Below are 288,358 nucleotides of genomic sequence, written 5' to 3'. Positions count from 1 at the left end.
TATCAAATCCTGTAAGAACCAGTCTAAAATGAAAGGCAAATACATGCCTTCATCATGTTTCAGTCATTTTTAAATCAGGGCAGTGGCTTTGTGTTGACTTACGTTGCCATTGGAACATAAGTACCAGATCTTTGAAAGACAGTTTGTATATTTGTCCTCAAATTATGTTCTTACACCACATAGCTGACTGACTGACTGACACCATATATTACAAAACCCTTAAAGGGAATAACTTTTTAGATAATTATGACTCTGCGACCCCATGGACTGCAGCATGCCAGACCTCCCTGTCCCTCACCATCTCCTGAAGTCCACCCCAAGTTCACGTTCATGGTATCGGTGATGTCTGAATTAATAGGAATACAGTAAACGTATAGCCATATAAAACAATATATTCTTCTCTTACAGTTTTTGTATGAAGATTTTCAAAGATAGGGACATCTGTATCCTACAGATACACCCCATGGGAACCAAGACCAGTTGGCCATAACCTCCTCCCACCCTCCTGCATGGCCAAGTGATGTGGGTTCTCCCCAGGACGGTGCAGAGCAGCCTGTAAGGTTGTTAAGAACATCTTTGTCTTCTCTACTTCTGCGATTTCCTTGCTCACCTAAGCTCGGGCGTGGGGCAGGTGAGGGGGAGTGTGAACACATCATCCTGATGCTTTTGCTTTCTTAGGCCTCCTTCTCTACCCAGCTTGTCCCTTCCCATCATCCCCTGGGAAGAACGATGGATGGGCTGTCTGGCCTTATGATACACCTTCTTCCATGTGGCAGCAGGTGATGGAACTTTGCTGTCATAGTTAGCACAGGTTTCTTCTCTAGCCCATAGGAGAACTCCGTAAGCTGGTTCCTCCAGGCTGGCGCTGCTGTCCATTAAAGAGGACAGAGACTATCTGAAAAATCCTCTCTCAGATCTCAACAGCCTGACTTGGAAGTCTTTAAAAAAATTTTTTTCCTGCATAATCTTATTTCTTATGCTAGAATCTGAACAAGACAAAATGAACTGCTTTTTGGTTTTTTGCTCGTTTTTTTTTTTTTTTTTTAACATTTCTTCTTACTATAGATCTCAGTCTCCAAGACTGTGCACCCCCACAACCTTCAATTAGATGGATATTCAGGTCAACTGGTGAAGGCCACTCTCTCAGAGAGGGAAAAGAAAGAAGCACTTGACTCACTTTCATCATTTTTCCCCTTGCAAAATAAATATGCTGCCATGAGAAGTCACCTCACTTCTACACAGAGATGGATGCTCTGCCACCTACCTTCCTTAACAAAACTCACAGAAGATGCAAAGATTTGGTTTTTACCGCTCATTGGGGTTTTCGTTACTGTATATAGAAGCCAGAACATTCTTGTTTTTTGCAGACACATTTCTTGCACCAAGTGCATGACTATGCATTAAACAAATAGCTACTCCTTTCTGTATATAGGGAGCAAAGCTTGACATTTTACCAAGCATAGCAGGGGTTACTATTAGTACAAATTTATCCACACCCGTGAAGTGTTGGCTTATGGCTGAAAAAGAAATCTTAGATGAGATAGAACACATGGATTCCTCTCATAGTTAACTGAAGCAGTACACAAAAAAAGGGGTCTCCATCTACACTCTCTCCCTTACATACTGTAAAAATACCAACAGCTGACTGCAGCCATGTGGCTTGTCAAACTAAGGCCTCCTTTTAGAAGGATAGGTTCTGCATTCTCTATAACTTGCTCCCAGATATCCTGACGTTTTACATAAATTTTAAAACAAATCTCATTATTATGCAAGGGAACATGTTGAAGCTTCTCTGGTCCATTCCCTCTCAATACAATGCACAGAAATTTACCCATTACAGGAGCCTCTTTTCCTTGGCATATGAACTTGCCACTTACTAGGATGTTTGAATCCAGAGTTTCCCGAACTCACATGTCCTCTAGATTTTGCTATGATCAAACCATTCCCTTGCACATGGTTGATAACTAGGTGTACCTTCTCACATTAAAAAATTTTTTACGGCCAGACAGTTTCACTCTCTGAAATAACAGGGTGCACAGAACACATTGCAATTGTTGAGTTCCGTCCCTCTCTATGTCCAAGTAAAGCTGAGTGAGACTTTCAGTTCCAGTCCTATTTGTGTCTACGTAAGGTGGCACAAAAAATGAACAAAGATATGGAATTTTGCTATGAAATAAATTGCAATCAGCATACTAACTAATGGTTAACTCTTCAAGCAAATCCCTCTTTGCCACCAGCATGTCATTATCTCACATCAAGAAATATCCCACAATAAGGCAAGACAGACGAAGCCACAACAGAACAGCTTTATATAAGCAAGTTAACTCACCACTGCACCCATTATTAGTGGCATTTAGTTTTACATTTTAATGAATAGCAGAGAGTTGTGCCAGACTCAGTTACATACGTTGGTGAATTGGGCACTGGCAAGATGTGGGATCAGGGAATCCCAACATCTCTGCTAATTTCTGTTCTTGATGCTGACATCAGGCATGGCTCCCTCCTCCAGAAAGGGAAGAGCTCCAGTTAAAAAAAAAAAACAAAGAAAAAACACCTCTGTTGTAAAAGACTGAAATGTAACACACAACATAAAGATACACTGTAAGTTCTATGAGCATCATCCCAGGTGACATTTGGAAATATTTCATAAACCAAGACCTAGGATTTTCTGGTTACCATATTAAATTTTATCTCCCTATATCTGTTCAATACTTCTTTAGAGGTGAAGTCCCGCTTCTCATGGAAAAAGGGTGGAGAATGTGGGACCCAGCTCAGGTTCCAATCCTTCATACCCCAGGAGCAAAGCAGTAAGACTTCGGTTAACTGAACCTATACTCGGTGTTTCAGTGAATATCTGGGTGACTCCAAATGATGCCGGCGTCCTGAGCTCTCATCTTCATCCATCTAACAAAGCCTTTCCTACATGTACTCTCCCTGAAGTGAGTTCTGCCCAACACAGTTATCTTAATCTTATTACGTCTCCAGAAATGTTCTGCTGCCCCTGACCAACTAGTGCCTCTGCCAGCTGTCTCACTGACCTTCTACCTAATCTAGCTTTGAAAACATCTAGACCCCAGAAAGTTTTCTCCTCTATCTGGGTGGCCACATGTTAATATTGAGTTTATTAAGGAAAAAAAAAAGTAGTGATCTGCCTTACAGAAATCTAGAAGCCCTTGTAACTGATATTCCATGGGACTGTGGACAGAATGGGGGAATGTGAGGTTCAGACAATCACAAGTACAAAATGGAAATAGAAGACCTCATTCTTTCTTCTTTTTTTCTTTCCTTTTTCTGTAATATAATCAGATGTCTTTGTAACCTGATCACGATTCACAGAGGCTGAGCAAAATGTTAATGACTTATAATCACTTCTGTTGGCAAATGAGATGCTTGGGACCCATTTTCTCTCTTAAGAAATAAAACTCCAGTCATGTAGGATGATGACTGACATGCCTTAGCTTAGAATTAGGTCTTGAGAGCAAGATTACAGGAAACCAGAGTGGGGCTCCTTCTGTTTTACTATTTTCCAGCATAGATCTGAGAGGTTCAAGCACACAGCAATAAAGTAAAAGAATTGCTAAGTTCTTGCCTGTCCAAGAATCCGCCTACAATGCAGGAAACCAGGATTTGATCCCTGGGTTGGACCAGGGGAAGAGCCCCTGGAGAAGGGAAAGGCTACCCACTCCAGTATTCTTGCTGGAGAATTCCACAAACTGTATAGTGTATATGTCTGACTCGCTTAGAGTCAGACATGACTGAGCAACTTTCACTCCACTGCATGTCCAAGGCACTATGCTAAGGAACTTACACACATGCTCATGACATTGCTTACCTCTATCTTATAGATGGGGCTTCCCTGGGGGCTCAGTGGTAGAGTCTGCCTGTCAATGTACGTGATGTGGGTTCGATCCCTGGGTCAGGAAGATCCCATGGAGAAGGAAATGGCAATCCATTCCAGTATTCTTACTTAGCAAATCCCATGGACAGAGCAATCTAGCAGGCTATGGTCCATGGGGGTCACAAAAAAGTTAGACACGACTTAGCCTAAACCACAATTACTTTATAGATGAGGAAAGTAAGTTTCAAAACTTTTCATAAATTTAAGACTCGCCAGTTGGTAAGATGCACAGCTGGGATTCACACCCAAGAAAATTGCTTAATCTCAGACTCATTAGTAAATCGGGACAAATAATTTACCATGCAGAGTGATTATGCAACAAATAAGTAAATATGTGGCAGTTATCTGATGTCTAGTACTAGGTATTGAGACATACATTGAAAATCTACTATTAACTTTTGCTTCTCCTAAATGTCTTCTCTGCAGACTAAGTTACAGCTTCTGTCCATTTCATTTTTTCCAAACTATGGATTAAAACTCATTTAGTATCCAAATTCATTCTGTTTGCTTCTCCTTTTTAACTACTTAAGTGTGTACTGCCTATTGCCCTGGACCTCTTCCTATCACATCATTTTTTAAATCAAAGCAAGATAAAAGAGAGGTGTCTTTTCCTTACACTCTTTTCTTTAAAAAAAAAAATGTTTTACCACGCATATGTATTAACTCCTCATAAAGTAACAAGCATTTTAAAATTCACTTAAGGCATATTGCAACATACTTGCCTACCATACCTCATCAGTTACATGATTTCTGTGTCGCATTTCTAAAGGGAATGCCTTCCTTGAAATGCACATATTTTAGGATTGGCAAATTCTTTAGCAGTTAAGCTAATATTTTGACGTATCTAGTACTTACTTAAGGAGATATATTTTCGTCCAGAAAGTGTTTATGCAATAGAGTATCACCAATACCTAAATCTCTCTGGAGAGGCACTGCAGAAGTCCCAAACAGTAGACACCCAGACCCGAGAGGAAGACTTGCTATTTGTCGTAGATAAACTTCTTTCCTCAATCAGGACATAGTTGATTCATGTTTAAACAAAACTTTCACACCTGTCCATCAAAAGTTAACACTATTGTTAGCTTTTCTTTGGAAAACTACCACTGTCTCTAAAGAGTCTCAGCATTTCTCAGGCTTCAGCTAGTCAGGTTTCTAGCCATCTAGGTAGGCCGGCTCTGGGTGTGTCTCTTCTTCCTGGTGGGGCCAACCGCAGATCCAGGCCTGTTGAGAGTTAGGGTTTAAAGACCATATACATATATAACTGACAATTTTAATCTGACATAGAATCAGATCTCATGTTACCTGTTTGGATGCCCTTCAATTTCTCCAAACTTCCTGATGGCTCAATCTCCATGCAACGCTGGCCTGAAATCAGTACTCAGTGAACTTGCGGGGGAGGAGAATTTTGCCCTTTCCCCTCCTCAGTTCTTCTGGCTGGCAATGAAAATGACATAAGGCAGATTAACAGGAGAAAATTAAATTTATTACTTGTGTACAGGGAAACCACAAGAGCACAAAGAATTCAAAGATAACAAGGCAAGATAAAGTGTGTATATACATATACAAACAATTCCGAACTCCAGAAGGGGAGGCTGGGGTTTGGGACTTTGAGGGGAAGTCCCAGGTGGCTCAGTGGTAAGGGACCTGCCTGCCAATACAGAAGACACAAGAGACGTGGGTTTGATCCCTGGATTGGGAAAATCCCCTGGAGAAGGAAATGGCAACCCACTCCAGTATTCGTGCCCGGGAAACTCCTATGGATGGGGGAGCCTGGCAGGTGTAGTCCATGGGGTCACAGAGTCAGACACGACTGAGCACACAGTTATCCACCAAGGATCCCGGAGTACACATTCCTAAGTGCTTCCCTCCGTGCGTGTTAATAAGGCAATTCAGAGGAAGACGAGAAGAATTAATGCTTTGTAAACAAATGTTTGCTGAGTCATCTAAAGACAATGTGACACAGAGAAGGCTTTGATCAAAAGGGCTTCTTCCCTGTGACACTGCATGCATGCTTTCCTATAGTCGTCTGTGGTGGTAGCTACTTCCTGGCATAAGCCTTCTATTTTAAATTCTTCAAGCAGTAAAGGGGAAATTCAACCATTCTTCCTGAGTCTTTTGAGGCTTGCTTGTTTTCAGCTCAAAATAATCCACATGCCAGAGCGGCACATCTTGGTGTGGTCTCCCCTGAACCCCATCAAACTCATTCATTCAACAAATGATGTAATCTCATAGTTTTGGGCCAGTAGGCCCTCACTCACTGTAAATATAATTTAAAACTCAAGTAGTGGATAAAACCAACTTTAACCATTCCCGCTGTATTAATCTTTTGAAAAAGGAAACTAGTAAGTAATATTGTTGCAGTGAAAAGAAAGAAAAGAGGAATGAGTGTTTTTTTTTTCTTTCCCTTTCCTGAGAACAAAGAAGATAAAGAGGACAGTGAACAGGCCTGATCCTAAATTTTTACTTTAACTACTTCTAACTCTGCATGTCTGTAACTAAGTTTGCCATTCTGCCCCCTTAACTTTGCAGGAGCTACACTTCACATCTATTTTCCTTTGACTCTATGCTAAATGCATTCTGCATCTGGTGTTTAGCATTACAACACCCTTTCCCTTGTAGTTATGTATCAGAAAGAAGGCCACAGAGCCACCAAACTGCCAGACTCAATTACTGGGTTACTGACGTCAGCCTGTGACTGTCTTGAAAACAACCCAAGAGGAGGTAATTAAGATCCTAAGACCTTTGTTCTCATCACTGACTCCTGACTGCGAGCCCTTATCTTATATAAGTCCCTAGACTTCTCACAGTTCTTGAGGCATGAGCCTACTCTGTTCCCCTCTCCATCAGCTGAGAATTAAAGCCATCTTTCTATTTCCTCCAAACTCTGTCTGCACATATTTTATTTGGTGGTCAGAGAAAACCAAAATTTTGGCCAGCAGCAATATTGAAAACAAGGGCCGGGGTGGTTGGGGCAGTTGGGGTGCCAGGGAGTTGCTGAGGAATAGGAAAGGCAGGAGCCTGTAGATGGATTTGCCTCTGCCATTGCAGTCGGCTTCACTGTGCTTCTCCTGGCACCCCATGGGAAAGAGCCCTTTCAGACAGGGAGAAGGCTGTTCTGACCAGTTTGGAGCAGATAACCATTCAGACAACCAACATTTATTGGACCTAAGATACAGGTCCAGATTGGTCAGAACAGCCTTCTCCCTGTGTGAAGGGGCTCTTTCCCATGGGGGGTCCCAGGAGAACCATTCAGACAACCAACATTTATTGACTATATCTTAGGTTCAAGGGCTTCCCTTGTGGCTCAGCTGGTAAAGAATCCGCCTGCAATGCAGGAGACCTGGGTTCGATCCCTGGGTTGGGAAGATCCCCTGTAGAAGGGAAAGGCTACCCACTCCAGTATTCTGGCCTGGAGAGTTCCATGGACTATATAGTCCACGGGGTCGCAAAGAGTCGGACATGACTGAGCGACTTTCATTTTCACTTTCACTTTAGGTCCAAGGCCTTGTCCTGGACACTGTAGGACACGGAAAGACACAGACTGAGTCCCTGCAGTCTAAGAAGTGCCAATCGATTTAATAGAAGATAAGAGGCATACACTAAACGGTTCTAACAAGTGCCATGGGAGGGACAGGAAGACGTGGTGGGAGCAACTGAACTGAGCTTGGGGAGACAAGGAGGACGTGGGCAGTTGGAGACACGTGCAAAGACAGCGAACACGGGCAGGAGGGAGGTGTGCTCTGCAAGCACCGCAGGGGCACTGAGAAGTAAGAGGCTGTCAGCAACGTTGGCAGGAAGCACAGTTTCTCTCCATCAAGTGAAGGAACTCCCCCAGTTCCTTGAGATTCAGTGTCTCCATCTACACAGTGTAAGGGTCAAACAACACAGGAGGTGAGAAACTAGGGTGATATGTTGTTAATTCTCCACATATTCCTCCAAAAATGAGTTGTCAATGACAATTCAACAGGGAAAGTGTGTCAGTTTTATTATTGGACAGCAGACCAACCCACAACCAAGAATATATGTCTTCAATTCATTGGAAAAGGTTTACATCCCTCTCAGATGATCCACTAATTCTTTTGATGTTGGAGCAATTAAGAAACTTGAATTCTGAGTCCTCTGTTTATTGTCGTTTGTTTTCCAGTTTATAAAAACTTTGCCAAAAGGTAAGAAACATCTCTTTGGTGAAGCTGGGGAAAATAGGCTTTTCTTTAAAAAAGTTTCCTAAATTTATTTTTAAGAGCATTTTATTCTTTGACCCATACAATCTACCAGAAACAGTAATTTTAACATATTTCCATTTATTATGTAAGATTTGTTTCCTTGTTGGTTTGTTCTATCCTCAAATAAGTTCTCTCAGGTTTGGAATGGACTTACTCATTTGGGAACTCTTGAAGGTGATCTGTAGCGTCTGAGTACTATCTTTGAGATCCTATCTGCCTGAATTGGGGAGGAGGTCTTCTTGCTCTCACACAGCAGATATCCCACACTGATCAATGGGGCTCTTAAGTGATGTCCTGGAAGGGGATAGCGAGAACTGCCTGCACTAGAAAAACAGTAGCTCCTCCTGACCAAACCTGATTTCATCCACATTTTAAGGATATTTAGGCAAGCCTTTCTCTTGATGTTTAGCCATCATGGACCAGAATCCCTGTTACGATGTACACCTTTTTCTTTTAAATGGCAGAATGTTATTTGCTAAGGGTAAAGAATTTCCTCTCTGTTCCATGTAATCTTCATAGAGAAGGTATGCTGGAAGTTAGTTTTAAAGAAGGGTGATTTGAATGGAGTTGGCTTCAGACTACACTACAAAACTATAGTAATCAAAACAGTATGGTACTGGCACAAAAATGGAAATACAGATCAATGGAACAATGTAGAAAGCACAGAAAAATAAACTCACACAACCATGAACAACCAGAGAAGCAAGATATAAAATGGAGAAAAGACAGTCTCTTCAATAAGCGGTCCTGGGAAAACTGGACAGCTGTATGTAAAAGAACATTCTCTGATACCATCCATACACAAAAATAAACTCAAAATGGATCAAAGACCTAAATGTAAAGCCAGACACTCTAGAACTCTTAGAGGAAAACATAGGCAGAACACTCTTTGACATAAATTGCAGCAGTATCTTTTTGGATTCACTTCCTCGAGTAATGAAAATAAAAAATAAAAAATAAACAAGTGGGTCGAATTAAAAGCTTCTGCACAGCAAAGGAAACCATAAACAAAATGAAAAGACAATCCACAGAATGGGAGAAAATATTTGCAAATAAAGTGATGGACAAGGGATTAATCTTCAAAATATACAAAGAGCTCATTCAGTTCTATGTTAAAAATGAACAACAACCCAATTCTAAAAAGTGGGAAGAAGATCTAAATAGACATTTCTCCAAAGAAGACATACAGATGGCCATAAAACACATGAAAAAGTGCTCAACATCACTAATTACCAGAGAAACATAAATCAAAATTACAGTGAGGCTCAGTTGGTACAACCACTATGGGGAACAGTATGACAGTACCTTAAAAAACTACCATATGATCCAGCAATCCCACTCCTGGGCATATGTCTGGAGAAAACTATAATCCAAAAATATACATGCACCCCAAAGTTCACTGTGGCTCTATTTACAATAGCCAAGACATGGAAGCAACCTAGATGTCCACTGGCAGAGGAATGGATAAGGGAGATGTGGTACAAATATACAGTGGAATACTTCGCTGCTGTGTGGTCACCAAGTCGTGTTCACTCAGCCATAAAAAAGAATGAAATAACGCCCTTTGTAGCCATGTGGATGCCCCTAGAGATTACCATACTAAGTGACATAAGAGGCTGAGAAAGATAAATATGTGAAATCACTCATATATGGAAACTAATTAAAGCAAGATATGGATGAACTTGTTTACAAAACAGGCACAGACGTACAGATGCTGAAAGCAAACTGACAGTGATCAAAGGGGAAACATGGCGGGGGGCAACCCAGGAGCTTGGGATGAACATAAACACACCACCATATGTTAGTATAAGATAACCAGTGAGGATCTATGTACAGCACAGGTGACGCTGCTTGACATTCTGTGACAACCTATACAAGGAAAAGAATCCAAAACAGATGGAATATGTTTATCAGTACAGCTGAATCACTGTGCTGTACCCCTGAAACTAACACAACACTGTAAATTAAACCACCAAAAAAATAAAGAAAGAAGGGTGAATTGGGCATTGTGGGAAATGAATCTGGGAGGAAGAGCAGGGAATAAATAAGGACAGAACTGGCTCTGCAACTGTTTAGCTCCGTGACCTTTAGAAAGTACTTTGTTCTTCAGTGCTTGGGCTCTATCTGAAAGAATGAACAAATGACACATTCCTGGTGCTTCACAAAACACCAGTTCCGAAGAAGGCACTTGCTCTCTGGGTGTTTGGGACTTTGCAGTTGACTTTGGGTGAACGCCTTCTACTTTGTTCAAAGCGCTGCGCTTTAAACTACGGATAGGACAACAAACAAAAGGGAGATGTCTGCTTTTTTCAGGGAGCTCACATACAATTTTCTGTGTATTGAATCACTTCTAAATTGGTTAAGTGGAGAGGGTTCTGGGGATGAGGTTACGACACTCCTAATGGTAAGTCTGTAAGATTTTTAAACAAAGAGATCTTGTCTCTATATAGCTGTAGATAACTAGGGTGTGTGTTCTGATATGTGGAGTTAGCATATTTATTAAAACTTGTGTGAACTGATTATTCTAAGCATTTTCAGAAAGTCTGGGAGCTGTATCCTCCATCAGATCCTCTGCAATTTTTATAAAAAGTGAGTGCTATTTTGACTACTCTCTCTCTTCCCTCATCCCTCCTCACAGACTCATTGTTGTTGTTCAGTCACCCAGTCGTGTCCGACTGTCTGGTACCTCATGGACTGCAACACCCCAGGCTTCCCTGTCCTTCACTATCTCCCAGAGTTTGCTCAAACTCACGTCCATTGAGTCGGTGATGCCATACAACCATCTCATCCTGTGCTCCCTTCTGCTCTCAATCGTTCCCAGCATCAGTGTCTTTTCCAATGAGTCAGCTCTTTGCATTAGGTGGCCAAAGTATTGGAACTTCAGCTTCAGCATCAGTCCTTCCAATGAATATTCAGGATTTCCTTTAGGATTGACTGATTTGATCTCCTTGCAGTCCAAGGGACTCTCAAGAATCTTCTCCAATATCACAGTTCAAAAGCATCAATTCTTCGGCGCTCAGCCTTCTTTATAGTCCAACTCTCACACCCATACATGATTGCTGGAAAAACCATAGCCTTGACTAAATGGACCTTGGTCAGCAAAGTGATGTCTCTGCTTTTTAATACACTGTCTAGGTTTGTCATAGCTTTTCTTCCAACAGACCCATTACTTCCCAATTTATACGCAAATACACATTTTACAGACATAGTTGTTTTTCAATTAGAAAAGTTGTAGACGTGTTTTCTCCAGTTTATCTCTTTACTTAATATTGCCTTGTGTACAGTTAGAAATGCTTTCAGGTGCAAGCAACAGAAGATACAATAGTAATCTAATTATCTCACATAACAAGTCTACTAATAACAGTTCCAGGGCTGGCACAGTTCAGAGGTCATCAGGGTCCCAGGCTTGCCTTCTTTCTATCCTACTGTCTCAGCACGTCAGCTTCGTACCTTAGAGCTCATAGCCATGACCGATGCTGTTACCTGGATCACATCCTCTAACCATCACATTTAAGAATGGCACCAGACAGCTCTCCTGGTGCCTCGTCTTTGTTTTCTGGGAGAAAAATCTTTCCTAGAAACTCCACACCATGGTAGAGTCTCCTTATATGTGTCTGGCCAGAACTGTGTTACTGGTTGCCTCTAGCTGCAAGGAGAGACGAAGGTTTTTGAGGAAGTGTAATGGGATAGTGTGGCTAGAGTATAAAATTGAGATGGCTATGATTTATCCCCTAAAGGCAGATAACTACTGGAACAGAACTGGGACTCTGATGCAAATGAAGAAGTAGTGGATGGTTGTCACAGAGACAACAATTATGCCTGCCCCAGCCCTGAGGCAGACTCTGACACAGGTGTGCAGGGACCACGATTTAAACCAGGGGTTCTCAAACATCACCTGGTTACATCAGAATCCATCCAAGGAGGTTTAAAAAGTGATAGGGGTGCATTTCTATGCTCACTGCCACATTGTTTACAACAGTCAAGGTATGAAGGCAACCTAAGTGCTCATCAATAGATGAATAAAGAAGATGCAGTATATAGACACAATGGACTACTACTCATCCAAAAAAAAAAAAAAAATGAAATCTTGCCATTTGTGGCAACATAGATTGACTAGAGGGTATTAAGTGAAATAAGTCAGACAAAGACAAATATCATATGATTCACTTACAGTGGGAATCTAAAAAACCAAAACGAATGAACAAACAGAAATAGTCACAGATAAAAGAGAATGAACAGATGGTTGCCAGAGCAGAAGGTGGGGGATGAGGGAAATAGGTGCAGGAGATTAAGAGGTAACAAATTTCCAGTTACAAAAATATGAGTTCTGTGTATGAAACGTGCAATAATGTGTTGAGTAGAGTCAGTAACCATGTAGCATATTTTTATGGTGACAGATGGTAACTGGACCTATCACAGTGACCATTTTGAAATGCAGAGAAATACTGAATCATTATGTTGTCTACCAAGAACTACGAGAGCACAATAGATCAGCAATATTTCAGAAACATGTAAACTCATAGAAAAAGAGAACACGTAGCTGATACCAGAGGTAGTAGGTGTTGGGGAGGGGGAATTGGAGGAAGGCAGTCCAAAGGCACAAACTTCCAGTTATAAGATATGCAGACAGTAGGTACAACATGATAAAGATACCATTACTATATGTCATAACTGAAAGTTAAAGTCCTAAGAGTTTTCACACAAGAAAAACATTTTTTTTTTCTATTTCTTCAATGTTGAGTCTACGTGAGATGATGGATGTTCACTAAATTTACTTTGGTCATCGTTTCATGACGTATATAAGTCAAAGTATTATACTGTATACCTTAAACTTATACAGGGCTATATTTAAATTACATCTCAATAAAATTGGAAGAAAAACAAACAGTAAATAAATAAGCCCTGTGACTAAAACTAAGTTAAAAAAAAAAAAAAGAAAATTAAAAGTGCCAGAGGCCTGGACTGCAGTGACTCAGGACTGTGCCACAGGAATTTCAAAAGCTCATGAGGTGATTCTGGTGTGCACCAGGATTAAGAGCTCCCTGGACTCATCTCTGAGTTTCTGTGAACACCAGTCAGCAGTCTCTGATGGTATTAGCATGCTAACAGCATTTGCCACAAAGGATAGGTGTTTGGAGTGCAGGTACATAAAACTCCAGCTCAAGTCAGCACATAATGATGCGTATGTTTTGGATCTCAGGCTACCCTCCCCTTCCGACAGACTGGTTTTAGAGGCAGATGCTAATTTTCTCCAAAGAAGCAGGGCTTTACAAAATAGTGGAGTAAACTTGTTGATTTTGGCTACTGTACTAGCTCTCTAGTGCTGCAGTAACAAATTACCGCACATTTGTCAGCTTAAAACATCACCGATCTATAATCTCAGTTCTATAGGTCAGAAGTCCAGACAGGCTCCATGCTCGGGGTCTCCTATCCGGCGGATTGGGTAAAAAATACACTTCAGGCTCACTGAAGATGAGAGCACAGCTCAGGCCCTCGCAGCCGAGGACTGAGACCCCGTTTTCTTGCTGGATGTCAGCTGGGGTTTGCTCTGCTGCTAGAGGATGTGCACATTTATTTTCACATGGTCCCCCTTAGCTTCAAAGCAGTAACAGGGTGTCAAGCTTCATCCATGCTTCAGATCTGACATCCTTTTCTACTCTGGTTGGAGAAAGCTCTCCATTCCTACAGGCTCTTGTGATGACACTGTGTTCATCTGTATAATGCTAGATAACCTCCTTGCTTTAAGAAGGTAAACTATGATTTGGGCTTCCCAGGCGGCTCAGTGATAAAGACTCTGCCTGCCAATGCAGGCGACGTGGGTTGAATCCCTGGGTTGGGCAGATCCCCTAGAGGAGGGCATGGCAACCCACTCCAGTATTCTTGCCTGGAGAATCCCATGGACAGAGGAGCCTAGCAGGGTACAGTCCATGGGGTTGCAAAGGGTCAGACAGCACAGCATGGCAAACTATACTTTAGCACAACAGAATCAAGGAAGTGCTATTTCCTCAGATTCACAGGTTCTGGGGGTTAGGCTGTGACATTTTTGGAGAGGGGAGGCTGTTTTACAAACTCTATCTACTGTAACTGCCCATCTACTTCCCAGTTGAGGACTCCTTTACCTCAGAAGCCCTCATCCATTCTTCAGTCGTGTTATCAGCAGGTATTCAGCAATGCTCAGGTATGTGCTCTCATGTCTTTTACTACAGCTCCAACAGGTATAATCTAGCTTGCGTATTAGGTAAAAACCAGGGCAGGAATGATATCAGCTTCACATGTATGCCCTTTCATGGACACAGAGGAACAACAGGCTGACCTGACCTCGAGGTGCAGAGGTGTCAGGCAGTCAAGCCTGGAAATTCCAATCAGACACAACGTGATAAACAAAACGAAACGAAGCAGTTTACCCCAAGGGCAAAGCGAAGGACACTGACGGGTGAGCAACACCAGGGTTTCAGAGGTGGTTATGAATGAAGACAATTTCAGAACCGAGCAGCCCCGGGCAACCTCCATGACCATCCTAGCCACACTGCACCAGGCAGCTCCCAACTTTCCTGCCTACTCAATTCAATTTGACTTTTCTCAGGAGCCCAGATTGGTTCAGAACAGTATTCTTTTGAGCAAAGCATACCTGAGAGTTGTTCAGAGCAATCTAAGTTCTTGGGCAAGTATTGTTTTAGCTTCACTCTCAATCTTTAAACTGGGAATGTTTTAAAGCACTGAAAAATCAAAGCACAAAGGGTGAGAGAGTGGGAAGGTCTGGATACTCTTGAAGAGCCAAAAGAAAATAAAACGATAAAGGACTGAAGACAGAAGCCACAGGTGAGCTTTCATGGCCAGATTTTTACTGAGATTCTATCGTGGATACCACTACAGTGGATCTGTGGTGAGGTGGGGTCCAGTCTCCCCTGCATGTCTGAGGCACCTGTTATTCCCCAGCTGCTGGGAGTGTGGGCAGCTGATGGTTCTCAATCAAGTTCCAAGAATTACCCTCAACTGAAGAGAGCTACCTTGTCCAAAATCATGCTGTCTCCTTGGGCAGTCCTTATCCAGTGATCAGCTAAATACAGGTTTCCTGGCTCTCTGAAAAGTGGAGCGTTCCTATGAAAGCTTTCATAAGCTGAAAAGGCATAAAGCAAAGAAGCAGTTACCTTAGGACACATCTTGAGAACAGATGCACAAAATAAACTGAGATGGAGCACAGATGCTCACAGACACAGTTCAAAACGAGGGTGGTATGATGCTGAGATGCTGAGTGTAGTCCCTGGGGAAGGGCTTGGTGGTGCCACTCTCCCCCCTCTCGGGAGGGTATGCTCTGTCTCTGTAACAACTCCACCACAGCAAAATCAATGCTGTGGAATAGTATTTTCACTTTTCCTACCTTCTCCATAAAAGCAAAAAGTCTTCTTTGGATTTTTTTGGGTTAACAAGTGAAAGTGAAAGTCGCTCAGTCGGGTCCAACTCTGCATCCCCATGGGCTGTACAGTCCATGGAATTCTCCAGGCCAGAATAGTGGAGTGGGGAGCCTTTCCCTTCTCCAGGGGATCTTCCCAACCCAGGGATCGAACCCAGGTCTCCCACATTGCAGGTGGATTCTTTACCAGCTAAGCCACAAGGGAAGCCCAAGAATACTGGAGTGGGTAGCCTATCCCTTCTCCAGCAGATCTTCCTGACCCAGGCATCGAACCGGGGTCTCCTGCATTGCAGTTGGATTCTTTACCAACTGAGCTGTTGGGAAACAGGTACTAATATAGGTGTTTTGTAAAAGCAAAGTGGAGGAGAGCAACTTTTAAAGCGGGGGCTACCCGTATTGGTGTCTAAGGGCCAGGCAGCCTTGCCCCAAGTATACAGAATAAGAAAGACTGAAGGGCCCGCCCTCCTCCAGGGGATCTTCCTGGAGAGTTTCCCTGTTCCCTCTCCCTAGGTGTGACTCTCAAGGCCACTTACCACCTACCTTTCTGCATGCTCCGCCTAGGTCAGCAGCAGATCCTCACATGTCCCATTAACCCTGACAATAGACTGTTCACCAGAGATCTCCAAAGTGTGTGTGTGTGTACACGCACGCAAGTGGGTGCTGTGCTTAATTCAAGAAAGAATGGGCAAATGATCTGGCAGTTTAACATATAACTGGAAAATAAATTTGTTGTATTTTAAAAGTGCATTATGAGCTTTAATTTTGCTTTTTTAAAGCCTCAATTTCACCTACCAAAAATGGTACTGAAAGCTAACAATGAAAAGGTGAAAAATCCAGAGGCGCAGAAATTGTGAATATATTTCGACTTTTATGTTCAAGTCACATGCCTGATGTGATTTCAGCTTGACAGCACAGTTGACTGGAATTATTCACCAACACTCCCATTCACTACCCTGGTCTTGATCTTAGAGTGGGGAGATGAATTGACAGCAAAAAATAAAATTACTAGTTGGAATTGTATGAGCATTAAATGATGTCCAGGAGACAATCGTACACCAAGAACTGTAAAAATAAAGAGAGTAAAAAAAAAAAAAAGAATAAAAGAGTATTGGGGGAAAATTGAATTACGTATTTAGTTGAAAATTAGAAAGCCACTGAAGATTGAGAAAGCAAGAATTACGTCTCATTTATCTTTTAACCTCCCACAGAGGTTTGCAGAGAGTAGGTCATCTATAAATATTTGCTCAACTGAAAAAGGATCTAAGAGTGTGACTTCATGACATGCACCTTGTAACTGTAACACCCCTGTCTGCTGTGGTTATAATCCAAGGGGTTTGGGCTAGCTTTACCCCCGAACACTCCTCCAGCCCTGAAGCAAGCCATCCTGCTATGCCAGTTTTTCTTATAGCCTAGTGTGCCTTGACTCTAGAAGCCGGACTGTTTCTTGTCAAGTTGTCATTCTTTCTTACATGGAAGAGAATACTGACTGACGGGCTTAGAATTAGGGTATTAGGAGATCTGAAGTCTCTATTACCACACCTCAGCTTCCTAGGTGTGATTTTGACTTATATTAATCTAACAAAATAAATCAAATGTTTGCTGACCTTCTGTACACAGAATAGCTTAGGCTGAACCTTGGGAAGAATTACCTGTGGAGAGATGAAAGAGGTAACCATGACAGCTCTTAATTTTAACATGATATGCTATGGGGTGAGGTTGATTTTTAATTCTTAGGTGTGAGAAGTACAGTCACTTTTAGAGAGGAAATCACTAACATCCTTCCATTCTATCACATAAGGTGGAATATGCAGAAAACAGAGTCAAAGTAGACCAATCTACTTTAATTTTATTAAAATTATTATTATTATAATAAATTATTATTAAACAAACTGATGATAATAATTGTGCTTTTGGGTACAATCACTGCCTTATTATTTTCCTTGCTTCGCTTATTTGAATTTTAGTAATGGCAAGAAGTCTGGGTAATTCTGCATCAAAAGTTCTAGATGCAAACAATTAAAAAAGAAAACCCTTGAAAAGAAACTCTGATAAGTGAGTTTCAAATAATCTGTGCAGTGATCTAGAGTTAATAGAGAGCAAATTTATTTACATTATTATGAGATAATCATTTAGCCCTAAATGAGGTCATTTGTGATCTTAAAATTCGTGAGCACCAAGTAATTTTTCATTTTGTCCCACTTTTAAGTCAGTAAAGGAAAATGGGTCTTGGTGTTTTTTGAAACTTCAGACTCAGGTTAAATTTTACCACTCAGTTCTGCTTCACTTGTTGAGTCACTTGACTTCTGAACAGCTTTCCATTTGGTAAATCTGAGGATTCAGTAGCCGAAGAGTGTAAGGACAATAAAACATGAAAAGAAAGTCTAATGGTAAGGTAATGAGACTCTCAGATGGAAAATAATACTAAATGTCATTATTATTATAGATTGCAGAAATAGCAGGGCACATATCTAATTTAGGATCACTAAGAAAACACAGGTGATTCACTCATTATTTCCCAATTCTTTTGTTCTGCTTCCACTTCTAAAATTTTGACACTTTAAAGAAGAAGAAGATTTGAAAGTGGCTAATTTTTAAAGAGAAAAATGATGTAAATGAAGTTATCAAGTAACTTCTGTTACGTTTCAAGGTTGATGACTATTATAGTGAAGTAAGCATATAGCTGGAATTGGATCCTAAGACCAGTTTAAAACCCTTAATGCGGTGAGACAGAACAGGTACAGGTCTGAGCCTGCACCTTCACCTGGCTTCACCAACCTTCACCTGGCGTTGGCTGATGCTGCTCCACACGGGATTTATTTAAGAATGAACAATACGGACTTCACCAGATACACTGAAGTCAGATTACTGGGTATTTCCACATGGGGATCACAAATCCAGACACAGTCCTCTGGGTAAAGATGGGATTTCCTCTGAAGACTTGGGCTTCCCTGGTGGCCCAGCTGGTAAAGAATTTGCCTGCATCGGGGTTTCGTACGTAGCAGAGCAGCTCCCTCGCTGTGATCTATTGAAAGTCAGCCCTCGACACAAGGGTTTGAAAAAAAAAAAAAAAAAAAAGAATTTGCCTGCAATGCAGGAGACCTGGGTTCAATCCCTGGGTTGGGAAGATTCCCTGGAGAAGGGAAAAGCTACCCACTCCAGTATTCTGACCTGGAGAATTCCATGGGGTCGCAAAGAGTTGGACACGACTGAGCGACTTTCACTTTCACAGATGCCTTGGTATTTCCACATGGGGACCACAAATCCAGACCACACTCCTGTGGGTAAAGATGGGATTTCCTCTGAAGACAGTGAATGTTTTCCCTGTCAGTTTCCCAGGGGAGGAGTCAGTTCTCCAGCAGGAAGTGAAGTGTGAGAGCTGTAACCTGAAAGCTGTAACCTGGGGTGAAGGAAGAGCTTCTTTATTTAACACAGGGTAGATGTCAATTTGGTGGACACTCTATAAAAATGTAGTGGTATCTGGAATGCTTCTAGTGGGGGTGCTTCAGCTACTGCTGCTGCTTTGGAAAAAAGGCAAGGGAAAGACAGTCTGGTGAGCAGCAAGAGGATCCCAATCCTTCTAGGCAGCTCTCATAAATTATTCTCTGCACTTTTTCTTCTGATATTCTGGAACATCCAGGAACATCTGGTCTTTGCTCTGCTGCATAAGGGAGAGGACAAGTTCCTTCCTCAGGACCAAACACAGTGGTCGGTGGAAGTCACAGCACAAGACGACAGGACTCAGAGAAGCCGGGAACAGCCAACCAGAGGAGAATTCTCCACCTCACTATTTCAAATAAAATAGAAAAATACCTGTGATTCTGCTCCGGAGAGATACCTCTGCCACGATGAAAGTGAAAGTCGCCAGTTATGTCCGACTCTTTGTGACCCCATGGACTATACTTGTCTCCAGGCCAGAATACTGGAGTGGGTAGCCTTCCCCTTCTCCAAGGGATCTTGCCAACCCAGGTCTCCCACACTGCAGGCGGATTCTTTACCAGCTGAGCCACAAGGGAAGCCCTCAGTGCCACAAGGGTGCCACGAAGAGCACTCAAAGCCTCGCACACCACTTTTGCCAGACGAGATGATACCAATTTGGGGTTAAAAACAGTAAGGCAGAATCTCACTGGTTTTCAAGTACGAAAAAAAAAAAAGCTCCCATATTTTTGAAGGGGTAGGTTCTAGCAGGAAACACTTCCACACGAAAGAGAAAATTCTAGGATTCCGATGACGTATTCTCTGAGTCCTTTCTATTAGTTCTAGGAAATTTTCTCTTCCTTCTCCTTTCTGTTGATTCTAGGAAAGTTTCTTCAGCTGGTGAGAGGGAACTGAAATTCACCAAAAACACGTGATCTAAAAAAAAAAATCTTTAAAACACATCTGCTGATAGGAAATGGGGGCAAAAACAAACAAAAAAAAGCCTAAAGAAACAAAAGTACTGCTGCCAATGGGAAGAAGAGAAAAAAGCAAAGACATGGGATGAGAGAAGCAAAGAATAGGGGAAGGTTCAAAGAGCCAGAAATTCAAAGGCAGGAAGTGAGGGAAAATTCAGCCAGGTGAGTAGGTTGTAAAAATTAATTTTTATGAACAACAAATCATTTCTATGCCTAATTACTCTAAGCATATACCTTCATCTCATCAAATAAAATTACTACATAAATCTTACCAGCATGAAAAAGTATCAAATAATACTTTAAAGAAAAAATTCAACTATTAAAATAATCAGACCTTTCTAGTCTTATCTCTCACACACATGTCCACTGAACAGTACAGTTATAAGGATGATATCCTTGCATAAAACTAAAGAAAAAAACAGAATCACCAGTTCTCTTTCAAACTCCTGTCTAGATTTTACCGTTGCTCTACAATCTGACAACAACAATGGAAAGTGAAATTCAACCTAAATGTTACCAAGAGTATGATTCCAGTGCTACAGGAATAGGAGGAGGAAAGACAAGGCAGTGAGCCTTCACATACGCCCAAAGCATGATTAAGCAGAGGTGGGAAACAATATTATTACTATTTTTTTACTTAGTAGGAGCAAAGAACTTCATAGATATAAATATCTTTGAAGTATATAAAATGTCTGTTGTTCAGGTCAGCTCAAATATTACCTCCTCAGAGGTGTTCCCTGACACCCCACCCAGAAAATTCTTCTACCATATCACACTTTTTTTTCCTAACACCACTCTGAAACATGGTGTTCCTTCATCTACTACCTTGTTTATTGCTGTAGAATTAAGGCCCTAGGAGAACAGAAACCTTATATATGCGGTTCACCTCTGTAATTCTAGTAGATTCTGGGCATAATTATTCAAATAAATAATTAGCTGAATAAATAAATTTCTCAAGTGTACATGACAGATAAAAGTATACCAAGAAATAGGAAAGCAATCTTTTCTATGTTCTTTTCAGTATATTCTTTCTATAACATATAAGTATACCTGTAAACACAGATACACAGATACACACTTACCTGGACAAAAGCATAGGTGTTTCTGTTTTTTCAATGTAGATTATTCAAAATCAGAGATGGAATATTTTGTTGCTTTAAAGAAAAATAACATGTTGCAGTAAAAATTATTTAAGCCTATTTAAATTGCATAACTTTGATGGGAAAACTGTTTAATATTTTTGGTAAAATAACCCCAAAACTACCCATTAAAGAATGCTTCTCCCACAACTTTTACATCAGTTAAAAATAATCAGATAAAGCAGCTTTAAAATGGTAATTTATTTTATGCAGTTGTTTAAATCCATTGTTTAAAAATGTTCAAAAGGCACTTTAAAAAACATTTAAAAATACATTTTCTCTGACTTTTTGGTGATCACTTAAAATAAGCAAGTCACCAGACATTTTAAAATCATTCATGATACTATTACGTTACATAATTTTTAAATTCCAAAACACAAACATCCTCTGGGCAATACAACACACTGCTTAGCAGTAAGATTAGTTCCCCTCTAATAGTATACTTTATATATGGATTGCTGCAGGGCCCTGTGAAGTTATTTACACTTCGCTGATATAAACTAAAAACTAGAGAGGTACAGGAGTTGAAACTAGTTTTAGAGTTGGTTTCGCTAAAGAGAATTTATAAAATTTCTCATTCTAATCTGAACTAAAATTTCTATTTCAACTCCAATATATAAACATAAGCCATCTTTTTAATCAATAGAGGTTATATTTAGTACAACATAAACCACAGGTTGTCCCCCAGATTTCTTAAGCACGCTTCTGTCAAGCCTACTATAAATAAGCAGTGAAATGAGGCAAATGAGGGTGCTTTTTCTTGAGAAAAAGTGAAGTTGGGGAGTGGAAGAATCCAAATAATTTTAAATAGTTTTACTTCATTTAATTGAATATCTAAAATTAGTTTAAAATTGTAGACTTTTAAGTAGGTCAAGTATCCTGAGAGCCAGCAGGCATTATTCTTAGACAAACTTTTACTTACAATCTCATAGGGAAACAATATCAATAGGTATAAAATTAGGTAAGTGATATATACAAACTCTAATCACAAAGAATAGCTGAATTAATCTTGTGAGGGCAGCATTAGGAGTAGTTAGAAAGTGGAAGTTAGTTATCAAGGAAATAAAGATGGGCAATAAATACAAAGAAATAGAAACTGTCAAAATTCTAAAGAAGTGAAATATTCTAAAGAAATGAAAATTTAAATGAATAAAAGGGTAGACTTCATCTAATCTATCAAATGAGGGATTTTTCAAGCCTCAATCTGGTAATAATACAGTATAACAGGCTCAAGGAAGTGAAAAATTAATACTCAAACAATTATGAAAATAACCAATTAGCAAATTTAATGCTCAAATTCAATCACCATACTTTTAAAAATATTAAAATCTGGTCAGTCATTTATTTCCAAATCTTCTTACATGTAACAGAAACTCCTCTGAAGTTTAAGGTATTTGAAAACAACTGAACTCTGGGAAAAAATCTGCTTTGTATCATCTACAAGCCTCCCACTTGAAACACAAGTATACTGTTATTGGAGAACAAAAGACAGCGAAGCCTGTTTAAGATCATACTAAAGTCATTTACCCAGATGACAAAAATCTTCATGTAAAAGACAGTAAGTCATTATCCGCATCAAATCTGGCTTTATGTGCTCTATTAAATACTTGGAGAGTTTTTTGCTTTACTACGTCCTATAGGACAGTCAACTGATCCTTGAAAGTGATGAAATTTTGATAAAATTAGCAGAAAAACATTCTGCATATTATATAATAGTACTTTACTGTCTCTATTGAAAAATTTTTTTACCACCAATTGTGGACATTTTTGATGACATTCATTTTGGTATGCTTTTAATGAATTAATGTGTACTTACTAGTAATTACTGAACATTTTCTGCCCTAATATGAAACTACTAAACTTCATATTTTACTGTGGGCCCTGACATTAGTCACTCTGAAGAAGCTAAAGGATTCTGTCAAATGAATGATTCACTGACCTTTTTATATTATCTTTAGTCTCTTACTAAATATATTTATATTATCTTTAGTCTCTTACTAATATAGTGTGATTCTATATTAGATCCATAGTATAGAACTACATTATATTATGCTATATCTAAATTTTGAAAGATAACCACACTTATGGGGAAGTAATCCTCAGTGTGTTATAAGGATGATTTGCATATGATCACCAGGTTTAGGGGGGGAATTGGAGGGCTTCTTTAAACATAATTATTTGCTTCTACCACTAGAGTTTCGGGATTCAGTAGGTCTGGGGTGAGACCCAGGACTCATTACTGACAAATTCCCAGGTGATGCCGACACTGCAGATTGGGACCACACTTTGAGAACTGGTGCCCAAGGGTATCTGGGAAGAATGCATACTTCTAGGTGCCACGAAAGAATCAAAATTTCTGGAATTGGGGTCTTGAAACCTCCATTTTAACACGTTCCCAGGCAAGAGTATATGAAGCACAATTTACGAATCATTATGAGAATATTGGTTGGTTAATTTGACAACTACTGGCCAATGTATCAGATGTCTCATGTCATTAAGTAAAAATGGAAATAATGTTACATGATTAACCTCAAGGCTGACATGGTACAAAGAACACACAGGCTCTGAGTAGAAATCTTAGCCCTGTTACTAACTTTCTGACAGTGGAAAAATGACTGTAGTTCTCTGAGCCTCAGTTTTCTCATCTATAATATGGGAGTAACCCCTAATTTGTGAGGATTAACACAGAGTATCTAAGCACATTACCTGGTGTATAGTAGGCATCAAATAAAAACTAGCTATTACTTATTACAAGAAATGTATGAAATATTTCCCTTAATATCTGATTTGATTAAAGCAGATTTCTCATTCATTTAAAATAAATATTTATACTCCAAGGTAAAGAATAATAAGAAAACTTTACACTTAGCATTCCATACTCTGGGACAAACTGTTCTTAAAAGTCATACACATATTCACTCATTTAATCCTCATAAAAATCCTGTGAGGTAGGTAGTATTCCTGTCCCTAGTCTACAGATGAGGAAATTGAGGCACAGAGTTAGGATTAAGTAAATTGCTCAAGGCTACAAAACTAGTGACGGAACAAGAATTTAAACCCAGGTGGTCTGATTCCAGACCCCAGGATTCATCACAATGCTGATTTTGTATGAGTCAATTTTAAGGTTTTTGGATGTTTATGGTAAACAATTTATAATTCTAGTACAGAAAAGTAGCGTATATGGACAGCAAGTAAATTCATATTCATAGCAAGGTAAAGAGTTGCTCAAAGAATAGAATGCCTTGAAAGTTTGGCAGCTGATATCACCAAGAAAATAACAAAAAAAAAATGTAATAGGTAAAAACTAGTGTAAGTTTTCACTGTATTGACAGAGTAATCCATCATTAGCCACTAGGATGAACATCCTCTCAAATACACAATGCAAAGAGGTCTTGGTTTTGACATATTTTGGCACAATAAATATAAAATATTTAGCTAAGCAGCAGAATCAATGGCATAACAGCCACATAAAATTAGCATTATGATAAAACATAAGAGAAATGTAAATTATTTGTAACATTTAAGATAATCTATATAGAAGGTGTATTCTGTTATGATACACTCAGATGATAATTGCTAAAAACAACTAAAATTTAACATTTTCTTTCCTTCCAGAAATTCTTTAAGTAGAGAGTCACCAAAATTAGAATGAAACATTTATGTGTTTTTGATGACAGTCTTGAATGAGTATTCTGCTTTGTTCCAACTGTCCATTGACAAAAACAATCGTCCTCAAGGAAGTCAGCATCAAAATTCAGTGTTATTCATAAGTTAAGTATTTAGTCTTTTAATATTTGACACATTTCAATTTGCTTAAGCATTCTGCATTTTTTACTGTTTTTAATTAACTCTGGTCAAAATCTTACAAATTATTTAGCCAGTGTAACTAACAGCCACCTCAGAACCTAAAAATGAATCTCAAACCTCTGCTTTAAACAAGTTATGAAAGGCACAAACAAGTTCTCATCTCTCAACAGAATGAGAAAGAAAGGAACTATAATTATGTAGTTGGACAGAGTTTTAAATAATCAGTTAAAAATGTAACTTAGTGATTCCTGAGAATAGCACTATTATAAGAAATGCATCTCCAAATAGCATTAAATTTACTATCATTAGTTACCCATAATTAACAATGGGTAAAACTAGGAATAAAATACTTAAAAATGCATGTTTATTGAATGCTATTAATGCTTTCAGTAAATAAATATTAATAGTTCAGAATGGCATTTGAGAATGGTTAAGCACATTTAGAAAAGAGACAACGGGGACTCTGCAGAAGATTAACTATTAATTAGAATGAAGTATATAATACAGTCAAGGCCCATGATAATTTCAAAATGTGGTTTTATTAATGCACTTAAGGACAAGTGCCATTCTTATTCTACCTTCTTCTGGAAGAAATACTACCAATTATAAATAGTCACAGCAAATTTTCATTAGACAAAAACTGTTCGTGTGTGTGTCAGGGGGTGGTTGGTTCATTTATATCATACTGCAAATATAAACTCATGTTCTGAGTCTACAGACAACACTGAGCAACAATATTTCCTTCTAAATTTTCTTTAAGGCAGATCTGTTTAGCATCGTGTGTGAGTTACTAACATGGTGCAGTGTAGTTTTAGCAAGTTTAACTTTTAATTTCCCAGTGAAAATAATACATGTGGTCAGGAATAGGCAACGGATCTCTTTTCTAGTCCTTCTGCCTGGCCACCATTTTAAAAACACAAGTTTTTCTTATACATATATATATTACTGTATCAAAACACATTTTAACAGACTTCACAGCGCACTTAAAGCTTCAGTTTACAGTCATTCATACGAAAGGTTTCTAATATGGAATGTTCACTTGGAAAGAATTCCTCACTGGGGTTCCAGTGTTCTATATCAGAAATGGAGAAGTTCTTCTTCAGTGCAATGCTAGACATTTTACCTCTGTTCACTTATGTTTTTCTTTCAAGGGCTCCTGATTTACTTTTTTATCTTCATTTTTGTATATCTGACTTACTTCCTTTAGCATCTTCTCAGGTAAGGCAGGTTGATATCTGTATAAATAACCATACGGACGAAGATGATAAACGAGGTACTCTAACTCATACATAGTTGTAGGATCAACATAGTGAAAAGAAACTGCAAGATCGGAACAGCAACCAGGACCCTAAAAAAGTAGCAGAAACAGGCATTATTAATAAATGGCATAATGTTACATACAATATTAACATACTGGTAAAAAAGGAAACACTAGTTTTAACAGAATCAAAGCATTAAAGCTCGCAAACTAAGCAGAACGACAAGCTTTATTAGACCCGTGAAAGAAACCAAGTGTTTTCAAACATGAAATTGCTGAAGTATATCTAACTGAAATAAAATTCTCTCATACCCTATAGATTAGCGCCCCTCCAAAAAAACCAAACGTAGAAAACCTTGAGACTCCTTTAAATGAAAGAGTCAGCTATACAAAGGACAAAGTTCTATTTCTCCGAGTTTTGCTTTCTCTTCATAATTTTCTCATTATAAATTTTTGCTTGGCTCTGCCTCAGAAAGACCTTTAGAACATTCAGTGGTTACAAAGCCTTGCCCAGAAGGGTATCTGCAAGCTAAAACTTCATCAATACATCAACCCAAACAATCTGGTATTTAAGAGAGGAAGTGCTAAGTCATACCTAGGTTTGAGCCCATATTTTGCCTACTAGTGTATAATCTGGGGCAAGCTACTTAATCTCTATAAGCTCCAATTTCCCCACATGCAAAAAAGATGGTTACTTAAAGGAGACAATGTGTATAAAATGGCTGGTACCATGCTTTCCCTGTAGTAAATGCTCAATAAATGTTAGCTTACACTGACAAAATAATCATATTCAGGTGGCCCTCAGTTAAACTTTTGTTCAGTTACATAATTCTCATAGATTTCTGAGCTGGCATGAGGGCAGTTAAAGAAGACAGAAACAAAATAACAACAAAAATACAAAAACAGAAAAGAATAAAAAAGGAATAAATTAGACAGAATTTTAAAAACTGGTCCCAGAATTAAGTAGTTAGTCACAAGGTCATTCTGGGGTCAAAATTGGGCATCTGGAGACTGCTTCACTCAGATAACTGCAAGAAAACTTAAGACTACCTACTGTCTTTGCAATGACTCATGGAGAAAAACAATCAGGCAAGTTCCCAGAGAAGATTCATAGTGATCCACTAAATCAAACATGTAATAATTCATGTTTGGAAGTATGCAGCTTACAATGCAGTAAAAATCATTAAGAAATTGTCCATTTTATTTTCTCTGACCTTTTCTCTAAACTTTCCTTTGAAACAAAAACTGAATAGATGGGTTTCTTGGACCAACATGTAGACACTGAAAAATTATCTGGTGTCTACTTTTTACATTTTTAGAGAATTTAAAAATAGAAATAAATATGAAAAGTAAACAGATAAGTCAACTTGTGATTATCAAACCAGCTCTATCCAGTAGACATATGTGACCACAAAATGCAGCATACTTAAAAAGTAGAAAGAAATAGGTGACATTAATTTGAGTATGTTTTAACTGAATAAATCTATATTATTTTAATATTTAGACAGGTGATCAATATTTTCTAAATTATTGATGAAATCATTCTTTTTATTTGTGCTAAGCCCCTGAAATCAAGTATGATTTCTATTACTGGGCACATCTAAATTTCAGTAGTCATACTTCAAACACTCAATAGTCATGTGTGGTTAGTAGCCACTATAGTCGCCAGTGCATAGTGGCCACTGAAGACCAGAACAAGAGTGGTTAATATTAAATTACCGGCTTCTCTCTGGAAGCAATTTTATATAACTCTGAAATATTATAATAATATTTTGCTTAGATTTACTGCAGTAATTATGTTACACTCCATTGTGCTGTTTTTTTTTTTTACTGAATGGCCAGGATAACTGCTTAATGATATCAGTTTTTAATTTATTATTTAGTTAGTTAATATTTATAAGCAATAAAAGGCAATATAATAAAATAGCTATAATCCTTAGAAACAAAGTACCTAGTTCTTTGCATATGATTATGGATACTCCCAAAACTCAACAGACTCAAGTGAAAAATAATCAGAAATAAAAAAATCCAGGAACAGAGCCAGATTTTAAAGATGTTTAGGGAAAAAAAAAGCTTTCATATATATATACACATATACACACTAGTTTAAAAGTGTTAAGCAAAGAAACCAATTAGAAGAGTAACAAAAATACTAAAAACTTAAGGAGATACTTAAGAAATAAAGATATATTTGAAGAAAACTACAAAAATTTACTAAGGAACCTAAAATGAAATTTAAAAAATAATGGGCAAAGATATCCATTATTTCTAAAGTAATTAGTTTATGCACAAGTATAGAATTTGAGAGTTGCCAAAACAATTTAAAAGAAAAAGATAGGGAGCAACAAAGTAGAAAAGACACAGTCTTAGATTAATAATTTGAAGACTTTGTAAAGCTACAAGGTTCAAAACAATATGGTGCTAAGCCAAAACCAAATAGAACAGTGGAACAGAACTGAAATCTCAGATACTGACCTGACTGTAAGTAATGGTATGGTGGTGGTGGTGGTTTAGTCACTAAGTCGTGTCCGACTCTTGCGACCCCATGGACGGTAGCCTGCCAGGCTTCTCTGTCCGTGGGATTTTCCAAGCAAAAATACTGGAGTGGATTGCCATTTCCTTCTCCAGGGGATCTGCCCGACCCAGGAATCGAACCCGAGTCTCCTGCACTGCAGGCAGATTCCTTCACCAACTGAGCTATGAGGGAAGTCCAAGTAATGCTATAGTGAATGATAATAATGGAGGTATTTTTAAATCAGCAGTGAAAAAAGGACTATTAATAAATGGTACTGGAATAATTAGTTAACAATTTGGAAAAATCAGGAGTTCTCTACATCAACCATATACACTAGTAAGTTTCAAATGGATTAGTGTTAATATAAATAAAACTGAAGAATTAATATGCTAAAACCATATTTGATCATTTCTGACCTATAAAAAAGGCAATTTCACACACAGAGGAATGTTTTTTAGTGTTTGAAAATCCACTATATTTTAAATCCACTGTATTAAGACCGACTTCAAATTTTCTTGTGAGAAAAAATCAACTGCTAGGGAATAGACTGTAGCCCTGGGAAAAGATTTCATTCCTAGGAACAGATTCACTTCTAAGGAAGTGAGAAGGGAGTGTGAAAGGAAACTGCATGAAAAGTTCTGAACGACTAACATAAGAACATAACTTTTTGATTAACTACACTATTTCACACCCTAACCTGCTAGATAAAATTTGCTTTCTCGGAGCTTCTTTTTTTAAAAAAATTAGAGTATAACTGCTTTATAATGTTGAATTGTAGACGAAATTTTTCTGCACTGTGTTTTTAGTGACTACGAAGGAGAGAAAGCAAGTATGTAAGAGATTCAGGACAGCTTTGAAAACAGCGACTCCCTTAGGGAGAAGACAATTCATTCAATGATGAATAATAACAGAAGGGTGGTTTCACTTTGGGTTTATATAGAACCTTCTGAGAGAGAAGAGGCAAAATTAGGCTGGGTCAATTTTGGAACTTACCAGTCTGTTTTACAGTTTTTAAAATTACTCATAAATTTTTAGAGAATAAATGTAAATTTTCCCACCCATTTAAAAACCTAGTAAAATTCAAATAAGATATGTGTCTGGATGGGAGGAGGGTTTGGGGGAGAATGGATACATGTATATGTACGGGTGAGACCCTCTGCTGTTCACCTGAAATGATCACAACATTGTTAATCAGTTATATCCCAATGCAAACAGAAAGTTCAAAAGAAAAAAAATCCATGATACATGGATTAAATAAATAAATAAAATGAAATAAATAAAATATGTGCTCTGTAAACATTTGTTAATATAAACTATATAGTTAGGGATACCTTATTTGCAGGTGGGAACTGTTGGCAGTACTTTTAAAGGCAAAGTGGGGTATTTTCCTGGTTAAAAATAATAACAATTATTATGCTCCTTTGCTATTACGGTTATGTGTATCCAACATCAAAACCTCTTGGTGAAATCTTACATGCATTTAGGTGTTTTCATTATTATGCATTTGTAATGTTCTTGAGTTTAGCTATATTTTTGTACAGTAGGGGTGCAGAATTGAGAAGGGAAGAGGTCAGTCAAGTAATCCTGGATGGCTTAAGAAAACTTTGAACCAAAAAAGCATCCCCAAACTAAACCAAAACCAAAACAGACTATCAAAAGGCAGACTTGGGAATACATGTGTTTTACAGTTTAGGAAATTCTTGTGTCTATAATAGCAGTAAGATGCTAGCATATGGATTCAAAGAACCTCATTACATAAAACTGAACTTTAAAATGTTTGTTTATTCAAGTGGAATTTATCCCAACAAAAGAATACTTATTCTAACATACTCTACCCTCCTTTGGGGAGCACATATAACGTTAATCAGACAGCAGTGGCCATGATAGAAATAATAAGAGCTTTTAAAATCAGAGAGGGATTGCAAATACTGCCAAGGCTACTCATCAGGACAGCCAAGTTACGTGACTCTCTTGAGTCTGTTTTGTCACTTGTTAAATGTAGGTTTACCGTTAAGGATTAGCTATCACTTCTGTGTAAGTACCAGGAACACACTGGTGGTTGCGGGCTGAAAAAGTAGTAATTTGCTTTAAAATTTCCTTTTAAAGCTGAAAACTTAAAAGCTCAGGTCAGATGTCCTAGGTCAAGGTTTGAAACTTCAGTGCTATTGACATTTTGGGCTGGATAATGCTCCGCTGTGAGGGGCTGTCCTGTGCACTGTGGAATATTCAGCATCTAGTAACTTTACAAACTTGTGGATTTCTACCCATTAGATGCCAGTCGCAACCACTAAGTGAACAACCAAAAAGGCCTCTAGATTTTCCCAAGTGTCCTCTGGGAGGCAAAAAAGAGCCCCTGGCTGAGAACAGCTGTTTTAGATGGTGATTTGAAAACAATGGCTTGTAATGAAGAGAACAGTACCATAAAGTGTATTATTGGTTATCTTAGGGCCAGAGAAAAGGTAAACAGAACCAGTGACTTGCCTCAAGACATTAATCAATAACAGAACTGAGTCTAAAAGCTAGACTCTGTGATTCCTGGTCTCCAGTCAATTACTGGTGCAATGCTCATACAGTGAAAAACTGGCAACAGCTTACTAAATATATACAGGCAGAAGGATGGGTAAGTTACTGTATATTCATATATTAGATTATTATACAGCAGTCTAAAATTAATGAAGCAGATACACATATTAATGTTGATAAATTTTAATGTTGCATAAAAAAGGCATATGTCCAAGTATGCCTATGGTACAATTCTACTTATTTAAAAATCTGCAAAACAACATACTATGTATTATTTACAAATACAGAAACATGTAGGAAAAACATAAAAACACACATGGTAATGATTAAACACTAAACTCATTACAGTGGTTAATTCTCAGGAAGGAGCTAACAGAAATGGGTTGAGGAGAGGACACTGGGCTAACCTATCTCTATACCTTTTTGTTTTAAAAAAAAAAATCTAAAGCAAATGTGGCAAAAGACTGATATCTGGTAAAGCTGGTTGTGTTGTGTGTGCGTACCCAGTCGTTGGTGGGTACAAAACAGTATATCCTCAAATATTTAGTTGTATATTTGAAATATTTAATAATTTATTTTAGATAAAATTCTCAGGAATGTCAGCTAAGATGTCAAGTGAGGTTCAGGGCTTACAGGTACTCCCTGTATGAGACACTGTCCTGTATCGTGATGACCACTGGATCAGACAGGTAGATTAGGTCCATCTTACAAACGAGGAAACTCAGGCTCAGGGGTTAGGCAAATTCTGTCCATCCAAGGTCACTCAGCTACTAAGTGGGAGAGCTTAGTAGCTAGGATTTGAACCTAGGTCTTTCTGAACCCCAAAATCTTTTCAGGCATTGCTCCTGAAGATGAGAAGGCTCTTTACCCAGATCTTCCCATAGCCTGCTTTCTAACCTCACTCAGGTTTCTGTTCAAAAGTTACCCTTTTAGCGAAGCCTTCTTTATTTGCCCAAACTGAAGTATCCCTTCCAACTCTGGGTCACTCTCCATCTTCTTACCTGGCTCCATTGTTCTCTGGAGCACTTGCACTACCTAAAATTATTTTATAACTGAACTTGTCAGCCTGTTTATTGTATGTCTCCTCATCAAGAAAGTGAGGTTTATAAGAATTTGAACTTGACAATATTTACTGCTATATTCTTAGTGCCAGGCATGCAGCAATACAAGTATTTATTGGGATTACTATTGCTGACACCTTCGTTCTCATCTGCTCTGTTATACTGCCATTCGATATAAAAAGACTACGGGAGATACTAAAGAACATCACATTAGCAGCTTTTTTTAAAAAATAAAAGTCAAAGTACCTATACAGTAATAAAATTTCTAAACTTACCTCTACAGGAGGATAATAGTTATAATTCCAGTACCAAAAGGTTCTTGGCAGGTAACCCTTGATTAAGTGGTGCTCTGGTACAAAAGGATGAAAAGTTTCTTTTCCAGTGGTATCTCTGGAATCTCCTGCTTCTACATTTATAATTTCCATGCATCTCCCCAGTGCTAAATCTTCGATGGAGGAACTGTGCGTACATTTGTCTGTTTTAAATGCCTCAACAAATCTCTTCAGAGCTTCTTTGCTCAGTACATATCCTGCTCCTCCACTCATGTAGCCCTGCTTTACATAGGGCTTAAATCTTCTCCCAAAGTAAATGGGTTCTTCAGGGTTGTATTTTGAGAGAAGCCATCTCAAGTTATCCAGTATAACGTAAGTATCATCATCTGCTTTCATAAACCAATCAGCATCGTCTAAATAATGATCATGAACATACTGAAAGGCTTTAATCGTTTTCCAGTACAGTTGGTCTCTGCCTTCTCTGGTTTTTAATCCCACAGCAGGGAAGTCCTTGTTTTCTTCTGAACTCATAAACAACACTTTATTGCAACGCTGGGCCCATGTAGCTTTGACATGTTTAGCCTTTTTCTCTAGATTTTGAGGCCCTGTCATTACCCAGCAAAGAATTTTAACCTTCTGATAGAGTTTTTCAGCGATGTCAGTGTTCTCATCTATTAAACAAAAATTGCTTAAAGTTAATTTACATAGTTGTAAATTCAAAATAAATTATACCAAAGAAGACACTTTCTTGAACAATTTCAAAAGACTCCCCTCCCCCTTCTATATACCTCTCTACTGTTAGTGATTCAGCTGAAAGAAACACAACATTGACAGGAATTTTTCACTGCTATGAATAAGCGTCTGAAGGGCAGGAAACACAGACTAATGAAGCAGCAGTTCATCCTGGAGTCCACATCTTGTGTTATGAATTTCTACAAGTACCCTGAGGTGGTTTTAAAAAGATTTTCATGACTACCCCAGTTCGAAAAAGATAAGTTAATGCAAAGCTGGTATCATTTCTTATAGTAACATACCTCATTCCAAAGTGCAAATCCACCAGAAACAGAACAGAAAAACAAGCAGAGGTAGTATTTCCAAGATTGTCAAGAGCAGCGTTTTTCATAGTATTGGTTTGCAAAGACACAGGGTGCTTATGCCAAAATATAAAGCAATACATTGGGCTTCCCTGGTGGTGCAGAGGACAAGAATCTGCCTGCCAATGCAGGGGACATGGGTTCAATCCGTGCTCCAGGAAGATGCCACATACCCCAGGGCAACTAAGCCCATGCACCACAACCAGAGAAAGCCCATGCGCAGCAATGAAGACTCAGAACAGCCAAAAATAAAACAAACAATTAAAAAAAAATAATGAAGCAACATCTTACTTCTTTCATCAAGGAAGTCTTGCTACAATCTACCAAAAAGTCCATTTTTCTAAGCAGTAAGATTTACTGAGTTACATTCTGGTGCAAGCTTCTAACTAGGATGCAGACAGGTTAACAAACAATTCACAGGCTGTTGGGCCAGGACAACACTTTGAGTAACACTGCTCCAGAGAGAGACTCCAACTATGAGATTCCAGATCAGTGCTTGGTGAACGATCAATTTTTATTTCCAGTAGTTAGAGTTAGTAGTTGACATTTTTGCAACATGCCAAAAGTGAATAATAAAATAAAATTTCAAAAATAAATACAAAAACACAAGCCCTAAGTTTTTATGTTTAGATTTACACAAAATTATTGTCCAATTACCATAAAAGTTTCTGTTTTATTCTGATGTCAATACTGTTTTAGTTGTAGACCAGCATGACTCTACAAAATTGCACTTTGTGTAGCAACGCTCTAGGTAGCATCCTGAGGAAATATCCTTGAAGTTAAGGTCAGTCAGTTACAAAAGCTCAGTCCTGTGAAAAATTAACAGCTGGAGGCATACATTTCTGGTTAACTGACTGACAGCGAGTAAAGACAAATGCTGGGAAGGGCATGAAAATAGTCTAATTGTCCCTCTGAATATCAAGAATTTGCAATCCAAACCCAGACGAAACTGCCCTCTTTTCAGGCAGAGAGCATTCAAATTTCATACAGTGGAGGGGTTCAATCTCCTAGTTGTACATATATGCCAAATCCTGGGCAGGAAGGACTGTGGTGGGAGCAGAAATCCTTAATATGTTTCACATAGAGCAAGACACCCTTCTCCCTACAGTTGGAATCTGGTAGACACCCTTTCTCGTTCTTTCAATTACTCATTCATTCATCACTCTGTGATGGGCATGTGCTGGTACAAGGAGATAAAAAGATGAATAAAACACATGTTATGCCACAGAAGAATTCATTCTAGCACGGGAACTTGGCATGCAAACCAATACTTGTTGTATATTAAGAGATGTTGTAACAGAGGTATGTGAAAAGGTTTCAATGAACTGAGGGGTAAAGTAATGGCTGATATACACTACAGAATAGTGAAATGGGAAGTTGGCTAGAACAGAGAAGAAGGGGATATAAGGCAGTATCGGGAAAAATAAGAGACAATGCAGAAATTAGGTCTTTAAATGAAATTCACCAGAAGAAAGGACAAAAGACACGGTGAAGTTTGGTTGAGTGCAAGTACGTGGATATAACTGAAGGTCTGATTTAGGGGAAGTATGCTACAGACTGAGAGAAGTAACCTAACAGACAGTAAAGAAGCAGACTGTTAACATTTACGAGAAACAGGATTGATTGGGAAGCAGAGGAAAGTACCTACCATGACTTCACAGTTTATGACTTAGGCAGAAAGCAGTGAGTTACATAAAAATAGGAGGAAGAAAACATTTTAGGATTGGAAAGGAGAGGAAGGAGTATGATTTACATGCTAAGTCTGCGAGAAACAGACCTTCAGCATACTTCTGTAGACGGACAAGTAGGTCCTAATTTATGCGCCTGCAGTGAGGCTGATCTAGAACAGCCTACCAGGAGAGAAGCCTGGCTCCCACTGAACAACCAAAGCCTAGAGCAACGGTACAGAGCCGGTGCACCGTGACCAAACTGCTCTATGGTAGGAACACAGCTGCTCAGAGATGAACCACTGTCACATAAACACTCACACACATGACACTTTGTCACAGCATGCATGTACTTGCTAGTTCATAAAATAACCAGGATGTGTACCTCACCCTCAATCTCAGATTGAGAGGTAGGAAAGGAGCAATTTACTGCCAAAAAGATAAGAGAAACACCCCTTAATGTGGGACCTGCTGCATCCCAGAATTCCAACTTTTTTTCCAAGCTGCTGTATTTTCTGTCAAATGAATCACCATGTGCAGAGATCTTTGAATTGTGAATGTCTTCTCATACTGTGTGGAACTAGGTTAAGGTAAAGACAGCAAAGAACAGATGGAAACTGAAATTATGAGGACTGATGACATCACACAGGCAAAGAAAGAGCCAAAGAACAGAAACCGAGAGAAAGCAGCATTTAAGGGGCACAGAGAGGACACGGTTGAGAACACCTGGTTAGAGGCAGAAGACCAGGAGATGAAGTCGTTTCATATCGGTATACACATTCCTAGTTTTCTACTGTCCTAATAGCTTTATGCCTCTCAGGAGAAAAGATTAGTTATGTCAGACACTGGTAAAAAGTAAACTGAAATTCACATATACCTCTCGAGTTTCTCTAGGAAAACAAGACTAAGCAAAAACTAAGACTAAAACAAGATAACAGCAAAAACCAAAGACATAGATATGAACAATGAAAACAAAATTAAATAAATCTAATCTGAAAGTTTTGCCTTTCTCCAAGTTATGTTTTCTGAACTATTTCTATTAAAAAGTAAAATAAAAATTAATATCTTACATCCTAAATAAATCTGGGTTTTAGTAATTTCTTTCTCCTGAGGCAATCCAAGAATTGTCATTTAATATCTGGAATTAAGCTCATTTCCATCAAAAGATACAGTGATATAACAAGATTCATATAAGCAACTTTTTCTAATTCTCTCAACGCTTAAACATATTGAAAAATACAGTTTCTATTTACTCCTTAATACAGTAAACCATACCTTTATGTTGGCTGGCATCTGCATCGAAGTTCATCTGTCCTTCTAGATGATTCTGTTCACTGTCATCTGAATGCCTAGCGTGGGGATCATTATGAAGAATACTAGGCTGGATGTCCTTCTGTTCTTCCAACAAAATACTAAGTAACTGAGAGCATAAAACGAATCCGACTGCTGATCCACAAAGGAAGGTTAAAATATTCAGCCAAGATTTAGAGGCCATTTCCCGAAAATGTATTTCTGTAAGAAAAAAATTATTACGGTGTTATAAATTATAAAGTAATACACATACCAAGAGGACTGGTAACTGTTAGCTATATTACTGATGTTGTTGTTTTAGTTGCTAAGTCAAGTCTAATGCTTTGCAACCCTATGGACTGTGGTGGCGCTGGTGGTAAAGAACCTGCCAGCCAATGCAGGAGACACAAGAGATGCAGGGTTGATCCCTGGGTCGGGAAGATCCCCTGGAGAAGGGCATGACAATCCACTTCAGTATTCTTGCCTGGAGAATCCCATGGACAGAGGAGGCTGGCGGGCTACAGTCCATGGGGCTGCAAAGAGTTGGACACAACTGAAGTGACTCAGCAGCAGCAGTAGCAGGACTGTAACCGACCAGGCTTCTCTGTTCATAGGATTTCCCAGGCAAGGATACTACAGTGGGTTGCCACTTCCTTCTCCAGGAGATCTTCCTGATCTTGGAATGATAATTCCTTTATAAGGAGAACATTTCTAAGAGTATTTGGCTTTCATCCCACTATTTGCTGCTGAAACACACATTATGTACAGTTCAATAAAATAAATGAGTAGGAACTAGGAGGATCATTGTTGGGGCGGGACACAGGTAAATAAGTCTGTATTTGCCTACAGAATTACCTATTCTTCTCACCAAGATCCTCCATGGAGCCAAGCCAGATTGCCACATTCTTTTTCTTTCTTTGCTATCAAAGTACTTATATATACTTTTTTCCTCTACATACTCTAATAAGGGGTCAGCAAATTTTTTCTATAAAGAATTAGAAATAAAATACTTAAGGATTTGTGGACCACAGATGGTCTTTTGTGTATTATCTTTCTTCCTTTTTATTAAACAACCTTTAAATACGTAAGAAACAGCCTTAGCTTGTGAAGGCTAGAGCCGGCACTGTTTGGGACCTTCGGGCCAAACCTGTCTGCCACCTGATTTTGTGAATAAAGTCTAACTGGAGCACACCCAGGCCCGATCCAGGGAGCGGCTGCTCCTGCTCCCCAACAGCAAAGCTGAGCAGCAGCAGTGGCGGCAGTACATCCCACAAAGCCTCATCTAGCCCTTTCAAGAAAAAGTTTGCCAACCCCTGTGCCCTAATACCCAGAGTCCACTGCAATGTTGGATGTGGCCACCCTCTGCTCACTGCTTTTCACGGTTATCCCATTGGACTGCAAGACCCTGAACAGCTTCTACATGTCACTAGGATTAAGTAGGGTGCCTGGAACAGTGGCTGCTGGATCAATGCCTGCTGAACTGCCTGACAACCAAGGGGTCCATTTTAAGGGTTTGCTAATAATTACTACATGTTCAATTCCTATGAGAACGGTCCTAAATCTATAGTTTCCAACTCCCCGAGAAATTTTTTTAAATGTTTGCTAAGCATCGACTACATGCCAGATGCAGTCCACACTTCATTTCACTTGAAGAAAGTTTTAACTTCACTATGAATTAATTCTCTATGAATTCACTATGAAGTAATTCTCACTATGAAAATTTGGGACTTCCCTGGTTGTCCAGTGGTTAAGAATCTGCTTGCCAGAGGAGGACACAAGTTCCATCCCTGCTCTGGGAAGATTCCACATGCCTCAGGGCAACTAAGCCCATGGGCCACAACTATTGAAGCCCGCATGCCACAGCTACTGAGCCTATGTGCTGCAATTACTGAAGCCGCACACCTCAGAGTCTGTGCTCTGCACCAAGAGAAGCCACCACCACGAGAAGTCCGTGCACAACTAGATAGGAGACCCCACTCAACACAACTAGAGAAAGCCCTCACGCAGCAACAAAGACCCAGAGCAGCCATAAAATGAAAAAATAACTTTAAAAAAGAAAACAGAAAATTTAAAAACATAACTTGCACAGGCTGACACAATCGATAAAAGCTATGACTTGAACCCAAGTCTGTCTGCTTAAAAAGTCAGAGCTCTTCCCACTCTGTTTCTCAGACTCTTTACCCACTCACCACTAACAACACAGGGCAATGGACGTGTGTAGTGAAGGCAGGGGTCTGGGAAATATGACCATCAAAATAAAAACTGTTTTGAAATATTTTGTAAAACAAACAAACCAATGATCACAACTGGAACAACAAACAACTTCATGTGGTTATATTTCCAGAACAGCTAGGTTTTTTAAAAACTAAACCTAAGTACAATCAGCAAAAGTGAACAAAATGTAAAAATATATAAGTCTGGTGACAGTGCTAAGATATATCAAGGCCGTGAGAATTGCAGGGGGCTGGGGGTGGCAAGATTTGGAAATAGAAAAGAAGCACAGAAAGGAGGGCTGGACATCTAGTATGGCTTCATTCCTCAAGACAACCTCTGTCTCTAATAGAGAAAAGAAGAGCTAAGGCAAAGATGGTAAGAAAAAAAACAAGAGTCCAACATCTGCCCAAGAGAAGAGGTTCTGGAAAACACCCAGGCTTTTATCTGGACCCTGAAAAGCCACAATCTAGGAACAAGAACAGAGCAGAAATTAGGCCAACCTTCACCAGGACTGAAGTCCAAGCTGGAATCATCTTAACCACTGATGGATTAGGGTGATATGCCCCTAGCCTAACTGCAAAACATAAAGTCTTCTGGAGAAGTATAAAATTATGGAGAACTTCAAATTATCACTATAATTTTTTATAATGATAATGTCCAACCCAATAAAAAAATCAGATATCAAAATTAAAAGATTGAATGAAGACAGAAAATAGTAGGAAACAGAAACAGACCCACAGGAGACTTAGGTAAGAGATTTTCCTACTAATGACTTTTAGTTAGTCAATAAGTTAAATGACAAGACATAAGGTATAGAAAAAACACAGATAAAGAAAAAAACCCAATAAGCCAGAAAGCCAGGTCGGAAGAAATTACACAGACAAGTACAAAAAGAAACAAAGATGGAAAGTAAAGAACTGAGCAAAAGAAACACAAGAAGCAGAGTAAAAAGGTCTCACATATGTGTTAACTGGGATCTTTGAAGGAAAGAAGATAACTGATTGATGAGAAAGCATGTGAGGAACAAATGACTGAACATTTCCCAAAACTGACAAAAGACTACCAACTCTCAGATTCAGGGGGCTCCATAAAACACACACACTCACACCCACAAAGAAAATGATACCAAGATAAACCACAGCAAAACTGCCAAAAATCAAAGTCAAAGAAAGCATTCTCTATCTAGCAAAAATACCTTCAAAAATAAACCTGGAAAAGATTTTTTTTAAAAAAATCAGTTTTATTCTTAAAAGAAATACTAAAAGGTGTTCTTCAGGCAGAAAGAAAAGAATTTTAGATGAAAATTCAGAATTGTAAGAAGGAAGGCTAAACCATATAAAGTTACTGTGTGTACTGATGCGTATGTGACTCTTGGCAAGCCTATGTCCTGTAGCCAACTAGGTTCCTCTCTCTATGGGATTCTCCAGGCAAGAATACTGAAGTGGCTTGCCATGCCTTTTTCCAGGGGATCTTCCCAACTCAGGGATCGAACTTACGTCTCTTACACACTTCCTGTTTTAGCAGGTAGGTTTTCTTTTTTTTACCACTAGGGACACTTGGGATTCCATATATATACTGAGAAGTAAATCCAAATGAACTTTGGCGAGATAAAACATTAAAACGTTCCCACAAGGCATTGTTACTATTATCATTAAAATAAATGACAAAACTGGCACAAAAACTGTGAGGCTACAAAGAGTTTAAGTGTTCTAAAATCATTTTGTTGTGTAAAAATACTAATATCAGACTTTAAAAGACTAGGAGAGTATAACAGAATGACTACTGTATTCATTAAAAAAAAAGTAAAAATATGTAAGTAAAACTCAAACAGAAAAAACTAAAATAGCACTTAATGATTAACACTTTAATAAAAGGTACTTTCAAGGCAAGAACAAAGGAAGAAACGGATAAAAACAGATGAGACAGAAAGAAAACAAACAGTAATATGACTGACTTAAACACATTTTTCAGCAATGGCATTAACTGTAAAAAGACTAAAATTCAAATTCAAAGATAAAGATTACCTACCAGTCTAGAAGAAAAATAAACCCAAGTATACGCTGCTTACAAGAGACATAGATTAAATATATACAGAAAGTTAAGAGCAAAAGGATGGAAAAAGATGTTATTCAAACACTTATAAAAAGAAAGTATTTTATAATCAGATAAAACAAATGAGTAGTGGCTACATGATGTTGTCTTCAAGATATTAAATTCTGCATTTATGATTTACATACCTTTCTGTATTATTTATTAGGAAAAGCTTTACATAAAAATACTTTCATATGACCTTTTGTTTTACCCTATTTAACATATATTTACTGTATGTATGTTTGATAGGGAAATATTTATTCCAATGGGGCTTCTTTGATAGCTCACTTGGTAAAGAATCTGCCTGTAATGCAGGAGACCCTGCTTTGATTCTGGGTCTATACTATGCTTATTCTATATCTTGTATCTCAGGCCCTCTCTTGAATAGTAATTCCAATTTGAGAAGAATGACACTAAGGAGAAGTAGAGAACACAGTTGCTCAATATCAGAGATGGAAATTACCAATATGAAACTAGTAGCCACTTGTTTACTTCTGCTTTATCTTAACTGTAACTTTAAGTTCAGAAAGGGAGGCCTTCATGGGTGATAAAGTATAGATGAGTACAGACGTCCTGCTCAACTCCCTCATTTAATTTCCCAGAGGAAAGCATAAACAAGTTTTTCCCTTAAGGTCAGGAACAAGACAAGGGTGCCCACTCTCATCACTACTATTCCACAGAGTTTTGGAAGTGTTGGCCACAGCAATCAGAGCAGAAAAAGAAATAAAAGGAATCCAGATAGGAAAAGAAGTAAAACTCTCACTGTTTGCAGACGACATGATCCTCTACATAGAAAACCCTAAAGACTCTACCAGAAAATTACTAGAGCTAATCAATGAATACAGTAATGTTGCAGGATATAAAATTAACCCACAGAAATCCTTGCATTCCTATACACTAACAATGAGAAAACAGAAAAAGAAATTAAGGAAACAATACCATTCACCATTGCAACAAAAAGAATAAAATACTTAGGAGTATATCTACCTAAAGAAATGAAAGACCTATATATAGAAAACTATAAAACACTGATGAAAGAAATCAAAAAGGACACAAATAGATGGAGAAATATACCGTGTTCATGGATTGGAAGAATCAATATTGTGAAAATGACTATACTACACAAAGCAATCTATAGATTCAATGCAATCCCTATCAAGCTACCAACGGTATTTTTCACAGAACTAGAACAAATAATTGCACAATTTGTATGGAAATACAAAAAACCTCGAATAGCCAAAGCAATCTTGAGAAAGAAGAATGGAACTGGAGGAATCAACCTGCCTGACTTCAGGCTCTACTACAAAGCCACAGTCATCAAGACAGTATGGTACTGGCACAAAGACAGAAATATAGATCAATGGAACAGAATAGAAAGCCCAGAGATAAATCCACATACCTATGGACACCTTATCTTTGACAAAGAAGGCAAGGATATACAATGGAAAAAAGACAACCTGTTTAACAAGTGGTGCTGGGAAAACTGGTCAGCCACTTGTAAAAGAATGAAACTAGAACACTTTCTAACACCATACACAAAAATAAACTCAAAATGGATTAAAGATCTAAATGTTAAGACCAGAAACTATAAAACTCCTAGAGGAGAACATAGGCAAAACACTCTCTGACATAAATCATAGCAGGATCCTCTATGACCCACCTCCCAGAATATTGGAAATAAAAGCAAAAATAAACAAATGGGACCTAACGAAACTTAAAAGCTTTTGCACAACAAAGGAGACTATAAGCAAGGTGGAAAGACAGCCCTCAGATTGGGAGAAAATAATAGCAAATGAAGCAACAGACAAAGGACTAATCTCAAAAATATACAAGCAACTCCTGCAGCTCAATTCCAGAAAAATAAATGACCCAATCAAAAAATGGGCCAAAGAACTAAACAGACATTTCTCCAAAGAAGACATACAGATGGCTAACAAACACATGAAAAGATGCTCAACATCACTCATTATCAGAGAAATGCAAATCAAAACCTCAATGAGGTACCATGACACACCAGTCAGGATGGCTGCTATCCCAAAGTCTACAAGCAATAAATGCTGGTGAGGTGTGGAGAAACGGGAACCCTCTTACATTGTTGGTGGAAATGCAAACTAGTACAGCGGCTATGGAGAACAGTGTGGAGATTCCTTAAAGAACTGAAAATAGAACTGCCATACGACCTAGCAATCCCACTCCTGGGCATACACACTGAGGAAACCAGATCTGAAAGAGACATGTGCACCCCAATGTTCATCGCAGCACTATTTATAATAGCCAGGACATGGAAGCAACCTAGATGCCCATCAGCAGACGAATGGATAAGGAAGCTGTGGTACATATACACCATGGAATATTACTCAACCATTAAAAAGAATTCATTTGAATCAGTTCTAATGAGATGCATGAAACTGGAGCCCATTATACAGAGTGAAGTAAGCCAGAAAGATAAAGACCAATACAGTATACTAACGCATATATATGGAATTTTAAAAGATGGTAACAATAACCCTATATGCAAAACAGAAAAAGAGACCCAGATGTACAGAACAGACTTTGGGACTCTGTGGGAGAAGGCGAGGGTGGGATGTTCTGAGAGAATAGCATTGAAACAAGTATACTATCAAGGGTGAAACAGATCACCAGCCCAGGTTGGATGCATGAGACAAGTGCTCAGGGCTGGTGTACTGGGATGACCCAGGGGGATGGGATGGGGAGGGAGGCGGAAGTGGGGATTGGGATGGGGAACACATGTAAATCCATGGCTGATTCATGTCAATGTATGGCAAAAACCACTACAATATTGTAAAGTAATTAGCCTCCAACTAATAAAAATAAATGGGAAAAAAAAAAAGAATTAGTAAAATGGAAAAAAACAAAAACAAAAAGAAAACAACCCCCTCCCTCCACATTTATCTAGTCTTCCTGCTGTTTTCCCTGAGGGCCAGGGTCCTCAAATTCTCCCCTGCTGTCCTTATCTCCATTCAGATTTCAAGAGAAGTAATCTACTATTTCAGGAAAAAAACCTTTCCTGCTTTAAGGGCTTCTTTTTGAAGCTCTAAAATTCGCTAGATTATTTGAAGCCCTGTTCTTTAGACTTTGCTCTAGCCAGAATCTTGGTCTGAGATTACATTGTAGAACGTCTGTTCAGTTCTGTTTGCTATTATGTGGAGTGTGCATTAACACCTGACCTACAATTGAGGTCAGTGATTTGAAAGCACCATGAATTGAAAACATGAAACCGAGAGAAGTGAAAGGTATCATAACTCCAAATTTCTTATGGTAAATACAGAAAGACTGGCAAGGTAAGACAGAAGAGGTGAACCAGGAGGAAAGCTACCGAGGAAACGTTAGCAGACACTTAAGAAACCAAGACATCAGCTAGGAGTCACACTGCAAGCAAGTCCCCACGTCTTCTGATTCTCCCACTGACACTCTGTCTTCTAACACAGTACTTTTCACTTTTTCTTCTTTTTGTACTGGCTGTGACCTTCCTTAACACCAAATATAATTACATCACAGTCTCAGAAGGGAACAAATCCAATTGACATTTCCACGGGTGCAGAGTCTACCATTCCAGGTACAGGAAAGCAACAGTTATAAAGGTATTCAATAATAGTAACACTCAGAAACCACTATGACTGAGAAGAGGAAGTAAGACCGCAGGGCCAGAGAAAACTCTTATTTTATTTCTAGCATCACAACAACTATCTGAAGTGCTGATCGAGCGCCAGTAAGCATGAATACTAACCTGTTACCCAGCCATTTCCCAAGATTCTGTGCTTCAAAATAAGCCTACTTTGGCAGCATGGAGGTTTTATTATTTGTAGAAAGCTAGTGACATGTTATAGACAGGGTTTTCCTAGTTGAGGTGACACTTTTTTTAGAAAGACACCTGTTCTGGGGTGAATGGAGGGAAAGTTAACTTCCTGATTTTATGAAATTTGTTTTTAACTTTAAAATACTTTGTGATGCTGTTTGATGCCTGACATGTTCTTACCCTTTCCTGTCTAGAGAATTTTCAGCCAGCATGGGTTGGCTTATCCCTACTGCTTTTAGCCCATCTCCTTTCAATTTCAAGGGCTCCTGTCTTATGACTAAATTTCTGTATACTTTCACTTTTCTTTCCTCTTCCTGGCATAAAAGAGCTATTTCATGTCAGTGGACTACACCCCAAGCCTCACTCAGATTTTTGGCAAAAATCATCACCTCTGTCTCTTCAGATTCTTGAAAAGAATCTGAAGTAGACCACACTGGAAGAAGATATAGCTTACCCACACTGCACTTTCTTGGGGCTTCAATACATATTAAATAGAACAGAGTGCAGGGAAATCATCAATGCCAACTGCTTTCCAAATCTGATGCATACTCAGAATCATTTGAGGAGATTTAAAAAATACAGATTTCAGATACAAAAGTGCTGGAACAACTAAAATTCATAGCTTCATTTTTTAAGGAACAGTTTTGTGCTCTTCACTGGTTAAAAAAAAAAAATCAAGCAAACAAGAACTACCTGAAGAAAACAGAAACTGCCTCAAATCCCATCACTTAGAAACAATTACCATTAACACTTGGTGAGTACCCTTACACACATGAATAACATCTTTATGAATAACAGAGATTAAAGGACGGGTAATTATACCCAACATTTGAGCCCTGTACTGATAACAGCTTTACAGATTACCTACAAACCATAAACTAGGGACTATTAATTCCATTTTACAGAGGAATTCAGACACAGAGAGATTAGTAAACTTCCCTGGGTCATACTAGCAATCAGAAACAAGAATTCAGACTCTTAACCACCATATTATCATTTTACAGAACTGGGATTATATTAGTCATGTTACTTTAAAGATTTAACATGTTAGATTTGAATTTATAGAATAAAAGAAAAATTAAATGAATCTAAATTAACTTTGAACATCAGCTAAACATGTGACCTCCCTCCTCTAAACAATCCCACTAAAGAGAAAGATTATGAAAAACAAAGCAATCTGAGGCTTATTTTTATTACATATTTCTAATTTAGATTGATTTCTTGCTTTGGGAATGTGGAAATCAGCACACACACACACACACACACACTTCCAATGCAATTAATTTCTGTGAACTTTTATTTTGTAAAATTTACATAGCTTACATTCTATAAATTACATTGGAATCCCCATGACTGCTTGATCTTAAATATAGTTTAAATTGGATTCTATGCTCATTAATAGTTCTTTTTATCACAGCTGCTCTAAAGGTGAGTTCTTCATTAATGTCACATTTTTGTTGGCTGGGTTTCAGCAAGTAATTTTTGCAATGGCACTCACTGGTGCTATATTCTAAACTCCTGCAGGCTGGAGAATGTTTATTATTGCCTTTATACATGAAGTACAACATGAAGGAGTACAGTCTCTCTTCTTAAAACTCTGTAAAGATTACTCATGGTCTTCCCATTGGTGCTGAAACTGAGGACAGACTGATCTTTTATCCTAGTAGATAAATGCTCCTCTTTTCCTGTGCTTGCTTTTCAGTCACTCCATTGATCACTAACATCCTTCTCACCGACACTTCAATGCCCTTTATTACATGAGCAAATCCTTCCTCCAGTTCTTCAGGCTTTAAGAAAGTTGGTGAAATTCACAATAAAGTCCCTAAAATTCTAGACTTTCAGTGTTTTTTGTTTTTTAAATTTTAGTACTTTATATCATATTTTGCTAGGGTTGATAGTCTAGTATTTATAAATCTGTTCTGGATTATCATGTTCACTTGTGTCATTTACATATTCAAAATACATCTCTCCCTTCAAACCACATTAAAATGATTTTCAAAAACTTTTTTCCCCACTTTCCTTGTAAAGTTGGGATGAATCTTATATAGTGATACAGTTATAAGTACTTATGAATACACTATATGTGAGGTGCTATATTTGAAACTTTCATGTTTTCTCTGATTCTCACAGTAGGAGGAATCAGTCAACCTGAATTCAAGACATCATAAAGCTACTGAAAACAAGCACTGAAGAACTGAAATCAATTCTACAGTACTGGTGGAGGGGCAGACTCATGGATCTATCAATGGAATAGAATAGAGAGAACCAGAGACAGACACCTAAATATGCTCAACTCCCATTTGACAAAGATACAAAAAGCAACTAAATGGAGAAAAGATAAACTTTTTGATAAATGGTGCTGGCTATTTCTAGGCAAAAATTAAATACTGACCCAAGTCTCACATCTCACATAAAAATTAAATCAAAATGGATTATGGACTTAAATGTAAAATATGCAACTTTCCCTGGTAGCTCAGCTGGTAAAGAATCTGCCTGCAGTGCAGGAGACCTGAGTTCAATCTCTGGGTTGGGAAGATCCCCTAGAGAAGGAAATGGCAACCTACTCCAGTATTCTTACCTGAAGAGTAAGGACAGAAGAGACTGGTGGGCTACAGTCCATGGGGTCGCAAGAGTCGCACACGACTGAGCAATTAAACCACCAATAAACCACAAATGCAAAACATGGACTTAAATGTAAAACATGCAACTATGAAATTTTTATAATTGCATGAGAAAAATTTTTATAGTTGCAGAAGAAAAATCTTTGAGACTGAGAGCTAGGTAAAGAGTTCTTAGACTTGACTCCAAAGGCACAATTCACAGAAGGGAAAAATTGATAAACTTTTGCTCTGTAAAAGACCCTACTGAAAGAATGAAAAGTAAGCTACAAACTGGAAGAAAATACTTAAAAATCACATAACTAACAAAGAACTAGCGTTTAGAATATATTAAAAAATCCTAAAACAGCAAAATAAACAACCCAGTAAGAAAATAGGCAAAGGACATGAACAGATATTTCACTGAAGAGGATGTATAGATGATAGTAAGCACATGAGAAAATGTTCAACTTCATTTAGCAGGAGGAAAAATACAAATTAAAACCTCAATGAGCTATCTCTACTTACCCATAAGGATGCCTAAAATAAAAAGCAGTGATACCATCAAACGCTGGTGATGCAGAAAAACTAGATCACTATATATTGCTGATGAGAATGTAAGATGATGTCCAGTCACTACAGATCAAAGGTAACTATGCAGAGAAAAATATTCTGACCCATAAAATAAACCCAGCCTCTTCTTAAGGTGAACTATTAATCCTGACAGAACGGAAAGCAACAACAAATTTGAATGACATGCCTTCCACCTGGTGAAGCCCCTCTACGGCCTAGAGTCTTAAAAAAACAAAAAATTAAAAAGTCAGAGACAACGTTCCTAGTTGCAGCTGTCCAAGGTCCCAGTTTCCCAACTTACATCTCTCAGGTAATTAAATGACTAGAATCAGAAGCTGTCAGCCAGCAGCAGCACAGATCTCTAGCTCAAAATTTAAAGGAAAGATCCAAATGGTCCAATAAAACAATTATCTATATGTAAAAGGTATTAAAGGGCTTCCCAAGTGGCGCAGTAATAAAGAATCTGCCTGCCAATGCAGGAGATCCAGGAGATGCAGGTTCAAGTCCTGGGTCAGGAAGATCCCCTGGAGTAGGAAATGGCAACCCACTCCAGTATTCTTGCCTGGAGAAACACAAGGACAGAGGAGCCTGGCGGGCTACAGTCCATGGGGTCACAAAGAGTCAGATGCAACTGAGCACACACGTACACACAAAAGGTAATAAGAGATTTTCATCTACATAATTTTTAAGCAAAGCTACCTGGAATTGATTCTATTTAAAAATGAAAAAGCAATAAAAAATAAAAAAAAATAAAAATGAAAAAGCAAAAATACAAGAAACCTACATAAAAATCTTGTAGTGGGAAAAAATTTATAAACACAGGATGCAAAAGACAAGGGCAAAGCACAGACCTGAATACTTACTCTATAAAAAAGAAAATCTTAAACTAACTAGGACTATTTTATAGTTTTTTAGAGACTGAAGGGATTGAAGCAATTATGGAGAGACTGACAGCTATGAAAGAAGGGCAAGAAAAGTCAACAGAGAAATAACTTATTTCTCTAAAGAGAATATAATAAATGAAACTGAAAAAAAGTCAAAGATATAAAGGAAAATGCACTGAAATGAAGGCCATGCATCAAAATACTTAAAGGTCTTACATACAACCAAGAAAAATGTCATATAAATAGATGGGGCAGTGTTGAGAGATTTTGAACTTCACTTACAAAAAACGAAACAAAACAAAACTCTAAGTATCCAGGACAAACAACGCATGTCAAAGGCAAAAAAACAGGCATACATATAAGGAAAAAATTATTAGGCAACTTTCTCCTCTGTATCCTCATATGTCAAAAGAAACAGTGCAAAACTCCTAAACTTCTGAGGGGAAAAACATGCCCATAGACCTAAAGATTCAGCAAATCGTCATTCAAAAATCCATGTAACATGAAGATATTCTCAAATATGCAAAGGACTTAGTGTCCACACATCCTTGGTACATTATCTACTTAAAGATATAATCCAGGGGGAGGAAGAAGATGGCAGAGGGGTAGCTGGATGTGGAGTACATCTCTCTCCATGGATCATCAGGACTATACCTTCAGACACAGAAGTGCACGCAGAACACCAGCTGAGAATGGACAGGAGTACGTGACCAGCAGAAAAGACTATATAGACCCACGCAAGACTCGGTAGGATGAAGGAACTAAGGGGAAAACAGGAGTGTTAGTAGGACTGGAGCTGCCCTCGGCAGGTAGGGGAACTGAAGCAGGGGTCTGATCCCCACACTGGGGCAACTGTCTGAGTCAGAGGAGAAACTCGTAAGGCTGAGAGGAAAACAGCTGATCTGTGGCAGCCTAAATAGAATGAGAATCGGTCAGTCCTTGCCGCAGCCATACATACCCTAGATAGTGCAGAGGCTGGGAGCTGGAGTTTAGGGATTGTGGAGCAATCCCAGGAGGAGGGCTGCTGTTGACTGTGGAGAGTGGGATGTGAGGGAGGAGATTGTGGTGGGAAATGCCTGTGGAGGAAAGCTGGGCAGCCATGGAAGCTAAGCGACACTGCTGAGTCATGCACAGGGGGTGGAGTCCTCACCATAGCCTCTATCCCCCCAACACACCAGCACTGGCAGCTGAACCATAGAGAGGCTGGCTCATCAGACGCCTGATGCACTGATCTACAGAGAAGGACCCCAGTCGGGGGCCCCTCTATGTGCCTCATGCACTGGACAACAGAGGAGCACCCCAGGCAAGGGAGCCCTCTAAGTGCCTGAACAGGCGGAGCTACGGGGAAAGACTGGTCAAAGGGGCCTTCTCATCGCCAGCTACATGAGGCTTGAGAAAGTGCCGTAACTCCCGTGACGGAGGCAGTCTGTGTCCCTGCACACTTGGCGCCACCAGGGCCCCCTCAAGTCAAGCAGCTGCGCCACCTTCACGCTCAACACTCACTGGGGCAGAGATGCCACAGGCAAAAAAGCCTTGTGCCTATGCTCGAAGTGTCTGACTCGTTGTGACCCTGTGGACTGTGACCTGCCAGGCTTCTCTGTCAGGGAGGGGAGTTCTCCAGGCAAGAACACTGGAGCGTATTGGCCAACACTGGTTGCCATGCCCTTCTAGAGCACTGTATTTCCTGCTGCCCTAGCTGCCAACCCCCCTGAGGACCTGGTGCTGCCAGAACCCCTGAGACCCAAGCAGTTGCACGGCCTCCACACCTGGCCCTCAGAGGGGCAAACCCAAGTCCTCCAGGGCAGCCTCAGGAGCAAACCCCAGTGGATGACCCACATGCAGAGGTGGAAATAAACCCACAATTGAAACCCAGGGGCAGTGTGACTGAGGAAGAAGACCCAACACCCTCTCACCAGCTGTACACATTCAGATTAAATCCACATGATCAACCAGGCAGACTCTGTCTGTGGAATATACAAAAGATCGTTGAGAGCTCCCGCAAAAGAAAAAGCACCAGTTCTGATAGCTGTGAACGCTGGAGGCAAGAACACAGAGTAGCAGCAGATGAGAATCCGAGCTGCCCCCACAGCAGGCCCAGAGATCAGCAGTGTTGGAGGGCGTCCTCGGGGGGTGAGGTGGGCTGTGACTCCCAGCTGGGAAAGGACTCGGACAGCAGTGACTCAAGAAAAGCATTTATTATTCTTAAGTTTTGACACGTTCTGTAGATTCTTTTGGATTTTTTCTTTTCCCCGCCACCCGCCCCGCTCTGCCCCAGTTGTAGTTGTCAATTTTATTGGCACTACGAAATCTAACTACGTTTTTTCCTTTTTTTCCCAGTCACATTTTTTATTGTTGTTATAAACCTCTGTCTCTATATCAGGCATTTGCAGTTTTGGGGAGTTTTTTTTTCTCCCTCTTTTTAATTTTAAATTTTAATTTTTTTTAAACGATTATTATTTTTCTACATTTATTCCTTTGTTTGCTTTTCCTACTATTCTTTTCCCCTTGCAGTTAATTTTTAATATATGTAAATCTTCTTTATCTACTTCTATTTAACTTTGCATATCTATTCTTTCTTTCCGTTCCTCTCAACATATTTGTTAGTTTTGTTTTCATTGCTTTATTCCTCACTTGGCACCTTGCTTTAGTTTTGTTTTCCAGTTTGTGTTTTAGTTAGTTTTGTTCTTAACTGGTAAATATAATTTTTTATTTCCTTTGTTAATTGGGTCAATCTATTTTACTTTATTTTTGTTGAACTGTTTTGACTTAGTTCATGGGTATTTATATATATGTGCATATTCCATTATTTTAAATATTATTTGCCTGATTTTGTAACTGCCATTTGTCTGGGGTTCATATTTGGTTTCCTGTTTTTGGATATTTGTTTTAATCTCACTTTAGAGCGTCTGCCTATAATGCGGGAGACCTGGGTTCAATCCCTGGGTCGGGAAGATCTCCTGGAGAAGGAAATGGCAACCCACTGCAGTATTCTTGCCTAGAAAATCCCAAGGATGGAGAAGCCTGGTAGGTTACAGTCCATGGGGTTGCAAAGAGTCGGACACGACTGAGCAACTTCACTTCACTTCACTTCAATTCCATAACGAACCACTTGTGGAATCTTCATTCCTGACCAAAGATCAAGCCCTGAACCTTTGGAGTGGGAGCACTGACTCCAAGACCCTATACTACCAGAGAATTAACCCTAGGGGGTATCAAATAGTGAGAACTCACACAAAGGAAACCATGGTAATATAAGACTCGGCATCACCCAACCACCAATAGCACCCCGTGCAGGATGCCGCATCTAAACAACAAACAAAACAAAAATACAAACCCAATCATCAGCAGATCATCACAGATCATCACAAACCCAACCATCACTCAGCCTTGCCCATCAGAGGAAAAACAAACAAAACTCAGCACAAATCTCAACCTGTGAGAAGCTTACACAAACCACTGGACCAATCTTAGAGGTCAGAAACCAAAAGGAAGAAAGAATTCAACCTTGAAGCCTGGGAAAAGAGATCTCAAACACAGTAAGTTTAAAAAAAATGAAAAGGCAGAGAAATACTACACAAATGAAGGAACAAACTAGAAACACAGAAGTCCAAATAAATGAAGATGAAATAGGCAAACTACCTGAAAAAGAATTCAGAATAATAATAGTAAAGATGGTCAAAAACCTGGAAAGCAAAATGGATAAAGTGCAGGAATCAATTTAAAAAGATCTAGAAGAATTAAAGAATATACATTCAGAGACAAACAACACAATTACTGAAATTAAAAATACTCTAGAAGGAGTCAGTACTAGAATATCTGAAGCAGAAGAACAAATCAGTGAGCTGGAAGATAAAATGGTGGAAATAACTTCTGAAGAGCAGAATAAAGTAAAAAGAATGAAAAGAACTGAGGACAGTCTCAGAGACCTCTGGGACAATATCAAATGCACCAATATTCAAATAACATGGGTCCTAGAAGAGGAGAAGAAGAAAGGGTACGAGAAAATTTTTGAAGAGATTACAGTTGAAAATTTCCCCAACATGGAAAAGGAAATAGTCAATCAAGTCCAAGAGGCACAAAGAGTCCCATGCAGAATAAAACCAAGGAGAAACACACCAAGACACATACTAATCAAACTAACAAAGGCTAAACACAAAGAAAGAATATTAAAAGCAGCAAGGGAGAAGCAACAAGTAACATACAAGGGAAACCCCATACGCTTAACTTTCAGCAGAAACTCTGCAGGCTAGAAGGGAATGGCAGTATCTATTTAAAGTACTGAAAGGGAAAAACTTACAACCAAGATTACTGTACCCAGCAGGGATCTCTTTCAAAATTGTTGGAGAAATCAAAAGCTTTTCAGACAAGCAAAATTAAGAGAATTCAGTACCACCAAACCAGCTTTACAACAAATATTAAATGGACTTGCATTTCTCTAATAATGAGCAATGTTGAGCATCTTTTCATGTGTTTCTTAGCCATCTGTATGTCTTCTTTGGAGAAATGTCTGTTTAGGTCTTTTTCCCAATTTGATTGCATTGTTTGTTTTCTGGTATTGAGTTGTATGAGCTGCTTGTATATTTTGGAAATTAATCCTCTGTCAGTTGTTCCATTTGTTATTATTTCCTCACATTCTGAGGGATGTCTTTTCACCTTGTATATAGCTTGCTTTGCTGTGCAAAAGCTTTTAAGTTTAATCAGGTCCCACTTGTTTATTTTTGTTTTTATTTCCATTACTCTAGGAGGTGGGTCATAGAGGATCTTGCTTTGATTTATGTCATTGAGTGTTCTGCCTCTGTTTTCTTCTAAGAGTTTTATAGTTTCTGGTCTTATATTTAGGTCTTTAATTCATTTTGAGTTTATCTTTGTGTATGGTGTTAGGAAGTGTTCTAATTTCATTCTTTTAAGTGTAGCTGTCCAGTCTTCCCAGCACCATTTATTGAAGAGACTGTCTTTGCCCCATTGTATATTCTTGCCTCCTTTGTCATGAAGATCTTTGTTGTACAGTTCTGTGTATTCTTGCACCTTTTCTTAACATCTTCTGCTTCTGTCAGGTGCATACAGACCTAATATTTTATTATATCCTTTGTTGTACCCATCTTTGAAATGTTTCCTTGGTATCTGTAATTTTCTTGAAGAGATCTCTAGTCTTCCCCATTCTATTGTTTTCCTGTATTTCTTTGCATTGATCACTGAGGAAGACTTTCTTACCTCTCCTTGGTTTTTTTGGAAATCTGCATTCAAGTGGGTATATCTTTCCTTTTTTCCTTTGCCTTTAGCTTCTCTTCCTTTCTCACCTATTTGTAAGCCCTTCTCAGACAACCAGTTTGCCTTTTTGCATTTCTTTTTCTTGGGGATGGTCTTGGTCACTGCTGCCTGTACAATGTCAGGAACCTCCATCCATAGTTCTTCAGGCACTTTGTCAGATCTAATCCCTTGAATCTATTCGTCGCTTCCACTGTATAATCAATTGTAAGGGATTTGATTTAGGTCATACCTGGATAGTCTAGTGGTTTTCCCTACTTTCTTCCATTTAAGTCTGAATTTTACAGTAAGGAGGAATGGGCGAATTTAAGACCATTGTATCTACTATTATTTGCAAGAATCCCTTAGAAGAAATGGAGTAGCCCTGATAGTCAAGAAAAAAGTCCAAAATGCAGTACTTGGGTGCAATCTCAAAAATGACAGAATGATCTCTGTTTGTTTCCAAGACAACCATTCAATATCAGAGTAATCCAAGCCTGTGCCCCAACCAGTAATGCTGAAGAAGCTGAACGGTTCTATGAAGACCTACAAGACCTTGTAGAACTAACACCCAAAAAAGATGTCCTTTTCATTATAGGGGGCTGGAATGCAAAAGCAGGAAATCTAAAGATACCTGGAGTAACAGGCAAATTTGACCTTGGAGTACAAAATGAAGCAGGGGAAAGGCTAACAGAGTCTTGCCAAGAGAACACACCGGGTCACAGCAAACACCCTCTTCCACCAACACAAGAGAAGGCTCTACACATGGACATCACTAGATGGTCAATACTGAAATCAGACTGATTATATTCTTTGCAGCCAAAGATGGAGAAGCTCTATACTGTCAGCAAAAATAAAACCTGACTGAGCTGACTGTGGCTCAGAGCATGAATTCCTTATTGCAAAATGACATGTATAGAGATTTCAGTTATCTTTTAAGTATCTACTCTAAAATACAAATGGCCAATTAAGAGTCACCAGATATTTTAAAGAAAACCTGTAATATGAAAGAAAAAAATTAATATAGTCAAATTTAAAGCAACTTGAAAGGGACTATGTAATGACATGAAAACTTTAAAATACCCAAAGCTATCATGAATATCCTGGAAGATAAAAAAAAATCATGCCATCATATTCTTGAAATAAGAACAAGACAGCACCTTAAAAATTTTCTTCCTGATAATAAAAAGTCCAGCGGACTTTCTTGGCAGTCCAGCAGTTGAGAATTTGCCTTTCAGTACAGGGGATGCAGGTTTGATCCCTGGTCAGGAAGCTAAGATCTCACATGCCTCTCAGCCAAATAACTGAAAGATAAAACAGAAGCAAGACAAAGATTCAACATGGTCTGTTCCAAAAGAAAAAAAAAAAGAAAAGTACTTCAAGAAATTAAAATATAAGAAAATAAAAAAACTCAATACAACAGCTATAGGAAAAAGTTAAGAAAATTACCCTAAAAGTGAGCAAAATGGCAAGGTAATAGAAAAACAAGAAAACTGATAACTAAAGATTAGAAATGTAGATAAAGAGAGAGGACAATACCAACAACCAAACATTTCAAGGAAATTTCCAGACTGAAAAGATCCAGTAATACCTAGCACAGTGAATAAGAACAGACCCATAAAGATACATTATAATAAAATTTCACAACAATTGAGTCAACAAAACCATTCTGTAAACTCTCATAGAAAGGGGCAAAAGGTCACATATAAGAGATCAGGAATTCAATGGTTTTGAACTTTCAAAAAATGTTGAAAGCTGAATGCAATGGAGAAACTCTCTCAAAATTCGGAGAAAAAATGATTTTGAACCTACAATTTTATTCCCTGCCAAACTATCCAATAAGAATGAAGGATAAGTAAAGGTAGTTTAAAGACATGACAGGCTTGGTCAGGTCAAATATTCAGTGAATCACACTGTATCTATTTTAAAGCACTAGTAGGGAACTGATGCAGAAATGATGAGAGAGCATCTGTGAAAAGATGCAGGTCTGGAACCTGGGAAACATTCAGTTGGTCATCTGTATATCTGAAATACAACATTAAAAATAACAGCCAAATCTATAATAAAATATGATCTAGCAAATAAAAACAGGTAACACTGAATGATGATTCAATGCAAAGAATACTGTTCTAAGTGATTTAAATTCATTCATTTACTCTTTCCCTAGCATGATACAGGCTAAAAGTGTTACATAAATTCCTGATACTTTTGATATTTTGCCAAGTGACCTGATCTGGTATCATTAAAAACTCAAGACAATTTAAAATTTTCTATAGTGTATTCCCCTCTATGTCTTCAAACTGTAGCTTAGTAGCTGAACTCTGAAGGAAATCATTTTAATAAAATATAAAAAAGCATTTAAACAATGCCTGTATAAAAGCCCTCAATTCTCTACTAAATGAAAGATTCATAGTGAAAAATTAGAATCAATAATATATATTAACTATCACATTCACTAGGTAGAATATTTTAGAATCACTAAACTTTTCAAATTACATAACGTGGAAATACGGTTAGCATGCAAGTGAAAAAAGGATGCAAAGTTTTATATATAATATTATTATGGTTCTGTGCTTTAAATAAAATCTATCCTAAAAAAAGCAACTAAAACATATATATATATACCAAAATGTTAAAAATTTCTCATTTCTAATTTCAACTCTAATTTCTAATTTCAGTGGTGGAATTAGTGGCAACTATTTTTCTTTCCAAAATTTTTCCAAATTGAGTGCGATGAATATGAACACTGGAGTGGTAGCCATTCCCTTCTCCAGGGGATCTTCCCAAACCAGGGGGCAGATTCATTACCGTCTGAGCCACCAAGCAAGCTCATACATTACTTGTGTGGTTCTCAAAAAATTTAGTCTCAAGATCCCTTTAAACTCTTGCATCATGGAAGATCTAACAGCTTTTATGTGGGTTACATCTATTGATTAGATTTGTATTAAAAATTAAAATGAAAATATATATTAATTCATAAATAGTAGTGACAAATCCACTACCTGTTTTATAAGTTATGTTTACAACTACCTGTTTACAACTTATTTTATGAAAAAAAATTATATTTTCTAAAAAACTTATTGAGAAGAGTAGCATTGCTTAAAATTTTGCAAATGTCAGCATCTGGTTTAATAGAAGCCACCTGGATCTGGAACTCCATATCTCCTTCTGCATTCAATTTGCTGCAATATCATATATTATGTAGCTACTTAAAAAACCTGACTGCAAACTTATATGAGAATGAGTAAAGAAAAGCAAATAATGTATTGATATTAGTATAAATAGACTGACTTTATCAACCTCCTAAAACAATATAAAGGACTTCACTTTTCTTGGATCACACTTTGAGAATTAATTACTGCATTATTTTGAAACAAATTTTTTCTCTCCAAAAATACTGAATGGTGGCTGATAGCTTGCTACATCATGAAATAAATAGAGACTTAAGAGTTCTGATTTCTGGGTGAATAAAACTCAAAAAGGAACATGATGTTTTCGACTTTCCTTCTTGACTCAAAGAGTAATGTTTAAAGTAAGCCTTTTTCCTTAGTTCAGTGCTCTTTTCATTGGGTTTAGATTTAACTCTCTTTGAATTACTGGTAGGCATACTCATGTTTGGAAATCCCAGTCTGAGCGTTAGTCACTAAGTAGAGCAGAGGTGAAAAGAAATCTGTATGGCACTTTTTCCCCTTCTCTCTTTCTTCAATTTGATATAAAGCAGTATAATATAGCACTAACTTTGGATATTACAGAAATCACTGAGGATGCAAAAAATATTTGTGAAACTCATAGAACAGCAAAAGGCATTCTCACATTTTGATCTTTTAACCTAGAACTGGTGGGAATATTTTTTTAAAAGCAGAATTACACTTTGAGATTTACACAACTTTTTTGAGATTTTTAACATGACTGTGAGGTTTTACAAAATCTTTGGGAGGCGCTACTGACTGAGTACCTTTCAATGTATCAAATACTATCTTAGGAACTAAGGATTCAGTCATTGGTATATTTTCTCATGTTTACAGGATGTAAACTCCCAGAAGACAAGAAATAGTTTCCTACCTCTCAGAGTTGCTGACTATGATGCTTTTCACAAGACAGTGGTACAAAAAATGTCAGCTGATTTGAAATGAGAGGGCATGTCCTTATTCATGCCCCAAGTCCACAAACCTGATTATATTTCCACATCTATTTTATACTCTGTGGACACTTTTCTCCCTCCATTCCTTGATAATTTTCCCTTGGGCTCAGCTCTTTTATTGCTCTTTCCCAACAACTAATAAAGGCTTCACATAGCAGTCTTATTTTTAAAAAATGCTTCCCAGTGCCACAGGATCATGCCCATCCTGCTTACTTGGAGAACAAGATCTAGCTCTAGTTTACCTGAAGCCTCTATTCAGACATTCTCCAAGCTGCTATGGTCTTTCATATGGATGACTTTGGCCATTCTATTCTTTCTGTCTGGAGTGCCTGCCTCAGTTATGTCTACCAGATAAATGCAAGATTATCTTTCATGGTTACCTTGGTTTCAGCACTTGTCATGACCAGTCTTATCCATCACCCATGATCAAATTAACTGCTCTTCCATCAAATGTTTCCTTGTTCCTTCATTCACATTTCCTACTAGATACTCAACACTGCATCATAGTATGTATGTGCATACATAGTGTGTATGTGCATCTCTTTCCCCTACATTCTTCAAGAACAACAGCTATGACACTTTTATACCTATCTCCTCAGTATCTAACCATAAGCAAGGTGAAAAGACAGCCCTCAGATTGGGAGAAAATAAAAGCAAACGAAGCAACAGACAAAGGACTAATCTCAAAAATATACAAGCAACTCCTGCAGCTCAATTCCAGAAAAATAAATGACCCAATCAAAAAATGGGCCAAAGAACTAAACAGACATTTCTCCAAAGAAGACATACAGATGGCTAACAAACACGTGAAAAGATGCTCAACATCACTCATTATCAGAGAAATGCAAATCAAAACCACAATGAGGTACCATTACACACCAGTCAGGATGGCTGCTATCCAAAAGTCTACAAACAATAAATGCTGGAGAGGGTGTGGAGAAAAGGGAACCCTCTTACACTGTTGATGGGAATGCAAACTAGTACAGCCACTATGGAGAACAGTGTGGAGATTCCTTAAAAAACTGGAAATAGAACTGCCATATGACCCAGCAATCCCACTTCTGGGCATACACACCGAGGAAACCAGATCTGAAAGAGACACGTGCACCCCAGTGTTCATCACAGCACTGTTTATAATAGCCAGGACATGGAAGCAACCTAGATGCCCATCAGCAGACGAATGGATAAGGAAGCTGTGGTACATATACACCATGGAATATTACTCAGCTGTTAAAAAGAATTAATTTGAACCAGTTCTAATGAGATGGATGAAACTGGAGCCCATTATACAGAGTGAAGTAAGCCAGAAAAATAAAAAACATTATAGCATACTAACACATATATATGGAATTTAGAAAGATGGTAACGATAACCTTATATGCAAAACAGAAAAAGAGACACAGATGTACAGAACAGACTTTTGGATTCTGTGGGAGAAGGCAAGGGTGGGATGTTTCGAGAGAACAGCATCGAAACATGTATATTATCTATGGTGAAACAGATCACCAGCCCAGGTTGGATGCATGAGACAAGTGCTCAGGCCTGGTGCACTGGGAGGACCCAGAGGAATCGGGTGCAGAGGGAGGTGGGAGGGGGGATCGGGATGGGGAATACATGTAAATCCATGGCTGATTCATGTCAATGTATGACAAAACCCACTACAATATTGTAAAGTAATTAGCCTCCAACTAATAAAAATAAATGAAAAAAAAATAAAATAGAGGTGAAGGCTATTTGTTAATATTTTCTATTTCTGTAGTTTTTTTTTTTTTCTCCCAATCTGAGGGCTGTCTTTTCATCTTGCTTATAACTAGAACACTTTCTAACACCATACACAAAAATAAACTCAAAATGGATTAAAGATCTAAAGGTAAGGCCAGAAACTATAAAACTCCTAAAGGAGAACATAGGCAAAACACTCTCCGACATAAATCACAGCAGGATCCTCTATGACTCACACCTCCCAGAATATTGGAAATAAAAGCAAAAATAAACAAATGGGACCTAATGAAACGTAAAAGCTTTTGCACAACAAAGGAGACTATAAGCAAGGTGAAAAGACATCTCTATTTTAAAAACTATTCCAATTTCAGATTCAGAAGATCGAAAGTGAAAATACCTTTTTTGTTACTTTTCAATGAGAACATTAATATTTTTTGCATCTTCAGCAGAAATTAAAGAGACAAACAGAAAGACATCCCATGTTCATGGATTGGAAGATTTAATATTGTTATCAATACTATTTAAAGTGATCTATAAGTTCAATGCAATTTGTATCAAAATCCAATGTTACTTTTTTAAGAAACAGAATTACCCATCATAGAATTTATATGGGATGTCAAAGTACCCCAAAGAGTCAAAACAATCTTGAAGAATAAAATTGGAAGACACATACTTTCTAATTGCAAAACTTACCAAAAAGCTTCAGTGATCAAAACAGGGTGATACTGATACACAGCCCAGTGGAACAAAACAGACAACCCAGAAATACATCCTCACATTCATGGTCAAAAGATTTTTGACAAGAGGACCAAGTCCATTCACTGGACAAAGGACAGTCTATTAAACAAAAAGTACTGAGAAAACTGGATATCCACACATTGAAGAATGAAACGGGACCCCTACTTTACACCATATACAAAAATTAAAATGGATCAAAGACCTAAAGTAAGATCTAAATGTATAAAACTCTTAGAAGAAAACATAAGACAAAAGTTTCCCAACACTGGAGTTGGCAATTATTTTTTGGATATGACAGCAAAAGTGCATGCATCAAAAGAAAAGGCAGTCAAACTTGGCTTTATAAAAACAATTTGTGCATCAAAAGGTATTATCAATAGAGTAAGAAGGCAATCCAAAGAATGGGAGAACACATTTGCAAATGTATCTGGTAAGGGATTAACATCCAGAATATATACAGGACTCCTAAAGCTTAACAATAACAACAAAAACACAATTCAAAAACAGGTAAAGGTCTTAAATAGATAACTTCTCCAAAGAAGATACACAAATGCCAATAGGCATGAACACATTGAGCATGAAATAAAATGCTCAACATCACTTATCATTAGGGAAATGCTAACCAAAACCACAATTAGATACGGCTTCATATCCATTAATGACAGCTACTATCAAAAGAAAAAAACCCCAGAAAATAACAAGTCTTGGTGAGGATGTGGAGAAATGAAAATGTTTGTGTGCTACCAGTGGGAATATAGAATAATACAGCAACTGCAGGAAAGAGCATGTGGAAAAAATTAAAATAGAATTACCACATGATCCAACAATTCCATTTCTGGGTATATGCTCAAAAGAATTCAAAGCAGGGTCTCAAAGAGATATCTGTATACCCATTTTTATAGCAGCATTGTCATAATATGTGGAAGCAACCCAAATGGTTGAATGGATATGCCAAATGTGTTATATATACATGATGGAATATTATTCAGCCTTTTAAAGTAAAGAAATTTTGACATATGCTACAACATGGATGAGCCTTCAGCATGTTGTGCTAAATGAAAGAAGCCAGTCACAAAAAGACAAATACTATATAATAATCTCACTTATATGAGAAACTTAGCTAAAATCATAAAGACAGAAAGTAGAATGGTGATTTCCAGGGAATGGTAGGAGAGGAGAAAGTGGAGCTACTATTTAATGGGTAGGAAGTTTGAGTTTTATAAGATGAGAACTCTGGAAGATGGTGGTCATGGTTGGCACAAGTTAAATGTACTTGACATCATTGAATTGTACACTTAAGAATGATTAAGATGGTAAATTATATATACATAATGTCATCCCAACTAAAACATAAGGTATTTAAAAGTTAAATAATGTAACTGAAAAGATTGGAAAAATAAACATGTGAGTAAGGACTTCCCTGGTGGTCCAGTGGTTAAGACTTTGCTTCCCAATGCAGGGAGTGTAAGTTCAATCCCTGGCTGAGGAGCTAAGATTCCATATGCCTTGTGGCCAAAAACCCAAAAAACATAAAGCAGAAGCAATACTGCAACAATTTCAAAAAAGACTTTACAAATGGTCCACATTAAAAAAATCTGAGGCGTATACCTGGGAAAGGGGTGTGAGGGTGGACTAAATCTAGGCAGATCTACTTAAGACACAAGATTTTTAAAAATTAAATAACGTGGTAAAAATTATTTTATATGTTATTTGGAAAAATAATCATGTGAGTATAACATGTGGTAGAGTAATTAAAACAATTTGATATTCTGGCTGAACAGGCACATCAGTGTACCTGTGGATTGGAAAAAATGTTTTTAATGCTTCTATTAATTCATACTAAACACATACTGCTGTGAAACCTTTTTTCTCTACAGACTGTCAGAATTATTTGAAAGTGTATCAGTGAGACAGGAACACCCCACTCTTGCATGGATGATGAATCATTAATCAGAAGCAGCCTCAATTTCTAACCCGGAGCTTCAGATAAGGGTTTCCCAGACACAACATTCCACACATTTATCTTAACTTTGTAGTCTCCAAGGAAACGGGACTCTTAAGTCTGTTTCTCAGCTCAGGCCTGATGTTAATTAACCCAGTACACAGTCTTGCTGTGCTTTAAACTTATCAGATATTGCTTCATTTAAATTTTGTCTAAACTCCACCCCTCCCCAGAATCCTATAATAACACTATCCCTTCTGGCAGTTCCTCTGGTGTGTGATCTCCCTCTCAGCAGCAAGTTAATTAACCTCACTTTGTTAGCCTAAAGACAGATATCCCTGGTGGTCCTTATCAGACTGAAATAGAGTCTGTTAAAAAAAAAAAAACAAAACCAAGTACGTAGGGAAACTTAATGCATAGTACACATAGCATTTCAAATCAAGAAAAAGATGGCTTATTCAAGAAAGGATATTGAAATAATAATCTTTGGGGGAAAAGATAAAAAAGCAACCATCTGGATCTCCACCTATTTCTCTCAAATTCTGACTGTTTCTAAGATTTCAATACTTAAAAAAAATGAAATTAAAACAAAACTAGAAGAAAACATCTTTTTACATTTTTATATCATGAACCGAGATTTTTTTCAAATCCCAAAAGGTATAAATATAGTAAAACTGTATGAGGATATTCATTTAATTAACTGGCAGTGAAACTGCTAGTTCAAATGTACGTTTTGTATAAAATGTTTAAAAAAATCTGTACAGCAAAAAATAACAAAAACTATCATAAAGAAGGTAATCAACTTAATATAACAAGCTTAAAAAAGTAAAGGATTTGAATGAAAAAAAATACAATGGTCAAGGATGTTCACATTTCACTCATATTACAGAAATGTAAACCTCAAATGAAGAGATACTATTCTTAACCTATCAGAATGGCAAAAAATGTTAAGCTTAGTAACAGCCAGTATTGACACAGACATGAGAGAAAACTGACTCTCCTATGTTGTTCCTCAGAACACACATGCTGTCTTTTTAGAAGAGCAGTTTGACAGCATCTGTAAACTTTCTCAAGTGTGCCTTGACACATTATTTCGTCATCAGAAATTTTTCTTATGGACACAAACACAGAACCATGCAAAGATATTCGTGGCAGCCATAGCCACAGATATTTGCTGGTGAGGAGCTAGTTTAAAAAATATATATGGTACATCTCTAACAGAGACTATGCTGTAGATGTTAAGAAAAATGGTTGATTTGCACTAATTAGGAAAATCTTGGCACATTTGGCAATTACAATTTTTTGTTAGTAAGGTATTGCTAATGTATAGGAAACAAAACAAACCCAAACTGAAAACATAGATTAAACATACATATACACATTTGTACATATATACATACATACACATACATACAGAAAAGAGTATGTTTTCATTCCCATCTCTACCCCAGGTTCTCATCAAAGGTAACTACAGTTGACCCTTGAACAACATGGGTTTGAACTGGCTGGGTTCACTTTTATGCAGATATTTTTCAATAAAAATACTGGAAAACTTCTTTGGAGATTAATGACAATTTGAAAAAACTTGCAGATGAACGGTGTAGGCTATAAATATTGGAAAAAATTAATACAAAGTTATATAATGAATACATAAAATATAAATACTAGTCTACCCTTAAGGTGAACGATGCTTAATAAAAAACTAATAATATATTAGCTTTCCTACTGTTTCATAACTTTGCTTTCAAAGAATTGCATTACCATATAGGTACAGTATGCACCCCCCATCTCTCCCCTACTTATAATTTATGTTTCGGCAATTCTGAACTATTTACAGTTCAATAAACACCTCAGTGCAGTGGGCTCCTCTATTCCCACTGTCTTTTCCATCTATATAACACACCCTTCCTCTGCTATCCATGCCCCAACCTTAATGTAAATCCCATTAAGCCAATGTTTCTTAACCCTGACATAATTTACGTTCTGAGCTGGGTAATTCTCTGTTGTGGGGGGTGCCCTGTTCACTGTAAGATGTTCAACAGCATCCTAGGCCCATACTCACTAGACATCAGTAGCACTCCCCCTAGTTGTGATTCAAATGTCTTCACATATTGCCAAATGAATGCATAAAATATACCTAGATTATATACTAGTCTATTCTTACATAGGCAACTAGGTTTAACCTGGCATCCTACCCCCACACTTTTCTCTTGTTCTCCTAGTATTTGGGTTTTGCAGGTTAAAAAGGAACAAACAGAAATTTCAAAAACCGACCTAATACTATCTGCTCCTTGCTGTGTTCTACCTTTGGACTCTGCTGTTCCTCAAATACCTGAGGGTCCTTATACTTGCTGTGCTCTGTCGGAACACAACTCACCCAGATACTCACATGGCTTACTCCTCAACTCCTTCGGGCCTTTACTTCTGGGGCTGGGGGGGTGGGGGGGTCTTCCTGAGCCACTCTACTCTTACTGACAGCGCCTGTTAACATCTAATATATTACATATTTTACTTACTCATCTTGATTATTGTCTCTTTTCTCCATCTTGATCAGTGGTTCTCAAACCTGAGTCTACATCAGAAATCACCTGAAAAGCTTGTTAAAATAATTTCTGAATCAACAAGTCTGCAGAATAGAGCCTAAAAATGTGCATTTCTGACAAGTTCCCAGGTGATGCGGAGGTTACAGGGACCACAGCTGGAGAACCAAGGTTTTGGAACGCCAGTTCCATGAGGACAGAGATTTCTGTCCACCTAGTCGCTGTTTTACTTCTATGACCTGGCACATAGTCGGTACTGAGGCAGGTAAGTGAATTTACTCTGTTCTCAGTGCCCCTCTGATTGGGTCTGCTACATGGTGCCAAAGCCTTCCCAGGTGGTGCTCGTGGTAAAAGAACTTGCCTGACAACGCAGGAGATGTTAGATGCCATTTCAGCCCCTGGGTTGGGAAGATCCCCTGGAGGCAACCCACTTCAGTCATCCTGACTGGAGAATCTCAAGGACAGAGAAGCCTAGTGGGCTACAGTCCAAAGGGTTGCAAAGAGTTGGACGTGACTAAAGCGACTTAATAGACAATGCAGCAGGGTGGGCTCTAATTCAGTATGACTGAAGTCCTTACAAAAAGGGGAGAACACCACATTAGACAGACCTACAGTGAGAACGCCATGTGACAACAGAGGCAGAGGCTCGTGTAATATAACTTCAAGCTAAGGAATGCCAGTGACACACACAGCTAAGAGGCACAGAACAGATAACTCCACAGAAGGTAGAGTGCGGCCCTGTCAACACCTTCATTTCAGACTTGGAACCTCTAAAACTGTGAAATGATAAATTTCCGTTGTTTTAAATAACTCAGTGTGTTGTACTCTGTTAAGGCAGCCCTAGGAAGTTAACACAATGACCAAAAATGCAAATGAGTCTATCAAGCTGTACATAGTTTCAAATCTGCCAATTATCCAACCTGCACCAGTTTAAATATTTTAACATGTAGCTTTCATTGTAAACTAATCAGATTTCCTGTTTCAGAATCTCCCTAATTTAATACCACCTCTTTCTGCCCTCAATATGTCCCTTCAATGTACCAGGTAGCTCACACTACAGAGTCTAGATCACTTACTTGGATTTTCTTTTTGGTTTCTTCTATCTTCCTATAGGCTACCCTATTTCACATATAACAGCTTTGTATTTTTTTCTTCAAGGGACGCTTCTTATTTTCACACATTATAGATTTTGGCCTGCATTTTCCTGTAGGACATCTGAATTAGCTGTAAAATGAAAATTTAAGTACATATTCGACACTCATTTATATTTCAAGATAAAATGCTAACTTTTCTTTCATGGAAGAATTCTGCATCTCCCCCCCCCACCCAACCCCCTTATTTTAAAAAGAATTTTGCCATATTCCTTCCACTGTGCTATAGTTTTATACTAGCCTCCTTACTAAAATCTCAACAAATATTGTAAAACTAACATGGTTGTATTGGGAAGCTTAAAATTTTAAGTGAATCAGAATTAAATTTCAGCATCAAGTTGTCCATTTTCTATTTAATGTTTGTTTATAGGTGCACTGTCACAAGAATTCCAATTAATGATTTCTCCATACTGAGACTCTAAAATCACCATTGTCCATAAAGTGTATAAGTTGTATAATGCAATTTTTATGTTAGTGAGCACAAGTCAATACACAAATAGTAGTACTGCATATACCTAAATGACACACTTCTCTATTTCTATGACTAAGTGAAGAGAAGTGAAGCCGCTCAGTCGTGTCTGACTCTTTGTGACCCTATGGACTAATGTAGCCCACCAGGCTCCTCCGTCCATGGGATTCTCCAGGCAAGAATACTGGAGTGGGCTGCCATCATAATTGATATGTACTCCTAAATGACTTTGTGATATTCTAATAATTTCTGGATACTGAATTTACTCAGAAATACAAACTAGTACAATCAGTACCCCTCAGAAAGCATATGTAAGGGAATATCTATCTTTAAATGGGTAGTACCCACAAAACATTTTTAAAATGCTGAACCCAAAGTAAAAAGATACAGAAAAACACAAATTTCAGGGAAATTTAAGAGAAACATCTAATAGTTCTTCACCATAACTAAAAAACCACACACTTTTCCTGTGAAGAATTTTGAGTGAGTCATACTTTCCTTACTAAATCACTGTCTTACTTAACATATGGTAAAAAGTGTTAACTGTTTGGTAGCTTTAAACTTTACATTCATTTAAACTGTACATTAATATACACTAAGGTTGGCAGAAAATGAAATAAATACAATTACTATACACAATACTTAGAACACACATCATGTGCATAAGGCTCATTTGATGTTTATCTGATTAAAGTGTAAAAAGTTAGTTTTACCTCCTAAATACTCAGATTCCCACCCTCTAAACTAACACCAGAATTAAATAACTTGAAGTTACCCAGGCAGAGCTATCTATATTCAGTGCCCAATTTCTGGTAAATGAACACATTTCTGTCCGTTTCACATTGGCCTAATTACTCACTCACTCTATTGCATTAAATTCTAACTTTTTAACTAAGTTTTAAAACCACGATGAAACCAATTCATGGTTAGGATAATAGTGTTCAATCTGAAATGCTCTAAAACGATATAGCACAATAACTACAAGGCACTGAGAGAACTAGATTATAAATCTCCAGTCAACTTTTCCAAGGCGTGTGATGCTTAAGTTCCAGTCTTTTGAAAATAAGAATAAAGAGAGAGGGTAAGTGCTGGGCAAGAATAAATCCCCACCCCTACATTTCACTCAATTTCTCAGCAGACAATGTATCCAAATTCAAAGCCGTAAAGTCAGTTTGTCAGCACCTACTAATTCCATCACACCTGGTGGGAGAGGAAGGCGGGAAGGAAAAAACTCGTCCCGCGTCCTTCACGGAGCAATGCCCCAACACACCTGCCTAGCTTATTCTGCCAGAGGCAGGGGAATTTAAAAAGAACAAATCAGCCAGACAAACCTGATGATCCAGAGAGCTCAGAGGCAGTCCCCCAGCACTTGCGCAAGGCTCCGGCTCGCTGGGCGCTGGCGCGACGCGGCAGCCCGGCGGCTCTCCTGGAAGGTGCCCACACCTGAGCGCCCGCAGCTCCGCGGGGGGAGGGCCCGGCGGGGCAGGACCGCTAAGTGGTCCAGCCGCGCGGTCCGGAGCGCAGCCCGCGCCTCACCGTCGCCACCCGACGGCAGGCGGCGCGCGAAGAGGCGAGGGGCACCCGAGGGCGAAAGGGAAGGACCTGCGACTAACAGGAGGTTACAAGTCAACAAAATAGCGGCCCGGCGGGCAGGCGGCCCCAAAGGCAGTTCGCGGAGACGCCGGGAGCAGGAAGTGCCCCGCGCCTCCCTCAGGAGCCCGCACGTCCCCAGACCGGGCTGCGACTCCGAGACACCTGTTTGGCGGCGCCAGGGGTGGGGTTCCACCCTCCACGCTCCCCCCACATTCACTCTCCCAGAGGGAAGGGCGAGGGGACCCGAGACCTTGGACCTACAGCCTGAGGGCGCCTCCGCCGGCCGTACCTGACATCAGCCTCGGCTCCCTCTCGCCCCTCCTGGGGGGCGGAGAGGGGGACGACACGAGACCGGCGACCTCCGCTCTGCTCGGCAGCCGCAGAAGTGGCTCGTGGCTGCTGGCCGGGGCCGCCCGCTGCCGCCCAGATTATTCCCCGGCAGCGGCGGCGGCGGCGGCGGCGGCCGAGGCGGGCCCAGCGCGCGCTCCCGCCCGCTCGCTCCGCCCCTCCCCGCAGCGCGTTCCGGCCGCGGGCCGCCGACGGCGCAGCCGCCACCCAGGGGTCTCCTAGCGCTGACGTCATCGCCGCCGCACCAGCCCCAGGGAAGGGCGGAGCGAGAGGGGGCAGGGTGGGGCGGCGCTACGGCGACGTGCGGGCGCGGGGATTGGCGGCCGAGCGCACGCCCCGCCCTTGTGCGAAGGGGTCTGGGAAGTCGCATCTTCTATGAGGGGTAGTCACAGCCCACTTGCGGCACCTCAGTGGAGGCCTCCACCTTCCTCGCGGTGCTGTAGGGTCTTGCGCTAGCTTCCGGACCTTGAGGGGGTCCAAAGCAGTGAAACATCAGGGAACAGGGCTGCGAATACCCTTGGGACCTTTGTCCAAGAAACAGGCTCTTCCCTCTCTTGAGTCTTATGGCCTCTAGCCTGCTTTTAAACCGTTCTTTTTACCCCTGTTATCCGCTCCTCCCGACTCTCTTAACTCAGTACCTCTCTGGCTTTAATGAGAGGAAATGCGCAAGATGAGGTACGCAAACGAGTGTGGGATAACCAGGTATGTGAATGAGCAGGGGCTGAGAACCCAGGTAATGATACCACAGAGCCTCCTGAAGGCACACATGGGCTTTGGCTCTGTCATTACTTCACCGCTGTCAGGCGGTGGCCGGAAGTTTCTTCGGAGCTCTCCAAAACCTCACCGTCTCACCTTTGGTCGGCAAAGGGACTTTGTATCAGAAAACTGTTTTTGGATTAGAGAGCTAGGAGCCCTCGAGCAATTGAGGTAGGCCCACAGCAGTCAGGAGGTGGGATCAAGTCTTGACTTTACTGGTGTTAGCTACAAAGTCTAGTTTGAAGGTGAGAAAACTACCCTGCTTCCTAGGCAGTTCTTTAGAGCCTTGGCCTCTGGGCTGGAATCTTGATTCCCGCCAGCTATTAGCTGTGTAACCTTGGCAAGTTACTTAACACACTGGAGAGGAATAGTAAACAATGTAAGTAAAGTATTGTTGTTCCCTTTTATTTGTTTAGATTCAGCTTTAGTGTAGTTTACCAGGATATATCATTAATAGGTCCGAAAGAATCTTCGGGAAGAACTTTAAAACGTCTCGATTCTTATCCAAACCTCTCATTTTTTCAGATGAGAAAACTGGTCAGAAAGGTAAACTGAGAAGCCTGTTTTGGAAGAGAAGTGCAAGTATGTGATATCCAGGTTAGTGCTCTTTCTCTGGGCGATGCCTCCAGACTTCTCTGTTGGATCCTCACCTCCATCTCTTCTCTCTTCCCCAGCGTGTATGTAATTATTGCCCAGCTTCACGCCCTTTGCCTTCCACAGCCACTGTGAGATAGGGAGAAGAGACCCTTCGAGGTCAAAGTGTACCAAACAGAAAGCAAAATAGAACAAAATGCCTCAGGATTCTTATTTTAATTTTATTAAAATTTGTAAGGAATAAGGAATAATCTTTTTCCAGTGAGCAAATATAGGAAACCCTTCCAAGGGTAAGCTCAGCTACAGCATGTCTAAGATAATTTTCTTAGTGGCAAGAAGGTATGTTGTTAGAACTACCAGATCAAATCAGGCCCCTCCTACCCTTCTGGGTATTGTTGAAAATAGCTATTATTTTCATGAAAGCAATGTACACTTATTCAAACAAATATTAAAAAAAATTTCCAAATGCCATAATTCAGAGATAACAATTTTTAAAAATTCATGTTATACTCCAGACATCTCTAAGAATAAAAACATATAAAAGTATAGTAATACAATGTATGATAAACTGGATTTTATTATATACACAGTTTTTTTTTCATGAAAAATATATCATGAATAACATCATTTTTAAAAGTTGCATAGTGTGAAGTGGATGTACCATCATTTATCTAACCAGTATTCTATTGATTCATTTCTAGTTTTTTCCCCAAATGTTTACTATTTTAAACAACTCTGTGATGAGTTTCTTAATGCATGTACCTTTGCACAATTGTACAGCTGTCTTCTTGAATAAATTCCTTGAAGTGACATTAATGTCAGCCAATTTTTCTTCGTTATCAACTAGAAAAAAAGAAGACTGTGGTTACTTTGAAAAATATAATTTACACGTGAGACGCAAAATGATCAGATTCTCCCATTGGAAACACAGATTAACCGTGAACAGTATGTTTATCTATCTGGAGTGTGTTTCAGTAATGTGTGTCAAAGCTCCTTGAAGCAGAATAATGTGTGTCACAGCTCCTTGGAGCAAGGTGATAGAGACTGAAAGTTGATTCAACCCAAAATCCTTTCTCTATTACTTGCAGAACTCTGACTTTTTTTCAGGGTGACTGTGTCCAGTTAAAAATACTTGTTTACTCAGGCTCCTATAAGCCATGGTTTCCCATGTGACCTGTCTGCAGAATGAAAGTAGATGTTGCTAGGAGAGGCTCAGAGTTTTATGGAAGAAATTTCCTGTTAGCCATTGGACCTATACCTGTCCTTTATCTTACCTGGAACAGTGATATGATGCTAGATGTGGAGCAGCCCTGTTTCAACCACAGTAGCAAAATTTCATGCACTGGAGAAGGAAATGGCAGCCCACTCCAGTATTCTTGCCTGGAGAATCCCAGGGACGGGAGCCTGGTAGGCTGCGGTCTATGGGGTCACACAGAGTTGGACACGACTGATGTGACTTAGCAGCTGCAGCAGCAGCAGCAAAATAATAGCATAGCCAGAGGGACTGGTTTGTGATTGCTTTGAAGGGTCAGCTTATCAGCCCTGGTCTCCTCACTTCTGGGTTTGTTGTTATATGAAGGGGTTTATTGTTGTATGAAGGAAAATAAATCCGTTCTATTTAAGGTTTTTGTTGTTTTTGTTCTAAGCACTGAATAAAATTCCTAATTGGTATAAAAAGATGGAAAAAGTCATTATTTATTTAGCACTATAGGTAGAATTTTTTAATAAACAGGGTAAGATGAAAATGGGAACACAGAATAGAAACAAGCAACAGCAAAAAACTACTCTCTAATAAACTTAGTTTTCCTTTAAATATCCAAATATTACAATTAGATTAACAACTCTTTAGTAATAATTAGATTAAATTCTGTAAATTCTATTTATATAATAATGTATAGATTAAATGGACTTCCCTGGTGGCTCAGATGTAAAGCGTCTGCCTACAGTGTGGGAGACCTGATTTCGATCCCTGGGTTGGGAAGATCCTCTGGAGAAGGAAATGGTGACCCACTCCAGTACTTTTGCCTGGAAAGTCCCATAGACAGAGGATCCTGGTAGGCTACAGTCCATGGGGTCGCAGAGTTGGACACGACTGAGCAACTAAACTTCTAAAACTATAAACTATTTAGAATTTAATATAAAATGAATTTAATTATAAATTAAATTAAAACTACTGGTATAGTAGTTTTAAAATATGTTCACAAGTTCTTTGATACTTCTTTTAAAAATTGAGCTTAATTCCCCTCACCTAGAGTTTGGACTGTACTTAGTGACTTGTTCTCATAAAGAGAATGTAGAAATACTGTAATGTGACTTCTAAGCGGAAACTTATAAAACCTATGCCAGCTTTCTTCTTGTTCTCTCTAGGATTGCTCACTGGGGAAAGGTAATTGTCATGTCATGAGGACACTCAGCAACTTAGAGAGAGGCCCATGTTATGAATAACTAAGGCTTCCAGCCAACATTCAGTGAGGAACTGAGAACTCTTGAAAACAGCCATGTGAGTGAATTTGGAAGCAGATCCTTCAGCCTAGCCAAGGCTTCAGATGACTGCATCCCTTGTCAGTATCTTTATTGTACCCGAAGAGAGTTCATGAACCGGAATCAGTCAGCTTAGCCACTCCCAAATTCAAGTCTGCAAGAACTGTAAAATAATGAATATTTGTTGTTGTAAGCCATTAAATTTTGGGATAATTTGTTGTGCAGCAAAAGTAACTAGTAAAAAGCTGGATATAGTGAAGCCTACCTAGCAGAATCTAGGTATTTGATTATTTGTTGTTTTGAATGAGTGAACAACTGAATGAAGTACAATATAATATCTTTTTCATTTAAAGGGGAACATGCCATGCTTGTATTATTTTTGACCCCTGACACCTGTATTGTGTAAGGTTTTTCTAACATGATCATAGGGAGATGAGTTGTGAATCTTACTGAAATCTGAAAAATGACAGTCCTGGAAGAAACATATAATGAATAGTGCAGTGGAACCCTTGAGATGTGAATGATGCTCCCAGTTTTTGTTTGTTTGTTTGTTTGTTTTTTACTTTTATTTGCATTTATTTTTTGCAGCATTTATTCCTAGGCCATATGTTTTTGTTTCTTCAATTTCTTCTGGGACATCTTTTTCTTCTGTGCCACCTTCTCCTCTGGTTTAGGAACAATCTGTTCTTTTTCAGTAAGGATCTCAGTTTTTATCAATAATTAGCTGAGTAGCAAGTTATCTAAGCCCTCTAAATCTCAATTTTCCTATTGATAAATTGGAGAAAGTAATCCTGACTGACCTCAAAAGGTAGTCAGTGGGATTATATGTGACAGGGATTATATCATTCTTTTAATTACATTAGATTCATAAGTTAAATATTTTAGGAGTGTGTACCATGAAAACTTTTCTTTTGAGAAGTGATAACAAATAACTAATTTTGCTGATGGCTCAGATGGTAAAGAATCTACCTGCAATGCAAGAGATGGCATTTCAATCCCTGGGTCAGGAAGATCCCCTGAAGAAGGGAATGGCTACCCACTCCAGTATTCTTGCCTGGAGAATTCCATGGACACAGGAGCCTGACAGGCTACAGTCCATGGGGTCGCAAAGTGTTGGACGACTAACACTTTGTAAAATATTAGTATTGTTCATAGTTAGAAGTTAGGATTTAAGAGTGTAACAGGATGGTTAGTTATTGTATGTCAGATCTCATTTTATTACCCTGTTGAAATTTTATTGCCTGTTTAAAAGAATAAATAATTATGACTGGCTCCTTTCTCTTTTCAAAAATTAACTTGTAATCGTGGTTGGGTGTGTGTCCCTCTTTCTGGTAACGGTAGTTAAACATACTTAGTAATAAACATACATTTAACCAATAATTTGAGTCTAAGCTTTTATTCTAGAGCAAAATTGTACCCAACAGCAAGAAAATAAATAGTAGAAAGCATGTCTTTTTCTTTCAGAGAGGAGGACTTGGGCACAAAAGGAAAAGCACTATATAACGGAACATCAGAAGTAGAGATTATGCAGTTACAGGCAATGTGCAATTTGGTGGTGTGGCTCGGCCCAGAGGTAAATATGTGAGGATGAGTAAGACAAGACTTGGTGTAAGATTCAAGTCTTGATAATGTAATGGATGACTTGTCCATACTTCCAGGTTTTGTTGTGTTTTCTACTCCTCAGCTGTAACTCTAAACTAGATGAAACTATAGACTCAACTAGATATCAGAGTATTTGTGGTTGTAGATGACCCCAACTAGCTACCATCTTTATTAGCTTGAATAGGAAGAAGAAGCCTAGAAAAAAGAGACAGAGCTTCCTTCTCTGGAGACAGCATGCTTTTCAATGGAGCTTCTCATTTCGTTAAAAATTCCTGCTAGGATACAGTATTTCATTCTGTGGAACCTGAGAGAGCATTTTCCAAACAGTTTTTTTTTTTCCTTGCAGCTACATGTGCACAAAATCAACCAAGATTTTGAGACAGTCGGAAAGGCTAGTGTTATTGTCTGAATAGACTGACATGTGAAGGGGATAAAGGTGGAGAACAGAGGAGGAGATAAAGAAAAAAGGAAAGTCTAGGAAATACTTTTAACCTCAAGGAAAGAGGACTCAGCATGAGGCACAAGTTATTAGCTTGAAAGCAGAGTCTGCCACGTGTGCACTGAGGAACCAGAGAAATAGTCTCAGCTTAGAAGGTTGGACTCCCTGGGGTTATCCTGTGTTGCTCTAGTTCCCTGGAATAAGCATCAGAATATGCCTTAATTATTTTCCCTGGTGGCTCAACAAAAGCAGAAAACATTTGTTGTAAATGAAGTAGGTGATGCTTTAGAATCCCTAAGCAGTAAATTATTTATGAATGTGTTCATTACCTCTGTTAGTGTAAAAAATGGGCAAATTTTAGCTATGTAAAGTGGCACAATTTTTTTCTTTTTTCTCTTAAGTTTTATTTAAAGATTTTTAGATCTAGGAATGGGTTGGATAGATACTTTGTTGGCTTTCTGTCCATCATCCATTGAGAAGAGCTCTCTTGCTTTCCCTTTATTCCTCCAATTCCCATCTAGATGTTTGGTCTCTCTAACCATGTATATATATATATATATATATATATATATATATATACACACTATAGGACCCTTGTCCCTTCTTGTTTGGATAGAGTTTGATCCTAGAAGGAATCTGACTCAATCAGATCCTCTCCTCTGAGGATTTGGAATTGGAAGAGCAGTTTTAGTTGCTCTCTACTGAACACTGAAGCTCTAACACAAACAGGGGCTTGTAACCCAAACATGTGAACGCTAGGTAAGGGAAACCCATTATAGAGGGAGAAATGAAGCAGTCTGTCTGAGAAATGACTCTGAGCTTTGGTGCTGTAACAGAGACAGAGAGAGAAAGGGAGGAGAGTCGCTTTCTAGCTTCTCACAGATTTCCCACGACCTCCATCCCACTAAGGGCCCATTGCTCTTGAGATCCATGAATCCCTACATTGTATCCTTATATTAAGTTACACTTATTTTGTTAAGTTAGTTTGAGTGGATAATTTTTCCATTCTTTAAAACATATTTTATCACTTCATTTAAGAGTGATCTGAATTGTTCTTTTCATTTATAAGTAAAAAGCCTTTTGAAAGCTTTGACCTGAGGAAAACATAAATCTTTGAAAAGCATGCAAAATTTCAGTCTTTTGAATGAAAAGAGCAAAATGGCAGAGTAGGAAGCTTCCCGCTCCCATTCTTCCACAGAAACATTGAAAAACAAGCAGAAACAATTAATTTTGTGACAACTCTAGAAAACAGTTGAACGTTTACAGCAACCAAATGAGCACTGAATCAAGAAAGAGGCACTTCAAAATAATAGGAAGGTTTTGTAGTGATTTATTTGTCCTTCCACTACCACTGCCCCTGCGTGTATGTGTACGTGCGCAGTCCTGTCTGACTCTTCTCAACCCCATGGACTGTAGACCGCCAGGCTCCCCTGTCCACGAGATTTTCCAGGCAAGAATACTGGAGTGAGTTGCCATTTCCTACTCCAGGGGACCTTCCTGACTCAGGGATCGAACCGGCATCTCTTGCGTCTCCTGCAGTGAGACGCAGTCCTGCAGTGTCAGGTGGATTCTTTGCCACTGCACCACCTGGGAATCCCGTGGTAGAGGTTAAGGGAAGTAATACGGTGAGACTGTCATCCAGGAGTGCTAGTTAGTGCCTTTGTAAGAAGGGACTCCAAAGCTCTCTGTCTGTCTCCTCATCATGTGAGGACACAGTGAGGAGACAAACGGGATTGACAGGAACCTTGATTTTGGACTTTCCAGCCTCCAGAACTATGAGAAATTTCTGTTATCTAAGCCATCCAGGCTGTGCTGTTTTGTTATAGCAGCCCAAGCAGAGTCATACAAGGGGCAGCCTAAAGGACGATGCTCACTGTTCCACTCAGAACTCAGGAGACAGCTTGAAAATACTGTAAGCTAAATGAAAAATCTTCAGACACTTGGGGCAGAAATTACAGTTGAAACATATAGTAGATTGGCTAAGGGAAAAACCGGGGAGAGTTTCTTTGGGAAATTAGGACATTTAAAAGCAATTATGGCAACTTCCCTGGTGATCCAGGGACTAAGGCTCCTCATTCATAATGCAGGGGCCTTGGGTTGGATCCCTGGTCAGGGAACTAAATCCCACATACTGCAACCAAGGTTAAAGATCCTACATGCCATAACTAAGACCCAGCACAGCCAAATAAATAAAAATATATATTTTTTAAACATTTAAAAAAATAAAAGCAACTTTGTAAATGGGGGAATTTAGAAAACCATATATGTGCCCAGGATAAGACACATGCTCAAAAAACACCTGAGAAGACCCTCAGCTTTTTCTTGGGCTGATCCTTTGGCACAGTGCAAGCCTGGCAAGTTGAAGATCAGTGCCAGTTTGCCGAGATTTGGAGTTTCCCAGCATTCAAAGAAATTTCTATCAAAACACTTGCTGAACACAAGCTAAGAAACAGACTTCAATGACCACATTGACAAAGAATATAGTCTTTGCAGTAATAGTTTGGGATCAGCATTGAATAACCTGACTGCTTCAGCCTTTCAGCAACCAAAAAGTAGCAAGTCTTGTGAAAAGGAGAGAATCTTACTTCCAAGTACATACTGTGAGTGAGTGAAATTTGCTCAGTTTTATCTAACTCTTTGTGACCCATGAACTGTAGCCTGCCAGGCTCCTCTGTCCATGGAATTCCCCAGGCAAGAATACTGGAGTGGGTAGCCATTGCCTTCTCCGGAGCATCTTCCCAATCCAGGGATTGAACCCAGGTCTTCTGCGTTGCAGGCAGATTCCTTACCTTTTAGCCACCAGGGAAGTCCCAAGTACATACTACAATAGTAAAATTTCCTGTTTTCATTAAAAAAGAAAAAGCATACAATGAAACAGGAAAGTATGGCTATTTCTAAGGAATGAAATAAATTGGTAGAAAGACTGAAGGCAGGAGGAGAACGGGGTGACGGAAGATGAGATGGTTGGATGGCATCACCCACTCGATGGACATGAGTTCGAGCAAGCTCCAGGAGTTTGTGATGGACAGGTAAGCCTGGTGTTCTGCAGTCCATGGGGTCGCAAAGAGTTGGACATGACTGAGTGACTGAATTGAACTGATCTCTGAGGAAGTCCAGACATTGGAATTACTGGACAGAGATTTTAAAACCACTGTCCTGAAACATGCTAAAGAACTAATAGAAAACATAGACGAAGAACCAAAGGGATGAATTAAGAGTGGAATTACATAAAACTAAACAGCATAAAAATAATCAAATCTCCTAGATGCCTACTTCTATCCCAAATAATCCCAGCAAAGTAGGTCAAAGTCTTTCCAATTTTTATTTTGGTATGATTTCAGATTTTACAAATTTGCAAGAATAGTACAAAGAATCCTCATATAACTTTTCCCTTGACTATTGTTTTAAAATTTTAACAACTCACATGAACTGTTTTCTTATTTTTCTGCCTCCAAACCCTACCTATGTTTTTAATGCTGATCTTTTAAGTGAGGTGTCAGCAAACTACAGCCTTTTGACTAAATCCAGCCCATAAAAAATCTTTATTTGGTCCCAGGTCTGCTTGTACAAGGGTTGCCATCCTCTTACACGGATGAGTGGGTACAACCTGGTCTCTCCATCCTAACCTAGCTGCTGTCTTTCAGGTATCTGGTCATTTTCTCTAACTGATTACTGTGATTTCTTGTCCTGCGCACAGAAAAACAGCAGCCTGACTACCTTCTAACTTCTTAGACACTGGTCCTTCTAGTGAATGTCTCTAATCTAAGGGAAATACCTAAGTGCCCAATAGAGTTGACAGGCAAGGTTAATCCTTACCAAGCTGGGGCATTCCTGGGGCATTTTACGGTGACTCACTCTAGACATCTTAAATAATAAAAGCAATACTGTGCATGTGATCAAAGGCAGCAAACCTGAGGTGGACATAGTGTGCATTGCTCTGGTCTTCATTCAGGACTGAAAGGGTTATTCCCCCAGGTATTGGGAGTGCTGCCACAGACAGCCTTCAGGTGTCAGCCCTCTCAGAGAATTGCCTCAGGTGCAGGTACCTGCCTCAAGTCAAGATCATGCCTTCTTTCAGGACACCCACATCCAGTGACTGAATAGCACAGGGGTATAAAAACCCAGCCTCCCAACCTCAACATATAACGTTCTCTAGAGCCATTCTGTCATCAAGAGTTCCCCACCAGATTAACTAAGGCCTCTGTTAAGACAGCTTCAGGGTATAGTTTCTCCTTCTGTTCAGTCTTACTTTTTCTTCCATTTCACAGGCATTCACCTCAAAAGCACTCCCTAATAAGTTATATACGTTCTCATCACTGGGGAACTCAGCCTATGACAAAACCTAAAGCAAGAGGAGAGCTATTTCTCAACCCTCTAGAAATCCAGGCTTCTTTTTAAATATCTCTGGTCCATAGATAATGCAATTGTGAGTGACTTCTGTTTACCTAGAGTTACCTCCTCAAGCATTAATATCAGTGCTCCACATAAGAAATAAAGAGAAACAGATCCAATGAACCACTGCTGTCAGTTACCACAAATGAACCCATAATCATTTCACCATGCTGTTCAGTGGTGATTTGGACAATTACTGAAGCTTTTGGATTTTTTATATTTAATCAGAGGTAGAATTCTGAAATACTCTCAGTGGGCCAGGCTTCTTTATCTTTGCCTTAGGGTAAACATCAAGGTATTTGCATACATCTTTTTTTTTTTAATTGGAATATAGTTGATTTTCAATGTTGTGTTAATTCAGGTGTACAGAAAAATGAATCAGGTCTACATCTACATAACACACTCCAGTATTCTGGTCTGGGAAATCCCATGGGAAGAGGAACTTGGTAGTCTGCAGTCCATGGGATCACAAGAGTCAGACATGACTTAGCAACTAAACCACCACTACACACACACACACACACATATGTTTAATACATCTATCCACTCTTCCCATAGAGACCATTATAGAGTATTGAATTCCCTGTGCTATGCAATAGGTCCTTATTATCTTTTTCATAGATATTAATAGTAGTGTATGTCAATCCCAATCTTCCAATTTAACCTCCCCATACCCCCCAGTAACCATAAGTTCATTTTCTTCATCTGTAACTCTGTTTCTGTCTTGTAGATAAGTTCATTTGTAGCCTCTTTTTAAATTCTCCATATAAGGGATATCACATGATATTTGTCTTTCTCTGACTTACTTCACTCGGTATGATGGTATGACAGTCTCTAGGTTCATCCATGTTGCTGCAAATGGAATTATTTCTTTTTTTATGGATGAATACTATTCCGTTGTATATTGGTACCACATCTTCTTTATCCATTCCTCTGTCAGTAGATATTTAGGTTGCTTCTGTGCCCTGACTGTTGTGAATAGTGCCACAGTGAGAATAGGGATTGTGCACATCTTTTAAGCAAACTTGAAAAATCACATATTAGAGTAAGTATGGAAAGTATTCATGTTTTCCTATCTTTCTGATATCTTTTTAAAAATGTCTCCATGGTGATACAACCTGATAGATACTGAGTGCTCAGTTGCTCAGTTGTGTCAGACCCTGAGACCCTATGGACTGTAGCCCACCAGGCTTTTTGTCCATGGGATTCTCCAGGCAAGAATACTAGAGTGGGTTGCCATGCTCTTTTCCAGGGGATCTTCCCGATCCAGGAATTGAACCCACATCTCCTACTGCATTGACAAGTGGGCTCTTTACCACTAGTGCTGCCTGGGAAGCCCCATGATAGATACTGGAGATTAGATAAAAGGTGCTTTAATGCTGGCTCTGAGACTTCACAGCTGCTTTCTGAGCCTTATGATCCTCCACTGTAAAAGGGAAACAGTGATGCCCATTTTGTTATTGTTGTTGTGTTGGTTAAATGAGAGGATATTTGCAAAGGGACTGCAATATTCAAGTACTCAATAAATTCTAGTTATTTTTATAAACAAATATGATAATGATGATAAGTGGACTGACCAAAGGTTTTTGAAAGGAAATATCTTTTCAACAAATACTGTAATTTATTGCTACATATTTTATTAGCAAACAAAGATAGTCACTATAAAGGTTTCTATACTGAAATATACATAAGTTATTTTCATCCAAGAGGCAATGTTTTGAAAGTAGAGGAGTTGAATGAAGTGATTTCTTTCTTTTTTTTTTTTTTAATTTACTTTTATTAGTTGGAGGCTAATTACTTTACAATATTGTAGTGGTTTTTGTCATACATTGACATGAATCAGCCATAGATTTACATGTATTCCCCATCCCGATTCCCCCTCCCACCTCCCTCTCCACCTGATCCCTCTGGGTCTTCCCAGTGCACCAGCCCCGAGCACTTGTCTCATGCATCCAACCTGGGCTGGTGATCTGTTTCAATATAGATAATATACATGTTTCGATGCTGTTCTCTCGAAACATCCCACCCTCGCCTTCTCCCACAGAGTCCAAAAGCCTGTTCTGTACATCTGTGTCTCTTTTTCTGTTTTGCATATAGGGTTATCATTACCATCTTTCTAAATTCCATATATATGTGTTAGTATACTGTAATGGTCTTTATCTTTCTGGCTTACTTCACTCTGTATACTGGGCTCCAGTTTCATCCATCTCATTAGAGCTGCTTCAAATGAATTCTTTTTAATGGCTGAGTAATATTCCATGTTGTATATGTACCACAGCTTCCTTATCCGTTCGTCTGCTGATGGGCATCTAGGTTGCTTCCATGTCCTGGCTATTATAAACAGTGCTGCGATGAACATTGGGGTGCACGTGTCTCTTTCAGATCTGGTTGCCTCGGTGTGTATGCCCAGAAGTGGGATTGCTGGATCATATGGCAGTTCTATTTCCAGTTTTTTAAGGGATCTCCACACTGTTCTCCATAGTGGCTGTACTAGTTTGCATTCCCACCAGCAGTGTAAGAGGGTTCCCTTTTCTCCACACCCTCTCCAGCATTTATTGCTTGTAGACTTTTGGATAGCAGCCATCTTGACTGGTGTGTAATGGTACCTCATTGAGGTTTTGATTTGCATTTCTCTGATAATGAGTGATGTTGAGCATCTTTTCATGTGTTTGTTAGCCATCTGTATGTCTTCTTTGGAGAAATGTCTGTTTAGTTCTTTGGCCCATTTTTTGATTCATTTATTTTTCTGGAATTGAGGTGCAGAATGAAGTGATTTCTAAAGTATTCCTCCCTGCAGCACACCCCGCAGTGTTTAAAGCGTTATGAGTCTATGGATTAGGATGAGCCTCCACAAATAAGAGCAACTATTTCTTGGAATTTGAGTTTTTCTCTCTTGAGAGTGGGTGCGTGTCAACAGAACACTTGTTCTATTAGTCCTCTTGGCTAATAGTCTACTTGTAAATAATTCAGACTCAATCTATTATAACATTGTTTGTACACCTGACAGTACAGAAATAGTAATGATTAAATTATTATAAAAATGGAAGTTACTGTCCATTATTTTGTCCTTACTTTATGGTAGCTTAGATTCTATTTAAATTGATTATATATTATGGCTCATTATTTTTCTCTCAATATTAATTACTTCTGATTAGTGCCATGTATGTATATGGAGGCAATTCTGCCCAAACAGAAGGAAAGGATTCTGCCTTCCTTCTGTCATCTGTTAACCTTGTTCTCAGGAAGTGATTTCTCTGATACAATCCCTGCATCTACTGTACATCTTTGGATGTGTCCTTGGACACATGCTCTCTTTTTCATCTTCTTCGTCTCTAGAATGAGTTGCATGTATAAGTCCATCCTTTAGAGCCAATTTAGAGTCAAGCTTACCTCAATTTTGATCTGGATTTAGTCTCTCTTACTGAGTGTATCCAGGGTAGCAGACACACAAGACCATCTTTGTTTTCCTCCCTTTCTGTCTCTATATCCATCTTTCTACTTTCTGACTAAGAATAGGAGTCTTTCTTTCCTCATTTCTCAAAAGAAATAGCACAGTATTTTGTCTCTCTCTCTCTCTCTGCTCTATTTCAACCACTTAATATATGTATTAGAGCATTATCAGTCAAGGTTGCATTCCCTGTTCCCTTATATATTAGACTTTGGTCAGGGACATAAATGATGGGAGGAAATGGTGGGGGAAGGGGTTGAGGATGGAAAGTGGAGGCTGGTGAGCAGGAAGATAGCACTTTATAGTTAAAGCCTGAAAGATCTCAATGGAAATTGAGGATGGTATACAAACACAGAATAGAAAGAAACTTGTAGAGTTCGGAAGAACCAGAGCTCCATTCTGTGAAGAGACTGAAATTTGTACCCAATAGAAACTGTAGAGTGGCTCAGTGGTAAAGAGTCCACTTGCCAACACAGGACACGTGGGTTTGATCCCTGTGTCAGGAAGATCCCCTGGAGAAGCAAATGGTAATGCACTCTAGTATTCTTGTCTGGGAAATCCTGTGGACAGAGGAGCCTGGTGAACTAAAAGTCCATGGGGTCTCAAAAGTGTCAGACATAACTTAGTGATTAGGCACCACCACTGTAAAACGTGGAGTGGGACTAGTGGCAAGAAGCACAAACATGTCAGGCAGGAAAGAGCTGAAGGATGGAAAAAAGATGAAGAAATTTAACTCGTTTTGCTTCTCATATGCAAATGGCCATTTATGGTGTTGCTGGGTTTTATCTTTGAAGCGCAAACACATCCCCCAGTTTATTAACACAAGTGAGTACAGACCTCCCTGGAGTATGAGAAAGGAAATGAAAAAAGAGCTGTGCTCCAGCCTACCAAGCTCCCAGCTGACTGAAAGGCTTGTTCCCTTTTTCATCCATTATATGTCGTGTGTTTATATGAACGGTTGTGATACTGCTTAAACACTGTTTCTTTAGGAAAATGCATCCATATTTGAGTTGGATCACCTCAAAATGAATTCTTGAAATATAGCTCACACAGAGATAGGGGGCTTCTTCTGGCTTACTATTAATAACATTAACCATCTAGATGTTGCAGATAAAGAAAATGCAGGTGGTAAAACAGTGACTTGACAAAGGCATCATGATCAAATCCAGTTAAAATTAGAACTTCATGCTTCTTCAGTCTGTGAAACGTGTTTTTCTGCTGGATCTCTAAGGAGCATTCACCCTGAAGAGATTATTGGGGAAGGGAGCACGAGGGGACAGAACATACTACCAAAGTCCAATGAATAGACCACTTCCTTTCTCTCTCTTCTTTGTATTGCTGTTTCTCTTCCAATCTATAAATCTTTCCTCTTCCCCACCTCCTTCTCGTTTTGGGTGGGGGGATGGATTTTTGTTTTTCTCTTCTCCTTTTTCTTTGCTTTCTGGTCTTTTACTGCTCTCAGTACTTGGCCTGCCTCTTATTTTTCAGGCCCAATTTTTATACCTCCCACTCCTAGTAGAGAAAACATTGTCACTATTATGATCTTTTTTTTTTAAGTTTACATTCTGAACTCTTTCTGGCTCTGTGCCAAGCATTATAAAAAAGGAAATTTTTTAATACAAAACTGTAGACTGTGTGTGACTTCCAAAAATATACAGTCTGTTGTGAATCCCAGCCATTATTTTATAACCACCCTCATGATTCTTGACTTTTGTTTCTCAATCCCATTAAAAATCTGGTGATAGCAATGAATTGCCTCCCTCCAAAAATGTTTAAGTTACAAATATACCCAATTTGCATGCAATTTCAGAAGGTGCAAAAACTCTGAACCCTTTAGGAGTTTATGACCTCATACCAAGAACCCTGCTGGTTGTCTCAATACATTTTACAAATATCACACAATTTGAGATAGGAGGAGTATCTTAAAACATAGTCCATTTTAATTCATTTTGTTAAGAAAATCAATAAGCTATATATATAACAGCTGTTTTGTGTGTTTGCAGAGGTAAAGGGGGAAGAAATATTTTCAAATTACAAGTACATTGTCATATTGTCCAAAAGGGAGAAACGTTTATTGAGTACTGCCTACTACGTACATACCTATTTCCAACATTATTATAGCTGCTTTAAGAATTATATATTTACAGGTATATGTCTATAAATATACAAATATATACATATGTATACATTTGTGTATTTATTTATGTATGTGTAAATTTTTACGACAGCTATATCATGTAGGACTCATTATACTCAGATATGGAAATTGAACTCAGTGGGATCAAATAGCTAATTCAGGTCACCTGCTAGTGAACAATAGGTGAGGATTCTAACCCGCATCTGACTCCAGTGCCCCCTTGGAAGATAATTTCTTATCTTTTCTACTTAACCCAAAATGTAGCACACAGGAGGTACTCGTGAAAGCTTGGAAGTTGACTGGATTTAACTGAAGGAGGTCAAGTACAGAGCCCTGCAGTAGAGTCCTAGAGACTAGAGACCACTCTCCCCACTGCCACCCCCCATCCCATTTAATTTCATTTCTTTAGAGAAAAGGAAGGGGGCATTCTAATAAGTTCTTAAGAACAGAGAAGAATCTACAAAATCTCTGAGAAGTGTATAATCTTCCTCTATTCATCAGAGAAATATGTCATTTCCAGCAGTGTGAGGGTAACAGGCTTGAATGTGCCAGTTTTCAGTTGGAAGGAATGTACTGCAAAGTTAATGCAATATTAACTTGAGGAAACCATTTTCAATTTGGTGAGTCCTCTGAACATTAAAGGAAGCATTCTGACCGAGGCTACTGCAGTATAAAGAACAATTTGAAACATGCCTGGGAGGGAAATACAGCAATTTTAGCATAAGGAAGTTCTCAAATGAAGTCTAATTTTAAAGGAAAAAGAATCTCCTTGATTGAAGAAATTGGTCAGAACATATATGTACATACTCTAACTGAAGCTAGCTAATGAAGGAAGCTATAGTTTGAAGAGAGTTGGTGAGGAAAAGGAAAGCAATATTAGAATCGGGCAACTCTGAGATAGAGGCTGGTTATACTTCAAAGGAATATCTTTAGTGAAGCTAATAAATATTCAGCTAAGTTGAACAGAAACTACATTGGAAGTAACTATATTCTTAGAAGCCTATCAAGATAACAGAGTGATGCAGGATCAGTAACTGTTTCCTTGATTTAAAAATAAGCCCATCTTGACTGTAGGTCAGGGCAAAATCATGATGTAAATTTTTTAATTTTTGCAATCTCTTCCTAAAAACATACAAAATAATTAGAATAGCAAAAGAAAAATTCTATTCACAGTATCCTCCAGAAGACCAACCAAAAACATCCATACTAACCCTAGAACCCCAGCAAGTGTTGTCTCACCCAAACCACAAATGAAGCAGAACCAATACAGAACATGCCTAGGTTTAGTAGCTGTGCAGAGCTAGTACAGGAGAAAGAGTTTTAATGGTTCTGTAAACACTGCAATACAGCAATTTACAGCAAGTCCTCAAAAAGAGAGAGTCCCTCCATGAATGGGATTTTCTGCAAGTGAATTTTGTGAGAATAGCAGTGAAAAGGAGAAGGTTCCAGACTCCAGCTATGGATGAGTGGAATAAAAGGAACACAACTGTACACTGAGGGACTGTGAAGAGATCAGGAGATGCTGAAGTTACTGAAATGCTGAAAGAAGAAAGAAATATCTAATAAAACTCCTTTCCTAAGGAAAATGCTCCTGTGAGAAGAATTCAGATTGATCAAGACGGGAACTCTGAGGGCAAAGGAAAAGAAAATGATCAAATACAGTGGGGAGACGTAGGACACAGAAGGCACATCTCAGAAAATGGGAATAACTACACAGAGAGGCTCTTTGAATATATATTTGTATTTCTATCTCTCTATCTTTCTATTTCTTTGTGATAACAATAGAAGAGAGACCTCTCAAGCACTAAAAATAGGAAAGGTACTTTGGTACCTCTCAATCCCCTACGAGGGAACCATTTTCTAAAAGCCCAGCACACCCAAATTATTTATACTTGAACAACAGAAAATAATGTTGTTGAACAACAAATATACTAATTTTTTAAAAATGGACTAAATAATGCATTCCAGAAAATATACAATCAAAAAGCAGCTAAAAAATAATATAAAAATTATCTAAAAGAACTCAAGAAAACAAAAAAACTACAAAAGAACAGCATGTATTATAATAAAATTAGGAAACTCAGAAAGTAAAAAGAAAGAAAATAGATTCAAGAGAAAAAAGAAAACAGAAGACAGGGAAAGAAGATCCAGCATAAGTCCCATTTATATTGCAAGAGGAAAATGAAAGCAATGGAACAAAACATACAAAATTCCACAGTGCAAGATTTTCTTAAAATTATAAAAAATGAACATCTACATTGAAAGAGCACACCATTAACCTTGGAAAATGAACCCAGAATTGTCAATACCAATACATATTCTGTTAAGATTGGACAATAAAGAAAAATCCTTTGGACATTCAGGCACAAAGATAAAATCAAATATTCATACATACAGCTTAGGACAGTTAGGGAAACATATTGAAGATAATTAAGAAAAGAAACTATCAGTGATTTTTATATGTACCCAAAGTTGCCTTTAATTATAAAAATTACGGAAAACAAAACAGTTTTGAACATGCAAGAACTCATGGAATATTGCTCCTTGAGAAGTCTATCTAGAAAACAAGGTACAGACAATCAGCACATGGTAGGAGATCCTTTAGTTAAGTGTCAGGCACATAATAACTTGCTAATAAATTTTAGTTGAACATATGGATAGATATATGGATACATGGGTTAAAGAATAAACTTACAAATTTTAGCATGTACCAGGTAGGGAAAAGGAGAGGATCATCCGTATTACTAGTTATCGGAGAGCTAAGAATACAAAATCAGTCTTATTTCTGAGAAATTTTTTTTAGATCAAGATGAACAAACTGTGTCACGGATTTGCCCAGGATGCCCAAATAGACTGTGGATGAGCGAAATCGATCCAGAGTTTTCTCATGCTTAGTGAAGTGCTCTTTAAAAACTTATTCACTGACAAAGTATAACGTTTAAATAACACTGTTCATTTCCCCCCCCCCCCAAATAAACAAGTCCTGTTTTCTGTATCCCATAGTAAAATGTTTACTGAAAACTGGGCCACAATTGTTTTTCATTAACTTAAAAAATTTACAACAACTTATTATAGAAAAATGGGGAAAATTCACTCAAAACCTCATCTTTACCTTCTGTTTTACTTTCTTGAACATTGGATAATTTCAAGTCATTTAACATAAATAGAACTTCCCAGGTGGTGCAGTGGTAAAGAATTCGCCTGCAATGCAAGAGACAATCCCTGGGTCAGAAAGATCCCCTGGAGAAGGAAATAGCAACCAACTCCAGCATCCTTGCCTGGAAAATTCCATGGTGGGCTGTAGTCCATGGGTTCACAAAAGTCAGACACGACTGAGCACATACAATAAATAGTTTAACTTTTGTCTGTCTCTAATTTATTCTCCCTTTATATCTGGTTGGTATAAATCTTAAACTTGCCAAACTTATCAGTGATAACTCCTTGTTACCTCCTGAAACCTGAAGGCGGTATCATCAGATGGGGTTTTCACTGGGTGGGGAAAAAGAGAGGAAATGAGCATAGGAGAGAATTGATGAGTGCTGAGGAAAAAGTGGTCATGGTAAGTAAATTGGAGGTAAATGTGTTTGGCCTCTCTCTTCTGCGGAGCCACATCTAATTTTGGCATCTCCGTATTGTATTGTTGGCATCTCTCTCCAACAGAGCTAGGGGGCCACATCCAGAGCCTAAGAGATGTGGTGACAGGGCCACCATGTAGCAGAGGGCCGAGCCAGGTGTTGTATATGTGACGCAAAAGCAGATAAGATCACGGCTACAGGGGCTCTGCTGACAGAGCAGATCTTCCTGTTTTGTTATATTAAATATATCCCTGATCCTAAGCAAACCCCTTGAGGAGGAAATAACTTTCTTGATTTTGTGATAGAGAGATAGAGGCCAAAAATACTTAGTTTGAATATTTTTTAATATATTTTAAATATCCAGCAATTATTTTCTTTTTTGGCCTCGTGGCATGTGGGATCTTAGTTCCTTGACTAGGGATTGAACCTGAGCCCCTTGCATTAGAAGTGCAGAGTCTTAACCTCTGGGCTGCCAGGGAAGTTCCTAGTATGAATATTAATGTGTATTATGTGTCCAGTTATTGAACAGGTACAAATGGATTAGTTTTAGATAGTTGATGCTAATAACTTAAAATTTTACCAATAGCAATAAGTGTCTGAACAGTAGACTGCTTGGATTGAATTCCCAGCTCTGTCAGTAGCCACTGAGTCATTTAAGAAAGTTATTTCACCTCTCTAAATCTCAGTTTTCTCATGAAATGTGAAAGACTAAGGGTACCTAAGTCAAAGTAAAAATGGGAAACACAATATCATATATAATGCATATGTATGGAATCTAGAAGAATGGTACTGATGAACCTATTTGCAGGGCTGCCATAGAAACTCAGAAATAGAGCACAGACTTGTGGACACAGATGGGGGATGGAGAGGGCGGGCCAAATTGAGAGTATCACTGAAACATATACTTTACCGTATGTAAAGGAGGTGGCCAGTGGGAAGCTGCTGTGTCGCTTCTGGAGCTCAGCCTGGTGCTGTGTGACGACCTAAGGGTGTGGATTTGGGGGAGGTTCCAGAAGGAGGGGACATATGTAAACCTGTTGCTGATTCATGTTGATATATGGCAGAATCCAACACAATGTTGTAAAGCAATTATCCTATGATTTAAAAAAAAAAAAAGAGTACCTAAGTCGTAGGATGGTTGTGAGAACATCATGAGATAATGAATAAACATCACTGTAGTGTGGATACTGGCATCTGTCAGTCCCTTTGTAAATGTTAGCTGTATTATTGTTAGTATAACTTCTAGGGGTCAAAAAAAGTGATGAGTACCATCATAGAATATCTGACTAGTTTTTAATATTGCCATACCAAAAGGAGTGTTTTATACTGGAGAGGAAGTCCTACACACACACACACCAACACACACTCATTGAGTATGGTATACATTTTCCTTCTATCCCATATCACTCCTCTGGGTGTTAAAAACCCCCTTTTCTGGGGGTTTTTGAAAGGAAGAGTGTCCAAAGAGGCCAATATCTCTTGGTAACACTGGTTGGCATCTTTTTGATAAATTTTTGCACTTTCTTGTTGACTCTTCATTCTGTCTCGGAGTCTAGTGTGTAGTTATCACTATTATTGTTGTTGTTACTTGATATCTTGGGCTCTTGACTCCACAGCCCAAAGTGCAGTGCTCTTCCACTCCACCCCAGGCTCCCAGAGTCCTTGCTTGAGTTGTCATATGCCAGGGCCTGTTTAATTGGGCTCATAAAACAACTGGGACATGAAGTGTAATAAATAAGGGTTTTGAAATTGGGCAGACCTGGATTTGAGTTCCATTACCAATACTTGCTAGTTTTATAATTTGGGTCCATTACAAAACCTCTCTGTGAGATAATTTCAGTACATGTAAAATGGATTAATTAATGTCCATCTCAGTGTGTTTTGAAGGGGGTGAAATAGGATAATGAATATGCCTGGTATTAAAAACCCCTCAAATGTTAGTTTTCATCTATATTATGTATATTTAAATTTGCATGGGTTTAGATTTACATCTTTCCTTCCAGAGATATGCGTAACAGTAGTATCAAATTTGTTTTACTTCTGTATTTGAATAGCAGAGATGATAGTTTTCTAACTAATAATATATCGCTATTATGTAGATAAGCCCCTGTTATCCCATTTTTAAATTTCTCCTTAGGCAGTTACTTTTCTTGGAACCATGTTTTTCTATGCACTTGACCTTGAGTCATTTTCTGACTTATTATTTAACATAACCATTAGCTCATTTGATTACCTTTAATCAAGTTATACTGGTTCTTGAACATGGAAATGCCCTTATTTCTTGGTCAGCCAAGGCTCACCTTTGCAGATTTTAACAATTCAGTAAGCTCATTTTGTTCTTTATTATAAATATGGTACTTCTGTCTGCAAAATTCTCTCAGAACCATCACTAAAAATATGTTTTAGTGCAATGAGCATTTTAATAATAGTATCTATTTTTAAAAATAGAAATTATTAATTCTTCAATTAGTAAAAATTCCATTGATGTTGTAGCCTTCAACTGACATGAAAATTTAAAAAAAATCAGTGTATAGATTTGTGGCTATAAGCCTCCATCTAGGTATATACACTCCTATGGTATTTAGTATGCATACGTGTGTGCTGCTTAGTCATATCCATCTCTGCAACCCCATAGCCCACCAGGCTCCTCTCCAGGCAAGAATACTGAAGTGGGTAGCCATTCCCTTCTCCCTGGTGGCTCAGATGGTAAAATGTCTGGCTGCAATGCAGGAGACCTCGGTTCAATCCCTGGGTCGGAAAGATCCTCTAGAGAAGGAAATGGCAACCCACTCCAGTACACTTGCCTGGAAATTTTCATGGATGGAGGAGCCTAGTAGGCTACAGTCCATGGGGTCACAAAGAGTCGGACACGACCGAGCGACTTCATTTTCACTTTTCTTTTCTCCAAATGGCATAGCTATATAATTTATAATTGATTAAACACTTCCTTAGAACCTTGGCCTTGTTTCGTTTTTGTTTGTGTAAAAACCCTGATTCAGTTATATCACTTTGACTTCCAGCACCGTTTCAATTTCTGCCAGTGTTCAAACAACAGGATTAGCAAGGTGATGACCCACTGAAAAAAAGGGGGCAGGTGACCAGGTGAGGAATGGTAGCATGGTAGGTATTTATACACACAACACACTCAGTGTTGAGGGTGAATCAAGAAAGTCTTTGTCCTTCAGGGTTTCCAAGTTCCGGGCCCTTTTACCCTCCAGGGAAGATAAACTGGTTTTTCTAAGTTCTGGGCTCCTACTCAAAGGTAATATAATTCTGCTTTCAGAGAAGTAGATCTTTTGTGCCCAAGTGCCTAAAGGAATGTGGGTAGGGAGTCCTGGGCATTAGTTGAGGCCCAGGAAGTGCACATTGAGAACACCTTTTGTGAGAGAGTATTGTTTCACACCCCATGTGGTGGCCAGATGAGGAGGCCTGCCCTTCCCTGTGTTCCTGGGGTCACTCCTGGGGGCAGAGGGGTGTCTTCACCAGGCAGGAACCACACGAGAAGGGCCCTAGAAGTTTTATGCTTCCTTTGAAATTTCTTCAGTTGCTCTGAAGCCTGTGACCTGTCACACTCTAGAATGCTCACCAGCAAACACCCTGGGGATCAGTGCTCACCAGGACCCACCAACAGCTCTGGTAGTCCTTCAACAAAGATATGTGGAGGGCTTCCCTGGTGGTCCAGTGGTTGGGAGTCCGCCGGCCAGTGCAGGGGACACGTGTTTGATCCCTGGTTCAGGAGAATTCCTCGTGCCGTCCAGCCCAAGTGCCACAACTACTGAGCCCGCAAGCTGCATCTGTTGCAGTCCACGTGCCCTAGAGCTCACATGCCACAACAGGAGAAGCCTCCGCGATGAGAAGCCCGTACACAACTAGAGAAAGCCCACATGCAGTAATGAAAACCCAGCACAGCCAAAAATAACCAATAAATCTTTTTTAAAAAAGATTTATTGAGTACTTACTATAAGCCAGGTTCTTGGCCTGGGGGTAGACCTTTAAAGGGGGAGGATAAAACCTAAAGAGATTCATAATCTCTTTCTCCCTTTCTTTATGCTGAATTTTCTTTCTTCATAGAACTCAAACACTTTTTATGTATCTTCTGTTTATTGTTTGTTTTGCTGCATTAGAATGAAAAGCCTCAGAGAACTGGAACTTTATCTTGTTTATTTCTCTCTCCCCAGTGTCTAGAACAGCACCTGGCACATACTATATATTTCACAAATATTTGCTGAAAGAGTGTTTAAATGAATCAACTCCACTGTTTTAGTCAATGAAAGTCAAGTAGCTTTGTATATTATTTTTTTCTCCTCTTCCTAAACTTTCTTGGGCTTTTATACCTAAAATATTGTGTTTTTCTGCTGCTTTTGCAAAAAGTGCTTATAATGCTGCATCATTTATAACCTGCAGAGCTGCACAGTGAACACGTGAAGTAAAAGAGGAGCACTGCCTACCTTGTGGCATCGCTAGTCTTGTAGGACCTTGTAGAGCCGGTTCTTTTGTGAAAGTCCTTTTGAGAAAGAATTGTGCAGTTTTATACTCTACTTAAATTTGTATTTATAGTATGAAGGGGAAAAACTCTCTGATTTCTGCATGAAAAACAAACCCTCTTTTGACTGTGTCTCTGTGCAATGGAAACAAGGAAGCAGTACCCTCTGAAGCTTCCAGTCACCTCCTGCCCACCAGCACTGCTGCCGCTCATCCTTCCCCCTGCCCTGGCCTGAGGGAGAGGAGGAAGGAAAGACAAGCAGAATTCTAGGAGCGTTCTCTCCACTGTCATCTTTGCCAATAAAATTTAAAATACATCATTTTCCATTTTTACAGAAGTTGTTTGCTAATTTTCTAGTAAAGACTTCATTGATGTGCCCCCCACTTCAACCCCCAGCAAAACAAAATTATGTAGAAAACCCCAGGGAGCACATCGGTGTCTTCTTTCATCAGATATCAATCACAGGTTTATTCAACTTAGCTCGCATGAACTTTTAATAAAACCTGAGTTAACAGGTTTCAAACATTTCATCACTTGGTGTTTATGTGTTGATTTTCTTTACGGTGTCCCTAAATCTCAATTTAAAAACGGATGTTAACCTTTTTAGTATGCTGCGGTTTTCTTTCTTTTCCTTTCTTATAGACCAGTCATTTTTGGTGTTTTGCTTTTTGAATAGCCCTCTTGACTCTTGAGATGTAGAATGCTTTACTATTTTGCCTAACCTTTTTTTCCCCCTGTAGTTGCCCCTTAAAAACTTTTTTGATATCATATACCTCTTCCAGGTGCTTCCCGGGTGGTGCTAGTGGTCAAGAACCCTAACACGCCTGCCAGTGCAGGAGACATAAGAGATGCAGGTTTGATCCTTGGCTAGCGAAGGTCCCCTGGAGGAGGAGGGCATGGCGACCCATTCCAGTATTCTTGCCCAGCGAGTCCCATGGACAGAGGGGCCCAACAGGCTGTGGTCCATAGGGTCATAAAGAATCGGACATGACTAAAGCAACTTGGCACGCACCTCTTTCAGAAGATCAATACAGCGTTCTTGATGAAAGAATGACGTCTTTAAGCTCAAATAATATTTTTAATGTTTAAATTTCTTTTGACTTTTTGAAAAGAAAATTTATTTATTTGGCTGAGCCGCGTCTTAGTTGAGCCATGCGGGATCTTGATCTTCATTGTGGCATAGAAGATCTTTAATTATGGTATGCAAACTCTTAGTTGCAGCATGTGGGATGTAGTTCTCTGACCAGGAATCAGACCTGGGCCCCCTGCATTGGGAGTCTGGAGTCAGCCACTGGACCGTGGAAGTCTCCTGACTTTCTAATGATGAATTTTAATTACTTTTCCTCTTTTGACTTCCTAGGATTTTTGTGTCAATAAAAAGTTAAACAAAGAAAAAATGATTTGGGGGGTGGGTGGAGTTTTATCAAAGTGTACCTGTAGCCTCCCTAATTTTTTTAAGTATTGCCTTACTGTTCCATTTCCCTCTTCCTTATCTTTTTACTTGATCCTGAATATTCACTGGGCCTTCATGATCCTCCTGCAATGTGTGAGACCTGGGTTCAACCCCTGGGTTGGGAAGATTCCCTGGAGAAGGGAACGGCTACCCATTCCAGTATTCTGGTCTGGAGAATTCCATGGACTGTATAGTCCATGGGGTTGCAAAGAGTCGGATATGACTGAGTGACTTTCACTTCATGATATACAAACACTGAGATGAGGACTATACTTGCCCTATCTCTTTTCAAGCCTCACCACAGTCCTGTAAGATAGGTAATATTCTTAGATTTATTTTTCAGATAAGAAAACTGAGACTCGGAGAGTATCCCACTGAAAGTGGTAGAGTATTACTTGGAGGAGCTGAACTTTAAATCAATGTCTATCTGACGCAAGACTGTATTCTTTGTTGTTGTTGTTCAGTCACTCAGTTGTGTCCAACTCTTTGTGACCCCATGGACTGCAGCACACCAGCCTTCTCTGTCCTTCACTGTCTCCCGGAGTTTGCTCAATTTCATGTCCATTGAGTTGGTGATACTCAAGAAGAAGGAAAGTTAAGAAGAGGAATGAAGGAAAGAAGAAGAGAAAAAGTTAAAATTTTATATAACCTCCTGCTCCTTCTGCCTCTGTAACTCAGCTTACTCCTTGCAAAGTCTGGATCACGTAGGTCATGTAGTGCCAGAAAGTGGGGACTTACAATACTAGCAACTGGAGCTTATCTCATTTACCCTTGTCCTGCTCTTTGCAACTTCCCAGCCCCTGCAAATCTGCTTAATCATGCCTGTCTGTGTAAAGGTCAGGCATCTCCCTCCCCATTTGACCGCTGTTCCCGAGCTTGCGAAACCCCTTAGTTTAAACCAGCCTATTAACAGCTAGTGTTGCCTACTATAGTCTGTCTATAAAAACTCTGTATTCCCTTTGCTCGGGGCTCGGAGCTTAGAGTGTTAACTCCTCCAGGCCCGCCAGCATAATAAACCTGAGTTCTCCAGCTCTCCAGGTGTGGTGCTTGGTTTCTTGAGTACCGGTTTCTGCAACAAAACCATCCAACTACCTCATCCTCAATTACTTCCTTCTCCTCCTGCCCTCAATCTTTTCCAGCATCGGGGTCTTTTCCAGTGAGTCAGCTCTTCGCATCAGGTAGCCAAAGTATTGGAGCTTCAGCTTTAGCATCAGTCTTTCCAATGAATATTCAGGGTTGATTTCCTTTAGGGCTGACTGGTTTGAACTCCTTGCAGTCCAAGGGACTCTCAAGAGGCTTCTCCAACACCACAGTTCAAAAGCATCAATTCTTTGGCCCTCAGTGTTCTTTATGGTTCAGCTGTCACATCTGTGCATGACTACTGGAAAAACCATAGCTTTCACTGTACAGGCCTTTGTTGGCAAAGTGATGTCTCTGCTTTTTAATACACTTGTCTGGGTTTGTTATAGCCTTTCTTTCAAGGATCAAGCGCTTAATTCATGGCTGCAGTCACCATCCACAGTGATTTTCTAGCCCAAGAAAATAAAATCTGTCAATCATATAGAAGCATAGAAGCTTTACCAGTATGCTATGATGCTTCTATATAATTGTTGTCTGGGATATTATCCCTTTTCAAGTTCGTTGTTTTATTCAGTTTTCAGTCCTGTCTTCACTGCATTTTGCACTCTCACAAAGGCAGCAAAACCTGGTGTTTCAGAGCAAGGCTCTGGATCCAGATAAAGTGACTCCAAGCTTAGGGCCAGCTCATACTAGCTCCATAATCTTGGACAAACTCTTTAGCCTTTTGTGCCCCAGATTCCTAATCTGAAAGTGGGGAATAATAGTGCCTGCCTCATAGGGCTGAAAGACCTAAATGAACCGTCAATACATCTAGAGTGTTTAGAACAGTCCCTGTTCTAAACTGTATAGCTATTTCTATACAGTAAATAGCTAATGTTGCTTATTATTTACTTATTTATTACTACTAATTCAGCACACATACATACTTCCTGAGTCCTTTCCTCTGCTACTAATGCCCGGCATCATGCTAAATTCTTTGTAGAGCGATGGTTACCACAGAATCTTTCTATTAGGGTGTTCAGATCTAGTGGTGGATCCTAAAAAACCGAGCTCAAAGGGTGGGGGCAAGGGGGGTGGGAACTCCATACTTGGAAAGACAGTCCAGACATTGGGCTAAATATCAGTTCACTAAATTTGCAAGGCATTAGTTAAGGAGTGGTGGAATTAGGATCTATAGTCCTGCGTGTAGATCTCCCAAACTAGTGCTTTCCCGCTGAGGTAGATCACTTCCAGATAGCCAGCTAACTCTTCCCCTTTCACATGCCATTTTACAGTTTGCCTTTTCCAATCCTTCCATCCAGAGGCTGTGATTCCTTCTTTTACCCGAGTTTAGACTAGCCTCATGACATGCTTTGACCGGTAGAATGTGCTGACAGTGTTGTGACATGACTTACAGGCTTAAACCTTAAAAGACTTTGCAGAACCTTTTCTGCCCTCTTGGGATCTGGCTTCCATGTAAAGAAACCAAGACTAGATTACTGAATGATGAGAGAAGCAGTGGAGAGAAAGAAACCCAGGGGGTCTCCTGTGATTCAATCACTCCAGCTGGGGTGTCAGTCCTGGGAGCCAAACCTCCACCCTGAGTCCTGTAGCTGTTGTTGAACTGCACCAACTAGTACCATGTGGAGCAGAGCTGAACGGCCCAGATTGCAAAATCATAGGCAAATCAATCAAATAAATGGTTGAGTTGTTTTGGGATGGTTTGTTTCATAGCAATGAATCCTTGGAACTTATGAGGTCCTGAGCGTCCATTTCCACTGCCTTGGAAGTCAGCCACCACATTCAAGAGCTTGGATTAGATAATGGAATAGTGAGAGTCCATGTGGAGAAATTTAGGTCCCAGCGTTCCGATCAGCCCTGCCAAGACCCCAGATGGGAGGATAAAGCTACCACCTTCCACCTCCTAGGACAGCCTCGCCACCAGCTGATGCAGCTGTACACAGCGGCCCCAGTGAGACCACCAGGAGAACCACCCAGACAACTCACAGATTCATGATTGCTGTTTTAAGCCATTGCATTTTGGGATAGTTTATCACCATGCAGCAATAGGTAACTAAAGCATCCACAATGACTCCCCAGAAGCACGGGCACTGAGGTTCCAGTCTACAGTGGGTTTGGGGGATAACACTTATTACCTTTAATCAAGTAATCATGGTAATGATAAAGCAGGTGATTTGGCTGATGGAAATTTCAGAGATGTGAAGAAACTTTCTCAGGGCCTCACAGGTAACGCTGTCACAGCAGAATGGTAAGGTATAATGTGAATGCCTCATTTCAGGTGTTCTCCAGCTTTCTTCTCTCTTTGGCAGTGGTCTAACTCATCTCACTAATTTCCAGAATCACATCCCTCCAGCAGACCAAATCAGTCCTCACTACTGTTAGCAAATATCTGCAGGGTCTCTGGTTCACCCTTATTAATGCCCTGGTGTCTAGGATAAAGACTGTGGCACAGAGTCTTTTGCTTCTTTTGCCTCTTTTGTTTCTCTGGCTGCAATTCTCAACACCTCCTTTCTTTACTTTTTAACCATGTGGAGTCACTTGCACAGTGCAGAGTTTAAATCCCATCTTGTGTCATCCCTCTGAGCCTGTGCACAGATCACTTTACCAGGAGTGCCCTCCTCTCCTCCCCACCTCCTGGCTCGTCCATTCGTTTCCAGTACTTGAGTCAAGCTCTGCCTTGACCATGAAGCCTCATTCCCTGGTCTTCCCTGTTCACCACTGATCACTCCTCACTTGTGTCTTCACAGAAACTGTACACTTTCCTAGTAGAGTATTAGTAACATCTTGCTGTTTGTAAGTCAGTTTTTAATCAACCAGACTGAAAATGAAAGTGAAAGTCACTCATTCGTGTCCGACTCTTTGTGACCCCATGGACTGTACAGTCCATGGAATTCTCCAGGTCAGAATACTGGAGTGGATAGCCTTTCCCTTCTCCAGGGGATCTTTCCAACCCAGGGATTGAACACAGATCTCCTGCATTGCAGGCAGATTGTTTACCAGCTGAGCCACAAGGGAATGTGAGCACCTTAATTTTTTATTCATCTAGTGTCCTCAACATTTAGTGAGGACTGGTTCTTAAGGAGAGGAGTACCCCAGTAAAGGAGAGAAGTGAGACTCAGAAAGGACCAGGTCACATTGTCAAGGGCCTTCCTTGAATGTCATGCTGGTGTAATCCAAGTGTCTGCTACCTGGATGTCCCCAAGTCCTCCCATTCTTCTAGAGCCACCATTTCCTCTTGGGTCCAAGTTTTCCCAAGTGTCCAGCTCCCATTTCACATTATATGAAAACCCAACATCTTCTCTCCACAAATAACTCTGAAGCTTTAGAGAGAAGGGAGTTGAGTCAGAAGCTTCCAGGTCTCCTTGTTCCCATTTCCTGCTTGTGCTGACAGTGGCTACTGTCCACATTCTTCTGTGGCTACTGGCCACTTTCTACACTGCCTCACTCAAGAATTCTGCTTCAGTTCTTTTGTTTTCCCAGAGCAGCTTGTGCACAAGGCTGTGGCAGTTGGAAGACTTTTCTTTTTCTCCTAATTGCTTTTACAGTCTTCAATAGATAACATATTCAGATGGTTTAAAAATCAAACAGTATCGAAGGTACGTAGTGAAAATTCTCATTCCTACCCTGACTTTGTCTGCCTGTTTCCCCTCTTTTCTGGCCCCGGTAGCTTTTTTTTTTTTTTCCCCCACAGCTTCTTTGGTGTTCCTCTAGGATTTACTGATGCAAATACAATATAGTGAAAATATAGAAAGATTTTTTTTTCTCTATTAAGCAATGTTGGCAAAAAGCTGTGAGAGCATGCTGCTTGTACCTACTTTCAAATCTGTGCTGTCAGCTGCTCTCCATGGGGCTTTCCCCCAGAAAAGTTCTTTCTTTTCCGTTTTCCTCTGGGACTGATTTTCCACAGTGACAGTATTTTTTTTTGTAATTTTATTTTTTAAAATTTATTTATTTTTTATTGAAGGATAATTGCTTTACAGAATACAGTTTTTTTTTTTTTTAAATAAAATAATTGGGATATATAATCTGAGATGTGAGTTTTTGTAAAATATGTTTGCTGTAGACAATGTGGGATCAGGGTCTCCATAGTTATTCCAGCCCTCGTTAATTACCAAGGCCTGTCCCTTTCTCTAGGGTAGCAGATTTGTAGTATCATTTAGGTTATAGTGGCAGAGGATGAGACGGTTAAATAACATCACTGACTCAACGGACGTGAATTTGAGCAAACTCCAGAAGATAGTGGAGGACAGGAGCCTGGCGTGTTACAGTCCAGGGGGTTGCAGAGAGTCAGATACAACTCAGTGACTGAACAGCACCAAGGCAGTTCAGGAAAGAATTGAGAGTGACTGAAACTTGGATACTAGTGATCATTGTCCTGATCCGGGGGATAAATCACTAACCACCATTTTCTCCTGTCAGCTGCCACCTGGCTGGGCCTCCGTCTCTGTTGAGACCCTCTCCTCAATCTTTTTACTTTTTTTCCAAGTTCTGGACTGCTCACCACTTTCTTCTCTCACTAAGCTGCCCCTGAGAGCTCTTACTTCCTTTTTGGTTTTATACGTGGAGTGATTTAGTTCAGTGGAGACAGGTCACACATGAGGTACTCCTCTGGGAGCTACCAGATTAATGGGGAGCCTTTGAGCAGCACTAATTTTAGCAATCAAGCCAGGCTGTAATGATTTGCATATAGATAGGAAGGCATTGGAGTGCCTGCTTGTTAATATTAATGAGATCAGATTCTCATTGGATTTGTCATCTAACAAACATTGCAGCTTGGGAGTTAGTGTTTACACACTCATTCCCTGTGTAGTTTTATGGCAGAGACAAAGAGTATTCCCCCAATATTCTAGGTGTTCTCCTACATTAGCCAGCCTCTGGGCCGTGTGATTTGTTCTGGCCAGTGACCCATGAGCAGAGTTGATGTGTGTGTCTTCTGGACTGAGGCAATTAAGAGCCAGGGTACCCTGTCTATCCCCCACCTCCCCTCAGTGGAGGCCAAGCATTCCAGATGGCATAGCTACAAGCTGCAGGAGGGCCATCTGATCCACATTGGACTGTGATATGAAAGAAAAACAAACGTTTATTGTGATAAGCCACTGAGATTTTTGAGGTATTTTTATTAATATCTAATTGCATATCTATGCTACTTGAGCCAATTTTTTTTTTAAATCAAAGCTAGATACCTAAAATCTCTAAAATGATAGTGTTTGTGTGTGTCTTGTCTGGAACATGCAAATATGTCTCCATTTTCTGCATGAATTACAATTTGAAAATCTTTATAATTGTTTATCTGAAAGCCTCATGTATATATAAGTGAATCTCGTTAAAGTGTCCTAGTATCTCAATACATCTCAAAGCCAGTAAGAACATTAACTATTCAATGTAAGCTTATAATGCACTGCCTATTCATTCATTCCTAGTTCTGTACATTCAGGTACAGGTATTACATCCTATTTGGGCCCCTTCCAAATTTCCTTAAACTTTTCTAGAAACAGTTATATATAAAATTCTGGTTGGAGATTTGTTTGGTTAAAAAATTTTTAAGGTAAATTAAGTGGTCCTTCTCTGTTGTTAGGAAAGTGAGATTAATTTTGGAGCTTCCTACTTAGCAGCCCATCCAATGGTTCCTAATGACCAACACAATTTTCTGTCATCCAGCACAGAAAGTTAACAGGCCCCACTCTGCTGTTCCAATGCCTTTACTTCTCTTAGCTGCTCAGGTGTTTTCTCCCAGGACTTATTTCAACTGGAATTTCAGTCATATTTCCGTGGCAGTCACATAGCCACGGAAATAGTTTTCTATTATTAGTTTTCTAGGACTGGTGTAACAAAGTGCCACGAACTGAATGGCTTGAAAAATAGATTTATTGTCCCCTAGCCTGGAGACTCACAGCCCAATATCAAAGTGGCAGCAAGGCCGTGCTCCCTCTGAGGGAGCTAGAGAAGAATCTGTTCTACACCTCTCTCCTAGCTTCTGGTAGTTCCTTTGCTTGTGACAGCTTAACCTGTCTTTACATGACTTTCTCTCCATGTGCCTTTCTGTGTTCAGATTTCCCGCTTTTTATAGGAATAGCAATCATATTGGAATAGAGGCCTACCCTAGTCTAATATGACTTTATCTTGACAAATTACGCTGCAACAACTTCCTTCCCTGGGGTTCCCTGGTGGCTCGGACAAGTTCCATCCCTGGATCAGGAAGATCCCCTGGGGAAAGGAATTGCAGCCCACTCCAGTATTCTTACCTGGTTAATCCCAAGGACGGAGGAGCCTGGCAGGCTGGCTATAGTCAACAGGGTCACAAAGAGTCAGACATGACTGAGAGACTAGCAGTTTAATAGTTTAACCTTCCTTTTGAAAGGTTGTTGCTGAGCCGTGAAAGACGCCAGGATTCTTGGCCTCACAGAGGAAAGGAATTCAATCCGGGCCAGTGACGAGGCTTGATCACTCAGAGCTTTTGTGTAATAGAGTTTTACTGAAGTATAAAAGAGATAGATAAAACTTCTGACGTAGACACCAGAAGGGAGCGGAAAGAATGCCCCCTGCTAGTCTTTAGCTACTGGGGATCCCCTGGTGGCTCAGACAGTAAAGCGTCTGCCCGCAATGCGGGAGGCCTGAGTTCCATCCCTGGGTCAGGAAGATCCCCCGGAGAAGGAAATGGCAACCCACTCCAGTACTCTTGCCTGGAAAATCCCATGGATTTTATATAGCCACTAGCAGTCTGCTAACTGGAGAAAGGAAATGTCTCAGAACTCAGAGACTGGCACCTGGCCCCTCACCAGCAGCATGCATTTTAGATTACACTGGCACAAGGTGAGTTGTCCCAGGCCATGGAATCTCAAAGAAAGGCAGATTTCCAAGCAAATACAGTCTCATTAACATAGCTTAAGAGAACATTTGCATGTGTAAAACTTACTGGCTTGTCAAGTTGGTTTTGATCCTTAGGCAGAACCACTTGAAAACCGAGTCTAGGGTAAATACATAGTTCATTAACATAGCTTAAGACAAACATTTCCATAAGAAAAACCGCATTGGTTAGCTCAAGGTTTGAGAGAAGTTAAGTTCAGGTGGAACCAGGTGTCATCATGGCAACAGAGAATTTTAAAATAAACCTCTTTTTATATTTGTATAGAGAAGGGGAAAAAATCTAACACTTGTAGTTTGTTTCCTCCTGCTGCTTAAGAGAGAGATAAAAAATGTCTGACACTTGCAGCCTGTTTCCTCTGTTTGGAGACCCCTGGCCTTTATGCCTGTTACCCTCTCACTTCCAGGTAAGGTCACATTCTGAGTACTGGACATCTGGGGATTAGAACGTCAATATATGCTCCTCAGTTCAGTTCAGTTCAGTTCAGTGCTCAGTCGTGCCGATTCCTCGCAACCCCATGGACTGCCGCTCTCCAGGCTTCCCTGTACATCACCGACTCCCAGAGCCTACTCAAACTCAAGTCCATCGCATTGGTGATGCCATCCAACCATGGTCTTGGGGGGGACATAATTCAGTGTTTACAGTGTCAAACATATAATGATAATGGTTAACCACAAAGCCCTTAGTCATACCTATTTGTGTCAGAATTCCATTTTCTGCCATTTGAACCTCTGTTTTTTTGTTTCTAAAACAGAAGCCTTAATCATTACCTTATAAGAGAGTTTCTGTGATAATTAAAGAATATCCTGCTTCAGTTTTGGCCATAAAGACCAAAATTTCATGACTTGCAAAACCAAAATAAAAAAATTGCAGAATACCTCCACATTCTGAACTGACTTGCTGAGCCACCTATACAAGGCTAGAGAAAGTCTGAGAGAGTTTGAGACTATGAGAGCTGACGTGGGCAATCACCCATCTCTACTGACAAAGAAGTCATAGTTGATAAGGTCAGAAAGAAAGAAATCGTTTTTTAAAGAGCTATTCTGCTTCTCGTGTAGAAGGGGAGGGGAGCATTTTCCTTTCATCTCAAGGAGGGAGATAGGAAGCCTTCAGAGAGCTTGAGCGAAGTAGGAACTAATGTTTAACTGATGCTTTAGGAATTGGACTTCCCTGGTGGCTCAGACGGTAAAGCATCTGCCTACAATGCAGGAGACCCAGGTTCAATCCCTGGGTCAGGAAGATCCCCTGGGGAAGGAAATGGCAACTCACTCCAGTATTCTTGTCCAGAAAATGCCATGGATGGAGGAGCCTGGTAGGCTACAGTGCATGGTGTCACAAAGAGTTGGACATGACTGAACGACTTCACTCACTTCACTTTTGGGAATTAAATTGTGAAAGGCTATGGTTGCAGGCACCCAGATGCTCCCCCACTGACAGACAATGAAGAGGGAAATTTTCTCATCTGTTCCATGGGCTGGCAAGATGGAGCTATGTGGGAATCATTTGGAAAGACTGTCTAAGAAGGCTTTCTGCTAAGCTGCACCTCAGCAAAAAGAAGTTTGTGGATGTAGAAACTGAGGAGGATTCCTCACTGGGCAGCCTAGAAAGAAGCTGGTTGGATATTGGAAGGTGGCACTGGGGGCTCTGTGAGGGAGCTGTGTCAGTACAAAGAATTAGCATTGAGAATCTGCCGTGTCCAGAGGGCTCCAGTGCCAGGTCGTATCTAGACTTATAGAGACTAACTGCACCTCTTCCCAGTGACATTCCAGGAGCTTCCCTGGTGGCTCAGACAGTAAAGAATCTGCCTGCAATGCAGGAGACCCACGTTTGATCCCTGGGTGGGGAAGATCCCCTGGAGAAGGAAATGACAACCCACTCCAGTATTCTTGCCTGGAGAATTCCACTGACAGAGGAGCCTGATGGGCTACAGTCTGTGGAGTTAAAGAGTTAGACATGACTGAGCAAGTAACGACATACTCATAATGTCATACTCACATGTGACATAATGACATTTCAACTCTGAGGAACCTGTGTAGTCTAGTAAAGGAGGAGGCATGGAAAGGAGAAGGGAGATGAAGAAACGTTTTAGAGCGAATTGGAGCAGAAGTCAACCACGTTCCCTTCCTCAAAATGACAGGCCAAAGGAAGCTCAAGCTGGGGGCATAAACAAGTTTTAAATTGGATGAAAGCATTGGGTTACATGTTAACAACCTTGAATTGGAAATTTTAATGACTGAAATGAGGTGATTTGGGAGGCTGAAATGAATTGGAGGACTTTTTAAGATCTAAGAATGACTTAAAAAGTGACGAGATCTGCCTCATTTCTTTCATGGAGGAGCAGACAGATCAATCCGTGGAGTTTTGAGTTGAATGGCGAGAAGAATAAAGCTGTCCTCAGCCTGTGCTTTATTGAATTCATTCTGGCAGAAAGGCAGTACTCAGTAAAACTTGCTATCAATCTGATGATGCTGGTAATTACATGTTATTGGGTTGCCTGAATAAACCCATACCATCTTTCATGGTAGTGTCAGTGTATGTATAGTTTGAGGAAAACAGAAATCATTCCCACAATTATAAGTAGAAAGGGACTTAATATAGGTAATTAGGTTTTTGCAAAATTGTTGGAGAACATGAGGAATAGCCTCTAAACCGAACCACCAGAAATTACTACCAGGAGATAAACATCAAAATGATTTGCCAGGAGAGCTATAAATGTGTGAAATCAAGAGTCTCTCAGGGAGGCTATTGCATTCTTGGTCACATTGCTATAGCTGCAGTTTGAGGATTGTGAAAACACTGTCATCCTTGCAGCTGTTAACTTGTAACACTCTTGAAGCTGAACTCTGGACATTGAGATGCTGTTGCAGAAAAACCAATGCTTGCATGACCCTACTCGGTAGCTGAAACAGAGTAGGCAGGTGGCCCTGGACTCACTCCTGCCTTCCTAGTCTCTTTTGAGTATATTTAACTCACACTCTGAACATTAGCTGTGAAGGAGTTATAGAAATGTAATTTTGAGCTTTTCAGTCTTTGCAATACCAGAAGGTATCACAGAAGGTGGTTGGAATGGATGTTAAGAGCTCATGTTTCAGGCTTCCCTGGTGGCTCAGTGGTGAAGACTCTGCCAGCCAATTCATAAGACCCCAGTTTGATCGCTAATTGGGACGATCCCACATGCTGAGAATCAACTAAGCCCATGTGCCACAACTGTTGAGCCTGGGCTCTAGATCCTGGGCACGGCAACTACTGAGCCTTATCCTTTGAGCCTGTACTTCATGAGAGACACCACCACAGTGAGAAGCCTGTGCACCGCAACTAGAGAGTAGCCCCCGCTTGCTGCAGCTAAAGAGCCCACACAAAGCAGCAGGACACAGCACAGCCAGAAAAAGAAGCTCAGGTTTCATATGCAGCACAGTGATCCCATGCATGTGAAAAGACAGGCTACGCCAGCGGCCCCAGCTTCTGTCTGGAGTACCAAATACTAGATTCACTTGGGTTTTTTTTTTTTTTACAAAATCAACTTTATTGAAGTACAATCTGCATATAATAAAATGTACTTATTTTAAGTGTACGTTCAATGAGTTTTAACAAACATAGTATATATGTAATCAGTACCACAATCATGATGTAAAATTTTGCTAGCATTCCAAAAATTTCTTTTGGTCTCTGCAGTTAACCCCTGCTTTCCCTTGCCAAGCAACCAGTGATCTGCTTTCTGTCTCTGTAGACTGGTTTTCTGGGTTCTAGAATTTCATATAAATAAAAGCATACAGTAGGATGCAGCTGTTTTTAATATTTGTAAATTTTTTTTTTTTTTTTTTTTGCCAGTAATACAACCTGGCATAGTGGAATAAGTAGGATTCTTGAAGTTAGACAAACTCAGGGTTGAATCCCAACCCACCTACCTAACTATTGCAAGTTGAAATGAACCCATATTTCTTAATTGTAAAATGGACATTTAAAACAGAAATAAAAACAAAAGGCACATATTAGGGTCGTCGTCGTTTTTGTTGTTTAGTCGTTAAGTCATCTCTGACTCTTTTGTGACCCCGTGGACTGTAGCCCTCCAGGCTCCTCTGTCCATAGGATTCTCCAGGCAAGCAAACTGGAGTAGGTTGCTGCGGGGAGCGGCCTGAACCAAAAGGCTGGCTCTGGGAGCTGCCTTGATCCTCAAGGGTCTGTTCGCAGACATAGCTCTCTGTCCCGCTACCCCTCTCTGGAATTTATTATCCAAGTTAAATCTTAACAGAACATTAGCAAGCCTTGAATGCACACATGACGCAGATGGATAGCCTTTCACGACCACACTTAAGATAAATGGGATGCCTTTCTTATCCCTTGATGTTATCAGAGAGTTCTGGTGATTGTTATCTCAAAGTGATGTATATGGAAAAATATTTTAAATATTTTCTCTTCTGAAGACTCTCTTCTTGGTTTAGTATAAATGTAACCCTGAGAAATAAAGAATCATCGCTGACTGCAGCGATCCTCTCGACCCCATCTGTTCTGTGTCTTTATTTCTTAGCCTAAAGGAATGCATCGTTTTGCTCACTGAAATCTTCCGGCTGGCCCGGCAGGTTGCCATTTCCTTCTCCAGAGGATCTTCCCGACCCAGGGATTAAACCCACATCTCCTGCATTGCAGGTGGATTCTTTACCACTGAGCCACCAGGATAGTCCCCTGGAAAGGTTAGAGTTAATAAATGAACAACACACAAATGGCACTCCAGGAAAGGTAATTATCATTCTTCTTGATGATGGCTTATTATTTTCTTTTTATGCTGGTTTTCCAGTCAGTTGCACTTAAACTGTAGTGCTTCTGTGGGGAGTTTTGTCACCAACTGCTACCTGTGACTGCCATAAGAGCAATTAAAAGCTATTCTTTGAAATACCAGGTTGCTTCACATTCTGGATTCTGCCACTTGCTGTGTGACCTCATGAAAACTCTGAATCTTCCTGTACCTTGGTTTTCTTTTCTGTAAAATGGGAATAATGACCATATCTAGAACTGTTATGGGAATTAAATGAGATGATATTTTTCATTTTAGTAAATACTCAAAGTGGTTAACTATTACTAATAACATTGTTATTTCACATTGAATTTTCCCTAAGATCCCTCAGAGTAGATTCTGTCCTTATACCTTTACTCCAGTTCTGTCCTCCAAGAGAAGTGACTCTCTTTTTCTGACTAATTAAAATGTCCTATATTAGCCTGCAGGAACCTCTCCTTCCTACAAAATACATTTGTGCCCTCTCATCTGGCACATATCCCAGGTTTTATATTATCATTGAACTGTAGAATGTTTGGGATTGAAAAAATGTTTCACTTGAACCCTCTCATTTTATAGCTGGTATAATAGAGGTCCAGTAAAGATGAATTATTTATCAAGGTCAGCTTTAGAACAGAAAGCAGATTAGAACTTGGGCTCCTAATTCTCAGTCCTGTGTCTACAACAAGATTTAAAGGGCTTATCATATAATATTCAGTCATTTGCTGGCTTTTTATTTGAATTCTTCAACTCTCCCATGCTCAGTCGATTTCTAGAGCCGAACCCAATGACTTTGGTTGTCATGGTGGCTAAGCTCTTGTCCCTCTCTGTGATTAAAAAAATGGTGCTCAGCCTTATCAAAATATAATCAGAAAGTTTACCAGAAAGATCATCTGAAAATAAGCCACCCATATTATAACAACGTGAGATGGATATGCTGCATTGCAGGATACACTGTATAGATTTTTTGTGGCAGATAAAAATCTTGCTGATGCTGTAATCCCAGTTCTTTAGTGGCTAGCTGTAGATTTATGAAGACTTGCTCTCTAATTGCAAAGAAAATGCTTTTTATCACCAGTTCAGCCTTTGGGTAAATATTTTAAAAGAAATTTCCATGATATCTGCAACCCAATAAGATAAATAAGATAAAAGCTCTTATACTCCACCCACACAAGGTAACACAATTGGATAACAAGTAAAAGGCAGGTGAAGAAGAAGAAATGAAGCCATTCAGTCATGTCCAACTCTTTCTGATCCCGTGGACTACAGCCTACCAGGCTTCTCTATCCATGGGATTTTCCAGGGAAGAGTACTGGAGTGGGTTGCTATTTCCTTCTGCAGTAGATCTTCCTGATCCAGGGATCGAACCCAGGTCTCCTGCATTGTAGGCAGACACTTAACCGTCTGAGCCACCAGGGAAATCAGGTGGACCACTGTTACATTTGGGTGCAAGATAGCAGTTAAACACCTTTCTTAGGGCTGAAGAAATAAAACCATCCCCCCCAGCAGTGTGTTTCTGCCCACATACTGCGATGGACTTGGGAGGGAAGAAAATTCAATACCTGTGTCCTTGGAAGGAGGGAGAAGAGGAGAGCATGAGCTAGTTAGGAGGGATGACTAGCCTTTTATGAAAAAGTTGAATGACTCTTCAATATGTGTTTAATAATTTCTAAAATGCCATGTATTGGGGGACCCCAAGATCACCCCACAGGCACAGCAATTTGACAACTGGCCTCGTAGAAATCAGCATCTATGTGTACTCATAACTAAGATTCTTTACCATAAAAAGATACATGTTGATGTATGGCACAGACCAACACAATATTGTAAAGCAATTTTCCTCCAATTAAAAATTAAAAAAAAATTTTTTTTAAGATACAAGTAAAATCACAAGAAGGAAAAAGTGCTTGGGATAAAGTTGGGAGGAAACCAGGTGTTAGCTTCTTAGGCCTCTCCCAGTGCAGTGACTTCCTTCTTCAATGGTGAGTTGTGACCACACATGAAAAGTGTTGTCGTCTGGGGCAGCTCTTTAGTGACTTGATGCTCAAGGTTTTTACTGGGGGCTGGTCAATAGGCACTCTCTGCCCACTGCATACCCAAATTCCAGATCCTAGAATAAAGGCAGATATTTAGTATAAAGCATATCAATGTGCATAGTCTAGACCTACTCAGCTGCCTTTGTCATTTAGGGAAAGTTTTCTACCAGCATAGGGAACTGTTTACTAGCTAAGTTCCCAGATGCCAGCAAAGGGCCAATCTTTCAAGCAGACCTTTCTAAGGTTAACAGTCTCAGGCCTGCTATGCTAATTCTTCTCTGCACACACTATTTTCCTCATTCAAACATGTACAGAGGCATAAAAAAGATGACTCTTATAATCCCATTAGAAATAAGTCATCTGAACTTCCCTGGTGATACAGTGGATAAGAATCTGCCTACCAATGCAGACATGGGTTCAATCCCTGGTCCAGAAAGCTTCCACATGTTACAGGGCAACTAAGCCTGTGCATCCCAACTACTGAGCCCGAGCTCTAGGGCTCCAGTACTTTGGCCACCTGATGCAAAGAGCTGACTCATTGGATAAGACCCTGATGCTGGGGAAGACTTCGAGCAGGAGGAGAAGCAGGTGACAGAGGATGGGATGGTTGGAGGGTATCACTGACTCAATGGACATGAGTTTGAGCAAACTTCAGGAGATGGTAAAGGACAGGGAAGCCTGGTGTGCTGCAGTCCCTGGGGTCAGAGTTGAACACGACTTAGCAACTGAACAACAACTAGGGCCCAGGAGCTGTACTGAGCCCATGTGCTGCAGCCACTGAAGAGCACGCACCCTAGAGCCTGCGCTCCACAACAAGAGGAGTCCCCGTGATGAGAAGCCCGTGCGCTGCAGTGAGGAGTAGCCTCTGCTCCCGACAACTGAGGAAAGCTTGCACACAGCAAGACCCAGAGCAATCAAAAGGAAAAACAGAAAACATTCACTTCAAAAAAATAAAAAAATAAGTCACCTGTAGCAAAGAGAGTTTACATGGCTTATCTAGCATTTGTATCTGGTTAGTTGACTTGGATGGCTTTACTGGGGCAACAGGACTGAGGACTCAAATCTGGCTGGTGGTATCTGGGTACTGGGTTCTTCTGCTTATTGACCTTCCTGTGGCTCCCAAGATGCTGCCAGAACAGGTTTTTTTGTACTCATGTCTGATTCCTGGACTGGGATGTGTTGACTGAAAAAAGAAAAGCACAACCTAAGAGCTGAGAAATGTCAACAATCTCAGATATGCAGATGATACCACCCTTATGGCAGAAAGTGAAGAACTAAAGAACCTCTAGATGTAAGTGAAAGAGGAGAGTGAAAAAGTTGGCTTAAAGCTCAACATTCAGAAAACTAAGATCATGGCATCCGGTCCCATCACTTCATGGCAAATAGATGGGGAAACAATGGAAACCATGACAGACTTTATTTTCTGGGCTGCAAAATCACTGCAGAAGGTGACTGCAGCCATGAAATTAAAAGATGCTTGCTCCTTGGAAGAAAACCTAGACAGCATATTAAAAAGCAGAGACATTACCTTGCCAACAAAAGTCCATCTAGTCAAAGCTATGGTTTTTCCAGTAGTCATGTATGGATGTGAGAGTTGGACATGAAGAAATCTGAGTGTTGAAGAATTGATGCTTTTGAACTGTGGTGTTGGAGAAGACTCTTGAGAGTCCCTTGGACTGCAAGGAGATCCAACCAGTCTATCCTAAAGGAGATCAGTCCTGGGTGTTCATTGGAGGGACTGATATTGAAGCTGAAATTCCAGTACTTTGGCCACCTGATAAGAACTGACTCATTTGAAAAGACCCTGATGCTGGGAAAGATTGAGGGCAGGAGGAGAAGGGGACGACAGAGGATGAGATGGTTGAATGGCATCATCCAATCACTGGACATGAGTTTGGGTGGACTCCAGGAGTTGGTAATGGACAGGGAGGCCTGGCATGCTGCAGTTCATGGGGTTGCAAAGAGTCGGACACGACTGAGCGACTGAACTGAACTGAACTGAAGAGGTGAGAATTACCTTTTACTCTGAGTGTTTCAAGCCTGAGAGACAGAACTCTCAGATCACTCTGAGAGACTACTCTGAAGAGGCAAGGGGGTGTGGAGTCAGGATATATAGGAATTTTTGCAGCAAAGACCAGGTAGTTGGAACATTAAAAAATTACTGTTAATTAAAGAAAACCAAATGTCTAATGGAGAAGGAAATGGCAGCCCACTCCAGTATTCTTGCCTAGTAAATCCCATGGACAGAGGAACCTGGTGGGTTACCGTCCATGGGGTCACAGAGTCAGACATGACTGAGCAATTAACACACACGCACACAGATATCTCAAGTTAATGAATTCACTGTTTTTATATGTATGGGAAGATGCAAGCCTGGGCTCATTGAAATCTTTCCTTTGACACACACCTCAGCTATCTGGGGTTGGTATCCTGTGTTTACTCATCTTGAGTTTCCTCAGGGTACACTGTCAGGGGTGACTGTAATGTGATGGCTTGATGGCTGCACCTTCCTTTGTTTACTATATGGCAGGCAATATTTTTCATTGATAGACGGCTGGAACAGCCAGGCCTAGTGCTCTGTCCGTGTGCATGCTCCAGATCACTATCTTGGGCTTCCTTACAGCTTGATGATTCCAGACACTTGGGCTTCCTGCATGATGGCTGGCTTCCCTTGGAGCAAGCATTCTAAAAGAGCAGAGCAGGATCCTACAGCATTGCTTTGGTTACACTGTTATTTAAGCAAATTACTAAGACCAGTGCAGACTTGAAGGAGAAGTGAATTAGATCCAATAGCAGGATAACAAAGGATTTGCAACCATCTTTAATGAATGCTTACAGTAAGTAATTTATCTGATTATCTTAATATCCATTCCTGTTACAGTTAGGTACTCTGCATGTTTTATTTCTCCCACCAGCCTACAAATTCCTTAATGTTAGGGACTCACTCTGCCTCAGTTTCCAATTTGATACAATGTTAAATAGTATTTTAAATAGCACACATTAATTGTTGAAGAAGTAAATGCTATTAAATGTTTACTACTTGCCAAGCACTATGCTAAGTTCTTTATTGTTTTGTTTAATCTTTATGTTAATCTTGAGAGGCATTATTTTTATTTCCATTTTTTAGATAAGGAAACTGAGGTATAGAATGGTTAAGTTGTCTGTCTAAGGGCACATAATGAGTGCCAGAATTTAAACTCACACTGACTCTAGAACGTGGGCTAAATCATCATGTTGTACTGGTTTCATCATAGACTGGACTTTGCATGAAGAGGAGATCTCCAAAGAATCCAAATTATGGTATTCTGCTATGTAGGAAGTTAAAGAGGTCTTAGGAGTATGAAGCCTTTTATTTACCTCCTTTTCTGATTTTATTGGAGAAGTGGGGAGAGAAGCATGAAGAAAAGGATAAATAATAACAATAGGACAAAAGGCATTCTGACTGTCTGAATCATGTTCTATAATCTTGAATATTATGTCGTCTTGAGTCATTTGTAATCTTAAAAACCTACTCTCTTAAAAAAAAAGAAGGTGGTGTAAACACAAAGCATGAGATTAAAAAAATAAGTAAAAAAAAATGGAAATATATTCCATACTGTGTTACACAAGCTTTGGGTTAAATTCAATCCTGAACAATTGATCATTTTTATTTTTAACACATTATTGACCAGGAATGTATTAATATATCTTTTGTTGTTGTTTAGTCGCTCAGTCGTGTCTGATTCATTTGTGACCACATGAGCTGTAACCCTCCAGGCTCCTCTGTCCATGGGATTTCCCAGGCAAGAATATTGGAGTGGGTTGCCGTTTCCTTCTCTGGGGGATCTTCCCTACCCAGGGATTGAACCCATGTCTCCAGCATTGGCAGGTGAATTCTTTACCATTGTGCCATTAGGGTAGCCCATATCTTTTGTTACCCAAACATTGTTGACCAGAGACGTTTCAATATTCACTTGCATAACAAATTGATGGCCACAGGTATTAGTTTCTCCAAAAATCCCCTGATCAATAATGTGTTAAAATCATATGTGCTCAGATGTGAAGTCTAAGGGCAAGATGCCTGATGTCCGATATATCTGCCATCAGGAAATAGTTAAGATTAGAAACTTTTTTTCTTGAAACAGTAGTAGTGAGGGATTAGGCCCCCACCAAAGCAACAATGTCACAAAACACCCTTCTTGCTTACTCTCAGAAGAGCTTGAAGAGGAGTACAAAGTATTTGAAAGTAGAGGGTGGAGGGTGATGGTGGAGCTAATCCTAAATACTGAAGAGATAGGCAGGGGGAGGGGAAGTGAAATCAGAAAAGGTGTCCTGGGAAGTGTCTTCCTGGGATGGTGACTGGAATCTACAGGTTTATCAGGACAGGTTCTGCCACGACTAGCAGAAAACATAAGTGGATAGCTAGCATCTGACACAAATTGGAAATATATTTCTCTGGCATAAAAACACCGCTGGAGGAGAGAGGTCCAGAGTTCTATGGTGGCTCCATGGACTTAAGGAAACACAACTCTTTCTCTCCTTCTTGCTCTTTACCATGAACTGACACAAGCTAGTTGAGTTCCACATGATACTTAACGGGCTTTTTGGTAAAGAGTAACTTGGTAGAGAACAGTAAAAATGGTCACTTTGTCAACTTTGCTACCAGATGATATGAAAGCAAGTCTCAAAACAAATTCTGCCACAAATGGAGACATCTTTTAACAACATTTACTTTTAAACAAGCATAATAGTTTCTGTTATCTAGGCTTCCCTGGTGACTCAGATGGTAAAGAATCTACCTGCAATGTGGGAGACCTGAGTTCAAGCCCTGCATTGGGAAGATCCCTTGGAGGAGGGCATGGCCACCCACTCCAGTATTCTGCCTGGAGAATCCCATGGACAGGCAGGCTCCAGTCTATGGGGTTGCAAAGAGTCGGACACAAATGAGCAACTAAACATAGCACAGTCAATAAAACTAAATCTGGACTCAAATCTCCTCTAATCTCCAATCTCATCAATAGTGAAAAATTCAGTCAAGGCAAAGTGAAAGTGAAGTTGCTCAGTCGTGTCTAACTCTTTGAGACCCTATCGACTGTAGCTCCTCAGTCCATGGAATTTTCCAGGCAAGAGTACTGGAATGGGTTGCCATTTCCTTCTCCAGACAATCAAGGCAAGCGTGACAACATTCCAGAAGCAGGAATCTTATCTAGATAGCTGATATCAGGCAGTTTTAAAACCAAAAACCTGACCTTGTTTAGAAATCAAGCCTTAGGCATCATTTCTAAAGGTTCAAACATTGCATTCTTTTACTGTATTATTACAAGGGTGGGGAGGGTCTCTAAAAGATTTTAGAGACCATGCTGATATTTTAAGTATCTTTAAGTTAACCAATGAGAATTCCTTTCTGGCATTCAGTGTACTAGTTAGTAAACTTTTAAATTGCTGACATCTGTTGGATCATAGAAAAAGCAAGAGAGTTCCAGAAAAACATCTACTTCTGCTTTTATTGACTATACCAAAGCCTTTTACTGTGTGGATCACAACAAATTGCAGAAAATTCTTCAAGAGGTAGGAATATCAGACCACATTACCTGCTTCCAGAGAAACCTGTATGCAGATCAAGAAACAATAGTTAGAAATGGACATGGAACAATAGACTGGTTCCAAATTGGGAAAGGAGTATGTCAAGGCTGTATATTGTCACCCTGCTTATTTAATTTATATGCAGAGAACATCATGTGAAATGCTGGACTGGATGAAGCACAAGCTGGAATCAACATTGTCAGGAGAAATAGCAATAACCTCAGATATGCAGTTGACACCACCCTATGGCAGAAAGTGAAGAGGAACTAAAGAGCCTCTTGATGAAGGTGAAAGAGGAGGGTGAAAAAGCTGGCTTAAAACTCAACATTCAGAAAACGAGGATCATGGCATCCTGGTCCATCACTTCATGGCAAATAGATGGAGAAACAATGGAAATGGTTACAAACTTTATATTCTTGGCCTCCAAAATCACTGCAGATGGTGACTGCAGCCATGAAATTAAAAGATGCTTGCTCCTTGGAAGAAAAGCTGTAGCAAACCTAGACAGCATACTAAAAAGCAGAAACGTTCCTTTGCCCACAAAGGGTCATCTAGTCAAAGTGTGGTTTTTCCAGTGGTTAAATATAGATGTGACAGTTGGACCATAAAGAAAGCTGAGCACTGAAGAACTGATGCTTTTGAACTGTGGTGTTAAAGAAGACTCTTGAGAGTCCCTTGGGCTGCGAGGTGATCAAACCAGTCAATCCTAAAGGAAATCGGTCCTGCATGTTCATTGGAAGCTGATGTTCCAATACTTTGGCCACCTGATGAGAAAAACTGACTCATTGGAAAAGGCCCTGATTCTAAGAAAGATTGAAGGCAGGAGGAGAAGGGGATGACAGAGGATGAGATGATGGGATGGTATCACTGACTGGATGGATATGAGTTTGAGCAAGTTCCGGGAGTTGGTGATGGACAGGGAAGCCTGGTGTGCTGCAGCCTATGGGGTCGCAAAGAGTTGGACATAGCTGAGCAACTGAAGTGAAAACCCTATTTCTGAAATTCATGGGGAACATTACCAGAGAATCTGGTGTTGATCCAGGTTTAGATGGCAGAAACACTTGGAGTAGTCACTTCCAGGATATGGGTTTTTCAGTTGGAACAAAGCAACAACCTCTGTATGCACTTTTCTTTAAAATTTTAGTTGACTGTAACTGGGCTATAGTTTATCATAACTAGAACCAATAAAATCTTTTAATTTCATTTGATTTGTTGCCATTCTCAAACCATGGATTACACACCCTTCTGTTTAGATTCCATTGGCTGGAAGTTGGTAATGTGGTCACATTCAGCTGCAAGGGAGGCTGAGAAGTATAGCCTTTTTCTAGGAGGCCCTGTGCCCAGATATCATATATGTTACTACCAAAGGAAAAGAGATGAGTAGATACTTTGTGAACTCTGCAAGGCTTCCAGTACTGAGGCCTCACTATGGTTGCTCAATATCTTAACTTGCATGGCAGTAAAAGTCTTTACTCCACCCTCAGCCTACGGGAAACTTTCCAGGTATGAGAAATAGTCCCATGTTTTCCCAGAAATGGATCGGGGATGTGGCAATGGCTTAATGGTGGATAGATGTGTGAAGGCAAAAATTTCTTCTTCCATCAGTTCTCTTATGTCCCAGGTTATGCTGCTAAAAGTGTGCCCATGAATTAGCATCTTCTGCTAGTCACCTGGAAGCTTGTTTACAATGCTGACTCTACACTTTTCTGTACAGCAGAGTTGGGTACAACATTGTAAATCAACTATACATCAATTAAAAAAAATAAAATTCTGACTCTCCATTTTAAAAAGACCTACAGATGGTTCCTAGGCACAGTGAAATTCAAATGTTTCCTCCTCCTTCTCCAACATAGATGTACCCAGACACACAGTGATTGGGGGTAATGTGTTTCCTTCAGCAGAACTATGTAGAGCACAAAAGAAAGTCTGGGAGAACTCACAGACAACTGGTGTATCATCACTTAGATCATAGTTAACTTTGACATTTTATACAGATTAGCTTATTATTCTATGCAAAAATCAATTAACATACATGGTTTTTTGGTGTATCAGAAGAAAGTAGCAAGAAGAACATGTTAAGAGTGGATCTGTTTGGTAATATATAGCATGATAAATATAATTAATATTACTGTGTGTTATACACAGAAGTTGTTATGGGAGTAAATCCCAGATTCAGTCAAGTCTATCTCTTTGTGACCCCATGGACTGTAGCCTGCCAGGCTCCTCTATCCATGGGTATCTCCAGGCAAGAATACCGGAGTGGGTTGTCATTCCCTTCTCCAGGGGATCTTCCCAACCCAGGGACTGAACCTTTGTCTCCTGCATTGCAGGCAGATTCTTTACCGTCCAGGCCACCAGGGAAGCCCATGTTATATACAGAAGTTGTTAAGAGAGTAAATCTTGAGTTCTCATCACAAGGAAAATTAAAAATTTTTTTTTCTTTTTTTGCATCTATATGAGATGATGGAGGTTCACTAAACTTTTTGTAGTCATCATTTCATGATGTATGTAAGTCAAATCATTATGCTGTACACCTTAAACTTTTACAGTGCTCTAGGTCAATTATATCTCAGTAAAACTGGGAGAAAATAAGAAGAGATGTAATAAAATTCTTATTACACATGAAAAAAAAGTGTGGATCTGTATAGATGATGGAGCTCTGGATAATTATTTTTGCAACTTTGTCATATTTGTCAAAACTTTTTTAATGAGCTAAACTATTTCAAAGTAGAAAAAAAATGGTGTTTGAGAATGATATGAAACACATTTGTTTTAGCTTTAGCAATCAGTTACATAGCTGCCTGAGAAATAAATCTCTAACTGGTCTGGAAGAGAGCAGCAGTGGCATGGGATCATTATGTATCCACCCAAGGCAAACTTCTGCCATTGCCAAAATAAACTGCTTATTCACAGGAGATGGGCAGTGCTTATTTTGGAACATTACTCTTAATTGCTGACTTCTGCAACTCAAAATTTTAGTGTCATTTCCTAACTTTGCTTTAAATGTATTTTCATCTTGAAACTTGGCACAGATGTTTAATAAAATTTTCTTTTTGTGATTGAAATGATTCAATTCGACTAACATTTATTGGATAGCTGAAGGTTACACAGCTCTAAATCTTTTTTTTTTTTTCTTTTTGGAGGGAATGTAGAAAGGAATCAAAAGACATGGTCCCTGCATTTGGGAACTCACTTTGCAGAACTATCATGAAATTAGGATTTAAATTAGGATTTCATTCTGAATGAGTATTCCTGTAACTATATACATTTTTTTTTTTCAAAAGCCCATGATATATCTAATCCATGTGATATAAAAACAAGAGTAAACTTTAGCTTTAAAGGTCAGATGCATATAGAGAATAGTACTGAAGTAAGATAATAATTTCACAATAGCAAATATGGGAACATATTGAAGGTACTGGGTCTTTCTCCTGCTGCCTCTGAAGAAAGATGAAGAGGGGCAGATGAAGGGAGCAGAGAAAGCACTGGGTTTCCTTAATAAGTTCTTGGCAAGATCTCTCACAGGAGAGCTTACAATGGAAACTTCATGCCTGTTCTCTTGACTCTTTAAACAGTTAAAACTGAGTTTTCCCAGAAGAAATTTTTACTACAGTGGTGGAATTAGATTAAATTGACTAGAAACAGTCAAAGATTAATGAGGAAGATGCTACATTCTATCAGGATTTTTAAAAATAAAGCTTCTAATTCTCTGACATTTTAATTTGTGTACTGACTGAGATGTAAATTTTTATGTATAATATGATTTAAAAAAATTGCCTGCCATATCAGTAAATAAAGGATGTTGCAACCAACAAACTAGCTATCACTGACAGTTCAGTTCAGTTCAGTCGCTCAATCATGTCCGACTCTTTGCGACCCCATGAACTGCAGCATGCCAGGCCTCCCTGTCCAACACCAACTCCTGGAATCCACCCTAACCTATGTACAGTGAGTCAGTGATGCCATCCAACCATCTCATCCTTTCGTCCCCTTCTCCTCCTGCCGTCAGTCTTTCCCAGCATCAGGGTCTTTTCAAATGAGTCAGCTCTTCACATCACGTGGCCAAAGTATTGGAGTTTCAGCTTCAACATCAGTCCTTCCAATGAACACCCAGGACTGATCTTCTTTAGGATGGACTGGTTGGATCTCCTTGCAGTCCAAGGGACTCTCAGGAGTCTTCTCCAACACTGCAGTTCAAAAGCATCGGTTGTTGTTTTTTTTTTTTCAAAAGCATCAATTCTTTAGTGCTCAGCTTTCTTTATAGTCCAACTCTCACATCCATACATGACTCCTGGAAAAACTATAGCCTAGACTAGGTGGACCTTTGCTGACAAAGTAATGTCTCTGCTTTTTAACATGCTGTCTAGGTTGGTCATAATTTTCCTTCCAAGGACTTTGTGTCTTTTAATTTCATGGCTGCAATCACCATCTACAGTGATTTTGGAGCCCAGAAAAATAAAGTCAGCCACTGTTTCCACTGTTTCACCATCTATTTGCCATGAAGTGATGGGACTGGATGCCACCATCTTAGTTTTCTGAATGTTGAGCTTTAAACCAACTTTTTCACTCTCCTCTTTCACTTTCATCAAGAGGCTCTTTAGTTCTTCTTCACTTTTCTGCCATAAGGGTGGTGTCATCTGCATGTCTGAGGTTATTGATATTTCTCCCGGCAATCTTGATTCAAGCTTGTGCTTCTTCCAGCCCAGTATTTCTCACGATGTACTCTGCATATAAGTTAAATAAACAGGGTGACAATATACAGCCTTGACATGCTCCTTTTCCTATTTGGAACCAGACTGCTGTTCCATGTCCAGTTCTAACTGTTGCTTCCTGACCTGCATACAGGTTTCTCAAGAGGCATGTGCCCTGAGGGATTCAGAATAGAGAAAAGCAAGATACTCGCCCTAGACAGTTAAGGTGCACATCAAAGGAATGACTTCAATGAGCCCATACTCTCTCATCTTCCTGTACACAGAAAAACACTAAATTCATTAACTTGAGATACCTGGTTTTCTTTATTTTTTTGACCTTGCCTTGCAGTGTGCAGGATCTTAATTCTTCGATCAGGGATCTAACCCATACCCCGGCAGTGGAAGTGTGGAGTCTTAACCACTAGACCACCAGGGAAGTCTCTGGTTTTCTTTAATTAACAGTAATCTTTTGATGTTTGAACTATTGCAAAACTCCTATATATCATGGCTTCTCCCTTACCCTTTGGGAGCAGTCCATCAGAGCCATCTGAGAGGCTACTTATGGTCTTAAGTTCTCAGTTTTGTCGGCCAGATAAAGTATAGCTCCCAACTTTTAGGTTGTGCATTTATTTTCAGCCAACAATAGCCTTGTTCTTTATATTTTAACCCCCATATTAACGGCAGAAAGAGAAAAGGAACTAAAGAGCTCTTGATGAAAGAGGAGGGTGAAAAAGCTGGCTTAAAGCTCAGCATTCAAAAAACTAAGATCATGGCATCCAGTCCCATCACTTTATGGCAAATAGATGGGGAAGCAGTGTCAGATATTATTTTCCTGGGCTCCAATTCACTGTGGATGGTGACTGCAGCCATGAAATTAAAAGATGCTTTCTCCTTGAAAGAAAAACTATAGCAAACCTAGACAGTATATTAAAAAGCAGAGTCTTCACTTTTCCAACAAAAGACCATTTAGTCAAAGATAATTTCTCCAGTAGTCATGTATGGATGTGAGAGTTGGACCATAAAGAAGGCTGAGCACTGAAGAATTGATGCTTTCAAACTGTGTTGCTAGAGAAGACTCTTGAGAGTCCCTTGGACTGCAAGGAGATCACACCAGTTAATCCTGAAGGAAATCAACCCTGAATATTCATTGGAAGGACTGATGCTGAAGCTGAAGCTCCATTACTTTGGCCACCTGATGCAAAGAGCTGACTCACTAGAAAAGACCCTGATGCTGGGAAAGATTGATGGCAGGAGAAGTGGGTGACAGAGGATGATGTGGTTGGATGGCCTCACTGAGTCAATGGACATGAGTTTGAGCAATCTCTGGGAGATAGTGAAGGACAGGTAACCCTGGTGTGCTGCAGTCTATGGGGTAACAAAGAATCAGACATGACTGAGTGACTGAACAGCGTGTTTTAAAAAACAAAAGCAGGAAAATAACACCTTTTTTTTTTTAGTTACAAGAGATTCCCACTCAAACAAACTTCATTATTAGAAAGATGTAAGTCAATGTTACAGATATTTCTATAAGTTATAGAAATATAACATACAATGTTACAGAATTCTGCACAAATGGGCTTCACATAAACTAGAAAGTTGTGTAAAACTGAGGTAAATTCTCTCTCACTTTGTCTCAGCTTCTTCTCCATATCTGTCTCATTTTCATCTCTCATTTTCTTCCTCATCATTTTGGACATGGCTGCCTCAGTCACTGAGCTGGCATGGCTTTGTCAGTCCAGTACTCCCATGGACTAGCAACAAATTCTGTGTTTTATGGTTTGAATTCATGATGGAGGGAATCTGATTGGTCCAGGTCATTTGTTCAAGTCTCTGATAAACCAGTGGATTGGCTACCTATTATGTGAGCTGATAACCTGGTCCAGTCAGCCACGACTGGGAGATGGAGAGGTTGCATGTGATGTAGTGGTTTCCCTGTTCTTCTGGGCATATCTTTATTTCACTCAAAGTATATAGAAAGGAATAAACTGTATTTGGCCTTAGCAAACCTAAATCCATAAGATGACGTTATAGAAGACAATTCACATGAAATAATCAAATAATGTAGCTTGACTAAATTACCAAGTAAATAGTATGGCAAATGCCAAGGGCTGAGAGTTCAGCATGATCTATAGTGATCAGAGAAAGCTTATAACAATATCAGATGTGGAAAAACTAAAGGAGATTGCCAGATATTCCTCTCCATCCCTCTCCCCAGTATGTTCCTTGAATAATAAGTTTTAGATTAAAGTTAACATTAAATTGTCCAAAGAATTCTGGGTCAAGATGGCTGAAGAAGCACATGCCTAGGAAGAAAAATATATTAAAAAATGAAAACAAAAATAGCACAATGAAAGAAATGGGCTGGAGGGAGTTGTTGGTAGACAAGAGATTTCAAGAAATTTCTGAAAAATGTAAAATGGTTTAATGAGTGTTGATTGATGAGGATGAGTAGAGGAGGCCAAAGCCTAGAACACATTAGGGTGCTGACCATCTGGAAGAAGCCCAGACAGGCTCAGACTTTGACATAGCAGATACAATAGGGGATAGGACTGAGAAATTGGAATGAAAGGGTCTGTAGACAGCCATTAACCCCAGGCCCAAAATTGGAGGGTTCAAATAATCTTAATAAACTGCCTAGGAAAAACTAGGGCAGATGACTAGAAAATATTCCCAGGGTAAATGCCTCCTTATTCTGGCATTTAAATGTTCCTAGAGTTACAGGACTGAGCAGGTAAAGAATATGCCTGCAGTGCAGGAGACGTGGGTTCTATCCCTCGGTTGGGAAGATCTTCTGAAGGAGGGTATAGCAACCCACTCCAGGATTCTTGCATGGAGAATTCCATGGACAGAGAAGCCTGGCAGGCTACAGTTCACAGGGTCGCAAAGAGTCGAACAGACTGAAGTGAATCAGCACGGACACAGTTACAGCTGGCTTCCTGCCTACACAAACTTTACCTCATGTTAACTAGCCCATCTATAGCTCCTAGAGTCTTTCTAGTGTAATTTTTTAGAAGTTTTTATTTTGGCATAATTTTAGATTTACATAAAAGTTAGAGGAAAGAATTCTCATATACATTATACCCAGGTTCCTGTGGTATTAATATATTAATATATTCACTTTTTACTTTCTCTTTTCTTGATAAATAGGTAGATAGACATAAAAACATTTTGTTTTTTCCCTGAACTGTTCAATTAGTCAGACATGATGCCTCATTTTTAAAAATTAGGCATCATTTTTAAGGTGTATTTCCATTAATGTATATTTCCTTAAAATATTAAATACTCTAATGTGTATTTCCTTAAAATATTCTTACTCAAGTACAGGAAATTGATTAAAAATCAGAAAGTTAACACTGACATAATACTATTATTTAGTTGTTGATCTTATTCAGATTTTCCAATTAAAAAAATGTCCCTGTTAGCAATAGAAATTTCCATTACATTGCATTCAGTTGCCGTGTCTCTTTTTATCTTTTTCAGGGATGACCAACTTCATAGCCTTTGTGTTTCATGGTATTGACATTTAAGGTGACTCTTCAGTTATTTTGTAAAATGTCACTCAGTTCTGGTTTGTCTAATGTTTCCTTATGATTAAATTCCAGCTCTATACTACTGGCAGCAAATCACAGAAGGAAGAGACTTTTCTCAGTGCATCTTATCAAGAGGCATCTGTTGTTAGTTTGTCCCATTATTGCCTAAATCTTAATGTGAACAGCAACCAAGGATCAATAGATATCAGATGAAGGTCTCTAACATGAAAAGAAAAACCCAAGATACACTAACATGAAGAAGAAAAAAAAAATCAGGGAACAGAGGTACACTTTAGAATAGGAGAGATTTTCCAGTTGGTAGCTTCTGAGATGTCAAAAACAAAAGGTAAAATATAAAAGATAAATATAAAAGGTATAAAAGGTAAAAGGTATAAGAGGTAAAATATAAAAGACCTAGCAGATCAGTGCTGGGATCATGTATTAGAGTCAGATTTGCTGTGTCATACAGTAGAAAATCACTTAAAAAATCAGAGTTTGACAACATAGAAGTTTCTCACTCGTATAAAGGAAGTAGATAGCTCTGAGATGGTTGGTGACTTCAGTGGATCACCAGGAATGTTAGCGTGTTACTTTCCTGTTCTACCATCTAGTAGATGCTCTCTGTTCTCAAGGCCACCTCACAGTCCAAGATGCTGCTGGATCTTTAGCCATTATGTCTGAATCAAGGTCAAACAAGAACCGATTTTTTTTTTTTTTTTAAGGAGTGGGAGTTGTTAGAGTGTCAGCTATCTTTAAGTAGCTTTCCCATATTTTTGCTTACACCTCTTTTGCCAAACCTACCTGCAAGGAAAGCTAAGAAAGGTAGTCCTTTATTCTGGGCAGCAATGTGATCACATAATAATTACGATACTCCTACTAAGGAAGAGGATATTGGTATTGACTTAGGCAGCTAGCAGATTCTGGCACCTAGTTTAATAGGCAGCATAATTTCCACAGCAGAAAGGAGATGCAAATCATTAAGTATCTATTACGTACCTGTTCTATGCGTGCTCAGTCATGTCAGACTCTTTGTGACCCCATGGACTGTAGCCCACCAAGCTCCTTTATCCATGGGGTTATCCAGGCAAGAATATTGGAATGGGTTGCCATTTCTGTCTCTACTAGCACATACCTAACAGAATATGTTTTTGTACACGTAGTCATAACAGTTTGAAATTTCAGAAATCTAGTAACTAAAAAAAGAACAGTGTAATTCCAAGCAAAACAAAACATGTTTAACAATACATAAAACATGTTTAACCTTGTTTACAAAATTAGAGGATGACAAAAAAATTTTTTTCAGAATCAGCTTGGAAAAATTAAGATATTGAAAATATCTTATGTCGGTGAAGGTTTTGAACAAGAGTTTTCTCTTCAACTATTGGCATAAGTATAAATAAAGTCAGCCTTTTGGAAGGAAAATTTGGCAGCACTTACCAAAATATGAATGTATCGGTTTTCTGTTGCTGCTATAACAAATTACCATAAACTTTAGAGACTTTATACACATTTAAAGCACACACAGATTTATTACTTTAAACTCTATAGGTCATAGTTTAGTATGGCTCTCACTGGATTAAAATCAAGGTGTCCTCTGGTCTGTGTCTCTTTCTAGAGGCTTTAAGGGAGAATCTGTTTCCTGTTTATCTCCACTGCTGGCACATTCCTTGCAGATATGTCTGAGGGCTTCATTTTCTTGCTGACTGTCAGCTCAGGGCAGATCCAGAGTCCACTTGTGGTCTTTGGCTCAGGGTCTTCATCCTCTGTCCTCAAACCAGCTGTGATGGCTCAAGTCCCTCTCACACTTCGTATCTCTTCCTTCTTCTATCCCAGCTCTGACCCAGTCAGGAAAGTCTCTTTACTTTTAAGGACACATGTAATTAAATTGGGCCGAGCCAGATAATCCAGGATAATCTCCCCATCCCTAGGTAGATAACCTTAATCATGTCTGCCAAATCCCTTTTGCTATGTAAAAGAATGAATTCTCAGATTCTAGGATTAGAACATGGACATCTTTGGGAGGGGGTGGGAAGCATTACTCTGTCAACCTCCATAAAGTATACACTGTGTTGTACCTAGAAATTACACAGAGAACTGCAACAGACACCTTAAAACCTGAGGTGAGGTGGGTGGGAAGACAGAGAAAATGTAAAACTTACAAAGGATAATTATCATTAACTCCTTCAAACTTATCAGCAGCATGAGATGCTAAGGAAATTATGGAGAAAGACTTTCAAAGTTGTCTGGGGAAATTTTAAAATCCAGATTATTGCTATGCTTAACCAAACTATCGATTCAATTTGGGGGGAAGGGGGAAGGGCATTTTCAAATACTGAAGAATTATAATTTTTCCTCTAACACACCTTTCCTTAAAATGTTACTTGAGGTGGATTTCAGCAATAAGAGAGAGTAATCTAAGGAAAAGGAAGATGCGGGACACAGGAAGCAGAGAAATAAAGTCCCAGGATGGTTGCTGGGCAGCAGCCCACAGAGAACCCAGCCCACGCTGGAGCAGGAAGATTGAGGACTCCAGATAGAAATGGTTTCGAAAGACTTCAGGGTGGATAGGACTAGCTCACAGAGGGCTTGAAAATACTGAGGGTATAATAAAGGTACAGAGTGCATGCGTGCTTTAGTCGCTCAGTCAGGTCTGACTCTTTTTGTGACCCCATGGACTGTAGCCTGCCAGGCCAGGCTCCTCTGTCCATGGGATTTCCCTGGCAAGAATACTGAAGTGGGTTACCATTTCCTTCCCCAGGGGATCTTCCTGACCCGGGAATTGAACCCGTGTCTCCTTCATTGGCAGGTGGATTCTTTACCACCGAGCCACCGGGGAAGCCTGAGGTATAGAACACATGGTCCAAAATGAAAGTCACATGTTCTGATTTAAGTAACTGATGAAGTGTAAAAAACCTCAACTGTGTTTAAACCACAGTTTTTTACCAACTGTGTTTTAAACCACTCTTAAGCAGCAAATAAGTAGTCCCTTTTGTGTAAAATACTGTAGTCAGTGCAGTGGAACTGTACAGCAGAGTACAATGCCTGTGTACACATCACACCTGGACTATGTATGTGATGACTGTGAGAACATGTCTGAAAGGATGCCTGCTATGATGTTAATAACGATTGTAGTTCAAGATGGGATTTGAGTGATTTCTTTTTGTTTATCTGTGTTTTTCAAAGTTTTCTAACATGATCCTCTGTCAGCTGTTTGATTTACATGGTATCAATGATTTAAAAAACAATGTAGAGAATATTATGCCGTTATTATGTGGAAAAAAACATAATGGAGATAGAAAACATACTCCATCTTCTGGCTTCAATGCTAATAAGCAAACTGGGACAACTGGTCACCCTCTATCCCATTGAGACCTAGCAGGACCAGCAAAGAGGACAAAAGCATACAAAGGGCATTACATGCGTACATTCAAATTGACTGTGTCTTAAATTGCCAAGCACTGTGCCAGGCATAGCAAACATGAATGAGATATAGTCTCTGTCCTAAAAATACTCCAAGTCAGAGAAGTAGCAGACCAGGAAAACTTCAGTCATGTCACAGAGTGGATAGTGCTGTGCTTCACGTAAACATGGAGTGCCCTGGAACCCCAGAAGGATGGAAGCCCCCCTCAAACCAGGGAGGGTCCTGTGAGGCTTCTTATAGGAGATGACCTAAGACATGTTCTCAAAAGCAAATAGGAACAAGCCAGATGGAAAGGGCATTCTTGGCAGCGCAGTGGTGTACACGGTGGGTTGGAAAGACCATGGTGGGCTTCCCTGGTGGTTCAATGGTAAAGAATCCGCCTGCCAATGCAGGAGACACAGGTTCGATTCCCTGACCCAGGAAGATCCCACATGCCGCGGAGCAACTCAGCCCGTGTGCCACAACTATTGAGCTTGTAGTCTAGAGCCTGGGAGCTGCAGCTATTGAGCCCACGTGCCCTGGGGCCTGTGCTGCACAGCAAGAGAAACCACCATGGTGGGAAGCCCATACACTGCAACTAGAGAAAAGCCTGAGCGTCAGTGAGGACTCAGCACAGTCAAAAGTAAAGAAATAAAATTATTGCTTAAAAAAGGAAAGACCATGGTGATCCTGTGGCTGCTAGTGGGGTTGAGGGGGTTAGAGCCTCAGGGGCATGTGACCCTGGCACGGTTGGTAGGAGATGGGTTGTGAAGAGGCTACAAAACCTCCTAAAGTGTCTGGGCTCTCACAGCGTTTGCTCTGGTGGTTGCCCAGGAGATGGAGTGAAAGGGAGCGGGGTCAAGGTTATTTATGATGTGAGGGTTTAGAAAGAATATATGTGACCCTCGTGGAAGTCCCTCCCAACCCAACCTGTCTAGTCAGATTCCTCTACCTCCTCTACCCTGTCATTGCACCCTGCCTGTTTCCTTCTCAATTCTTAGATTTCTCTTCTTAAACTATTTTGATCACTTACCTGGTTATAGTCTTTCTCCCCCGTTAGGCTGTAAGCCCCACAGGGCAAAGACTGTGTCTGTTTTATCCACCAATACAGTGCATATAACTTGCCCCTAAAGAGTTGTGGGCACTCAACAATTGCCCAGAAAAAGGCAGCAGCGATGAAGATGGAAAGGAGAAGGCGTATTTGAGAGTTAAGATACAGACTAGAGAGAACCTGGTGATTGATTGATTTAGAGAGTTGTGCCAGGGTGAGGGTTGGGGTTGGAGAGCATAAAGATGAGTCTTCCAGGGGCCTGACTCAGGTGACATGAAACTCAGCTGGTGGTGATTGGGTGAGTGTGGGTGGGGTGGAAAGGTGTGGGTTGGGGTGAGAATGTGTTCTCACTCGAGAGCACTTGCAACCCTGAACTCACCCCACAGGTTTAACTCCCCTGCCTTCCTGCTCTTTGAGTGATTCTTAACCTTTGCTGCAGCTTAGAATGTAAAAACCTGACATGGGGGACTTTCCTTAGATCAGTGAAATCTATCTACCAGTGAAGATAGGGCTAGAGCCTCTGTATTTTTAAACTTTTAAAATACCGATATTCCAGTGAGCACTCATTGCTCATGAGTTTCCAGATGAACAGTCCCCTTCCTGCCCTTTCTCTGGAAACCCCAGGCTTATCAGTCATCTCACTCTGCTGGCTCATGGCTGATCCATCAGCTGGCTTCCATTCCTCTTCACCAGGGTTGGGTCCTGGCACTGAAACCCTTCTACAAATATTTGTGTTTTTTATTTGCCACTGCCTGGCATATATGTCACCTAGGCCAATATTTACACTTGTAGATGACTACACTTAATACTTAATGGTGTGTTTGGCTTAAAAGGTATAAAGGATGTGAATTACTTGAGTTTTCCTGTTTCCTTTTGAACCTTGGAAAACATCCAGATGGTTCTCTTTAGCCCTTATTCATTTTCTTCAAACATTTCAAAACTGGGGCCAGTAAAAGTAGACCCAATGATGCAATACCCAATTTCTAATTTCTTGCCAATAACCAGGAAGCATCTTGTGGGTTGGTGGTGTGGCGAGGAAGAGGGACAGCATGTTGTGTAACATTGTGTACCAACGCAAAATTGAGCTGTGGTTATCTTCTGGGGTAACCTCTGGTGGTTTTTCATTATGGACATGACTACAAGTGTCTGTGGTTTTTCAGGACCCCAGATGAACTACTGAAAGTGATGAGGTCCAGGAATGAAACTTCATTGTTTGAAAATTAATTTTAAAAATTAATAGGGTTTTTTTTCCCTTCAGAATCTGTACATGATCTGACAGTTGAAAGTGTTTGCATTTTATTTTCCGTATTTGGTTTCTACACACATTCTTTGATCCTGAAGACAAATTTTGTATTTGCAGACTTTGACTTGTTCTATGGCAAAGCTTCTGGAGGATCTTTCCTAGTGGCTCAGATATAAAAGAATCTGCCTGCAATGCAGGAGACCTGGGTTCGATTCCTGGGTCAGGAAGATCCTCTGGAGAAGGGTATGGCAACCTACTCCAGTATTCTTGCCTGGAAAATTCCGTGGACAGAGGAACCTGGTGGGCTACAGTCCATGCAATCACAAAGAGTCAGACACGACTGAGCAGTCTCTCCCCAGTGCTTGGCTTGGCAGTGCCTGGTCAGAAATGATTTTTGGGTTTCCCTGGTGGCTCAGACGGTAAAGAATCTGCCTGCAGTGCAGGAAACCTGGGTTAGATCACTGGGTTGGGAAGATCCCCTGGAGAAAGGAACAGCTCCCCACTCCAGTATTCTGGCCTGGAGAATTTCATGGACAGAGGAACCTGGCAGGCTACAGTCCACGGGATCACAGAGTCACACACTACTGAGCAACTTTCATGCACAAAGCTTCTGGAAGTGCTGCTGGGAGGAGAGATGGCTCATTTTCCGGGTGAGCCTAGTCAGGGCAGAGGAAGGCTCTAGCATGGGGCTGGAGCCCCAGGTGCAAAGCCGGGAGGCTGGATTTGGTTGGAGGAGCTGCCAAGTGATGGGATGACTGACTTATAACAGGTTAAGGTTAGGTGAAAGGCTAGAATGAAGAGGTGGGTGGGCACAGGGATCTCATGCACTCAAGTGACATCCCTACAGCCTGAAATTACGCCTTCCCCTTCTGCATCCTGCACATCCGGCTTCCCAAAGAGTGAAGTGTTAGTCACTCAGCCCTGTCCAAGTCTTTTCAACGCCATGGGCTATAGCCCACCAGGCTCCTCTGTTCGTGGGGTTTTCCAGGCAAGAATACTGGAGTGGGTAGCCATTCCATTCTCCAGGGGATCTTCCCAACGCAGGGATTGAACCTGGGTTTCCTGCATTGCAGGCAGATTCTTTACCATCTGAGTCATTAGGGAAACTGATAAGTATAGATCTGTTTTCCCTTAAAAAACAAAAGTAAAACAAAAGCTTCACTATGTTTTCCAATAAGACCAAATTCTTTAGACTCCCTCAGTCTAGTTGCGAGTTCCTGCTTCTTTATTTAAAGGCAAAGTATAGAATACAGAAAACAAAAACAAACAAAAAAAATCAAGGACAATGCAGGAAGGCACTGGAGTTCCAGGAGACATTCCACAGGGTGACCTAACCAAGGCCATTTATTTTGCACACACAGGATTGCATGGCCTCTTTGACTTGAACATGTCAAATTCCCTGCAAAGAATTTTGCCTTTGGGAGAATCCCTGAAAAATCCTTCAGTGTTTAAGTCCCTTAAAGAGTCAAGTAATGTTTGCACTTGAGAACATGTGGGTTACCTTCAAATATCTTCTGATATTGACTTCTAATGTAATTCCACAGTGGTAAAAGAACAGAATCTATATTTCAGTATCTTTAGACCATGAAATTTTTGCACCTTGTTTTATATCCCTGGATATGTTCCAGCATCTCCTAGTTTATAGTCTATGGGAATTTGAATAGAATTTGTATCCTACTGTTGTGTGAAAATTGTATAACTCTTAATCATGTTGAATTGGTTCATAGTGCTTTTCAGATCTACTATATCCTTCTATTTCTCTGTGTATTCATTCTAATAACTTTTGAGAGTTTGATATTGAAACTCCAACTAAAAATCTTAATTTATCTACTTAAAAAATAATTGTAATATATAGTCAAACTATATGTAATCTTGTTCTGTATTTTTCAAGTCTCCTGTAAATGTATTACCATAGTTTTATAATTTAAAAACTAAGAAAGAGGAAAAAAAAAAGGAGAAGAAATGCTGATCCAGCAGGTTATTACAAGAAAGAAGCAAATCTGCTTCTTTCTTGTACCAACCTTATTCTTTGGCCTATTTTGTCATTTTGCAAATATTCCTTACTCTTTTAAACCTCCATGTTTTTGATTAAAGGATTCCTTTTTTTGCCCCCTAGAATGCCTGTTCTCCATCTCTACCTTGGAAAGCTTATCATGTTTGAGGACCTAACTGAAATGTGATTCCCTTCATCCAGTTGCATTGTCATTCCAGGTGGAAGTGCCTTTTATTTGTACTTGATTAGAGTTTAATATTTTAAAACTTTAATTAGAGTATAATTTACATGTGTTGGCCAAAAAGTTTGTTTGAATTTTCAGTAAGATGGTACAAAAAACCTGAACGAAATTTTTAGTCAACCCAATATTTCCTAAAAGTAAGTGTACAGGTTGATGAAGTTTCATAAACTGAACACACTTGTGACGCCAAGAACCAGAATGTCACCAGCACCTAGGAAACTCTTTCTCCTATCCCCACTCCCATCCAAGCGTAACAACAGTCGACAAGTCAGGGCACAGATTGATTTTAAACTTCATAAAAGCAGAATCACAACTGCTTTTTAAGAGTATATACTCTTTCATATCCATATCTTTCCCCTAATATTATGTTTGAGATTCATTCATGTTGTTATAGTATTTGTGGATGATTCATTCTTATGGCTGTATAGTATTTCATTGTAAGAATATATAACAAGTGAGTCATGCATTCTACTGTTGATAGCCTATTTGCTACTTTGAACATTCTAGTATACACCTTTTGGTACAAGTATGTGTGCGTGTTTGTTGCCTGTGAACATAGGAGTAGAGTTGTGGGGTCATAGGTGCACATATGTAGATACTGCCAGACAGATCTCCCAAGTGACTGCCTCAGTGTACACACACACCACTGATGCATGAGAGTTCTAGTTGCTCCACATCCTCACTGTGACTTGGTATCTTCCATCCTATCCATGCACTGAATACACCTTCCAAAGAGCATCTACTACAGAGTTTCTATTCAAGGCTACAAAGAGACCCAGATCAATGTATAAAGTAGAACAATCCCTCCCTCCCTTCAACTCTTCTGCCTTGTGAGGTGTTGTTTTTGTGTGTGTGTGTGTGTTTGTTTTGTTTCAAGTATTTGAGAAATAAAATTTCTTCCTTATTTTAAAAACTAAGAGAGCAGAGGAAACCTTCTGATGTGCTAGAAATGTTCTATATCTTACACAGTATGATGGTTACATAAGCTCATAAATATGAATGAATTAAAAAATTAATAGAGCATCAACAAATTCATTTACCTGTCTCCAGGCCCATCCCAACAATCAGTGTAAGAAGAGACTTCTGTAAATACATATTTAGAGTAGGTTCTTGCCAGGCTGGGGAGTAGATTAGTGATTTGAATGTAACCCAGTCTGGAGGTTCTCAGAGAAGCAAATTGACCACTTGCAACATGGTGCCTATTTTTCTGCCTCAATTGTCACTCTAAGTTTACTTGATGGAAAAGGGGAGAGGAATCTGTGCATTTCTTCCAAAGACAAGTTGGTTCTAAATGAGGGGATGATACTGGTGAACTTCAGTTTCCTTCAAATGTCATGTTTGTGCCTTGTTTACTCCACTGCTATTTGTATTGGGTACCCCGAAGCCTAGAGTTCTGGAGTAAGATAAAGATCAAGCATAGATCTAGAAATCTTTAAAAAAACAAAAAACTGTAAGGTGTGTTTTTTATTTTATTTTTTTTGTCCCAAAACAATATTGCCATCTATTGGTAGAAAAGGAGAACTTTATCTCAGTGTTTTAACTGCAAGCAGTAATGATATAACCATGGATGAAAATAAGCTGTATTAATTCAACATTTTCACCCTGACCTGCTCCCACCAGCTTTCACAAGAGATATAGCTCATAGGATTCTTAAATGTCACAAAATCAAATACTTGGTAGGGCATTACGAATCCCTCCAAAAAGCTGGCATCATTGCCTTCTATATTTGCTTGAGAGAAATTTTTGTTGTTCTCTTGTTAGCTATCATTCCCTATAACAATATTTTAAGATCAAGAAACTACTTTTTCTGTCATGTGTGTTAGTAAATTTTCCCAGTAAATCTCACACTTATTAGCAGAGATGTGTCCTTACACTGTTTTGTTTACAATATGGTTTTGTTGAAAGTTTTCACTTTTGTCTCAGATTCAAAGGATTTATTAACAAAATGATCCACTTGTTATATACAAATAAATAATACCAGTATTTATTAGAAGATTCTCTGGCTTACTTTCAGTATACTAATACTACAAGAAAAAAGAAATAGAAACAGCAGAGGATACATCACCAAATTGAGTTTTGACCAACATCCAGACTCAAACAGCGCTGGGAAGTCTGTGACGCAGCACATCTGGAGTCCTAACTGGGAAAAGGTTCCAGGTAGTACATCAGCTCTGTGGCTGGGACTTCAGAGACTGAGTTCCTGCTTATAACCCTAGAATGTAAACTGATATCGTTATCAATCTGTGAGCAAATTGCAGCTCTGGTTTAATGTTCAGTTCACTTCAGTTGCTCCATCGTGTCCAACTCTTTGCAACCCCATGAACTGCAGCACGCCCGGCTTCTCTGTCTATCACCAACTCCCGGAGCCTACTCAGACTCATGTCTATCGCGACGGTGATGCCATTCAACCATCTCATTCTCTGTCGTCCCCGTCTCCTCCTGCCGTCAATCTTTCCCAGCATCAGGATCTTTTCAAATGAGTCAGTGCTTCACATCAGGTGGCCAAAGTATTGGAGTTTCAGTTTCAACATCAGTACCTCTAATGAACACCCAGGGCTGATCTCCTTTAGGATGGACTGGTTGGATCTCCTTGCAGTCCAAGGGACTCTCAAGAGTCTTCTCCAACATCACAGTTCTAAAGCATCAATTCTTTGGCTCTCAGCTTTCTTTATAGTCTAATTCTCACATCCATACATGACTACTGGAAAAACCATAGCTTTGACTAGACGCACCTTTGTTGGCAAAGTAATGTCTCTGCTTTTTAATATGTTGTCTAGGTTGGTCATAACTTTCCTTGCAAGGAGCAAGCATCTTTTAATGTTATGGCTGCAGTCACCATCTGCAGTGATTTTGGAGCCGCAAAAAGTAGTCTGTCACTGTTTCCATTGTTTCTCCATCTATTTGCCACGAAGTGATGGGAACAGATGCCATGGTCTTAGTTTTCTGAATGTTGAGCTTTAAGCCACCTTTTTCTACTCTCCTCTTTCACTTTCATCAAGAGGCTCTTTAGTTCTTCTTTGCCTTCTGCCATAAGGATGGTGTCATTTGCATATCTGAGGTTATTGATATTTCTCCCGGCAATATTGATTCCAGCTTGTGCTTCTTCCAGCTCAGCGTTTCTCACGATGTACTCTGCATATAAGTTAAATAAGCAGGGTGACAATATACAGCCTTGACATACTCCTTTTCCTATTTGGAACCAGTCTGTTGTTCCATGTCCAGTTCTCATGTTGCTTCCTGACCTGCATACAGATTTCTCAGGAGGCAGGCCAGGTGGTCTGGTATTCCCATCTCTTTCAGAATTTTCCATAGTTTGTTGTGATGGTTTCATGTTAATGCTGTTTATTTTGTCTTAAAACTTGAAGTGTTGTTAAGCCTGGGGCTTGGTTGGCCAGCTCCCCTCCAGGGGCTCAACAATTTCAAGAATGTTCCACCATCTTATCTATGGCTCTGTAAGGCTATAGTCAGGGCAGTGTCCAGGCAGGTTAGAAGCAAGGTCAGAGGCCTGTTCTGCTTTGTCTCTGAAGCCTAAACAAGACTGTTTATTTAATCTCCCTAACAGACATTTGGCAAAGTCTACTTTATTAACTTCAATTTATTATATTTTACTATTTTTTTAAATTGCTGGATATAACAAAGTTTTCCCTTAACATGAAAACAAATGCTTTTAAAAATCATAATTAGGGGAAAATTACATTCTTCTCTGATAAAATACTAACATGTCAACATTAATACTAGTTGCATATCAAAGACACGTAAAAGAAAAATTGCACTAGTAAAAATGTTCTGAAGAGAGAGAAAACTTGGCAATTTAAATTTTTAGTGCATCTTTTTCTCGTGTTTTGTTTGTTTGTGTATTAATTTGCCAAACATTTATTGTTGTTGTTGTTCAGTCACTAAATTGTGTCAGACTCTCTGTGACCTCATGGACTGAGCATGCCAGGCTTCCCTGTCCTTCACTGTGTCCCAGAGTTTTCTCAGATTCATGTCCATTGAGTCGGTGATGCTATCTGACCATCTCATCCTCTGTTGCTCCCTTCTCCTTTTGCCTTCAGTCCCTCCCTGCATCAGGGTCTTTTCCAGGGAGTCGACTCTTCACATCGGATGGCCAAAGTATTGGAGCTTCAGCATCAGTCCTTTCAATGAATATTCAGGGTTGATTTCCTTTAGGATTGGCTGGTTTGACCTCCTGGCAGTCCAAGGGACTCTCAAGAGTCTTCTCCAGCACCACAGTTCAAAAGCATCAATTCTTTGGGGTTCAGCCTTCTTTATGGTGCAACTGTCATATCTGTACAAGATTACTGGAAAAAACATACCTTTGACTAGATGGACCTTTGTTGGTAAAGTGATGTCTTTGCTTTTTAATACACTGTCTGGGTTTGTCATAGCTTTTTTCCCAGGGAGCAAGAATCTTAATTTTGTGGCTACAGCCATCATCTGAAGTGATTCTGGAGCCCAAGATAATAAAATCTGCCAGTGTTTCCACTTTTTCTCCATCTGTTTGGCATAAAGTGATGGGACAGGATGCCATGATCTTAGTTTTTTGAATGTTGAGTTTTAAGCCAGCTTTTTCACTGTTCTCTATCTTTTTTTTTTTTTTTTTCATTTATTTTTATTAGTTGGAGGTTAATTACTTTACAATATTGTAGTGGGTTTTGTCATACATTGACATGAATCAGCCATGGATTTACATGTATTCCCCATCCCGATCCCCCCTCCCACCTTCCTCTCCACCCGATCCCTCTGGGTCTTCCCAGTGCACCAGCCCCGAGCACTTGTCTCATGTATCCAACCTGGGCTGGTGATCTGTTTCACCCTAGATAATATACATGTTTCGATGCTGTTCTCTCGAAACATCCCACCCTTGCCTTCTTCCACAGAGTCCAAAAGTCTGTTCTGTACATCTGTGTTTCTTTTTCTGTTTTGCATATAGGGTTATCATTACCATCTTTCTAAGTTCCATATATATGTGTTAGTATGCTGTAATGGTCTTTATCTTTCTGGCTTACTTCACTCTGTATAATAGGCTCCAGTTTCATCCATCTCATTAGAGCTGCTTCAAATGAATTCTTTTTAATGGCTGAGTAATATTCCATGGTGTATATGTATCACAGCTTCCTTATCCATTCGTCTGCTGATGGGCATCTAGGTTGCTTCCATGTCCTGGCTATTATAAATAGTGCTGCGATGAACATTGGGGTGCACGTGTCTCTTTCAGATCTGGTTTCCTCGGTGTGTATGCCCAGAAGTGGTATTGCTGGGTCCTATGGCAAATTGAAAGATAAAAACCATATGATTATCTCAATAGATGCAGAGAAAGCCTTTGGCAAAATTCAAAAACACACATTTATGATTAAAACTCTCAAGAAAGCAGGAATAGAAGGAACATACCTCAACATAATAAAAGCTATATATGACAAACCCACAGCAAGCATTACCCTCAACGGTGAAAAATAGAAAGCATTTCCCCTGAAATCAGGAACAAGACCAGGGTGCCCACTCTCACCACTACTATTCAACATAGTGTTGGAAGTTTTGGCCACAGCAATCAGAGCAGAAAAAAAAGTAAAAGGAATCCAGATAGGAAAAGAAGAAGTGAAACTCTCGCTGTTTGCAGATGACATGATCCTCTACATAGAAAACCCTAAAGACTCTACCAGAAAATTACTAGAGCTAATCAATGAATATAGTAAATTTGCAGGATATAAAATTAACACACAGAAATCCCTTGCATTCCTATACACTAACAATGAGAAAACAGAAAGAGAAATTAAGGAAGCAATACCATTCACCATTGCAACAAAAAGAATAAAATACTTAGGAGTATATCTACCTAAAGAAACAAAAGACCTATACATAGAAAACTATAAAACATTGATGAAAGAAATCAAAGAGGACACAAACAGATGGAGAAACATACAGTGTTCATGGATTGGAAGAATCAATATTGTCAAAATGGCTATACTACCCAAAGCAATCTATAGATTCAATGCAATCCCTATCAAGCTACCAACGGTATTTTTCACAGAACTAGAACAAATAATTTCACAATTTGTATGGAAATACAAAAAACCTCGAATAGCCAAAGTAATCTTGAGAAAGAAGAATGGAACTGGAGGAATCAACCTGCCTGACTTCAGACTTTACTCTTCTCTTTCAACTTCATCAAGAGACTCTTTAGTTCCTCTTTGCTTTCTGCCATTAGAGTGGTATCATCTGCATACCACTTGTTGATATTTCTCCCAGCAATCTTGATTCCAGCTTGTGAGTCATCCAACCTGGCATTTTGCATGATGTACTCTGCATATACTGGAGGAGGGCATGGCAACCCACGCCAGTATTCTTGTCTGGAGAATGACGTGGACAGAGGAGCCTGGCAGGCTACAGTCCATGGGGTTGCAAAGAGTTGGACACTACTAAAGTGACTGAGCATGCACACACTCTGCATATAAGTTAAATAAACAGGGTGACAATATACAGCCTTGTTGGACTCCTTTCCCAATTTGGAACCAGTCAGTTGTTCCATGTAAGGTTCTAACTATTGCTTTTTGATCTGCATACAGGTTTCTCAGGGGACAGGTAAGGTGGTTTGGTATTCTGATCTCTTTAAGAATGTTCCAAAGTTTGTTGTGATTCACACAATTAAAGGCCTTCATGTAGTCAGGGAAGCAGAAGTAGATGTTTTTCTGGAATTCCCTTGCCTTCACTGTGATCTGACAAATGTTGGCAATTTGATGTCTGTTTCCTCTGCCTTTTCTAAATCCCACTTGTACGTTTGGAAGTTCTCAGGTCACGTACTATTGAAACCTAGCTTGAAGGATTTTTAACATAATCTTATAAACATTTATTAGGAAGTTACTATACGTTAGCACTTAGCTAGAAGTTGGGAATACAAAGATCAATGTGGCAGCCGGTGCCCACTGAGAGGCTGTACTGTAGGCAGGTAAGGCAGACACAGAGACAGTATTAATTGTAATACTTTTAATACTTTATAGAAAATATAGTTGCCAAAATATTCTGAAGACACAGTGAGAGGCACCTCAATCCTGATGGACAGATGGAGGGGAGGACAGCTTTGTTGGGTGAAACCTGAGTCCATTTCCAAATATGTGTTGGCTTGGCAGAGGGCAGGGGTTGAGGGTGGTTCAGGGCTAAAGTGGAGTTTGAAGTGTCTGTGGGATTTCCAGGTAGAGTGGTTCACTTCCCATTTGGAGATGGGAGTCAGAAGCAGGTGTGTAGGATAGAGAGTGAGAGATAGATTTGGAATTTCACCCGAGAAACTCTGTAGCAAGAAAAGATGCACGGCTGGGGATGAACATCTGAGAGGGCAGAGGCATGCTGGCTCTGAGAGGACCTCCAGAAGCAAAGAATCAAGATTCCCCAAGAGAACAAGAAAGTTCAGTTGTGGAACCAGGGGGACTCATCCACAGCCTTGAGGCCAAATTGACCAAAAGTTTCACTTTGTTTGGCTCCTCAGGGTTTGTAATATTTTTAAAATAGTTCGCAACTTGGGTTGAGTGATGCCTCATAAAATCTGCATTTTTAGCTGCCCATGAAGCACTGGAATATCTAGGCCATGTAGGGCCTAGATTCCTCACAGCTGCACAGCAGCAGCCCTTTTGCTGGGGCGACAGGCTCTCCAGGATCCCACAGGCTCATATCTTGAGGTGACCGTTTCGTTCATTGAGGACCTGCCTGCCTCCTCTGGGCATTTATATCTGGGATCTTTCCCTAGAATTTCAAGAACGGTGTGATCTCCAAATGTCCACTGCAGCAGAGGAATGACTAAGAAATGACAGACTCTCCCCTGCCTTTCAGTTAGTAGGTTGTGAGTCACCGCAGTGACCCGAGGAAGGGAAGATTAAGAAGATGAAGTAAACCACAGAAGCAGACGAAATTACCATGGATTGAGGAGTGGCCAGGAGGGAACATGGTGAGGATAGAGGGGCAAGGGATCTTTTCTTTAAAGGGCCACAGAGCAGATCTTTTAGCCTTTGCTGACCAGATGATCTCTGTCACAACTCTTCAACTACTCTGTTGTTCAGCACAAAAGCAGCTATAGATAATATATAAACAAATAAGCATGGCTATATTCCAGTCAGATTTTAGTCACAAAGACAGGCTTTCTGTGGCCCACAGCTTACCCAGATGGCATGGCTGAGAGGAAAGCCGATAGGCCTGTAGACAAGGGGAGGAGTTGGTAGAGAGGAGACGTCGAAGGTAAAGAAAACCAGGAGAATGACTGATGAAGCCCCTTCCAGAGGGAACAGGAGGGAGACAAGGGCAGGGCCCTCAGTGGGGGTGAGGGGCGGGTGAGGGGAGTGAGTTTGCAGTGTGTGAGTAAAAGGAAGTCGGATATTGATCCTGTTGCTGCTGGTGCCAGTTTTGTGGATAAAGCAGGAATGAAGCAATCAACTGAGAGTCATTGAGAAGATGGGATGAAGAAGCTGGTCAAAAACAACGGAAAGTTGACAAACCGTGCTGAGGGCTCAGCTGAGCTTGGAAGCCACAAATAAATGTGTTGTTGCATTGTTGCCATTCTGCATGGCGGCAGCAACTCCAGAGTTTAGAATCAGAGAATGTAGATGGTGAGTTTTGAGATCGTAATTCAGGACACATGGGTCTCCGTTGAGTAGTTGTAGATGAGGCCAAGAGGGTCCTGCAAGATGGGAAGGAGAGAAGAGGTCAAGGAATTAGAGGGGTTTTGTAAACAGGTCCAGAGGGTGTGAAGATTGTTGTTCAGCCAGTAAGTCGTGTCCGACTCTTTGTGACCCCATGGACTGTAGCATGCCAGGCTTCCCTGTCCTTCACTATCTCCTGGAGTTTCCTGAAATTCATGTCCATTGAGTCAATGATGCCATCCAATCATCTCAACCTCTGTCACCCACTTCTCCTGCCGTCAATCTTTCCCAGCATCAGGGTGTTTTCCAATGAGTCAGCTCTTCACATTAGTTGGCCAGAGTATCAGTGCTTAAGTTTTAGCATCAGTCCTTCCAATGAATATTCAGGAATGATTCCCTTTAGGATTGACTGGTTTGATCTCCTTGCTGTCCAAGGGACTTTCTTTTTTTTTTTCTTTTTTTTCAAGGGACTTTCAAGAGTCTTCTTCAATACCACAGTTTGAAAGCATCAATTCTTTACCACTCAGCCTTCTTTATGGTCCAACTCTCACATCCATAGATGACTACTGGAAAAAACTTAACTTTGACTAGACAGACCTTTGTCGGCAAAATGGTATCTCTGTTGTTTAACATGCTGTCTTAACTTTTCATAACTTTTTGGCGTAACTTTTCTTCCAAAAGAAAAGATAAGTGTAAAAATGGAGAGCAGAAAAGATATAGGAAGTGATTTGAGAACAAATGATTGGGGTTTAGAATTTCTATGTTGGGGCATTTCCAGGATATTAAGATCCAGGTCAGGCTCCTTTATTAGAGGACTGACATGCAAGGCAGCAAAGGACAGTCAGTATCGGGAAGTAAAGTTGCTGACTAGCTATCTTCACAGAGGCTGAAATCCCTTAGGATTTCTAGTGAAGGGGCTTTCACTCACTCAGTGATGGAGAGTGACCTGAGGCAGCAGATGGCAGCAATGAGGAGGAGTGGAGGATGTGTGTCTGTCTGGCATGGGCATTCACAAGAGGTGGGAGCAATAAACTCCTTCTAGGCTGGCAGGCACCTGTTTTAGCCCTGCAGAGTCAGCACTTTCCATTGCCTAGTTCCATTGCCAGTTTATCACTGTCTCTACAGACAGGCCGGTGGGGGCCTGTTCAAGATGTGGAGGAGGAGTGTGTTGCTCATGTGCTTACCCTCTCCTTACAAGTCCATACAAGTCCCACTGTGAGGTTTCTCTGAAACTTCTGTGATGTAGTCCTGTCAATAGAGAATATGTGGGACTTCCCTGGTGGTCCAGTGGTTAAGAATACACCTTGCAATGCAGGGGGCGTGAGTTTAATCCCTGGTTGGGGAACTAAGATCCCGCATTCCTCGGAGCAACTAAGCCTACCAGTCACAACTAAGAGAGTCAGTATGGCGGTAAGGAAAGATCCCAAGACCCAACCCAGCCAAATAAACAAGGAAATAAATATTTGTAAAAGTTAGAGAATATGTCGGCTTTCCCAGCCAGCCTGCTTCTTTTGGCCTGTCTCTAATTCTATTCAAGCTGCAGCTCCTCTTTCACCAACAGGTGGACAGGTGGTCAGAATATCTCTGCAAATGTTCCAGGGAGAGGAGCCAGGAGTCTTTTTAAATGACAGGCCCCCACCCCTACCCCCATAGGGGCTGAATGACTGGTGCTGTGGCAGAATCCATTTGGAATCACAGGTCAGGGAGGGTTCAAGTTGTGGACAGTTAGTGAGAACTCTTCTGCAAGTTCCACCCTGAGACAGGCCTCAGACCAGGACTCCCCAGGTGGAAGATTCTGAGGAGCCTCCGAAGAACTAGAATAATGGACTTAATGAAAGAAAACCATACACATGCAGCTTATTTAAACTGCACACAGTATAGTTTGTATCACATTGTTAACCTCTCTGTTTAATACCCACCCTTATCCCCTTTCCCCCCGTTTTCTCCCAGAAATTGAATTTTTGCTTTTGGCACCAAGTATGAGCTGGCTCTTCGAGTTTAGAGAAAGGGACAGATCACACAAGAATTACGTCAGAAGATGCCGGACCCAGGGCTGGGCCATGCCCTCATCTCTGGAGTCTTAGGAATGGAAGCTGAGTCCACATGCTTCCTCAGCTGTTGTGTCTGTGATCTTCCCTGTCAGCTGTTTAAAGAACAGCTGAGGAAGGAGGCCTGCATGCCTCTGGGCTCCCTCTGCATATTTCAAGCATGAGTCAGACCCAGAGGCTAGCGTTTAACTGAGCTGCAGCCGGTATCTCTCCAGATAAGCATCTCTGAAAGCAGCCAGTGCCGACAGATGTAAGGATCAGAGAATGCCAAGCCTTAATTCTGGGGAGTGGGGCATCCTGGCCCACACCCTGAGGAGACGGCGTTCAGCCTTCAGATAGGATAAAAAGAAGGGAAAAAAATTCACCCCTGGTTCTCACACTAGAGAGAAGAATCAATCCTTATGGCAATAACATTTTGCAATTTTTGGTTTGTTTTAACAAGTCTGAAACCTATCCAGCCAACATAGCTCATTTTACTGGCAAAGTGTTTTTTTTTTAATTCTTATTTATATTATATTAATTTATTTATTTATTTTTGGCTGCATCGGGCTCTAGTTGTGGCACACAGTATTCTAGTTCCCTGACCAGGGGTCAAACTGGCATTCCCCATGTTGGAAGGTGTATTCTCAACCACCAGGCCATTAGGGAAGCCCTGCACGGTGGTTTTAACATGTCATCTAAGCCAATGCACAGTCATTTAGTAACCCTTATATAGATGCGATGATATACTGGGTCAAGAGACTAGGACACACTGCTAAGAATTTGTTTGATTTTCATTTAGTAATGCCTGTTCTTGGCAATGTGGCGGGAAAATGGCACTGGTTTGGTTTTCAACCCAAAGCAGTGATTTAAAAATCGTACACAGAAATCACCTGAAATTTAAAAAAAAATTCTGACTCCCAGGCCTCACTGCAGAGAAATCACATCAGAATCCATGGAGGTGGGAACCAGGAGTCAGGAGTCATAGATTTCCCAGGGGATTGCCATGAACAGCCATGTCAGAGACCACCCACCCCCTGAAGAATCACATTTACCCATGTGACCATCCTGTCTATGGGATTTTCCAGGCAAGAATACTTGAGTGGGTAGCCATTCCCTTCTCCAGGGATCTTCCTGGCCCAGGGATTGAACCAGAGTCTCCTGCATTGCAGGCAGATTCTTTACTGTCTGAGCCACCAGGGAAACCCAAATGACCACAAGAGTCTCTGTTATTTCAGTTCATCTCGTATTTACTGCCATTTTGACTTGGCACTCTGAGAGTTGCTTTGATTATCCTGAGGATATTTCTGGATCCTAATAAAGTCATAATCACTGGGCAGCAGCAGGGATAAGAGCCAGGTGGAAAGAAGAGGTCTCATGAACCACAGGGGAAATGTTCTCAGTCATGAAACCTGAAGGCGTGCAGAGCATCTATCCAGGTCAGAGGTACTGAGCTCTGAGTCTGGACAGCCAAACGAGGCAGCAGAAGCAATAGATCTGGGATAAGTGGGGAGTATACCAGAGAGATTTCCTGGAATAATTTCTCTCTGCAACTGGAGAGAAAGCTTATAAGCCAATTTATAAGCCAGGTGTAGTAGGATACTAGGGTGGACTTGCTCTGTTTAAAGAATCAGGAACACAGTGTACAGACTTTCAGTCTTTAAGTCTCTAAGGTAATGATTCTGAGAATGATTTTTTTTTTTTCAGTTGAGAGTTTTGATGATTATTATTTTGTCAAGAAAATAACCACATTCCTTTATCAAATATGTATTCAGTGCCCTTTCTGTGCTAGGCACACCGTTTGTTACTAGAGATACAAAGATTAAATAGAACATAGTATATGCCTGTGTGAATCAATATCCTAGATGGGGGAAAGGGTGCATAAATCAAACCTTTTTAAGTAAAAGAGTAGCAAAAAAATTATGCTAGATTTGGACACAGTTCTGTGAGTCTGATGTTAACCCTAATGGCATCAACCCTCATTGATTTCATTTTCCTTCTTCCATTGCTATATCCTGGACTCTGTATTTTTTGCATATAATGTAAACTAAATACTCTATTGGTTTGTCCTGCTATTGTCAGAAGAAAGTAGGATTCTTAGCAGGGGAGGCCAGACAGTTTGGGATCCTAAACTTAAGAGCTAGGAGCAACTTCTCTGAAGTCTGGTGTGTTACTGAACCAGAGAGAATTCTGTCCAGTGATTAAGGTAGGCAGAATTGCTACAGTAACTGTTTCTTTTGAAATCTTTTCAGGTTTTCAGCCATGTTGACTGTTTCTACCATACTAAAATTGAATGAAAATATTTTCGTGACCCACATCTCTGCTCCCAGTGATAATTATTCAATCTTCTGTCACATCTTCTTTCCTAAATCTGTTGTTCAGTTGCTAAGTTGTGTCTGACTCTTGCAACCCTGTGGACTATAGCCTGCCAGGCTCCTCTGTCCGTGGGATTTCTCAGGCAAGAATACTGGAGTGGGTTACCATTTCCACCTCCAGGGGATCTTCCAGACCCAGGGATTGAACCAGCATATCCTGCATTGACAGGCAGAATTTTTCTCCTGAGCCACCAGGGAATCCGAATCACTGAATAGTGATCTCCAGTCTTTTAAATATCTTTGGCCTGTCCCCTCAATGCATTTATTTGCAGTCTCCATGTGAATTCTTGGGCTTCTTCCCTTTTTCTCATTTCCTGACCCCTCCTTACCAATGTCTCATCATCTCTTTGCTGCTTTATTACACATTTTCCCAGCGGGCTCCCTCAGGCACCACTGTAGAGGGTGCTGAGCTGAACTGTAACATGCTTATTAGAACAATACTTTATACAAGAAATCATAACTGTTGTGTTTATAATATCCAGCAAGACTGAGGCAAAGAAAAATAAAAGGGTAGCAAAAAACACTGATGAGAAGAGAATGATCTAGGCAGAAGGGAGAAAGTACTAAGACATAAAGGGATATAGATGCTCAAAACCAGCATGACCAATGATGTAGTAAGGTGGATCACTGATATTTACCAAACTGATTCAGAGCTTAAAGAGGGTGGCAGATTTGCTAAACCATTACACAGAAACCAGAAAGACCCAGGGAGCCCGAAGGTGAAATTAGATTATCCAACACAAGACACTGAGCAAGCCCAGCTGCTTGTACACAGTGTTTGTATTTGGAATAAAGAAGCTGCAACTGCTATTCCTTCCTCCCAGGCTTCCAGCCTAGGAGTGGAGTTGGGATGAAATGAACACAACGGTTTAAATGTCCACGTTCTGGCTTACATGATTCAAAACAGGAAGAGTTTGATTTATCTCTGGGGTGACTCAGTGGCCTATCCCTCCTGGTCTCATCCCTGCAGAGTTTGTGCATTGAGACCACCTCCTGCCCAGTCTCTAATGGCAGAAACGTTAGCGATATACTGCACCTCCCTGATGTGCCAGACAGCAAGTCTACGTGATTGCCTTCCCTTTTCTAAAAAAAATTTTATTTATTTTTGGTGATGCTGGGTTCTTCGTTCTTGCACCGGCTTTTCTCTAGTTGTGGAGATCGGGGACCATTCTTCATTGTGGTGCAGGGACTGCTCATTGCAGTGGCTTCTCTTGTGGCAAAGCACAGGCTCTAGGCACTCGGGCTTCAGTAGTTACAACTCGCAGGATCTAGAGTGCAGGCTCAGTAGTTACCACGCCAGGCTTAGTTGCTCCGGGGCATGTGGGATCTTCCCCCACCAGGGATCAAACAGGTGTCCCTTGCATTGCAGAGTGGATTCTTAACCACTGGACCACAAGGGAAACCCTGCCTTCCCTCTCCTACTCAGCACGTTCCCCAGTCCCTCCACTCTGCGGCCCACTGGAGTGGCTGCCAGAGCCCCGCTTCCAGCCAGCACACCTGGTCCTGCCACCTCCTGCTCCAAGCCTGGGCTCCCCCGTTGTCTCCAGGGTGACGTGTAGCACTCTCAGCCTTGCCTCCTAGAGCCTCTGATGGCTGTCTGACCCCATCGCCTGTGCTTCCAGCGCTTATGTCCACAAACAGGAGCTCTAGTAGATGACTTTTTCCAGAAGCTGCCAGGACTGTCCATGCTGCACTGTCATTGTTCATGCTTGGACTGTCTCTCCCTTCTATGTCTGACTGAGAAATGTGTAGTTACTCAGCCACAGTGCAGTGCTTCCCAAGTGTGGCTGGTCATGCAGATCATCTCAGGATTGCTTTTAATATTAATACACACACACACACACACACACACACACTTGGGAATGCTGGGCCATGCTTCAGAGCTGTGGATTCCTAAAATATGGAAGAGTATTTGAGTTTTTCTAAAGATGAGAACCATCAAGAATATAGTATCTTTATTTATAATCTTTTGATTTGAGGGGCCATTTTTTGCCTCACCTAAAACTGATAGGCATTCATATTTTTGAGTGACAACTGCTAGTAATAGTAAAAAAAATATATATTTATAAGCAGTTCAGTATGTATTGAAATCTTCCCCATGTCACCCTAAGCCCTCTGAAATCAGAATTATGGGAGACCTCTGACGGGAGGGGGAAGCTTCTGATCTGGGTCCTCTCATCTGGAGAGATGACCCTGGCAGCCCCTGGTCTCCCCAGCCTCAGGCAGAACGCCCAGTTCTATATGTCCACGCAAGGCTCTTCTCTTGTTTTATTTATTTACTCCCTGTTTTTCTGTAATTTTTTTTAAATCTAAACATTCTAAAGTATTTAATATCTGTTTTTTTGTATGCATTCTGACATGATATGGTGGCTTCCCTGGTGGCTCAACGGTAAAGCATCTGCCTGGAATGCGGGAGACCTGGGTTTGATCCCTGAGTCCAGAAGATCCCTTGGAGAAGGAAATGGCACCCCACTCCAGTACTCTTGCCTGGAAAATCCCATGGACGGAGGAGCCTGGTAGGCTGCAGTCCATGAGGTCACAAAGAGTCGGACACAACTGAGCAATTTCACTTTCTTTCTTTACATGATATGTATTGCTTGTGGGCAGAAGTTTGACTTATGTAAGTTTATTCAAATGTTACTGTTATCTGTCTTATCTTGTTTCTTATGCCTGGACTGCCATTTTGGAAGGAATGGGAAATCCTGGAGCCCTGCAATGGACATTTATCACATTTTTAATGAAATACCCACTACATGCTACTCTAATAAGGAAGGAGGCAGTTTGATGATGTGGCTAAGAGTGCTGGCTCTGGGTTCTGAATACCAGCGTTCAAATCCTAGCTTCTTCACTTATTAGCTTCATAGTCTTAGGTAGGTTACTAAATCTCTCTGCCTTTTAGTTTTATCACTTGTAACGTGGGGACACTTCAGCACACCTCAGAGGTTGTTGTGAGGGTTACATGTGATAAGCATATCTATCTGGGCTGTTCCTCTTACTGGAGAAAAGTCACACTACAGATTGTACTGCAAATGTTGATAATTTCCACTCCCTCATGGATCCTCAGTGAGGCTCAGAGGCCCCCTTTGTTATACTTAAATCCTCTTTAGCAGCTTCTTCCTAGGTTTCCTAGGCTCTCAAATCCCTTTATCCCCAGCAGGTTCACATTTACCAGCCTTGCCTCCTATTTATGTATTTATTTTTATTGGAGGATGATTCTTTACATTGTTGTGTTGATTTCTGCCTCTTATTATTTAAAACTTAGGTCCTCCACCTACACTGGAAGTTCAAGGTTCTTGCACTTGGGGAAATAACATGCTAAAAGGGGTGCGGGCAATAAAGACGTAAATGAACCATATGGAAAATGTTTTTATCTAACTAGAAATGCTTTATTTGGCAACAACATAATGGGGAATCTTTCATTTGGGTGAAAGGGGAAGCCTTTCTGCAGAGGTGACATTGAAGCTGAGACAAGGCTGCCATGTGAAGATCAACCAGCAACAAGACCTAGACAGAAAGACCAACCTGTGCAGACACCCTTGGGGGAAAAGGAGCTGAAAGTGGGTGAGGAACAGAAGGTCAGCCAGCGACACTGAAATCCAGGAAGTAAGGGAGAAGATAGCAGGAGATCAGACCAGACCAGGCAGTTCAGTGGAGCTTACTGTGATGAAAGAAATGTTCTACATCTGTGCTGTAGGAACCACTAGGCGCCTGTGGCTACTAAATTTAAGATAATACAAATTACATCAAACCTAAAATTCAGCTTTTCAGTCACACTAGTCACACGTGGTTCCATGAATATAGTGAGTGTTAGTTGCTCAGTCATCTCCGACTCTTTGTGACCCCATAGACTGTGGCCCGCCAGGCTCCTCTGCCCATGGAATTCTCCAGGCGAGAATACTGGAATGGTTTGTCATTCCCTTCTCCAGGGGCTCTTCCTGAACCAGGGATTGAACCCAGGTCTCCTGCATTCCCATCTGAGCCACCAGGGATGGATACAAATATATGTAAAAATTATTAACAAAATATTAAAGAATTTTTTTCCTATTACTACCATTTCAAATGCTCTTTATAATCCTACCATTTAAATGTGTACAATAAACACATTTTTCAAGAAATGGGACTTCTAGTCCTTGTATCTGCAGAGATTTATCATCAGTGTGTGTGTGTGTGTGTGTGTGTGTGTGTGTGTGTGTGCGCGCTCAGTCATGTCTGACTCTTTGTGAGTTCATGAACTGTAGCTCGCCAGGCTCCTCTGTCCATGGGATTTTCCAGGCAAGAATACTGGAGTGGGTTACCATTTCCTACTCTGGGGGATTTTCCTGACCCAGGTATTGAACCACTGTCTCCTGCGGCTCCCACATTGGCAGGCAGATTCTTTACCACTGAGCTACCTGGGAAGCCCATTTATGGTCAGAGTATTGACTAAAGGTCCTTGGCCCTGTCTGCCACCTGAATCACTAGGAAACACGGACATCTCGGCTGTCTAGGCCTAGGGCTCAGGCATATGAACCTCTATTTTTATTAACTTTTTATTGAAGTGAACATATCATATCATAAATGTGAATTTTTATGAACTGACCAAACTTGGGTAACCAGCACTCAGATCAAGAAACAGATTATCACCAGCAGCTCAAGGGAGCCATTTGTACCCCAGCCAAAGTTATTACAGTCCAGCCAAAGTTGTCAATATCCTGACTAACATATGGAATTATTTTGCTTTTGGAATTAAAAAAAAAAAAAACTAAACTAAATACATACTCTTGGGTTTAGCTTCTCTCTCAGTGTTGTGTGAGAGTCACTCATATTGCTGCAGATAGTTCTGATTCATTTATTCTCACTCTTGTATAGTATTTCATTCTGTGAATAAACCTCAGTTTATTTATCCATTTATCCATACCAGTTAACAACTGGTATATGATATCTCTTATATTTGACACAAGAGCTTGAGCAAGCTCCAGGAGATGGTGAAGGACAGGCATGCTGTAGTCCATATGGTCACGAAGGGTCAAACACGACTGAGCAACAAAACAGCACCAATTGAGATCTATTAAAATGAAGAACTTCTATTCAACAAAAGTCACCATTAAGAGAATGAGATGTAAAGAAAAATATTCTCCATACACACACACACACACCACACACATACACACACACACACACACAACAAATGTGTACCCTGAATATAATATATATACATGCATATTATATATGAACTAGTAGAAAACCAACTCGAAAAAATACCTGACACATCTCAAAAGAAAATACACAAATAACCAATAAACACTTGCTGAACTTCATGAGTGGTTCAGGATATGGAAATTAAAAAAATCACTGGAATGGTTAAACTATAAAGGACCAATGGGCTCAATAAAGAACAGAAATGGTATGGACTTAACAGAAGCAGAAAATATTAAGAAGAGGTGGCAAGAACACACAGAAGAACTGTACAAAAGAGATCTTCACGACCCAGTTAATCATGATGGTATGATCACTCACCTAGAGTCAGACATCCTGGAATGTGAAGTCAAGTGGGCCTTAGGAAGCATCACTATGAACAAAGCTAGTGGAGATGATGGAATTCCAGTTGAGCTATTTCAAATCCTAAAAAATTTTGTACTAAAAAAGTGCTGTACTCAATATGCCAGCAAATTTGGAAGACTCAGCAGTGGCCACAGGACTGGAAAAAGTCAGTTTTCATTCCAATCCCAAAGAAAGGCAATGCCAAAGAATGTTCAAACTACTGCACGATTGCACTCATTTCACACACTAGTAAAGTAATGCTCAAAATTCTCCAAGCCAGGCTTCAGCAATAAGTGAACCATGAACTTCCAGATGTTCAAGCTGGTTTTAGAAAAGGCAGAGGAACCAGAGATCAAATTGCCAACATCCACTGGGTCATTGAAAAAGCAAGAGAGTTCCAGAAAAACATCTACTTCTGCTTTATTGAGTATGCCAAAGCCTTTGACTGTGTGGATCACAATAAACTGTGGAAAATTCTGAAAGAGATGGGAATACCAGACCACCTGACCTGCCTCTTGAGAAACCTGTATGCAGGTCAGGAAGCAACAGTTAGAACTGGACATGGAACAACAGACTGGTTCCAAATAGGAAAAGGAGTACGTCAAGGCTGTATAATGTCACCCTGTTTATTTAACTTATATGCAGAGTACATCATGAGAAACGCTGGGCTGGATGAAGCACAAGCTGGAATCAAGATGGCCGGGAGAAATATCAATAACCTCAGGTATGCAGATAACACCACCCTTATGGCAGAAAGTGAAGAAGAACTAAAGAGCCTCTTGATGAAAGTGAAAGAGGAGAGTGAAGAAGTTGGTTTAAAGCTCAACATTTAGAAAACTAAGATCATGGCATCAGGTCCTATCACTTCATGGCAAATAGATGGGGAAACAGTGGAAACAGTGTCAGACTTTATTTTTTTGGGTTCCAAAATCACTGCAGATGGTGATTGCAGCCATGAAATTAAAAGATGCTTACTCCTTGGAAAGAAATTTATGACCAATCTGGATGGCATATTAGAAAGCAGAGACATTACTTTGTCAACAAAGGTCTGTCTAGTGAAGGCTATGGTTTTTCCAGTAGTCATGTATGGATGTGAGAGTTGGACTATAAAGAAAGCTGAGCGTAAAAGAGTTGGTGAATTTGAACTGTGGTGTTGAAGAAGACTCTTGAGAGTCCCTTGGACACCTAGGAGATCAAACCAGTCAATCTCTAAAAGAAATCAACCCTGAATTTTCATTGGAAGGACTGATGCTGAAGTTCCAGTACTTTGACCACCAGATACAAAGACCCAACTCATTTGAAAAGACCCTGATGCTGGGAAAGGTTGAGGGCAGGAGGAGAAGGGATGACAGAGGATGAGATGGTTGGATGGCATCACCAACTCAATGGACATGAGTTTGAGCAAGCTCTGGGAGATAGTGAAGGACAGGGAAACCTGATGTTCTGCAGTCCATGGGGTTGTAAAGAGTCAGACATGACTTAGCGACTGAACAACAACAAGGAAGCTACAAAGGGCAACTGCTAAATCATGTTAGGACCATTTATCAAACACATGCCCTGTGCTGTGCATTATAATTTATGCTTTTCAGTCATTTCTCTTCACCTCTATACCTCACAACAATTTTTCAGTGTGAATATTTTAATTTCATTTAACAGTTGGGATGCTTAGGATAAGCAAGGGGAAAATTTGCTGGAGGTCCCAAAACCTGTAAATAGCAGAGGCTGGGTTTAACTTCATTTGTGTGATTGTAAAGATAGTGTCCTCTCTGCCTGACACTTGGGCTGTCAGGGTCAGGCTGGAGAAAAGGATCTAAGCATGTGGTCTACACACCAGGCCTGGGAGCTCTTTGGTTGAAATGAGGGAATAGAAGATCTCAGATCCTGCACCCCTTGAGGGTGATATTGCCCACAAGGAGGTGGCAAAACACAGATATTACAGTGTTTTGTGGTCCTAACCAAGGGCCGGAGTAGGTGTGATTATTAACATTTCATAAGGGAGGGAGAAAAAAAGAGGTCTAACAATGCTCCTTGGGGGTGGGGTAGGGAGTCCCTCAGTCGTGTGTCCAACTCTTTGTGACCCTATGGGCTGTGTACCTTGCCAGACTCCTCTATCCATGGGATTTCCCAGGTAAGAACAGTAGAGTGGGTTGCCATTTCCTCCTTTAGGGGATCTTCCCTACCCAGGGATCAAACGCATGTCTCCTACATCTCCTGAATTGGCAGGCATTCTTTACCACTGAACCACCTGGGAAGCCGTTTCTTTCCTCCTACCTCTCGGCTTTCTTTCAAGGAAGGAAGAAGTTCCCACTTTCATTCCCCACACTATGATCTCACATCCTCAGCTGCACTCTGTGAAGCTCAGGAGCATTGTGAGTAATCTATATTTTAAGAGAATCACTTGGCAGCAACTTATCTAGAATAAATTCTCTAGGAGCAAGGGAGGAAGTAAAGAGGTTGTTAAAGTGTCTTTCTGAGAGAGACATGCTGGTGATTTCAACAAGCAGGTAGCAGAAGTGGAGAAGACAAGAAGAGTTGGGTTTGGGATTGATTTTGGTTTGCAGTTGCTGATGAATTGGATTGGGTAAATGAAAGAGGATGACTTGACATTTTGAGTTTAAACACAAACTTTACTTTGTTGATATGGTTAATTACATTCTATTTTTAATCCAGGTTACTTTCACCCTGTTACAATTATGTGACATTTTGGGTAATTAAACTTTCAAAGCTCTAGGAGTGCCTGATCACTGACCTGGCACCACTCTTCAGCCTGTGCTGTGGCTGATTTATCATATATGCCAAATCTGAGTTTTATGTTCAGCCCTGGTTCTCTTGAATCACCTGGAATTATGATCTTGACCCACTTTCTGCTTGTTAGAACTCAGTGGTTCTAACTACTTTTCTCTCTTGAGAAAAGTAGGATTTTTCAACGTTAGCACCCCTGACATTTTGGATGACATAATTCTTTGTCACTGGAGGGGTGTCCTGTATATTGTAGGATGTTTAGCAGCGTCCCTGGCTTCTACCATGTGTGACAACCCAAAATGTCTCCAGACATTGATAACTATCCTCTGGAGGGTGAAACTGCCCCAGGTTGAAGACCAGCTAGGCCTGGGAGGGGACAGAGAACACTTACTAGACAACCAAAGCACATTTTTGGTTGCCTAGTAAGTGTTCCTCAAGGAGACCCCTGTCTTCCTTTCTTCCAAGGGGCTTTGGGCCCATGAATTGGACCCATGAAGGGTCCACAATTCTTTATTGCTGACTCAGGTATGACTTCTTTTTGCTACCACTACTTACTCTAATCAAGTTGGACATTAGAAGAGCCATCACCTATTTCAGTCCTAGGGACATTACGACCAACTATCAAAAGTCAAAGGTCCCCATGGCTCAGACTCTTTGGATTCCTTTAAGTTCTCTGCCTACATCTTGCTTGTCTTCTGTGATTTTGTTGTTGTTCAGTTGCTCAGTCATGTCCAACTCTTTGCGACCCCATGGACTGCAGCACATCAGGCTTCCTGGTACTTCATCATCTCCTGGAGTTTGCTCAAACTCATGTCCATTGAGCTGGTGATGCCATCCAACCATCTCATCCTCTGGCATCCCCTTCTCCTCCTGTCTCAATCTTTCCCAGCATCAGGGTCTTTTCTAATGAGTTGGTTCTTCGCTAGAGGTGGCCGAAGTGTTGGAGCTTTAGCTTCAGTGTCAGTCCTTCCAATGAGTGAGAGAGGAAAGTGAAAAAGCTGGTTTAAAATCCAACAATGAATTTTTGAATGAATATTCATTGAATATTGAATTGAATATTCAATGAATATTCAGAATATTATATGCCAGTGAATATTCAGAACTGATTTCCTTTAGATATTGACTGGTTCGATCTCCATGCTGTTCAAGGAGTCTTCTCCAACACCACAGTTCAAAAGCATCAATTCTTCAACACTCAGACTTCTTTATGGTTCAACTCTCTCATCCATACATGACTACTGGAAAAACCATAGCTTTGACTAGATAGACGTTTGTTGGTAAAGTAATGTCTATGCTTTTTAATATGCTGTCTAGGTTGGTCATAGCTTTTCTTCCAAGGAACTAGTGTCCTTTAATTTCCTGGCTGCAGTCACCATCTGCAATGGTTTTGGAGGCTAAGAAAATAAAGTCTCTCACTGTTTCCATTGTTTCCTCATCTATTTGCCATGAAGTGATGGGACTGGATACCATGATCTTAGCTTTTTTAATGTTGAATTTTAAGCCAACTTTTTAACTTTCCTCTTTCACTTTCATCAGGAGGCTCTTTAGTTTTTCTTCGCTTTCTGCCATAAGGGTGGTGTAATCTGCATATCTGAGGTTATTGATATTTCTCCCGGCAATCTTGATTCCAGCTTGTGCTTCATCCAGCCTGGCATTTCGAATGATGTCCTCTGCATATAAGTTAAATAAGCAGGGTGACAATATACAGCCTTGATATACTCCTTTCCCAATTTGGAACCAATTTGTTGTTCCATGTCCAGTTCTAACTGTTACTTCTTGACCTGCATACAGCTTTCTTAGGAGCAGGTAAGGTCATCTGGTATTCCCATCTCTTTAAGAACTTTCTATAGTTTGTCATGATTCACACAGTCAAAGGCTTTAAGTTCAGTTCAGTCACTTAGTAATATCTGACTCTTTGTGACCCCATGGACTACAGCATGCCAGTTTTCCCTGTCCATTACCCACCAGCTCCCAGAACTTGCTCAAACTTGTGTTCATTGAGTCAGGGATGCCATTCAACCATTTTATCCTCTGTCCTCCCCTTCTCCTCCTGCCTTCAATCTTTCCCAGCATAAGGGTCTTTTCTAGTGAGTCAGTTTTCACATCAGGTGGCCGAAGTATTGGAACTTCAGCTTCAGCATCAGTCCTTCCAATGAATATTCAGGGTTGATTTCCTTTAGGAGTGACTGGTTAAATCTCTTTGCAGTCCAATAGACTCTCAAGAGTCTTCTCCAACATCAGAGTTCAAAAGCATTAATTCTTCAATGCTCAGCTTTTTCTATAGTCCAACTCTCACATCCATACATGACTACTGGAAAAAAAAAAAAAAGGTCATCCATACATCACTACTTTTGACTAAAGTCAAAGGCTTTAGCATAGTCAATGAAGCAGAAGTAGATGTTTTCCTGAAACTCTCTTGCTTTTTCTGTGATCCAACAGATGTTAGCAATTTCATCTCTGGTTCCTGTGCCTTTTCTAAATCCAGCTTGAACATCTGTAAGTTCTCAGTTCACATACTGTTGAAGCCTAGCTTGGAGAATTTTGAGCCTTACTTTGGTAGCATGTGAGATGAGTACAATTGTGCCGTAGTTTGAGCATTCTTTGGCATTGTCTTTCTTTGGGATTGGGAAGAAAACTGACCTTTTCCAGTCCTGTGGCCACTGCTGAGTTTTCCAAATTTGCTGACATATTGAATGCAGCACTTTAACAGCATTATGTTTTAGGATTTGAAATAAATGATGTGATTAAATCCTACCAGTTTGCTCATACCACCCCAGAGTCTTATTATCCCTGTTGGATTCAGAGACTCCAGTTTGATAGCAGCACTTCCCCATCTCATTTCTAACCTTTAGAGAATAGCTACCATAGCACTCTCTGTGGAAGCTGTAATTCCTTTCCCAGTGCATTTCTCAAAGCCGTAGTGGAAGGAGTATCCTCTGAACCTTTCTGGGGGACATAGTTAGAGATACCTGAACAAGTAGTGCATAATAAATCCACTGAAGCATGTCATTTTTTCCAAAGCCTTTGGATCCCTTGATCATTATACCAAGAAGCTTATGAAACTTCAAGTTCATTTACTGTAAAGTCCCTTTTACTCCAGGTTTAGGATCATTTGTAACTGCTCAAGCTAACACATCAATTTCAGAAACTCTGCTTAGCGCACTTAACTAATTTCAGTGGGTCCAACACTGCCTTTCTTCTTCGAAGATCCAGTACAATTTAAAATCCATTCTCTTGTACATTACTGAGGTTCTTTCCATGCATACTGACAAAATATTGCAGTTCTTGAGGTGTGCATTGACCTCCTTGTGAATCACACTTCATGGCTTACCTCCTGGGCCCTGCTGGAACTGGAGTCTGGATACTGGTCTAGAAGTAATGAGAGGCATGATCTTCAAAGAAGATCAACTGTTTGATGCTAGGTGACCACCTCAGGGGAAGACATAGGTTCTTCTAATGGGGGATGACTGATGTCCTCAGACTGTGGTAGAAGGAAGGGCTGCTTCTCCTGGCAAAGGAGGATCAGTAGGAATTTAGGGGTTCCAAGGCCCCCAGACTCATTGAAATCTGCTCCCACATTCCTGTCCCAAATGTTAAGTCTGTTTCTTCTCAATCGATGTCCTAACTTTAACATAAGAAACCCTGCAAAGTTGAGAATTCAACTTGTGTTGTGATTCAGCCACCCACAGGATTAAATTTCATGTTTGGTTTTGGAAACCTTGGTCTTATGGTCCAGGATATCCTTACCTTTCAGGACAGTTATAAATCCTTAAGTGCATTAGTTTTTTTCCCACACATTCTTCAGTGCACTTAGAATCACTCATTGACTCACAAACATTTTTACTTTCACTAAAAATCTTCCTTGGTAGCAATGAATTCACTCAAATCCTTGCCTTCTATTAATAGTTGATTACACATTATCACCTGGATGTCTCCAGGTGATACTTCAGGTAATTCTTTTGCATGTCATAAGCTATCTCTGTCTCCTCTACTGTTGCCTGCCTAACTGGTTTGGAAATCAGTTCCAGATAACCCACAGCTAACGTAGAGAACCCTCCTTAAGTTTCTGTTTCCTGGGATCACTTTTAGTATCAATTTCTGTATCAGTGAGGGTTCAGTCAGGGAAACAACCACTGTGCCTAGTATGAAATATTGGATCTATTATAGGATTTGAAAGTGAAGAAGTGAAAGTCTTAGCCACTCAGTTGTGTCTGACTCTTTGCAACCCCATGGACTGTAGCCATGGACTCTGTCCATGGGATTCTCCATGCAAGAATACTGGAGTGGATATCCATTCCCTTCTCCAGGGGAATCTTCTGAGCCAGGGATCAAACCCACGTCTCTTATGTCTCCTACTTTGGGAGGTGATTCTTTACTACTAGTGCCACCTGGGAAGCCGGACTTAGACCTTATGCAGTTGTGGTAAGAGATGGAGCACTTTCTGGAAAACTGGTGCCTTTGTGTCTGGTGGAGGCCTGAGGCCACTGAAGTCAGTAGGTCCAGGAGTTGGGAACAAAAGCTGACTGTGAAGCAGGGGAGACTGGGAACAAACTAGGATCACATCTGTCTCTCAGTGCTTCCAACTTTATGATACAGACGACCTTCCTCCAGGACCAGGTCCAGGGCATGGAGAAGACAGAAGAGGAATAACGAACGGAGCTGGAGGAGCGTCAGGCTCCAACAAGGTACACTGACAAGTCAGTAGCAACAAGGTGAACTGCTGCAGGGTACCCTGTAGTGACCTTAGACCTCAGTGATGCTGTTTTGCTTTGAACGGTGAAATATCATGCAGTTTTCTCTTAGATCAAAATGTAACCCACAGCCACACAGGGAAGAGAATTCTGGGAAGTGCAGCTCCGATTTAGCTAAATTAGCAAAGGAGTTAGCCACCACAGAAGGGGTTGAATTCGTGGTTGATTTTGGAAATAGAGCTAATAGCAGTTATTGATGGATTGTATCTGTTAGATGACTGAGGGGATTATTTGCACAATTTTTTCTTGGAACGATTTTCTTTAACTCAAAATTTTGATTCCTTTTTTGGAGTAAAACAGGCTCTTTACTCTTTACAAGATTCTTTTCTGAAACTTCTTTCAGTTGTTTATTTTTATTGAAGTGTAATTGACATACAACATTATATAAGTTACAGGTATACAGTATAATAATTCACAAGAATTACTTTTTCTCCTGCATCCATAGTGGAAACTTTAGCAGCAGACATTAATTTCTCCCAGTGTGTCAAATAGATGCATCATTTTATAGGCAATGTCTATTCTGTTAGTTATGCTCTCATTTTTAATTCAGATTATGTTCTCTGTCTTGCAATTATGTAATGGCTTTGATAATTCACCTCTCATAGTTCTAGAAGCACTTGAATACTGTCCCAGTCAGTTGCCATTCTTCACATCACTTTTCAGGGCATTATGGTTTCCTTATTAATTCAAGATGAATATTTGGTCCCAATCTTCAGGAATCAGACCACCTCCTTCTTGTTGAAGCTGTTTCCTCCAATGATTGCTCAGTCACCCTCTTTTCCTGATTTCCTTCTTGCTTTCTCAGCCTTTTTGTCAATGCCCTTCTTTTGGTTTTTTTCTCTCAAGGCCCTGCCTTTTATTTTTCTCTCTTTTGCTCTGCAAGAAAAATGCCACTCTTTCAGGAGATAGTACCACTCCTCTGGTGACTTGCAATCTACATAACAGTATTTGCTACATGTTGAGCCGCTACCATATGCCATTCAGGTTACTAATATGTGTGCGTGTTAGTCATTCAGTCGTGTCCAATTCTTTGTGACCCCTATGGACTGTAGCCTGCTCTGTCCATGGAATTCTCCCGGCAAGAATACTGGAGTGGGTAAGCCATTTCCTTTTCCAGGGGATCTTCCCAACCCAGGGATCGAACCCGGGTCTCCTGCATTGTAGGTGGATTCTCTACTGTCTGAGCCTCCAGGGAAGCCTACAAGAGTTGCTAATATATACACTCTTTAATTTAAAAATTATGATCCTACAGTCTCTGGTAAGAAACCCTTGATATGGGCATTATCCCAATTTTCCAGTGAGGAAGCTAAGGCTCATAAGTTCAAGATTTTGCTCAAGCCAGTTAATAAGTGGATTTGAACCAAGGGCTATCTGACTTATAAGTTATTGTCATAACAACTGCCATTTACAGCTTCCTAAAGATCCAGCTCAGATCTCCTCATTATAAGACTTTAATATCCAGTGGCATACAGGAGAGACATTACTTGAATGTACCTTATTATTTGAAGCTTAATACATATAACTCCATTCAATCTAATGTGCCATTCCACCAATTCCAACCCCAACCCCATTCAAAAAGTACTCACCTCCTCTGGTATTCCTTATTATTTTCCAGGTTTAAAAAAAATCTCAAAGTTTCTGATTCTAAAGACCTCCATCTCCTGCACGGCTGGCTTACCAAGTCCTCCAGTGTTGAGGTCAGAGGCATCTCCCATCACTGTGGCTCCAAAGTCATTTTCCACTTCCTTCCTAAACTCCTGGTACTGTTCTTGCCATTTCATAATTGGCTGTCTGTACTGCTGCCAAAAGGGCTTCCCTGGTGGCTCAGTGGTAAAGAAACCACCTGTAAAGCAGGTGACGTGGGTTCAATCCCTGGGTTGGGAAGAGCCCCTGGAGGAGGGAATGGCAACCCAGTCCCGCATTCTTGCCTGGAAAATCCCTTGGACAGAGGAGCCTGGTGGGCTACAGTCCATAAAGTTGCAAAGAGTTGGTCACGACTGAAGCAGCTAAGCACACATGTACATGCACTGCTGCCAAAATTATATTCTGGAAAAAATCAATCTGGTCCTGTCAGTTTGCTTGAAAACTTTTTTTGATTCCATTTTGCCTGCAAAATAAATTTTAATACTTTAATCTCCTTGGTATGCCACACAAGGCCCTTGATGACTGGCCTGGCCTATCTTGCAGTCAGCTATTTTTCACGCATCTACAAGTGATTACTTTTCAGATGGATTATAGATGCCATAGAGATGCAGAAAATACAAACATTTCCCAACTTGACTGAATTCATTTTGAATTTTTATCATTTTGACTGTTTTCTCAATCAATGGATACTTTAAACACAACTATTATCAGGCAGAGATGTATTTTTATATTTGGTAGGGAAGATATTCTCATATTATAAATATTGGGAAACCAACTAGATAAAATTCTCATGAAATATGTCTTCCAGGATTCATAGTTTATTTCAAGAAACTTTCTTAGGCTAAGTTATTAGAAAGATATGGACTCTAAATTTCAAGGGTGTACTTGGACTGAAAAATTTATTTTTCTGTGTATTAAGAGGGAGTAACTGGGAAAGATTGTAAGTTAGGATGATAGAGAAATACATGCCCTAAAGCCTTTAAAAAGCAGGGAATGATTTTTTTCTTCTCAATAATTCAAATAAAAAATTTTAAATGATGCTGGTCCAATAGGGGAATAAAGGCAGAGTTGGAAAAGGGCATGATTTAGTGAGAAATGTCACACTGTGAAACTCTGTCTTCTATTACCACCTGTGATAAAAGCGAGGATAAAAACTATCGTCCAGCCTAATGAAGTCATAGTTCTTTAGCAATGCACCTAAGACACTGTCTTGTGTGGTCAGTCTCCCACTGATGAAAGCATGTGAGAGAGTGGCCTGGGGGTTCAAATGTGTTTGAGTTCCAGTCCTAAGCGTGCTCTCTGACCTTGAACAATTCAAAGCTCTGAGATGCTCTTTTTTGTTCTTCAAATGGGAATAAAATACACAATGGCGAGATTTCTATGAAGTTGGATTGATCTCCAGGGAGTTTATACAGGTCTATTTGCTTTCTTCAGTGCCATGCTTCTAGCTATCTCCTATGTTTAGTGCTTCGGCCTCTGGAAGTGTCCTTGGAGCTGCCTGTGTCCAGTTGATGGACAGATATGGAAATATCTGTATTTTTACCCGTTCACTAATTTTATTCCAAGTGATGAAGAAACCAGATGCCAATGAAATAAGATGGAGGTAGAAAACTGGACTGAATGTAGCAGGTATTCAAGAGCCTGCTTAATACCAGTGCTGTGCTGAGAGCTGGTGGACAAAGCAGCCAGCCTTCCTGAGGTGCTCATGGCCTGGCAGCGGTGACACAGACATAATCCAACATCTGTAGGACAGATTAGACTAGAATAACCATAAGGGAAGTACCAAGTGTGGCGGACACAGAGGAAGGAGAGCTGCATTTCTGCCTGGAGACAAAGTAGAGTGTGGGGGCAGTATATGGGGAGGGTAGTCCACCAGTGCACCATTCATTAAGGCGACACAGATCTGCGGAGCAACACATCTGCCCCAGTGAACTACTGCGTCCTGCTACCACATCTGAGAACAGGAGGAGAGAGAACCTACTAATAATATCCAGTCACGGAGTGAGGACATGTATAAGATGCAGGGGAAATGACAATGCTAGGCAATATTTCCTCTAAAATAGATGTGAACAAAAGCAAAAGCAGCATTATGTACGGTGCAGAGAACCAGGCTGTCTCTGAATGACTGGGAGGGGTTGCTTGTTGTCTGTGGAAACCGGTCTTGTTTGGTCACGTTTCTTTTCCTACAGCCAGTTGCATAGATGCAGCTTTACCCCTCACCCTCTCCCTTTTCCTCCGCTCCTTTCTTCTTTTCTGCACACAGCTCCCTCCTCCCCAGCCCCTTTTTTCTCTGGACTGCTGCTCTGAGGCAGCATCTACCTAGTGGCAGCAGGTGCTCTGCCTCTTTAAGGTCTGCCAGGATCCTGCAGCAGTGGGGTAGCTTGCAGTCAGCACTAAGGTATCCAGACAAGCAGAACCTGGAGCAGGAGGGGCGGGCAGAGAGCAGGCTGAGAACAGCTGAGGGCTGCCCTCAGCCCCCTTGGTACAAGCCCGCATCTGTTTATGCATCACATCCTCTGTACAGTAATCAGTAATCTGTACAGTAATCAGAGAGTAGGTCAGTGGTGTTCAAGGTCAGTTAGTCATCAAGAATCTTCATCAGGGCTTTTAAAAGATGTAATCATCTGGGCCACACAGAGATCCATAGAAGTGGAACTCTTTGGTTGGAGATCAAGTGGGAGAACATTTCATAAAGCTGTACACAAATTACTTATAATGTGGATTTAGAGCTGAGAGTCACAGAAATTAATTCAGTTTTCTATGAAAAAAGAGTTCTCATGAAATGTTATTTTTCTGAGCTACCAAAAGGGGAAGCTGAAAAATCAGCTCCTTTCACATATTGAGTGAAGCTTACAGATTGTAAATGGCTAAGAAAATTGAAATTTTAAAATATAACGAACTTAAGTGGTGATTTTTTTGGTTTTTTGTTCTTTTTTAATATTTCCCCTCTTAAGTTTGTGCAAACTTACAGGAATAGTTGGAAAGTCTTTTGCTTATGTTCTCTAACCTAGAGGGTGGGCAGGCTATTCTGACCCAGGTGTAAAATGTCTTTAAAAAAATAGTTGTGAAAATAATTGTGGTGGTGCCTGGATGTTAAATATTAACTTTTGCCCAATAATGATAATAATGCGTGCTAAGTCACTTCAGTCGTATCCCACTCTTTGTGGCCCTATGGACTGCAGCCTGCTAGGTTCCTCTCTCCGTGGGATTCTCCAGGCAAGATTACTGGAGTGGGTTGCCATGTCCTCCTCTAGGAGATCTTCCAGACCCAGGGATTGAACCCATATCTGATGTCTTCTGCATTGGCAGGCGAGTTCTTTACCACTAGTACCACATGGGAAACCCCAGTGGTAATAATAATGACTGACATTTTAAAAGCTCTTACCGTGTCAGATGTTCTGCTCAATCTCACTAGTTCTTTGATCACCTCTAAACCTACAGCAGTCCTGGAAGGTTGTTAGGTGGCTTCCACCTGATAGGTGAAGGAACCAAGGCTTACTATCACCTAGTTTGTAAGTGATAAAGTCAGGATTCCAAAATGTGTGTCTCTGATTCCAGAGTCAGGAATCTCAAAGTGAAATCTTGTAAGAGAACAAAGCTGGGTAGAGATGGCTGGCCAAACAGGAGACAAAAGTGAGAATCCTTGTGTATGTAGACCAAAGATGTCTGGTACTAAGGAGACCTGAACACAGACAGGAGGTGGATGGGATGATGGCCAAGATAAGGTATGATTATTCTTGCCCACTTACCTGTTCTAGATTAAGACTCCTCTCCCCCTCTTTAAAAAAAAAAAAATTTATTTATTTGTCTTTGGCTTCCCTGGGTCTTCAGTGTTGCATGGGCTTTTTCCTAGTTGTGGTGAGAGGGGGCTACTCTGTAGTTGTGGTGCATGGGCTTCTCATTGCGGTGGCTTCTCTTGTTGCAGAACACGGATTATAGGGTACTCTGGCTTCAGTAGTGGAGGCTCCTGGGCTCTAGAGCACAGGCTCAGTAGGTGTGGTGCCCAGGCTTAATTGCTCCTCAGCATGTGGAATCTTCCTGGACCAGGGATCGAACCCGTGTCTCCTGCACTGGCAGGCAGATTCTTTACCACTGAGCATCAGGGAGGCCCTGGACACCTCTCCCCTTAGCAGAAACAGTTTGCCTGGCGGTGAATCTTGACCTGTGCTCCAGTGACCGAACGCACCCAGGTGTGGAGGAGTTGAGCCCAACAGATGCCAGTGAGCCACCACTTGTGGGAGGAAGCAGATGGACTTTCTGACTTTCTTTGGTCCACCAGCAGAGTTCTCAAAAATCCTATTGGAGCGCCTGAGCTTGCTAAATGGCCACCTTTCCTGCATTAGATTTTTTTTTTTTTTTTGAGCACCTCCGTGTGGCTGGAAGTTTGCTAAGCACTGGATTGTGTCAGTGGTTCCAGGAGGAAAGAGGTGATAGGAGATGGCAGAGGGAAAATGTAGTTTGGGGTTAGAGGCTGTTCTGTGTGAGGGAAGGTGGAGATTGGCTCTAGGCATGTTCTATGGGGCTGGATAGGTAGCCAAGCTATGTAATCAGCTACTTGTGTAAAGAGAATGCAGAAGGGCGCCTGGCTACAGTTGGGCACTGGGGAGACAGATGATGGTTGGGATATCCTTGGCACTGGGGAGATAGATAATGGTAGGGATATCCTTGGCAGCTGGAAGTAGAATCCTTGACTTGGTTAGGTCAGGTTCAACTAGGTTGAATGTGACTGAAGAATTGGCTACAATCAAGGCCACAGTCATGTTTTCCTGGGGCCTTTGATACTGAGCATGGTGGAACATACATGTATCAGTCAGGGTTCTCTAGAGAAACAGAACCAATAGGAGATTTGTGTATTTATTGTAAAGAGATTTATCTTAAAGTATTGGCTCATGCAATTATGTGGGAGAATGACAAATCTAAAATTGATGGGGCAGGCTAATATGCTAGAAACTCAGGCAAGATTTCTGTCTTGAATCTTGAGGCAGAAGTCTCCAGAAATCTGTTTTTGCTTCTAAGGCCTTCAACTAATTGGACAAGGCCCACCATTAATACATTGTCAAAAGTAATGTGCTTTACTTAGTCAACTGATTGTAGAAATTAATTACATCTACAAAATTGCTTCGCATCAATCTCTAGACTGTTTGATCAAATGACTGGATGTTATGGTTTAGCCAAGTTGACAAATAAAATTTAACCACCACAGCACCCTTAGGCTGTCTGCTGGTAGGAGTCAAGGGGTATTGTTGAGAAGAGACTCTTTATGGCTGTGGTGTCATGGTAGCCCTATAATATGGATTTGCAGCCATACATGGGCAGCAGTGGACTTTTCAAGGTGGCAGGAACTAGTGGCCTACTTTTGCTTGCCAGCTGTATAACGTTTTCCTCAAGAAGCCCTCTAGGCCCTTCCCATCTCAGAACTCCCCCAGATGCCAGTGGGGCTGCCAAGGAGCAACATCATTCTTCTGCTGCCTGAACTAGGCCTATTGCTGCCAAGTTTTCAGATTGGAGGATTTCCTGGGCTGGGCAGTTTCCTAGATGGGATTTCTGCTAGGCCTATTTGAATGCTGGGAATATAACAAAGGGTGAAATCAAACTACCTAAAGGCCATCAGCTGGCCTAAATCAGTGCTGAACTTTAGAATCATTTGGGGAGCTTTGTCTAGGGCAAGATATCGATGGTTTAAAAATTACCCCCATTGATTCTAATATACAGCCAGAGTTGAGAATCCTGGCTATCTTAGAATGGTTATCCTAGAAGCAGACCTCAGACCAAGCATTTGCCATTTATTTATAAAGGATGTGTTTGAAAGAGAAACCAGGAAGGCAGTGGGGAGGCAGGACAGGGAGGGAAAAGGAGCCAGGCAAAGATGCTATTTCAGGGCAAGTATCAGTCTCCTCCTGATCCCACAGAAAGTTTTGGAACATAAATTATACCCACAGAGTTTGTCCACCAGTGAGGAAAATGATCAGGATTTCCATACTTCTTCTTCAGTCAATTGTTATCTTCAGGGTTTCCAGGAAGAAATATAATCCCCCCATGCTGCCCAGCTACTTACCATGCTCTACACAGGTGAGGTGGCTCTGGTGCCCAAATCAAGCCTCTGGAGAAGGTCACAGGTACCTGCTGTTAGCAGCAAGACCCTCAGAAGTTGGGGAATTAGAATGCAGAGCTGCTAGACGAGATCCCAAGGGGATTTTAATGAGAGCACTAAGAGTTTTCAGACACTAAAAGAGTGGTTCAGTTCAGTTCAGTTGCTCAGTCGTGTCCGAATTTTGCGGCCCCTTGAATCACAGCACGCCAGGCCTCCCTGTCCATCACCAACTCCCAGAGTTTACTCAAAATCATGTCTATCGAGTCGGTAATGCCATCCAACCATCTCATCCTCTGTCATCCCCTTCTCCTCCTGCCCCCAATCTCTCCCAGCATCAGGGTCTTTTCCAATGAGTCAACCCTTCACATGAGGTGGTCAAAGTATTGGAGTTTCAGCTTCAACATCAGTCCTTCCAATGAATATTCAGGACTCATCTCCTTTAGGATGGACTGGTTGGATCTCCTTGCAGTCCAAGGGACTCTCAAGAGTCTTCTCCAACACCACAGTTCAAAAGCATCAATTCTTTGGCGCTCAGCTTTCTTCATTGGCCAACTCTCACATCCATACATGACTACTGGAAAAACCATAACCTTGACTAGACGGACCTTTGTTGGCAAAGTAATGTCTCTGCTTTTAAATATGCTATCCAGGTTGGTCATAACTTTCCTTCCAAGGAGTAAGCGTCTTTTAATTTCATGGCTGCAATCATAATTTGCAGTGATTTTGGAGCCCCCAAAAATAAATTCTGACACTGTTTCCACTGTTTCCCCATCTATTTGCCATGAAGTGATGGGACCAGATGCCATGATCTTAGTTTTCTGAATGTTGAGCTTTAAACCAACTTTTTCACTCTCCTCCTTCACTTTCATCAAGAGACTTTTTAGTTCCTCTTCACTTTCTGCCATAAGGGTGGTGTCGTCTGCTTATCTGAGGTTGTTGATATTTCTCCCGGCAATCTTGTCTCCAAGCCAGGTTTCAACAATATGTGAACCGTGAACTTCCAGATGTTCAAGCTGGTTTTAGAAAAGGCAGAGGAGCCAGAGATCAAATTGCCAACATCTGCTGGATCACAGAAAAAGCAAGAGAGTCCCAGAAAAACATCTATTTCTGCTTTATTGACAAATCCAAAGCCTTTCACCATGTGGATCACAATAAACTGTGGAAAATTCTTAAAGAGATGGGAATACCAGACCATCTGACCTGTCTCTTGAGAAACCTGTATGCAGGTCAGGAAGCAACAGTCAGAACTGAACATGGAACAACAGACTGGTTCCAATAGGAAAAGGAGTACATCAAGGCTGTCTATTGTCACCCTGCTTACTTAGCTTATACGCAGAGTACATCATGAGAAACGCTGGGCTGGAAGAAGCACAAGCTGGAATCAAAAGAGTGGTTATTATTACTCTTTCTGGGTCTGCCTTAGTTGCTAGGGGTCTGCAGGAGGCAGTCAGGGGCACCTATTATAAAGTTTCTGCTTCAAGGACTCAAAGACAGCATTGATTGTTGTTTATACTTAACAAATGTCCAGACCCATGAAGGGTCTGTGATTTGCCCCCTACTTGCAAACTAACAAGGTTGCCAGATAATTTCATGGATGCTGGCAGAAGATATAATGGCTCTGGATAAGAGACAAAGGATTTAATTATGGTAGTAGCTGTAGCCAACTATTAGCATTTTCTTGCAGCAGTGCCCAAAACCCAGATTCCCACTGGGTAGTGAAGAGGGCTAGGTGCCAGCTACGCATGCATAGAGTATGTTGTGTTACAGAGAGGAGCCACAAGCTTAGAGAACCTTAGACTTTTATAGTGGGAAGGAAGTTAGCAAGCAAAATCTCCCTTTGCTCTAGAGGGAGGAACGATCTTTCTTTCCCAAGACTGTTCACTACACAAGCATTTTTGAAAAGATAGCTAATGCAAAGGCAGTCAGTGACTCTGTTTGCAAGACCTGCAAAAAGAGAGAGACACTGAGATAACCATTTCCAACAACAGCAGGCACAAGGGTAGGGGGATGTTTGGTGTCTGCTTTCTTTCTTCCTGGTTCTGACATGTATTTTTGGAGGAAATCCTTTCCCTGATACACATGTGTGGGGTTTTTGTTTGTTTATTTTACTTCTGATGGCCTTGATAACTTTAGCAATTCTCAAAAGCTTTTTATTTATTTTATCCTTGTTTACCTTTGTGATTATTCCAAATATTATCACTTTATGATACTATGACAGCAAACTTACTTGACCTCTTGACCTGGGTTCCATATCTGAGAACTAAGTAAGTTTGTCTAAATAGGCTCTAAGGATCTTTCCAGACACAGGGTGAAGACTCAAACATATTTGAGATATTTGGAAGTATGGTAATTTTAGCAACAGGGAAAGAAAAGAAGACATTAATATCTACAAGAACAACTTAATTTCATTTAAAGTCATAATGTTGTACAATGGACCTGTTATTTGTGTCATAGAGGAAGAAATTAGACTTAGAGCTCTAAGTCACTTGTTCAAGGTCATGAAGCTACCAACAACATTGTCAGGATTTGAAGCTAAATCCATTTAAATCCCTAGTCTACTAGTCACCACTTTCTGATTCTAGAGTCCTGGAATGGAAAGCCAAGTGGGCCTTAGGAAGCATCACTATGAACAAAGCTAGTGGAGCTGATGGAATTCCAGTTGAGCTATTTCAAATCCAAAAGATGATGCTGTGAAAGTGCTGCACTCAATATGCCAGCAAATCTGGAAAACTCAGCAGTGGCCACAGGACTGGAAAAGGTCAGTTTTCATTCCAATTCCAAAAAAAGACAATGCCAAAGAATGCTCAAACTACTGTACAATTTCACTCATTTCACACGCTAGCAAAGTAATGCTCAAAATTCTCCAAGCCAGGCTTCAACAGTACATGAACCATGAACTTCCAGATGTTCCAGCTGGATTTAGAAAAGGCAGAGGAACCAGAGATCAAATTGCCAACATCCATTGGATCATCAGAAAAGCAAGAGAGGTCCAGAAAAACATCTACTTCTGCTTTACTGACTATGCCAAAGCCTTTGACCATGTGGATCACAGCAAACTATGGAAAATTCTTCAAGAGATGGGAATACCAGACCACTTGACCTGCCTCCTGAGAAATCTGTGTGTAGGTCAGGAAGCAACAGTTAGAACTGGACATGGAACAGCAGTCTAGTTCCAAATAGGAAAAGGAGTATGTCAAGGAGTACATTCCCCTGCTTATTTAACTTATATGCAGAGTACATCATGTGAAATGCCAGGCTGGATGAAGCACAAACTGGAATCAAGATTGCCAGGAGAAATATCAATAACCTCAGACAAGCAGATAACACCACTCTTATGGCAGAAAGTGAAGAAGAACTAAAGAGCCTCTTGATTAACATGAAAGAGGAGAGTGAAAAAGCTTAAAACTCAACATTCAGAAAACTAAGATCATGGCATCCAGCCCCATCACTTCATGGCAAATAGATGGGGAAACAATGGAAACCATGACAGACTTTATTTTTTGGGCTCCAAAATCACTGTAGAAGATGACTGCAGCCATGAAATTAAAAGATGCTTGCTCCTTGGAAGAAAAGCTATGACCAACCTAGACAGCATATTAAAAAGCAGAGACATAACTTTGCCAAAAAAAGTCGATCTAGTCAAAGCTATAGTTTTTCCAGTAGTCATGTATGGATGTGAGAGTTGGGCCATAAAGAAAGCTGAGCAACGAATAATTGGTGCTTTTGAACTGTGGTGTTGGAGAAGACTCTTGAGAGTCCCCTGGACTACAAGAAGATCCAACCAGTCCATCCTGAAGGAGATGAGTCCTGAATATTCATTGGAAGGACTGATGTTGAAGCTGAAACTCCAATACTTTGGCCACCTGATGCAAAAAACTGACTCATTGGAAAAGACCCTGATGCTGGCAAAGATTGAGGGAGGGAGAAGGGAACAACAGAGGATGAGATGGCTGGATGGCATCACCGATTCAATGGATATAAGTCTGAGTAAACTCTGGGAGTTGGTGATGGACAGGGAAGCCTGGTGTGCTGCAGTCCATGGGGTCACAAAGAGTCGTTCACGACTGAATGACTGAGCTCAATGAGAGAGCCTTCAATACAAGATGGCATCCTGATGATGCTGAAGAGCTAGTGACTTTGTGGGGAGGATAACAGTTTTCATGTTTACTTTTTGTGACAGGACATTATGGAAGCTTAAATTGTACTATACTATAATTGAAATGCCTTTGCTCCCGTTCCCTTATCGAAGCCTACCAAGGTAGCCAGGCTTGTTTTAATTGAATTATTGAAAATAAAGTATAATATCTGATCTATTTATATAAGCTGTAGACTAATCTCCTTTCCACCAGCCATTGTCACCTACACTATGTATACATATGCTCACACTAATAAAAAACCGAATTTATTTTTTAGCCTGTATATATCATTGTTCTCAAAGACATCATCCTTGGAATGCCCCTGCCTTTAAAAGTTGAATAAATGATGAAAGTTGGAAAATGACTTAAAAAAACATAAGATATGTTGACTGTCAAATTTTCAAGTATGATATTTTTTAACATCAGAAAATTGCAAATCCACATGATAACAGTTATATGATTTTGTATTCCATTGATTGAACAATACATGAATAAAACCAATATGAGTTCAGTAAAGCTTTGAAATGAGATTTTATTTTCTTCACCTCAACAGTATCTATATCCATCTGAAAAATAATCACTCATATATGTGTGAGAAATAGCTAACTTCCAGGGAGGTAGGACCAATTGTTAAGGGCCTTGGAGATATAACAAGAAGATTTAGAATTTGTTCTTCAGGCAAAATGGAGTCAAAGAGGTTTCAAAACAAAGTGGCAGAGTTCAATTGCTTGTTTTTTTCTGAAAGATAATTTTGGAAGCAGTGCAGAGAGCCAAACGGCATATGGGAAAACTAGTAGCAGAAGGTTGGTTAGGAGACAGAATACACCAGGAGCCCCAGTGATGCGCAGGTACGGTGGCCTGGGCACCAGAGGACTTCGGGACCAGCTTTGTGTGGCTTATGCCAAGAGGGCATGTGCCTGCGTGCATGCTAAATTGCTCAGTCGTGTCTAACTCTGCGACCTCGTGGACTGTAGCTCACCAGGCTACTCTGTCCATGGGATTTTCCAGGCAAAGATACTGAAGTGGGTCACTGTGCCCTCCTCCAGGGGATCTTCCCCACCCAGGGATCGAACATGTGTCCCTTATGTCTCCCACATTGGCAGGCAGGTTCTTTCTTTACCACTAGCACCACCTGGGAAGCCCAGAGGGCATGGCTGAGAGTATTTCTAAACTTGGAAGCTGTGTTAGAGGGTGAGTCCATGAGTGAGACTTGTTCCACATGAGGGGAACTATCCCACCTGCTCCCCCTCCCTCATCTTCTCGTGCGGTTGGTACCACTTCCTGCAGAGCTGACCCTGCAAACGTCTGGGTATCCCCGCAGATGCAGCATCATCTCCACCTTCTCACTCTTCCCTGCTTCCCAACAGTTCATACTGTAGCTCTCCTTCCTACTGCTTCTGGAGATCTTTGTCTTAAAGTAAAATGCAATGCGTCTATGAAGGACTGTGTTAATAATTCTGCTATGAACCTGTATAGGATGCACATGAGACCAAGAGGTCTGGCCCTAACTTGTCTAAAATGATAGAAAAGAAATATGGCAATATACTACTGTATCTGAAAATTAGAGAGTATCATCTTGAATATTGCATCCTTTTTTTTTTTTTTTTTTAAACCCATCAAATGGGTTGAAAGCAATGAGTACACTGAGGAATTGAGAGGCAACTGACAGAATGGAAAATTAAGGATCAGAAGTTTACATTCTCGAACCTGCATTTCACATACTAAAAAAAGAAATTCTGTTAGACCCTAGATTGAAAAGGTGAGAAAAAGAAATATGATTATCATCTGTGAGTTCTTGCCATGGACACTACCTGAATGTGCTCATACCTGGGCAGGTCTGCCTTCTCCTTGAGGCACAGTGCTAAGAACCCATAATTAAAATGTTTTCATTTCTTTTAAAGTCAAGAAAAAGTGAACACTGAGTTCAAAGAAAATATTTTCTAAAAAATTCTTTTCCGATTTTCAGTTCAACTTCTTAACTGAGGCATCCTAGGTCTTCTGAAGAGATGTTCTTTTCTTTTTGGTAATTGATTTACAATGTTGTGTTAGGTTCAGGTGTACCAAAGAAAATATTTTAACATGTAGTATTAATAGACTTGTCTGTATACCAACACATTTGGAAAATATAAATGTCAATATTTTTATAAAGGTAAGGATCCATGAAGGCGAAAGTGCTTCAGTTCAGTTTGTGTCTGCTAATCCCAAGCTCCTAATTTATACCTTCCGCACCCTTCCCCTTTGGTAACCGTGACTTTGTCCCATTCATCTATTGATGGATATTGAAGTTGTTTCTATATCTTGGCTGTTGAAAGTAGTGCTCCCACCTTCAGTCTTTCCCAGCATCAGGGTCTTTTCAAATGAGTCAGTTCTTCACATCAGGTGGCCAAAGTATTGGAGCTTGTCTTATGTCTGTCAGTCTGTTTCTGTTTTGCAAATAAGTTCATTTGTATAATATTTTATTTTATTTTTTCTTTTTTAAAAATTTATTTATTTTTTAATTGAAGGAAAATTACTTTACAGAATTTTGTTGTTTTCTGTCAAATCTCAACATGAACCCAATAGTTTTCTTAATTCCCCTGAATTTATTTTATTTTATAATTTCTTTTCCCAATTATTTTTATTAGTTGGAGGCTAAATACTTTACAATATTGTAGTAGTTTTTGCCATACATTGACATGAATCAGCCATGGATTTACATGCTCATTTGTATAATATTTTAGATTCCACATATAAGTGATGTCATGATGTTTGTATTTCTCTGACTTACTTTACTTAGTATGATAATCCTGAAGTCTATCCATGTTTCTTCAAATGGCCTTATTTCATTCTTTTTTTAAGGCTGACTGGTATTCCACTGTATGTATATACATGCCTATCTTTTCCAAACTCAGCTCCATTTACAATTTGGTGACCCAGCTGGAAGAATGGGACATTTTAGGTTGTTTAATGTCTTGGCTATTGTAAGTAGTGCTGCTCTGAGCATAGGGGTACATAGATCTTTTCAAATGATAGTTTTGTCTGGATATATACCCAGGAGTAGATTGTTAGATCATATGACAGCTCTACTTTTAATTTTTTGAGGAACCTACATACTGTTTTCCATAGTGGTTGCACCAATTTACACTCCCACCAATACTATAGGAGGGTTCCCTTTTGTCCACACCCTCTTCAGCATTTATTATTTTTAGACTTTTTAAGATGTCCATTATAACTGGTGTAAAGTGGTATTTCATTTTGATTTGCATTTCTCTAATAATTAGAGAAATCAGATTGATTATATTCTTTGCAGTCAAAGATGGAGAAGCTCTACACAGTCAGCAAAAACAAGACTGGGAGCTGACTGTGGTTCAGATCATGAACTCCTTATTGCCAAATTCAGACTTAATTGAAGAAAGTAGGGAAAAACACTAGACCATTCAGGTATGACCTAAATCAAATCCCTTATGACTATACAGTGGAAATGAGAAATAGATTTAAGGGACTAGATCTGATAGAGTGCCTGATGAACTATGGAAGGAGGTTCATGACATTGTACAGGAGACAGGGATCAAGACCATCCCCATGGAAAAGAAATGCAAAAAGGCAAAATGATTGTCTGAGGAAACCTTACAAATAGCTATGAAAAGAAGAGAAGCAAAAAGTAAAGGAGAAAAGGAAAGATAGTCCTATTTGAATGCAGAGTTCCAAAGAATAGCAAGGAGAGATAAGAAAGCCTTCCTCAGTGATCAATGCAAAGAAATAGAAGAAAACAACAGAATGGGAAAGACTAGAGATCTCTTCAAGAAAATTAGAGATACCAAGGGAACATTTCACAAAGATGGGTTCAATAAAGGACAGAAATGGTGTGGACCTAACAGAAGCAGAAGATATTAAGAAGAGATGGCAAGAATACACAGAAGAACTGTACAAAAAAGATCTTCATGACCCAGATAATCACGATGGTGTGATCAATCCATCACCAGCCAGACATCCTGGAATGTGAAGTCAAGTGGGCCTTAGAAAGCATCACTATGAACAAAGCTAGTGGAGCTGATGGAATTCCAGTTGAGCTATTTCAAATCCTCAAAGATGATGCTGTGAAAGTGCTGCACTCAATATGCCAGCAAATTTGGGAAACTCAGCAGTGACCACAGGACTAGAAAAGGTCAGTTTTCATTCCAATCCCTAAGAAAGGCAATCCCCCAAAATGCTCAAACTACTACACAATTGCACTCATCTCACATGCTAGTAAATTAATGCTCAAAATTCTCCAAGTCAGGCTTCAGTTAATATGTGAACTGTGAACTTCCAGATGTTCAAGCTGGTTTTAGAAAAGACAGAGGAGCCAGAGATCAAATTGCCAATATCCACTGGATCATCAAAAAACCAAGAGAGTTCCAGAAAAACATCTATTTCTGCTTTATTGAGTATGCCAAAGCCTTTGACTGTGTGGATCACAATAAACTGTGGAAAATTCTGAAAGAGATAGGAATACCAGACCACCTGACCTGCATCTTGAAAAATCTATATGCAGGTCAAGAAGCAGCAGTTAGAACTGGACATGGAACAACAGACTGGTTCCAAATAGGAAAAGGAGTATGTCAAAGCTGTATATTGTCACCCTGTTTATTTAACTTATATGCAGAGTACATCGTGAGAAACGCTGGGCTGGAAGAAGCACAAACTGGAATCAAGATTGTCAGGAGAAATATCAATAACCTCAGATATGCAGATGACACCACCCTTATGGCAGAAAGTGAAGAGGAACTAAAAAGCCTCTTGATGAAAGTGAAAGAGGAGATGAAAAAGTTGGCTTAAAGCTCAACATTCAGAAAACTAAGATCATGGCATCTGGTCCCATCACTTCATGGCAAATAGATGGGGAAACAGTGGAAACAGTGTCAGACCTTATTTTTCTGGGCTCCAAAATCACTGCAGATGGTGATTGCAGCCATGAAATTAAAAGACGCTTACTCCTTGGAAGGAAAGTTATGACCAACCTAGGCAGCATATTAAAAAGCAGAGACATTACTTTGCCAACAAAGGTCCGTCTAGTCAAGGCTATGGTTTTTCCAGTGATCATGTATGGATGTGAGAGTTGGACTGTGAAGAAAGCTGAGTGCCAAAAAATTGATGCTTTTGAACTGTGGTATTGAAGAAGACTCTTGAGAGTCCCTTGGACTGCAAGGAGATCCAACCAGTCCATCCTAAAGGAGATCAGTCCTGGGTGTTCATTGGAAGGACTGATGCTCAAACTGAAACTCCAGTACTTTGGCCACCTCATGCAAAGAGTTGACTCACTGGAAAAGACCATGATGCTGGGAGGGGTTGGGGCCAGGAGGAAAAGGGGACAACAGAAGATGAGATGGTTGGATGGCATCACCGACTCTATGGACATGGGTTTGGATGGACTCTGGGAGTTGGTGATGGACAGGGAGGCCTGGCATGCTGTGATTCATGGGGTCACAAAGAGTCGAACACGACTGAGTGACTGAACTGAACTGAATAGTTAGCAATGCTGAGCATTTTTTCAGGCCTGTTGGTCATCTGTATGTCTTCTTTGGAGAAATGTCTATTTAGGTCTTCTGCCAATTTTTGAATTGGGTTGTTTTTTCTTGTTGTTTTTGAATTGTAGGAGCTATTTGTATATTTTGGAAATTAAACCCTTATCAATCACATCATTTGCAAATAAATTATCTCAGTTTGTAGCCTGCTTTTTGTTTTATGATTTCATTTGCTGTACAAAGACTTGTAAGTTTGCTTAGGTTTCATTTGTTTATTTTTATTTCTATTGCCTTGGGCGATTGATCTAAGAAAACATTGGTACAATTTATGTCAGAGAATGTTTTGCCTATATTTTCTTCTAGGAGTTTTATGGTGTCATGTTTATATTTAAGGTTTTAGGCCATTTTGAGTTTATTTTTTGTATGGTCTGAGGGAGTGTTCTAACTTCATTGATTTACATGCAGCTGTCTACTTTCCCAGCACCACGTACTGAACAGACTGTCTTTTTCCCATTGTATATTCTTCCCTCTTTTATCAAAGATTAATTGTCTATGTGTGTCTGTTTGCTTCTGGGCTCTCTTCTGTTCCTTTAATCTGTAGAGCATAACATTTTTTAACATTGATTTTATTTATTTATTTATTTTTGACTGTGCTGGGTCTTTATTGCTTCGGGGGCTTTTCTCTAGTTTCAGAGAGTGAAGGCTACTCTCCTTGTGGTGCATGGACTTCTCATTGCGGTGGCTTCTCTTGTTGCAGAGGACAGGCTCTAGGGTGCTTGAGATTCAGTAGTTGTGGCACATGGGCTCAGTAGTTGCGATTCCCAGTCTTAGAGCATAAGCTCAGTAATTGTGGTGCTTGGGCCCAGTTGCTCCTCAGGATGCAGGATCCTCCTGAATCAGAGATTGAACCCATGTGCTCTGCAGTGGCTGGTGGGGTCTTTACCACTGAGCCACCAGGGAAGCTCTGAGCATAACATTTTCAGTTTCAACTCTATAAAAATGTACTCGTTTTATTTGTAAACTAAATATTGATTCTTTAAAAAAAATCATTACATTACATTCATAATAGCCAAATTAATCAATCAAATATCCTATACTTCATACTGTTATAATATTTTGTATTTTCTTTCCCACAGTCATTATTTTTTTATTTAAATTATTTTTATTAGTTTTCTTTACAGTGTTTTGCAACCACCACACATATCTGATTCTAAAATATTTCCATCACTCCAAAGTTAGACCCCTTACACTTTAAGCAGTTTCTTCCCACTCCTCTCCTGAATATCTGGCCATCACTAATCTGCATTCTAAGTGAATTTGTCTATTTAGAATATTTTATATAATAGGAATGATATAGTATGTGACCTTTGACTGGCTTCTTTCACTTATGCATAGTACTTCTGAGGTTCATTCATGTTGTAATATGTATCAGTATTTCATTCCACTTTATACCTAAATTTGCACCTATATTCTGTTGTATGTATATACCACAGTTTGTTTATTCATTCACCCATTGAAGGACATTTGATCTGTTTTCACATTTTGGCTTTTGTGAATAATGTTGCTATGAACATTCTTGTATATGTACTTCTTTGAGTACCTGTTATCAGTTTGGGGGAGTACATAGCCGGGTCAGATGGTAACTCTATAATTAACTTTTTGACGAACTACCAAAATGTTTTCCACTGTGGCTGAGCCATTTTACATTCCCACCAAATGTCTGAGGGTTCCAATTTTTCTAGATCCTTGCCTTAATATAAATATTGACTTTGTAAGGTTGTTGAGTGTCTTAAAGGAGATGGAAGTTTCAAAAGGGAAAGCAGGGAGCAGCCATCCTTCTCTCTCCCTCTCACCACACGAAGTGCCTATATCTGTCAAGGGCACACTTGGCCTTGCAGAATTCACAGCCCCACCGCTCTTCCTCACATAGATACCAAGGTGAATGCTTGGATGTGGGCTGGAATTAGACAGAGTTGGAGTTGGGGTGGGGGGGAGGGTGGTAGGACAAAGGGCTTCCCTGTGATGACATTTCTCTGTCCACATTCATCACAGCTCCCTCTCCATCTGCCTGTCCAGGCACACTCTGTCTTGCTACTTGGTCTCCATTCAGAAGGCATTTGTTTTTCTTATAAGCAATTATAGTTAATATTTCTGGAGGGGAAAATGGCAACTCACTCCAATATTCTTGCCAGGATAATCACATGGACAGAGGAATCTGGCGGGCTGCAGTCCATGGGGTCTCAAAGAGTCAGACATGACTGAAGCGACTGAGCACCCATGCATGCATAGCTAATATTTTCCAAGTTTAATATACAAAGAATGTTGTAATAAAACATATGAAAACAGAAAGGGAAAAAGTGTGCCGAATTCCACCATATTGAGCAACTGCTGTCATTTTTGTAGTGCTTTGCAAGTTCTTATTCCTAAATGTTCTGAACACAGATTGGTTATTCTCACTTTAATACCCATACGTATCAGGAGAGAAAATTTGAAATTACCCATGTCTGGGCTCCTCTCTAGAACTGTGGATTTATTGTTTTGGGGTTAAGATCCCAGCATCTTCTCTTTTATGGTTTCCTTATAATATTCATCCATAGCCAAGACTGTGAACCACAAAAAGAACATAAAACTTTTTCCTTTGACTTTCAATTCGCAGGTCCGTTACCTAAAATTGACAAGTATTGATCACCTATGTTGGTAAAGGGTGGTGAGAGAGGAGGCTCTGGACTTGGACTTACTTGGATTAAAAATTGTATACAAAATCACCAAATAGTACACCTCAGTTTCCTTACCTTCAATACAGGAACAAAACCTATTTTGTAAGGTTATTGGGAGTTTAAATAAGATATCATTGAACTTGAAAAAATGAACAAATATTGATTTCTTTTTCTATGGTACCATGTGCCCAAACAGTGCACTTCCATTTAGCGCTCAAAATGCTAAAGCTGGAGGAAACTTAACCCGTATTTGTTGTTGTTGTTGTTTAGTCACTAAGTTGTGTCGGACTTCTTGTGATCCCATAGACTGTAGCCCACCAGCCTCCTCTCTCCATGGGATTTCCAGGCCAGAATACTGGAGTGGGTTGCCATTTCCTTCTCCAGGTGGTCTTCCCTGCATTGGCAGGCAGATTCTTTACCGCTGAGCCACCAGGAAGAGCCCCAACTCTTATTTAGCCTAGCCCATTATTTCGCAAACATGAAAATACCAAGAGGCCATGCTAGGTCTACTGGACACATCATACAATTGTTATATAATTGGGATGACCCTGAGGAGTCTTCTCCTAGCCTAATATTGTCTATCCCTAGTAATGGAAAATTGATCTTCAATCAAATGGTAATAAAATGTTGAAGGAATTGAATGGAACATACAAGTGAGAATCTTCTTAATTCTGGACTTTGGGCTGATACTGCTGGGTACCATGATGAATAAAAGTATTTTCTTTATCTGAAGTGGTTCCCAGAAATTCATAGCACAGGCTGCATACCAGTCATCTAGAGCAAGGCTTCAAGCTTATCCATACCTGGAATTTACCCAGAGTTTCTTAATTCAGGATTTAAACATTCTTTTGGTCTAGGGTACACAGAGGGAGCAGGGATTTGCCTGAGAATCAAAAAGAAGTCTTTAGGGAACCTGCTGAAGAGTGGTTAAAAGTTATCCTACCCATCATTAATTTAACAGGTATATCTGGAGTAAAATGTCTTTTTCAGGTATTGTATTTGACATCATCTGGGAAAAATAAGAGAAAAACAGTATATAGTTAAAGCATGGGAGGCAGAAGATTGGAAACCAAATAACAACAAGAATTTATAATTCCTCCTAAAAGAGATGTAAACAAGGTAGAAGCTCTCTATTTTATAAGAGCAACAAGCCAGGCAAACTCCAAGTAACAAGTGTGGCAGATATCTGGGAAAAACAAAATCCAGACTAGCCCTGTATTTTTATTAATTCTGACTTGCAACTGTGTTCTAACAGTTTGGCTCAAAGATACAGATAAAGATGTATCTATTTAGGTGATTTTTTTTAGGTGGAATATATCTATCAATATTTATGGTATAAAAAAATTAGAACTGAGAATTTTTTAAAAATGTACTCTTGATTCATTTTAGAATAATAAAACTTTATATATTAACATAAATAATACTTTTATGAGAGATAATTTTAATTTCACCTCCAAAAATAGTGATAAAAGCAGCATTGTTTATATATTTTTACAAATCTCTTTTGTATCTGGCTTAGAAGACAGTTGAATTTTCATATCTGCTTCTTTTTTCAATCTATTGTGTTATGTTGTTTGGCATAAGTATATGAAGAGAATCATGCAGATATGTAGTTGGAAAGGGAGGATTATTTTAGCAGCCTTTTGAGATAATTGTGGATATTATTCTTTGATAATACACTAGACTTGACAAATATAGTTTCTAAAGGTTGGTTGTAGTGTGAAATCTGAAACTATATCAATAAATAGTTCATACTCTGTATATTCATGAGAGAATGAGTCAGATTGTGTCTTAGTATTACTAAGAAAATAGTTTTTATCTCATTGAAGACTGTATTTTGAGAGTTGCTGCTATAACCCAAAGACAATGATGATTTTACATGCACCTGGGAGGGGTGAGACACACTTCTTAAACCTTGGATTGAGGAAAACTGAAGAAAATTGAGCTAGATAAACATCAAGAAACAAGACCCCCATTTTGAAGGGATCATATGGCAATGCTAAGAAGCAGGAAGAATAAATAGACAGATTTAGTTTATAATCCTCCCACACACACACCCCCCCCCCCCCCCGCCCCACTTTATAAACAGTCTTTTTTGAACAGAAAACTCTTCAAGGATAGAGTTTACTCATAGTATTGCCAAGGGGGCATGCAGATGGGACTTAGGGAAGAACCTAAAGTAAATCACCCAAAAGTCTGTACTCACATGTCCCTGCCCTGCACTTCACCTTTGCCATTTTCAAGGTCTTTGTTTCACATCACCTCCCAAATTACACCAAACTGTTGTGGCTTTCCAGGTGGCCCTAGTGGAAAAGAACACACTTGCCAATGCAGGAGATGTAAGAGATGCGAGTTCAATCCTTAGGTTGGGAAGATACCCTGGAGAAGGAAATGGCAACCCACTACAGTGGAGAATCCCACAGACAGAGGAGCTTGGCGGGCTAGAGTCCCATGGGGTTGCAAAAAGTCAGGCATGACAAAAAGTGACCTAACACGTTATGCAAAATAAAACACACACTCAGAATTTATAATCAGACTTTCAGTCCAGTTCAGTTGCTCGGTCATGTCTGACTCTTTGAGACCCCACAAACTACAGCACACCAGGCTTCCTGTTCATCACCAACTCACAGAGCTTGCTCAAACTCATGTCCATCCAGTTGGTGATGCAATCCAACCATCTTTTCCTCTATTGTCCCCTTCTCCTCCTGCCTTCAATCTTTCCTAGCATCACAGTCTTTTCCAATGAGTCAGTTCTTTGCATCAGGTGGCCAAAATATTGGAGTTTCAGCTTCAGCATCAGTCCTTCCAATGAATATTCAGGACTGATTTCCTTTAGGATGGACTGGTTGGATCTCCTTGCTGTCCAAGGGACTCTTAAGAGTCTTCTCCAACACCACAGTTCAAAAGCATTAATTCTTTGGCACCTAGCTTTCTTTATGGTCAAACTCTCACATCCATACATGATCACTGGAAAAACCATAGCTTTGACTAGATGGACCTTTGTTGGCAAAGTAATGTCTCTGCTTTTTAATGTGCTGTCTAGGTTGGTGATAACTTTTCTTCCAGGGGCAAGCGTCTTCTAATTTCATGGCTGTAGTCACCCTCTGTGGTGATTTTGGAGACCCCAAAATAGTCTGTCATGTTTCCATTGTTTCCCCATCCATTTGCCATGAAGTGATGGGACCAGATGCCATGATCTTAGTTTTCTGAATGTTGAGTTTTAAGCCAACTTTTTCATTCTCTTCTTTAACTTTCATCAAGAGGCTCTTTAGTTCTTCTTTGCTTTCTGCTATAAAGGTGGTGTCATCTGCATATCTGAGGTTATTGATATTTCTCCCAGCAATCTTGATTCCAGCTTGTGCTTCATCCAGCCTAGCATTTCTCATGATGTACTCTGCATATAAGTTAAATAAGCAGGGTGACAATATACAGCCTTGATGTACTCCTTTCCCAAATTTCAACCAGTCCATTGTTCCATGTCTGGTTCCAACTGTTGCTTCTTAACCTGCATATAGATATCTCAAGAGGCAGGTAAGGTAGTCTGGTATTTCCATCTCTTTAAGAATTTCCATAGTTTGTTTTGATCCACACAGTCAAAAGCTTTGGTATAGTCAATAAAGCAGAAGTAGATGTTTTTCTGGAACTCTCTTGCTTTTTTGATGATCCAGTGGATGTTGGCAATTTGATCTCTGGTTCCTCTGCCTTTTGTAAATCCAGTTTGAACATCTGTAAGTTCTCAGTTCACATACTGTTGAAGCCTTGCTTGGAGAACTTTGAGCATTACTTTGCTAGCATGGCGCTTCCCTGATAGCTCAGTTGGTAAAGAAACTGTCTGCAACGCAGGAGACCCCAGTTCAATTCCTGGGCTAGGAAAATCCACTGGTGAAGGGATAGGCTACCCACTCCAGTATTCCTGGCCTTCCTTTGTGGCTCAACTTGTAAAGAATGTGTCTGCAATGCGCGAGACCTGGGTTGGGAAGATCCGCTGGAGAAGGGAAAGGCTACCTACTCCAGTATTCTGGCCTGGAGAATTCCATGGACTGGGGTCACAAAGAGTCAGACATAGTTGAGTCACTTTCACTTTCACTTTGGTAGCGTGTGAGATCAGTGCAATTGTGTGGTAGTTCAAACATTCTTGGCATTGCCTTTCTTAGGGATTGGAATTAAAAACTGACCTTTTCCAGTCCTATGGCCCCTGTTGAGTTTTCCAGATGTGCTGGCATATTGAGTGCAGCACTTTCACAGCATCATCTTTGAGGATTTGAAATAGCTCAACTGGAATTCCATCATCTCCACTAGCTTTGTTCATAGTGATGCTTCCTAAGGCCCACTTGACTTCACATTCCAGGATGTCTGGCTCTAGGTGAGTGATCACACCATTGTGGTTATCAGGGTCATTAAGATCTTTTTTATACAGTTCTTCTGTGTATTCTTGCCACCTCTTTTTAATATCTTCTGCTTCTCTTAGGTCCATATCATTTCTGTCCTTTATTGTGTCCATCTTTGCATGAAATGTTCCCTTGGTATCTCTAATTTTCTTGAAGAGATCTCTAGTCTTTCCCATTCTGTTGTTTTCTTCTATTTCTTTGCATTGATCACTAAAGAAGGCTTTCTTATCTCTCCTTGCTATTCTTTGGAACTCTGCATTCAGATGGGTATATCTTTCCTTTTCTCCTTTGCCTTTTGCTTCTCTTCTTTTTGCTATATCTCAAAACTGCACCACAGAAAAGGAAGGAATACACAGAAGGCAAAAGCTGAAGATCACCCTGAGAGTCTGAAAGTGTTAGTTGCTCAGTTGTCTCCAACTCTTTGTAACCCCATGGACTGTAGCCTGCGAGGCTCCTCTGTCCATGGGATTCTCCAGGCAAGAACAGTGGAGTGGGTAGTGATCCCCTTCTCCAGGGGATCTGTTCAACCTAGGGATCAAACCCAGGTACCCTGCATTGCAGGCAGATTCTTTACCATCTGAGCCACCAGGGAAGCCCCAAAGGTTACCCTAATGAATGGTTTTGGTAGAAAATTATAGTTTCTGATAAACCTTGAGCTGGGTTTTAATGAAAGTTGTCCTTAGGTCACATTCTACCATGTGTACCAGGAGACATAAAATCATGTATTCACTCTTTTCTATCAGCTTGATAAAGTTCAAGTTCTCTGTCCCTTAGGTGCTCTGACAACCACCTTGCATGAAAAATCCACTCAAAAGCAGGAATATATTTTAGAGATAGGACATGGTGGCCCTTGGGGAAGACATTCATCAACCAGAAACTAAAACCAATGTCTGATCACAAGCCTGTTTAGGGATCAGCCTCAGGTGCCACCCCTAAGGCTACAGTCAAGAGGACTCCCTAGATTCACACTTCTACCAAAATTGTTGTTCAGTCCCCAGTGAATTCCTCATCTTCCAGTCCAACAATATACTTTTTATTTTAGTCTTCCTTATTCCTGAAATTGATGCTATTGACCTGTCCCATGACTACTGAAACAGTTTTCCCCATTGCTTTTAGTTCACTACTCTCCATGGATTTCCTCCAGCCTCTTGCTTGATCATTCTTCTTCTTACTCCTCAAATGTTGGCATTTCTAAGGCCTGCCCTTTAATTCCCACCTTTTGTCCTTCCAGTGCTTAATTCTGTTTTTAAAGCACTCTTACGACTTATAAAATGTACTATTTTTTGAGCAATTATGTGTTGAGAACTGTTTTTATTTCTTCATATTTTTTAATATCACTTAAATCTTATAACAACCTTGAAAGGCTCTTAATAGTATTCCTGTTTTACTCCAAAATGTTACATTCCTTGTTCAAATCACAGCTTGAAAGATCTGAGATTTGGTCTTAGATATTACTACAAACCATTGTTTTAAACTTACCATATGCCACCCAATATAATAGCAACCCCGATTTTGGTCTTAAACCTGAGACCAGGGCTTTTCACCTTTGGGGCACTACAGAGACATCAGTAAAAATTGTTTTAAATAGAGATGCTCTTTGTCCATTTTCACTGTTACTGAATAAAAAAATCTTGGTAGATGGTTTTGATGCATGCCGTTAATACAATGATGAACTTGATACTTACGTTCAACTTTCTATTGGGTCATCACCTAGATGCCTACCAGAAACTTTGACTTTGACATGAACAAAACTGAACCTACATTTTCTTAAATCTCCCCTTCTTGTATTTCAGATATTGTTACTATGTCACCATTCACATAGACAGTTGGGAGTCATCCTGGAATCCTTCTGCTCCTTCATTTTCCTTATCCTCTTAGCTCCAAATCCTATGGAATTTAGCTGGGAGATGTCTGTGCTGCTACTTCATGTCCTGTCACCTCCAAACTAGCCTCCTTGCTGTTAGTCTCTCCACACTACAGTTCCATCCTACATCTTACTGCCTTCTTAATTTTTCTAAGAATGTTAGAAAAATGTTAATCATTTTTTATTGTCTTACAAAAAGGGAAGTGAGTTTTAAATTCCAGTCAAAATATCACAAAGCAAAATCATGGCAATTTAATGGTATATTGGCTATTTTCAAATTTTATCTTCTGCTATTTGACCTTTGAACTGTATTTAGGATGTGAGCAGATACTGGTGGTACTTTTAGGAAATCATGAGAGAAGATTGACGATGAGAGGGTTAAACACAAGGATTTCTGTTTTTCCCATTCTGAATTGTAATGCTTTTAAGTGAAAGTTGCTCAGTTGTGTCCAACTCTTTGTGACCCCCATGGACTATACAGTTCATGGAATTCTCCAGGCCAGAATACTGGAGTGGGTAGCCTTCTCCTTCTCCAGGGGATCTTCCCAACCCAGAGATCTAACCCAGGTATCCCGCATTGTGGGTGGATTCTTTACCAGCTGAGCCACAAGGGAAGGCCAGGAATACTGGAGTGGGTAGCCTATCTCTTCTCCAGCAGATATTCCTGACCCAGGAATCAAACTGGGGTCTCCTATGTTGCAGGCAGATTCTTTACCAACTGAGCTACCAGGGAAGCCCTAGTGCTTGTAAAGAGAATCCCTAAAAGTAGTTTTATTGAAATGAAGAGCAACAAGGAATCAGGCATCTAGGCTACGTGCTCAGTCGCTCAATTGTGTCTGACCCTTTGGAACCCATGAACTATAGCCCGCCAGACTCCTTTATTCCAAGGCAAGAATACTGGAATGGGTTGTCATTTCCTTCACCAGGGGCTCTTCCCAACCAAGGGATCTAACGCATATCTGCACCTCATGCCTTGGCAGGCGGATTCTTTACCACTGTACCACCTGGGACCAAGTGTCAACCTTTTTATTGATACGATTTAAATAGTAAGCTCTGCATTGAAGGTATCAATGTTTGGACATGTTTATGAATTAGTTGGTAATCCAGTTGTGTTTTTCAACTTGTGGGGCATAGATCTGGGGAGTTTGGCAATTTTATAGCAAGGAATTAGTGAATGTGGATGTCGCTGTTTCATTGTCTACAAGTAATGTAATTGATACATCTATAAAATGTTTTTCAAGTGACTATAATGGTGAATGTTAATGTGTGACTAAAGTCATAGTAGGTTGTTTCATTATACATTTTGCTCTCAATGGATAGCCAATTACAACTACTCTCATGTGAATTGTTTAAAATTTAAGTTAGGAAGTATTCCACATGCTTGAAAGGGTTAACAAGCATTGATTTAGTTGATACACAGCTCAAAAACTTACAGTTTTAAAAATATTTCAAGTGAAAATGCTGAAATGAAGATGGATATAGTATTCTGGAATTTCTGGAAAGATCTAAGTTTGCACTATAAATTTGGGAATCAGCATGCAAATATTTTTAAAGTCATGATACTAGATTAGATTGCTGAGTGAATAATGACCATGGATTAAGAAAATAATGATAAGGGTGTCCAAGGACTAAACTGTAGGGCTCTCTGGTATTAAGGAATCACGGTGATGATAAAGAAACAGCAAAGGAGACAGGGTGCCTGGGAAAAAGAGAGGAAAATGAAGAGAATATGAATCCTGAAAGCTAAGCATTTAAAGGACAATGATTGACTATCAAATGTTGCTAAAAGGTCAACCAAGGTGAGGACTAAGAAATGACCGTTGGACTTTGAAATGTGAGGGTACTGGTGACTCTGACAATAGTAATTTTTGTGGATTGTGGGAGAGAAGTCCTTTTGGAGTGAGTGTAGAAGAAACTTGGAGATGGGGGATTTCAGCCATTGGAAGAATTTTGCTGTGAGGTTAAAAAGAGAGATGGAGCAGTAGACAGAGGAAGAAATAGAATTACAGAGTCAAGAATTTGTTGTTGTTTTTAAGATGAGAGAAATAATACCATGATCACACACTGAGGGAAAAGTTCCTGGAGAGAACCATTTCAGCTGTGTTAATGCTACTAATTAGCCCCTTCCTGGTTTTAAGCTGGATTACGTATTCTTATAATTATATGTCCATTTTTAGTAATTAAGCTTTAGACTCCTAGGAATGCTGAACGCTATTTCAGTGAACTGCCTCTACCCTGTCTTCAAAGCACTGTTTGTTCAGGTCAACAGCAACGTCCTCATTAAGAGAGCTAATGGTTAATTTTCTGCTCCATAACTCCTTAATGTGGTGATTTTGATCCATCCTCCTACTTGTTCCAACTCTTCCATCAGCTTTCAGGCCAGCACTCTCTCCTGACTCTTCTTTCCCTTACCTCTACACCTTCTCAGTCCGTTTCGCCTGCTCATGCCCTGCCTGCCTCTTCAGGCATCTCCAAGACCTTGCCTTTGATCATTCTCTCTCATGTACTCCCTCCCACAACTGTCACTTTCAATCCTTTGGTTTCAGTTTTTACCTCTATTTTTGGTTCAATAACCTGTGTAATAATAATGGCATCTAACATTTACTGAGAGTTTACTATTATGTGTCAGGCACTTTGCTAATTTCTTTATCTGCCTTGTCTGCCTTCTACCCACACTAAAAACTCCTCTGAGTATTACTATCCTCATTTTCAAATGGGAAAGTTTTTGCTCAGTAAGGCTCTGAATCTTGCCCTAATCCCAGGGAGTTAGCAAATGGCAGAGCTTTGATTGAACTCACTGTCTGTCTTGACTCTAAAGCTGTTACAGTTACTATGCTTTATTGTCATCTAAAAGTCTAACTCAGATCACCCTAGTTTTAAACTGGCATATCCATCCAACTGCTTAATGGACATAGCTCAGGTCACCAGTCCAGTATTCTTGCCTGAAGAATCCCATGGACAGAGGAGCCTGGAGGGCTCCAGTCCATTGGGTCACAAAGAGCTGGACACGACTAAAGTAACTTAGCATGAATGCAGGCATTTCTATCTTAATAGGCACTAACCTAAACATCGCCCAACCCCTTCCCTACCCTGCAGATGCCCCTGTTCTAATATTTCCTCCTCTGATATTCCTTATTTCCTATTATGGTTTCTCCTTCAATCCAGTCCCTGAGTTTAGACTGTTCTGGATTTTCCCTCTCCCTCTGCCTAATACCCACTGTCTCCACATCCATCAGGTTCTGCATCCCAGCGTCGCTGACATTCTCCTCTGCTTTCTCATTGACTTCCTGCTGGTAGGAAGCTATTCCCCATTGCAGTTGGTTCTCCCCACTGTTGTTGACGTTAGCTCTTGAAAAAGTCAATCTGATCATTTCATTGCACTTACGAACCTCTCATGACCCTTGTCACTTCCATTGCCCTTTCCTTTCTATTTACAACATCACCCTATCCTTGCCCTTGCCACTCTCGCCTATCGGAGGCATCAAGAATGCACGTGATGAATTATTAACCTATGATATACGTGGATGTTCTTACATGCTGAAGAACACAAAATGAGTTTCAAAGTCTTCACTGAATTTTAAGTGGCTTATCACATATTTCTCAATCAACGGGAGGCTGATATACAACTACTGTTATATGTATAAACCGCTCAATATTTTGACATTAAAAAAGACATTCTTGTTTAGAACTACATACCAACAAGATTATTCTCATGTGAAACTCTTGTTTTAATTAATATTCTCAGCTAGGGCTGTTCTCTGGCTGTGGATCCTGCATATAGGGCATATTAATTTTACATAATAGAATTGGGTAAAATGGGAGTGACAGAGTGGGAATGGGTAAATGGGAATGGAGAAGGATGAGGACACCTATACCAGAGTCTTTTCAAAACAGGAATAGAAGGAACTATATCTACATCCTTAATAACTGAACTAAAACAATTTTAAAAGTGCCTCTGCATCTTTGTTAGCTTCCAATAAAAAATGCAAGAACAGAAAAGAGATTATACTTGATAATATGCTATATTTTAACACAGCCTAACCTGGATCTCACTTGTACCCTGAAATAAAAAGGATAATCTTCTTATATAGATCAGTTTCCCAGACAAGAGGCCATGTGGGGTTGTGGACAAGGGATTCTGGGTTCAGATCCCTTTGAGTTCAAATCCTGATAACTATGTGATCCCAAGTCCTGTCCTATCTCTGATTCTCGATTATCTTTAAATAAGGGGAAATCTTATTGAAAGGTAAATATAAGGGTTTCTTAGATGAGAAATTAATACTTACTGATCTGAACTCCTACGCTGGAATGCTGTAAATAGCTCATGTCTGTTTAGTTTTAACAGAATTGTAAGACTAGAAGAAACACCAAAGTTTGTTTATTTCCGCCTCATTATTTTACAGATGTGGAAACCCAAGAAGATCAAGAGACATAAACTATTTGTATACTTGTGAATAGACTTCAATATTCTAGTTTTCTAACCTAGCATCATTAACATGCTTTGACGGAACTGTTCGGAGCTCACAGCTAGCTAGGAGACTCATACTCAGACTCAGTTACCAACATTATAAGGCTGGAACATCAGCTGTAAGTCACATGTGAGCCATAGGAAGGAAGGATTCATTTTCCTGAGGACCACAAGGAAAGTTTCATCCAGTCCATTATAGAGAGTGGAGAACATTCTATTCTTCTCACTTATTCCACTGCAACTCACCATTACTAAATTCAACATGTATTTACTTTAAGGTGTTATTAACATCAATGAAGCTTTTTATTATCATGTACTTTTTCTTAGTCAATAAATATCCAAGGACAGCTACTATCATGTAACTGTCTAACAACTATATAGTTTTTAAATTCTAGAAAATGGATCTACCTACAAAAAAATTGAGAAAAAAACAATTCAGTAGATATTTCGAAGAAATTTAAAGACTTTAATTAATGCTCTCAAGGCTTAACAAATACAGTCTTGTGTTATCAATTACATTTGGGGGATGGGGAACAGGCCTACAGGTTTTACTTGACAGAAGAGGCTTTTATTCTGGTTCTAAAGAACCAGGGACTGGAGGTCAAATAATTTTAAGTGCTCCCTGGCAGCTTTTAGTGTGAGATTTCAGTATTCAATAATGAGATAAGATCATTATCTCAGAATGAGATAAGACATGGGAAAATAGGCTAACATAATTTAGTTTTCATTTGCATTGGATAATTGCTGCTGCTGCTAAGTCGCTTCAGTCGTGTCCAACTCTGTGCGACCCGATAGACAGCAGCCCACCAGGCTCCGCTATCCCTGGGATTGCCCAGGCAAAAACACTGGAGTGGGTTGCCATTTCCTTCTCCAATGCATGAAAGTGAAAAGTGAAAGTGAAGTCGCTCAGTCGTGTCCAACTTTTCGAGACCCCATGGACTGCAGCCTACCAGGCACCTCCATCCATGGGATTTTCCAGGCAAGAGTACTGGAGTGGGGTGCCATTGCCTTCTCTGTTGGATAATTGAGAGAACATGAATCATTTTCCATGCTAGTTTGTTGTTGATGTTTAGTTGCTAAGTCATGTCCAATTCTTTGTGACCCTATGGACTGTAACCCACCAGGCTCCCCTGTCTGTGGGATTTCTCAGAATATTGGAGTGAATTGCCATTTCCTTCTCCAGAGGATCTTCCCCACCCAGGGATAGAACCCATGTCCCTTGCATTGGCAGGCAGATTCTTTATAGCTGAGCCACCTGGGAAGCTTCTACTGTAGCTTAATCCACCACAAACTCCGTGTTATAACTTAAGACCGATGTATGGGGTCAGGTTGTGATAGGAAGCAGATGGCACACTCCAGTTAGAACTGATCAGAGAAGTGTGGACAGGGCTTAGGAGAACAGGACAGCTCGGCACCTCAGCGCTAGGCCTGAGGAGGTGAGGAGGAAGCAGTGCCTGGAATCTGCAGATAAGGAGAAAAAGAGGGTCAGCAGACAGGAGCTGCAGGAGAGGAGCTTTCGGGTGGGTGAGCCAGGAAAAGAGATGTCCTTCTCCTTCCCACCCTCTGCAGCTCCTTGAAGTGGAACCATTTAGTCACTCCCAGTGAAAGAGGAGGGCAGGGAAGCCAGGGCATAAGATTGAAAGTGGCTCTGAAGGGACAAGCAAAAGACTTCCAGTACAGTACCACCAACCACACCAGGTAACATATCAAATGATATCTATCTTCCGCTACCTAGATGAAGTGGAAAGGGAAATGGGATTTATACTATTATGATTCACTTCTTTATGATTTAGCAAACAGTATGTGTTTGGCTAAATCTCTCAGTTTCTCTTATTTTTACATTATAAAATGTGGGTAGAAAACCTACTTTCCAAATTATTCTTAGGCTTGAGATAGTACTAATATATAGAATATGTGTGTGTGCTCAGTTGCTCAGTCACGTTTGACTCTTTGCAACCACATGGACTGTAACCCACCAGGCTCCTCTGTCCATGGGATTTTCTAGGCAAGAATACTGGAGTGGGTTGCCTTTTCCTACTCCAGGGAATCTTCCCGACCCAGGTATTGAACCTGAGTCTCCTAAGTCTCCTGCATTGGCAGGAGGATTCTTTACCACTGAGCCATCTGGGAAGCCTGTAGTATACAGAATAGGACGTAGCAAAGTCTATTTGATGCTGAAAATTTAGGGAAACAAAGAACCTTAGAACTTAGTCCTCTATCATCTTTGTCATCAACTAGTGTCCACTGTTCTTAGGGAATTTATATCCTTGGCAATTACTGAACTAGTTGGGAATGTATTACATGAGGATATCAAACCTGTATCCTTGACAAGCATTGACTGTAGTCTGATCTCAGTATGTCTCTGCACATGTAATTTTACTATTTCTTAATTTATTTTGGTGCTGATGTGACCAGTAAAATACAAATTTATCATAGAGTATAATGAAGTCATGGGGCCTTGATTATTTTTATCATAGCATGTTTTCTCTATCAAAGAGACTCTAAAAGTACACTACCTTCTTGTGGGGGCAGGTCAAGAAGATGTTTTTAAACAAAATTCTATAAGGAATCTTTGTACTTAAAAGGTTTAGGGGCCACTCATCTATTTTGGTTTTACGTATCAACATGACTTGAATCTTACAAAGAAATATTAGGCCTTAAATGTATTTTTCTGAGGGCAGGTCTTTCCTGGTTCTGCATAATAAATTTGAGGGCAGTACTGGTAGAAGTTCAACAATGCCTTTAAAATGGTGAGTCTCCGTGCAGATAATAAATAGGAAAAAGTCTAATTTTAGGGTAATTCTCCAATATAGGAATGGGGATGAAATCTAGAAAATATATTTTGTCCTGAACAGAAATCATTCATGTTTAGCAAAAATAAGACAGGCTATATTAGCCCTTTTCTCCTCTGTCAGCATTTCCAGTATAACCCAGATCTTCTTGTCATTCTGTTCCACAGGCAGATGTGATGAAAAGAAAAAGGCCTGGTGATCCAGACAAACATGGCTTCACATCCTGGATCCACAACAATTAGGTGCGTAAATTCAGATAATATTCTTCTAGCTGGGCCTAAAGTAAAAATAACCTGATTGCAATGCTGTGGGGTTTTTTGATGAGATAGTTGATAATGTGGGGATGAAAAAATTGATTTCCCTCCTTGGGTGCTATAACTCTTCAGAACTCTCATCACGTTAGTACTTAAAAATTTCAGGATTTGGAAGGACCCCTAGTAGTCTCTCACTTGCTTATTTTAAAGATGGAAATGTAAAGAGGTTATAGGACGTATCTAATGATCATATTACTACATAAGTCATAAAATTCAGGCTGGAATGGAACTCAGTCCTTTTCCAGAAAGCATAACTTGTCAACGACGAAATGTAATGAGTAATTGAATCGAATTGAGTCCATGTATCCACTGAGCCGTTCCTGGGACTCAAAAGGTGAAGAAGTCGACACAAGGTGACGATCTGGTTGTGCACCAATACAACCACAGAAGACGTCTGACGATCCGTCACAAGACAAATACACTGAGCCATATGCTCAGAGGAAGGGGAAATGTAACTCTGTCTGAGGTAGAAGAACCTAATGAAATCTAACCTGCATTTAATAAAAGGTGGAGACCCTTCCAGCCATCTGCCTCAGTATTTATTAATTTAGCAAATATATGTGTATCCACAGCTATGTATCAGATGCTTTCTTATAGTAAGGAAGAAATATAGTGCTAAAGATTTCGCAGTTAAGGACATGAGGAAGATACGCTGCAGAAGGCATACTGCAATCAATTACTGATAATTTCTCTAAGAACAAACCAGGTACGAAAGTTTAATGAATTGTCAGAACAGCAGGTAAGGCCATCTTACGTGTCAGTGGGGGACCTGGCCAGACCTCTGAGGTTATCCTTCCGCAGAGGCACTAACACTTTAAGACGCTGGAAACAGGAGCCGTTCCCCCGCCTCTCTCGCTCCGCATCCTGTCCTGGCCCGGCTACAGCGCCTTCACGCCCCGCGGGCCACGCCCCTGCGCGTTGGTTGGTCTTTCCAGAAGTGATGAAACTTCCCGCAAGCATTACAGGAGCCGGGAGGGTATAACGTGAGGGGTGAGCGAAAGCCCCCACCCTGCAAGCCGCTGCTGGGCCCTTCCGGCCCACCCGCCCCGCTGGAGCCCAGGTAGGCCCGGCAGCCGCGGGTCGCGGCGCCCTTGCAGCGAGCGTGCCGCAGGGCTGCCCCCAGAGAGGTAGGAAGATGCGCGGCAACCTGGCCCGCCCGAAGGGTGGGCAGACGCGGATCCCGGTACTCCGGGATGCAGCAGCTTTAGGAAGACCGGGGAGGTGGGGCCGATTGTTGCGCACCTGGGAGCCAGCTGGGGCGGGAAGACCTCCGCAGTGGTCCGGGAGAGAGGGGTCGCCTGGCCCCCCAGAGAGGCGGCCCTGCCGCTCTGGAGAGACGGCGGCGGCGGTTTAGGTTGGCGCCTGTAAATTTCATTATTTTATTATTGTTATTATATTGCGTCGAAGCCTGCGGAAATTTTTGCATTTCGAGGGCCCTGCCCTGGATGGGCTGGAGGGCGCACGTGGTCCGGGTGCAGCTGGGAGTCGCGGGGCCACGCGTTCCCTAGGCTCTGATCCTGGAGAGAGTGTCTCCTGGGCTGTCTGTCGCGGCCTCGGATACTCCTTACCTCCGGCTTCCCACCTGGTTTTTCCGAGCTACCCCTCCCCCCATCTCTTGTTGCAAGACTCAACAAGTGACTTGCTGAGCAAATCCTGCTCAGAAGAGATCAGTTTAGGATGACTGGCGGCGCGGTCTGGGAAAAGGCAAAAACAAACAAACAAACAAACAAACAAAAAAACCCCCGAAAAACTGGCATGGCTTTTCTCAGTGGTTATCTGTTTTATAGGAACGGCTTCAAATTAATGTTGCTATTTTGAGTGAAGGAACACTTTCCGCCCCCAGCCTGTGGCCTACATGATTTCTTCACCGTCTGTTGCCCGTGGTGCTTGACAAATAATTTAAAAGCACCAGTAACTCAGCTTTTTCATTGATTGATCGCATTCTTGTAAGATTCACTAGAGGTAACTTAGGTCTTGAAGCTGTGCAGGAGTTCGTTGCTGAGATCTTGAACTTCACCATAGCACTTGATGTAATTAAATGTTTAAGTTTTTGAGTAATTAAATGCGCTGAAACAACACTCCAGTTCGGTAACAGTTAGCCACAGGTGACTGTTGAAAACGGGAAATGCTGGTTAATCCGGATTGAAATTTGCTTTAAGTGTTGACGATTTAATAGAGAAAAACAATGTAAAATATCTTGTCAATGTTTTTGTACTATTTTACATGTTGCAGTAATAGTAATACTATTTTCAGTACATTGTGTTAAAATCTATTTAAAATTTCATTTTTTTTCTCTTTTAACGGGGCTGCTAATTTATTCAGTATTACATATGTGGCTCACATTTCCATTGGATAGCACTGCTTTAGACTTCTATGACAAAATATGGAAAATTACTGGGAACAGGTAACAGCAGTGGGAAAAAGCCTTGCCAAGTAGGATGTTTGCAAGTAAGACTGATTCCAATAAAAATAATTGGTGATAGTTTTAATTTGCTTTTCCTACTGCAGAAATGTGTGCTTTGCAATCATTTGTCATCCCTCTTTTCCCTCCAATTGAGTGCTTAAGTGTATTGCTATAGCACGATTAATGGAATTCACTAGCATTAGGAAGACCTAGGGAAATGATTCACTAATGACCTCCAGTGATTTTCAAAGCACTTTCAGAGCCTATTTTTCATTGTATAGAGTCAGAGGTAGATGACTTATTGATAGTCAGCTCACTTAAATCGCACTGAATTTTCTCAGTAAATCTCAAAGTAAATCCAAGCAAACCTAGTTCGTTGTGCTTTGCAGGTACTGCTTTTTTTTCTTCAAATTGAAGGTGCATGGCAAGTCTGCATAGGCACCGTATTTCCCAACAGCATTTGCTCTTCTTGTCTGTCACATTTTGGTAACTTCAAATTTTATTACCCACATCTGTATGAGTGATCTTTGAAGTTTCTATTGCAAAAAGCTTGCTACTTGCTGAAGATTCAGATGATGGTTAGCATTTTTTTTTAGCAATATTTTTAAATTATAGTATGTACACTGCTAGACATCATGCTATTGCACATTTAATAAATAGACTACAGTATAATGTAAATAAAACTTTTATATGCACTGGGAAACCAAAAAGTTTACGTGACTTACTTTTTTACTAGAACCAAACTGACAGTGTCTCAAAGGTGTTCCTGTATCTGGTTATAGGTATTTGGTCAAATGCCTGGAAGGGTCCACATAGAACATGTGATACTTCATTTCCAAGTTGTTCTAATACAGTTTTCCATTAATTTGGTCTGGTCTCCTGAAAAGGTCTAACAAGGCTGTGGTTCTTTGGCCTTCGAGGATGAACCACATTGTTTTTCCGAGATACTGCTCTGTCTGTCCCACCTACTTTGGTTCATTTAAATACGAATGAAATGTCTTCAGAGGATTGTTCCAAGTGATTAATGTAACTTGAATATTTATATACTTTTTGATGCCATTTATCCAGGCATTTGCTACAAATTTGCATTTAAAAAATACGAAAATAGTTTCCAAGACTTCTAGATTTTTACCTAAGTAAAGTAACTATTTGGAGTTGATGGCATCCAAAAAAAAGGTCTCATTATTTCACAGTTGAGAACTGAATTTGAATAGAAAAGTAATTATCATTTGTCTTTGTATAGGAAGTACTTACTTACTTCTTGGCCTACAAAGATGAGCCATGTTGTTTTGCAGAGATACTGCTATGTTTGTCCAGGCTACTTTGCTTTCTTTCTGACCATGGTGGCTTTGAGACAGAAGTGTTTAAGAATATTTTGGTCCTTCAGAACATTTTGATGGTGAACATTTTGTATCTCTGTCAACTTAAACAAATTTTTTTTTGTCATTAAGCTAGGATATCAGATAATAGTGCTTTCTCTTTTTACATTTCTTTGATAATATTTGTATAAATCACTTGGCAGTAAGCTAGAAGTAGTGAAATGTTTATAATATCTAGGTAAGTTAATATTACACTTAGGAAATATGTACGATCATCTTTTCTACCCATTAAATGTCTGTTAGGACCAACCTAGACAGCATGTTAAAAAGCAGAGACATTACTCTGCCAATAAAAGTCTTTCTAGTCAAAGCTATGGTTTTTCCAGTAGTCATGTGTGGATGTGAGAGTTTGACCATAAAGAAAGCTGGGTGCCGAAGAATTGATGCTTTTGAACTGTGGTGTCGGAGAAGACTCTTGAGAGTTCCTTGGACTGCAAGGAGATCCAACCAGTTCATCCTAAAGGAAATCAGTCATGAATATTTATTGGAAGACTGATGCTGAACCTGAAACTCCAATACTTTGGCCACCTGATGCGAAGAACTGACTCATTTGAAAAGACCTGATGCTGGGAAAGATTGAAGGTGGGAGGAGAAGGGGGCAACAGAGGCTGAGGCGGTTGGATGGCATCACTGACTCGATGGACATGATTTTGAGTAAGCTCCCAGAGTTGGTAATGGACAGGGAAGCCTGGCATACTGCAGTCCATGGGGTCGCAGAAAGTCAGACATGACTGAGCAACTGAACTGAACTGAACGGGTAAAGAGATGCATTTAGGGGACTTGCCTGGCAGTCAAGACTCCCAGATCGACTGCGCAGGGTGTGGGTTTGATCTCTGGTTTTAGTTGTTCAGTTATTCAGTCCTGTCAACTCTTGGTGACCCCACGGACTGCAGCACACCAGGCTTCCTGGTCCTACACTGTGTTCTGGAGTTTGCTTAAACACATGTCCATTGAGTTGATGATGCCATCCAGCCATCTCATCCTCTGTTGCCCTCTTCTCCTGCCCTCAAGCATCAGGGTCTTTTCCAGTGAGTTGGCTCTTTGCATCAGATGGCCAAAGTATTAGAGCTTCAGCTTTAGCATCTGCTCTTCCAATGAATATTCAGCACTGATTTCCTTTAGGATTGACTGGTTGGATCTCCTTGCAGTCCAAGGGACTCTCAGGAGCCCTCTCCAGCACCACAATTCAAAAGCATCAATTTTTCGACATTCAGCCTTCTTTATGGTCCAACTCTCACTTCTGTACTGACTACTGGAAAAACCATAGCTTTGATTATACGGACCTTTGTCAGCAAACTGATGTTTCTGCTTTTTAATGTGCTTTCTAGGTTTGTCAGCTAGTTTTTGAAGGAACATGTGTCTCTTAATTTCATGACTGCAGTCTGGGAACCAAGATCCTGCATGCATATGGCACAGCCAAATATACTGGATAAAAAATAAAGAGAGATACATTTATTCTCAAGACCTAAGAGGCGATCGTAGTATGCTGGAGCATTTCTTGTTTTTTTCAGAGCTTTTGGGATTCTGGGATGAAGAGAGTAGACTAGGATCCCTGGGTGGGCTGGAGCCAGTCTGCATGTGTATCTGTGTCTTGGGTGTAAACCTAGGATAGAAAACAGAATATGGCCTGAACACTGCTAGCTCTAGCTTATCAAATCATAATGTCAGAGGGAAGCAAGCTTTGACTAGGGGCTAAACTGCTGGATATTAATAGCCGGCTGGATGTAAAGGTCATTCATCTTTCCTGAATACTTGTAAGTAAATTAAATCATTCTCTTACCCTCTGTGCTTGCCAACCTACTGGTGAATTGTGGATAAGATAGCATATTTCACTCTTTGAAGTGGCTTATGCAAGTTTTGGGCATTGAGATTGAATGAAGACTTGGGTTGTATGTTGACTATTTAATTGGCCTACTTTTGTCTCCATAGAGAGCCCGGAGCTTCATTGCACCATGTGTGGCATTTGGGCGCTCTTTGGCAGCGATGACTGCCTTTCTGTTCAGTGTCTGAGTGCTATGAAGATTGCACACAGGGGTCCGGATGCATTCCGTTTTGAAAATGTTAATGGATACACCAATTGCTGCTTTGGATTTCACCGGTTGGCGGTCGTTGACCAGCTGTTTGGAATGCAGCCAATTCGAGTGAAGAAATACCCGTACTTGTGGCTCTGTTACAACGGTGAAATCTACAACCACAGGAAGGTAAACAGAATAAAACCAGAAGCTATCTGGATGTGATTAAGCCTCAGAGCTAGTTGGTTATAATAATTTTATTATTGTTTAATGTTTTTTACTTTTCAACCACTTCCCATGTTCTTTCTCACTTGCTCCAATCATATATAGATAGACAGGGCACAGATGCACAAAGAGGTAGAATGACTTGGTCACCAAAAAATAAATAAAATGAGGATTCCATTTCAGGTTTTTAACTGTTAAGAATCTTTTTTTCCCTATTATTAGTTTAAATATTAATTATAACCTGTGTTAGGCACCCGGGGTGCAGTAATAAATATGAAAGGTAGGTCTGCATACTACTGGAGTTTATTCTATTAAGGAGCAGACAACAAAAATCATTGTGCATTTACTTGTGTTTTTGTGCACTCAGTCAGGTCCGACTCTTTGCGACCGCATGGACTGTAGCCCACCAGGTTCCTCTATCCATGGGATTTTCCAGGCAGGAATACTGGAGCAGGTTGCCATTTCCTTCTCCAGGGGATTGTCCTGACCCAGGGATTAAACCCAAATCTCACATCTCCTGCATTGGTTGGCGGGTTCTTTACCAGCTGAGCCACCAGAAAAGCCCCATACATATACTAAGCTTTATGGAAAAAATGAATTTGGAGTTGATGGGTATGGGGGATCCAGTTTGAGTACAGGTTTGTCAGAGAAGGCCTCTTGAGGAACTGTCGTTTAAACTCAGACCTAATGGACAAGGATGAACTAGCAGGGCTGGGAAGAGCATTTTGTGCAGAGGGAACAGCATGTGTAGAGCCCTGGGATGTTCATAAGTGAGCAAGGGGCAGCTGGGCCAGGTGAACTTGGGGAGGTCGGGCAGGACCAGAGCAAGCAGGACTTGGTAAAACAGTAGAATGTAATTCTAATAGCAATGAGATTTGAAGATTTTAAGGCAGGGATAGAATGTAATAGTTTGTGGGTGATCCTGCTGTTGACTAAAAAAATAACGTGCAACCTAAAAGTTGAGAGTTAAGTTTTATTCTGTGGGGATGTTAGGACAGTATCTCTGGTGACTCCTAGAGAGCCAGTCCTGAGGAGGTGGGGAGGAGCCAGGCTATATAAAAGTTTGCAGCAAGGGGCAGGTAATCTGAATATTAAAAGATTATTGTTAAGAGAAAACAAAATCTCTCACATAAAGAGTTTTACGGATCTTCTATGTATGGGAAGATGCAAGCATCCAGGCTTGCTGAAATCATTTCTTCAGCATGCATCTAGTATCGGGCCAATCCTGCTTGCTTTATTGTTCACCTACTAATTCCTTGTTTACCATTAGAGATGGCAAAAGGGGCCAATGGCCCACTCACACATCCTCCCAGCTCCTCTGCACTTCCTGGAGAGGAAGTAGATGATGGCTCCCAAATAACTGGCTTTGTTTCACCTGGGCTCGGAAATTTGCATGTGGAAAAGGCTTGTTTACTGTAGAGCATAAAACAAAATATTTCATTTCAGACTGCCCTTAAAATGCTGTTTCGTAATTGTCTTAATCAGAGCCAAGGGACAGACAGGTAGCCAGATGTAGTGGAGTGCAGGAAGGAAGCACTAAAATTGGAACAACTTTTAATCTGGTGAAAGTGTACTCTTAGAATGAGAGTGGGGAGGGTGTGAAAATTATGACCCAAGGAAGCCACATTTGCTAAGAGCATTGCAGTATGGAATTCTTTGGGGCTAGTGTTTCATAAGAAAATTTTGAATCTAAAATTGGCAAGTATTTTTTGTCACTTGCCTCCCCAACTCTTAATTTTGAAAATTTCACATTTATAGAAAATAACAGAATATAGAGCACCTGGATTGAATAACTGCTAATGTTTTGCCCTTTTGGCTTTACCTCTCTGCCTGTACTACACAGACATTCAATTCTGGGCTTAATCACTTTAGAGTTTACCTAGGTGGTATAGAATCTGCCTGCTAATGCAGGCGATGTGGGTTCAATCCCTGGGTCAGGAAGATCCTCTGGAGAAGGGAACGGCAACCCACTCCAGTATTCTTCCCTGGGATACCCCACGGACAGAGGAACCTGGTGGACTACAGATCATAGGGTCACAAAAGACTCAGACATGACTGAGTGACTAAACATCAATAGCAACAATACTGTGGCACTTTAAAATATGTAAACATTTATCTCCTAAGAAGAAGGACATTCTTCTACTTTACACCAATACTATTATATAACTCCTGAGAAGCCATAATACCTTCTAATATCTAGTTCATAGTAAATTTCACCAGGTGTTCTAAGAACATATTGATATTTATAGCTGTGTTTTGGTTTGACTCAGATTTCATTCAAGGTTCATACATTGGGTTGTGATGTTTCTTGGTACTTTTTGAGCCTTCTTGATATATTCCTGTCATTCATGAGTCAGTCAGTCAGTCAGTCAGTTCAGTCGTTTAGCCGTGTCTGACTCTTTGCGACCCCGTGAACTGCAGCACGCCAGGCCTCCCTGTCCATCACCAACCTTGGAGTTTACTGAAACTCATGTTCGTTGAGTCAGTGATGCCATCCAACCATCTCATCTCTCTCATCTCCTTCTCCTCCCACCCTCAATCATGCCTAGCCTCAAAGTCTTTTCAAATGAATCAGTTCTTTGCATCAGGTGGCCAAAGTATTGGAGTTTCAGCTTCACCATCAGTCCTTCCAGTGAATATTCAGGATTGATTTCCTTTAGGATGGACTTTCATTCATGAGTAGGGATTTATATTCTAGTCATCCTCTTGTCATGTTTATCTTTGAACAATAGCTTTAGCCATTGTTTGTTGTCCACTTAGTTCACTTGTAGAAATACTTCAAGGAAAGTGCTTCTCATTTGAAGAATTCAGGGCTTCCCAGGTGGCGCTAGTGGTAAAGAATCTGCCTGCCAAAGCAAGAGATGCAAGAAATGTGGGTTTCACTTTTGATTCTTGGGTCGGGAAAATCTCCTGGAGTAGGAAATGGCACCCAACTGCAGTATTCTTGCCTGAAAATTCCACGGGCAGAGGATCCTGGCAGGCTATAGTCCATGGGGTTGCACAGAGTCAGACATGACTGAACAGCTGAGCGCAACAGGGGCTATTGCCCACGACACTACAAACACACACACAGGTAGTTATTTAGCAGTTTCCTTTCTTGTGTTTCATTAAGGCCTGCTGTACACCAGACATCATTTTCATGGTGCTTGGAAGTGAGATGGAACAGGAAAGGTAAAAATGGACTTTCAAACTAGTGGGAAGAGAGGAAGGAAGCAGTTAAAACGTCCTTACTGGGAATTCCCTGGTGGTCCAGTGTTGAAGACTCCATGCTTCCACTGTAGGGTCTGTGAGTTTGGTCCCTGGTCCAGGAACTAAGATCCCACATGCGAGAGGTGTGGCCACAAAACAAAACAAACAAACGAAAATAAAAAAAACTTCCTTTCTAAACCAAGTTAGCACCATATATGTAAGAATGCTAAGTTGTATCATAGCAGTAGTGGCCTGACTTTCCCCTTAAATGAGATAGGAAATGCCTAGTTTTCCTTGAACAACATAGCTGCTTTTGTGTATTTTGTGAACACGTTGTTAAAAAGTTAAATATTTTGAAAATATTTTTCTTCTAAATTAGCCAAGTATGTTGTATTTTCAGAAGTAGAGGAGTTCCATTCCTTCTACCCATCGTTCAGGTTATCCAATGCAAACAGCTAAAACCTGTCTAAAGAGTAGAACTGACATTTTAGGCTTATGTAAAATTATTCAGCGTAAGCTTCCAAGTCCCCCTTTTTTAAATAAAAATAGAATTTACTACAAAATATAGCCAGCAGTGTGTTGAGAATGGATGGAGACCCATCAGAGAGAAGAATATGAGTGCAGGCTGGGCAGAGAGAAGGCCCTCTCGCTGTGGGGAGCGCTTCAGAACCCTGCAGCCAGAAAGTCAAACGGCAGTGTGATTTCTGGTTGGTGGCAGGGTATTGGGGGCTTCAAGAGACTGGGCAGTGTACATGTGAATCATTAAACAGTAAATTACCTGTGAGCTTTAGGCCAAAGAGCCATGGTGATGCGGTGGTCATGGAGGGTAGGTTTGGAAGCTGTTGCTGGCTGAAAGTCATCGGGTGTTGTAGGCTCATTTATCCTGCAGGTACTTAAGCCCAGAAGGGTCAGCAGAAGACCCTTTGCAACCCCTAGCTCCTCGTGACAGAGATCACCACGGACAGTCTCTCAGAGCAGCGAGAGTGACCAAGAGGTGACTTCGTGGTCACTGAAAGTGGCCAGAGCCCATCTTTGCGCAGTTCTGAGCTTTTAGGCAAAATGTTAAGAAATTAAAGCGTGAGTGTGGTTGTGAAGCATTTACAGGTCATACAAGCATGGAGACTCCTTAAATTTTAAAAACATGTTTTAAGTGTTCAAACGTACTCAGCATTTCCGTTTGATTTTGTTTATGTGAACCTCTTCCCTATTATCAGCCAAAAATATGAGTAAGTACAAAGAAAGAAGGACACCCTGAGAACTTTTCACCCTCACAGTTTACCAATGGTAATGGAGAGCCACAGGAGTTTGGGCCTAATTTAAGGAAACCCTCTCTACACGTGGTGGGTGTGATGGTATCTTTGTTGTTCCCCAGGAGAATGTGGATGAATAAAGCTTCAGCATCATCATTCTGTCCATCCCTGAGAAGTAGCTTTAATGCCTCGTGTGGAAGGGCGGGATGCTGTAGGCCTCCCCAGGGCCAGCAACTCTGTTCTGGACCACTTGTCTCTATCATCGTGATGGACTCGTCCATCAGGAATTAGTGTCAAATACGTTTGTCCTTTTGCTTTCTGTTTGCATAGGAAGTCTGTGAGGCTGAATTGAAAGAACTTCAGTCAATACTATGTTCCCAAACCGAAATCTCACTGTTGCAGAGGACACATGGTTAGTGTGATGACACTCCTGGACAAGCTATTTCCTTAACTTACATATTTATGTAAATACACATGTATTGGACTTCCCTAGTGGCTCAGCAGTAAAGAATCCTCCTGCCAGTGCAGGAGATGCAGGTTTGATCCCCAGGACAGGAAGATCCCCTGGAGAAGGGCATGGCAACCCACTCCAGTATTCTTGCCTTGGAAATCCCATGGACAGATGAGCCTGGCGGACTACAGTCCGTGGGGTCGCGGAAGAGTTGGACAAGACTTAGAGACTAAGCAGCAACAGCTACACATGTACTACACATGTATTACACATATGGTATGTATATAACATCCATTCCCATCCCTCCATATAGTACAGAGGTACATTACCTTTCTCTTCTATTTTATCAGAATGCACGTAGTTTTCATGGGCTTAACTTTACGCTACCATTTGATTCTGAGTTCAAACAAGCTATATTTTGATAATGCCATGATTCTTTTAAATCACATCACTAAGTTACACAAAATTATAGAGCACAAAAATGCTGAAGCAACTTTGCAATAAAAAAAAAATTAGTGAAAGCACATGATTCTAACATTTTCATTTTGCTATTGTTTCCTTAAGCTGCAACACCATTTTGAATTTGAATACCAGACCAAAGTGGATGGTGAAATAATCCTTCATCTTTATGACAAAGGAGGAATTGAACAAACAGTTTGTATGTTGGATGGGGTATTTGCATTTATTTTACTGGATACTGCCAATAAGAAAGTGTTCTTGGGCAGAGATACCTATGGAGTGAGACCTTTGTTTAAAGCCATGACAGAAGATGGATTTTTGGCTGTGTGTTCAGAAGCTAAAGGTAATGATAGAATTTTTCTGTGGTTTTTCATGATTGTCCCGATTGTGTGTTTTCTTCTCGACCATATTTACAAATCTAATCCAATCCATATATATACAAATGGGACAACCCAATTTTTTACAAGTGACTGTGTTAGTCATGGAGTTTCTAGGCCTCCTTTTTTTTTTTAAACCGTGGAGTTGGAGTCTCCATGGTTTTAAGTCCTTTTTAGCACTTAAAATCCTGTAATCCTTAAAGGATGGATCTGTGGTAAAGTCATATAATTATTGTTGTGCCAATAGGTTCTGCATCTGGTTTGATCCCATGTGTGTTTTCAGGTTTTCCTGTGTCACACAGTGACGGTAAGGTTGGCCAGCCCTGCAGTTACTGCACTGTGGTACTGTGCCAGGCTGTCCCACAAAGTCATTTTTATTTAGCACTTTTTAAACAGCTTTATTGGGGTATAATTTTCATGCCATATGGTTCATCCATTTGAAGGGTACAATTCAGTGGTTTTTAGTATGTTCATAGATGTCTGCATCTAACACTCGTCAATTTAGAATTATTTTTTTATCGTCTCAAAACTAAACCTTGTACTCTGAAGCTGTCACTCCCCATCCCTTTATATTCATTAAGCATTAAGCTTCCTGTCCCGTCTACCTTCTTCCTTCCTCCTTCCCCACCCCTAGTCCCAGCCAAACACCAGTCTATTTTCAGTCTATGTGGATTTCCCTATTCTGGCCATTAAATACCAGTGGAGTCATATCCTATGTGGTCTGGTTTTTGATTACTGGCTTCTTTCACTTGGCATAACGTTTCCAAGGTGTGTCTATGTTGTAGCATGTTATCAGTATTTACTTTTTTTATTTACTTTTTATGACCTGAAGATATTCCATTACCTGGATATACCACATTCTGTTCATCCACTGTTTATCCTTTTGTCAGTTGATGGACAATTGGCTTTTATGAATAATGTTTCTCTACATATATGGGTACAAGTTTTTGTGTGGTTTCATTTTTCTTGGGTGTATACCTGGGAGTGATTGCATGATTTACTCTGTGTTTATAAATAGCATCAAAAAGAATAAAATACTTGGAATAAATGTAACAGAAGTACAAAATGGTGTGCTGAAAACTACAAAACATTGTTGAAAGAAGATCTAAAGAAATTGGAAAGCATCCCATGATCATGGATTGAAAACTTACCATTGTTAAGTTGGCACAGATTCCCCTAATGGATCTACAGATTCAGTATGATCTCTGCCAGTATCCTAGGTGATTTTGTAGAAATTGACAAGCTGACTCTGAAATCCATAGGGAATTGCAAAGGATTCAAAATAGCCAAAGCAATCTTGAAAAAGAATAAAGTAGGAGGACTCTCCCTTCTTGACTTCAAAATGTACTACAAAGCAAGGGTAATCAGGACAGTATGATACTGGCAGAAAGATAAACATATAGACCTTAGAACTAAGAGTCCAGAAGTGAATTCATACATCTGTAGTCAACTGATTGTCAGTTAGGGTATCAGGACCATTCAGTGGACAAATAGTCCAACAAATGATTCTGGGACAACTTGACATATGGAAAAAAAAAAGTTAAACCATTACCTCATTACCTCACACCATTTATAAAAATCAAAGTGGATCAAATTCTAAAATTTGATCTCTAAGCACTAAAACTTTTAGTAAAACTAAAACTTTAGTAAGCGCTAAAACTATAAAACTCATAGAAGAAAGCATTTCTTTGATATGACACCAAAAGCACAAACAATGAGGGAAAAATAGGTAAATTGGATTTCATCAAAATTAAACATTCTTGTACTTCAAAGGACACCATCAGGAACATGAAAACTCAACCCACAGAGTGGAAGAAAATACTTGAGCATCATATTTATCATTTTTTGACAATAAAATTGAGGAAGACATTCATCATTTATGTCCTAGTGAGACAGCAATGACATGCTAAAATGTGATCTACCTCCTTGTCTGCCTTTTTGCTTCATTGTTTAAATCCTTTCTCACTTGATGTGATCGTATGAGAAAGAACGAGTACATACATTATTTACCCTAAGTGCTATTAGGGAAGCCCAACAAAGAGAACACAAGGGAAAAGTAGACTCCTTCCTTCCACTCTGTCTCTGATAACCTTGATACGGACTTATAATCTCACATCCAGTTTGCCCTCTGAAATTTCTTGACTTGTAATTTTTTTACATCTTTAACTGCCCTTTTCTAAACAACAGGATCTCATCTAGGGTACTATAGCAGTTTTCCTTTCTCAGTGCTTCCAGAGTAGACTATCTAAAACTCATTTGGTCGTGGTGCTTTAAATTATAATTGCTCCTCAACTTCCGTGGGGGCTGTGTGCCTCACTTGAGGTCTGCTGGTGGGTAGTAGGATCTGAGTCTCATTTGCTGTTTGAATTCCATACTACACAGTAGATTCCTGGGTTAACAAACTCAAATTTTACATCGTAAGTGTTCTGTGTAGATAGGCTGTTACTATTTACAATAAAACTTTTTTTTTTTAATCAAAATCATGGTGATGTCAAGTTGGTTACTTCCTGTGAGAACTTAGAAAATTTAAATTATAACGTTTAACTCACACATAGTATATATTAACTACATAAGGGATATCTGAGTTTAAAGTACCTTAACAGTGGATCATTTTGCTTATTAAAGGACTGAGAACCATAGCTGTTTTTTTAAAAATACCCCAGTGATGACAAATGACTGCCAGGATATCATAAAATTAAATTTCAAGTTCATCTTTTTGTTTAATAAATATATCGTTTGTTTGCTTAGTAAAGAAAATAGATTTTTTAAAATTAGAAATTCCAGCTAGGGAGAAGAAATAGAATATTGGAGGTTTTGCTATTGCCTTAAATTATTAGAAATCAGTGTAATTTTTCTGTATATCTCTATACACTATTACTTTTCTAGTAGGGTTTGAGGTAATTATATTTTTCCTATTTTGCTTATGCAGTGGATGTTGTATTTGTATTAAAAAGAGAAAATAAAGAGAAATTTAGACATGAAAGTTACTATGAAGTATTATCCTCATTTGAATAAATTTATCTTTTTGATTTTGTAGGACTGGTTAACCTGAAGCACTCCATGACTCCGTTTTTAAAAGTGGAGCCTTTTTTCCCAGGACATTATGAAGTTTTGGACTTAAAGCCAAATGGCAAAGTAGCATCGGTGGAAATGGTGAAATACCATCACTGTAGAGATGAGCCCCTGCATGCCCTGTATGACAGCGTGGAGAAACTCTTCCCAGGTGAGAGCAGATGCCCATCCACCTGTTCCCACCTCTTGCCCCCAGAGGGAAGCTGTACTCGCCCATCATTGAAATGACATCAGTTTGCAAATGTGTTTCCTTTTTAACTTGGAGGTGACGGCATGCTGAAATTTGGCCTGCTTCACTATTGAGCAAATGCCACCATGATAGAGGTGGATGGTTGCATACCTGTGTCAATAAATAATTCACCCAGACCTTTCTGCAGCTGTTTCATTTCCTTTATGTGCTAATAGGTTTTGAGATAGAAACTGTGAAGAGCAACCTCCGGATTCTTTTTGACAATGCCGTTAAGAAACGTTTGATGACGGACAGAAGGATTGGCTGCCTTTTATCAGGTGAAGTCAGCTTAAAAAATCTAATTACATTTCATGCATATGTAATTTAAGTGATTTATAACTATCCTGGAGGCTTAGACTATAAAATACTTACTATTGATTCAGTCTTTCCTCCATTATAGGACGAAAAAGTTTTCTGTAAGTTGTTTTCAGTATTCAAAATCATACAGCAACTTAAAGTTATACTATAATTATATTGGCATGAGTGAGCTAGTAAACATGTTTTAGAGTGTTCATGTCCTCCTACTCCACAGTCTTGATGTAAGCCCTAGAATGTGTAGTGTTGTTTGCTGTTCAGTTACTCACTAAGTGCAGAGTGTCCAACTCTGCAACCCCATGAACTGCAGCACGCCAGGCTTCCCTGTCCTTCACTATCTCCCAGAGTTTGGTCAAACGCATGTCCATTGAGTCGGTGATGCCATCCAACCATCTCATCCTCTGTCTTCCCTTCTCCTCCTGCCCTCAATCTTACCCAGCATCAGGGTCTTTTCAACTGAGTCAGCTCTTCACATCAGGTGGCTGAAGTATTGGAACTTCAGCTTCAGCATCAGTCCTTCCAATGTATATTCAGGGTTGATTTCCTTTAGGGTTGACTAGTTTGATTTCCTTGCAGTCCAAGGGACTCTCAAGAGTCTTCTCCAACACCACAGTTCAAAAGCACCAGTTCTTTGTCATAGTGGCTTTTAACCAATTCAAGTACTGTTACCATTATGACAGGTTAACTGTTAGATTTTTCTTACTCAAGTTGATTTTCAGTTTATAAGACTTGGGGAGTTTAAAGGCAAAACTCTAATCTTGGTGCTTAGGAGGAGTGTAAATCGTATCTGCTCCTCTCTTAGGTAAGGCCCATAACCACCACAGTTTCTATCTTGCTCATAGGTGGCTTGGATTCCAGTTTGGTTGCTGCCACTCTGTTGAAGCAGCTAAAAGAGGCCCAAGTACAGTACCCTCTCCAGACATTTGCGATTGGCATGGAAGACAGTCCTGATTTACTAGCTGCTAGAAAGGTAAGACACTGCCTCTTCCTATTAGGTAGTTGAGACAGACTTGTTAATAATTGATGGTTCTATACTTTGCTGCTGTATTGACTTAGGTAATTGTTTTGAATTAAATATATTAAAATGGAATGAAACACCTATTGAAAATCACTTGTGCTGTACACTGTATTTTGGGTACTTTTATCTTCTATGGGCCATGCAATCCTCATAAAACCCAATGATGGTAATCCTGGGTAAGATTGAAGAATAAGGGCATGGTAGAGTGGTTAAGGCTGAAGGCTTTGGAGCCTGATTGCTGGTTTCAAATCTTCACTTTAGCACACAGTCCCACACTCCTGTAGTGGGAGTGCTCGTATCTACTGTGGCACAGGTTTGAGGTGAAAATTACATAGTTCATATAAAGTGTGTGAGATAGAACCTAGCATGCAGTAAATACTTAGAATGTTAGCTGTTCTTGTTGCTTTTCATTTTCTTTATAAGATACTATATCTAGGACTGTGGGCAGAGAGAACGTTGTACACATTCAGACCTTGTTCCCACTCTGATAGAGCTTCCATAGAGTAGATGAGAAAGATCAAGAGTGGTCCAAAAGCCACTGAATCACTGATAATGAATCCACAAGAGCCAGAGAAAACTGAATGAGGGGAGGGGCCATTTAATTTAGGAATGGCATTCTAGATGTACAATGAGGCATTGCAGGAGGGCCAAAAGGAGATAAAATCAGCACGAGGGGAGTGGAGGGCATGCTTGTGAGGGTGAAGGCTTGGAGTGAGAAGGGCAGACAGGAGGCCCGCCTCTTGTGGTCAGTGGAGGGCAGACACTGGGGGACACAGGGGAGCCAGACTAATGGGGTTTGTATGCAGTGTCCTGGAGAATCATTTCCCCTTACTGTGGCGGCCTGTGAAATCATTTCCTCTTAGTTTGTCTTACTTGTTTCCCACCATTGTTAATTCATGATGTGTTATGAACTACTGTGGTCTAGTAAAGACTGAGCTTCCAACGCAAGGGGCATGAGCTTGGCCCCTAGTCGGGGCCCTAAGATCCCACATACTATATGAAATGGCCGAAAAAGCCACAGCTTTTTCTTGAAAGAGTAGTTCTTTTCTTTAAAGAACAAGCATATGCATATTTCCTTATGTAATCAGGTGGCAAATCATATTGGGAGCGAACACCATGAAGTCCTCTTTAACTCTGAGGAAGGCATTCAGGTCCTGGATGAAGTCATATTTTCCTTGGAAACTTATGATATTACAACAGTCCGTGCTTCAGTAGGTAAGGTATTTTATGATCCCCCAAATATTTTAATACTGAAAAGAGTGTAAGGTTTAAAAACTACTATTTCAAGCAGTTGTTTAAAGAACAGTACTTAAGAATGAACTCAGGTAAAATTCCTGTGTCAGCCATTGTTGAAGACGAAACGATTTAAGAATTCCTTAATTCCTTAAGAATTAAGAATACATAGTTAAACTTCCACGTTTTGGTATCACTATATTTCTTCAAAGAGTAGATACATAGTTTCTGTAGCCTCTTCCCCCTGTTTCTCTGTATAAAAGTTTGTTGGACTATATGTTCTAACTAGTTTCTGTAAGGAATCCTTGTTTTAGATATATTTTGGTAAATAGTCCATCAGTAACTATTATTATCTAGGAATAAACACTTGCTTTACCCTGTGGATACATACTGAGATCATAATTATACTCCAAATCAGACTGATCAAATATTACTGAGCTTCTGAACACTACTAGCTTAGACACACCTCTCTTTTAAGGAACTCAGAATCCAATAAGATTCCATTGCAAAGTCTAGAGTCTGCATTCTCATGCTTTAAACTTTTCAGTAACATCACTGGGGTGCTCTCTCTCCCAAAGGGGCAAAAATGAGTTCTTGAAGGGCAAAAATCTTAGGTATTACAGTGGTTCCTGGCTTTCCAAAGTACTTAGACATACAGTATTTCTGGTACTAATATTTCATTGGTGAAGGAGATTAGGGGAAAAGATCTAAAAAGTATCACTAGGGAGGTAATAATGAAAAAAACCTGTTAGAACAAATACTAGTTTACAGGGCTGTGGAGCAGGAACCAACCAACATCTTTTAACGATATAACATGCTTTGCTGTATTTGAAATACGCTGAATGGGGAGTAAGTATGAGGGAAGAAGCCCCAAATTAAAATTAGGCTACCAAAACCCCAACTTATTATTTTCATGTAGTGATACTAGTGTGAGAGTTATCAAATTTAAGACATTTGAGTCATTGTTCAGCAGAATTTTTTTAGCATTTTTAACATTGTTTAGCAAAATTTTCAAATAGACATTCTTGGTCTGAAAGCAAGAATATTTAAAAACCTACATATAAAATTATGAAAGGGCTATGTTGTCCCAGCAGTACAACTTTTAGATTAAGTACATATAAGTGGTTTGCACTATAGATAAAAGGTCATTATTTTGCAAACGACTTCACAATGACAGAGTCTAATCTAGTAGCAAAACTTGCCGCCATTTGAAACCAAATAAGAGGCATTTTTGGTAGAGGGTTATGTGGACATTAACAATAATTTCTGTCTCTTGTTTAAGGTATGTACTTAATTTCTAAGTACATTCGAAAGAACACAGATAGCGTGGTGATCTTCTCTGGAGAAGGTTCAGATGAACTTACGCAGGGTTATATATATTTTCACAAGGTACGCATTCTCAAATGAAAGGATATTGGTCCTAGGGGAAGAAAAGTATGAATTATTTGACCATTTTCTATTGTCTTTTTTGATACAACAGTTAACACTTGGAATATTTTATGAGGTATTTGAGAAAATCTAATAGTGCCTGTATTTGTTTGGGTGAGAAAGAAGTCTCAACTGTGTCAGATAATACCCATTTTTTAAAAACTAGTTAACATAAGAATCATGTTTCTGGTATTTCTTAGTCCCCTGCTGTCCTTTGGGCTTTGGACAACGTGAACCTGTCATTTTATCTGTTGGTTCTAGCAGTCTTGGAGCGAGGGAAGGCATGCTTTATAAAGCATTTACTTTCTCCCCTAAGTTTGGGTGGTCTCTTGTCTTACCCACCTTTAGAGTTGGAGTTGTGTGCAAGAATAAGAGATAAGAAATTTCATGTACCAAAAGCAAAGCTTGAAGGGTGTATTTTTAACTTCAGCTCTGTTTGTACACAGGCTCCTTCCCCAGAGAAAGCTGAGGAGGAAAGTGAACGGCTTCTAAGGGAACTCTACTTGTTTGATGTTCTCCGAGCAGATCGAACTACTGCAGCCCATGGGTATCTTGATATTTTAGGAAGTGATTATAAAAATAACCTCAGAAAACAAAAGGCTTTCTTTTCCTTTAGTATATGCTGTGAAGTATGCCTTTTATAGAAAAGATGAAGCTTGTCACTTAGTGCAGAGGGAGTAAGCGGAATCAGAGTGCTATTGTCAGGGTGAGAGTATGTGGATAAGTGGTTTCAGGTGGAGTTTCTGTCTTGAAAACATAACATTCTCCGCACTTCTGGGCAGCTGAGAGGGAAGGCACTTGCAGCTCTTTTGGGTCCTTTTAAGAGAAATAAAGCTTATACAGCTTCATGTAGTTTAGTGAGCATTTAAAGGGCTTGCCATGTCTTGTTTGATGATGTGGGGACCATGTAGGGGAGAGGGAAGTGAAGATGCAAGAGATTTAATTAGCTTATAGAATAGGTTTCTTTGGTACCATTTCTGATCATTGAAAGTTACCACTTTTTAAAGCTGGTCATTTAAATTGACTTAACCGTATGTGATGGGGCTTCCCTGATGACTCGGTGGTAAAGAATCCCCCTGCCAGTGCTGGAATGGCAGGTTCAATCCCTGGGTCAGAAAGATCCCCTGGAGAAGGAAATGGCAACCCACTACTCCAGCATTCTTGCCTGGGAAATCCCATGAACAGAGGAGCTTGGTTGGGTACAGTCCATGAGGTTGCAAGAGAGTCAGGCACAACTTAGTGACTAAATAATAACAACAACTGTATGTGACAAACAATCTTTTTTGGTTGCTTCTACTAAATCACACTTAGGTTAGAAAATAACAGGGGGTTGGAGAATGAACTGAATTCAGACATTTTTATTACTAATTGATTAATAACTTATATTCAGTATAAATCAGTGTTCCATGGTGTTTCATCAGAGGTCACATCATCTGTTTTTTGAACCCTGGTTAGGACAGGTAGATAGGATAATAGTCACAGATTGGCATTATAGTTTTTAATAGGATAATAGATAGTCTCACCTAGAAAAAACTGTGACTTAGAGAAGTCTAGGCAAAGTCCATTCTTAATGTTCAGATCACTCATAATTCTTTTTCTGCTTTTTGAGATATTTAATAGATTACAGAAGGGAAAGTAAAAGTAATTTTTCTCCAGTAGCTTGTTTCACTCCGTAGACGACATAGTACATATTTTGAATGAAGATTTTTATACTCATGCATTTAGTGTAGGGCGGTTATGTAGGACTGTAAAAATGACTTTATGATCTTAACATTATTTAGAGGCTGGGTGAATTCCTAGGAAACTAAACGGATGGGCACTAAGGATCCATTTAGATTTAGATTTTCTTTTCCTTTTTAAGCCTTGAATTGAGAGTCCCTTTCTTGGATCATCGCTTCTCTTCCTACTACTTGTCTCTGCCACCAGATATGAGAGTTCCCAAGGTGGGTAAATCAACTGAAGGTGAAAACTGCCCATCGATACTGGTGATATTTAGAGCTTTCACTGATACTCCTTTCATTTTCATGTCAGAATGGGATAGAAAAACATCTCCTGAGAGAGACATTTGAGGACTCCAATCTGATACCTAAAGAGATTCTCTGGCGACCAAAAGAAGCCTTCAGTGATGGAATAACTTCAGTTAAAAATTCCTGGTTTCAGATTTTACAAGACTATATTGAACATCAGGTATCATATCTTTTAAAAGTATATTTTCTGGAATAAGACAATTGGATGCAAAGTTGTAATCACTGTTCATTTTGTATTTAATTAAATGTTTTGTGACTGTAGGAGGGATTCCCTATAAATATTACTTTTTTTTAAATTTCAAGAATTCTGTAAAAATTAAGTAGCATGAAGGATTATAAGTAGCATCTAGACTAGAGAGAAGACTTACTGGTCCTCTCTGACTTTTATCTTACACATTTTGGGGCACCTATGGGATGCCAGACTTATGCACAAAAGAATCAAACACTTAGAGCCACCACTTTGGAGAACTATGCCTGTGAATGTTCCTTAAAGGTCACTGCAGCTATGTACATTAGGGTATTTTAGCATTTGCTAAGGGATTAAAAGTCTCTCAGTATTCAGAGATGTCTTTTCTTTTTTCTTGTTTGTTTGATTTTTGTTTTTGTGAAGCCAGATTAAATACATATACTTCCGTGCCATTTAAAAGGCCATTCCGCTTCTATCCTGTTACTCTTACAGGTTGATGATGCAGCGATGGCGAGCGCAGCCCAGAAGTTTCCCGTCAACACCCCCAAAACAAAAGAAGGCTATTACTACCGTCAGATCTTTGAGCACCACTACCCGGGCCGTGCCGACTGGCTGCCCCACTACTGGATGCCCAGGTGGACCAGCGCCACAGACCCTTCTGCCCGCACTCTGACCCATTACAAGGCCTCTGCCAAAGCTTAGGCACTTGCTGAGGCCTGGAGCCAAAGTAATCATTTCTTCTCCTTGTGCAGGGTAGGGGTCTTGAGGGCAGGAAGGGCCAACCGCCCAGGCTTGCTTGGGTGTGAAAAAATAAAAGTCTTAAATCCGAGACATTGCTGTAGTCATTTATATTCATACAGCCCCTGACCAGAGGTAGCTAGAAACTGAACAGCTTTTACAGTATCACAGGAAGGCAGAGAGTGAGGTAAGAGAAGGGAAACCATCTGATGGCTGGGAGACCTCACACCCCCTCCTGTAGAAGACTTCTGGGTCTCATGCCAGTAGGGCATCCGTATGGTCCTCGCCTCATCTGAGTGCGGTCGGCTTCTGGCTTCCTCCCTTAGTTCTCTCTGCATTCCCAACAGCTGGCTAGTTACACTCTGGAGAGGTGAGTAACTTGTAAGACTTGGACAGCTCTGTTTTGTAAAACAGGTTGACTGGAAACTGCACAGCCTAAAAGTTGAGAATTGTGTTTTATTAGGTGGAGTCTCTGACTTAAGCCCTGAAGACAGCCTCTCAGATGGCTCTGAGGGACCACTGCAAAGAGGTAAGGGAAGAGGTAGGATATACAGGAGTTTTTGCCACAAAGGCCAAGTAGTCTGACATGTCAACAGATGACCAGTAGAGAAATCCAGGTATCTCAAGTTAATGAATTTAGCACTTTTCTAGGCGTGGGGAGATGCAAGAGTCTGGCCTCACTGAAATGATTCCTTTGATGTGCACCTCAGCTATCAAGGGCCAGTATCCTGCTTTTCTTCAATCCTGAACCCCTCAGGGTGTACAGTTGGGTGGCGGGTGGCTGATAGCTTAATGGCTGCAATATCCTTCGTTTACTGACACATCAGGCAACATTTTTCATCCATGGATAGTAATTTGCATCTTAATCTGTTGATCTGACATCTCTTCTGGAACTGTTGTTGTAAATTGGGACTCAGCAGGATTTTTCAGAGCTAGACAGTAAATGTTTTAGGGCTTACAGACCTCTGTTGGAGCTGTTCGGCTCTGCCATTATGGTGTAAAAGCAGCCACAGGTGGTATGGAAACTCGTGGGCAAGGCCATGATAGGCACGCACATGGGCATGGCTGTGTTCTATTAAAACTTAGAAAAACAAGCAGTGGGCTGGATTCAGCCCATAGGCCATAGTTTCCCAAGCCGTGTTCTAGAGCCACGTATTTCTCATAAAAGGGAAAAGCATTCTGAACCCAGTTGGAGGAAGAGAAAATGTAACAATGAACAGGTCAATTTTCATTTGAATGCTCATTGGTTGTTTAGGGACCGGATTGTGAAGTCTATTTTAAAGGTGACTTTAGTTATCAGAAATTTTTGAAGGGGAAACTCCTGGTGCACGGGTATATACAAGAATGATTGATGGGAAGAGTGAGTAGGCCAGGAATTTAGCTGGTAAGTTGGAAACTGGACACTGATTAAGATGAGCTATAGGCCTTCGCTTATTTTTAGAGTCTCTAAATATACTTTGACATAAATTGTACCCATGTCATCTTAGGTCAGTCTCCCAAAGTAATAGAAGTAAAAGCAAAAAGAAACAAGTGGGACCAAATCAAACACACAAGCTTTTTGTACAGCAAAGAAAACCATAAAATGAAAAGATGACCAATGGAATGGGAGAAAATGTTTGCAAATGTTGCAATGGACAAGGGCCTAATTTCCAAAATAACAACCGAATTGAAAAATGGGCAGAAGATCTAAATAGATATTTCTCCAAAGAGGACATTCAGATGGCTAATGGGCAACACCGTTAATTATTAGAGAAATGCAAATAAAAACTGCAATGAGATATCACCTCACACTGGTCAGAATGGCCAATATTAAAAAGTCTGTAAATAACAGATGCTAGAGAGAGTGTGAAGGAAAGGAAACCCACTTGGTGGGTTGGTGGGAATGTAAATTGGTACAGCCACTATGGAGAACAGTATGGAGGTTCTTCAATGAAAAATAGTTGCCATATGATCCAGCGATCCCACTCCTGGGCATATATTTGAAGAAAACTCTTAACTCAAAAGTATACATGCATCCTGATGTTCAGAGCAGCACTATTTACAATAGCCAAAACATGGGAACAACCTAAACGCCCATCAACAGATGAATGGATAAAGATGTGGTGTACAGACACACACACACTGGGATATTCAGTTCAGTTCAATCGTTCAGTTGTGTCCAACTCTTTGTGACCCCATGGACTGCAGTACACCATGCTTTCTTGTCCATCACCAACTCCCAGAGCTTACTCAAACTCATGTTCATCCAGTCAGTGATGCCATCCAACCATCTCATCCTCTGTCATCCCCTTCTGCCTTCAATCATTCCCAGCATCAGGGTCTTTTCAAGAGAGTCAGTTATTTGCATCAGGTGGCCAAAGTATTAGAGTTTCAGCTTTAGCATCAGTTCTTCCAGTGAATATTCAGGACTGATTTCCTCTAGGATGGACTGGTTGGATCTCCTTGGAGTCCAAGTGACTCAAGTTTTCTCCAACACCACAGTTCAAAAGCATTGATTCTTCGGTGCTCAGCTTTCTTTATAGTACAACTCTCACATCCACACATGACTATTGGAAAAATCAAAACTTTGACTAGATGGACCTTTGTTAGCAAAGTAATGTCTCTGCTTTTTAATATGCTGTCTAGGTTGGTCATAACTTTTCTTCCAAGGAGCAAGCCTCTTAATTTCATGGCTGCAGTCACCATCTGCAGTGATTTTGGAGCCCCCCCAAATAAAGTCAGTCACTGTTTCCATTGTTTCCCCATCTTTTTGCCATGAAGTGATGGGACCAGATGTCATGATCTTAGTTTTCTGGATGTTGAGTTTTAAGCCAGATTTTTCACTCTCCTCTTTCACTTTCATCAAGAGGCTTCTTAGTTATTCTTCTCTTTCTGCCATAAAGGTGGTGTCATCTGCGTATCTGAAGTTATTGATTTTTCTCCCGGCAATCTTGATTCCATCTTGTGCTTCATCCAGTCCAGCATTTCTCATGATGTACTCTGCATATAAGTTAAATAAGCAGGGTGACGATATAAGCCTTGACATACTCCTTTCCCAATTTGGAACCAGTCTTGTTCCACGTCCAGTTCTAACTGTTGCTTCCTGACCTGCATACAGATTTCTGTGTGTGTGTGTGTGTGTGTGTGTGTGTGTGTGTATGTATACATATACACACACATATATACATATATGTATGCATATATGAGAATATACATATATACATTCTCATACATACATATGTGAGAGGTTGCCTTAGTTTGGTCTGAAGTCTGATAGGTCCTTGGAGGGGGGTCCTCATAGGAGAAAAAGGCAGCCACAGGGAGGCAGTTCCATATCACTCTAAACCACAACATCAAGCACATACCTACCAACTGGTCTAGTATTAATACTTTATTGCATTAACTCATTCAGTGAGTTAACCTTCACTCTGAGGAAGTGGGGAAGATTTTAGTTTCTAAAAGTGGCCACATCAGTGTTTCTAGTCCCACAGACTGCCAGAGCCTTGCTGTGCCTCTCAAGAGGCAGTCTTTTTCCCACCGTCATGAGCCTGGGCAGAATTTTATGAGTACCTTGACTAGTAGAATCGATTAGTAAGTGACTTCTGAGGCTAGGTCACACAAGGCATTTTGCCTCTGCTTTTTTCTCTCTAGATGTGTGTTGTAAGCAATCCTGGCCACATGGAGAGGCCATGTGTAAGAGTTAGGGCTGTCAGTCCCAGCCACCGTCTCAGTCAGAGTCCATCACCAGGTGTGGGGTTAGTGAACCTCCAGATGATTTTAACTCCTAGTCTGAGTCTGCCAGCTGAGACCTCAGCTGTGGGAGCAGAAATAAGCCACCCATGCTGTGCTCTGTCCAGATTCCTGACTGATCAGTCCGTGAACCTGGTAAATGGTGATTGGACACCATTACATTTTGATAAGGTTTCCTACACAGACAGTAGCTGGAACAGGTAAGCCCCGTTATCTCTATTTGACAAAGTCTAAGTCACTCCCCGGGGCTTCCCAGGTGGCACTAATGGTAAAGAATCCACCTGCCAATGCAGGAGACATGAGAGGAGGGTTCGATCCCTGGGTAGGGAAGATCCCCTGGAGCAGGAAATGGAAACCCACTCCAGTTTTCTTGCCTGGAAAATCCCATGGACCGAGGAGCCTGGTGAACTACAATCCATGGGGCCACAAAGAGTCTTACATAACTAAGCGACTGAGCGCGCACGTGTGTGCAGACACACACACACACACACGTACACCACTTGCCAAAGTCAGATAATTACTAAGTGGTGAGGTCCCAAGTTAGCCAGACAGATTGGCTCCAGAGGCTTTGTAGTGTTCTTTCCTGACGATCCTCCCATTGGCAGCATGAAACTACAGCCGGGTCTCTGTTGTGAATTAGGAACTAGGGGGAAGGGCCTCCTTGGGCTTGAGTTGGGAGCAAGAGCAGGGAGAGCTGGGTTACTGCTCAGGGCAGCACAGTGATGATAATCATTTTCTATAAAGGGTAAGATGATGAGAAAACAATCCAAAATTTCAGTGCATTTCAATAACAAATGTTATTTCTTGCTCAAACTGGGTCTCTGCTGGGTTCTGCTCAGTGTTGAAGGGTCATATCACCCTGGGATCCAGTTGATAGAAGCATAGTTTGACTAACACTTGCATGAACAGCAAAGCAGGGGATAAAGACTGGTGAATCATGTGCCACAACTTAGATCTTCCACCCTGCAGGGACACGTCACTTTTCGCAGGTCAGAGCAAGTCCTAACTTCAAGGTTGTACCTGCCAGAAAGGGAAGTCAAATATTTTTGAACAGTACTAACAACTCCCCAAATCCACCCTTCAGTCACCAAATACTCTCAGTTTACTCTCATTCCTACACACAAAATATACTCATCCCTTTTTCAAGAGTGACAACCAAGAATTCCATCTTATTCTGGCCACATGCCCAGAGTTGAGGATTCCTGGGTGACAGACTGAAGTGCCAGGTGGCGCCTCCTCATGAACTTACAAGCAAAGTTACCTGTTCCCCATCTGTTCAATATATAACAGAAGGGCAGTAACAATAACAAAACATATATACTACTTGGAAAGGGTAGAATGGGAGACATACTGCAAAGCCCGATGGGCAGCAGTTCTGACCCTCTGCTCATCAGTTTGAGTGCTCTTAGCCAGAGGCTCCGGCAGAAAATTGCCCCTCGAGGATCAGCAGCAGCCAAGACAGCAGTGTGCTGGCAGAAGGAGGCAGCGGTGAGAGAGCTGAGGAGTTGCTGCCTGAGCATAGGTGGAAGTGGGGAGTGCTTTTAGGAGGGGAAGCTGACTTCTGGCAATAAAATTACTCATGCTGTCCTAATTTTGCTTACCCAGGACCAAAGGTCACCTTTTCTGGATGCCAGAGACTGCTTTTAAAGCGATATAAGTCTTCACTACGGCTCTGTAACATATATGCTATGGAGCTTGTCCACATTCTCTAGGTGAGAGTGCTGCCGAGCTGTTACATCATATGCCCCAGTTAGTGTAGCTAACTGCTAGTCAGAGTGAGGTATTTGATCCTGGGTTCCAGAATTTTAGGACCTTTGAGCTAACCCCTTCTCTGTGTTACCCTTCAAAGACTTAGGTATGGAATATAATTATGTGCATGGAAAACTTCCACAATTTTTCGCTAATTCTGTATTTCAAATGGGATTATATATTCCATTTAATGGATAGCTTGTAAGTTATTTAACATATCTACTAATTTAAGCATGACAGAATTTCTTTTTAAAAAATTTGAAGAAACTTTGTAATGAACACAAACACACACTGCTTAGTTCAATGTAGATTTTATGTGATTTAGATCTTATGTGAACTCTTACCTAATCTCAGACCCTAGCTAGCTAGTAAACAGAGGTCAGAAATTAATTTATAGTTCTCTTTGTAACTTGGAGAATTTTTAGCAATGCTAAGGAAAAATGCATACTCCAATTGTTAGTTTATCTTAGAAATTGGTTGTTGCCGTATGAAATATTTCATTTCTGAAGGCTGCTGCTGCTGCTGCTAAGTCGCGTCAGTCGTGTCCGACTCTGTGCAACCCCATAGACGGCAGCCCACCAAGCTCCCCCGTCCCGGGGATTCTCCAGGCAAAAACACTGGCATGGGTTGCCGTTTCCTGCTCCATTCTGAAGGCCAATATAGCACAGAAACCACAAGGTGGCAGCCAAGACACACAGTTTTCTCTCCAGACAGTTTCATGAATTTCTCAAATGTAATGTGGACAAACTTATATACCAAATTTGACAGATGACATATACTTTTCATGAGATAAACCGCAGCACAGAAGCTCCATAGTTTGTTATAGGTATTAAGTGAGCAGTTTCAGGCCAGTATAAGCTATATATGTATTTTTTTCCCTAAAACTTCTATCTCCCTCCTCTTTGATCCACCATCCTAAACACCCCTGTACAAAGTGGTTCTTAAAAGGTAAGATCTCTCATATCCAAAGGTAAGAAAGAATGTGGACAACCCCTCTCTGCTTTTATCTGCCTTTTGAGCAGTCAGATGTACACAAACCATCATTTGTATGATCATCCACACTAGCAAGCTCTGCCTCATCTCAGTTTATTCTAATTCAGCTAAAAGACAGAACCTTGTACTGAGCACTCTTTACCCATAACACCACCTAACCTGTACTGGTGACTCACTGGGAGCCTAACCCTGATCTAAAACTGGTAGGTCTCTATAACAACCCTGAGAGGTACCCACTATTGTTGCTGGATTTTATAGATGAAGAAATGGAATGTACAAGCAGCCCAGACATTGAAAGAGAAGGTGGTTAACATGTGGCCAGTGAAATTGTCTGTCGATTATAATGGATGCCAAAGAACAGACTTGTATGCTAACAAGGCGATTTTTATTTGGGGATACATGACCCATAGAAACTTGATGAGCCCCCCAATGCAATGATCATCATCCTTTATAATTTATGGGGTTAAGCTCATCAGCAGAGGTTTTAGTGAGGATGTTAGAAGTTCTGGAGCTGGAGATTAGTCTGTTTCTAGGAGTGAGAAGAAAACACCATTTAAAAGAATGACTCATTACTGGGTAAAGTGGCAGGCTTTTTGAAGCTATGCGTCAGTTGATCAGATCAAATTTTATGGGCTACTGATTTAGGATTTTTGCTGAAATACATTGAACACAACATTATATCAATACAGTTGTTATCCCCAGACAAAGCCATGTTCTACTGTATTTGGTACAGGAGTGCTAATTGTTATCCCCAGATAGAGCTACATTCTACTGCATTAGGTACAGGAGTGGTCTGGGTTGTATGGTTCTCAAATGGCCACAAGATGGGGCAAGATGATATTCAGCTAAAATGTTCCACAAGATTTGGGGGGTGGGGTGGATTTTCCTTCAGTTTTAACTGCTGAATTGTATGTATGTGTGTGCGCGTATGTTCACACATGCAGCAGGCACCTTCTGTGGCCACAACCCCCAGGTGATAACCTTGTAAACTTCTTTGTTATATTGTACATGTGATATGTGTCATATACCATCACCCAACCAGAAATTGCGCACTCAATAGCTGAGAGGAAAAGTTGCTAAGAGAGTAAAACCTGGAAATTTTCATCATAAGGAAAACAGATTTTTTCTTTGTAACTATGTAAGGTGATGGATGTTAACTAAACTTTTTATGGCAGTCATTTCACAATATTATGTATGTCAAGTCATTGTGCTATAAATATTAAACATACACAATGTTGCTTGTCAATTATATCACAGTACAACTGGAAAAAATAGAAACCAGGCAGGTGTAAATGGTGGAGCCAGCCTGGGCAAGGGGTGTGTTGCTGTGATTGATGGCAAAGAAAGCCCAGGCTTGTCTCCTCAGATCCGCCCCCCCCCCCACCCCCCACCACCACCCCCAACACCAAGGGCAACATTAGCATTCACATTGTAATAGAATCCAGAAATTTTTTATTTTTAACGATCGGTTTAAATATCTCTTGTTTGGACAATCCCAGTCCAAGATGGTAGGCTTCCAGGTGGTGCTAGTGGTAAAGAACCTGCCTGCCAATGCAGGAGAGACGTGATCCCCAGATTCAATCCCTGGGTCAGGAAGATCCCCTGGAGAAGGAAATGGCAACCCACTCCAGTATTTGTGCCTGGAAAATCCCATGGAGAGAGGAGCCTGGTGGGCTACAGTCCATGGGGTTGCAAAGAGTCGGACGTGACTTGATGACTAAACAACACCACCAGGACTCATCAAGGGTACCCCTACCAGGGCTCAACACAGAGTACACACAGCACTCATCTTCCAGTCTTTCCCTGAAAAGTGCTATATTTGCATATTTTTTTAAAAAGCTGCAGCCTGTAGGTTACACTCCTAATTTAGCACATATTTAGGATCCTACAATGTGGAAAGCACCTCTGCCCACTCGAGGCAGCTGGTGTTTCCTTGAAAGGAACTTGTGCACATATCTGGTGTCCAGGCTTCTGCACCTGCAATCCAGGGGAGCTCTCCTTGATTGCCTGGCTCTGCTGGCCAGTGGGTCCTGCATTTGTGGGTTTAGTGGGACTGTAGCAAATAAAGAAATAGTTCTTAACCCAGCTATACCTCCAGGGCTCGATACAAAGGCACCAGACAGACCCAGTCTTCCTTGCTGAAAGAGATATATTTGCATACTTCAAAATTTGCTGCATGAAAGTCTGACTTCCAATCTGCCTGAATTGAGGTGCTGACGGAGCTCCTCCCCCTTTGGGACACTGACAGGTCTTGGCTCACTATCAAGTATTGGGAGCCTAAGAACAAAGGAGTCTGCTTAGACAATCACAAAGCTTTGAGAGGCAATGAAGATCTTAAAATGAATTGAAGCCTTAAATATTAGACCTGTTGAAACAGTAAAACTAGAAAAAAGCATAGGGAAAAAGATCTTTGACATTGATCTTGGCAATGATTTCTTGGATAAATAGATACATAGGATTACATTAAACTAAAAATCTACCGGGTTAAAAAAAAAATCAACAAAGTATTATCTATATAATGGGAGATATCAGATATATAAATCATATATCTGATTAGAAGTTAATATCCAAAATATATAAGGAACTCATACAACTTATTAACAAATAAGCAATCCAATTAAAAATGGGTGAGAATCTGAATAGATATTTTTCCGAAGAAGATATACAGATGGCCAACAGGCACACGAGAAGGCGTTTAACGTCAGTAATCGCCAGCAAAGTGCAAGTCAGAATCACAATGGGCTCTAACCCCACACCTGTTAGATGACTGTCATCAAAAGACTAAAGACAAGTGTTGGAAAAGATGTGGAGAAAAGGAAATGCTTGTGCACTGGTGGCGGACTGTAAACGTTTATTTAAAAAGTTTTTTTTTTTTTAAAAAGGGCTTCCCTGATGGCTCAGTGGTAAAGAATCTGCCTGCCAATGCAGGAGACGTGGGTTTGATCCCTGGTCCAGGAAGATCCCACATGCCATGGAGCAGCTAAGCCTGTGTGCCACAACTGTTCAGCCTGTGCTCTAGAGCTGGCGAGCTGCAACTACGGAGCCCATGTGCCACAACTAGTCAAGTCTGAGCACCCTAGAGCCTGTTGTCTGCAACAAGAGAAGCCACTGCAATGAGAAACCCATGCACCGCTACTAGAGCAAAGTCAGTTTAGCAATGAAGACTCAACACAGCCAAAAATAAATAAATAAAATCATTAAAAAAATTTAAAAACAACTACCATATGATCCAGCAATTCCACTTCTAATTGGACATCCAGTGGAAATAAAATCACTGTCTGAAAGAAGCAGCCACACCTCTGTTCATTGTAGCATTATTTATAATAGTCAAGCACAGCAACAGCTGTATATTTCACATTTTTTAATCCATTCATTCATATTCATACATGGACACACACACACACAATGGACTGTTATTCATTCATAACAAGGAAGAGAAATCCTGTCATTTGTGACAAAATAGATGGACCTTGAGACCATTATGTAAACTGGAACAAGTCAGGAAAATCAAATACTATGTTGTCACTTATATGTGGAATTTAATAAAAACTGAACTCATAGAGAACAGGTTGGTGGTTGCCAGAGGCAGGGTTTGGGAGTGGGGACAATGAGTGAAGGTAGTCAAAAGCTACGAATTTCCAGTTATAAGGGGAATAAATTCCAGGGGTGTAATGCACAGCATGGTGACTATAATTAACAATAGTGTACCATTTATTTGAAAGTTGCTAAGAGTAGATCTTAAAAATCCTCAACAACAATAAGAAAAACTTTTGATACTATGTGAAGTTATTGATGTTGCCCAAATTTATTGTGGTAATTATTTTGCAATATATACGCAGATGGCCCCAACTTATGAATTTTCAACTTTATGAAGATGTAAAAGCCATATCGTCCAGTAGAAACCATACTTTAAACTTTGGAGTTTGCTCTTTTCATAAACTAACAACATGTGGTCTGGTACTCTGTCATACAGTGAGGAGCTGGCAGTTAGCTACACAGCCACGAGGGTGCAATGATTCTGAATCCAGAAAAACAACTGTTTTTCACTCTCAGCTCAGTATTCAGTTAATTACATGAGATATTCAACAGTCATAACATAGGCTTTGTATTAGATGATTTTGCCCAACTGCAGGCTAATGTAAATGCCCTGTAAGTGTGTAATGTAGGCTAGGCTAACTTGTGGGGCTTCTCAGGTAGCATTACTGGTAAAGAATCTGCCTGCCAGTGCAAGAGATATAAGAGACTTGAGTTCAATTCCTGAATCGGGAAGATCCTTTGGAGGAGGGCATGGCAACCCACTCCAGTAGTCTTGACTATAGAATCCCCATGGACAGAGGAACCTCGGTGGGCCTCAGTCTATAGGGTCGCAAAGAGTTGAAGCAACTTAGCATGCACACATGCAGGATAAGCTGTGATGTTTGGGAGGTTAGGTGTATTAAATGTACTTTTCACTTTGAATATTTTCAATTTACAATAGATTCAGGATGTAACCCCATTGTAAGTCGAGGAATATCTGCCTATCAGGTCATTATGTTGTATACTATGAACTAATACAATATAAATTGTATCTCAATAAACTGGAGGAAATTTCATCTTTAATTGCTGATTAAAATGTTTAATAATTTCAGCCCAAACAAAGCACATCCTATGGGATACATTATATGAATCTGTAAAAATCTGTACATTAATGTATATAAAATAATGCAAAACAAATCAGTAGCCCCCCAACTTCTTTCCTTAATATAAAGGGCAGCACATTGTTGACTACAAGAAGGAATTTTTTTCAGCTTTATTTTACTCATTCAGTCATTCCTCAACAATCTGTATTAAGGGCGTCCTTGTGCTAAGCATCATGCTACTTAAGGATGGAAGAACATGCAACTTTTAAACATGTCACTTAGACATAAGGATTATTTTGAGCTAAAGGTACTTGAAAAAACATCAGGAACAAGAACACTCTGACACCCCTTTAGTCTTCCTGAGTTGTTGTTGTTGAGTCACTAAGTTGTGTCTGACTCTTTGTGACCCCATGGACAGCAGCCCGTCAGGCTCCTCTGTCCTACACTATCTGCAGGAGTTTGCTCCAATTTATGTCCGTTGAGTTGGTGGTGCTATCTAACCATCTCCTCCTCTGCCTCCGCCTTCTCCTTTTGCCTTCAGTCTTTCCCAGCATGAAGGTCTTTTCCAATGAGAGATAATTGTTCTTGTTTTAGTCATTAAGTTGTGCCTTTGTGACCCCCTCGACTCAGCCCACCAGGCTCCTCTGTCCATGGAATTCTCCAGGCAAGAATACTGGAGTGGGTTGCCATTTCCTTCTCTAAGGGATCTTCTCCACTCAGGGATCGAACCCAGGTCTGCAGCATTGCAGGCAGATTCTTTACTGCCTGAGCCACCAGGGAAGCCCCTACAAGATAATATTTCGTATTAAAAGCTGCTCTCTTATGTTGCTTGTAATAGAGCCCAGCCTGCGCATCCGAACAGTCGGCGGAGTGGTGGGTGGCAGACAGAGTGAGGTTAAGAGGCGGGTCTCCGCCTTTTCCCCTGCACCCTCCTCCTCACATGGCTTCAGGCTGGCAGCTGACCTGGGGGGCCCAGGGGAACGGGCTGGGGCTGTGTCCTGCTGGGCTCAAAAGCCCTCAGCAGAGCTGCCCACTGGGCGGGCGCAGGCCTTGAGGTGGCGGTGACCTCTCCCCCGTCCCCACCTGTGAGCTAATGGCAGCGGCCACCTGCCGGGCACACAGCCTGCGGGCCCAGCCCTGGCACTCCGGTGGCCTGAGGAGGCCAAGGGGCAGGGGGGTCCTGGGTGCCTGGCCCCCTCAGTTGTGGTGGCTGGGCGGGGTCCAGGCACGTGGCCCTGATGGAGCAGAGGTCTGCCTCCTCTCAGCCAGGACTAGGCCGTGGAGGGTGAGAGCTGTGCCTGAGGACCTGGCCCTTTCTTGTCAGAACAGAGAATAGCATTTGTTTGGTGGAGATTGACAGGAACATGTTACCTGACCATGACCTGACCTGAGGAACACAGGATCTGACCAGACATTTCCAGCAACTCACCACACCCACCCTCACCTTTCCTAGCAAAGGGCTTCGCTGAGAGCTTTCTGGGAATTTGGGGTTTCTAAGGCATGAGGCAACCCATCTCCTTGTAGGGCCCTCAGTACACCTTTCTCTGTTTCACGTGGCCACTGCTGCAGGCCATTATTCCCTATGCTTTCACCAGGCAAGGGTTACTGCAAGTCCAATAATAGTATTAATGGTATTGTTCTGGTATTCTTTGGCCTCACTGTGTGTCGGGCACATGGATTTGCATTTTGGTAACACTTTATTGTTTAGTCACTAAGTCATGTCTGATGTGTCTGACTGGTTGCAACCCCATGGATTGCAGCCTACCAGGCTCCCTGTCTATGGGATTCTCCAGGCAAGAATATTGGAGTGGGTAACCATTTCCACCTTCAGGTGATCTTCCTGACCCAGGGATCAAACCTGTGTCTCCTACATTGGTAGGTGGATTCTTTACCATTGAGCCACCAGGCAATCCTTTCAGTAACACATCAAGAGGGAAAAAAAAAAGAAAGAAAAAAAAGTCTTATCACCAGTGATAGAGAGTCCAGGTCAAGAGAAATCTGTACAAATTTTGTTAAAATGATTCATCTTCTTTTAGTCTCATTACATCTTTGTTATTTTTTTCATAATTACTACCTTTTGGTGCATGGGTGGTTCAGTGGTAGAATCCTTGCCTGCCACGTGGAAGGCCCAGGTTTATTTCCCAGTCCATGCAGACATAGCATCCCCTTTTTGGGCTTCTCTGGTGGCTCATCTGGTAAAGAATCCATCTACAATACAGGAGACCCCAGTTCGATTCCTGGATTGGGAAGATGAGAAGGGATAGGCTACCCACTCCGGTTTTCTTGCCTGGAGAATTCCATGGACACAGGAGCCTGGCAGACTACAGTCCATGGGCTCTCAAAGAGTCGGACATGACCAAGTGACTAATACTTTCACTTTCATAACTTTGCTCAACCCAAGTATATAAGCACTGAGCCTTTCTACTTTGGTGGTAAAAAATTTCTCTTTGTTCCATCCTTCCCAAATTCATATTGGCAGGAGAAAACATTTCTGATAGTTCGTTCTTTGGACTGTGACTCATTTGAATTTGTTTTTAGGCACCTACCCATTGATTATTGATTCTTATACTCCCAGAAATAGTCATTGTTTTCCTTTGTCTTTGTCTTTTGTATCTTTGTCATAAACGGGAAAATCATGACAGTTTCCCTTTCTCTTGTTTAAATGCCTGTGATAATGTGATTTATAATATATAAATCAAATATATGTATCTGGTCTTTTCCCTGTTTCTGGTACAGATCTCCTCAAACCCTTGGAATTTCCCAATGAATAAGGGTAATAAATGTGTCAATGTTTATAACAAACCCCTTTCAACTATGTCTGAATTTGCCTTAATGAGGTGACTTTAAAAAAACACATAAGGGAGGGAGCTGGTTTCCAGGGGAACCAACCATGTGATTTGAGGGTTGAAAGTTTCAGTCCCACCCCTCAACCTCCAGGGATGGGAGACGGGTCAGTGGTTGAATCAGCTGTCAATGGCCAGTGATTAATCAGTCATGCCCACGAAATGAAGCCTCCATAAAACCCCCACAGGATGATGAGGTTCAGAGAGCTTTCGCACTGGTGAACCAGAATGCATCCACATGTCAGGCCCCAAACTCCACAGGGAGAGAGCTCTTGCATTGAAGACCTCACCTTGAGTATCTCTTCATCTTGCTGTTGATTCATATTCTTTAATATCCTTGTAATTAACTGGTAATCTAGTAAGTAAACTGATTTCCTGAGTTCTGTGAAGTAGGAGACCAGTTATTGGAACTTCTGAATTATAGGAGATCAGTCAGAAGCACAGATAACACTCTGGATTTACAATTGGCAATTGGATTAGGAGTGCAGTCTTGTGGGACTGTTCTTGATCTGTAGGATCTGATGTACTGACTACAAGTAGCTAGTGTCAGAAGTGAGTTAAATTTGTGATCCAACCAGTTGATGTCTGAAGAGAATTGGAAAATTTGTTGGAGGTGTGGGGATAAAACCCCGACACTGGAAATTGGTGTCAAGATTGGAATGACCTAAAAGTTGGTTTTGTGACCAGTGAGAATATTCTTTCTTTCTGATTTCTGGTGGCATTCTTGTGTCTTTCTTGTGTCAGGTCATTAGACAGCTGGCTAGGAACCCTGGACACGAAATAACCAAAAAAATTCTTCGTCTAGCCATGTCAGCTCTTAGGGGAGTTTGTCTTAATAAGGAGTCCTAGTCCATAAAGGGCCTTCGTCATCTCTACCTTAGTTGCCTTGTTAGTTGTTTGAAAAAGGTGAAGTGAAAGTTGTTCGGTAATGTCTGATTCTTTGACTCTTTGACTGTAACCTGCTAAGCTCCTCTGTCCACATGATTCACCAGGCAAGAACATTGGAGTGGTTGCCATTCCCTTCTCCACAGGATCTTCCTGACCAGAGATTGAACCCGGGTCCCCTGCATTGTAGGCAGATTCTTTACCATCTGAGTTGCCTTGTTAGTTCTTAGAAAGCCTCATCTTGGTATTGCCTACATGATATCACAGATTAACAGGTCTGTAAATGGAGGTGTTTCATGATCATGGGAGAACCAGAGAGACGTTTTCACAGCTACTTTTCTTACTGCCTGAAACAATGAAGACATTCGCTTCCTGAGACTATCTTTGGGAGTAACTCTGGATCTTGGGGAGGGCTGCATCTTTGGCAACTTTGGGGATGTCTTGTGAATCCATATTTAAGCCATAAAAAAGGCTTATTGGTTTGGAGTCACATTGATATAGATATGCCTTTGAAGATTTGGACTTTTGTATCTAAAAGGATTCTTAGAGAGTTTTCATCCTAGACAAATAACTATTGGTACCTATGGGAAGAGAAAAAAGATAAACAAAAAAAGGACTGAAAAGAGAAGAAGGTACAAGAGAATGCCTTGACTGATTTAAGACTTTCTTGATAAGACTGGGAGGCAGAGAACAGACTTTAGAACAAGAATCAAAAACTACAACATTAATTAATATGCCCTTTCTCTAAACAACTCCACTGACTCTAGGCCTTTCCATATTCTGGGCCCCTACCACACAAAAAATTCACAGGACTAAAACTTAAAAAAAAAGAAAAAATTAAATAGTAATTACCCTAAAATTCTCATTATAGGCAGGTATGCCTTTGAATTCCTTCTTAGAGAAAAACTGTGTATCTCCTTTCTTAGTCCTTTGGAGATATAAATATTACCCCATCTTTGAATGTAAATATTCAAGACTTAAAAAAAAAAAAAAAAAAAAAAAAACAGAAGAAAGAGAGGGAAAAGACTATTAAAAAGAAACAACAAGAAACTAGTACATAGTATTTCACAGGGTCCCCTGCTGAAATCTTAGTCCACAGCCTCCATAAAATTACCTGTCAGAGGCAAATAAATATTCTAAAAGTCTTCTCCATGAACACTGGTAAGAAGTTTTAACTTCTTATCATTGAGTAGGTAACCTTAACTTTGTTACATCTGCCAAAAACTGAATTTCAGATTATATGATAATAATGCAAACATGAGGTCATATTAAAAAGCAGAGCCATTTCTTTGCCAACAAAGGTCCATCTAGTCAAGGCTATGGTTTTTCCAGTGGTCATGTATGGATATGAGAGCTGGACTGTGAAGAAAGCTGAGCACCAAAAATTGATGCTTTTGAACTGTGGTGTTGGAGAAGACTCTTGAGAGTCCCTTGGACTGCAAGGAGAGCCAACCAGTCCATCCTAAAGGAGATCAGTCCTGGGTGTTCATTGGAAGGACTGAGGCTGAAGCTGAAACTCCAATACTTTGGCCACCTCATGTGAAGAGTTGACTCATTGGAAAAGACCCTGGTGTTGGGAGGGATTGGGGGAAGGACAAGAAGGGGATGACAGAGGACAAGATGGCTAGATGGCATCACCAACTCGATGGACATGAGTTTGAGTAAACTCCGGGAGATGGTGATGAACAGGGAGGCCTGGTGTGCTGTGGTTCATGGGATCACAAAGAGTCAGAATGACTGAGCAACTGAACTGAACTGAACTATACTAGTTAGATAAAAATACAGAAACAGAATTTACTAACACATGTACGTGTATGTATGTATGTATGTATATTACCTCTGGATGTTTTGCTAACATTAGTTCATAAAACAGCTCTGTGTTAATTGGTTTAAAAATAATAAATGCTTATATTAATTAAGTTTTCTTGAGGGGAGATCAAGAGGGTGTAGTAAGAGGACATGGAGCTCACTTTCCCCATGAACACATTAAAAATATATCTGCATGTGGTGGGACTTCCCTGGTGGTCCAGTGACTAAGACTCTGTGCTCCCAATGCAGGGGACCTGGAGTCAATCCCTGGTCTGGGAACTGGATCCCACAGGCTGCAACTAAGAGTTGGAATGCTGCAACTAAGATCAGGGACAGCCAAATAAATTTTAAGAAAAATTTTAAAAAAATCTATATGTGGAGCAATGATCACTGAAAACTAGCTGGAGACAGGCAGAAAGATTTCTATAAAACCAAGACTGTAAGAAAGATGCAGATGGAACTGGGTAGGAGTGGAAGAGGAGTGATTAGGTCAGGACTTGTTCCCCTGGGAGGGGACTCAGAAGGTGAGGGTGATTACATGGGCAGACATGGGCAGAGATCCTTCCTGGGGAGTGAGGGAGCTGAGTGAATGAAGCAACCAACCAAGGATTAATCTCCAAAATATATAAACAGCTCATGCAGCTCAATATAAAAAAAAATTAAAGTAGAGGATCTAAATAGCCACTTCTCCAAAGAAGACATACAGATGGCAGAAAAGCACAAGATGCTCCACATCGCTAATTATTAGAGAAATGCAAATCGAAACTGCAATAGAGTATCATCTCAGACAAATCAGAATAGCCATCATAAAAAGCCTGTAAGCAATAATATGCTGGAGAGGGTTTGGAGAAAAGGGTTCCCTCACACATCGTTGGTGGGGATGCATGTAAATTGGAGTAGCCACTGTAGAAAGCAGTATGGAGGTTTCCAAAATAGAACTACCATAGGACCGAGAAATTTCACTTCTGGGTATGTGTTAAAAAACCAAAGTAAAAATCCAAAAAGATTTATGCACCCCAATGTTCATAGTAGCATTTTTTGTAATTGCCATGGTATGAGAGCAACCCAAGCGTCCATCAGCAGATGACTGGCTAAAGAAGTGGTATATGTGAGAAATATTGTCAAATAAGAAGTAATATTACATATTTCTATTTGAATGGGTATATGTTACTAATATAAATGTTTCATAAATTATACAAATTGAACTGTATGTAAATTCATAGAATTTCATCAATGTCCTAACTCTATTTTTAATCAGTCATAATTCAACTTATTATGTTGTATGCCAAAGAAATAATCAAATTACTTTGTCAGTTGCATTATATCAAAGTCTCACTAGATCTTTCAGTTCAGTTCAGTTGCTCAGTCATGTCCGACTCTTTGTGACCCCATGAATTGCAGCATGCCAGGCCTCCCTGTCCATCACCAACTCCTGGAGTTTACTCAAACTCATATCCATCAAGTTGGTGATGCCATCCAGCCATCTCATCCTCTATCGTCCCCTTCTCCTCCTGCCCCCAATCCCTCCCAGCATCAGGGTCTTTTCCAATGAGTCAACTCTTTGCATGAGGTGGCCAAAGTATTGGAGTTTCAGCTTCAGCCTCAGTCCTTCCAATGAACACCCAGGACTTACCTCCTTTAGGATGGACTGCTTGGATCTCCTTGCAGTCCAAGGGACTCTCAAGAGTCTTCTCCAACACCACAGTTCAGAAGCATCAATTTTTGGTGCTCAGCTTTCTTCACAGTCCAGCTCTCACATCCATACATGACCCCTGCTAAAACCATAGCCTTGACTAGTTGGACCTTTGTTGGCAAAGTAATGTCTCTGCTTTTTAATATGCTATCTAGGTTGGTCATAACTTTCCTTCCAAGGAGTAAGTGTCTTTTAATTTCATGGCTGCAATCACCATCTGCAGTGATTTTGGAGCCCCCCAAAATAAAGTCTGACACTGTTTCCACTGTTTCCCCGTCTATTTGCCATGAAGTGATGGGACCAGATGCCATGATCTTAGTTTTCTGAATGTTGAGCTTTAAGCCAAATTTTTCACTCTCCTCTTTCACTTTCATCAAGAGGTTTTTTAGTTCCTCTTCACTTTCTGCCATAAGGGTGGTGTCATCTGCATATCTGAGGTTATTGGTATTTCTCCCAGAAATCTTGATTCCAGCTTGTGCTTTTTCCAGCCCAGCGTTTCTCACGATGTACTCCGCATATAAGTTAAATAAGCAGGGTGACAATATACAGCCTTGACATGCTCCTTTTCCTATTTGGAACCAGTCTGTTGTTCCATGTCCAGTTCTAACTGTTGCTTCCTGACCTGCATATAGGTTTCTCAAGAGGTGGGTCAGGTGGTCTGGTATGCCCATCTCTTTTAGAATTTTCCACAATAGACCTTTAACTATCCCTATTTTTGTGTCTTTTGTCATTCACAGTTATTGTGTTACTCTGTGTGCTAGGTGTGTTCAGTTGCTCAGTTGTGTCTGACTCTTTGTGACCCTATGTACTGTAGACTGCTAGGTGCCTCTGTCCATGGGATTCTCCAGGCAAGAATATTGGAGTGGGTTGCCACTTTCTCCTCCAGGGAATCTTCCCCACACAGGGATCGAAACTGCATCTTCTGCATTGCAGGCGGATTCTTTACCGCTGAGCCACCGGGTTACTCTAAGGTTTATCCAAAAGCTTTTGCAGTCAACTATAGGCAAAAGTGTTCCATCTTCAGAGAGATGAATGGAAAGGACTCTGAAAAGCCCTTTAAAGTACAGGTTTCTGATAACCTTAAAATCATACCACTGAGACTGGATTAAATTTTTCAGAACACTGATGAACTAATGGATCTAATCTAAAGTAAAGCAGAACAAGTTAATTGCATGGGACAAAGTGAACTGATAAGGATGATTATAATTTTTTAATGGTATTTTATTTGAAACATTGTCATTTCTTTAATTTTTTGTTTGCAGAAATCTTTTCTCTCAAGCAATCTATAACTTAAAACAATTTGGTGTGTTATATCTTTGTAAACAAAATAAAACATTTTTCTCCCTAGGGATTTCTTTAGAATTCAGAAAGTCTTATTGAATATTCTCATTTTCATGGAAATATAGTGATTTGCATAAGTTCAATAAGAATGTTTTCCTTATCACAAATTACAATTGGAAACATCAGTTATATTACAAAGGCTTTGACTGGAATCCCATATTTAAGAATGATGTGCACAGAATCAGATATGACCAGACAGATATAAGAAACTAAGATTGATTTCATGGAGCCAATGCTAACAAAACCCTCTTGGAATATTGGCCTGATACTTGGCTTACAGGGTGACAACCTAATGGGTTTGTAAAGAACGTTTCTTCCTGGCAGACCTAGGAAGTTTAGGATATCATGTGAGCCTTGAAGAGAGAGAAATTCACATGAATTTGTAGGTGCTGAAGGGAAAGTCTGGTGGCTTGGTCCTGATGTAGCTGCTTAGTCTTAAGAACCTTGTAAAAGTTCAATCTGAGATTCCTTATTAAAGTTTTCACAAAGCAGACTTTAAAAAGCTTATGTGATAAATCACTATTCTTGCTGCACTTTGTAAATAATCAGGCCAGTTTTAATGAGACTAGACTTACTTTGCAAACAAATTAATCTCATTGAAGATCTTTGAAAAAAATGGGAGTAATTATAGGGCAAAAATTCCATGTTTCAATGGAAACTATAGCATATCCTTGCAGAACTTTACTTCCTTTTGGTAAACTGGCTTTTGCCATTTTGCCAGTGGTTAATGTTCCCAATTTTCCTCCTACTTTCTAGACTTGGTATCACTGAAAACTAAAAAAAAAAACAAAAAACTTCCTTTTTCCTGAAGTTCAGCAAGGTGATGCTGGATGGCTTGATATAAACTTTAAAGAAGTCACTAAAGCCGATGGTGCATGGACAACCTTCATGCTTCCTGCTGTGTAGGCCTCTCAGAAAGTTCACCAGAACACCTGATCCTATCACTGGGAACATTCAAACTGAAACAAAAAATTCTTCAGGTTGACGCTGGCTGTCCTCTGTCCTCACTCTACATCTGAAGAAGCTTCAAGCCCCATACCTAAAAATCTTCTCAACTGGCTATGCTCTGAACTCAAAACAGAGTTTATAATTTCTTCTAATCATGAAAACTTTGCTTTTCTTTTGTTTCCATAGAAAGGGACTTCCCTGGTGGCTCAGACAGTAAAGACTCTGCCTGCAATGTAGGAGGTCCAGGTTCGATCCCTGGGTCAGGAAGATCCCCTGGAGAAGGAAATGGCAACTCACTCCCATCTTCTTGCTTGGGAAATTTCATGGACAGAGGAGTCTGGCGGGCTGGTCCTTGTGGACACAAAGAGTCATACAGGACAGAGTGACTTTTTTTTTTTCCATAGAATTGTCCCTCATTAAACGCCTGATTACCCACACCAGAGAAAGGCCTGATTTATTTTTGTTTTCTTCTTAGAATTTTTATATTCTTTTTATCCCATTGCATCCCCAGTGGAAAAGACACACTCCCTCCAGCAACTATTACTCCATGAGGTATCAAGTTGAGGGACAATGCCTCCAGGGCATTCTGAGTGTAACCCTGTCTTCCTGAAACAGCGTGCAGCTGGTCAGAGTGTTCTTCCACTTGAGCTCTTCAGATCTCTCGGGTATTGCCCATTACTGCAGCCTGGCCACCCTCTCCTGGGACTAAAGCACCATTCCCTGTGCTTGGCCAGCTCCAGAGCACCAGCTCTCTTTCCTCTGAACTCAATGTTAAAATCGCTCAGTCGTGTCCGACTCCTTGCGACTCCATGGACTGTAGCCTGCCAGGCGCCTCTGTCCATGGAATTCTCCAGGCAGGAATACGGAGTGGGTTGCCATTCCCATCCCCTCAATTTGGGGGCTGAAGTCCTGAGGGCAGCACCGGAAGTGACCCGAGCAGCAGGGAGCAGGTGAGAACTCTGTCCCCCTTGTCGGAACTCTACCTTTAGAGAAAGGCTTAATATAGATGGACCTCCCCTACTTCCATTCAAACCACCACCTCCTGAAGTAACGCACAACTGCTTAACCGAACTGACCTATCTGAAGGCCTAAGAGACTAGTTCAGTGAATACAAAACAACCTACCCACTTGCTGGGAGCCAACACAGGAGATCCTACCCATGACAAGGTCATGAGGAGAAAACCTGACGGACAAGGCGGGTCAGGTTTCAAGGGTTTCCGAAAAGCTGCCCCTGGCGCTCACCTTAAAGATGATATCTGTCTTTCTGATGCCTGTTTCAATAGACTACTCCCTAACTTCTGTGACACAGGCAGAAGGCCTTCCCTGATCTCTTTCCAAATAAGAATCAATTTAGAACTTTAATCAATAAGTTTCCTGGGTGGTGGTATTTTATGAGATTACCCAGGGTGAAAGGAGGGTTTTAATTTAAACTCCTTTGCTGGTATTTTAGTTAGTTTGGCAAATGTGTCTATGCCCTTAGTACTAATATGCATGACTGCTTATAATACCCTAATCATAAAACAGCATAAAGAACCTGATTATATAAAGACCCTAATAGACACAGAGCCCTTTGGGGGGTGAGGAAGCCCTATTAGAAAACAAGAAAAATTATTCTAAAAGGGTTATTGGGTTAAACGTTTGCTTGCTGTGTTTTTGCTTTTAATGTGCTAAGGTTGTGTTATGGAAACCATTGTTAATATAGTTAAAGATCTAGAAAAATAAGAGCTTAGCACTAGTGTAGTAATAATGAGACGGTTGTTAATTATTAGCCAGGAGTGCTAGGCAGAGACTGCCTCACTGAAGCCGCAGAGTCTGTGTGGGGTAAACCTCTTAGATAAATTCAACTGACAACTTCTGCAGAAGAATTGACTTTTATGTTAACAAGGTTATATTTCTACTATGTTGTGACATGCTGTACTGTTGCCCTATGAGACTGTAACTTCTCTGTTAAGATCACCACAGAAACAGAAAGTAGGTTTACATTCACCTGACTTGCATAAAATGTTAACAGGCCCCAAAGCCAGAAGATAATGTGCAAAGATTTATTATAGAAATAGAATGCAGAAAGCATCCTGTTCTTCCTAAAGGACAAGCTGATGTAATGTTAAACTATCTTCCCCTCAGAAATGTACTAACTTAGGGTATAAAAGCTACGGTAAAACATAAAGCATTGCCAGACTCTGCTGCACACCCCCAGTCTGGTCTCTCTCTCTCTCTTTCTCTCTCTCTTTCTCTCTCTGTCTCCCTCGCTGACGCTGTTCATCCTGAGGGTACCCCTGGATCCTGCTGGGGCTGGACCTTGGCACCCACTCAGCTTCTGGACTATGAGACCTCTTGGGGAAATTTCAATGGGAGGGAGAGATGGGTGGCAGAACATGCCATCCCCAAATATGTCACTTTGGTATGAGGATGATTTTGCATTCAGTGCACTTGAGAAACAGCGAGAGCAAAGACATTCTGACCTCCTCTTTTCTTCCTGAAAGCAGAAGCTAAAACTCCCCTGTGATGATGGCCTCCCCATAGCAGGAGGAAGGAAACAGTCCTATCACCAGAGATGGAGTGAGGCCAAGAGAAGTCTGTCAGTCAAACCTTGGTATCTGCCCTCACCTGGCGGACTGGTTCCAGAAAGCCCCCTGATAATAAAATCTGCAGATGCTCGAGTCCCTTATATACAATGGTGTGGTACAGTTATCCCTCCATATCTGTGGGTTCTGAACTTTGATCAGAAGTTCAGTTGGTTGAATCTGTGGGCAGACCCCAGAAATGTGGGGGGCGGGGTTCAACTGTAGAACCACACTCTGTTAAAATAATTCATCTTCTTTACTCTCCCCATACATCTTGCTTCTTTTTTTTTTTTTTTTTTTCACAATTACTACTCTCCTCAACCTAATATATAAATACTTGGGAGCTTGGGATTAGCAAATGCAAACTAGCATATACAGGATAGATAAGCAAGGTCCTAATGTATAGCACAGGGAACTATATTAATAGCCTATGATAAACCAGAATGGAAAAAAATATGAAAAAAAGAGTGTTCATATATGTATAACTGAGTCATTTTGCTGTACAGAGAAACTAATACACCATTGTAAGTCAACTATATTTCAGTAAAATTTTTTAAAAAGGTACTTGAACCTATTCACTTTTTGGGTTTTCATTTTCTTGTGGAGACTCTCCTATACATGTAAAATAAAATTTGTATGTTTTTTTCTGTTAATCTGCCTTACATCATAAGAGATGTGGGTTTGATCCCTATGTCAGGAAGATCCCCTTGGAGAAGGGCATGGCAACCCACTCCAGTATTCTTGCCTGGAGAATCCCATGGACAGAGGAGCCTGGTGGGCTACAGTCCATAGTGTCTCACAGAGTCAGACATGACTGAAGCGACTTAGCACGCATGCATGCCTTACAACAGTTTAGTTCCTAGACCAGCCACAGAACCTAGAAGTTCTAGGTAAAAGGAAGTTTTCTCTCCCCTACTCTACTCAGTGGAGAGTAAAGATTGTATGATCGTATGACCCTGCAACATAAGGTGTCTTGCTTCTGCTGTCTCTGTCTGCATATTTTAAATTCCCAGTGGACAGCCACCATAGCTATTTAGCTTTAAACACAGTATGGAGCCTAATTTGGCATCGTGGAAATAGTAGGCTCTTAGTGTAACCAGGAAGGGTTAATTTTGAACTTACACTGGTTTAGCGTCTGTGACTTTAACCCTTATTTTGCTGCTGCTTTTCGTTATTATAAGCATACAGGATGGTCTGCTTCAGGGAGATGGCCTGAGCCTACCAACTATGAAGGACTGTAAGGAAGTGAAACTAACACATTCCCCTTCCTGAGACTTGCCATTCTAGGGGACATTTGCAAGGATTGAATAGGCTTTTTACTTTGTTTCCTCACCTCCCCCCACCATCTCTGATCCATAAAAGAACCTAGCAACCAGGCCCCAACAAGATGGTTGTTTTGAGGCGCTAGCCTGCCATCTTCACGGTCAGCCAGCTCCTGAATAAAGTTCCTTCCTGATCCCAACACTTCGTCTCAGATTCATTGTTATCTTGCAGTGAGCAGAGTGCATTTGAACTCGGTAACAGTACAGATATTGATTGATTTACCTATCATTGTGTGTTCATTCGAAAGACAGTTGCTATGTCTCTCTTTTGCAGAAACGTGAAAACTTTATTCTGTGGGATAAAGGACCAGAGCAAAAGAGGTAGGGTTGGTCTCATTCTCCCATCTGTTTTGTCTGTTTGTTTGTTTTCTTTGGCTGCTCTGGTTCTTAGAGTTACAGGATCTAGTTCTCTGCCAGGGATCGAACCTGGACACCTGCGCTGGGAGCATGGAGTCTTAACCACTGGACTTCCAGGGAGGTCCCTTTCCAGCCCTCCTTGTTTGCTACTGGAATTGACGCCTCATTGGATGGTGTGACTCTTAAAGTGATGACACTAGGTTAAATCTCAGAGCTCTATCTAACTATTGGGCATCTCCACAACCACATGTTCTGCGTTTAGTCCCTGCGTCTCTGTACGGTATTTGTATGCTTGCCCACTCCCCACACATTTTAGTAAGGCCAAGGTGATGTTAGCTGTGGAGCTGACAATTTCCAACTTGAAACCTGTGGCTCTATGGACAGAAGATTCATGCTTATCGTGAGAGATGTCTGAGACTTTCTTTTTCGGCCTTGAGGGGATAACCAGAGAAAACAAAAAACAGATGGGAGTTTAATTACCCAATTATCTTCTGCTCTCTCTTAGGTTCAAGGGCTTCCTATACCCCTCTGCTTAGGGGCAAAATTGAGCAGAAGAGTGAGGTAGGAGTCTCATGTGGAGTCTCCACTCACACATGGAGTGGAGACTGTGAAAATAGATGAGCAAGATCTGGGACTTGCTTACTTTTGAGAAAACAGTACCAGTCTAACAAAACAGAGGCCCTGAGAAGTGAGACCTAGAGATAGTGGGGAGGGAGGAGAAGCGTGAAGCACAGAAATCAAATGGACACAGGGCATTTTCAGTGGCCTCGGGGGTGTCTGAACAGTCAATCTGGAAGGTTTTAGGTGGTGATGTCAGCACTTTCTTAAGGTGTTACGTAAGTAAGTGTTACGTGTGTTTTTGGTGGGGGAGTGGGTTGAAAGATCAATTTTTCCATCCCTATCTCCTACAACTGTACTGTTTAGGCTTTATCACTAGAAATCCTGGTAAAGAGCTGCTGGACTCATGTGTGTGTGTGTGTGTGTGTGTGTGTGTGTGTGTGTGTGTGTGTGTGTGTCCACATGCACACATGTGCATCCTCATAGGCAAGATGCCCCTCAGAAGAAAGAACAAAGTATATCTGCAGTCTCTGCTCCCTCCTTTCTCAAGGGCAGGCATTGGAGAGCCACACTAGCAAAGAGAGACTGCTGCACATCATTGGCCAAGACAGGAGAAGTCTAAGGGGGTCGCAAGTCTGATATGCATAGCTGACCAACCTTCCTGTCTGCCTCCATGGCCCCAAAGTGGCACATGTCACTTAAGGCAGGATGCAAGGTGATCTATAGTTAATGATAGTCACTCAGTTGTATCCCAGTCTTTGTGACCCCTTTGTGAGCCTGCCAGGCTCCTCTGTCCATGGAATTTTCCAGACAAGAATACTGGAGTGGGTTGCCATTACCTTCTGCAAGGGGATCTTTCCGACTCAGGGATTGAACTCAGGTCTCCAGCATTGCAGGCTGATTCTTTACCGTCTGAGCCACCAGGGAAGCCCAAGGTGACCTATTGGGATACAAGAAAAATAGGATTTCTATTCAAAATTTTCCCTCTAAAGTTTCTGTTTTTGTACACCATTACAAAATGTGCAACATGTCAGTACATTAATTAAATATATCCAGGTAGCATGTTCTAAAATTTTTTGTGTGGATGGTATGGACATTCAAAAATTTGAAAACCATTGTCCTAGTAGGTAAAGTCCAAATTCCCTTCCCACGGCATTGAAGAAGCCCTGGCATGATTGGGCTGCACATGAAGCATCAGTGCAGATGTTTCTCAGAACCTCACCAGGGAGCTGCTGCAGAGGCACTCTCACAAACTCAGGGTGCGGTAGCCACAAGGCGGTTCCCAAGAGTACCCCAGGGAGCTGAACCTCTCATTCTGTCATGAGTCCTGCTGCAGCTGCCAGTACAGAACACAGCTGCTTTTCCTTTTTCACCTTCCAAACCTCCTGCAGCTTTCCTCTTATAGGCAGCTGCTCATCCCGGTGTAGGGGATTCTGAGAGCAGACCTTGAAGGGGAGGGTGTGGTACTCCTGAGTTAGCAGCATCATCTAGCATAGGAGCCCATGATAGATTTTGAGCTTCTCCCCAGCTGGAAAATATACCTTATTCATCTTCATCTTCTTAGTGGCTGGAAGTTCCTGGAAATTAGAGATACCCAATAAATGTTCATTACATGATTGCATAAGTGAATGCAGAGAGAATAGTTCCCTGAAACCAGATGATTTTGGCTGTCTTCTAAAACACGCTTTGTTGTTGTTCAGTCACTAAATTGTGTCTGACTCTTTGTGACCCCATGGACCGCAGCACGCCAAGCTTCCCTGTCCTTCACTATCTCCCAGAGTTTGCTCAAACTCATGTCCATTGAGTCCATGATGCTATCTAACCATCTCATCCTCTTCCACCCTCTTCTCCTTTTGCTTTCAATCTTCCCCAGCATCTGGGTCTTTTCCAGTGAGTTGTCTCTTTGCATCAGGTGGCCAAAGTATTGGAGCTTCAGCTTCAGCATCAGTCCTTCCAACGAAGATTCAGGGTTGATTTCCTTTAGGCTTGACTGGTGAGAGATCAATGGTCACTCTCCAGAAGAACCTTATATTTGAACCTTATATCACTACATGGCAGTGATAATTGGCCATTCAGAATGACATCTTTCCCATGCTGACCAGAATTGTCAAATTTATGAAATCTAAAATCCTAGGTAATGTCAACAGAAAAAATACATGCAACCTAAAAGTTCAGAGCTATGTATTATTTGCTGGAAAATTTTAAGACTCCAAACCCTGGATACAGCATCTCAAGTAACCATGACAGAACTGCTCTGAGGAGGCAAGTTATATACAAATTTTGTAACAAAGGGCTGGTGGTATGAACATCAATAGATTATCGTTAATTAAAGAAAGTCAGATATTCCAAGTTAAGGAATATAGCACTTTCCTATGTATAAGAAGATACAAGAGTCTGGGGTCACTGAAATCATTCTTTTCATGGAGTCAGTATCCTGTGTTTTCTGGGGTCAGTATCCTGTGTTCTCACATCCTGAGCTTCCGTTCTGCAGGGCTCACTGTAGGGAGTGGCTGCAGTCTTTATTGATGGTGCTAGACAGCAGGTATTCTTTTCCTGCCTGAGTTCCTTATGGGTCACCAGCTCAAATAGGAGGGCTGCAATCGCTGATGAGTGTGACACCCTTGTTTACTGATATGGCAGGAAATATTCCATTTCTCAGTAGGAAGGAGGCTTTGCAGTTCAGTGCACTGAAGCTGGTAAGGGATGTTAGGTCACAGAGCCATCCTCCACCTTATTACCACTCGGATTTTCTCAAGTTCCTTCCAGTACCTGAAAGCCAAGGGCTTGTTTAATAAAATGCCACTAGGTGGCACTCTTGCCTCTTTGTGGTAGCAGGTCATTGCCTTTTCTAAGCAAGGGAATTGCGTGTAACAGAGAAATTACACAGGAGTTGAGTGTTACAACTTTTAAAAAGCAACGAAACTGTCCCTCACATTATAACTACAAAATTGACGTTGTTGTTCAGCCGCCCGATTCTTTGCGGCCCCATGGACTGCAACAGGCAAGGCCTCTCTGTCCCTCTCGTCGTCTCCCCAAGTTTGACAGGTTCATGTCCGTTGCATCGGTGATGCCATCCAACCATCTAGTCCTTTGACGTCTTCTTCTGCTTCTGCCCTCAGTCTTTCCCAGCATCAGGGACTTTTCCAATGAGTCAGCTGTTTGCATCAGATGACCAATATACTGGAGTTTCAACTTCAGCACCAGTCCTTCCTATGACTGGTTGATTTCCCTTAAGATTGACTGGTTTGATCTCCTTGTGGAGTCTTCTCCAGCACCATAGTTTAAAGGCATCAGTTCTTCAGTGCTCCGCCTTTATAGTTCTGCTCTCACAACCGTAGGTGACCACTGGGAAGATGGTAGCCTTGACTACACGGACCTTTGTCGGCAGAGTAATGTCTTTGCTTTTCAGCATGCTGTCTAGGTTTGTCATAGTTTTCCTGCCAAGATGCAGACATCTTCTGATTTCATGGCTGCAGTCACCATCCGCAGTGATTTTAGGGCCCAAGAAGAGGAAATCTGTCTCTACTTCCACATTTTCCCATGAAGTAATGGCCCGGATGCCATGATCTTAGTTTTTTTTTAGTTACTTAGTTTTAAGCCGGCTCTTTCACTCTCTTCCTTCATTCTCATCAAGAGGCTCTTTAGTTCTTCTTTGCTTTCTGCCGTTAGAGTGGTATCATCCACATATCTGAGGTGGTTGTTTCTCCCACCTATCTTGATTCGAGCTTGCAACTCATTCAGCTTTCATAAAAATCAAAGAGCCTAACTAACATCTTTATCTGTAACGCTTTCACCACTTCAGAATTAGGATGCAGCTGGCAATAGAATCTTGTTCCTTAAGTGTCCCTAGTTACCCTGTTCCTGCTTCCCATGCTGGGTGGGATGATTCAGGTTTACTGTCTTAACTTCCAAAGTCTGTGGAGCAGCAGGGGTGGAAAGGGTGGGGAAACATTCCCTTCCCCCCAGCAAGTGTGTATACACTTGAATCAACTCTTTGCGACCCCAAGGACTATACAGTCCTTGGAATTCTCCAGGCCAGAATACTGGAGTGGGTAGCCTTTCCCTTCTCCAGGGCATCTTTCCAACCCAGGGATTGAACCCAGGTCTCCCGCATTGCAGGTGGATTCTATACCAGCTGAGTCACAAGGTAAGCCCAAGAATACTGGAGTGGGTAGCCTATCCCTTCTCTGCCAGGAACTGAACTGAGGTCTCCTGAATTGCAGGCAGATTCTTTACCAACTGAGCTATCAGGGGATCCCTACTGAATTAATTCAAATTATGGCTAAGAAACTGTTGATCATGATAAATAGAAGCCAAGTTGCTACAGTGTATGTGGACATCTTTCCTTTTCAAATATAAAAATTTATTCCTAAGAAAGGCTTTTCCTGTGACTTTTACACTTTTTTTTAAGCTTAAAAGAAACACGTATTCATTGACTAAAACCAAGAACAAAAGGAGAGGCAAAGAGAAACAAGAAAAAAAATGATTACACTTAGCCCCAATAACTAATAAACATCTTAGTGAATGTTTTCATAATCTTATTAATCATGAATTTATATATATGATTGGGTTGGTCTACACTTAATAAATACTCTATGTTCCAAGCACCATGCTAGGTTTTGAGTTTGCAAAAGAAAACCATATAAAAAGAAAATCTCTCTTTACAAAGGAGATGTAGCACCTCTCTCTCTCTTTCTCTGCCTTTATGTTTCCTTATAAATATATATGTCTCTATATTTTGCATAGGGACACACTTATATGTTTCCAAAAAGATATTATATTATACATTTTTTTTTTATTTTTTATTTTTCAGTGGGTTTTGTCATACATTGATATGAATCAGCCATAGAGTTACACGAATTCCCCATCCCGGTCCCCCATCCCACCTCCCTCTCCACCCGATTCCTCTGGATCTTCCCAGCCCAACAGGCCCGAGCACTTGATCCATGCCTCCCACCTGGGCTGGTGGTCTGTTTCACCACAGATAATATACATGCTGTTCTTTTGAAACATCCCACCCTCCCCTTCTCCCACAGAGTTCAAAAGTCTGTTCTGTACTTCTGCGTCTCTTCTTCTGCCCTGCATATAGGGCCATCGTTACCATCTTTCTAAATTCCATATATATGTGTTAGTATGCTGTAATGTTCTTTATCTTTCTGGCTCACCTCACTCTGTATAATGGGCTCCAGTTTCATCCATCTCATTAGAACTGATTCAAATGAATTCTTTTTAACGGCTGAGTAATATTCCATGGTGTATATGTACCACAGCTTCCTTATCCATTCATCTGCTGCTGGGCATCTAGGTTGCTTCCATGTCCTGGCTATTATAAACAGTGCTGCGATGAACATTGGGGTGCACGTGTCTCTTTCAGATCTGGATTCCTCTGTGTGTATGCCCAGAAGTGGTATTGCTGGGTCATATGGCAGTTCTATTTCCAGTTTTTTAAGAAATCTCCACACTGTTTTCCATAGTGGCTGTACTAGTTTGCATTCCCACCAACAGTGTAAGAGGGTTCCCTTTTCTCCACACCCTCTCCAGCATTTATTGCTTGTAGACTTTTGGATAGCAGCCATCCTGACTGGCGTGTAATGGTACCTCATTGTGGTTTTGATTTGCATTTCTCTGATAATGAGTGATTATACATGTTTTTTATATCCTAATTTTTCTACTTAACAATATACCAAGATTATTTTCCATACTTTAAATATTTTTCAAAGGCATTAGTTTTACTTCATATTTTATTTTTAACTATTCAATAGCTTTAAATTGAATTTTCCTCCTTTTGAGAATGTAAACTGTATTTACTTTGTTACTGTAAAAATAATGATTCAAGAGGCAACTCTGTAGCCAAATCTTTACTCATAACCACAGTTGCATTCCTTATTTAAATCACCAAAGGTTGGATTGATAGATTAAATGAAATGCAAATTTTTCAAGTTTTCATAGCTATCACAAATTTCTTCTATAAGGACTACATCAATTTTGGTCTCTTTGCTCATGCCTTTGAATCCTCCAATACTGAGTATTTCATTTAAATAAAGTTTTCAACATTATAATAATAATACTTTAAAATGATACTTCTTTTTCTTTTAATTTATATGGTGTATGCTAACTGGATTATTAACAAGCTGAATATGTTTTTTAGTATTATTAACCATTTTTAATGTTTGAATTGCTTGCTGATTTTTCCTGTTCAATTTTCCATTGGACGTTAGTTTTTTCTTATTGATAAGTAGGGTTTCTTTATGTTGTTCTTCAGTTGTTAAGTCATGTCAGACTTTTTGCGGCTCCTCTGCCCTCCACTATCCCCTGGAGTTTGCTCAAATTCGTGTCCATTGAGTCCATGATTCTATCTAACCATCTTATCCTGTGCCACCTCCTTCTCTTTTTGCCTTCAATCTTTCACAACATCAGAGTCTTTTCCAGTGAGTCAGCTCTCCACATCAGGTAGTCAAAGTATTGGACCTTCAGCTTCAGCATTAGGCCTTCCAATGAATATTCAGGGTTAATTTCCTTTAGGATTGACTGGTTTGATTTCCATGCAGTCCAAGGGACTCTCAAGAATCTTTTTCAGCCCCACAATTTGAAAGCATCAATTCTTTGGCACTCAGCCATCAATTCTTTGGCACTCAGCCTTCTTTATGGTCCAACTCTCACATCCCTACATGGCTACTGGAAAAATCATAGCTTTGACTTATACGGACCTTTGTTGACAAAGTGATGTCTCTGCTTTTTAATACGCTAAGTTTGTCATAGCTTTCCTTCCAAAGAGCAAGAGTATTTTAATTTTATGGCTGCAGTCACTGTCTGCAGTGGTTTTGGAGCCCAAGAAAATAAAGTCTGCCACTGCTTCCACTTTCCCCCCTTCTATTTGCCATGAAGTAAGGCAACTAGATGCCATGATCATAGCTTTTTTGAAGGATGAGTTTCAAGTCAGCTTTTTCACTCTCCTCTTTCACCCTCATCAAGAGGCTCTTTAGTTCTTCACTTTCTGCCATTAGAGTGATATCATCTGCGTATCTGGGGTTGCTGATATCTCCCCCAACAGTCTTAATTCCAGCTTGTGATTCATCCAGCCTGGCATTTCGCATGATGCACTCTGCACATACTGGAGGAGGGCATGGCAACCCACTAGCTTTGTTCATAGTAATGCTTCTTAAGGCCTGTTTGACTTCACGCTCCAGGTGACCACACCATCATGGTTATCCAAGACATTAAGACCTTTCTTGTATAGTTCTTCTGTGTATTCTTGTCAAGCCTTCTTAATCTTTTCTGCTTCTGTTAGAAACTGCTTCTTACAGTTTCTGTCCTTTATTGTGCCCTTCCTCGCATGAAATGTTCCCTTGATATCTCTAATTTTATTGAAGAGATCTCTAGTCTTTCCCATTCTATTGTCTTCCTCTATTTCTTTGCATTTTTCATTTAAAAAGGCCTTCTCATCTCTCCTTACTATTCTCTGGAACTCTGCTTTCAGTTGGGTATATCTTTCCTTTTCTTCCTTGCCTTTTTCTTCTCTTCTTTTCTCAGCAATTTGTAAAGCTTCCTCAGACAACCACTTTGCCTTCTTGTATTTCTTATGCTTTGGGATGATTTTTGTCACTGCCTTCTGTACAATGTTATGAACCTCTGTTCATAGTTCTTCAGGTACTCTGCCTACCAGATCTAATCCCTTGACTGTATTTGTCACTTCCACTGTCTAATCATAAGGGATTGACAAATCCCTTATGATTCAGGTCATACCTGAATGACCTAGTGGTTTTCTCTGTTTTCTTCAATTCAAGCCTGAATTTTGCAATAAGGGGCTCATGATCTGAGCCACAGTCAGTTCCAGATCTTGTTTTTGCTGACAGTATAGAGATGTTCCATTTTCAGCTGCAAAGAACTTCATCAGTCTGATTTCAGTGTTGACCATCTGGTAATGTCCATGTTTAGGGTCATCTCTTGGATTGTTGGAAAGGGTATTTACCATGACCAGCACGTTATTTTGACAAAACTCTCTTAGCCTTTGTCCTGCTTCATGTTGTACTCCAAGGTCAAACTTTCCAGTTATTCTGGGTATCTCTTGAATTTCTATTTTTGCATTCCAATTCCCTATGATGAAAATATATCTTTTTTTTTTTTTTTTTTTTTGGTGTTAGTTCTAGAAGGTGTTGTAGGTCTTCATAGAACCAGTCAACTTCCGCTTCTTTAGCATCAGTGGTTGAGTTATAGACTAGGATTACTGTGATGTTGAATGGTTTGCCTTGGAAACAAACTGAGAACACTGTTGTTTTTGAGGTTGCATCCACGTACTGCATTTTGGACTCTTTTGTTGACTATGAGGGCTATGCCATTTCTTCTAAGGGTTCCTTGCTCACAGTAGATATAATGGTTACCGGAATTAAATTTGCCCATCCCTGTCCATTTTAGTTCACTGATTCCTAAGATGTTGAAGTTTACTCTTGCCATCTCCTGCTTGTCCACATCCAATTTACCTTGATTCATGGACCTAACATTCCAAGTTCCTATGTAATATTCTTTACAGCATTGGACTTCATTTTCACCACCAGACACATCCAAAACTGATTGTTGTTTCCATTTTGCCCAGCTGCTTCATTCTTTCTGGAGCTATTAGTAATTGCCCTCTGCACTTCCCCAGTAGCATACATTCCAACAGTGGGGTCATCTTCCAGTTTCATATATTTTTGCCTTTTTATACTATTAATGAAGTTCTGCAGGCAAGAATACTGGAGTGAGTTGCCATTTCCTTTTCCAGTGGACCACGTTTTGTGAGAACTCTTCACAGTGACCCATCCATCTTGGGTGGCCCTGCATGGCATGGCTCATAGCTTCATTGAGTTATGCAAGCCTCCTCTCCATGACAAGGCTTTCATCCATTAAGGGGGATCTTTATATATTACAGTTATTATGTCCTGAATATATGTTTCTGGATTGTCATTTGTTTTCTTCTTCTTCTTTTTAGGTCATATAGAATTTAACATTTTAAGATTTCTAACTTTAGACCCTCTATTAGGCATTATTTAGCAAAAGGTAGAAGCAGAGATGAGTATTTTTAAGGTCCTGTACAAATTAGCCTCCAGATTTAACTTCCCTTTTTATCTTTAGTTTAAAATTTCTCTAAAGAATCATTGACAATACAATAGGGAAAGTACTTATTAAATCCATCAACTCTAGTGAGAAACATTGCCAAAATGTTCTTTATTGGGAAAGAGGGCAAAGTTGTTGTTGCCCTAAGGCCCATTTTGAAATATGTGGGAGCATTTTTGATTCTAATATGACGGGAAGATTCTACTGACACTCAGTTGATGGGGCCCAGAAGTACTAAGCATCCTGCAATGCACAGCATGATGAAGACTTGTTCTTCTTGAATGCCAATAGCAGCTGCCATTGAGAAACACAGAGTTAGACTATCATCCAACTGTCTTAAACAAAAATACTAATTAACATACTTCATAAAAATACTGGAAGAAAACACTATACAAAAACATGTTTTCAGTTGATGTATTTTCTCCACACTGTGTTTATATGTGCAAGCTTAATGAATTGGAGCACATCAATTTCATGCTCTAATAAAAGGTAACATAGGTTTGTGTTAAATATGGGTAGCACGCAGCTATTCTGCGTAAGACTGCTTATCATTTGGCCTTATCAAGAAGGTTATACTACTGATTTGCTCAGAAAGAGTTGCAGAGGAAGCTGAGACAAATGAACTGAATTTGTCAACTGAGAGTAGTGATGCTCCAAAAGAATTCTATTAGGGAACACATCTATTCCCCTTCATATCTCATCTTGCCTTTCATTTTTATGTTTACCAGCAAGGATTGTGACCTCAGAGTGGCCAATGCAATTGCATTTTGCTCAAGGTTAGTCTTCTGTTTGCTCTGGGTGCTGTTTGTTCCAATGCAAATGTGGAGGGCAGAAAATAACCAAGTCTATTTTTATCTGTAAGCATATTACTCCCTGAAAATATAATTATTTTGTTCATTTAAAATTGCCTTTGATCAAACAGGTTGGTATAAACCAGATTTTTTTGGTTGCCTGCAGATGGCAGTGATTATTAACTTGTCATTCTAAATAAAAGGTGTTGGTTTTACTTAGCAGTTCTAAAATGCTATATTAATAGCAGTTTATTGTGTTCTAATAAAAATTAGTAAGATTTTCGTGCTGCGTTTGAAGAAGAGAGTTGATTTATATATTTAACGTGATGTCATTTAAAATATTAGGTGACTAGACATGGAACACAAAAGACATTAAATTAACATACTTCACTGGATTATGCAAAACATTGAATAGTGACAAAAGAGTGTAAGAGCAGGATTTGATTATTGTGGCCAAACTCCAGTAATGTATCTTGGAAAATTTGATTCCAAAAATATGTAAAACTTGATAAACTTTGCACTCTAAGTTTTATCTCAAGAACAAGAAGATATAGCAGCAACAGTTGATGGTACCTTGACAATATTGGCAAGTTACATTCTGGAATGCAGACAGCAGTACTGTCCAAATGGAAGGAATTACAGAAAGGCAATGGAAAAAAACCTGAAAACATAATCTTCCTCTTACATAATCTTTTGGATAATATATGCAATTCTAAGGTCATAAGGAAGACACAGTGGAGATGCAGAAGTCTGAAAAAGTCGACTAAAACAGTCAAGGGAAAGAGTAGGAGTCATATGCAGGTCGACTCAAAAGGCAGATCTTCATCATAACGATAAAGGAGGAGTGGGAACATGATCAGAATTATTTTTTCATGGCCAGTGGATATCACTTGACTTTTGAAAGGGTAATATAGGGAATTTAAAGAGAAGGGCTGGTTTCAGTTATGTATAGTCAGGGAGTATGCATATCAAGATGAAATCATAGTTTCCATCTTCATATGGACAGAAAGAAAATGAGGAAAAAAGGAACAGAACTGAAGGGATGGGATATAGATCTACTAAAGAAGTATTCATAACAGACCACAAATTTCCCAAAGTTTTGCTTTAATACTAATACATAAATTTGGAAATCTTGTGTCTTCATTTTCAGTCTGTTCAAAATACTTTTGAATTTTCCTTTTGATTTCTTCTTTGACCCTTGGGTTTCTTAGACAGGTGTTATTTAGCTTTCAAATATTTAGTAATTTTCCAGATTTCTTTCTGTTGTTGACTTCCTAATTTAATTCCATTGTGGTCAGAAAACATACTTTAGTTTTTCCGATTTTCAAAAATAATACTTCTTATGATTTGAATTCGTTTAAACATATTAAGGGTGTGTTTGTTTTGGTGGATGACTATACAGAATGGAATTCTTTTTCCTTTTTAATGTAGGTTTTATTATTATTATTTTAAAATTTTAACTGTGCTAGGTCTTCACTGGGGCACATGGGCTTTCTCTAGTTGAGGTGCAAGGGTTTCTTGCTGCGATGCATGGGCTGTAGAGTGCGCAGGCTTAGTAGTTATGGCTCACAGACTTTAGTTGCAGCGTGGGCACACTTGCTCTGTGGCATGTGGAATCTTAGTTTCCTGACCAGGGACTAATAAGTGTCCAGGAACTAATACAGGATTAGATCTTGGAAGGCAGACTCCCAACTACTGGACCACCAGGGAAGTCCCAGAATGTGGTTCTTTGGCCTTGGATAGTTACTCAGTATGTTGTCAAATTAAGTAAAACTAGTTGCTAGCTGTTGTAACAAACACTCAGATTTCTGTGGGTTAACAAAATAAATGTTTTGATCCTTTTCACAGTCCATAGAGTGTTTGATGGGCAACTTTTCCTGTGATGATTCAGGTACCTAGACTCTTTTATTTGGTGGTTCTGTCATCCTCCAGGGTATTCTCAAATTTCTATACCAAAAGTTTTGCTTTCAGCTACTTAGTAAGTAAAGAGAAAGAATATGGAAGATCCTATGAGGCGTTCAAGAAGTCAAGCCTGTAAGTGCTTTAAATTATTTCTACTCACTTTCCATCAGCTGAAACTCTATCACATGACCCAACCTAATAGTAAGGAGGGCAAGAAATATTGGTTAGAGATGTTCTCAAGAAGAGGAGAAAAAACATGGATATTGAACAGTGCCAGAATTCTCTACTGCAATACATTTAGAATTACCTGGGACTAGGTCACCTTAGATAAAGGCATACACCTCTCAGTTTCTTAAGCTTTCTGAAGTTCTTTACTCCTTTCATCTCTAAATAAAACATCTCAGTATTTCTTCCTGTGTAACTGCAGAAAATTGCAACGAAGTCCCTATAGGATTCCTGCTTGTCACCTATCATCCAACAGCTTTTTCCCTGATATTTCTGCTAGTACAGGTTGTTCCAATTCATGATAAATACTAACACAACTTTCTTTCTTCATCCTTTAAGATCATACCAACACAAAATAGAGAGCTACTAGTTGTGATTATTAGCAAAGCATTACAGAAGACTTAGGTGGAGAATCAAGAGGGAAATCCCAACATGGAAAAGAAAGTTACTTGACATTGCTGCTTGAAAGCTCCAGGAACCAAACCCTACCAAAGAGGCTGCTCCTTGGTTATTTCTCTCCGGATCCTAGGAGCTAGCCTAATGGCATCACATGAAGGGCTTTCTAAAACTGTCTCCCAGTTTCTTCTTTTGCTCCTCCCCAAATCAACAAACTAGCCAACCATTTTTCAGTTGCCAGAAGAATCAACAAAATGATCATTTTAAGAAAATCAAACCTATTTGCCAGTCAATCAAATGACAGAACAATAGGAAATGGACAATCTGTCAAAGGGAAACGTCTTTTTTTTATCCATCATATTATAAACCAAAAAATTCCATTTTTTGGAATGACTCATTTCCTACAGAAAGTCATTGTTTCTCACCTTGTCCATCTAAAAGTCTTTAAACAATTTCCCCAAATAACAATTTTCTCTCTAAAGTGCCTTCCTGCTTCCTAGAAAACTACCTTTTTTGGTCTTTGCAATGGTTTTTTATTCTCTCTGGCAGTTTTCCTCCTCCCATCAGTGTATATTCTAATGATGCTTTCATAATTTTAAGAAATTGTTTAAAAAGTATAAAGAAAACTTAACTTTCAAGGATATTCAGGAAAATGGCAGATGTTTTCAAATGTAACTGCACATTAGAATTACCTGGAGAGAATCTAAAACTTGTTCTTCAGACAATACTCCAGACCAGTTAGCAAGAAAGGAGGCGGTAGGAGGTATAAATCAATATGATTTTTTAAAATGTTCTTCAAGTCATTCCACTGTACAGCAAGATTAAAAACTACTAGGTTAAGGAAAGCTCCAGCCTCAATTTTAAGGAGTTAACTTTTACATGATGGTCAAATTGCAACAAGATATATGTGTTTACAAAATTAGAGAGCTAGGTGTACATTTAGAGCCATCTCTCTTGGAAAATAGCCTACAGTTGCCTTGGATGATCACTGACTGAAGATACTGACACAGTGGAATATGATGCACTGGCTTTCAAATGAAATGAGATTGCTATTTTCTCGGAAGGCAATGGCACCAACTATGGTAATCACTTGACTGTCAAATTTGTGTATTCCAAACCTCTCATTACCGGCTGAATTTTATCCACGGGTAATTAAAACATTTCACAATGACTATAATTTAAAGCAAAATAAATTTTATTAAATTTCCTATGGCTCAGATTATTAGACTGCTGGTAAAGCTTTCATAGTCAGTGATGTGAAATAAATGCAAGAATGATTCAATAACCTTAAAGAGATCTTAAGGACTTCTCTCGTGGCTGAGGTGGTAAAGAATCTGCCAGCAATGCAGACTTGGGTTTGATCCCTGGGTCTGGAAGATCTCCTGGAGAAGAGAATGGCAACCCACTCCAGTATTCTCTCCTGGAGAATTTCATGGACAAAGGAACCTGGCAGGCTACAGCCCATGGGGTTGCAGATACAACAAAGCAACTAACATTTTCGCTTTTTCAAGAGATTTTAAGCTCTCAGCCCACCCAGTGTCTAACCCTCTATTAATAAATTCACTTCAATATTAGTTTTCTGGGCTGAGAATTATTCTCTTAAAAGAGTGAAAATTGTCTGAACTTCTAGAATTCTACTTTTTCCAAAATTCAATACATGTGTATAAAGGAATTAGAGAATTGTGCACATAAATATGACATGTTCAGAATTTTTCCTTCAGGGTGTCTTTCTTACTGTACTTTCAACTCTTGCTGATCAGAGACTGAGTGACTGCCTTCCCTCCATGGTGGTTCCCCGTCTTAACTCCACATCTGTATGGAGTATCCTTACATTTTAATTTTGCCAAATCAGAAACTGCCAAGCCATCTTTGATTTTTTTATTCTCCTTCACTGCTTAACTCCAGGGTCATCAAAAATAATAATTTCTCACTTTGGCATATCTGTCAGATATTTTGCCTCCTCTGTGTTTTCACTGCTGCTTTTGAAGATCAGGCCTTTATTGCTGAACCTTCTGGGTGATGTCCCGACTTTCATCATTCTTTCTCAATTCGCCTTGCTCTTTTGTGAACTTTGCCTTCTTGGTCCACCATTTCAGCAAAGTCACCAACTCCTCAGCCTGCCTCTTAGGGCCTACGTAAGGAGGATATTCTCTGACTTTCCAACCTATTTCTTACTATTCCAATGCCAGCAGATGCTGATGGTGTAGATTTTTCATGTTGTTGTTCAGTCGCTAAGTCATGTCCCACCCTATAGATTATAGCCTGCCAGGCTCCTCTGTCCATGGTATTTCCCAGGCAAGAATACTAGAATAGGTTGCCATTTCCTTCTCCATGGGATGTGCCCATCCCAGAGATCAGATCTGTGTCTCCTGCATTGGCAGGCAGATTCTTTACTGCTGAACCACCAGAGAAGCCTAGCTGTCCCATAGGAGAGTAGTAAAAGAAATTTTTTTAAATGGGGGGATGGTCTTAAGAGATCATTATTAGTTATCTTGAAAATTGCCTTGAATGTAACACAATTCCCCAAAGATGCAGTCTAGTTCATTTACAGAAATCAGCAGCAATTTACTTATTTCTTCCAGAACCAACTGCTCTGTGCCTTGTGCATATCACTGCCACTTGCCTCAGCTATAAAGAAATGATAGTAACTCTGATCCCCATTCACTCCTTGTCACAATGAGCTGGCAAAGGAGGTGGTAGCCAAATAGATGTGGAACGTAGTACAGGTGTATGTGTCAAAAAGATGTTATTTTCGAAATTGAAATAGAGCATGCAAAGCTGATCCTTCAAAGACTGGCTCCTCCCACACTTATGAAGGTAGCAGCGAAGTTGCCCATCAGAGTGTTAGCTTCCCCTCAGCTGCATCTCCTCTCTGAACGTGCCTGAGTCTTCAAAACCTGCCCCCATCCCCAAGGGGCAGGCCCCAGTGGTTCAGGTTCTCTGCCTTATAAATCACTCCTCCCAGCCCCTTGCATTCAAGGCAAGTGGAGAGCAAACCCAAGGAGAGCTAAACTTTGTACCTAAGCCAGTGGCCCACAGCTTGGCTGAGTCAGTTATGCTTACTCTTCAGTAATACCCAGTAACACCCAGGGAACTGGCCAGGCCAGTTAATGGTAACTGAAGAATACAAAAAATCAAATAAAAACAAAACAAAATCAAAAAGCCCTGGAAAAATTGAAGTGCAGTTTCATCAACATTTTGCTCATTTTATTCCATTAATCTCCCCTTCCCTCTCTTATGTTTTTAAAACAAGTCCGTGACATCATATTGTTTCCCCATGTTAAATTAATTAAATGAGACCAGTAGACTGAGGTGACTCTAAAGCTGTGGAGGTCTACATAAGCAAACCAAGGTCTAAGTCTGTCAGTGCCTCAAGTTACAATATTGAAACTGAAGGACAACCAATCACAGGCACCAATGAGGCTTTAGGCTGTAGCCAATCAATAATTTTCTTACTTTGCTTCCACCTTTTCTCTATAGAAGTCCCCCTGATGGCCTGTTTGTTGAGTGCCCCTAACAACTTTTGGTTTGGCTTTAACTGATGCCCATCAATTTTTGCTCAAATAAAGTCTCAAAATATAATATGCTTCCATTTAACAATCTTTAAATACTTCATAATGCATCATCATTATGGCATCTCCAACTTGATGGACATGAGTTTGAGCAAGCTCAGGGAGTCGGGGATGGACAGGGAAGCCTGGTGTGCAGCCCATGGAGTCGCAAAGAGTTGGACAGGACTGAGTGGCTGAACTGAACTGATACATCTTTAACACATGAAGTTTTGTTTACATTTTAACTGAATTAATATAATGTAAGTGAGGAAACGCAAAGAGTCGGACACGACTGAGCGACTGAACTGAACTGAACTGAAGGGAGGAAAAATAATTTTTCCCCTATACTTCTAAGTTCTTGGTTGAGGTCCTTTGTAATAAAAGAAAAACAAATTATAAGCATGTATCCCTTATGTATACTGTTAACCAAAAAAAGAAAAATGCAAGAGCTGCTTATAAGAGTAGAGTTTATTTGAGTCTTAAGAATTATAATTTCTGCCTTAACCTCTTAATGTAATAAGCTATATATATATAATAGAAAATTAATCAATTTTAATAAATATTAATATATCATTGTATAATGTCTTTATAATATTAATGTAATTTTAATAACATTTATATTATCATATAATTATATTTATAGTTACATATAATTAATATATTAACATGATTATAATAAAATATAATATAAATATAACATAAACATTAATATCCACTAATATCATATTATAAATTAATATTACTGTATATTATAATAATTATATATTATATTATATATTATATATAAATATGGACTTCCCTTGTGGCTCAGCTGATAAAGAATCTGCCTGCAATTCAGGACACCTGGGTTTGATCCCTGAGTTGAGAAGATTCCCTGGAGAAGGGAAAGGTTACCCACTCTAGCATTCTGGCTTAGAGAATTCCATGGACAGTCCATGGGGTAGCAGCAAGTTGGACACGATTGAGTAACTTTCACTTTCATATATTAACGAATTTTTATATATATTATGTTTTATATTAAAATTTGTTCTCTATTTGTTCTCTGGCAGACAAACCCATTTAAGTATATTATATTTTATATTAATGGACTTTTCAATATTAATCTTTTCTCTAATTCTTGAATAAACTTAACTTAGTCATATGTATTTTTAAAAGGTTGTTGTGGAATGTTGTTTGCTAGTATCCTTTTTAAGATTTGGAGTGGTCCATGATTTTCTGTGTATGTAATCTTCGTCAGGCTTTGGTTTTAATGTTGTGCTCATTTCAATAAAGGAATCTAGGAGTTTTGCAGGTTTTTTTTTTTTTTTAGTCTGTAATTTAGAGCACTTTGAATAGATTGACATTATCCACTCTTTAATAGTTGGAAGATTATCACATGTGATGGCTTATAGATCTAGTGCTTACATGGGAGCAGGGTAATTCTTCAAATATTTCACTATTTCTTCTAGAAAGGTGACATGGTTAAATATACTTTCAAAAAAACCTTTGCTGGTGTCACTTTTCATAAATTATATTTTCCTGGAAAATTACACATTTCATTGAGGTTTTCAATGTATTTGTTCTCTGGCATACAGCTGTGAAGTAATCTCTAAGATTTTAAATCTCCTCTGTTTTGGTTGTTACTTCTGACTTGCGGTTTCTTATTTTGGTTGTATGTTCTTAAAATTCTTGTTAAGTTTAGCTAATTGTTTGCCTATTTTTTAAATCCTTTGAAGTAACCTTATTTTTTCATTTTAAATTGTTCTTTTTACTAACATCAATTTATGCTTTTATTAATTTATTTCTTCTGATTTTTTGTGGCAGGTACTTTCTTGTTCTTTTTCTAATTTTTGAGTTGGATGACTAATTTTTATTATTTTCATTTTATTGATATTTGATGTTATCTATTTCCCTGTGATCATTGTTTTACTTGTACCCCATAGATTCCGATATACATTTTCATCAATATTTTTGAAGAAATTCTGCAATCAGTTTGTACTTCTATTTTGACCCAACACTTGTATAATAGTGAGTTTTTAAATTTCCAAGTAGAAGAATTTTTAAAGTTTTTATTATGAATTTATGGTTTATTGCATTGTTAATAGATATTTTTGATTATCTTTATTTAATGAGACATTTTAAAGAACAGTTTTGAGAGTGTTCCATATTCACTTGGAAAATAACATGATGTTATCTAAGTTTTTGTTTATTCTTGCTTCTCCTTCTTGTAGTTTCTGAATTTTGAAGGTTGTTATGTTATTTGGGTACATAGATTTATTATGGCTTTTTGTAAATTGCGGCCTTTAGCATTAAAACTTATCCTTCTTTGTCTTCCTCAATCCCTTTTGGGTTGAAGTATTGCCACACATCTAGATCCCAGGTTTTGATTTGTATTCATAGTATACTGTTGTTCATCCTTTTATTTTCAGCCTTTTGGAGTTACTTTATATCTTGTATTCTGCAGTTACATTGACTTTTTTTGGAGTCACTCTGAACAATTAAAAACAACTTTTCTGATTATAAAAGTAAATGTGCTTTCTGTGAAACAAATGGTAACTATAGAAAGTACAAAGAAGAAAAAAAACAAGCACTTTTAACCCTCCACTCCAAGGATAACTGCTATTGTACTTCAATTGTACAACTGCTTTGTACTTCATTTACCTGTTTTTCTCTTCTTTGTAAAACATTTCTGATACAATATTTCTATTTTATATGTAACCTATTTAAAAAAACATCATTATTCAGGACATGAATTGCATCTTCCACTTGTTTTCAGAGCCATCAATGGCAGTAAATTTATTTTTCTTGTGCGCCCACATACAAGTATTCAGAATGCCCACGCATGCATTTATACTGAAGTACATACATTATTTTTTGAAAACTGACGTAGGATTTTTTATTACAAACTTAAGTCCTACAACTTCTGTGATTATGTGGACTATGTTGTCTGCTCTCTGGTTTGGCTAGCCTCTTCAGTAGTGGGTCAAGATGAGTAGTGACAACTGTCCTCCAAATTGGGATTCTTTTGAAATGAAGGTGGCCCTATTAATATTTGTCTCAGGATAAGAGGCATAAACCAAGAGATTCCAGGGAAAACTCAAATCTATAATCATCATATAGATGAGCTCCATCCTGAGGATTCTTCCAGACATTCCTCCTGAAAGGCTGCCTACATTCTGGTACAGTTAAGGATGATGGGGTTTTAGACCTTCTCTTTTTTTTTTTGTTTGTTGCGTATATTCTTTCTTCTCAGCAGTCTGATTCTTGTCTAACTAATTGATATTTTTATTGCACTAGTCAAGAATTACCTATTTGTTATGATTATCGATCTTTCCTTGATGTTCTTCAACTTCCAGTTTGGTTTTCATGGTGAATCCAAGGGTCTGAAGAAGTTCTTGTGAGAATGACTGGTCTTTTTGCTTCTTATCTTCTAGCTTTGTGTTTTCCCACTTCCTAGACTGTCTGCTCAATATATTACTTGTGCAAATGACCGTTGTTATAATTTTGTCCTGTTTCTTTACATTCTGTGTACAGCAGACACATTGAAGATGCTGGAGACATCTCTATTAAATATTTCTTTTTAAAGAGTTTTTATTGGAGTATAGTTGATTTACAGTGTTATGTTAGTTACAGATGTACAGCAAAGTAAATCAGTTAAACATACACATATATTCACTCTTTTTTAAAAAGATTTTTTCCCATTTTTTTCTGAATTTTTTTCAATACAGAGTATTGAATAGAGTTCTCTGTGCTATAAGTAGGTTCTTATTAATTATCTATTTTACATATATTAGGTATATATGTCAATCCCAACCTCCGAATTTATCCCTTGTCCCCTGGTAGCCATAAATTTGTTTTCTGTATCTGTGACTCTACTTTTATTTTATATCTATTAAATGTTTCTTTAATTTGCAAAACATCTGTGAGCTCAAATTTGCTTGACATATTAATGTTCTTGGTTACTGCACATTCAAATTCATAGAGCTGAATGAGAGCAAAAGTCTGATCATTTAAGTAGGTAATTACAGTTCATGTCTACTTGGCAGAATGATGGTATCAGTAGTTATAATAGCAAGAAACAACAAGAGCCCCAATGAACAACACATTCTAGACATGGTCAGATTTTTCTCTAACCAAGATGGTTTTCTGAACAGTTGTGTTATAAGCAAGAGCTTCCCAGGTGGTGCTAGTGGTAAAGAACCTACCTGCCAGTGCAAGAGATGTAAGAGCTGCGGGTTCGATCCCTGAGTCAGAAAGATTCCCTGGAGGAGGGTATGGTAACCCACTCTAGTATATTTGCCCGGAGAATTCCATGAGCAGAGGAGCCTGGCGGGCCACAGTCCATCAGGTCGCAGAGAGTGGGATATGACTGAAACACGTCACAGCCCAGCACCAGAAGCAATGGTGCCATCAATGTTCATGGCCCAGTTGAAATTCTGAGCGCTGAACTTCTGAATCTTGAGGATGTGGGATGCCACCACCAGCATGGTCGTGGACCTGTGATGTGTCTTCACTGACTTCATGAAGGGCTTTCACCACGTGGTCCAGCATGCCACAAAACATGCCATCATTCAGTTATCAAAATGAATATGGGTGAAGAAGATGTAGATGGAATTAATCTAAATCTTTTCCAAGATGCTGAAAGCTTATGTGTTTCAATTGTTCACAAACGTGAGAAGCATCAGTTGCCCTTCTTCTTCTCACTAATCTTATGTTTCCCTTGAACTTAACATTGAAATGATTGACCCTTGGTTAATGAAGTTTTCTGCACATAAAAAGATGTCTCTAGTCCCTAGACATCAAGTACCCTTGATAGTATACTTGTTTCAATGTTTCTGAGAGAATAGCATTGAAACAAGTATTTCTTCTTCAAAAGGGAGGATTAATACATAATACAGCACTGCTTCTTGTGTCAAATAAGACCAATAAATTTCATTTGACAACAACTATCCTGTTAAAGCTCTAAGCTGTGGCAATGGCACTTGACTCATTGACAATACTGAGGCCAGTGATATTTTCAGAGTGTTTGTGCCCCAGCATTGGGAATCATGAAAGCTCTCCTGTGGTGATCTGCCAACTGGCCAAAGTCATCCCCTGCAATTTTGTTCATCTTCTTCAAACCAAATTTTTAACAGATGATCTCCTTATACTTCACCTAAATTTTTGGTCTGCTTGTCTTACAGGAGAATTGAAACACCAAATTTAACTCAGTTGTACATTTGAAACCAAAAATCATGGGGTAACTTGATTATTATCTGTGGTCAATCATGTGTCTGTAAAAGTGAAATATCTTGGATGATCCTCTTTCCCTGAGCATTGGCAATAATTTCAGCCTTCTTATCCTGGGAGAGACCCTCTTGAATCTTTGGAATCTGTGACATGGGATAAGAGCCAATTTAATTTCATGTCTCTTCAACATGGTTTCTGGGAAAGATTGATCTGGCTCATTAGAGGAAGACAGACACAAGAGCCACCACATTCAATAATCTTATTATTTCAAAGTATAAAAATATAAAAGCTGGGCTTCCTTGGAGGCTCATTGGTAAAGAATCTGCCCGCCATTGTAGGAGATGCAGGTTTGATCCCTGTTCTGGGAAGATCACACATGCCATGGAGTAACTAAGTCCATGCACCACAACTACTGAGCCTGTGCCCTAAAGCCTGGGACCCGCAACTCCCGAAACTGCTGAAGCCCACATGCCCTGGAGCCCATGCTCTGCAACAGTAGCCATTGCAGTGAGAAGTCCTTGCACCGCAACCAGAGAAAAGCCCCCGCAGCTACAAAGACCTAGCACAGCTAAAAATAAATGAATACAAAAAAAAAAAAAAGAAAAAGAAACTCAAAGGACTCCATCTTATCAAAATAAACCCTGCATCAAAAACATCTTGAAGAAGTGGAAAAGGCAATCACTGATTATATTTTCAGTGCGTATTCCCAACAGAGGGTTAGTACTAGCTTGCATAAGAACTCCTTCACATCAATAGGAAGAAGGTAAAGTCAGTTGAAAGATGAGGGGGAAAAGGTATGGGATAATTTACAGAAGATCAGAAAAGTAAACCTGAGTAATCAATAAAATGTTAAAAGATGCTCCATTTCATTACAAATCAGAAAACATAAAAATCACAATCACTACTCCATCATGAAAAAAATATGATGATGAAGAGTCCAAGTGCTAGCAAAGATGTGGATTGATGAAAACTCTTTGTATGCAGCTTGAGGAAGTTTGAATTGGTATGCCATTTTGGAGAACAAACTGGCAACATCTAGTAAAGTTAAAAGAAAATCCCCTGACCAAGAACCTCCAATGCTGACAGTGTATCCTGAAGATTCTCTTACCCACATATCCAGGGAGATGTATGTCAGTGTTACTAATGGTCTTTTTCACTGAGCATTGTTCATTTATTGTAATATAGATCATGCATGTCATTACAAAACTTTAAATTTGAATGATTTAGCTATATGGATTACTTAATTAATATAATTTATATTAATATAAAATAGACAGATGCTTGGCAAAAATACCCAATGGTTCTAATGCACTCATTCACTTCCTTTGCATTTATCATGTGCCTACCATGTGCTACATGGTGTATTAATGCTGTGGTAAATGAGATGAATGAGACACTGTAGCTACTAGTTATTAATGTAAGTTGAAAAATTACTCAAATACTCTTATCCCTGCTCTTATAAATGTTACTGTCCAGAGGCAAGCTGCGACTCTGCAGGTAATGTAACACTTTCTAAATGAATCCACCTCTGTTTCCTGTTGTCTTTCTCTTGTGATCATAGATGGATAATACTCAGTAATCACTGGCTGATGGGGATCAGTGATAAAGTTTTTGCTTACCTATATCCTGGGCTTTCATCTATTAAAAGACATTAAAGACATCCATTTAGTCACTAGCAGGAAATGAATATCAGATATAAAATGGCTTGCGAAATTACAAAGCACAGACAGAAATAATTTCCTGAAGTTCCATCTTTTGAAGCAGTTCCATTCTTGGCTTCTAAGATGCAGAGGAAATAAGAATAAAACCTGATAAAGAAAGAAGGGAAAAACATTTCTTCAGTACTTTTACTATAGTATCTAATGCATTGCTCCTAAATCTTTTCAGAGGAAAATGATGTGTTTTTTAAAGTTTTTTTTTTTTTTTTTTTGCAAATCAGAGAAGGATGTTGACAACATCTGTGTCCCATTTATCAAATGCAGTGTCCTATATATATTTCAAGATGACAAACTGATTTTTCTATTCAAGATATTCACCAAAGTCATGAACACTTCTTTCTTGGTTGGTAAATTGGATTTTAATCTCATAATCTTGATTTCAGGGCCTGCAGTGTTGATCTCATTGAACCTGTTTATGGGATGGAAATATTGCAGGCAATATATGTCCTACTTCTATTTAGAGATGAATACTTTTGTGTGAATTTTGGGTGAAAATAACCTTAGACTATTGGCAACATGAAAGATGTTTCTGCTTCGATAAAATGATTCTTGTTTGTAGCATATATGTCCCAACTGTGCACCTCTGGATGGATGTCTCTGGCTTTGTGCAGCAGCAAGGAGAAGAAAAGATATATTTTTTTTTTGCTCCTAGTCTTACTAGGGAGAAGGCAATGGCAACCCACTCCAGTACTCTTGCCTGGAAAATCCCATGGATGGAGGAGTCTTGTAGGCTGCAGTCCATGGGTCGCTAAGAGTCGGATATGACTGAGTGACTTCACTTTCACTTTTCACTTTCATGCATTGGAAAAGGAAATGGCAACCCACTCCAGTGTACTTGCCTGGAGAATCCAAGGGATGGGGGAGCCTGGTGGGCTGCCATCTATGGGGTCACACAGAGTCGAATACGACTGAAGTGACTTAGCAGCAGCAGCAGCAGTCTTGCTAGAATACTTTTGGAGAATCTCTGCTGTCCGCAGTTACTTCTTGCTTGCCCTGTTGCTGCAGAAGGGATCCATCCCTTGAGACTACAGCTATTTTATTCCAATACACTTTGTGTTGTTACTACTCTACAGAAGCAGAGTGAAGTCACATAGAAAATTTAGTATTGCCATCAAGATTTGTGATGCCACACACACAGATGTGGAAGGTTTATTGCTTATGTGATGTAGCTTTCTGGGCAGAGCAGGGCTTGAGAAGCAAAGGAAGGAGACTGACTTGGGGTGTTTATTCAAGTTAGGGGCTGGGGTGAGGGTTCCCACATGCAGGAATGAGCTTATGTAGTTTAATTTTTCAGTACAGCCAAAGGAAAAAGCACCCAGAGTTTCTTATCAGCTGGACCGGATGTGGGGCACATGACTCTGTGTGACCCCATGGACTGTAGCCTTTCAGGCTCCTCTATCCATGGGGTTCTCCAGGCAAGAATACTGGAGTGGGTTGCCGAGCCCTACTCCGGGGGATTTTCACAACGCAGGGGTCCAGTCCAGGTCTCCTGCTTCTCCTGCATCAGCAGGGGGGTTCTTTACCACTAGTGTCATCTGGGAAGCCCGAAAACTTGTCAGCAAACATTAAAAAAAAAAATGAAATAGATTCTCTTATACTATATGTATCCTTTGCTTCTGTCAGAGCAATGACCCCCACCCTCCTTTACAAGAGAGAATAAGGAACAAATCTCTGTTTTTACAAAGACACCTGCACTTAAAAATCCATTCCCACCTGATATACAAAGTGCATCAAATCATGAATTCTTTACCTTGGACTCTTCGTCTCTATTTATTTGTAACATCAGGTTTTTTTTTTTTTCGGCTGTGCTGGGTCTTCATTGCTGTTCAGGCTTTAATCCTAGTTGTGGCAAGCGGGAGCTACTCTCTAGTTGCAGTGTGCGGGCTTCTTGTTGCAGTGGCTCCTCTTGTGGTGCACAGGTTCTAGGGTGCACGGGCTTCAGTAGCTGCGGCGCATGGGCTTAGTTGCTCCATGGCGTGTAGGATCTTCTGGGATCAGGGGTAGGATTGGATCCATGTCTCCTGCATTGGCAAGCAGATTCTTCACCATGGAGCCACTAGGGACACTCCAACATCAGGCATTGTACTAAACTTTCTCTAAATTTAGCCCTTAACTTACGTATCTTTCAATGTATTGCTTTTTAAATTTTACTTATTTTTATTATTATTTTGGCCATGCTATGCAACATATGGGATCTTAGTTCTCCATCCAGGGATTGAACTCACCCCCATGCATTGGGAGTGCAGAGTCTTAACCACTTGACTGTCAGGGAAGTCCCTACGTACATGTTTTTTGATGTTTAATTTTGTTTTTAGCACTGAGTATGTTCAAGTACAGTTAAAATACATGTTTATTAGCCCAAATCTGGTTAAACAGTTTTAAAACGAGCTGTCAGATTTAGGTCAAGCAGTGAATCTGGTCTCAATCAATTGGACTATCTGAGGAGATAGAAGGTGACATTAACAGGCAGAAAGCAGAGAGGACACAGGGCACCATTATCTTCTGCACGTTTGCAAGAGAACCCACAAAAGGGAAAATAGCATGGGTAGAGAACACCTTTTTTTCCTCCTTCTGCTAGAGAGGGTGGAGGGTTTCTAGGCAAGATGGAGGAAATCATCCAAGAAGAAAACTAGAGAGAGAAGTATTGCTGGAATTGGGCGGCGGGGATCAAGCCCAGTGATGACTGTGGATGGGACGTCAGCGTGAACCTCAGCAGGGACAGGAAGGCGTGTCTGGAGTTGTCAGAGGTAAAGGCTCTGCTTGGGGCAGGGGCCGGCTCTGGGAGAAGCTCTTCTTCCTGGGATGGTGTGGAGCAGCCCAGGCTCTGGCTGGGGTGGAGACTAGGGCTTTGGGACAAAGATTAAGGAAAAACTGGCAAGGGTGTTTGTGGATTTCATGAGGCTGAGAAGATTATGGTGTAAAACAGAAACATGAGGAGATAGGTGAAACAAAATGAAATGGATAGTTTGGAGCCACATTTCATACCAAGGGATGGATAAAAAATGGTGAAGATGCTTAGTAATTCTTAGGAGAAAAGCAGCAAAGTAAATTTGGAACAAAATTCCAGATTATATTCATTAGTATGTTCACACATTCAGTCATTACACATGACTGAATTGACTGCATGCTCATTATGTACCAGTGTTTAGGTACAGAGAATAAAAAGGTAGGAAAGATGAGGCTCTCCCTGAAGGGGCCGGGGGTCTAGTCCAGTGCTCGGAAGGGTGGAGGGATAATGTCTTGACTAGCGGCAAGTTTCAGGGAAGTTAGGAGACAGAGACTGAAAGCAGACACATTCCAAGATTATGTCTACATAGGCTTTAGGAAAAAGGAATGTTACTTTTTGCTTTTTCTAACTGATAAGGTGCTATCTGTGGATACATTTTTCTAGAAGTAAAATTTACTTTTAAAATAGATAGAGATATAACTCAAATCTGAGCTAAGGGCTTCCCTGCAACCCAAGACATAGGTGAAATGGGCATAGAACTTCAGTTTTCTGTGAATTCCCAAGGGCAAGGGTGGGGAAGGGGCTAATTAATAATCTTAAGATCACTCCATCTATGGAGTGTGGATCTTCACCAAGTCAGCTCTTACATGAAACTCCATCTGCAGGTCCCATATTGTCCTGTGGAACCAAGGCATAATCTGGGCTTTCTTGGGGTGACAACCACAGAAAGAGACAAAGAAGCGAGGCTTTGTCTGCTCCTGGAAGGGCAAGCCACTGCATAGCTTTGGGCAAATGGAGTTACTCTGGGGCTGTGATTTAGGGAAACTGAAAAATCACCTTTAGCCCCACAGCTGTCTCTCCTAGTTGCCATCTATGGCATGTAAAGTTTCACCAGCAATGATTCATTTATTTGGATTAGAACTATGTACGTGTCCATAGGAGGGACAATGGGGAGCCATCACTTTCCATTAGTGATGAGTGAGTTTTCATCATGAAAACGGAATGAGCCCTTGTGGCTGAGATACAGAACTCAGTGGGTTTTGGTGGTCATGCAGAAGGAAGGACCGATCCTGGGTATTAAGATCTATTCAGTAAGAGATAGCCCAGGAGGGTACAGCTGTGCTTACTGATTTCAGTAGCAGGCAGAAGGAGGACACAGGGATGCAGAGAGATGGGGAGTTAGTGGGGAAGAGAAAATGGAAGTGAGTATGAGGTCAGAGTGGAGGGCTGGTGACACTAAAACTTGGTTTGTTCATTAACTCAGCTCCCCAGGGCCCCAACGCTTTGGGCGCTTACTCTCAGTTATTAAACTTCATTTTGAATTATTTTTCTCCACTCGTTTTTTTCTTAATATTTAATTTTTGTGTATGTGTGTGTGTAGTTTTGCATTACCTTGTCTTTCTCCGGGCACATTGGGTTGTGCCAGCATCACCTAGTTTGGACTAAGATCCAAAATTTCTGTATAAAATGTCCTTGCCAATATTCAGGAAAATTTATACTTTTTTCAAAAGCCAAAATGTCCTTTGGCAGTAATATTGGAGTGTTTTGCAGCAAAAAACATTTAAAGATGATATTGTGTGGCATCACTTCACCAAATGGTATTTGAGCTTCAGGCATTGTACACACAGACTATGGGAAAAGAGGTCCAACGGTGGTTAATAAAGCTTGGTGCATTTTCGCACTTAACTATGAACTAAAGAGTTGTAGATATTTAAGCAGAATATCAAGGGGGAAATCCAACTGTGTCCATGAACAAGGAGCATTCAAGAAAACCGTTCGGCAGACACCATCTGAGTTTCAATAATGAGAACCTTCAGTCAATGCCTGTGCTGGGAGAAATGTTTTATTAATGCCACGTTACTGGTTGTTTTAGAAATGCTTTTAGAAATGGCTCTTGAAGCATCCGTGAAACAAGATGTACAAGGGGAAAGTGGGACTAACCAAAGAGTGTTGTCTGGAGCCTCTTCAGGCAGAGGCCAGGCCAGATGAGAAGATGCTGGGGGCTGAGGATGGCTGAATAGGGGCATAGGACACTTGGAGGGTGAGGAAGCATGACTCTATGCCACAGGGGTCAACATTGTGATGGCTTATTTCTATTAGAGTAGGTATGTTTCCAGCATCCAGATTCTGTGCTATTTGTTTTCTTGTCTATCCCAAAGCCAGTATTATAATAGTCATATACTACCATTTTATAATAAATTTTGATACTGGGGGTATTTTCTTTTTTTTTAACAGATGTTTAGACTAAGCTGAATAGGACAGCATTTAAATGGAAGTAAAGAACACACCTCATTATACAAAGGCACTTTCCTCCCAAAGTTTATTCTTTCTTTACTAAATTATTCTTATTATTTGCCTTTTGTTTTTCTGTTGGAATTTTAGAAATTGTTTCAAGAATTGTAGGATGAACAGTTTGGTGAAACTTGTAGTCAGAGAATGAAATTACTATTTCTGAAACAAAAATATTTTGGGGCTTAAGACAGTAATGAGATACAGTGTGTGCATGCTAAGTCTCTTCAGTCGTGTCTGACTCTTTGAAACCCTATGGACTGTAGCCCGCTAGGCTCCTCTACCCATGGGATTCTTCAGGCAAGAGCACTGGAATGGGTTCCTATGCCTTCCTCCAGGGGACCTTCCTTCCCGACCCAGATATCGAACCCACATCTCTCACGTCTCCTGCACTGGCAGGAGTGTTCTTTACCATTAGCGCCATACTACTCCATGCCTATTGGAATGGTGAGAATTCAGAACACTGACAACACCAAATGGGGATGTGGAGCAATAGAAACTTTCATTCATTTTTGATGGCCATTCAAAATAGCATAGCTACTTTGGAAGACAGTTAGCAGTTTCTTACAAAATTAAGTATATTCCTACCACTCAGTCCAGCAACAGTGCTCCTTGGAATTTACTCAAATGAGTTAAAAATTTATTCCATACAAAAGCCTGCACACAAATACTTACTGTTGCTTTATTCATAATTGCCAAATCTTAGAAGCAAATTTAGGTGTCCTTTGGTGGGTGAATGGAGGAAAAACTGGGTACATCCTGACAATGCAATATTATTTAGCAAAAAAAGAAAGAGGCTATCAAGCCACAAAAGATATTTGGAGGAACTTTAAATGCATATTGTTAAGCAAAAGAAGCCAATCTGCAAAGGCTGTATAACATGTGGTTCTAATTACATGACCTTCTAGAAAAGGTAAAACTATGGGGACAGTAAAAAGAACAGTAGTTGCAAGAGGTTCTGTGGGAGAAATGAATTTTTAAAAAGTGTTCTTGGAGAGTTTCCAGAATGAGACAATGAGATTGAACTAGATTGAGATGGGTGTCCCTGTTATTTGCTTTCATAACACCTCATTCTCACCCAGAATGTGAGATTTATGTTATTGTATTGCAATTCTTGCTGCCTTCTCTTTGGGTGTAAGCTTCTTAACAGGAGTGCTCAATTTTATTTTTTGTTTTATTTTAAGTGGTAGCAGAAAACTTGACTCTTTTGTGGTGTTCAAAACATTTGAGAATGTGTTATGCTAATGATACAATGTAATAAGAATCTAAAGAGAAGATGGGAGAAGTTTAAGGGAAAAAAAAAGAACTCCCAATGCTCATTTGCATGAAGAAATGGAATAAAAATGAAACAATAAAACCCAAATTTTAAACCATAGTATATCTGCTATGATCACATTTTATGTTTAGACATAAGGATTTTACTTTCATAGTGTTCATTTACTCACAGAAAAATAAATTTGCAATTTGAATGTGTGCAAATTGCCTTCTAGAAAGTATCTTAGGTAGAGGCAAACAAGTTATTCTTCCTTAAAAAATACCCCCAAAATAGCTAACTTGAAAAATGTTAGTAAGCATTGCATTTAAAGGAAAATAATGATGATTAGACGTTTAGAGGAAAACACTTAGGTATACTTTTGTTCCTTCTCCACTTATACGGTATTTAAATGCTGCCCAGCCAGTTTTCTCTGCCCTTAGAAATTAACTATTTTCCACAGTGACTTCCTGTTCTAGCCTCTCTTGATTTCTCTCTCTTTTTTTTTCCATTTGGTATTCTCCAGTGAACCCCCTTCCTCCCCTACCCCCTGCCACTAACTAACCAGGATTATCTCTCACTTAAAGATATCAGAGGATGCCACAAGAGAGGGACAAGACAAACCACTAATGGGAAAAAATAGCTTCAGAGCCCAGATAACTAACAAGGGTTTAGTATTAAGATATAGAAAGATCTTCGGTGAATAACTAAGACAAAGGTAGACAATTCAGAATTTAAACAGTGGGAAAAAAAGAATGGAAATGCTATTTAACACTGCAGAGACTTTCCATCAAATTGGCAGAATCTAGTAAAACTGATAATACTGAGCTCTTAAGCTGTGGGAACGCCCATCTGCTGCTACAGAGAATGCATTTGGGCACAATCCCTTTTGAACATCTTTGAAAAACAACTTGTATTACCTAGTAAAGTGGAACATGACTATACCATATGACCCAGCCATTCTCCTATCAAGCACATGCTCTTGGGAAGCTTTGATACCTGTGTGTTAGAAGGCAGATACCTGAATGTTTACAGCAGTAATACTTGCAACAGGAAAAACACTGGAAATACCAAAATGTTCTTTTATTTTTTTTCAGTCAGTTAAGTTGTTTCTGAATCTTAGCTACCCCATGGATTGCAGCCCCCCAGTCTTTCCAGTCCTTCTCTATCTCCCAGAGTTTGCTCAAACTCATGTCCATTGAGTCGATGATGCCATCCAACCATCTCATTCCTCTGTCGCCCCCTTCTCCTCCTGCCTTCAATCTTTGCCAGCACCAGGGTCTTTTCTAATGAGTCAGTTCTTTGCATCAGGTGGCCAAAGTATTGGAGCTTCAACTTCAGCATCAGTCCTTCCAGTGAATATTCAGGGTTGATTTCCTTTAGAATTGACTGGTTTGATCTCCTTGCTGTCCAAGGGACTCTCAGGAGTCTTCTCCAGCACCATCAGTTCTTTGGTGCTCATCCTTCTTCATGGTCCCACTCTCATATCCATACATGGCTACTGGAAAATACAATAGCTTTGACTATATGGACTTTTGTTGGCAAAGTGATGTCTCTGCTTTTGAATATGCTGTCTAAGTTGTCATAGCTTCACTTCCAAGGAGCAAATGTCTTTTGTTTTCATGACTGCAGTCACTGTCTTCAGTGATTTTGGAGCCCAAGAAAATAAAATCTGTCACTGTTTCCACTTTTTTCCCATCTATTTGCCATGAAGTGATTGGACAGGATGCCACAATCTTAGTTTTTTGAAGGTTGAGTTTCAAGCTTTCAAGCCAGTTTTTTCGCTCTCCTCTTTCACCCTCATCAAGAGTCTCTCTAGTTCCTCTTCACTTTCTGTCATTTGAGTGGTATCATTTCCATATTGGAGGTTGTTGATAGTTCCACTGGTAATCTTGATTCCAGCTTGTGATTCATCCAGCCAGGCATTTTGAATGATGCATTACTCTGCACATAAAAGTTAAAGAAGCAGGGTGATGATATACATCCTTGATGAACTCCTTTCCCAGTTTTGTTCCATGTGCAGTTCTGTTGTTTTTTGACCTGCGTACAGGTTTCTCAGGAGACAGGTAAGGTGGTCTGGTATTCCCATCTCTGAGAATTTTCCACAGCTTGTGGTGATCCATACAGTCAAAGGCTTTAGTGTAGTCAATGAAGATGTTTTTCTGGAATTCCCTTGCTTTCTCTATGATTCAACGAATGTTGGCAATCTCTGGTTCCTGCACCTTTTCTAAACTCAGATTGTACATTTGGAAGTTCTCAATTCATGTGCTTCTGAAGCCTAGCTTGAATTATTTTCAGCATAACTTTGCTGGCATGTGAAATGAGGGCAATTTTATGGTAGTTTAAACGTTCTTTGGCATTGCCCTTCTTTGGTATTGGAATGAGAACTGACCTTTTCCAGTCCTGTGGCCACTGCTGAGTTTTCCAAATTTGCTGACATATGGAGTGCAGCACTTTAACAGCATCATCTTTTAGGATTTGAAATAGCTCAGCTGGAATTTCATCTCCTCCACTATCTTTGTCTGCAGTAATGCTTCCTAAGGCCCACTTGACTTCATACTCCAGGATGTCTGGCTCATTAGGGGAGTGACCATATCATTGTGGTTATCTGGATCATTAAGAGCTTCCTTGTATAGTTCTTCTATGTACTCTTATTAATCTCTTCTGCTTCTGTTAAGTCCTTGTCGTTTCTGTCCTTTATTGTGCTCATCCTTGCATGAGATATTCCCTTGATATCTCCAGTTTTCTTGATGATATCTCTGGTCTTTCACATTCTGTTGTTTTCTTCTATTGCTTTGCACTGTTGATTTAAGAAGACTTTCTTATCTCTCCTTGTTATTCTCTGGAACTCTGCCTTCAGTTGGGTATCTCTCTCCCTTTGTCCCTTACTTTTTGCTTCTCTTCTTTCCTCAGCTCTTTGAAAAGCCTCTTCAGATAATCACTTTGCCTTTTTGCATTTCTTTTTCTTTGGGATGGTTTTAGTCACTGCCTCCTGTACAATGCCATGAACCTCTGTCCATAATCTTTGGTCAGTCTGTCCAGCATATCTAATCCCTTGAATCTGTCTGCCACCTCCACTGTATAATCATAAAGGATTTGATTTAGGTCATACCTGAATGGCTTAGGGTTTTCCATACTTTCTTCCATTTAAGCCTTGACTTCACAATAAGGAACTGTTGATCTGAGCCACAGTCAGTTCCATCTTGCTTTTGCTGACTGTATAGGGCTTCTCCATCTTTGGCTGCAAAGAACACAATCAATCTGATTTTAGCAGTGACTATATAGTGATGTCCATGTGTAGAGTTGTCTTTTGAGTTTCTGGAAAAGGATGTCTGCTATGACCAGCATGTTCTCTTGACAAAACTGTGTTAGCTTTAGCCCCACTTTGTTTTGTACTCCAAGGTAAAACTTGCCTATTACTCCAGATGTCTCTCTTGACTTCCTACTTCTAAATTCCAGTTCCCTATGATGAAAAGGGCTTTTTTTTTTTTTTTTTTTTTTTTGCTGTTAGTTTTAGAAGGTCTTGCAGGTCTTCATAGAACCATGCAACCTTAGCATTAGTGTTTGGGGCATAGACTGGGATTTCTGTGATAGTGAATGGTTTGCCTTGGAAATTAACTGAAATCATTCTGCTGTTTTCAAGACTGCACCCAAGTACTGCATTTCAGACTCTTTTGTTGACTATGATGACTCCTCCATTTCTTCTAAGGGATTCTTGCCAACAGTAGTAGATATAATAGTCACTTGAACTAAATTCTTCCATTCCTGTCAATTTTAGTTCACTGATGATATTCAATCTTGCCATCTCCTGCTTGACCACATCCAATTTACCTTGATTCATGGACCTAACATTCCAGGTTCCTATGCAATATTGTTCTTTACAGCATCAGGCTTTACTTTTACCGCCAAATACATCCAAAACTGAGCATCATTTCTGCTTTGACCCATACACTTAATCCTTTCTGGAGCTATTAATAATTGCCCTCTGCTCTTCCCCAGTAGCATATTGGACAACACATTGGACCTTTCGACCTGGGGAGCTCAACTTCCAGTATTATTTATTTTTCCATTTTCATACTGTTCATGGGGTTCTCCAGGCAAGAATACTAGTATGGGTTGCCATTTCCTCCTCCAGTGGATCATGTTTTTCCAGAATTCTCTCCCATGACCTGTGCATCTTGGGTGGCCCTGAACAGCACTGCTTGTAATTTTGTTGAGTCACAAAAGTCCCTTCACCACAACAAGGATGTGATCCTTGATGATCCTTGAAGATCATGATGGGATCCTTGAAGATCATCACTTCCCTATGATGAAGGGGAAGTCTTCATCAAGATGGATAAATAAGTATGGAATAATTATACAGTAAATTACTACGCTGCAGTGAAAATGAATGCACTTCAGTACATACATGACATGAATGGTCTTAAACGTATAAACTTGAACAGAAGAATAAAGTTAGAGAAGAAGAGACACAGTATTATCTCACTACAGATGTTCAAACATGGGGACACACAGGTTGTAAAGATTGAGAGATGAACTGGTGATTGATTGCAATTTCAGGAAAGTAGTTACCACTGATGGAGAAGAGCAAGAAGGGGTTCAGTCAGTGAGAGCATGGAGTGGCTTGTGGGGGTCAGATTATTCTATTTCTCGATATGGGTAGTAGGTATATGAGTGTTTAGTTTATTTAAAAGGTACAGAATCTTTCTATATAAACTTGCATGTAAGTTATATTTTATCATTTTAACAAAATGCACACAGATGTGGGGCAGTAACTTCCCTCAGACCCATGGTCAGCTTAACTTGACCTTGATGCCATTAATTTTATTCTTTTATTTCAGACCTTTCTCTTCCACTCAGTGGGCAGCTGCTTATTTATGCCTTTTCAATTTCCTTCTGTCTCCTTCGATATTCTGTCTCCCTTACTCTTTAGTAGTCTGATTACAGGCCACCGACCTGTGAGCTATCTCAGCATTGTCCCTCCTGGGTCTGGAGAGCAGTAAAATACAGAAAAGAAATGGTTCACACCTAGGCAAGAACCAAATTATGGAACTTAATACGTTAATGAATTACCTAAGCTTATATTAACTGGAGACTGTGTGTCAAGCTGGCTGCCAAGTTTTGGGGATGAAGCCCTTATCCCAACAAGGGACCCGCAGCCTATTTCAGCCTGGCAGGCAGGTGTCCTCGGGGTTTCCAGGACTGGTCACCTGGTGATGGTTGCTGTGGCAGGGCTATTTGGGGGAGGATATCTATGTCTGCTGCAGGGGAAGAGGTGGCAGCTATCTACTCGATTTGCTCTCTTTGGACTTAAAGTCCATACATGAGATAAAACCAGTGACTCCTAAATGAAGGCAACTCTGAATATTCCCTGGAAGGACTGATGCTGAAGCTGAAGCTCCAATATTTTGGCCACGTGATGCTTAGCAAACTTACTGGAAAATACCCTGGTGCTGGGAAAGATTGAGGGCAGATGGAGAAGAGGGTGACAGAGGATGAGATGGTTGGATGGCATCATTGACTTAAAGGATGAGTTTGAGCAAATTCTGGGAGATAGTGAAGGACAGGGAAGCCTGGTGTTCTGCAGTCCATGGGGTCACAAAGAGTCAGACACGGCTGAGTAACTGAACAACGACAGCATGAAAGAAATGTTAAAAATAAAGCAGATACTTTAACACTGCATAGAGGAGCTGTTAATAAATAGAATGGGAAAGACTAGTGCTTAATAAACCCGTGCAATGAGATTTTTCTCTTACAGGCTTCCATGGTGGTGTTTTATTCCCTATTTATTTTGCATTAGCCATGAACTGTCACTCTCCCCATCCCCCAACTTTGTCTTCTTCAATATGTTTTTACTTGGTCTTTTCAGATTGGATATTAAGACTCTAAGAGAGAGAGAACTTGCGTTTATATCCCACATGGATGTTAACAGGTAATTTTGCATGTGGTATGGCTAAATAAGCATTTACGGCTTCCCAGGTGGTAAAGAACCCGCCTGCCAATGCAGGAAATGTAAGACATACTGGTTCGATCCCTGGTTCAGGAAGATCCCCTGGAGAAGAAATTGCAACCCACTCCAGTATTCATGCCTGGAAAATCCTATGGTCAGAGAAGCCTGGCAGATAGCAGTCCATGGGGTCACGAAGAGTCCAGCAGCTGGAGTGATGTAGCACATAACCCATATAAGCATTTATTAACTGATTTGTCTAACATGGTTTCAACAACAGGATTGAACCTAATATTTAGTACTATTTAGGTACAACTATTCACAGTGAACCAAATTGACCTTGATGGTTTATATTTCTAAGAGGAGTAGCTTGTAATTCTTATAAATGAAGCGGTCTCAGATTCTTTTTTTTTATTATAGATTTATGTTTAATTGGAGGATAATTGCTTTACGATGTTGTCTTGATTTCGGCTGTACAACGTGAACTAGCTATATAAGTATACGCGTGTCCTCCTCCTCTTGAACCTCGCTACCACCCCACCCCCATCCACACCTCTAGGTTATCATAGAACATCACTCTGAGCTTCCTGTCCTCAGCTGCTTCCCACTAGCTGATTATTTTGCACATGGTAATGTATATATTTCTCAATATATACTCTCTCAATTTGTCCCACCCTTTCCTTCCCCTGCTGTGTTCACAAGCCCATTCTTTACATTTGTGTTCAACTCTGAGGTTCGAATTTGTAAACTAAAGATAAATTTAATAGCATGTAGGAAAAATGACAAATCCTTAATAGTTGACTTGTTTCTTCCTTAAAACTCCTTCTAAAAAATTCAGACTAATGTAATACTTTACACTGTACAATGTATGTACAAAACAAACACATCCTTTTTATAGCATCCCACCTACATACTGTGGAGTAGGGAATGGCAGCCCACTCCAGTATTCTTGCCTAGGAAATCCCGTGGGCGGAGGAGCCTGGCAGGCTACAGTCTATGGGGTCCAGAGTGTGGGACACAGCTGAGCATTGCATAGCACACAGCAGCACCTGTATCGTATAATTTAAGAGAAGAGCTTTAGAGTGTATTTCAAACACAAGGTGTCATCTTAAATAGATGCCCTTTACTTTGTTGCTAGACGTTGTTAAGTGTTTGTGTACTACATCCCTTCTCTGTTCCAATAACCTGCCTACCTGTCCCTTTGGACAGAAATGTGTAAACAGGTAATAGGAGTCAGCCTTAGAGAAAGAATTTGAGCATAATGTAGTTTAATTATATCATGCAATGTTTCTGATTTTTGAGGGAAAATTAAGATGTTGGCAAAGTCATGCATTTTAGACTCAAAGAAGTGACAAGCTGTAGATAAAACAATATGCTTGTAAACTTGAGCCACTGGTAATCTTAACCTAAGCAAAACAGGAGTTTTATGAACAAGTTTGGGTTCAAGATGCCAAGTTTTTGAAGGGCTGGTCTCATACATAGCCTGCCTATGTTTTGTGGTTTCAGGATTATTCTTATGCTTCCCAAAACCTTTTCCCATCCATTGGTTGAGACTATAAATGTCTATGGCAGTGGACAATCCACTGAACTTCAGCTTTAAAGTGAAGTTGCTCTGGGAGAATATAACACAATGATTTAAATTCAAACTAAAGCCTCTATTACTGATACCAGATCCTTGGTTAGAGCAGGTTTTGGTAGACAGACAAGAGAAGAGATGGTAGGATGGATCATAATAAGCATTAAAAATCCAAACTAAACAGTATCTATATATCATGATTTCTTAGTAAAACTCAAATGACAGTCGCTTCTAATGTGTCAATGTCATAAGTAGAATTTTAGTGTACTTGTGCATTTATGTGAAATGTATCATACCTAAAGTAGTTGGAAAAGACATTGACTCTGTGCCTGTTTGCCTTTTGCTAGTGAGTTCTTTGTAACACTGTAATGTTGAGAATCATGCTGGATATCACGTTTAAACATTTATAAAAAGGTGCAACAATGCAACAGACATGAACTTGGGAAAACTCTTGGAGGTGGTGAGGGGCAGGGAAGCCTGGTGTGCTGTAGTCCATGGGGTCACAAAGAGTTGGACATGACTTGGTGACTGAACAACAAAAAGGTGTTTAGTAGATGCCCTTTGAAAGACACAGAACACAAATCCCCTCCTGCATGCCTGTGCCATGGGATAGAGGTAGAATTCAACAGACAACTACTGTTACTTCCTTAGAAGCTCAGTGTTGGCTATCCCAATATTGCTATAATCATGGGCTTCCCTAGTGGCTCAGAATGTAAAGAATCTGCGTGCAATGCTGGAGACTGGGGTTCGATCCCTGGGTCAGGGATGTTCCTGACCATGTTCCTGACCATCTTCTGAAGAAGGGACTGGCTACGCACTGCAGTAGTCTTGCCTGGAGAATGCCATGGACAGAGGAGCCTGGTGGGCTGCTGTCCATGGGGCTGCAAAGAGTCAGACACGACTGAAGTGACTTAGTACACATGCACATTGTTAGTAGAAGGCTTCTCTGATGGCTCAGACAGTAAAGAATCTGCTTCCTTTGCGGGAGGCCCAGGTTCAACCCCTGGGTCGGGAAGATCCCCTGGAGAAGGGAATGGCTACCCACTCTAGTATTCTTGCCTGGAGAATTCCATGGACAAAGGAGCCTGGCAGGCTACAGTCCATGGGGTCGCAAAGAGTCAGCATGACTGAGGGACTAACTCTTTCCCTTTTCATAGTTAGTACATGATAACTGGCAAATGGTTTGGTGTCAGTTATGTTAAAGGAAGAGTTAGTACCGAATGTTCCTTTAACACTGGCTAAACACTGAGAAATTTTAAAATAAAATGAACCTTCTGTGGTAGACAAAAAACAAAAGAGTTAGTCTTTGAAAACTTACGGAAAGCCAGTTCTAGAATACATGTTTCAGACAAAATCCATTTGTTGGATCAAGTGCAATTTACCTGCATGTTGTGAATAGATATTTTTTGAGGTTATTTGAGAGAAATCTCTCAGTATCAATGGTAGCAATGATTTGGCCACAGGGACAAAGGGAAATAATACTACATTTTCTCCAGAGGGAAGTTAAATTTGAACATTAACGACATCCTATATATTAAGATTTGGAGAAGTATAGGAGTTAAAAGCATCCTATCAGGTTCACATATAAGGAGCTTGGGTGTTGCAACTCTCTTCTAACAGATAAAAGCTGAACAGGCTAAAAAATCAATCACGCTTCTTGGATCTGTAAGAGAAGGGAGGACAGAGGGCAAATTTCCACCTCGAAGATTGGAGAGAGAGGCAAATACAGGGGGTCACAACTTAACCTGGGCAGAGACCCAGGAGCAGAAACTGCCATGGGAACCAGGGTTGGAAAAGGAAAACCAGAATTGTAATTGACGAATTGCTAGAGGTTTAGTGTAGACAATTCAGAGTTAAAATCTCCAGGGACACCCAGTCTTGAGAAGGCAGGCAGGAGATGGGGGCAGGGGCTCAAAAATACTGTGAGAATTATCTCTAGGAGCTCAGTCAGGGTCTCGCAGTAAATATTGGAGAAAAATCCTGCTTCCGGAAGAAGGAGGGGGGAAAGGAATCATTTTTGAACAGTACTTTCTTTCAGGTGAAACTAGTTATATGCAGGCTATGTCACTTCAGTTGTGTCCGACTCTTGGCAACCCTATGGACTGTAGCCTGTCAGGCTTCCCTGTCCATGGACCTGGGGAATGAACTCGCATCTTTCACATCTCCTGCATTGGCAGGCAGGTTCTTTACCGCTAGTGCCACCTGGGAAGCCCCATGAAGTGAAGTGAAGTGTTAGTCACGTCAGTCGTGTCCGACTCTTTGTGACCCCATGAACTGTAGCCTTCCAGGCTCCTCTGTCCTTGGGATTTCCCAGGCAAGAATACTGGAGTGGGTTGCCAGTCCCTTCTCCAGGTGACCTTCCTGACTCAGGGATCAAACCCAGGTCTCCTGCACTGCTGGCAGATTCTTCACCGTCCAAATCACCAGATCCACAGCCTGATTTACTGCAGTATTATCAGAACTTAGCTTACCTGGCGGGAGGTAGGTACCCAGCTCCAGTCTACTATAGACATTCTGTCCTAAGTAAGGAGACAACCATTGAGAAACTCTTGAGAAGTTCACGGTCCAGGGGCCAGGGTCACTCAAGGCTGAGACCTAATCATAAGACTATAGAAAAACTCTCTTGTCCCCATACCTCACCCTCACATTACTAACAGCCTATTTCCAGAGTTTCCTTTTCCCTAGTATATCGTGTCTGGTTATCATGAAAAAAATTACAAGGCATACCAAGTGGGCCTTGGAGCATGGGTGATGGGCTCATGCAGGGTCCAGGAGAAAGACAGAAGATCTGAAATAGAGCAGTAGCCATGGTAATGGACAGATGGGATAGCTGCCAGCAGTGTGCAGTATATTTTGGTCTATGTAATGAATGCATCTTTTTACTGAGTTAATTCAAGAGTCTGAAGATCATTGTAGATGGAGCATTGTCTTACAATATGCCACGCCATCACTTGTCAGTACTTTTATTTTCACGATGAAGGGGAGAATCAGAACATGGCTCTTTTTCAGAAAGAGCATAATTTTGAATAGTTGATATATATAATCTCAAACAAGACACTTAAAGTGTTCCTGTTTCCCTCAATAATCTTACATTATTTACATTGAGTTCCTCTGTTTACATAAGGCTGTAAGACTTGAAAATTGTTTTTTAAAATCTGGCGAGTGAGCAAGAACTTTAGCTTGTTAATCTCTATGCCCAGTCTCAGTAGCATTGCCCTCAGAAATGTGCTGAATCCTGGTGTACCTTCTGTTCAGCTCAGAGGAGCTCACAGCTGGGCCAGGGTTATGCAGACTGCCCAGCTGTGGATTCAGTGCAAGATGATCTCCACCCCTTGGTGTGGGAACGACCCGGAAACATGGTAGGTTATTATGCTTATGATTGGTTTCCACCACATGGCACAGCTGGAGATTATTTTGGACCTGAGCCATTCAGATGAGCCATTAAAAGGAATGAATGAAAAAGGAATGGGGCTCTTTCTGGAGAGAAGAATAAGTTTGAGGGAATTTGAAACATGAGAAGAATTGAACCTGGGAAATATTCTCCACTATTGGTTTAGAACATTATATCTACCTCACTGTGATTCAGGTTCCTGTTAACACAAATCTTAAGAAGAGTCTTAGTATCTGTTTCATTTATTCCTTGTCTTATTTTTGAGGAATAAGAGTTTTCTTTTTAAATTATAGCATTAATTCAGGTTCACTGTAGAGTCATTAATAACACAGAGAAGCAAATATACATACATATTACATAGTCCTAACCACACATATATTTGAAGTACACTTGCATGAACTTGAGAGTTAGTATCTCTTTAAATTTTGCATCCTGGGCATCTCACTCATCTCATCTAGTCCTGACCTTACTGCAATGTGTGTACACTGTGTCACAAAGAAAATTCCTGTGGGTCACAAAAGTTTGCAAGACATCACTGTAGAACAGTGGTTCCCAAACTTAAATGTGCATGAGTCACCCGTGTACCTTGTTAAACTGCAGATTCTGATTCAGTATCTGGCATGGGGCTTTAGTGTCTACATTTCTAACCATGCTGCTGATTCCCAGACAGCATGCTGAGGAAATGAACAAGTCTTCCATAGGATTCTGATATTTGCTACAATTTCAGAATTACTATTGCTCTGTTAAATCACTGATTGCTGGGCACAACTCCCAGAATTAATGATTTAATGAGTTTAGGAATTTGCATTTCAACACCTTGCTAGGTGATGCTGGGGTCCAGGGACCACACTGAGAATGATGACACTACTCCAGGCCAGCAGGCTCCAGTTTACATCCTAGACTGGAGTTCCCACTTTCACATGATTTGTCTTAATTTTGTGTAACATTTTTCATTAATTTTAAAGCATAGTTAAAAATACTTTCCCTTTCAAAAGATTTTAAGAGGGTTTGAGGCAAAATGATTTGGGGCTCTCTGATTTCCATATTCCAGGAAATTAAGCAAAGCTTTTATTTATTTTCCTTGATGGTTCAGTGTTTGTCCTAATTCATCTCATTGATGAGCTTCAGGGTTCATTTTTAAGTTTTCTTGGTTGGGATGCTAAGTTGGAATGTTTTAGTTGTACATAGAACATATCCTGACTTCCCTTAGCTTCTGTAGGTTTCAAGAAGGGGAGGAGCATCCCATGCATGCAAACCACCCATTTTTACCAGAATGCATGTCTCCATCCATGATTGGTCCTCTTAAAACCTAAAATGTCTCATTCACTCTCTCTGTCAAATAGATAATGACCAGTCAATGCAAATGAGGAAAACTAGGGAAGGTGTCCAGTCATTTTAAAATTGCAGTGAATTTTGAGCTAAGGAACGTTTGATAATTTCTCAGTTATAGGAGTCCAACATAAAACCGCAATCCAACATTCACACGCATTCAATATATTGATCATTAAAAGACAAAACTGACTTCAGGGACTCCTCATTTGTCTCTCTGATCTCAGCGAGGCCGCAGTGAGCGGTGGCATGAAGCAAGATCTTAATTCCCTGCCCAGGAATTGAACCTGGGTAGCCTGGAGGAAAACCAGGAATCCTAGCCACCAGAGCAGCAAGGGCTAGAGGCTTGGATCTTCACCCCCAATGAAAAATTTATTTATCACGGAAGCAGAAATGAAAATTCAGGTACAAAATGTATTATTAGAGCAAAGCACAACAACAAGAGGGAGAGCACATAGAGAAACAGTTTGCTTAGGAGACAGAAGCAGGGCAGAGATGCACACCCGGAGAGACAGGGTGTAGGTGTCCCCCGAGTGAGGAGGAGCATGGTAAAGAGGCAGTTAACTCATTCATATAGGTCAGTTCTTTCGAGTCCTTGTTTTCCTTCAGGCCAATCATCTGGTTTCTTTTTCCACACCTGACCTACCCTGGGACTCTCCCCTGGGGTGCACACTCACCCCTCAGCCAAGATGGGTCTCAAAGTGAAGTCTTCTGGAAGGAGCAAGATTCATTATGGCCTGGCATTATCCCTTGACTTTTGACTCACAAGGAGCCTTTCTGTGCAAGTGCAGTGTCTCCTGTGTCCCAAGAAAGAGGGGAGTGGAGATCCTTTAATCCTTTCAAACAGGTTTTTGGCTTTCTTTGTCCTTTCCATGACTATTGCCTTAAGGTGTTTCAGTTCAGTTCAATTCAGTCGCTCAGTCGTGTCTGACTCTTTGCGATCCCATGAATTGCAGCACGCCAGGCCTCCCTGTCCGTCACCAACTCCTGGAGTTCACTCATGTCCATTGAGTCGGTGATGCCATCCAGCCATCTCATCCTCTGTCATCCCCTTCTCCTCCTGCCCCCAATCCCTCCCAGCCTCAGGGTCTTTTCCAATGAGTCAACACTTCGCATGAGCTGGCCAAAGTACTGGGGTGTCAGCTTCAGCATCAGTCCTTCCAATGAACACCCAGGACTGATCTCCTTTAGGATGGATTGGTTGGATCTCCTTGCAGTCCAAGGGACTCTCAAGAGTTTTCTCCAACACCACAGTTCAAAAGCATCAATTTTTCAGCACTCAGCTTTCTTCACAGTCCGACTCTCACATCCATACGTGAACACTGGAAAAACCATAGCCTTGACCAGATGGACCTTTGTTGGCAAACTAATGTCTCTGCTTTTTAATATGCTATCTAGGTTGGTCATAACTTTCCTTTCAAGGAGTAAGCGTCTTTTAATTTCATGGCTGCAATCACCATCTGCAGTGATTTTGGAGCCCAAGAAAATAAAGTCTGACACTGTTTCCACTGTTTCCCCATCTATTTCCCATGAAGTGATGGGACCAGATGCCATGATCTTAGTTTTCTGAATGTTGAGTTTTAAGCCAATTTTTTTCATTCTTCTCTTTTACTTTCATCAAGAGGCTTTTTAGTTCTTCACTTTCTGCCATAAGGGTGGTGTCATCTGCATATCTGAGGTTATTGATATTTCTCCCAGCAATCTTGATTCCAGCTTGTGCTTCTTCCAGCCCAGCGTTTCTCATGATGTACCATGCATATAAGTTAAATAAGCAGGGTGACAATATACACAGCCTTGATGTACTCATTTTCCTATTTGTAACCAGTCTGCTGTTCCCTGTCCAGTTCTAACTGTTGCTTCCTGACCTGCATACAGGTTTCTCAAGAGGCAGGTCAGGTGGTCTGGTAGTCCCATCTCTTTCAGAATTTTCCACAGTTTATTGTGATCCACACAGTCAAAGTCTTTGGCATAGTCAATAAAGCAGAAATAGATGTTTTTCTGGAACTCTCTTGCTTTTTTGAAGATCCAGCGGATGTTGGCAATTTGATCTCTGGTTCCTCTGCCTTTTCTAAAACCACCTTGAACATCCGAAGTTTACGGTTCATGTACTGTTGGAGCCTGGCTTGGAGAATTTTGAGCATTACTTTACTAGTGTGTGAGATGAGTGCCATTGTGTGGTAGTTTGAGCATTATTTGGGATTGCCGTTCTTTGGAATTGGAATGAAAACTGACCTTTTCCAGTCCTGTGGCCACTGCTGAGTTTTCTAAATTTGCTGGCAAATTGAGTGCAGCACTTTCACAGCATCATCTTTCAGGATTTGAAATAGTTCAACTGGAATTTCATCACCTCCACTAGCTTTGTTCGTAGTGATGCTTCCTAAGGCTCACTTGACTTCACATTCCAGGATGTTTGGCTCTAGGTCAGCGATCCCACCATCGTGATTATCTGGGTCATGAAGATCATTTTTGTACAGTTCTTCTGTGTAGTCTTGCCATCTCTTTTTAATATCTTCTGCTTCTGTTAGGTCCATACCATTTCTGTCCTTTATCGAACCCATCTTTGCATTAAATGCTCCCTTGGTATCTCTAATTTTTTTGAAGAAATCTCTAGTCTTTCCCATTCTGTTGTTTTCCTCTATTTCTTTGCATTGCATTTTGCTGAGGAAGGCTTTCTTATCTCTCCTTGCTATTCTTTGGAATTCTGCATTCAAATGGGTATATCTTTCCTTTTCTCCCTTGCTTTTCGCTTCTCTTCTTTTCACAGCTATTTGTAAGGCCTCCTTAGACAACCGTTTTGCCTTTTTTGCATTTCTTTTCCATGGGGATGGTCTTTATCCCTGTCTCCTGTACAATGTCACGAACCTCCATCCATAGTTCATCAGGCACTCTATCAGATCTAGTCCCTTAAATCTATTTTTCACTTCCACTGTATAGTCATAACAGATTTGATTTAGGTCATACCTGAATGGTCTAGTGGTTTTCCCTACTTTCTTCAATTTAAGTCTGAATTAAGGTGTTTACAAGAGACAAACACTGGCTATTTAGCCTGTTTCTGTTGTTACTTCCATTTCGGAGGGCAAACAGGAGGCTGGCTGTAAATGCCTTAACTGGAGCCCATCTATCTCTTGTCTCAGGAAATGCTAGTAGTTGTAAGTATCCAGCCTGAAGTCCCCTTCTTTGTGCCCCATGAAATGCAAACAGGAGGCCAGATACAAATGTCTAACCTGGAGCCCATCTATCTCCTAACTCATCTCCAGTGCCCATCACAAAGCCTGATGCCCAGCAGGCATTCAACAGATGTGGGGTCAAAAAACAGTGTTTGAATGAATGAACTAATGAAAGATAAAGAGGGAGAGTTAGTAACTATAGTAAAAGATCAGACAGGACAGTCAGTTCAGTTCAGTCACTCAGTCATGTCCGACTCTTTGTGACCCCATGGACTGCAGCATGCCAGGCCTTCCTTTCCATCACCAACTCCCAGAGCTTACTCAAACTCATGTCCATCAAGTCAGTGATGCCATCCAACCATCTCATCCTCTGTCATCCCCTTCTCCTCCCACCCTCAATCTTTCCCAGCATCAGGTTCTTTTCCAATGAGTCTTCGCACAAGGTTGCTAAAGTATTGGAGTTTCAGCTTCAGCCTCAGTCCTTCCAATGTATATTCAGGATTGATTTCCTTTAGGATGGACTGGTTTGATTTCCTTGCTGTCCAAGGGAGTTTCAAGAGTCTTCCCCAACACCACAGTTCAAAAGCATCAATTCTTTGGTGCTCAGTTTTCTTTATAGCCCAACTCTCACATCCATACGTGACTACTGGAAAAACCATAGCTTTGACTGGCCGGACCTTTGTCGGCAAAGTAATGTGTCTGCTTTTTAATATGCTGTCTAGGTTGGTTATAGCTTTTCTTCCAAGGAGCAAGCATCTTTTAATTTCATGGCTGTAGTCACCATTTGAGTGATTTTGGAGCCCCTCAAAATAAAGTCTGTCACTGTTACCATTGTTTCCCCATCTATTTGCCATGAAGTGATGAGATTGGATGCCATTATCTTAGTTTTCTGAATGTTGAGTTTTAAGCCAACTTTTTCTCTTTCCTCTTTCACTTTCGTCAAGAGTCTCTTTAGTTCTTTTTCGTGTCTTTTTGTTCTTCTACAGACATGAGGTAGATCATAACACATTTGCTATTAATAATAGCTAAAATCCTAGGGTTGTGAAATTTAAAAAGAAGGAAAGTTAAGGTAAAAAGCATCATTTTTATTTACTTGCCCTCCCTTGTATTTTCTTGAACATGAGTATTACAAAAGATTTCTTATTTAACTATAGTTGATTTACAGTATAGTATTAATTTTAGGTGTATAGCTTCAGATTATTTTCCATTATAGGCTATTACAAGATAGTGAATATATTTCCATGCTCTATACTGTAAATCCTTGTGTCTACCTATTTTATATGAAGTATGTATTTCTTAGTCTCATATTTCTAATCTGTCTCTTCTCTCCTGTGGTTTCCCCTGTGGCAATCACATTTTTCTATGTGTGTGAGTATGTTTCTGTTTTGTAAATAAACTGATATTTATTATTTTTTAGATTCCACATATAAGTGATATTATATAATATTTGTCTTTCTCTGCCTGACTTACTTCACTTAGTGTGATAATCTCTAGGTCCATCCATGCTGCTGCAGATGAAAATATTTTACTCTTCTTTATGGTTGAGTAATATTCTATTGTGTATGTACCACATTTTCTTTATCCATTCATCTGTAGATGGACATTTAGGTTACTTCCATTTCTAGTGCTGCTCTGAACACTGGGGCTCTAAGACCTAGCCATTCAAGAGAGCTATTCTATTCTCTTACTCTGTAGCCAGAGCCTGCTTTGCTGACACCGAGCAGGCGATGGCATCCCACTCCAGTACTCCTGCCTGGAAAATCCCATGGACGGAGGAGCGTGGTGGGCTGCCGTCTATGGGGTCACACAGAGTCGGACACGACTGAAACGGCTTAGCAGCAGCAGCAGCAGCTTCGCTGACAAACCATTCACAGGATTGACCTTCCTCCAACGTGCCCCAGGTCCCAGCTGGGGATTGTTCTTATCACGGAGGGGGTGAGGGGCGTGGCCTCTACTGGTTTCCCTGGTAACTAATGAACGCCACATGATGTCAATTCCCTTGTAACTGGTAAACTCTTCCTCCCCTGCCCCAGAGAGTGGAGACTGCCGCCGTTTCCTCCTGCGCCTGCTGCACACAGTGGGGTGTCGCTCCAGGACCTTGCTTCAGACAGGTAAGATGCCCCTGATCCATTGATAGTCTGTTCTCTCTGAGCTTTTTCTTCAGTCTTGAAGCTAAGTAAGCACAGGCCTTATAGGCCTGCGATCCACGGGTGCACATAGCTTTTCGAATGAAGAGTTTCCGTCTTTTGTGGAGTATGCCTAGGAGTGGGATTTCTGGGTCATATGGTAACTGTATTTTGTGTTTTAAGGAATCTCCATATCGTTTTCCAGAGTGGCTGCACCAACATTTACATTCCCGCCAACAGTGTAGTAGGATTCCCTTTTCTTCATACTCTCTTCAGACTTTTTGGTGAAGGCCATTCTCATTGGTGTGAGGCGATACCTCATTGTAGTTTTTGATGAGATTGAGTTTTTGAGGGTAGTGTATTGAGAACTGTTCGTAATCTTCATAATCTGATTTGCAGTCCTCCATTTGGTATTACGTCACACGTTTTGTGAATATCATACATCATGATCCAATGTCCAGTCTTTTTTGATAACCCCTGAAATAGATTACTTCAGTTGGCCTAATAATTTATAATATAAATCACACAGGGAAATAATTCTAGTTTTAAAAAACGAATGGTAATGTGTATCATATATTACATAAATGATTTGTTATTTGAAAGAGTATTTTCCTTATTTTCTCTAGTTTCTAAAATATTTGGACAAACACTTACCTGGAAATTTTTCTACATTAGTTTTTTCTCTAGAAATCAAGATAATTATGTCTACAAACTTGTAAGAATTTCCTGTAAAATTTTGGAAGAGTGAAAGGAGATTGTCTCATACATCCTTTCTTTAATCTTGAGGAAAAGCTTGACGCTGTGAGGTGCAGAGTGAAAAGAAAAATGAGATGAAGTCGCTCAGTTGTGTCCGATTCTTTGCGACCCCGTGGACTGTAGCCCGCAAGGCTCCTCCGTCCATGGGATTCTCCAGGCAGAAATACTGGAGTGGGTTGCCGTTTCCTTCTCCAGGGGATCTTCCCGACCCAGGGATCGAACCCAGGTCTCCCGCTTTGCAGGTAGACGCAGGCAGACGCTTTAACCTCTGAGCCACCAGGGAAGCCCGAAAAATGAGATAGACACACTCAAAAATAAAAAACAAGGACTTTTTGATATTATTTATGCTATTGTTGGTTAATGGAAATTTCTGAAAGTCTTTAAAACTACCGGTATTTGAAGGGGTTGACAAGATTATCTCATTTTCTGGGTCAACCATAGAGAGGAGAGAGTATCTTAGTTTATTATTGAATAATGAAAAAACCAATTAACATAGACAGTTGGTATTTATAAAATATAGTCTCTCTTGAACATTAAGGGAAAGATGTTGGCATATCTCTGCTAATGTATGACACTGAAGATGCTGCATTAATAATCCATCATGATGATGATTCAAGGGAAAGTATCTAACCATCTAAGAGCATAGATAAGACACCTTACTACCTTACCCTTTAGGATGTTCCTTTGTTTTTGCCCATGGCATATGTTCCTAGTGGGTATTATGTTGGAGATGCTCATCTACTCTTTCAAGTTTCCGCAAGGCTGTTGCAAAAACATGAAAGTTAAGAGGCACCTTTATGCTTTTCATTAATAAAAAGTTTTAGTTCTCCTGATGTACTTGTTTGCTATGAAAAAGCTCTTTAAAAATGATAATCTAAGACTTCAAAGTTTTTACTCTGATATTTTTCAAGCCCTTATTGAATTGCTGGCAACTCAGAAGTTGCTATGTATGCTTTGTATTTCAGTTCTGAAACTGGGTCCTCGTAAAGCTAAGATCTTCTGCCGAGTTTATCATTACCCCTCTATCCAAAACTATTCCCTTCCTTGTCCCGTACCTGTACACCCTCAGGACTGAGGAGTGTAGGATACAACAGTTCTATACAGGATAGACTCCGGAATACAAAAACCTTTCTGTGTTCCCTGTTTCTTGTTTGTAAGAAAAAGGCATCAGCCTTCTGCACTTTCCTGGAGTTCCAAAGGGCAGATTCACAGCTACTAATTAGGAAAGTGAGGAAATGAAGAAACAAGGGAAAAGCAGTAATGAAACAGTAGTTCAGGGGCTTCCCTGGTGGTCCAGTGGCTAAGACTTCATGCTCCCAATGCAGAGGACCCAGGGCTCGATGCCCGGTCTGAAAACTGCATCCCACTTGCTGCAGCTAAAACCTGACACAGTCAAACAATAAACAAGTAAATGTATTTTTGAAAAGAAACTATAGTGCAGTGATAGAGTCCTAGTTCCTCCTCAAGGGATATACAGAGCAATCTGATCTATCTTTGAGTTCATCTGTAGGAACTGAGGCACCACCACCCATGTGGAGGATGGCTCCTTCAGGCTGAGCACAAGCACAGACCCCCAGAGAGGTTAGAACCAAAAAGCTGATTATTGGCGGGAACACCACCCTATTCAGTTAAGTTCAGTCACTCAGTCATGTTGGACTCTTTGCGACCTCATGAACTGCAGCACACCGGGCCTCCCTTTCCATTACCAACTCCCGGAGTTTACCCAAACTCATGTCCATTGAGTTGGGGATGCCTTCCAACTATCTCATCCTCTGTTGTCCCCTTCTCCTCCAGCCCTCAACCTTTCCCAGCGTCAGGGTCTTTTCAAATGAGTCAGCTCTTTGCATGAGGTGGCCAAAGTATTGGAGTTTCAGCTTCAGCATCAGTCCTTCCAATGGACACCCAGGACTGATCTCCTTTAGGATGGGCTGGTTGGATCCCTTTGCAGTCCAAGGGACTCTCAAGAGTCTTCAACACCACAGTTCAAAAGCATCAATTCCTCTGCGCTCAGCTTTGTTTATAGCCCAACTCTCACATCCATACATGACTACTGGGAAAACCATAGCCTTGACTAGATAGACCTTTGTTGCCAAAGTAATGTCTCTGCTTTTTAATATGCTGTCTAGGTTGGTCATAGCTTTTCTTCCAAGGAGCAAGCATCTTTTAATTTCATGGCTGCAGTCAGCATCTGCAGTCATTTTGGAGCCCCCAAAAATAAAATCAGTCACTGTTTCCCCATCTATTTGCCATGAAGTGATGGAACCCGATGCCATGATCTTAGTTTTCTGAATGCTGAGCTTTACGCCAACTTTTTCACTCTCACTTTCATCAAGAGGCTCTTTAGTTCTTCACTTTCTACTGTAAGGGTGGTGTCATCTGCATATCTGAGGTTATTGATATTCCTCCCAGCAATCTTGATTCCAGCTTGTTCTTTATCCAGCCCAGTGTTTCTCATGATGTACTCTGCATATAAGTTAAATAAGCAGGGTGACAATATATAGCCTTGATGTACTCCTTTTCCTATTTGGAACCAGCTTTGTTCGTAGTGATGCTTCCTAAGGCCCTCTTGACTTCACATTCCAGGATAAGAAATCTGTGGTACATATACACAATGGAATATTACTCAGCTATTAAAAAGAACACATTTGAATCAGTTCTAATGACGTGGTTGAAACTGGAGCCTATTATACAGAGTGAATTAAGTCAGAAAGAAAAACACCAATAAAGTAATATTAATGCATAAATATGGAATTTACAAGGATGGTAACAATGACCCTATATGCGAGAAAGCATAAGAGACACTGATACAAAGAACAGACTTTTGGACCCTGTGGGACAAGGCAAGGGTGGGATGATTTAAGAGAATAGCATTGAAACCTGTATATTATCATATGTGAAACAGATCACACACCCAGGTTTGATGGATGAGAC

At 40.3% G+C, this 288,358-nt stretch overlaps 2 protein-coding genes, 2 long non-coding RNA genes and 1 other non-coding gene across 11 annotated transcripts; 2 read left to right on the top strand and 3 right to left on the bottom strand.

Annotated features, from left to right (window-relative positions):
- Positions 1–4,047: 4,047 nt before the first annotated feature.
- LOC136170439 (uncharacterized) lies at positions 4,048–5,549 on the bottom strand. Its single transcript, XR_010663634.1, has 3 exons — positions 5,467–5,549; positions 5,201–5,332; positions 4,048–5,119 (listed from the first exon to the last, which is right to left on the bottom strand). It is a non-coding gene; the product is annotated as an uncharacterized lncRNA (long non-coding RNA).
- An 11,887-nt stretch (positions 5,550–17,436) lies between these two features.
- On the bottom strand, positions 17,437–21,145 carry LOC136170438 (uncharacterized). The gene is made up of 3 exons (XR_010663633.1): positions 21,006–21,145; positions 18,616–19,316; positions 17,437–18,508 (listed from the first exon to the last, which is right to left on the bottom strand). It is a non-coding gene; the product is annotated as an uncharacterized lncRNA (long non-coding RNA).
- A 100-nt stretch (positions 21,146–21,245) lies between these two features.
- C1GALT1 (core 1 synthase, glycoprotein-N-acetylgalactosamine 3-beta-galactosyltransferase 1) lies at positions 21,246–68,790 on the bottom strand. Of its 3 annotated transcripts, XM_065938608.1 has the most exons (5): positions 68,555–68,790; positions 68,004–68,098; positions 36,535–36,771; positions 32,502–33,169; positions 21,246–26,217 (listed from the first exon to the last, which is right to left on the bottom strand). In XM_065938608.1, the coding sequence occupies exons 3-5, from the start codon at positions 36,752–36,754 to the stop codon at positions 25,999–26,001; spliced, it is 1,107 nt and encodes a 368-aa protein (XP_065794680.1). In that variant the 5' UTR covers positions 36,755–36,771; positions 68,004–68,098; positions 68,555–68,790; the 3' UTR covers positions 21,246–25,998. The 3 variants fall into 3 exon arrangements, with proteins under 3 accessions (XP_065794680.1, XP_065794679.1, XP_065794681.1); XM_065938607.1 differs by lacking the exon at positions 68,004–68,098 and having other exon boundaries at positions 68,555–68,789; XM_065938609.1 differs by lacking the exons at positions 68,004–68,098; positions 68,555–68,790 and adding an exon at positions 66,129–66,276.
- A 1,104-nt stretch (positions 68,791–69,894) lies between these two features.
- On the top strand, positions 69,895–212,465 carry ASNS (asparagine synthetase (glutamine-hydrolyzing)). Of its 5 annotated transcripts, none has more exons than XM_065939302.1 (13): positions 69,895–69,966; positions 190,217–190,291; positions 196,076–196,347; positions 201,838–202,075; positions 205,147–205,332; positions 205,587–205,688; positions 206,568–206,695; positions 207,832–207,958; positions 209,259–209,365; positions 209,851–209,951; positions 211,266–211,347; positions 211,436–211,591; positions 212,111–212,465. In XM_065939302.1, exons 3-13 carry the CDS (start codon positions 196,099–196,101, stop codon positions 212,318–212,320), a joined length of 1,686 nt encoding a protein of 561 aa, XP_065795374.1. In that variant the 5' UTR covers positions 69,895–69,966; positions 190,217–190,291; positions 196,076–196,098; the 3' UTR covers positions 212,321–212,465. The 5 variants fall into 5 exon arrangements, with proteins under 5 accessions (XP_065795374.1, XP_065795375.1, XP_065795373.1 ...); XM_065939303.1 differs by lacking the exon at positions 69,895–69,966 and adding an exon at positions 132,445–132,587; XM_065939301.1 differs by lacking the exons at positions 69,895–69,966; positions 190,217–190,291 and adding an exon at positions 191,298–191,423.
- On the top strand, positions 103,083–103,155 carry TRNAC-ACA (transfer RNA cysteine (anticodon ACA)). The gene has a single exon. It is a non-coding gene; the product is annotated as a tRNA-Cys (tRNA).
- Positions 212,466–288,358: the final 75,893 nt, after the last annotated feature.

Source organism: Muntiacus reevesi, chromosome 6 (assembly GCF_963930625.1).
Source record: "Muntiacus reevesi chromosome 6, mMunRee1.1, whole genome shotgun sequence".
Classification (NCBI taxonomy): Eukaryota; Metazoa; Chordata; class Mammalia; order Artiodactyla; family Cervidae; genus Muntiacus; species Muntiacus reevesi.
Note: the sequence above shows the minus strand (reverse complement) of the source record. Positions and strands in the feature narration are given on the sequence as shown.

What these genes read in the sequence shown, in the direction of transcription:
- C1GALT1 (XM_065938607.1), bottom strand. An exon ending in AGATGCCAGCCAACATAAAG is followed by an intron (nt 33,170 to 36,534) that starts GTATGGTTTACT and finishes TTTGTTTAATAG; the next exon opens with ATGAGAACACTGACATCGCT. An exon ending in ACTATTATCCTCCTGTAGAG is followed by an intron (nt 26,218 to 32,501) that starts GTAAGTTTAGAA and finishes CTACTTTTTTAG; the next exon opens with GGTCCTGGTTGCTGTTCCGA.
- ASNS (XM_065939302.1), top strand. Translation starts at nt 196,099, where the DNA reads ATGTGTGGCATTTGGGCGCTCTTTGGCAGCGATGACTGCCTTTCTGTT. An exon ending in AAATCTACAACCACAGGAAG is followed by an intron (nt 196,348 to 201,837) that starts GTAAACAGAATA and finishes TGTTTCCTTAAG; the next exon opens with CTGCAACACCATTTTGAATT. An exon ending in GATTGGCTGCCTTTTATCAG is followed by an intron (nt 205,689 to 206,567) that starts GTGAAGTCAGCT and finishes TCTTGCTCATAG; the next exon opens with GTGGCTTGGATTCCAGTTTG.